Source organism: Tamandua tetradactyla, chromosome 24 (assembly GCF_023851605.1).
Source record: "Tamandua tetradactyla isolate mTamTet1 chromosome 24, mTamTet1.pri, whole genome shotgun sequence".
Classification (NCBI taxonomy): Eukaryota; Metazoa; Chordata; class Mammalia; order Pilosa; family Myrmecophagidae; genus Tamandua; species Tamandua tetradactyla.
This window is the reverse complement of record NC_135350.1, coordinates 23,681,260-23,967,934: the sequence shown is the minus strand read 5'-3', so window position 1 is coordinate 23,967,934 and position 286,675 is coordinate 23,681,260. Positions and strand designations below refer to the sequence as shown.

Genomic DNA, 286,675 nt, shown 5'->3' with positions numbered 1-286,675 from the left:
TTCTGAACTGATGACAAAACATGAAGTCCAAGAGATCTAAATACATGCCTAAATTTGTGGTGACTGAGTTGAAATTTAACCAGGGCTCATGATTCTTATTCTGGCATTATTACTACCAAACTACACAGCCTCTGAAATTTTCAGGAATCCACCAAGTTTGGGTGAGTTGATAGGAGAAGTAGGAAGCAAGTACCACATTCCAGAAGCTGTGCTAGGGATGATCCAACTCTCATGGAATTGAATGGAGAAGATAAGTCATTAAATTTTCCCCAGTGCCTGATATGTCCTAATATTACCAGAACCAAGAATAGGGCCTCACACATAATATAATTTAAAAAATTATTAGAGAAGTTATGGAAAATTCTGCATACAGAAAAATCATGCATAAAATGCAGGATTATTTGCATGATGTGGAACATTTGTTATAACTGATGAAAGTACATTTTTATAACTGTACTGATTATAGTACATGGTTTAACTTAGGGTTCACTGTGTAGTTCCATGGGTTTTTAAAAAAAATTTCAGCTTGTTACCATACGTATAACTTAATATTTCATCCTTTAAATCATATTTCAGTGCTATTAATTATGTTCACAATGTTGTGCTACCATTACCAAGACATTTCCATCATTCCAAATAGGAATCTGTACATTTTAAGCCTTAACTTCCCACTCCCTATCTCCATTCCATCCTTGGTAACGTGTATTCTAGATTCTGACTGTGAGTTTGCTTATTCTATTTATTTAAAAAAACACTGATATACGTAATATGACTTCAATACATACATTTTAAATCAATGATTTTGTTCATTTATTCATCCTCGAACAATGACATATTGATTTTGTAGGACATCAGGAAGTCATAAAATCAATATTCAGTGAGAGCCTATTATGTGTCAGATGTTATGATAGAAACTAGAATACAGGCTGCTAAAGTAGAACTTGATTCCTTCTTTCATGGAGATTGCATTCTCTTAGGAAGGCAGTTGTTAAGCACACAATTGTTTAATTACAACAACATACATATTATAACAATCCTGTGATATACTTGCTAATTATAGTCCAGGGTCCAACACTTAGGAGTTTCCTTTTCACCACATGGTTATAATAAGCTTTCTGCAACATCATCTCATTCTCAGTTAGCACTCCTAATGGAGTCTGACAAAGTTGCAAGACTGTCCTTTCCTATAGTTTTATTGATATCTATATAAGTTGTGGCAGTTTTGCATTCTTGTCCTTTAAGATTTTCTCAAATCTCCGATCACCTGTTCACTCTGCTGTCCCTAGTGACCCTAGTTTGCATTTACAGCAATCCTTTTCCCTCCTATTGCTTGCTCTTAGACTGCAGAAAAGGAGATACTCATAAACTTATGAACTTCCCATTCAGTAGTACATTTATGTTGAGGAATTCAAGTCACCCTGGACTTTTTGTCACCTTCAATTTAAAATAACCTGAAGATTTATGGCGTAAGTGGTAGTTTTCTTGCTTACTAAATGGGGAAGTATTAGCATGGGCTCAGGTCTCTTCCTGAAAAATGAAACCTAAGTTGGAGGCTTGCATAGCAAACTGATAATATAGCTTACGTGATAAAGAAATCATATAGTGAAAATGTTTATACTATCTCTTAATTTATTTTATATTAAAATTTTAGATTTTCATATGTTTCATTTATTTTCATATGCCTAAGAAAATATGATGAATCTAGAACTACAATATTTTGTAGACTAACATTGTTAACAGGAGCTTCAGTCCAGGGCTCTTTGTCTTGGTTTTTGTTGAAATCTCAATGGTAAATGAACTTCATTTTCCTATAGAAAAAAATGTAAGCTCTTACAAGATTTTTCAGAATCTTGGTATGACCTACATTTCTAATCTTATTTTCTGCCACGTGAATCTTTTTCTTTATTCAGCATAGCATGTTAACTGTTAGTTTCTGCATGCCCCTCTGGAGTTGATTAACTGTTAGCAATGAATACTATGAGTTCAGCACTACCCTTTCCCTGCACCATTAAGCATGAAATTTGCAGGTATATAAAGAACTTAATTCCTCTGGAACAGAAAATTACCGTTTCCAGGTGGGACTCAGTGCCCACATATTCACAAGCACCTTCTCCCCATGTCCCATAGGAATCTGCCCTGAAGTTTCCTGCTGATCTAGATCCATGCCAAAAACTCACTCTTTTCTAGTCAGGCTTTTCTCCTTGGTCTTTGGATCTTGATCTTCCTTAACACAGCATAGAAAGCCTCTGTGAGTTTCCCTGTTACTCTTCCTCAATTTCCCGTCTCAAAACTCATTCTCAAACAACACATATTTTTCTTGTTTCTAGTTAATATTGTTCTTCTTTCTGGAATGTCTTTTCCAATACAAGTTCCCCATCCTTGAAGACCCAGGTCAAATGTCAGTTTCTCCAGGAACACGTCCCAGATCATCCCCCAGTTCACAGGCTACTTTAGTTAAATTTCTTTTCTTTATCCTTCCATAGTACACTGAACTGTAATTTCCTATTGGTATACATATTTCTAATAAAATCCTACATCTTCCCTACTACATTCCCATCCCTGCTAGCTTATGAATTTTCTGAAGATAAGTACCACATTCATCTTTGCATGCTTAATACTATATCTAAAATAGTATTATATTCTCAATAAATGTCCCTTGTATTGACTGAATATCTCCTAGCTCCCTACTCACTAGTCTGGAAAAATTTTTTTGTGGAACCATGACTCTTACTCATTGGCCAGCAGTCAATTTGTGGCCCAGTGACCCTCATTATTATATCCTAATATTCCAAATTGACCTACAAAGAATGGTGCTGGCCTAGAGAAGATCTAGTGTCACCCTTCCTTCCTGGACATCATGGTTGGAGTGCCAGGCACAGCACTCCATTTAGACATGGTAGGGGTAACTGTGAGGGACCCCCGTTTGGTCTGTATCCATGATCTGGGTCAATTTCTTCCTGGATGACTGTATCTCTTTCATGGGCCGATTGTTGCGTGCTCAGCATACCTTGGAGTCACAACTATAAAGCTAATTTAAAAAAATACCATAGATGTTTCCATCTTTGCATGCTCTTTCATATTGTTTCTTGTCTGGAAATGCTCTTCTGACTTTTCTGATGAATTAAATCGTACCCCTTCAAATTTGACTTCAAGTTCTATCTTCTTTATGAAAATTCTCTGACCACCTAAGGCCATATTAATCCCTTCTTCTTTGAATTCCTTTAAATTTCTGAGCCCTGATATTGGTTCTTATGTTTTTTTCCCCTTGATTTACTAGTGTCTTTCTACATACCTTTGTTGCCTTCAAATTGAATTATAAGCTTCAAAAGGACAAATGTTTTAATGTGGGAAGTCATAAGTCCAGAGCATGTGGGACACATGGCCACTGTGCTATGGGGAGTAGGAATGGCAGAACCAGACTAGGAATGGATGAAGGGAATCTAACTTGTCTATAATGGCTGTGCTCTTTGGGAGTGTCAAGGTAGACCAGTGCTCTATGTCTAGAGTTAAGGGGAGGTCAGAGTGCTCTATGTCTAGAGTTAAGGGGAGGTCAGAGGTAGGGCAACGAATGGTGACTGTGCAACAGGCTTGACATGGTTATAGTTAAAACAATCCTCTCATGATTGGAGAGGATTGTCAGTCTGTGGGACTAGGTAAGGCTCTGGCAAGATCTAGGTAGGGTGGGAAGAGAGAATCCTGTAACAGCAGGAAATGGGGTGTCAGACTAACAAGTTGAAGCCAATTCATAAACAACATGATGCAAATATCTTGAGGGTGAGAGGAGAGGGAACCAGAGAGAGGATGGAAAGCAGAAGAAGGAAGTAAGGAGGTGGGGAGAGGCTAACAATGAGAGAGAAGAGAAGCAAGAGGGGAAAAGGAGAAAAGAGAAACAGAAGAGAGGCAGACATAAAAGAGAGGAGTGAAAGAAGAGAGAAGAGAAAAATTAGAAAGGAGAAAGAAAAGAGGAAGGGGAAATTTGAAGGCTCATAATTACTTACCACCTCCCTGAACAAATTCCAACTCAGTAATGATGTCAATGGGTAGGTTGAATTGCATTATAACCCTCCTCTCCACCCCCACCAATTACTACCAGTTAACACCCCTGAATACATACTTTGACATGGACTTTTGCAATTTTTCTCATCTTTTATTAAGCATGAATAAAAGCATTTTAAGAAACTTGGCTATTTAAAAAATTTCAATTATGCATATATTATTATATGTGCTTTGCATATATTATATGTACTTTATTATATGTGCATTATTCATTAAACAAAAATGCAGTGTGATTCCTAAGTAAACTTTAGAGCTTCAAAACCAAGTTTCTACCCAGCCCACTGCACCACCTGCTTTTTTTTTTCCACATGAGCAGGCACTGGGAACCACCTGCTTTTGTTTTTTTTTTTTGGTTTGGGCGGGTACCGGGAATCAACCTGGGTCTCCAGCATGGCAGGTGAGAACTCTGCCACTGTGCCACCATCGCCTGCCCTTTTCTTTTCTTTTCTTTTTTACCACCTACTTTTTTTTTTATACGTGGGCAGGCACCGGGAATCGAACCTGGGTCCTCTGGCATGGCAGGCAAGCGTTCTTGCTGCTGAGCCACCGTGGCCCACCACCTACTTTTAACTTAACCAAATCATTGTCCTTAAGTCTAAATTCCTATGTGGAATTCTGGAGCATCACCTGTTCCAGTCATAAGCAGCTTGTTGATTTGACACTTCGAACATGTTTCCTGACCTCCTTAGAACTGGTTCATCACTTGGCAAGGTCAAGATAGTAGGTGAAATTAGTCATAATCCAGGGTTAGTATCCAAGTAAGAACAACATCAAAAGTCATGCATTCCAGCCCTCTAACATATTAGATACTGAATAGCTTGATGAGTATAAAATAATATTTATTATGAAGCTGCAGTGAGGATTTAAATTCAAGCACTTAGGACAGTACTCAGCACAAAATACTATTTAATATCATCTATGATTACTTTTATTTTTATTATTCTTTCTTTACTACTTATACTTTAACATGCAATACCTTGTCTGATCTTCACAACCACTTGTAAGTAGACAGAGCAGGTGTTATTAATCTACTCTACTAATGAAGGAACTGAATTTTGCCTAAACTTATGCAACAAGTATGGGACACAAAAAGGACTACAACCCCAGATGTTCTACAGTTGCTTAATTCCATGCTATCTGTATTTTTGTGAGCTATCATCAGCTAGGTCAGCAAATAGAAATGGTTATTTCCAGTTTATTTCTAAGTGGCCACAAAATAACATATGGTATTTCCTCACAACCCCTCCAGTGAACTATCTCATAGTTGTATATTCTTTGATATACTTAAAAAACTTTTAGTTTCAGCCAAGGTTTATCTCTCTGTCTCTTTCTCCATTATCTTTCAGAACTGAGAAAGTAATACTCCAAAATTTGAGCTAAAGGATTGCTAGGAACAAGGGTTCAAAACAAAACTGGTTTTATAAATACTCCCAGTTTTATTAGTGTGTGTAAAACTGACATTTGCTGGTGACTGTGTGGGGTGTTAAAGCTATCCTTTGTTGAAGTGAAAAAGACAAGGCAGTAAATACAGAGCTGGAATTATGACAGCCAATTTCTGACTTGCTCTGTGACTCTTGACAACTATTTAATACACAGACCTTGTTATCTTCCAACCTGGGCAGACTCCAGGCCAGGAATGGCATGGGACACTGTGATGACCAGCAATCATAAAATGTTGAAGCAATCTGTCCAAGAACAATTTTTCAATAAAAGTATTAGAATGTGGGATCAATTGTAAAAGCTTACAGTTCAGATCCCCTTAGGGGCTGCTATCAAAAGTATTGATGTTGAGTGTCGGATGCAAATTCTATGTACTAGTTGCTTTAGTAAGGAACTTTAAAGGTAGATCTACTACTTCTCCAGTGCATCATCCTCTTTATGACCTCTAAAGGATCACTGAGGAAAATACTGAAAATTTACTTTGGATTTGACTCAGAGAAAGTGTTTCTGCCAAAAAGCCTAAGGCTAAGCACTGGCTGTACCTCATTCATCTTCTGCGGCCCTGCCAAAACATTTACTGAGGAGTTTATGGCAAATTTTAAATGTGCAGAATCTGAGGGGAAAAAGAAGAGCAAGCTAAAGGGGCTGTGCCTTCTCTCATCCCCAATTCTTCATTAATTCAGCCCTGATGCTTAACACTCTTAAATAAGGATTTTTTAATGTAACTTCATTGCAGAATAGAATAGTCTGGAATTTCCACAATTTTAAATATCCTGGAAAAAATCATTTTAGCATGAAATTTGCTCAGAAGGTGGTGCATTTCTCAAATTTATGGTACTCTTCTCTATTGATATTCACTCCCAAGGTGATCTCACCTAGTGCCGTGGTTTTAAATCCCTGTTATTGGATGACTCCCATATTTACATCTTTGGCTCAGTCCTATCCCCTGAAATCCTGACTTATATCTCCAATTGCCTACTTTACACCTCTACTTGGGTGTCTAAAAGTAACCCAAGCCTAGTATGACCAAAATGGAATTCCAGGTTATTGACACTGTCTCAGTTTCCTGGGGCTGATGTGACAAGGAACCGCAAACTGTGTACCCTAAAATGACAGAAATGTATTGCCTCATAGTTTCAGAGTCCAGAAGCCAAAATCAAGGTGTCAGTAGGACCATGCTCCCTCAGACACTTGTAGGGCAGTTATAATACTAGTATATAGAATCTTTCCTTGCCTAATCCTAGCTTCTGATGGTTTGGGGCAATCCTTGGAGTCTTTGGGTTGCAGTTGCAGCACTTCAGCTCTGCCTCCATAGTCACATGACTGCCTTCTTTCCTGTATCTGTGCATCCAAAATTTCCCCTTCTTATAAAGACACCAGCCATATTGGATTAGGGTCCCCCCTAATCCCATGTGGCCTCATTGCAACTAATTTCATCTGCAATGACTCTATCTCCAAGTAAAGTCACATTCTAAGATATAGGATATTAGGGCTTCGACATATCTTTTAAAGGGACATAATTCATCCCTCAACATCCACCAAACAATCTTTTCGTGGTTTTCTCCAGCTCTGTGAATGTCAATTTCATTCTTAAATTGCTCAACCCAAAAACCTGGGATTAGTCTTCCTTCCTATCTCACAACCATTTTCAACTCCTTAGCAAATCCTACCATATTCACTTTTCTTTTCTTTTCTTTTTTTAATTGTGAAAAATAACATATTTACAAAAAAAAGCGACAAATTTCAAAGCATACCAGAACAATTAGTTATAGAACATATTTCACAGTTTGGTATGGTTAGCAGTTCTACAAATTTTAGGTTTTTTCCTCTAACTGCTCCAAGACACTGGAAAATAAAAGAAATACCAATATAATGATGTAGCAGTCATACTCATTTGTTAAATCCCGTCTTTTCTCTTATGGCTCCACCCTGTCTTTCGATCTTTTGCTCAATCTTTAGCGGTATTTGGGCTATGCCCATTATAACTTTTTCATGTTGAAAAGGGCTGTTGATAATATGGGATAGGGGTATGGAAGTAGTTGATGTCCTGGAGAGACTGGTCTTTCTGGGTTTCAGGAATATCTACTCTAGGAGCCCATCTAGAGAGTTGTAAGTTTCTGGAAAGTAATCATAGTGCATGGAAACCTTGTAAAATTTCAGATAGAGCCCTAGATGTTCTTTAGGGTTGGCTGAAATGGTTTTGGCTGGAGGTTGGTAAACCATGATAAATAGCAATATCTAGCTGAGACTCACATAAGAGTAGCTTCTGGAGTAGCCTCTTGACTCTATTTGAACTCTCTCAGCCACTGATATCTTATTTGTTATAATTCTTTTTCCCTTTTTTGTCAGTAAACATTGTCAAGCAGCCAGGCTCATCCCTGGGCATCATATCCCATGTTTCCAGGGACACTTTCACCCCTGGGTGTCATGTCCCATGTAGTGGGGAGGGTAACAATTTTACTTGCAGAGTTGGGCTTAGAGAGAAAAAGGTTACATCTGAGCAATGAAAGAGGTCTTCTGGAAGTAGCTCTTAGCCATAACTATAGGTAGGCTTAGCTTGCTGCTATATAAATAAGCTTCACAAGAGCAAGCCTCAAGATCAAGGGTTTGACCTATGGACTTGTGAGTCCTAAATGTTTGAGACAGTATCAATGGTTTCCCCAGTAGCCAAGTTTAGCAATTCCATATTTTTTTCTCCTATCACTCAAGGGGTTTTGCCAATACTTCCTAATTATCTGCTCAACATACTCTAGGGTGTATCTAGGCATTACATTAAGCATTATAGAATTATAAGCCCTCATTCCCATTCTGGGCTCCATGTGTTTGGGTTGTTTACATGATCTATCCAGACTGGCTAAGTTAGATTATGTGTTAGAGAAAATTTAGGTTTGGGACAAAATAAACCTCTCTTCTTTGGTGTCATAGAGTAGATAAAGTTCTAAATTACAGACAATGTCCTCCTTACCATGTGTATTAGTTAGGGTACTCTAGAGAAACAGAATCAACAGGAAATATTCATAAATATAAAATTTATAGAAGTGTCTCATGGAATTGTGGGAACGTCGAGTCCAAAAACAGCAGGGCAGGCTGTGAAACTGACCATTCCAATGGATAGTCTGGATGAACTCCACAGGAGAGGCTCTCTAGCAGAAGCAGGAAAGAGAGACTGTCTCTTCTAAATTCTCCTTAAAAGGCTTCCAGTGATTAGATTAAGCATCACTCATTAAAGAAGACACTCCCCTTGGCTACTTACAAATAAAATCAGCTGTGGATATAGTCAATGTGATCATGACTTAATTCCATGAAATGTCCTCATAGCAAAAGACAGGCCAGCACTTGCCCAACCAGACAAACAATTACCACCACCTGACCAAGTTGACACTGACCATGACAGTCCACTCCTTGTCATCTTGGCAGCTATACTCATCACCTTAAACCATACCTAATTTCTAAATAGAAAACACTAAGACACATTTATTTTTTCTTACTTAACAATACTCGACTGTCCTGCATATAACCGGAAACACTTTAAATCTCTCCAGAATAGAATGCAAGTCCTTGGGTAATGTTCATTCTTAAACTTGATATCTTGCAACTTAAATAGTATATCATGAACAAAACAGCATTACAGTCCTCATTTCTGTAACTGATCAAGTGGTCGTAGTTCATATTTATCACTATCTTCTTCCACTAGCTATTCCATGTTCCCCTTATCCTCAGCAAACACTTCAGTTGGCTGTGATTCTTTGCCTGGTGGGGTGACTCAAACCTTCATTCCTGAAGTTTCAGAGTCATTGGTAGTCCTGCTTGGATTGGGTTGTTGCAGTTTCCCATTGATTTTAATCACAGGACATAGCAGTACTAAAAGACACCCTAAGGGATCCCCTATATTCCAGGAAAACTCTTCTTTACCTCCATTTTGTAGTTGCAGTCCTATTTCCCTCTGATAGTCAGTGTCAATTACCCCAGCCAATAATATAATCCCCTTCTTGGCTTATTCATCCAGGGGTATGAGTAGCCAAAAATGACCAGGTGGCAGTCTTAGATTCCAGTTCAATGGAAACATTCTTGTTTCTCCTGGTGGAAGCACTCCCCCTTTTGGAACTAAAACCTGTAGACCAGCAGAGCTCAGGGTCACAGGGACAGGAAGCAAAAATTTTCCTAGTGGATCACTAGGGATAATAGTGAGTGGTACCACTCCCATTTCCAGTCCTTGGTTCCTGGACCCATGGATCCAGCTATGGGAGAAACAACACCATACAGAAGATGCTGATTCAGAGCATACACAGCTTTCTGGAGAACATTACCCCAGACCTTTAAGGTATTGCCACCTCATTGGCACTGTAATTGAATTTTCAAAAGGCCATTCCACTGTTCTATCAATCCAGCTGCTGCCAGATGAGAGGGAACATGGTAAGACCAGAGAATTCCATGAGCATGTGCCCATTCTCACACTTCATTTGCTGTGAAGTGTGTTCCCTGATCAGAAGCAATGCTGTGTGGAATCCGATGGTGATGGATAAGGCATTCTGTAAGCCTGTGGATGGTAGTTTTGGCAGAAGCATTGCGTGCAGGGAAAGCAAATCCAAATCCAGAGAATGTGTCTATTCCAGTTAGAACAAATCACTGCCCCTTCAGTGAAGGGAGTGGTCCAATGTAATCAACCTGCCACCATGTAGTTGGCTGGTCACCTTGGGGAATGGTGCCATATCAGGGGCTCTGTGGGTCTTTGCTGCTGGCACATAGAACACTCAGCAGTGGCTGTAGCCAGGTTAACCTTGGTGAGTGGAAGTCCATGTTGCTGAGCCCATGCATAACCTCCATCCCTATCACCATGACCACTTTGTTCATGAGCCCATTGGGCAATTACAGGAGTTGCTGGGGAAAGAGGCTGATTGGCATCCACAGAACGAGTCATCTTATTCACTTAATTATTAAAACCTTACTCTGCAGAAATCACCCTGTGGTGTGCATTCATATGGGACACAAATAACATCTTCATGTTTTTAGCCCACTCAGAAAGGTCTATCCACATACCTCTTTTCCAGACCTCTTTGTCACCAATTTTCCAATTATGGTCTTTCCAAGTCCCTGACCATCCAGCCAAACCATTAGCAACAGCCCGTGCGTCAATATACAAACACACTTCTGGCCAGTTCTTCTTCCAAGCAAAATGAACAGCTAAGTACACTGCTTACAGAGAGGATTTCCCCTCACAACTGTCCTTCAAGCACACCCAAAAAAGGGGTTGTAGAGCTGCAGCTGTCCACCTTCAGGTGGTACCTGCATATCATGAATCATCTGTAAACCAGGCCCGAGTTTTCTCTTCCTCAGTCAATTCACTGTGAGGAACTCCCCAAGAGGCCATAGCTCTCTTTTGGGAAAGAGAAGGTAATGTGGCAGGAGTGGAGACCATGGGCATTTGGGCCACTTCCTCATGTAACTTACTTGTGCCTTCAGGACATGCTGTGGCCCTATCTTGTATATACCATTTCCATTTTACAATAGAGTGTTGCTGCGCATGCCCAACTTTATGGCTTGGTGGGCCAGACAACACCCAGCTCTTGATAGGCCACTCAGGTCCCATGGTAACTTGGTGGCACAAGGTTAAGCATTCAGTCTCTACTAAGGCCCAGTAGCAGGCCAAAAGCTGTTTCTCAAAAGGAGAGTAGTTTTCTGCAGCAGGTGATGAGGCTTTGCTCCAAAATCCTAAGGCTCTGCATTGTGATTCTCCTATAGGGGCCTGCCTACGGCTCCAAACAGCATCTCTATTTGCCACTGACACTTCCAGCCCCATTGGATCTGCTGGATAATATGACCCAAGTGGCAGAGCAGATTGTCCAGCAGCCTGGATCTGTCGCTGAGCCTCCTCTTGTTCAGGTCCCCACTCAAAATTAGCAGAGGTGTATTGCCCCTTTTTTGGTTATAGGAAGGGCCAGATGCAGCAACTTATCCTTCACCTTAGAAGGGATACCTTGACATGCCCCACACCACTGGACACCTAGAAATTTCAATGAGGTGGAAGACCCCTGTATTTTTGTTGGATTTGTCTCCCATCCTCTGACAAGCAAGTGCCTTACCAGTAAGTCTAGAGTAGTTGCTATTTCTTGCTCACTAGGTCTGATCAACATGATATCATCAATATAATGGACCAGTGTGATGTCTTGTGGGACAGAGAAATGATAAGTCCCCTGCAGACAAGATTATGACATAAGGCTGGAGAATGAATATACCCCTGAGGTAGGACAGTGAAAGTATATTGCTGACTGTGCCAGCTGAAAGCAAACTTTCTGGTGGTCCTTACTAACAGCTATTGAGAAAAAAGCATTTGTCTGATCAATAGCTGCATACCAAGTACCAGAGGATGTATTGATTTGCTCAAGCAATGATAACACATCTGAAACAGCAGCTGCAATTTGAGTTACCACCTGGTTGAGCTTATGATAACCCACTGTCATCCTCCAAGACCCATCTATTTACTACACAAATAGGAGAGTTGAATGGGGATGTGGTGGGAATCACCACCCCTGCATCCTTCAAGTCCATAAGAGTGGCAGTAATCTCTGCAATCCCTCCAGGAATCTGGTATTGCTTCTGATTTACTATTTTGCTAGGTAGGGGCAGTTCTGCTGACTTCCACTTGGCCTTTTCCACCATAATAGCCCTCACTGCATGAGTTAGAGAGCCAACGTGGGGATTCTGCCAGTTGCTCAGTATATCTATTCCAATTATGCATTCTGAAACTGGGGAAATAACTACAGAATGGGTCTGGAGCCCCACTGGACCCACTGTGAGATGAATCTGAGCTAAAACTCTATTTATCACCTGACCTCCATAAGCCTACACTCGGATTGGTGTACCAGAGTGACGTTTTGGGTCCCCTGGAATTAATGTCACTTCTGAGCCAATATCTGACAATCCCCAAAATGTTTGATCATTTCCTTTTCCCCAGTGCAGTTACCCTGGTGGAAGGCCTTCGTTCTCCTTGGGGAAGGCTTAGAGCAAGATTAAAAGTATAGATTTGTGGCAGTGTAACAGGGTTCTCCCCCTAAGGAAACTGACCTTCCCTTCATTCAGGGGGCTCTGGGTCTGTAAACTGTCTAAAGTTTGGAAATTGATTAAGGGGCCATGACTCTATGTTTTTGTAATTCAGGTTAGACTTCTGTTCACTTGACCTAGAACTCTTTCGTTTATACAGTTCAAAAAGAATTTAGTAGACTGCCCATCTATTGTATTTCTAGGTACACCATGATTTACTAGTCAATGCCACAAATCTCTGTGAGTCGTATTATTTTGACTCCTACTTTGAATTTGCTGTCTATTATAACAGCCACGTCCACCCTGTCTTTGACAATTAAGTGCTGCCATCTGGCTTCTGCCAATGCCATTGTGTTTAAGGATTCCAGCTCAATGACAGCAGTTCCCACAGTAATATCTGACCTACAGAGAAGTGCAACTACAGAGCTCTTCAGGAATGATGGCGGTAGTCTCACAAATTTATTTCTCACCATTCTGGTAAAAGGTGCACCCTCCAAATATTCCTGGGGTGTAAGAGCAGGCTTTGCATGATAAATCCACTCTAACATTTCAATCTCTCTAAGCCTCTGGATCCCCTCATCTACATTATACCAGGGTAGTTCTGGCATTTCAACCTCAGGTAATGTCAGCCACCTTTAGATCTATGTTTCAACCAACCATCCAAGCAAACTGCCAATGCCTTTTGTAACCTCTCGAGCTATAACATTGGATACAGAATCTCTAACTTACAAATAAATATCAATAAATTCAGCCTGATCTAGCCTTATATTCCTCCCACCATTATCCCACACCCTTAAAATCCATTGCCACACATATTCCCCCTATTGCTGTCTATATAAATTAGAAAACTCACACAGTTCCTTTGGATCCTCATGTGTGATCCTCATGTGTGATACTTTGTACCTCACCTTTAGGGGCCTGTTGGGACTTTAGTCTAGTTATAGGTCTGGAAAAAATGAGGGGAATGGGGGTGGTCATGAAAAGAATTAAAAGTCTCTTCCAAGCCATTTGCTTCAGGGCATTCATTTGCAGTTTCATCTGGTGAAACAGGATTAATCACTAGGTTAATCCCTTCAGGTGGAGTTTGGGTGGCCAATTCCTCAAGGCAGGCTGGAGGTGGGGCAGCTATGTCCTTAGGGCAGACTATTACAGAGTTATCTAGAGAATACTCAGCATGACCTAGGGTTCCAACCTTGCCACTGACATCATTATATATCCATATGTAGCCATCCCATTTTTCAGGGTCCCACTCCTTTCCAATCAATGCCCTCACTTTAATGGCAGACACCATCCAAGATTGTGATTTCAATTTACACTGTAAAGTTGCTACTCTAACAATAAGACTCTGAATCTGATTTTCAGAGATCTGAAGTTTATGGCTACAGGAAATAAAATTTTCCTTCAGAGCACTCGCAGAAGCATCTACATTTGTCAAACAGCACTTAAGCTTCTTGTTTGAAGCCTTAAGCTTATCCCTTTCACTTATTAATGTATACAGTGTATCCTACAACAATCAGCCAACATCTCTATTCTTCCTATTTCCAAAAACTCCTTAAAGATGTCAAAAACATTATGCTGTCAAAAAACAGAGCCTGGCTGTGTACAAGCAAAGCATTAGAGGAATCAAATGGTGGTATTTTGACTATCTCTTTTGCCAACCCATTCTATGGATTGGCAATATCATTCTGATTATAGGAATCAGAGTCCTTAGTGTCTCTGAGTCCAGTCAGAGTGGAAAACCATTCATAAAAAACCCATTTTTTAAGATTCTGTTTTTAAAGAACCACTCCTGGTACCAAGTTTTAGTAATTAGGGTTCTCTAGAGAAACAGAATCGACAGGAAATATTCATAAATATAAAATTTATAGACGTGTCTCATGTAACCATGGGAATATAGAGTCCAAAATCTGTAGGTCAGGCTGTGAAGCTGATGATTCCAATGGAGGATCTGGATGAATTCCAAAGGAGAGGCTTGCTGGCCAAAGCAGGAAAGAAAACCTGTCTCTTCTGAATCCCCCTTAAAAGGTTTACATTGATTAGATTAAGTATCACTCATTAAAGAAGACACTACCCTTGGCTGATTACAAATGGAATCAGTTGCGGATGTAGCCAATATGATCATGACTTAATTCTATGAAATGTCCTTATCGCAACAGACAGGGCAGTAATTGCCCAAACAGACAAACAGGTACCACCACTTGGCCAAGTTTACACGTGATCCTAACCATGACACCCTGCATTCTGATTTACCTTAGTCCTCACCTGATCAACTTCATTCTTATCTCTATTTGAAGTCTAGTTTTTTTTTCAATTTCTTTTACAGTTGTTGTATATGAAAATGCTGATGTTCAGACCTGTAGAACTCTAACTCTGAGTCTTAGGTCTCACACAGGTACCCAAAGTCCCAGGGAAATACTAAGTTATCCATATATAGCACAGCCTCTCGAAATCTAGAAATAACAATTACAGCTCCAGACTAAATGTGACAGCTATAAGAGCTTACAATCTAGGCCCCGATTTTCATGTAAGTATTTTCTAAATGAGACCATACAATATTTGCTCTTTTGTTTCTGGCTTATTTTGCATCACATAATGTCCCCAGGTTCATTTATATCATTGCATGACTCCCAACTTTATCTCTTTCTGTAGCAGCAAAATATTCTACCATATGTGTATACACTACAGCTCACCATTCTACTTCTCAGTCTGTATCCTTCAGCCACCTCCATCCACTGAATATCATGTTTAATGTCCAGCGTTAACAGTCCATGTCTCACATTATTCTCATTTAGTGGTATAGACACTTTTCATTGCTCCCAAGAGAAAAAATAGCTGATAAATATACCCTCACCAAATGAAAAATCCAAACCTCCCCTTAACTCTTGCCCTTCTGCTCCCAATTATTTATCCCTGGCATTGCTGTATTACTGTTGATGTCTTCCTGTTAAACATAGACCATAGCATGCAATAGTAGTTTCCCCCTGTATCTCTTTTGCTCTTTGTACAAGATTCATAACTTTGAGGTAGTACATGCAAGAATTTATTTGTATCTGTAGTGTTAATTGGTGGGATACATGGCTCTACACAACTCCTTTCAGTAATGTTCACCTACTTATAGATCCACTAACGAACTTCTATCTATTCCTTTACATTTACGTTCAACCTCATTAGCTAACCATTCACCCATCTATAGCTTCTGTGTTCTGCATTATATATTCTATATTACAAGCCTCCAACTTTACCTTTACCATGGTCATAAAAGTGAAATCATACAGTATCTATACTTTCATGTCTGGCTTGTTTCACTCAGCATTATGTCCTCAAAGTTCATCCATGTTGTCACATGCTTCAGGATATCATTTTGTCTTACTTCTGCATAATGTTCCATTGTGTGTTGTTCTAGTTTGCTAACTGCCAGAATGCAACACATCAGAGACAGATTGGCTTTTTTTTTTATTCTACTATTTTTTTATTAATTAAAAAAAGAATTAACAAAACAATTAGAAATCATTCCATTCTACATGTACAATCAGTAATTCTTAATAACATCACATAGTTGCATATTCATCATTTCTTAGTACATTTGCATCGATTAAGAAAAAGAAATAAGAAGACAACAGAATAAGAATTAAAACAATAATAGAAAGAAAAAAAAAAACAAAAAACCTATACCTCACATGCAGCTTCATTCAGTGTTTTAACATAATTGCATTACAATTGGGTAGTATTGTGCTGTCCATTTCTGAGTTTTTATATCCAGTCCCGTTGTACAGTCTGTATCCCTTCAGCTCCAATTACCCCTTCTCTCTTTTTTTTTTTTTTAATTAACGGAAAAAAAGAAATTAACCCAACATTTAGAAATCATACCATTCTACATATGCAATCAGTAATTCTTAACAGCATCACATAGATGCATGATCTATATTTCTTAGTACATTTGCATCGGTTTAGAAGAACTAGCAACATAACCGAAAAAGATATAGAATGTTGATATAGAGAAAAAATAAAAGTAATAATAGTAAAATCAAAACAAAACAAAGCAAAACAAAACAAAAACCTATAGCTCAGATGCAGCTTCATTCAGTGTTTTAACATGATTACTTTACAATTAGGTATTATTGTGCTGTCCATTTTTGAGTTTTTGTATCTAGTCCTGTTACACCGTCTGTATCCCTTCAACTCCAATTGGCCATTATCTTACCCTGTTTCTACCTCCTGCTGGACTCTGTTACCAATGACATATTCCAAATTTATTCTCGAATGTCTGTTCACATCAGTGGGACCATACAGTATTTGTCCTTTAGTTTTTGGCTAGGCTCACTCAGCATAATGTTCTCTAGGTCCATCCACGTTATTACATGCTTCATAAGTTTATCCTGTCTTAAAGCTGCATAGTATTCCATCGTATGTATATACCACAGTTTGTTTAGCCACTCTTCTGTTGATGGAGATTTCGGCTGTTTCCATCTCTTTGCAATTGTAAATAACGCTGCTATAAACATTGGTGTGCAAATGTCCGTTTGTGTCTTTGCCCTTAAGTCCTTTGAGTAGATTCCCAGCAATGGTATTGCTGGGTCGTATGGCAATTCTATATTCAGCTTTTTGAGGAACCGCCAAACTGCCTTCCACAGTGGTTGCACCATTTGACATTCCCACCAACAGTGGATAAGTGTGCCTCTTTCTCCGCATCCTCTCCAGCACTTGTCATTTTCTGTTTTGTTGATAATGGCCATTCTGGTGGGTGTGAGATGATATCTCATTGTGGTTTTGATTTACATTTCTCTAATGGCCAGGGACATTGAGCATCTCTTCATGTGCCTTTTGGGCATCTCTTCATGTGCCTTTTGGCCATTTGTATTTCCTCTTCTGATAGGTGTCTGTTCAAGTCTTTTTCCCATTTTGTAATTGGGTTGGCTGTCTTTTTGTTGTTGAGATGAGCAATCTCTTTATAAATTCTGGATACTAGACCTTTATCTGATATGTTGTTTCCAAATATTGTCTCCCATTGTGTAGGCTGTCTTTCTACTTTCTTGATGAAGTTCTTTGATGCACAGAAGTGTTTAATTTTGAGGAGCTCCCATTTATTTATTTCCTTCTTCAGTGTTCTTGCTTTAGGTTTAAGGTCCATAAAACTGCCTCCAGTTGTAAGATCCATAAGATATCTCCCAACATTTTCCTCTAACTGTTTTATGGTCTTAGACCTAATGTTTAGATCTTTGATCCATTTTGAGTTAACTTTTGTATAGGGTGTGAGAGATGGGTCTTCTTTCATTCTTTTGCATATGGATATCCAGTTCTCTAGGCACCATTTATTGAAGAGACTGTTCTGTCCCAGGTGAGTTGGCTTGACTGCCTTATCAAAGATCAAATGTCCATAGATGAGAGGGTCTATATCTGAGCACTCTATTCGATTCCATTGGTCGATATATCTATCTTTATGCCAATACCATGCTGTTTTGACCAGTGTGGCTTCATAATATGCCTTAAAGTCAGGCAGCGCAAGACCTCCAGCTTCGTTTTTTTTCCTCAAGATGTTTTTAGCAATTCGGGACACCCTGCCCTTCCAGATAAATTTGCTTATTGGTTTTTCTCTTTCTGAAAAATAAGTTGTTGGGATTTTGATTGGTATTGCATTGAATCTGTAAATCAATTTAGGTAGGATTGACATCTTAACTATATTTAGCCTTCCAATCCATGAACACGGTATGCCCTTCCATCTATTTAGGTCTTCTGTGATTTCTTTGAACAGTTTTTTGTAGTTTTCTTTATATAGGTTTTTTGTCTCTTTAGTTAAATTTATTCCTAGGTATTTTATTCTTTTAGTTGCAATTGTAAATGGGATTCGTTTCTTGATTTCCCCCTCAGTTTGTTCATTACTAGTGTATAGAAATGCTACAGATTTTTGAATGTTGATCTTGTAACCTGCTACTTTGCTGTACTCATTTATTAGCTCTAGTAGTTTTGTTGTGGATTTTTCCGGGTTTTCGACATATAGTATCATATCGTCTACAAACAGTGATACTTTTACTTCTTCCTTTCCAATTTTGATGCCTTGTATTTCTTTTTCTTGTCTAATTGCTCTGGCTAGAACCTCCAACACAATGTTGAATAATAGTGGTGATAGTGGACATCCTTGTCTTGTTCCTGATCTTAGGGGGAAAGTTTTCAATTTTTCCCCATTGAGGATGATATTAGCTGTGGGTTTTTCATATATTCCCTCTATCATTTTAAGGAAGTTCCCTTGTATTCCTATCTTTTGAAGTGTTTTCAACAGGAAAGGATGTTGAATCTTGTCAAATGCCTTCTCTGCATCAATTGAGATGATCATGTGATTTTTCTGCTTTGATTTGTTGATATGGTGTATTACATTAATTGATTTTCTTATGTTGAACCATCCTTGCATACCTGGGATGAATCCTACTTGGTCATGATGTATAATTCTTTTAATGTGTTGTTGGATACGTTTGCTAGAATTTTATTGAGGATTTTTGCATCTATATTCATTAGAGAGATTGGTCTGTAGTTTTCTTTTTTTGTAATATCTTTGCCTGGTTTGGTATGAGGGTGATGTTGGCTTCATAGAATGAATTAGGTAGTTTTCCCTCCACTCCGATTTTTTTGAAGAGTTTGAGGAGAATTGGTACTAATTCTTTCTGGAACGTTTGGTAGAATTCACATGTGAAGCCATCTGGTCCTGGACATTTCTTTTTAGGAAGCTTTTGAATGACTAATTCAATTTCTTTACTTGTGATTGGTTTGTTGAGGTCATCTATGTCTTCTTGAGTCAAAGTTGGTTGTTCATGTCTTTCCAGGAACCCGTCCATTTCATCTAAATTGTCGTGTTTATTAGCGTAAAGTTGTTCATAGTATCCTGTTATTACCTCCTTTATTTCTGTGAGGTCAGTAGTTGTGTCTCCTCTTCCATTTCTGATCTTATTTATTTGCATCCTCTCTCTTCTTCTTTTTGTCAATCTTGATAAGGGCCCATCAATCTTGTTGATTTTCTCATAGAACCAACTTCTGGTCTTATTGATTTCCTCAATTGTTTTCATGTTTTCAATTTCATTTATTTCTGCTCTGATCTTTGTTATTTCTTTCCTTTTGCTTGCTTTGGCATTAGTTTGCTGTTCTTTCTCCAGTTCTTCCAAGTGAACAGTTAATTCCTGCATTTTTGCCTTTTCTTCTTTTCTGATATAGGCATTTAGGGCAATAAATTTCCCTCTTAGCACTGCCTTTGCTGCATCCCATAAGTTTTGATATGTTGTGTTTTCATTTTCATTTGCCTCGAGGTATTTACTAATTTCTCTTGCAATTTCTTCTTTGACCCACTCGTTGTTTAAGAGTGTGTTGTTGAGCCTCCACGTATTTGTGAATTTTCTGGCATTCTGCCTATTATTGATTTCCAACTTCATTCCTTTATGATCCGAGAAAGTGTTGTGTATGATTTCAATCTTTTTAAATTTGTTGAGACTTGCTTTGTGACCCAGCATATGGTCTATCTTTGAGAATGATCCATGAGCACTTGAGAAAAAGGTGTATCCTGCTGCTGTGGGATTTAATGTCCTATAAATGTCTGTTAAGTCTAGCTCATTTATAGTAATATTCAGATTCTCTATTTCTTTATTGATCCTCTGTCTAGATGTTCTGTCCATTGATGAGAGTGGGGAATGAAGTCTCCAACTATTATGGTATTTGTGTCTATTTCCCTTTTCAGTGTTTGCAGTGTATTCCTCACGTATTTTGGGGCATTCTGGTTCGGTGCATAAATATTTATGATTGTTATGTCTTCTTGTTTAATTGTTCCTTTTATTAGTATATAGTGTCCTTCTTTGTCTCTTTTAACTGTTTTACATTTGAAGTCTAACTTGTTGGATATTAGTATAGCCACTCCTGCTATTTTCTGGTTGTTATTTGCATGAAATATCTTTTCCCAACCTTTCACTTTCAACCTGTGTTTATCTTTGGGTCTAAGATGTGTTTCCTGTAGACAGCATATAGAAGGATCCTGTTTTTTAATCCATTCTGCCAGTCTATGCCTTTTGATTGGGGAATTCAGGCCATTAACATTTAGTGTTATTACTGTTTGGATAATATTTTCCTCTACCATTTTGCCTTTTGTATTATATATATCATATCTGACTTTCCTTCTTTCTACACTCTTCTCCATACCTCTCTCTTCTGTCTTTTCGGTTCTGACTCTAGTGCTCCCTTTAGTATTTCTTGCAGAGCTGGTCTCTTGGTCACAAATTCTCTCAGTGACTTTTTGTCTGAGAATGTTTTAATTTCTCCCTCATTTTTGAAGGACAATTTTGCTGGATATAGGAGTCTTGGTTGGCAGTTTTTCTCTTTTAGTAATTTAAATATATCATCCCACTGTCTTCTAGCCTCCATGGTTTCTGCTGAGAAATCTACACATAGTCTTATTGGGTTTCCCTTGTATGTGATGGATTGTTTTTCTCTTGCTGCTTTCAAGATCCTCTCTTTCTCTTTGACCTCTGACATTCTAACTAGTAAGTGTCTTGGAGAACGCCTATTTGGGTCTAATCTCTTTGGGGTGCGCTGCACTTCTTGGATCTGTAATTTTAGGTCTTTCATAAGAGTTGGGAAATTTTCAGTGAAAATTTCTTCCATTAGTTTTTCTCCTCCTTTTCCCTTCTCTTCTCCTTCTGGGACACCCACAACACGTATATTTGTGCGCTTCATATTGTCCTTGAGTTCCCTGATACCCTGTTCAAATTTTTCCATTCTTTTCCCGATAGTTTCTGCTTGTTTTTGGAATTCAGATGTTCCATCCTCCAAATCACTAATTCTATCTTCTGTCTCTTTGAATCTATCATTGTAGGTATCCATTGTTTTTTCTATCTTTTCTACTTTGTCCTTCACTTCCATAAGTTCTGTGATTTGTTTTTTCAGTTTTTCTATTTCTTCTTTATGTTCAGCCCATGTCTTCTTCATGTCCTCCCTCAATTTATCGATTTCGTTTTTGAAGAGGCTTTCCATTTCTGTTTGTATATTCAGCATTAGTTGTCTCAGCTCCTGTATCTCATTTGAACTATTGGTTTGTTCCTTTGACTGGGCCATATTTTCAATTATTTGAGCGTGATCCGTTATCTTCTGTTGGTGTCTGCGCATTTAGACAGATTTCCCTGGGTTTTGGATCCAAAAGTTTGGAAGATTTTTCTGTGAAATCTCTGGGTTCTGTTTTTCTTATCCTGCCCAGTAGGTGGCGCTCGTGGCACACGTTTGTCTGCGGGTCCCACCTGTAAAAGGTGCTGTGGGACCTTTAACTTTGGAAAACTCTCGCCGTCCGGGAGGTTCGCTAGCCGAAGCGGCTTGAGCCGGCCCGGGGTCCGAACGCGGGTAGGGTTGCTGGCCGCCGCAGCCTGGGAAAGCGCCCGTCCGAATTTCCTAGTTGGCCCGGGGCACCAAGTGTGGCGGGAGGGCGCCAGCGGCAGCGGCCCGCCCGGGAGAGTGCATGTTTCCGGGGAGTCACGGGTTTGGGAGGGGCCTCCCCCACACGTCACCGTTCTCCGCGGCTGGGGATTTCCGATCCAATTCTCTCAGTTGGTCCGGGGGGGCGCACGTGGTGTGGGCGCCAGCCGCCGTGGTTTCAGGGGACCGCCTCTCCAATTCTCCCAGCCGGCCTGGGAAGGGGGAAGGGAGTGACTCCGGCCGCTTGCCGCCCCGCCCGGTGAAGCCTGCGCGCCTCGGCGATCTCACCCGAGCGGCTTCTCTCAGCCAGCCAGCCATTCCAGGATGGGGTACGCTGTCTTTTTTATCTTTGTTGTGGCTTTGGGAGCTGTTCTGTGTCGTTTCTACTCCCCTAGTAGCTGTCCTGGAGAAGAAACTAAGATCCGTGCGTCTTACTAAGCCGCCATCTTCTCCGGAAGTTATTAAGAACAGGACGTAGGTGTATTTTGGCGAATCTTCAGCATCCGGAGAAGAAATTTCCTTGGATACTTTAACAGGAAATTGGAATAATCCCTTCTCCTTCGTGGTTGCCACCGGTTGGCCGCTTCTATAACCCTGTCTCAGATCTACTGTCTTCTGCCTGCTTGGCTGTCTGGAGCTTGGTGAATGTCCCACTCCTGATCCAGTATTGCAGATGAATTGTCTGTTGAAGCACTTTAAGGACCTGACTTCTATAGTACTCTTTGACTCTTGCTCCAGGGTTGAGCAAGCTCTTTTGGTTTGAGTAAGGAGTCTTTTTGGCTCCTTTGGTGGGGAATTCCTTCTCTGACTCAGTTAAATGGGACTTTTCCTCATTACTTTCTGTCTGTTAAGCCAGAAATTGCCTGAGGGGAAGTCTTTTTGACTCCTCTGAATGGGGATTTAATACCTGATCCCTTCTGCTGATTGGGATTCTTCCTGGGTTCATCCTCCCTGTCCCTTCCAATGAAGGAGATTTTTCCTCGACAGATTGGCTTTTAATAAAAGGGGATTTATTTTGTTAGTTCTTCAGAGGAAAGGCAGCTAACTTTCAACTGAGGTTCTTTCTTGCGTGGGAAGGCAGAGGATGGTCTCTGCTGGCCTTCTCTCTAGGCCTTTGGGTTCCAACAACGTTCCCCGGGGTGATTTCTTTCTGCATCTCCAAAGGCCTGGGCTGAGCTGCGAGTGCTGAGATGAGGTATGCCGAGCTGCTTGGGCTGTGCTACATTGAGCTCTCTCATTTAAGCACCAGCCAATTAAGTCAAACATCATTTATTGCAGCAGGCACACCTCCTAGCCAACAGCAGATGTAATGAGCAACAGATGAGGTTCATGTACCATTGGCTCATGTCCACAGCAACAGAACTAGGTACCTTCACCTGGCCAAGTTGACAACTGAATCTAACTACCACATGTGTATATACCACATTTTGCTTATCCACTCATCTGTTGATGGGCATTTGGATTGTTTCCATCTTTTGGCAATTATGAATAATGCTGCTATGAGCACCCATGTGCAAATGTCTGTTTGTATTACTGCTTTCAGCTTTTCTGGGTTTATACTGAATAGTGTTATTGCCAGGTCATAGGACAACTTAATATTTAGTTTTCTAATGAACTGCCAAACTGCCTTCGATAGTGACTGTACATGATACATTCCCACCAGCGATGCATAAGTGTCCCAATTTCTCCACATTTTCTCCAATATTTGTAGTTTCCTGTTTCTTTAATAGCAGCTGTTCTTATAGGTGTGATGTGGTATCTCATTGTCATCTTGATCTGCATTTCCCTTGTAGCTAGTGAAAATGAGCATCTATTCATGTGCTTTTTAGCAATCTGTATTTGCTATTTGGAAAAATGTCTATTTCTATCTTTATACCACTTTATAATTGGGTTGTTTGTTCTTTCGTTGGTGAGTTGTATGATTTCTTTATGTTTACAGGATATCAAACCTTTATCTGATGTGTGATGTCCAAATATTTTCTCCCACTGAGTTGGCTGCCTCTTCACCTTTTAACAAAGTCTTTTGAGGTGCAGAAGCATTTGATTTTGAGGATTCCCCATTTATCTATTCTTTTCTTTCATTGCTTGTGCTTTGGGTGTAGAAGTTTAGGAAGCTACCTCCTAAAGCTAGGAGTTCTTGAAGATGTTTCCATATGTTTTCATCCAGGAGTTTTATGGTACTGATTCTCATATTTAGGACTTTGATCCACTTTGAGTTAATTTTTGTATAGCGTATAATATGTATTTATATATGTATTATATATGCATATAAATATATAATATATAAATATATAATATATTTATATACATTTCATTCTTTTGAGTATTATACCTAGTTCTCCCATGCCCATTTATTGAAAAGACTATTTTGTCCCAGTTCAGTAGATTTGGGAGCATTGTCAAAGATCAGTTGACCATAGATTTGGTGGTCTATATCTGCATTCTTGATTGCATTCTGTTGGTCAGCACTTCTATCTTTATGCCAGTACTATGCTGTTTTGACCACTGTGGCTTTATAATAAGCTTTAAAACAAAGAAATGTTAATCCTCCTACTTAAGTCTTCTTTTTTAGGTTGTTTTTAGTTATTCAAGGTCTCTTTCCCTTCCAAATGAATTCAATAATTAGCTTTTCCAAGTCTTCAAAGTAGGTTGCTGGAATTTTGATTGGTATTGTATTGACTCTATGAGTCAATTTGGGTGTACTTGACATCTTAATTATATTTAACTTTCCTATCCATGAGCAAGGAACATCTTTCCACCTATATAGTTCCTCTTGATAACTTTTAGCATTGTTATGTGGTTTCTGTGTACAAGTCCCTTACATACATAATTAAGTTTATTTCTATATACTTGATTATTTTACTTGCTATTTTGAATTGAATTTTTTCCTTAATTGTCTCCTCAATTAGGTCATTGCTTGTATATAGAAACGTTATTGATTTTTACATATTAACCTTATATCCTGCCACTTTGCTGAATTTGTTTGTTAGCTCAAGAAGATTTGTTGTAGATTTCTCAGGATTTTCAAGCATAGTATCATGTCATCTGCAAAAATGAAAGTTTTACTTTTTTTCCTTTCTGATTTGAATGTCTTTTATTTCATTCTCCTGCCTGATTGCTCTAGCTGGAACTTCTAGTACAATTTCAATAATAGTGGTAACAGAGGGCATCTTTATCTCATTCCCAATCTTAGGGGGAAGATTTTCAGTCTCTCACCATCGAAAACAGTGCTGGCTATGGTTTTTCATATATGCCCTTTATCATATTGAGGAAATTTCCTTTGATTCCTACCTTCTGCAGTGTTTTTATCAGAAAAGGATGTTGAATTTTGTCAAATGCTTTTTCAATATCAATCAAGATGATCATGTGATTTTTCCCTTTTGATTTATTAGTGTGTTGTATTATATTGATTGGTTTTCTTATGTTGAACCGCCCTTGCATTCCTGGTATAAACCTTACTTGGTTGTGGTGTATAATGTTTTTAATGTGTCATTGGATTCAATTTGCTTGTATTTTGTTAAGACTTTTTGCATCTATGTTCATTAGGGAGACTGGTCTGTAGTATTCCTTTCTTATAGCATCTTTTCCCGGATTTGATTTTAGAGTGGTGTTAACTTCATAAAATGAATGAGGTAGTGTTTCTTTTTCCTCAATCTTTTAATCTTTTAGAAGAGTTTGAGAAGGATTGATGTTAGTCTTTTTTTTTTTTTTTGGAATGTTTGATAAAATTCCCCTGTGAAGATATCTGGCCCTGGGCTTTTCTTTGTAGGAAGAGTTTTGATGACTAATGATTTTGAATCTCTTTACTTGTGATTGCTTTTTAATTGGTTTGTTGAGATCTTTTATTTCTTCTCAAGTCAGTGTAGCCTGTTCATGTGTCTCCAGGAATTTGTACATTTCATCTAAATTGTCTAGTTTGTTGGCATATAGTTGCTCTTAGTGTACTCCTATGATTTCTTTTAGTTAGTTCTTTAGGATCCATTTACTGACTTCTCTCATTCCTGATTTTGTTTATTTGCATCCTCTCTTTTTTTTTCTTTGTCAGCCTTGCTAGGGTCCAGTGATTTTATTGATTTCCTCAAAGAACCAACATTTTTTTAAATTAATTCTTTCTGTTGTTATTTTATTCTATTCATTTAATGCTGCTTTAATCTCTCTTATTTATCTTCTCCTCTTTGCTTTGGGGTTAATTTGCTGTTCTTTCTCTTAGTTCCTCCAGGTGAGCAGATATGTCCTTGAATTTTGCCCTTTCTTCTTTTTTTAATATAAGAATTTAGGGTGATAATTTTCCCTCTCAACACTACCTTTGATGCATCCCATAAGTTATGATAAGTCATATTCTCATTTTCATTCCTCTCCAGATAGTTACCAATTTCTCTAGCAATTTCTTCTTTGACCCACTGGTTGTTTAAGAGTGCAATCTCCATGTATTTGTGGAAGTTCTGGTTCTTCGGGGTTGCTGATTTCCAGCTTATTTCCCTTGTGAATGGAGAAAGTACTTTGACTAATTTCAATCTTTTTAAATTTATAAGGACCTGCTTTGTGCCACAGGATATGATCCAACATGGAGAACAGTCCATGAATACTCGAGAAGAATGTATATCTTAGTGATTTGGGATGTTATGATCTATATATGTCTGTTAGGTCTAATTAATTTATCAAATTGTTTAAGTTCTCTATTTCCTTGTTGATCCTCTGTTGAGTTGTTCTGCCCATACAGTAGAGTGGTGTATTGAAGTTTCCCACTATTATTGTTGAAACATCTATAACCCTTTAGTTTTGCTAATGTCTGCTTTATGTACTTTGGAGCCCCTTGATTGGGAGCATAAACATTTATGATTATTATTTTTTCTTCATGAATGGTCTCTTTTATTAATGGGTAGTGTCTTTGTGACTTATGACTTCTTTGCATTTAAAGTTTTTTTTTTTGTCTGATATTAGTATAGCTACTCCTGTTTTCTTTTGGTTACAGCTTGCGTGGAATGTCTTTCTCCATTCTTTCACTTTAACTTACTTGTATCCTTGGGTTAGCCTCTTGTAAACAGCATATAGAGGGATCATATTTTTTAATCCATTCTGCCAATCTGTATATTTTAATTGGTTATTTTGGTGAATGTTGTCCATTAACATTCAAAGTTGTTACTATAAAGGAATTTCTTGAATCTACCATCTTATCCTTTGGATTTTATTTGTTGGATCTATATGTTCTTTTCCCATTTTCTCTTTTCATGCTTTAAGTTACCTTTACTGTTACTCTTCACTTCTGTGCCCTCCTGCAGACCTCTCTCTTCTGTCTTTTTTTTTTTTTTTTTTTTTTAGCTAACAGAGCTCCCTTTCATGTGTCTTGTAGGGCTGGTCTCTTGTGGACAAATTCTCTCAGCCTCTGCCTGTCTGTGAAAATTTTAATCTTTCCCTTACTTTTGAAGACAATCTGACTGATTTCAGAATTCTTGACTGGAAATCTTTCTCTTTCAGGATCTTCAAGATATTGTATCACTGCCTTCTTGCCTCCATGGTGCCTGTTGAGTAGTATGAGCTCAGTCTTATGTGGTTTTCCTTGCATGTAGATCACTTTTTTCTTGCTGCTTTCAGAATTTTCTGCTTCTCTTCAAAAACTTGACAGACTAATTAGTATATGTCTTGGGGTAGGTCTATTTGGATTTATTCTATTTGGTGTTCATTAGGCTTCTTTGATTTGCAAATTTATATCTTTTATAAGGGTTGGGAAGATCCCCCCATTATCTCCTCAACTAATCTTCCTATCTTTTTACTCTTCTCTTCTCCTGTGGAACACTGACAATTTTTGTATTTCTGTGTTCCATGAGGTCTACCATTTCCCTGAGATCTAATTCAATTTTTTTCCATCTCTTTTTGCCATTTGTTCTTTTGTACATTTGAAGTCAATTATCTTGTCCTTTGTTTCACTTATTCTTTCTCCTGCCTCTTCAAATCTGCCATTGTGTGCCTCTAGTATATTTTTTATTTGGTCTACCATATCTTTCATCTCTCTGATATTTGCTGTTTTTCTACTTATTCTTCAAATTCTTCTTTATGCTCTTTAGTGTCTTCTTGATCTCCTTTACATCATTAGCCAACCAATTGAATTTATTTGGTAGAATTGTATGAACATTTTTTATTAGTCGTTACAATGTTTGGTTCTCCTCTTATGCTTTAATTTGGTCATTAAGCTGGTCTATATCTGTCTGCTTCATCATAAGCTTTGTGATTTTCTGTTGCCTTGGAGGCATTTAGAAATCTTGATAGGATTACTCTGGAAGTTGATTTCCCTCAGTAGTCTAAGGTTTTGTATTTGTGGGATGGGTAAGGGGTGAGGTGTGGGGAATAGTGCATGGCTAGATGCGGGATAGGGGTGCTATTCTGGTGCCCAGAAGCATGAGGTGCAGGACACAGTTTTGCAAAGGGTGGCGCTGGAGCCTGGGGTCTTGGACATGCCTTGAAGTACAGCATGGGGGACACAGATGCACTGTGTGGTAGGAGGGAGGCAGATTGTGAGGGTGTGTGGATGTGGAGTACATGGGGGGATGGATTGCAGGTGTGTGCAAGGGTGTGTGGAGTGGGAGGGTGAGGCATGAGTGCTTAGGGGCAGGTGCATGGGCAGGGCACAAGAAAGCATGGAGCATGAAGGTCATGGGAACTGGGGTGCAAGGTTCAGGTCATGGGGGTCAGGATGCAGGCAGGTGGGGGCAAGGGTCAGGGGTGCTGGGGTTGGGTAACTAGGTCACCAGATGCACGTGTGCATGGGGCACAGGTGTCAAGATACAGGTGCATAGATCGCAGTGGGGTGGGTGTGGCATATGTTGTGGTGGGTGGAGAGTGTGGGTTCCTGTATGAGTGGGATGGAAGCAGGGTACAGATGCACACATGAATGTGTTGAGGGGTGGAGGGGCATGGGTCCATGGATGTGCAGGCTGTAATTGGGAGGCAGGGTACTGGAATGGTAGATGGGAGGTGGAAGGGATGGGGCAGGGGTTCTTGGGGCACTGGGGGGCAGGGCTTGGGTGCGTGGGGGCTGAGTGGGAGGTGGCAGGCTTTGGCACATGGTTGTGGTGCCTTCAAGGAATGCAGTTTGGCTTACTTCCTAGTCCTCGCTTCTCTGCCTGCACTCCTGAGGGCTCCAGACCTCTGTTTAGAAAGAGAGTGTTAAGCTCTTTGTACAAGCTGGATGGTCTTTGGTTCTTTGCATCACAAGTCCTCAGCTTTTTCATCCAATACCTACCTATGTGGTGTAGAAGACCTTCTCAGGTCATTTGTACCCTGAAATTGCTGTCCCAGTCGCTTTTCTGTCATTTCTCTAGCTGTTCCTTAGAGCAAGGGTATATTCAGCCTATCCTATTCCATCATCTTCTGTATGATATTTACCTTTCAACATATATTCAGAATTTGACCACTTTGTGCAACCTCTACAATAATCAAGCTGGTCCAAGCCACCCTTCCTTTCCCCTGAATCATTGTAATCATCCTCTAACTAGTCTCCATATATGTTGTCATCATAGTGATTTCTGTGTGAACCTTTTAAAATATAAATCAGATTTTTTCATTCATCTGTTCGGTCCTCCTAGAATCCTTCTATCATGTGGACAGTAAAAACCAAAGCCCTTACAATGACATATGAATCCAACAATGTATACAATCTTTCTGTTCTCTGTCCTCATACCTAATCGTCTTTCTCTTGTTCACTCTACTTCAGGCACTGGCCTTCTTGCTCTTCTTCCAAAAACCAGGCCTGCTCCAGCCTCAAGCCTTTGTGCTTATTGTACCTTTTGACTGGAACGCTCTTTCACCAGACCCTCTCACAGTGGACTTCTATCTTTCTATCTCTGCTTCCAGATTCTGATAGCTGATGTTCTGATAACTCCCCTCATTGCCACTGTTGGACCTGTAGTTGGTAACAAATAACCTGAGACTAATGCACTATAACTTGTGGTTCTTCCTATATCTTATCTTGTCTTTTGTGAATAAACCTTCCTTGTATTATCCTAATGTGAACATGCCATCTCTTTCTTGCTGTGACTCTGAATAATGCAGTAATCATTAGTTACTGGTAATGGAAGTGGCCATTGGAAATAAGTCTCAAAATGGAATTCTGGGAATGATTTTCTCCTAACTTTCAAGGTAGATTTAATATGTCTTCTCCAGGATCTGGAAGTGGCACTAAGAGTCTGCTAGATTGGCTAATTGTGTTCTAGACTCATGTGGAACTTCGCCAGCATATTGCAGAGGGAAGAGTCTGAAGGCTAAGGAAGGTGAGAATATTGGAATAAATATATTTAAAAAAAAACACCACTTTTCAATCATACACTTTGGGAGGATCCAAAGGACCAACTTTTCATCAAAACAATTAAAAAAAAAGTTTGACATCTGTAGGCGAAAAATTTAGGTCCACTATGCAGAACCTAAATCAAATCTTTGAAGTAAACTTCATGCCTTTTTTTTTTTTTGAAATAAGCATTATGCCAGTTCCTAGATCTAAATTGGTTCAAATACCTGGAGGCTCTTGACTGAAGGCGTGTCCAGGTCCCTTTGAGGAAAGACACTGTAATATGGAACTGTAGTCTATCATATTTACAATCCTGTAAATCTATCCCTAAGACTTAGGAAGATCTGAGGCTATTTACCACAGTGATTATGCACGAGGAGAGTTAAATGTCTTGGACTTTCTGAGGGTTATTACACATTGTCTGTGAACGGAAGCTAATCCTCAGAGACCAAAAATAACTCTGTGTTCCAATAAGAAGGAACTTATAGAAACCAGATGATCGATGGAATCCTGAACCTAATCTGTCTAATAATAACTCTAGGAAGACTAGAGATAAATACTACAATTAAGCTTAGAGGAATTAATATACTTATTAGAGGTAAAATTCTCACATTTTTCCTTGACCTATGGTGGGGGGAATGTCATGGTAGACATGACATTCAAGTGGAAGCCTCTGGACCAGCAACAAGATAAGTCAAATTCAATGTCATATTCTTGGGATTAATGCAGAGATTAGTGTCACTATAATAAATTAGAGTATTGAAGTAATAATTATGCTTACCATATATTATAAAACATACCTGTTTTATTGGTGCAAATATATCATAGGAGAAAAACAGTAGATTATAGTAAACTCAGTCATATGGTGACTACATGTGCAGCTGTGGTTCCATTTTATTTCAATCAGTAAGAAAAATCAGAAGCAATTTGTATTTTCATGGCCAGGACTGCAGAATGCCGTTATTATATATACCATTCTTGCCCCTAGGCTATGCCGATTCTCCTACTCTATGCTATAGCATAATCTGTATGGCGCTTGATCTTGTTATTTCACAGAACATCTTTCTCATCTATTACATAATGAGGAAACTATGTTAACTGGATCTGATAAGAAGGAAATAGCAAGCACTCCAGATGAATAATTTATTCTACGGGTAGGGAAAAATGAAATTTCAGGATCTGAAATATCATTATCTACAAGGGCCCAGTAAGCATAATGTGGTGCTCTTTCTGAAGAGAACAAATAAGTCACTACACTTGTACCACCTGCCCTTTGGTAAAAGGTGCACTTGAAGGATCGGTTAGGATTTTGTAGGTAATGTATATAATTTGGGTATGGCCTACCCACACATTTATTTGTAATCTATAGGTTTTAAGTGGGACTTGTGAGACAAATGGACTCAGCAACAGGTCCATATTGCAGTACAGATTATTTTGTTATCTTGACTTCATAACTCAGTGTATTTAATAAAGTAATAAATAGCTGACAGAGATGCTCTTTGAGCCTCTGGCAAATTCAACAGGAAAATCAATAGCAAAGATTGACAGGGTATGGAATAAAGCCACACTTTACTGACAACTATTTTACCTATGAAAACAGCTCCTCATTGGCTGTTGGGCCTTGGTGGACAGTGGATACTTGATCAGGAGATGTAAAAAACTACACAATTGGAACTGTCCATCATATACAAGGCATTACCTGATCCACAGAATTTAGAATTTAATGATTTAGACATACACAACTATAAAACTAACAAAACTAAATTGAAATAGTATATGGAAGTTCAGTCCCAAACATATTCATAAACTACAAGAGCAGATGACTCAGAATTCTACAGAACCTGTTTCTACTTCTTTGCCATCTCTTCCTCACCCTCTCACTTGACTTCATGGGAAGTAAACAACAGCTAGTGAATTGTAGAGGAAACAACATGGGCTGATTTATGGATAGACCTCCATGTTTCCTTGGCACCAGAAGGAAGACAGACTCCGCACAACAATTACACTCAGTAGTGACCTTGAAAAACTGGTGATGGTGTGATGAAATTGACATCACTCCACGATGACATGAGAGTTGATGGCATTTCATAAGTCTACTGTGATGAGAATATGTATTTTTTAACTGGATAAAGGACAAGAGTGGAGAGTGAGAGACAAAGCATGTGGATTGTGCTGAATATCCTCCATGTGAACCTACAGAACAACGTTCATTCTTCTGAATCTTGTTCTTGCTGGGGGAGACTGATTCATATGGATTACATCACAGGTGTCTTTGGTCTCTGACTTTCAGCTGAGTGTGACCAGTAGGGAGCCCAAGCAGGAGATCAGAACTGGGAAGGAGAATGAGATCAGTGTGTTTCTTCCCCTGGCTCTTTTCCTCTGAGTTCATTTTAAGCCTGCTATATCCCTTGACTCAACCTCACCGCTTCTTTCAAGGTCACTTTTCTACATGCATCTCTCTTTTGTGCTCTGGTAACTGCTTCCCCTTGTCCTTTCATACCTAAGGGTGTTCATAGCGCTATTGTTATCTATTCTGAGTTAGTGCATCATCCTCTGGGGTTCCTATACACACTACCTACATCTTTGTAAATAGAACTTTCATAAAAAAAAAACCTCCTAAAATTATCCAATTTGAGAGTGCCATCTGTTTCCTATTGAGAAATACACCTCACACAGTCATCTTTCCTGTCAACTGCACTGTTTATTATTTAAAGCTCCTTCAATTGCAAGGGACAAAAATATTCCAACTGACCTTGCTTAAGCTAAAAAAGCACATAGGAATTTTTTGGCTTGCTTCACTAGAAAGTCCAGCGACGGGTCTGTCTTCAGGCACGGTTGAATCCAAGAGCTCACATGACGTTGGCAGAGTCTTTCTCTTGGCTCCGTTTTGTGTTTTCCTTTTTAAGCAAGTTCCTACAAGAAAGCAACAAATATGGACACTGGCACTTCTGTGTCTTTACAGCTTGTCATCAGCCCCCAGCCCCCGCCAACCATACACAAAGAACATAAGAGACACCGCAAGTGTCCTTGCACACATTGTGATGTGATACCAAAGGTGAACTTTTGAGTAATTTGGCTGGCTCCTTGGCTGTCACAGTGGCAGCCATACAAAATAAATTAACAAACTCATGGCAGGTTGGCTGAGGGTGACTGTGAATAGAAAAGAACATTTCCTGGCACAGAAGACTACCATCTCCCAATCTGCAATTGGAGCTGTTTCTCTTTGAAGTATAGGTTTGAAAACAAGTAAGGATGCTGATAATGGAGGGAAGGTGACAAACCAAAGGCCGACTTCTTTTTTAACGGGAATGCTCCTTTTGCTAGAATGCAGTGTCACATGTCAGTTTTGGACTAAAATCCAGTTTAGCAAACCATCTGGAATGGCCCCTCAGCCACAAACTGATTGCCAAATTCAATGATATGGCCTCACCTTGAAGGAGATCTATTCTAAGGACTTCATAAAAAGCAAGAAAGCACTTTGCCAACCTGGCATTTCTTTTTTGACAACTCACCCTGCAAATACGACTTGGAGTAGTTTGCATGAATCTTTGGGGCAAAGAGGGATGTAAAGGAGCCAGCTTGTCTAGGACCCTCCATAATATGTAATATAGCTGGATTATAGCCATGGAAGGAACAGGCAGGTAGGGCGAAGTGAGCTCCTGAAGGGAACAACGCACATTTCTGTAATTAGTAGAGCCACGGGAAACCTTGGTGATTTTATATTAAAGTAGAACATGAAATTGGCAGGCATGGAAAAGAACTTTGGCCATAATGTTAGGAGACTGGCGGGAAGGAGGTTATAGCTGTCTAGGAAAGGGGTGGGCAGGGTCTAGAGAAGGGAATTAACAGTTTCCTGTTAAGAAAGTAAGACAAAGGGGTTAAGCAATTGATTTTTATTGAAGACAGAATAATCTGTGCTAAGAAATAGTAGATAGACTTCATCTGCCTCTTAAATTCTTGTTTGCAGACATAAAAGTCCTATAGGAAAACACATCGCACCTTCCACAGAGCATATAACATTTTGTGACTGAAGCTTTTGGCATGTTTTACTCAGCAGATGTTTGTTAACTTCTTTATTTATTACTGTTTATTTAGCACCTACTGTGAGAGGTAGTGTAATATAATAGAAAAACCCATGGGTTTTGGTGTTAGAATTTGTCACTTACTAGCTTTGTGTTTCTGGTCAAAAAACTGAGCTTCATGTGTAAAATGTAGAAAGCAATATCTGCTCATGGGGTTATTGTAGAAATTAAATTAGCTAATGTATATAAAGTAGCAGGCAGTTTGGTCACTGATATTATTACTTGTTTCTTAATTGAAAAGGATCTGTTAAAATCAGTGTGATAACATACTTATAGTTAGTTGACATTTACATTTCAAATTACTCCCACCTCTTCCCACCTCACTTTATCTTGTTTAAATAAACTGAGCATGCTACTTTTTAGCCTAGTTGAGGAGGGGGGTTGTGGCTTTTCCATGGTCTGACCTTATTCCCCGTATTTGCAACCAAAAGAATGTAGTTTCTGGTAAATATTGCCAGGCTATACCAGAGGGGGCGGACAATCTACTGAGATTTGGAAATTTAGTTGCAGCTCCAGTCTTTACTGTGGGATCACATATGCGTTTCAGTAGCTCAGTATTTTTATTGTATATTTAGATGTCATTGTAGCTTGAGCTTTTGACCTCCCCGCATTTCACCAGTAGCTAAAGCTGCTCATGAAGAAGTAGTTTTGTTTTTGTTTTTTTCATTATCAGATGAGAGGAACACAATTTTTAAAAAAAAAAACACCTCTTCTCCATGATAATTAAAAAACAGTTGCACCTCCTATATTCTGGAGCAGCTAGAAGGAAAAATATGAAGGATCATATGGTAGCCCATGACTGTCCTGTAACTACTTGTTGAAAAGTGCTTTAAAACTATTGCTTTTTTATTTCTTTGTTTTGTATATATGGTATACTATACAATAAAAAGTTTAAAAAGATAAACATAAATTACTGTTATGCTAAAAAATTACAATATTTATCTTGAGCTCAGTGTCTAATTTGTAACAGCTTTAGATTTAGGGCAGAAAAACAAAAACTAAAAACACCCACAAATACTTGTTATTGAATGTCCTTGTTCTCAAGAAATATACACTGAAATATTTAGGAATCTGCAACTTGCTAATTAATGGTTGAAAACCAGTGATAATATATGTAGAAGAGAGGAAATATAGCAAATGTGACAAATATTAATCCTTGGTAGATTTGGATGAAGTATATATGGAAGGTCTGTACTATTCTTGCAAATTTTCTATAAATTTGAAAATATTTCAAAATTAAAACTAGGGGAAAAAACACAACTATAGTCACTCCAGATCATTTGAGGGCTGACCTCGTCAGCAAATTGTACATGGTTTATTTCTCACTATATCCACAAGAATGAGAAAACAGCTTCTTCAACAACTTCAGGAAAGCACTGCAGACAATATTAGGTGTTTAGTCATCACTCCCTTTGTAGTCTACAGAACCACATCTTCTGTTGAAAATAAGATTCCTGATTTTTCTTAAAAAAACACACACACACACAAACAAACAAAAATAACGGTTGCAGCAAATTATGTTTTGCCCTTTCTTGTTGGGTGCCTCCGATTGTTCCTCCACTTGATATTTGCCTTACTGAAATATTTTGAAAGTTATTAATGCTTGTCTTGATTATTTTTTACCCATGGAAATTATATGGTGGCTAGTGGTTGGGGATACATTCATTTTGGAAATTTTGGGGTTGCTTTTTGATAATTCCGATTCAGAACTGTGTCCTTTTTTCATTTTCTTCTCAGTTCCCTTGCAGTGATAGCTACTCCTTTCTGATCTTCATGGTTAAGTAAAAGAGGAATCTTGAAATGTGCATCAAAACAAAAGAAAGAACATAGCTGTGCAAAGTAATTTACTAAAGTTACTTGAAAAAAAAATTAAGAATGGTTTTGTAAAGCTCAATTTTTAAAAGATCTTAATTAGTAAGTATATTTATTTGTTTATAATCTCCAGGACAGATAATTTCCAATTGCCTTAGGGTACCAAAGGTCATAGGTGCTTATTATGAGAAGATGTTGGAAAGTCTGGAAAATCAGGTCTCTTCGACACTTAGAGGACTTTGAGGAAAGCAGAGTAACACTGATGGCTTGGTTGTCAAACTTTCAAAAGCTGGTGCCTGGGCAAACTTTACATTATGGGGTCTCAGATACTCCATATCCATTTCTATTGCTGTACTTTTCTTGGTATTAAGGATTCATTAACTCTGTGAGAATCAAACTTTTTTGTGAATTTAAACTTCCAGAGAGAGGAGTGTAAAGAAAGAGGCAGAGAGAAACAAACATAGAGACAGACTGTGGGATAGAAACCAAGAGAAAAAATTTGGTTAGATGCTCTTGTTGAACATCCAATTCGAATTATATTATCTCTTGCCTTTAACTTTTTGTTTCTTAGTGGGTGATGTGGTCATGGGAAGCATTAAAATAAAGATAATTCTTCTACTGTATGCATCATTTCTCAGAATACAGAATCTAGAAACTTAAAAACATACACACAAAACATACAAACACACACACACATACAATCATCTATAGAGTTAGCATAGTGGTAATATGTTTAGCATTTGTCAGCTCTGTGACCTCAGACAACTTACTTAACTTCTCTGGGCCTCAGTTTCTTATTTGTAAATGAGGATCCTGCTACTATTTACCACATAGAGTTGTTGTGAGGATTGGTAAGTAAGTTAATATAGCCCTTAGAACAATACCTAGAATTTAATAATTGTTCAAGAAATGGAGATTTTCTTACTTTGAGTAGGTATAAAGTGCAATAATTTATACTTAATGAATTGAATACATCAAAGATCTAGTGACTTTGGCAAGTGCATCTTCTTTTAGAATATGGAAAAAGGAATTCCTAATAGATCATCTTAATATTCTAAATGTGAAAGAGGAAAAGCCCTTTGCTTTTGGAACATAATGGATGATTTCTTTAGATCAGAGACATCCACATATAAATCCACGTGTTTTGTATTCTTATAAGCTAGCAATATCTTTCGTTTGTAATTATTTTCAATTTCTACTTTCATTTGAAGAAAACGTATTTCTATATTTGGATATTTCGGTTTCTCTGCACCAATCACTAATTTTTTTGCTAACTTCCCCCTGTCAGTTGTACTAAGTTTGTATTCATTATAGAATGATTTTAGGGAATTTCTACAACATGCTTGAGCATATCTAATTTTGCAAACCAAACTAGGCTAGACGAAGAAGGATCATTTTTGCATAATGGCCACTATACAGCAGAACTTAAAGCATTTCTTTTGCAATACACTGACATTCAAATTATGCTGCTCAGTATTAAGGAGAAAACTAACCTAGTCAGGTCTCCTAGGTTAATATAACATTCTGTGGTCTTTTTCCCTGCATACGCCTAATGAGGCTCTGTTTATTCAGATTTTCATGTTATAATGCATACAGAGCATCTCAAATGATTCTGCATGTGTAAGATTTTGTGTATGTGTAATTCTTGCTTAAAAGATTATATTTTCCTGCTTTGTTTTTTTATTCTTAATAGCAGTTATTTTCTCAATCTGTATTTTAATTGACTATTTTTTATATCCTTATAAATATCCATGTATGAACAGTAACCAACAGCAATTTGTATAATGTATACTATAGTTTGAAAATAAAAACCGTTAACTTCAATTTTTTTTCTTGATTAGATATATTGAAAATATAGGAATTATCCTGATTCACCCAATGTCGAGTTTTCATTGGAAGATGGAAAAATCTAAAATTATGGGTCTTTACTGTGTTTCCTTTTTACCTCAAATAACAATTAATGGGCATGAAATTTGGCATGTAGGCTCAGGTCCCTCGTTTGCCATTTGCTAGTTGTGTAACTCTTTAATCTCTCAGTTTTCTTATTTTATCTGAAAAATGGAATAATATCTATCTCATGGAGTGGTTGCAAGGTTTTAATGTGAAAATGCAGAACATGGCTTCCTTCTCAGACTGACTCCCACTCATGGTGGTAAGATGGTTGGAAGCAGCTCCAGATTTACATCCTACTGGTTAAATAACTTTCTGAAAGAGAACTATGATATTCATTTGACTATCTTAGAAGGAACATCGGCTCCACAAAACTGGTTCTATGGCAAGAGGAAAAAAAACTCATGGAATGGTAAGGCCTGGGTCTTAGGTCTTTCTGTCACTACAGATAAGTTTTCATTTTCTAAAATGTTGTATAAATGAAATAATGTCATCAGCATTTTTCTTTTGGTCTGAAATTTTTCACTCAGCATATTGCCTTTAAGCATCATCCACGTTGTTGAGTGTATGAATGGTCTATTCCCTTTTATTGCCAAGTGGTATTCCACTGCATACATTTTCTGCAGTATGTTTCTCCTTTCACCCTTTGATGTACCTTTGGGTTATCTGATATTTTTGGTTACTGCAAATAAAGCTCCTAGGAACATTTGTGTACAAATTTTTGTATGGACTTATGCTTTCATTTCTCTTGAGTAAATATTTCTGAGTGCAACAGTTGGGTCATATTTTAAGTATAAATTTAACTTTTAAGAAGCTGCCAAACAGTATTCCAAAGTGGTTGTACCATTTTACATTTTCACGAACATCATACCTCCAGTACATTTTAAACATACATAGTGAAAGAAAACAACCTTGCCTGATTCCTGATCCCAGGGGAAAGGCATTCAGTCTTTCACCATTAAGTATGGTATTACTTTTAAGTTTTATATAGATGTGTTTAATCAGATTGAGGAAGTTCTTCTCTATTTCTGTTTTTTTCTGAGAGATTTTTTTAAAGTTAGAAATGGATCATAGATTTTACCAAAATCTATTACATGCTTTTTCTGCATGTATTGAGATAATCATATGAATTTTCCTCTTCAGTTTGTTCATATGGAGATTCATATTGATGGATTTTTAGTAGACTTTATTTTTAGAGAAGTTTTAGGTTGAGGGAAAATTTTAGCAGAAAGTATAGAGTACTCAAATTTCCCCTCATCTTCTATAAGCAGTTTCCCTCTTATTATTAGCATCTTTTATTAGTGTGTTACATATGTTACAATTGATGAACCCATATTGATACATTATTAATAACTAAAGTTCATAGTTACATTAAGTTTCATTCTTTGTGTTATATGGCTGTGTGGATTTTGACAAATGTGTTATGTCATGTATCCACCATTACAGTATCATACGGAATAGTTACATTGCCCTAAAAATCCCCTGTGCTCCACCTGTTCATCGAGGTTAAAGATGCAAAACTTATAATAATAATTTGGCATACCAAACATGGTTTTCTGCAGGGCAATACTGTATTGACAACCAATAAAGACACTGTAGTCTGCTAAAAGCTATACTTCTCATTGTAAAGCTACGATCCATTAATATTCTTGGTTACACAGCTGTCTCCATAACCAGAGTTTGCCCTGGGAAACTAAACCCTTCTGAGTGTGCTGTTATCCTTCAGAGCTAAGGTTAGTGACGTTGAACATGATTATCCCATTGAGGTACTACCACTTTTGAGGCCTGGAGTGGGCATTCTGTTTTTCCAGATAGATTTATGTATTTTTGCTATAACAACAATAGGTCCTGTTTTTTAAACCAGTGTTTCTTAAAGAGTGGTGTGGCAGATTGTATTTGTACCCCTACAAAAGATACATTCTTAATCTTAATCAACATTCCTGTGGGTGTGAAACCACTTGTAAAACAGACCTTCTGAAGTTGTTATTTTTAGTTAAGGTGTGGACAATTGACTCAGGCTGGGTCTTAATCCACGATACTGGAAACCTTAGAAGAAATTAGAAGCCAGAATTCAGAAAAGTCCACATAGGAAGAAGCCAGAAGTCAGCAGAAACTGGAGGAGCAGACACAAGGAGAGTGAGAGATCTCTATGTGATAGGAAGCAGAGATGCAAACCAAGGAGCCCTAAGTATTGCAGAAAGCCAGAGCACTGCAGACTCTGGGGCGAAAGTTACCTTGCCAATGCCTTCATTTTCGACTTCTAGTCCCTGAAACCACAAGCTAATAAATGTTTGTTGTTCAAACCAGCCCACTGTGTGACGCTGTTCATAGCAGTCTGGAAAACTAGCACAAGTGGTTTATGGAGCATTTACGTGTATTCATTTCGGTATGCCATGAATGCAGATTCTGGAGCCCCAACTCAGCTTACTGAATTTACCTCCAGCAGGGGAATAGTTCTAGGAACCTGAATTTTGAACAAGCTTTCCAGATAATTCTCATGCAACTTTTAGTTTTGAAGACCATTATACTAGTCATGAACTCTGGTCATTAAAAAAAATGAGTATGTGTCCAATATATATTTAATGATATTCATAAATTATATACGTGTATTACTCTGCTTAGTTATACATCTCATAAGCATAGGCAAGTACATTTTTAAAGGATGGAATTTAAATAAATAAAAATGGAAGTTCTAATATTTTATGCCTATACCCCAGTGTCTCCCCCATTTTATAGCCTCCTGTTCTAAACCTTGGAGGTGCTGAGTAGGCCAAGTCATAGTTTCAATAAATTCACAAAAAAAGAACCAGCACAAATGTTCCAAATGAATTGTTAGAATTGTGATTCTCAGCTATGATAATGCTCAAGCCATACCCCAGAGTAATTAAATGTGAATCAGGGAATGGAATGCAGGCATCTGTATTGTTAAAATTTCCTCAGGTGATCCCAAGGTACAACAAAGGTTGTAAACTTTTCTAATAGAATGATAATTCCTAAATTTTAGCATGCATGGAAATCACCAGAAGAACTTGTTAAAACAGGGATTCTTGGCTCAACTGGCAGACAGATCTAGTTCTGGCTGAGATTTTGTATTTTTATCAAGCTGACATAATTTCTCCATGCATTATACTCAGTAGCACTGTATTTTAATGATGGCATACCTTTTTAAGGTTTCAAAGGCATGTCTTTATCTCTGGTAATATCTTCCAGCTTTTAGGGATTAAAAACTTAAACTCATAAACTCTACCTGTGTTAAAAAATATTCCTTCAAGAATAAAATTAAATCAGTTTAATCATAGGCGCTATCTTAAACTTTCAAGAAAGCTCAATTACCACATATAGTACAATGGGTCAACCTAACAATAGTTCCTATGACCTAAATTATTATCATGTCCCTATGATCTTGGCCATATGATGACCAAGACACATCACTAGTTTATTAACTGATTGTTTTAGTTTCCTTGGCTGCTCAAGCAAATACCATACAGTGGATTGGCTTAAACAAAGGCATTTATTAGCTCAGTTTTGAGGCTAGGAAAACTTTCAAATCAAAGCATCATTAAGGCATTATTCTTCCTGAAATCTGGTGTTATGGGGCTGGCTGCTGGTGACCCTTGGTCCTGAGCTTATCTGTCACATAACTGTGCACATGGCAGCTCTTCTGGCCTCTCCCTTCTCTTCTAGGTAATAGAATTAGAATCCATCCTAATTGAGGTGGGCCACACCTTAACAGAAATAGCCTCATCAAAATGTCCTGCTTTTCAAGTGTGCTCACACCCATAATCGTGGATTAAGTTTAAGAATGTGTTTTTCTCTCCTTTCCTGAACTTTTAATTCAATAGTATATATTCTTGATGGAGCCTAATTCTTATGATACCTTTCAGTTTTAGGTCTTTCTGAACTTCCTTGGTACCAGTTTTCAAACCTCCTGAGACACAGAGGAAGCAGAGAAGATTCAGTTCTGGCCTTACTTTGCCATTAATTCTTTGTGTAATTCTAGGGAACTTTCTGGGCCTCACTTTCCTCATTTGTAAAATAAGAAGATGGATGAGACAAATATTTTAAAGTGTCTTTCGAATTCTAAAATTGTCTTCTCTGGCCTTTCACAAAATACCAGACCCAGAGCAAACAAATTGTTTATATTGTATGAGAGCTTATGTTGGTTCAGTAATTCAGCACATTGGGAAAAAAAAAGTTTGAATGCCTGGAGCTTCAGCTTTTTAGCTTTGAGGGCAGAGTAAACAATTAAAATGAGTATAGTGCCACTATGGCTTTGCTTCTTCCAGCTGTGGCTAGGAAACTTCTTGGTAGAATGTACTTCAAACAATTAAAATAATCAGTTTCAATCTTCCTTTGGCAAAACAAAGGGCCTCTTTTATGCTGGCAGAAATCAAATGCTTCTGTATAAAAAACCCATGGGTCCAAGAAAGAAACTTGAGAACATGGTTGTCAGCTTTAAAAAAGGAAGATTGGTGATTTTTAAGGACGTTACAAATTGGGGCTTCTAATCTGTCACCCCCATGTAGAGCCATTCAGTAATGGACACTGATTTATTAAGAGGGAGGATTAAGGGGTGGGATTTAGTTTATTGCTGAGTTTAAAGACTAATGGCTTAACGCAAAATGCTTAGAAAACATAAATAATTTATGTGTTTGAAAGGAAAAGAGAGGGTTTTAAAAGTCACTTTTAATTCTGCTTCTACTTCTAAATACCTTATCTAAGAAAATAAGAAATACTGTTAAAGTTATGTTCATGAAGATTCTGGGAGTGGGTTTATGTGTATGTATAATATAAAATATTTGAGGCAGCCTACATATAACAATAAAGCAATTAAGTAAATTATTCCATAAACCAAATTATAATGATTTTTCAGCAACAGGGAAAGATAGTTATAATATGCTAACTGATAAAATCTGTTTCAATTAATGTACTACAGCAATCACAGCACAAAATCATGAATGTGGAAAAGATGGGAAGAGACTTTACAAAACGTTATCTTTTATAAAGTAGGGATTATGGGAGGCTTTTTTCTTTATTTTCTTAACTTTCCATAATGTTTATATGTTACATCTATATTGTAATGGTTAAGAGCTATACTGCATGTGTTCAAACCTGGCTCCATCTCTCACCATCAGGGTGAACTTGGGTAAGTTATTGTTTTAGTTTGCTAAAGCTGACAAAATGCAATATACCACAAATGGATTGGCTTTTACAATGGGGATTTATTAACTTACAAGTTTACAGCTTCAGGCTGTGAAAATGTCCAGATCAAGGCATCAATAGGTGATGTTTTCTCCTGGTTCTGGCAATCTAGTATTCCTCTGTCACATGGCAATTCATATCGTTAGCATGCAATCCTTCTCTCCTGGGTTTTGTTGCTTTCAGCTTCTGACTGATTCTCTTTCAGATCCTCTGATTTTTCTTTCTCACCTTCTCTTGGACTTTTCTCTGTGTATTCTTTCAGTCTTTTATCCTCTTATAAAGAACTCCAGTAAGAAATTAAGACACACCCCGCATCTTAATTTAAGATCCTACTCACCGAAAGATCCTACTTTTAATGAGGCCACACCCACAGGAATGGGTTAGCTTTAGGACCATGATCTTTTCTGGGGTTAATTCAGTTTCAAACCATCACAGTTATCAACTTCTTCTGTGCCTCAGTTTACTTTTATTAAATAGGAGCAATTTTATTAACTACCTCATTGGTTGTGAAAATTAAATAAATTAACGTGTGAAAAGCACTTCGATCAGCACATATGGCTTATGTCAATCATTAGATAAGTGTGTGCTACTGATTATTTTTTAAAAACATCTTGTATCCATATTGCCTTTTCTATTGATAGAAGCATTGCAATTTTAAAAAAAACATAAACAATAATATAAAAGTTTCTTTGTGTACATACCTGGTACCTTTGACACACATATAATAATCCCACTTAATCCAGGAAAAGCCTGGATGCTTACATGTTTTTTATAAAAATTACTAGAAAAGTTGTAAGCTTACAGAAAAATCCTGCAGAAAATACAGAGTTCCCTAATATTCCCCTTCACACACAGTTTTCTCTGTGATTAACACTTTGCATTAGTGTGGTATCTTTATTACAATTGATAAAACAATATTATAATTATACTATTAACTATAGTCCATAGTTTACAATAGAGTTCATCATTTGTGTGTACAGTCCTATGGTTTTTTAGAAATTTTTATTCTAGTCATATATAAACAACTTAAAATTTCCCCTTCTAACCACATTTTAATACATAATTTGGTAGAGTTAATTACATTTACAATGTTGTACTACCATCATCACATCCATTACCAAAACTTTTCCTTCACCAAAACAGAAACTCTGTACCAAGTAAAGCTTACATATCTATTTGTAAATAAATGATTCCTGCTCTGCTCACAATCTTCTTTTTATATCCTACTTCTTGGAAAGTTTCTTACAGTTCACTTAGATGCAGTTAATTGATTTTCATCTACTCTCTTAAAGATAGGCTTGAATGAGTATCATTAGGGTCACTTAAAAGGAGTCTCTGAGGTCACCAAAGAATTATCTGGGTGTCTTTGGGATACTGTGATTTCTGTTGAACAAATAAGGAAAACTTACTTTTTAAGCAACAAGTCCATTATAGGCAATTTCCAAAAATGTTGCAAGCCAGAATTTAATGTTACTTCTAAAACTCTTTGGCATGGAGTTTATTTTCATTGTTATGAGGCAATAGGAAAGAACAAAAACTCAAAAACATTGGAAAACAAATAAACAAGGACTTTTAAGGAGACATTCTAAATGAGTCAATAGTTGGAAAATTTGAAAATGAATGAGAACTAGATGTTGATAAACATTGGTAGTGATATGTAGTTATTTCTAAACATTTAATTAAAATGCTTAAACTGGAAAGAGAATTGTAAGGAAATTCCTGGTCCCAATTGCTTCTTGCTCCCAGTAAGCAACTCAGAGGCAACATACTTTAATTGCTTTAGTTTTTAGTTCTTAAAGTTTACTTCCATATCTATAAACAATATACTTTTCCTAATAGTTCTTCACTTATTAGCTTTTTTCCAATATGACAAAAATCACTGTTTTGCCAGCCAAGTTGGTGCATTTATAGGTGAAATTATTATTGGTATATTTGAAATTATTTCTACAATCTTATTTTGTGATTTCTTTTCCTTTATTTAATATCTCCCTCCTTTGCTATTATCTTTTGGGTTTACCAAGCCTTTTAACATTTTCTTATTAGCTTCTACTAGTTTAGAAGTTATAAATTATGTATGCTGATTATTCTATTTAACAAACTTACACTGATTGGTTTGCTAATGATGAACCAAAATTATAATTCATGTATGAACACAACTTGGCCATAATATATTCTTTTAATATTTTGATACTTTTGAGAAGAAAATATTTTGTTTAGAATATTTACATGTGTGTTTATTAAAGAGATTTGCATGTAACTTTCTTTACTCTTACTACTATTCTAAGATTTGCTTTTCTGGCAAGGCTACTTCTTTTTTTAAAATATTTTTACTGATAAATATTCACACATATGCATTCCATAAATGATGTACAATCAGTGGCTCACAATATCATCACATAGTTGTTTATTCATCACCATGATAATTTTTTAAAACATTTGCATCACTCCAAAAAAAGAAATAAAAATTTAAAAAAAACCCTCATAAATACCATTCACCTTACCCCTCCCTCTCATTAAGCATTAGTATTTCCATCTCTTGGAAGTCATAAATAATGCTGCTATAAACACTGGTGTGCAGATGTCCATTTGTGTCCTTGCCCTCAGCTCCTCTGAATATAAAACCAGTGATGGGATTGCTGGATCATATGGTAATTCTATACTTAGCTTCCTGAGGATTGGTTGTACCATTTTACATTAACACCAACAATGAATAAATGTGCCGCTTTCTCCACATCCTCTCCAGCACTTGTCATTTTCTGTTTGTTTGTTTGTTTGTTTTTTTGATAATGGCCATTCATTTAAGCCAAATGTATTCCTCTTCTGAGAAGTGTCTGTTCATGTCTTTTGCCCATTTTTTCAATTGGGTTGTTCCTCTTCTTGTTGTTGAGTTGAATAATCTCTTCATATATTCTGGATGCTAAACCCTTATCTAATATGTGGTTTCAAAGTTTTGTCTCCCATTGTGTAGGCTACCTTTTTATTTTCTTGACAAAGTTTTTGATGCACAAAAGTGTTTAATTTTGAGGAATTCCCAATGAACTATTTCTTTTTTCAACACTTGTGCTTTGGATGTAAGGTCTAGGAAACTGCCTTCTATTACATGTTTTGTAAGATATTTCCCTACATTTTTTTCTAAAAGTTTTATGGTCCTAGCTCTAATGATTAGGTCTTTGATCTATTTTGAGTTAATTTTTATATTAGATGTGAGATATGGTCCTCTTTCATTCTTTTGCATATGGATATTCAGTTTTCTAAGCACCATTTATTGAAGAGGCTGCTCAGTCCCAGGTGGGTTGGCTTGACTGCCTTACCAAAGATAAACTGTCCATATATGAAAGTGTCTATATCTGAACATTTTATTCAATTCCATTGGTCAGCATATCTATCTTTGTGTCAGTACCATGCTGTTTTGACCACTGTAACTTCAAAAGATGCTTTACAGCCAGGTACTGTGAGACCTCTCACTTCATTTCATTTTCTCAAGATATTTTTAGCTGTTAGAAGCACCCTTCCCTTCCAAATTAATTTAGTTATTGGTTTTTCTACTTCTGCAAAGTAAGTTGTTGAGATTTTGATTGGTACTCCATTGAATCTATAAATTAATTTGAGTAGAACTAACATCTTTAACTATATTTAGTCTTCCAATCCATGAGCATAGTATGCCCTTTCCCATTTATTTAGGCCTTCTGTGATTTCTTTTAGCAGTTTTCAAGGCCACTTCCTAAAATCAGTTGAATCAGTTGAGAATTGAAACATTTTTTACATTATCTGAGTTTATATTCATTTAGAATTATTCTCTTTGAATATTTGGTAGAACTCTAGAAATAATCTAGACCTGGAGTTTTCTTGAGAAAAAGCTTTAAACTAATGATTTAATTAATTTATTAAGAAGACTTATTTAAGTATTTCATTTTTTCTTGTGTCCATTCTGTTGTTTTATGAATTTATCCATTGAACTCAAATTTAAAAACTTTTGTCTGCAGTATCTGTGATGATACCTGATTTTTCATTACTAAAATTTGATTATTTCTGTTCTCTCTTTCTCTTTCCCTCTTCATCAGCTTGTTTTAACTTCAGTAGTCTTTTCAACCACTTGTCCCTTTATTCATCGTCTTGTTGTGTATTTATCTCTTATCTTTCTTTGGAATTACTTATTTCTAACTTCCTGTGATGGATTAGTATTTCATTTATTTAAGATGATACATTTTTATGTAAGTCCTTTTATTGTTTCCTACAAATTTTTATAAGAAATATTTTCAGTTTTATTAAGCTCAAAATATTTTAAAAGTTTATGGTTTTTAACCCATGAATTAATTATTTGAATTTCTTGATTTTAAGCATGAATTTTTTGTATTTATCTTGTTATTAATTTCCAGCTAAAATTACAGTGTTATCAGGTACATACCATCTGTTATGTGTCTTTTGATATTATTTGAGAATTTTTTTATGTCAAATAAATGATCAATTTTATAAATATACCACATGGGTTTAACAGCAAATGTTTTTGTAGTGTATGCAGTATTGTATATGTATATGTTTGATCAATCTGGATAATCACATTCTTCAAATTTTATGATTTATTTATTTATTGTCTACTTCTATTATAAATCACTGAAAATAGTATCTGAAAACATCTACATTCATTTTGGATTTGCTAACTTTTCCTTGAATTAGTCTAATTTTTCTTTTTATATAATTTGAGCACACACTATTTGATGAATATGGATTTATAATTATTAGCTTTAGCTAGTGTATTGAATTATCATTATGAGGGAATTCTTTCTCCCCTTCTACTTGATACATCTTTTTTAAAACCGTTTTTTATTGTATAATATAACATATATATAAAGCAAAGAGAGAAAAAAGCAGTAGTTTTCAAAGCACTCTTTAACAAGTAGTTATAGGATAGAGCCCGAAATTTCTCATGCACTACAATAACATCGTCTCAGATTTTTCCTTCTAGCTGCTCCAGAACATTGGAGACTAGAAGGAACAAATATTGTTTAATCATCACAATCAACTTTTTTCTTTTTTGTGTGAAAGCAATAAATTTCAAAGTACATCACAACAATTAGTTGAAGAACAGATTTCAGAATTTGATATGGGTTACAATTTCACAATTATAATTTTTTACTTCTAGCCACTCTAAGATACTGGAGATTAAAAGAAATATCAATACAATGATTCAGCAATCATATTCATTTGTTAAACCCTACCTTCTCTGTATAACTCCACCATCATCTTTTATCTTTCTCCCACTCTTCAAGGGTATTTTGGCTATGCCTTTTCTAACTTTTTCATGTTAGAAGGGGCTGTCAATAATATGGGATAGGGAGATAGGTCTAGCTGATGTTCTAGATTTCAGGACTTATCTGGTCCAGGGACCCATCTGGAGATTGGAGGTTTCTGGAAAGTTACCCTAGTGCATGGAACCTTTGTAGAATCTTATATAATGCCCTAGGTGTTCTTTCGGATTGGCTGGAATGATTTTGGTTTGCATTCATTAGCATCATGTATAATGTCCAAAGTCCACGGTCCATCAGCACTGTCAAATTTAGATAATTTCATTGTTCTCATGAGAAAGATAAAGAACAAACACATCCTTACCAAACAGGAAATCTAAACCTTCCCTTAATTCTTGTCCCTCCCCCCATTATTTACCCCTGGTGTGTTGATGTGGTACTGCTGTTTTCTTGTTAAACATAGCCCATAGCATGCAACAGCAGTTTTCCCTCATACCCGAACTTAACCACTCTTTGTACAAGAATCATATCTTTGAAGTAGTTCATGCAAGACCTTATTTATATTTGTAGTGTTAGTCAGTGGGACTCATAGGTCTATACAACCCCTTTCACTTATGTTCGCCTTCAATTTGGTAATATTACTGAGACCCACTAGTGAACTGCCTTCACTTCTATCTACTCCCTTACATTTGAGTTCAACCTCATTAGCTAACTGTTCACTCATCTCTAGCTTCTATGTATCTCTAAGTCCCCTATATGCTGTATATAAGCCTAAAATTTTACCTTTGCCATAGTCATAAAAATGGAGTCACACAGTATCTATCCTTTTTGTCTGGCATGTTTCACTCAGCATAATGTCCTCAAGTCTCATCCATCTTCTCATGTGCGTCAGGATATCATTTCGTCTTACAGCTGGATAATATTTCATTATATGTATATACCACATTTTGTTAAGCCACTGATCTGTTGACGGGCAGTTGAACTGTTTCCATCTTTTGGTAATTATGGATAATGCTGCTATGAACATCCATGTGAAAATGCCTGTTTGTGTCACTGCTTTTAGCTGTTGGTATATACTGAGTAGTGCTGTCACTGAGTCATAGAGCAACTTGATGTTTAGTTCCCTAAGGAGCCGTAAACTGTCTTCCATAGCAGCTGTACCATTATACAATCCCACCAGTAGTGCATAAATGTGCCAATTTCTCCACATCCTCTCCAACATTTGTAGTTTCCTGTGTGTTTAATAGCAGCCATTCTTATAGGTGTGAGGAGGTATCTCAATGTAGTCTTGATCTGCACTTCCCTTATAGCCAATGAAAATGCGCATCTCTTCATGTACTTTTGAAACATCTGTGCTTTGTCTTCAGAAAAATGCCTAGTCATAACTTTAGTCCATTTCATAATTGGGTTGTTTGTTCTTTTGTTGTTGAGTTGTATGATTTCTTTATGTATACAGGATATTACATATTTGTCCAAAGTGTAATTTCCAAATATTTTCCCCATTGAGTTGGCTGCCTCCTAACCTTTTTGACAAAGTCTTCTGAGATGCAGAAATATTTGAATTTTGGAAGCTCCCATTTGTCTATTTTTTCTTTTATTGCTTTAGGTGTAAAGTTTAGGAAGCTACCTCCTATTACTAGGTCTTGAAGATGTTTCCTAACATTTTCTTCTAGAAGCTTTATAGTGCTAGTTCTTATATTTAGGTGTTTGATCCACTTTGAGTTAATTTTTGTATAGGATATAAGTTAATACTCCTTTTTCATTCTTTTTTTAATTGATATTCAGTTCTCCCATGCCCGTTTATTGAAAAGAACAGTTTTGTCCCAATTCAGTGGATTTGGGGGCCTAGTCAAAAATCAGTTGACCATAAATTTTGTGGTCTATTTCTGCACCCTTGATTCAATTCCATTGGTCTATACTTCTAAAAAATATGGAATACTTCATGAATTTGTATGTCATTCTTGCACAGGGGCCACACTAATCTCTGGATCAATCCAATTTTAGTATATGTGCTGCCGAAGCAAGCATGATATACGTTTTTAAATATGTTACATCTCTGCATAATCTAGAGTTTGTCTTTTTGCATCCTGTATGAACAGAATGTAGTTGTTTTTAATCTGATAATGTGTTAATTTGCCTGGAGAATTAGACTATTTAAATTTAAAGTACTTATTGAGATATAAAGACAAAGGAAATCATCTTATTTTGAGCAACTTACTTGTCCTACCTCTTCAATGCTTTTTGTTCTTCTCTTCTTTTGTCTTTATCCTGATGCATTTTTAAATCATTCATTTATTCTATTATTTTGGAATTATACCCTCTTGTTTGCATTCTTTTTAATGTCATCTTGGAAATTCCATCACAGACCTCTAATTTACCAAAGTCTAATGTTCTCCAGTACTTTATCCTCCTGCTAGACACTAAAATGACCTTAATACACTTGAATTTTATCATTCCCTCCCAGTTTAAGTGATATGTTTGTAGTGTTTTTTATCACTTGTATTTTCTTTTAACCCCCAGGAAACTATTAATTTTGCATCATGTTAAGTTGGATCTGTCAACATATTTATCCTTTTGTCCACTGTTTTTATTTTTTATTTATTTATTTTTGGCATGGGCAGGCTCCAGGAATTAAACCTGAGTCTCAGGCACGGCAGGTGAAAATTCTGCCACTTAGCCACTGTTGCACCATCCTGTTTCATTTTGTTCTTAAAATCTGAATTTCCATTTTGGATCATCTTTCTTTTGACCTGAAATGCATCTTTTATAAGTTACTTTAGTGAAAGTTAGCTAGTGATAAATTATATAGTTTTTTTTAATTTGAAAATAATTTTTATTTCATTTTTGTACTGCAAGAATACTTCTCCCTACATAGAATTCTATGTTGGAAGTGTTTTTTTACTCATCATAATTGAAGACATTTTTCTCTCATGTTTTGTCTTCTATTGTTGCTTTGGAGTACTTGGCTGTCATTCTGTCATTTTTTAACATAACTAAGGTTTTTTCAAGCTAATTTTAATATTTCCTTTTGGACATAGAATTTTTTCTTATTTTTAAATTTCACTATCATATGTCATGTGATTTATTTTAATTTATTCTCCTTGATATTTGCTCAGCTTCTTGAATTTGAGGATTGGTATTTTTTGATCTGTTCTGGAAAACTCTTATCTCTTCAAAAGTAGTAAAATTAGTATTTAGGCTGAGTATTTATTGGACTTTCTAGTTCTATCCTCTATGTCTCCTACTATCTTGTCTCTCTTTCCCACCTTTTTATCTCTCCATGCTGTACTCTGAATAGTTTCTTCAGAGATGAATTCCAATTCACTAATAGTTTTTTTGACTGTGTCTGCCTTGCTGTAAAGTCATCCATTAAATTTTTTTTAATTAAGTTATTATAAATAATTTGTTTATTTCTGGAATTTCTTTTGGTTATTTTTCAAATCATCTGGGCTAATTTTCATAGTTTCCTATTCCCTGAAGCTGTGTCAAACTTTTTTTCTTTTGTTTTGTTTTGTTTTGATTTTTGTTTTTTTAACATGATCATCATAGTGATTTTATCATCTATATCTAATAGATCATATAGATATCTGATATCTGATATGATAAAATGTAGATATGATAAAATGTAGATATACATTTTATCATATATACCTAATATACTTATATGTTTCTTTTGTTTGCTCATTTTGCTGTGTCTCAACTAAAGTCTAATTTTGCTCTGTGTCTGATTGTCTTTAGCTGTGTATTAATCATATGTCAAAAATATATTTTTTAAGAACAATGGGAAACATATAGCAAAAGTAACTTTATCCAGAGGGGATTTGCAATTGTTTTTTCCAATTGTCTGTGGTTAATGATCTTTTTAAAATGAAGTCCAAGTTCTAAAATTCCTTGGTTGACCCAGGGGACTCAAACTAAGCTTTAGTACTTCACTCACTTCAGTTTCAGTTCACTCTCACCCTGAGGCTGTGTGCTTTAGTTTTCCTTTTTTTTTTCTTTTGTTATGGAGAGTATCCTATTAGTTTCCCCATCTTGTGTGGCCCTGAGATCCTGAGAATTTATTTCTTTCCTTTTCACTTCTTGAGGTGATTGAAATAAAGATTCTTATTTTATTGTGATGGCTTAATTTCCTCAGGGCAAAAATGGCTTCAATGTTGACTTATCTTTCTGTGTTATCTTCTCTTCATAATTCCTTATTCATTTCTTATATGTTTGATGTTAAAATTTTTTTCCCAATGTTTTTAGGTATTTTCAGCAGCAGGATTGATTAGTATAAACTAGCCTGCCATTATAAGGAATAAGAAACCCAAAAGAAAAAAGTATATAATTTTCCTGTCTGTGAGTTTTCAGATCACCATTGTGAATTTTGACAACATTTTTGAGGGAACAGCCTTTCTTATATTCCAAAATGAAAAATATTATTTTAACAAGACTTCAGGCTAAGATAAATATACATATTTGTGCTATCTACTTCTGTGGTTAAGCAGATTTTTTCAAATGATCCATTTACTATGGTGGCAATTTAAGCACAGGAAGTTTAAAATTGGTCTTTGTTTCAAATTCTAGTCTGCTCAGGAAAACGTACTTATTTTCTTTATGCTTATTAAAATGCAAAACCGTTGATTATGGAAATTGTAGGCCAACTCTCAGGCAGACTTAGTAGACCCTTTTACTGGACTCCTTTGTGCATTTTTTAAGTTTCTTTCTCATTTTTGTACCCTGGAAATTTTTCTTCTTTTCTGAATTTATTTTGGATATTTTAAATATTTTATTCAGCATTTCTAGAAACATTTTTTAGAAACTGCAATGTTGTCATGTTACCCAATTCACAATATTTCATCAGTTTTGCACATTATCTTTACATTGGATTCTATGATAGACAAGGTGTTAATCCACTAAAACACAATACCCACACTTCACTTACCCCTTGTTTCCAATTATGCTATCATTTAAAATTTTTAAATGCTTATAAATTTATTTCTTCTTCCATTAGCATAGACAATCAAACAACTCTACTTTAATAAATTTCTAATTACTTACTCTCCCCAGCTTTTCCCTTCCAAACTTTGTTACATATCTGGCTGTTGCTCATTCTCAGGCAGGTTTTTACAACTTTACTGCATGATTATGTTTATATGTCTGAAAAATATTATATGATATTGTGTGGTGTGTTTTAAATTTTAACTACTGATATTATACTGTAATAATATTGTATATAAATCTCATTTTGTGACTTATCTTTGATAAATTTAATGCTGATTTATTCATTTTAGCAGAGTATACAGTATTTTATTGTATGAATAAATGTTAATGTATTTATAAACTCAATCTTTGTTGGGCATTTAGATTGTTTTTTGCCTTTCCTTATTACAAACAATGTGGCAATTATCATTTTTAAATAGGTCTACATATACTCATTAGGCAGAGATTCACAAAAATATGTTCTTAGGAACAGAGCTGCTGGGAGACAATATTTGTATATTCATCTGTAACAGATATTGTATGCTTATTTTTACATTGCTGATGTTGAGCTTTACATACTGTAGAATAACTTTATTAAATCTTAGAAACTGGCAACAAATAAACAGTATTTACATTGAATGGCCTTTATTTCAACAACATTCCCATAGTTCTGTCAATAATTTCCCTGCAAAAATGAGTAATATATTGTGATTGAATTTAATTTTCTAAAGCTCTATAGAATCTGTGCCATGCAAAGACAATTGTTCCTAGAATTAGTGCTAAATTGATTCTCATTTTAAATCTCTATCATTGACACATTTTCCAATTGTTCATTGCTAGTATATAGATATAAAAGCAGTTTTTATATTGATCTTATTGCCTGAGGCCATATTAAACTCATTATCTTAAAGCCAAAAATAGACTTCTGTTGTACGTCAGTCTCACTTGAGATAATTCTGAATGTTAAGGATCAGAACAAATATTCACAATTGACATAACATTAAGTAGCCATTCTGGTCATCTATGTTGTGTGGAAAAATAAGTAACTTGAGAGAAGATTATATACAAACTCAAGAGCAGTAGTGAATGACTGGGAAGGGACTAGAAGATGAAAGTTTGAGAAATCAAAGCCTAGGAAGCCTGAATAAAGAGCATGTAGATGGACCTATGAGAGTGAGAGTGACAAATAATATGAGCATTTTTGTATCACATGTGTACTGGTGTGAACCTATATGTATCCCAGAAAAGCAATGTCATTATATCTAATCCATTCCTGTGGTTCTAAATCCATTGTAAGTAAGATATTTTAGTAAGACGACTTCAATTAAGGTGTGACCCACCTCAATCAGAGTGGGACTTAATTCTCTTACTGGAGTGATTTACAAATGGAATGAATACCAAAAGAGAGGAAAAAAGCTATGGAAGCAAAAAGCTGAAATCAGTTAAACTCAAAAGAGAAGGAAGAGACCAGCAGAACCAGTCATTTGCCTTGCCACATAGCAGAGGAGCCAAGGATCACCAGTAACCAGTCTTCAGGAAGAAAGCATCACTTTTGATGGCTTAACTTGGACATTTTCTCGGCCTCAAAGCTGTAAAGTAATAAATAAATAAACTGAACCATTTTATGGTATTTGCTTTAAGTAGTCCAGGAAACTAAAACAGCATGTTAATGTCTATCAGAGAGAATATATTATAGTAAAGACATTCCATAATCAGCTACATAAATGACTCAAACAGTAATGTCAGTCAGTCTCTAGTACACACTCCAGTACAATGAGTTCAATGGCATAGATATTATTGTACATAGATATATGTATATAATGGCATATATAATATAGATATTATCCAGTACAACGGCATAGATATTATTGCAGAAATGGGCCCAAACAGCATGTGCTCCCACCCAACAACGTTGATCTATTGATTGCACTGTCAAATGACCAAGTGTCCAGCAGCAAAGCCAATGTTGAATTCTCTTTATTGCACTTTTCCTCAAGGAGACCAATTTGCCATTGGTTTCCTATCACCTTGAATGATGCAGAGAATCATTTTGATAATTATAGGCATATGTTCTGGGAGTGTGTTTACTTTTCCTGCTGACAGGATTTTTGGAGGATTTATAAAATGTTTTATTACTAACAATGGGGTATGCATAATATTGTGCTAGACCAAGGGACCCACTTTATGTGAAAGGACATATAGAATTAAGAGCATAAACTTGAAATACATTGATCTTGTCATGTATTTCACCCCTCAGAAGCTTCCAAATTGATAAAGAGTAATCGAAGTGCTATCTCAGAAGTGATGTCTTGCAAGATGCAAGTTATAGTATTAATCCATAATCCTTATCTGGTACTGTATCCCCAATAGATAGAAAAGATAGTCTGGAAACCAAAGGATAAAGCAGGAGCAGCCCCCTTATCATCACTTTCACTGACAAACTTGAAGAACTTGTATATCCTGTCCCTCTACTGTAGGTATTAGGGTTCAGTGGTCCTGATTTCCAAAAAGGCAATGCTTCCACCAAAGGCTACTCAATAGTACAATTGACCGATAAATTATAATTGTTACCTGGGCATTTCTAGCATCTTTGGCTGAAGGGCCAGAAACCAAGAAGGGGTGCTATCATCTTGGCAGATATAATGAAATCTGATCAAGAGATGGTATGGCTATGCCTATACAATGAGAACAGGGAGAAGTACATTTGGGTGCCTTTTGGAAACCACTTACCAATTTTGACAGTAATTGGATAATTATAATACTCAAGGTCTATGAAGGGCCAGGTGATCAGGAGTTCAGTCTCCTCAGTCAGTCACTGAGACCAGCAGAATTGTTAACTGAGAGGGAAGAGAACCTAAAAAAAGGAGAAGGTGTGTGCAGTTATGCTACTGATATTGGTCGCAGCATCGAAGACTATAGTTCATTTTTCTAATCTTCTTCCTCTGTGATTTTCCCAGAAAGAGAAGGCCAGTGGAATTCTGGATGAGTTACTCTCAGAAATTAGACAAAGTGGATCTGATTGAAGCAAGGGTTGTACTCTGGTGGATGCTTGATGTGCTGCCCAGATGCTGCTTCAAGAATAAATGACCTATTCCCTCAACTGCTGAGACTCTTCCTGGAAAAAAAAGCCCTTAGCTCAAAGGTTCTGTTATACCAATGAGAGCTGCCACACTCAAGTTAATGCTTCCTTCCTTGGACAGCCTGCATTCAGTACTTGATAAATGTGGAGTATAAATTCCTGCCACCAGCTTCCCAACTTGGGACCACAGTAAAAGATCAGCTTCAGAACTTCCCAAAGAGTAACTAAGGCTTCTGCTGAAATTTCATCACAGCTAGACTTTTCCTGCTGCTCAATATTGTTTCCTTCTTTTTCCTTCCACAGATGTTGTTCTTAAGTGTACTCACTAAAAGCAAAACAAAACAAAAACACTCTTGCTTCATAATCTCTATGCCAGAGTCTGCTTCTCAGGAAATCAAATCTATGAGAGATGACTTTCTGGAGGAAATGGTATTCAACTTGAGAACCAAAGTAGGAGTATATAAAAATATATTAAATAGATGTCACCAGCTCATATGGCTGAAGGGTAGAAGGTATGTGTATAGAGTGAAGTGAAGGTGGGAAAGCAAGGCATTATGAGAAGTAGAGCAGGGATAGAAGCTTTGGCTAGAGTCACAGAAGGATTTATAATCTAAATTTTGGCTTTTAGGCTATAGCTGTAGCTGTTAAGAACATTTCATTGATTAGAAGAGTTAAGTGTAAACACCTTGCTGGATAGAATTCAAGAATTTAAGAGGAACCAGATTTCATTCAAATCTTAAATTATCATCATTCGTTGAAGATGATAACACTTAAAATCAATAACAAATGTTTCCAGATAGAAATGGCTCAGTAAGTGATTACAGACATCCTAATTACTCAGCTCCTTGTTAGAAGTCCATTTCTCTGTTCACTTACTCAGCAGGATTCTGGAACATGATTTTCTGTATTGGTACCTGGCAGCCTTCTACTCTCAGGGCTTGCAGGCAAGTGGCACCCACAGGGAAAATACTCCTGCACAATGTCAGCTTTCAGCTATGTAGTCAGATCACTGCTGTACTTTATTAAAGGCATAAATCTTATGTTGTGCTGAATATGTACAAGGAAAATTTGATTTGTACATCTTTATAACATAAGAAATTTACTTTAGTTTCCAAAGACAGCCAACTTACTGTCTCATTAAAGGATCAACACCATAGTAATATTTCCAAATAGGTGATATCAGTGACAGGTCTGAATTTCCTGTTTTAAATATAATAGAGAATACAACATAATCATAAATAAAATTCAAGCTTATACCTACTTCTTCAATTGTCAATAATTCTTCAGATTTGGAAAAATAATGATTTGATCATTAAAAAAACTGCTAAAAATAAATATTTTGGTTAGAAAAGAAATCTCTGTAAGAATGAAGAGAATCAGAGTAGGAATAGGCAGCAGAAAAGAATGAAAATGAAGAGCAGAAAGGGGAGGGTTATCTACCATGTGTCTGATTGAAGAGAAAAATAATGAAGTTTTTCTAAAGATTTGAACAAGTATTTCAAAGATCTGCCACCAGCAGAAATGTCAGCAGTCACACTGATAATGAATTCAGTCTAAAGTAGTAAATCTTTTTGCATAATACAGTGCTTCAAAAACAGTACTCCAACTCCTGAGTGACAGATTGTTAACTTTACCAATTTAATCTATTTAAGATTATCCAGTGTTGTGCATGGAATTTTATAAAATGAATTGGTATAGACAGTGACCTCTTGTGGTACACTGTAGGCTCAAAATAGCTGCAATGACAATTAAGAGCATCAAAACTTCAGCCGTTTAGCACAAGTGAAGTTATTTCTCATTAATATGATGCTGAGGATTAGGCATATGTTCTAATATACTGCACAGGAGACTGGGAGATGTAATTGATGACTGGGAAGCCACTTCCCAATGTCATCTCTATACTCTGGCAATTGTGATAGGGAGTTAATTTCCTTTTTTTTATGCTCCATCACTGTCTTTAAAAAATAGCAATAAATCTTCCTTTGATAAATATTTCTGACAATTTTTGTATTGGAATGCCTACATTTAATATATATCTATACCCTTGCATTTAGAAACAGAAAAACACTATATTCAGTATAATATAATACAAAAAGTATTATTGAGGACCCAGTATTGTTAAAATGCTGTACTATATTCTGCGAATATTGATAGTGAATAAGACAATATTAGTGTCCTCAAGGGAGTTTTAGGGAACATATTTCTAAAAACCCCAATTTCAGTACAATGCAGGAAATGCTAGTTTACCCTTACTAATGAGGCATCATTCATCTAGAGGATTGCCATAAACTCAGATACAATTTACAGACATTTGAATTATATGCCATAAAATAAGTAAAACACACTTTATAAAATGTATGAAGTTTTACTAAGTCCCCACAATGTACTCATATAGAGAAATTGGCTTTGCATTGAAAAGTGTCTGATTTTAAAGAAAACTCTACTCAACTTTGTCCTTCCAAAGTGGAGGAACAGCATCAGGCAGAGTCAGAAAAATCCAAATCATTTTTATTCCATAGCATAAATGTGAAGTCAGGCTTTATACTTGCTGTTTTGTTTTAATGAACTTTATTTTCAGTAAGTTTTGTCCAGCATTTAGGAGTTTGACCTATCACATAGCAATATAACTGTGGCATATATAATAAATAGCTCATCTTGCTATCCCATTACTTTCAGGGTCCTTCAGTGTTCTCCACAGCTCAGTGGGTTGCTCTGAATTCTATTCTCATACTTTTTGATAAAAGATCAAATGCATTTTGGATCTCCACTTGTAATTAGATATTATAATGGGAAAGAAACTAAACTCAAGGGATCTTGGTACTTCTGTAACCTGGAATATGCCATTTAAACATTCAGTGTCTCAATTTCCTTAAGTATGAATTAGAGGATTCTAATTAGTGAACCCTAAAGGCCTTATGTATCTTGTTATGTGTTTATTATTCTAATACATTTCTTATCATTATTCAAGGAATTCCAATGCAAAGAAAGTCAATTGGGCAAAGGTTGTTGCAACAATTTCCTTTTTGTTATGCAGACACAAACTTAAGTACATGAGAATAATACATTCACTATTTGGAAATCAGTTTGCTTAAGCAAACTTCTCTTTGTGTCTTTAGCTCCTTCCCTGCTATATTCTGCTTCCTATACTGATAAATACAAATTACTGACTACCTGAAATTTATTCCATGAACTAAATGGTTAAAAATTTGTGTAAGTCTCAAGTTTGGCAAAACCCTACTGAGGAAGATAATGTATTAAAAATAAATTGGCTTGGTTTGGGAATGCTTCCAATTTCGTATCCTTGGCAGTGTTGGACTTCCACTGGAAAATAAAATTAGCCAAAGCACTAGCTCAAAATCTTTTGGAAGATAAAGCTATGGGGATTTACTCTAATGTATTCAAGGTGTTCATATACTTTAAATACAGCTGGAAAATATGATGAAGACACTGGCAGATTATCAAAGTTCAACAAAATCAGCTTCATGCATATATCCAAGACTACCATTTCCAAATGGATTTGGTTTACGTGCTTTATTTGGGATGCTAACTTTGGGATTTTGGAGCCATTTTTTCACAATCACAGTGAAGGAGATACTAAGCTTTGCCTTCCATAATCAGTGTGGATCCTCATGCTGTTTTATCTTAGCATCTGAAATCCAATGTGACTTCCTTCAAAGCAAAAGGCCACCCAGAAGAGCTGAAATGAAAGGAGTATGCAGAGGAATTTGTGGTGAAATTTGGCCACAGTCTCTACAAGTCCCCATTCTTGTGCTCTTGGCAGTGTTGTGTAATATTCGTGTGCTTATAATTGGATAGACACACTACCCACTGAACTCTGCCTTTGGCAATTCTGGAGCAACCCTGCCTTCTCTGCAGAGTGATTGAGCTACAAAAGTGACTAAAGACATGGTAGCACGCAGGCCCCTTGCAGCTGGCAGGCCCCTCACCCCTCCTTGCACATTTAAACTACCTCCTCTTTAAAAAATCTCCAAATTCCTCTGAGCAGTCAGAACTACATGTAAACAGGATGCTTACCCCAAGAACAGGTAAAACTGCACATATGCAAGATAAGACAAATTTCTGTAAAGAAACCCCTCCCTTAACCGCTCATCTGCTTCTGTGAACCCAGCTTTGCACCCTTACTGATTTGAACCAGCCAATCATTTACCTTGTCTTTAATGTGCCATCCTGTCTATAAAACTCATGTTAGCCTTTTGTTCAGGGCTCAGACTTTCAGAGGCTACTTGGCTGAGCTCTGTGACCCTGGATGAATAAAAACCTACTTCCTGAAACTTTGGAGCCTCAGCCCCGGTTTGTTCTGTTCCCATGTAATGTTCCAGGACACTTGCAGTCTTGGTCCTGTTTTGTGCAACATTTCTGGGGGCTCATCCAGGATTGAGAGGCCAGTGACATTTTTACCTTCTTTACCCATGGTGGTGGCATTGCTTGGACCAGAGACCCAAAGGAATCCAGTGCTGGCAATGGGATTTTTCCTTGTCTCTCTGACTCCTGACCTCCCCAGGTGGGCACCCATCACTGTTGGAGTGGGGATGGGTTCTGGACAGTTTCTGGAACCAGGTTTCTGAGAGCACCAACTATCTGACTGGTAAGTGCCCAGGTGCATCATTTTCAGCCCACTCAGAAAAGGCCAGTGGAGACTGGGGGAAGGGGAGCCTGATCACCTCCCAGAGACTCTCTGGGTACCAGTCTCCAGTTGGAGGACCAGGGAAAATGGAAGTCTTCAGGTTCGATTATGGGAAGGGTGGTGCAGGAGGGGTGTTGGAGAGTGTGCGTGTGATCATTGTGAGTGACAGGAAGTGCTGGGCCACAGGAGCCATGCACCAGGCCATGAGTGAGTTTGGATTCTGTGGGTTCATGGTGATCCTCATATGGCTCAGGGTGGGCAACCCCAAAAAGGGGCCAGCCGATGGTTTATACCAGACCACCAAAGCCAAGAGACACCTAGTGTTCTTGCTAGGGGAGTGGCCAGACCAAACGAAGCACCAGTCTGTTCAAAACCCTTTCTTGCTTGTCTGTAAGCCCTCTCACTAATCATTGGCACCACAGATATGACAGGGGAAGTCAGTAAGACACCATTGTGGTGCATAATTTGTCTAACTTTAAGAAAGCTTTTACTGATAACTGGGGAACCAAGCTGACCCCTGGCCAACTTAGGAAACTATGCAAATTAAAGTGGGCCACTTTGGGGAAGGATAAAAAGAAATTCTCTTAGTATTATGGCTTATCATTTCTCTGTCTTATAAATTAAAATTTTCACATTTCAGAGTAAGAGAAGAACATCTGTGTAGGGGTTTTAAAATGTATCTCATTAAAAAGATCTGTTCTGAACAACTGATGTTGCCATTGCATGACCTTTGTAAGAAACAGTTGAAATGTGCATTCTAACTGGGAAGATTGGCTATCCTCCTGGAAGGAGGTGTACTTTAATAAAAATATCTATGTCCCAGGAAGGTCTTCTTGGTCCCTAGTCAGTTCCCAGAGGGCCAAACTGGGCCTGGTCACATAAGCTAATTGGAATTTAGCCACTATTATGTAAAGATATCATAAAAAGAGGGAAAAATCCCTGCATACAAGCAGTTAAAGTAAGAGGAGAAACTTGAGAGAAGAATCTTATGAGAGAGGGAGAGCACCTCATCAGAATCTTAGGCTCTGCTATGGATCTTAACTAAGGAGGCTCTGAATGCTGTCCCCAAGATTGCTGTGAATTTTTACTAATGAAAGTTAAAATGCTGCTTCTGAAACTCTCCAGCACTTCTCTTCAGGTGCTGGTGCCATCTTGTCTGGTGATGTAACTATGCTTTATTTTTGAAGACTCCTTTAATTATTATCTTTTAATTATTTTCTTTAATACTTTCCTAATAAAATCTTTTTTTGTATCACTGAAGTCTGTGTTGTCCATGAATCTGAACCTATAAATTAAACGGCCACAAATATCATGTTGCCTTTCATGCACAAAATTGGCGCTGTGAGCAGGATTTGCATTTTAGCATGGTTTCATAGTGGTGAAGGTCAGTAAGTCAAGCTTTAGAAAATTTGTGCAGAAAATATGGACTATGTTCTAAATATTGTAATTCTTTATTAGGACCATTCTTGATAAATTTGAAGTTGCTGGTTTCTTGTCCTTCTTGTATGCAGAATGTTTTGGATTTAAATGGTTTGTCTCTCTGGTTTGTACTTTCTAATGCTATAAAAATTTGGGAATTTTTAGGTCAGTAGCCCTTCTTCAAAATTTACTTATAATAGATTAACAGTGAGCCATAAGCTTTAGATATAGATTAGGAGATAATGTCATTTTTGAAAATGCTCAAAAGTAAACAACCAAAAAAATCCCAGGATGAAATGATTTACCTTACTCTTCACTTGCAAAGGAGTGGTCAAAATGCACAGGACCCTGTGAAGATTGGGGGAATAGATTTAAACAGGGAGAACCGATTCAGGTTGCTCTGTGTCTAGAAAGCATTCCATTAGAAAAAGGGAAAGAAAAAAATTAGAGTGTATAGAAAAGAATGGTCTTTGTAATGGAATATAGAAAAATGTGTGAACGAGGATCATGCAATCTCTGAAAAAATGAATTATGAAAAGGAACTGGCAGAATTACAGGAAAAACTGTCCATCCAGCAGAGTCAAAATTTTGTTTTGGAAAGTCAAATTTGTAATTATCAGCCAGTAGCTGAGATGGCTGCAGTCCATGTGGCCCAATATAAACATAAAAAGAGACGAGGTAAAGTAAAAAAGGGAAACTACATATGGTATTAGCCACTGCCACTGCTGATTGGAACCCTGATAAGTGGGATGGTGACATGTAGGATGAGGCTGATGATGAAAAAATAGGAATATTTTAGATGAAAAAGCATGTCAGAAAAAAGAAGAGTAAATGTGCTCCAAGAATAAGAGCTGGCCCAATACAAAGGCAAAAAGAAGAGAAGCAGGGCAATCAGCTTACTTTCAAAACTACTATAAAAGAACAAAAAATAACTGACATTTTAGGAGTTTTACTCAAAAAACTGGTGAGTCATTAATTACCTGGATGGTCAGAATTGCCAATGCAGGGGCTGAAGGAGTGGTGCTGGACTATGCTGATTGCATATAACCTGTAGGAATTGGCACCAATCCCTTTATAAAAACTGCTTTTCAGGAGTGTAGTAGGCAGACTGGAAAAAGTTCTAACTTGCTGGAATTGGCTGCACGAAGGTGTAATAAGCAATGCCCTGCTGACACTATGTGGCCATGAAATAATTGGTCCTGGTACACATTGTGAGATGCTTTGCAGAAATTTAAAAAGGAAGTTATGAAGTCAGCAATTGCTTTGGGAGAGGCCAACACATACGACCTCTTCCCTGTCAATGCTTCACAGAGAAATGCTATCATTAAGGCAGTACTCCCAGCATATAAACACTTGATAATGACTTTAATATTAGGAGAAACAGGCCACCCACTTAACAATGTCTTAAATAAAATGGCAGAGCTGGGAGACATGGGAAACTGGAATACAGGGAAAGGAAAGGCCAAAAGACATAATGAGAAATGGTTCCCCAACACCAGGAACAGGATTTTCTGTAGAGACATGTTCCAAGCCCTGCTGGAATCTGGGGTCAATTGAAAAAGTATTAACATTTTGTCAAATAATGAGATAAAGAGAATGTATGAAAAAATGTAAACTGAGTTATAATCATAAAGTGAATAGTGTTCCTACTCCTGGCAAGGCAGAACACCTGTGTCTAGCTCCCTTGGTACCTCTGTACTCTCATTTAATCCCTTTCTTCCAGATGAAAGGATTAGGCCAAACCCCATTATCTTTGACTCCAAATTTGTGGCTCCCCTTTGGTTTTTTTTCATGGGCAGGCACCGGGAATCGAACCTGGGTCTCCGGCATGGCAGGCAAGAACTCTGCCTGCTGAGCCACCATGGCCTGCCCCCCCCCCTTTGGTTTTATGTTTCATATTTTTAAATTGAGGAAGCTATTTAATATTGAGAATTCTTTGCTTGCAAGTTTTATTCTTACAGTTTTTAAAAAAAATTGTTGATATGTGCTATTAATTCTTATTTAAAAAATTGTGTATTGATGTTTCAAATATGCATTAACTAAAGCATTTTAAGTATTTAACATTATTCTAACAAATTTGATTCTGATAGCAATTGCATGTGGTGAAATGTTTGCCTGATGTAATGACTTATGTATGAAAGATAAAAGATGTGTTTTTCTTAAAAGGGAAAAGAGAGCAATTTTGTCCTAAGATAAAATAAATGGCTGTGACAGAATAAGAAAAATGTAAGACAAAGCCTGAACAAATATAATAAGTTGCCAAAGTCTTGTGGAAAAGGAAATTATGGTCAAAGTTAAGAAAAGTTTTAGGTGAACTAAACGGGAAGGTGTTGAAAGAAGTATCCGAACTCTTTAGCATCTACCCTCCCCTACATGAGGTTGAGCCCCAGAATGTGGTGTGGATAAAAGACTGGGAAAAAAAAAAAAGACTCTCTCTAGCCTCAATGGAGAGGTCCTTACGTGTTGTTTTATAATCCCAGCAGCTGTCAGAGTCTCAAAGACCAGCCCATGAAGTCACCACTCGGGTCAAGAGGGCCACTGCAGACAACCCCTGGGAGTGCACCCCAGATCCTGAACACCTAGTGCACATCATTCTCCTAAAGCCACTGTGCCTTCTCCACCACGGCCAAGATCAACTGACCAGCCTGGGACTGAGGCCTGAATGACCATCGTTGCCCTGCTCTAGCTCACTGAAAGCAGCTAGTCAATGCACGGCCAAAGCCTGAAGAGACCTCTGAGCCCTGCCTCAGTCACCCCAGAAGCTGACTGGTTTACACATGGCCCAAGATTGAGGAACTGACACATGGACATCCTAGCCTTCTGGGTCTGTGGACTAATTGTCTTTTCTTGCTCTTTGCATTTGTCTTTCATTTAGCAGTTTTAGCCCTCCTGGAAATAGGTCACCTGGAGTTCTTCCCGAAAAACAACTTTACTCTAATTTGGTGGGATCCCTCTTACCCAGGTAACTTCCCCCTTCTTAACTGCTGCCCAGAGTGTGTGTCTCCATTCCTTCCCTGAGGCTAACTGTACATTCATGTGTTGGCACTCCCCATAGCCAGCACCAGGCACCTCACTCCTCTGTTTCTCCTCAGCATGGTCATAAGCCCTTCCATGGGGAATGACACATGCCAGGCATGCCTCAAGACCACCTATGTTGGGAAAAAGGTGAAAACTATAACCAGTATTCATGCCAGGGCAGTTCTCAGACCTGCATTATTCTATATGCACCCTAAAGGAAGGTCCCCCAGTATGCTATAATCCCACCTCACCAGGTTCAGTAGTAATGTTTTTGCTACTCCAGGGTGGCAAGGCTATTGTCATAACCTCTAGAAAGGGAAACAGTTCCCAAGTCCACCTGACCTTCAGCATATGTGCAGTTTTACCCCCACTGAATCTGACACCTCTCCCAGTGTGGTCCTCCACGGTAATGCAATGCATGCAAGATCAGGTGGGAGCTCTTGGCTGTGCAAAGGTGGAGGCCTCCTGGGAGCTGGTGCCACACAGTTTGTCTCTTGCCTAAAGCTATGAGCTGGGCCCTCACTGGGAAACAAAACCAAACCAAACCTCGGTTCCTTGGAAATATGATACATTTGAAATTGCATGTCTAATGCCATCTTGGTATCTTGTCATTGGAGGACCTGAGCTAACACAGGAGGAAAATAGACTTTCTCCCAGGCTTAGATTTAGAGATCTAAATCTGAGCAGAATTAAAGGAGACCAAGTGGCAAGAAGGCAGATATTCACATGAAATTACTAACCGTGCTTAACCATCTTCTCTTTCCCACAATGTCTCTACCTTTATTGGCTCTAGAGCCGAGTTCACAAATTTTTTCTATATAGGGTATATTGATTTGAATCTGTTGTGGACCCCAGAAAAGTCATGTCCTTTCTTTGTAATTCAATATTGCTAGTTGGAATCTTTTTGATTGTTCCCATGGAGATATGATCCACCCAATTATGAGTGGTAACTTTTTTGTTTCTTTGTTTGCACGGGCAGGCTCCAGGAATCCAACCTGTGTCTCTGGCATAGCAGGCGAGAACTCTGCCACTGAGCCACCATCGCACCACCCTGGGTGGTAACTTTTGATTAGATGATTTCCATGAAGTTGTTTGTCTCCACCCATTCAAGGTGGGGTTGCTTACTGGAGCCCTTTAAGAATGAACCATTTTGGTAAGAGCTACAGAGCCCATGTAGCCAGAGACCTTTGGAGATGAAGAAAGAAAATGCCCCCAGGAAAGCTTCACGAAACAAGAGGCCTGGAGAGAAAGCTAGTAGATGCTGCCATGTGCACCATGTACCTTTCCAGTTGAGAGAGAAACCCTGAACATCATGGGTCATATTGAACCAAGGTGTCTTTCCCTGAATGCCTTAAAATTAGACATTTTCATGTCCTTAGAACATGTAAACTTGCAACTGAATAAGTTCCCCTTTTTAAAGTCACTCCATTTCTGGTATATTGCATTGTGGCAGCTTGCAAACTGGAACACAGGGCAAGATAGTCAACGTTTCAGGCTTTGCTGGCAAGTGGTCTCTATTACAGCTGCTCAATGCTGCTCTTGTTGTGTGAAAACAGCCATAAGTAACACATAAGTGAATGGGTGTGACTTTGTTCCAATAAAATTTTATTTAAAAACGGGTGAATGGTGGTAGTTTGCTGACCCTTGATCTTTCAAGGTCATATTGGAGATTCCCTTTGGCTGACATATTCAGTCATTTATTTAGGCTTCTGGAAACAGAAAAGATCATTTATGCTAAAAAGAACAGGATTTGTGTTCTGCATCGGCATCTGCTGCTTTAGAAATGCCTCACCATGCAGTCAGCCTCACAGCCCCCTTCCTTGGGGATCTTGTGAATGTTCCACAATGCCCACTCTCCAGCTTTCTTTCATTTTGCTTACAAATTGCTAAGCACCACACTTCCTATTCTAAAAAATGAAGCTTCATTTTTCTTGTTGCTTGAAATGTTAAAAACTGAAATATAGCAAGAGGATTCTGCATCTTACAAAAGCTTCTAGCAACTACAATAGGAGTCACCATGGCAACTGACATTTTTGGGGGGTAAAAGCATTTTTGAGTGGGAACTGATAAAAAAAAAAAATAAAAGCTGCATGCAGCCAACTGAGTTTTTTACTTTAGCTCAAAATGTACCCTGAGGTTTTCCCAAAGGCTTAAGTGTTGAGAAAAAAGAAGCAGAGCACATAAGTTTCTATGGCCCTCAACAAATCCAAGTAGGAGGTAAGTCAACCTAGTGTCAGTGTGCTCTTTGAAGCTGAAAGTGAACTTGGGAGGTTTTTCTTCCCTGATTGCACTTAATTGAGAGTGAACATGGGCATTTAGTAACTAGTGTTTTATATACTTGCAGTTGCTTCATTTATCCTTGCTTGGATATTATACTGGATTGTGTTATCCTCAAAGAGAGAATTTAGAAAAGGGCCCTGGGTTTCTTTGGATTGTTTTTAGCACTTGTTCCAAACCCCAAGAAGGAATGGGAGAGGATGACCTCTACCATTGGACAACAATGCATAATAGTGGCACTATAAACCTTGGCTTACCTCTAAAATAATGTGTTTAGATCTGTGATTAATGAATTTCCAAACTGTGCTGGTTTGAAAGGAAGTATGCCCCCTAAGAAAAGCCATGTTTTAATATAAATCCCATTTCATAAAGGTAGAATAATCCCTATTCAATACTGTATGTTTGAAACTGTGATCAGATCATCTCCCTGGATGATGTGATTTAGTCAAGAGTGGTTGTTAAACTGGATTAAGGGATGACATGTCTCCACCCATTTGGGTGGGTCTTGATTAGTTTCTGAAGCCCTATAAAAGAGGAAACATTTTGGAGAAGGAGATTCAGAGAGAGGGGAATGATGTAGCCATGAAATGCAGAGAGTCCACGAGCCAACAACCTTTGGAGAAGAAGGAAAACACCTCCCGGGGAGCTTCATGAAACCAGAAGCCAGGAGAGAAAACTAGCAGATGACAATGCCATGTTCGCCATGTGCCCTTCCAGCTGAGAGAGAAGCCCTGACTGCTCACCATGTGCCTTCTCACTGGAGAGAGAAACCCTGAACTTCATCAGCCTTCTTGAATCAAGGTATCTTTCCCTGGATGCCTGTGACTGGACATTTCTATAGACTTGTTGTAATTGGGACATTTTCTCGGCCTTTTAACTATAAACTAGCAACTCATTAAATTCCCCTTTTTAAAAGCCATTCTGTTTCTGGTATATTGCATTCCAGCAGCTAGCAAACTAGAACACAAGCCCACCCTTTGTCTCTCAGTACCTTATTCTGATCCCTCAGCCGTTTCATCCACTCCATTCTTGTTTGGGACTGAAGCAGAGCAAAATGCCAAGCTCTCAAGGTTAGTAAAAGCTGATAAAGCTTCTCTTACTTAGGGGTCTTAAAAATGCTGATAATGAGCAATACTTTTAATGCAGCATACAAGTCATGAGATTTAACCATCATATTAATGACAACATGACATTTGGTTAATATAAATCACTAGCGATGATAACAGTTCTGAAGTGGTGAGACTAAGTGTGACAGCATGCCTCCTGAAAGAATAACTAATATGTATCATCTCATTTTGATTTTCATGACCTTTGGGAAGTTGACATTTTAAAGGTTAGAAAGTTTAGGTGCACAGTTTAATTCTGATTAAATGATTTTACCAAGGTTATAAAGCTGATCATTTGTAGGGTTGAAACTTTGGACTAGCCTTCTGGCCTTTAAAGAATGGGACGTGGTGGTTAGGCACAACCACCTTCTGGAGCCAGCTTGTCTGGGCTTGAATCCTGGTTTTGCCCTTTTGTGTGGCAAGTTACTTAACCTCTCCATTACTACTCCATGGTCCTGTAAAAGAAGATTAAATGAGAAGCATCTGCATACTGTTTAGAATCATGCTTGGCATAAGAACTACATTCGTGTTTGCAAAGTAAAAAAAATATACCACATTGCTTCTAGGAAGTTGAATTAGTCAGTTGATCTTTTCATTTGTCTAATATCCTTAAGTTTCATTTTCTATTTACCTGCAAGATGGAGATGATAATGATGGTACCTGCTTTAGAGATGCTTACAAGGCTCCATAAGACTGAATGTAAAGATTTTAATATCAAGCATAGGACTCATTAAAAGCTTGGTTTTGTTGACTACTATGGTTATTTGTCTTCTTATTGTTTTTTCTTTTATGTGGAGCTGAAATCTACACAATCATATTGAAATTGAAGTATAGACATGAGTTAATAGCTAATATGAATAATTGGGATGATATTTTAATGCTTTAGGAGAATGTGCATGCTATTTAAAAATGAAACAGTTTGCCTGAAAAACAATTTCAACTATGTATTTACAGACATTTCTTCTCATAGAAATAAATCTTGCCTAGGCACCTGGCATTTTAAAAATAATAGGAAATCGACGGTGAAGGTACTAGACTTAAAGTGGACCAATGTACAGTGTCGGAATAGAAATAAATGAATTAGACTGTAGGCTTTTACAATTGCTAAATTAAGACAGAGTTAGAATTCTTGCAACACAGAGCACCTTTGCATGTGAGGGGAACTTGTGAAACACCCCAGATGGCTTACTAAAAGACACCCAGGAGAGATTCCTACAATGTACAGGCAAACCTACAAGTGCTGGTGTTAATACCCTTGGAGCTGCCACTATGAATTCATAAACTTACAGTCATTGCAACCTCGGCAGACATGGGGCTTGTGCCATAATCCAGCCCGTGCCTACATATATCCAGTTTTATCTCCTGCACTTCCACTTTTCTTCTCTTATGCTGGACTTTTCTCAGTTCTACCAGTTTAGTCATGTTCGTTCTCACTTTCAAACCTCTGCACATGCTAATCTTTGTAAAGGGAACAGGAACATGCTTTCTTTCCCTCTCAGCTCTTTCTCGTGTTCCTAGTTTAGACATGATTTCTTCAAGGAGGGCTTCTATACTCCATCTCATGCAGGCAAACCCCTCTGAGATTTGCTCCAAAAGCACCTTATATTTTCCCCTTTTTATAGCGCTAATCTACCCTGTAATTATTTTTCTTACTATATATTTTTAATAACTACATAAGCTAAGATAATATAAATGCCTTGAGGGCAGGAGCCGTGTTCACTCTATAATCTCAGTTTTTACCACACTGTCTGACACATAGTAGCAACTCATTAAATGATGCACCATTATTTCATGTACCCCTAAGAAAGAAAAGCCAGTATAAACTGTGACATGATGCTTTTTTAATCACTTAGTATTTTTATTCTATATTTATTAGAAGATGTCTTTTAGTCTTATTAAAACATGGATTTTTTAATCAGATATCACTCTTGTGCATACATATAAAATAAAAAAAGTGAAGTTGTTCAATGTATTCCTAAAACATCATCAGATTCAGAGTATAACCCTTCTGAATTATTTTGATACTTAGTTTAGATATTCTTTTTATTTTTCATAAAATAGTATTCTCTTTGCCATCAAGAGTGTTAGTGATGACACATTTCTTAAAAAGATGATCCACTATTGTCTTCAAGAATATCTTGAGAATTTCACACGTATTCCTCAAGTATTGATGCACATATGGCCAAGCTATGTCAACTCCATCGTGACTGCCGCCTGGCCAAAGTGGTTTGAAAATGTATCTCATTTCTGGAGATGTTAAAAGTGAAGCAATGAAACAAGCATCTTCCAACAAGTACTGTAAGCTATATAACACATGTACTAAATTCTATGTATATATGTAGATATGTACATAGGTAGGTATGATAATATTTTGAGCTCAATATGTCTATGGAAAATGAGGTCTGCTTCTGACTGGTTATAAACTGGCCTGCATGGAGGCTTCAGAGATCAAGGCAGGAGTTTTTGCCCCCTCTCCTTTCATCTGCTTCCTCCCTCTGTGTGAAAGGAGCAAAAAAGCTCTAACACTTAAAAAGTGGAAACTTGTCCATCTCTTTCTTTCGGACTTCCATATTTTCTTCAGCCACCTTCCCTCTCACTAAAATATATCACTGAATTTATACACAATAATTTAGGATCTTGAGTTTCTTGATACTTCAGGACACCATACAGTTTCTCTGTCAAATTCTTTTATTTTATAGAAGAGGACATTTGACATACATTGAGGTAAGAGGCAAAGTGCTCAATGTTGACAAATATAAAGCAGAGTCAATTGAGTAAATCCTCCAGTAAAAGGTCAAAACCTAAGTGCCTGGGCTGCCTAAACTCATGCCACAGTATATGGATAATACACATTGTTTGAAAGCATCTTAATGAGGAAAGAGAAGAGTGGCTCCAGAAAGAAAATTACGAATGAAAGAATGGACTATACGTGAATACTGATAGCCTGGATTGGGTAGTTTGAAGCTGTTATGGACCCCAGAAAATATGGTCTTCTTAAAGAATTAAGCTAATCCATTCCTGTGGGCATGGACCCATTGTAAGTTGGACCTTTTGGTGAGTAGGATCTTAAGTTAAAATGTGACCCACCTCATTCAGGATGGTTCTTAATGCTTTTATTGGAGCACTTCATAGGGATGAAATTGAGAGAAAAGATCGAGAAGGAGAAAGAGAGAAAAAAAACCAGAGAAGCTGAGAGAGAAGGACACACAGAAAACAGAGATAACCCACAGAAATGGAGAGGAAACCACTGAAGCCAGCAGCTGGAAGTGATGAAACCCTGAAACCGCAGAGAGAAGGTAGAGAACAGCAGATGTTACCATGTGCCTTGAGGATTGCTGGTAGCCAGTCTTTAGGGAGAAGGCATGGTAAGTTGATGCCTTGATTTGAACATTTTCATGGCCTCAGAGTCGTGAGTTTGTCAATTAATAAATCCCCATTGTAAAAACCGACCCATTTCTGGAATATTGCATTTCGGCACTTCAGCCAACTAAAACAGTGCTCTTCAAGAAGTCCTGGGACTAACTGAATTTTACCTCAAACCATAGTTACTTTTCTCCCCAAGGTCTGCAAGGAAAATATGCTCCAAAGGCAAGACCACAACTTTTTATTGTTGCAGTCTGGTATAGAAGGGTTTGATATAGAATTCCATTGGAGAATTGTGGTTTGCTGGCCTGACAAACTGGCCTAAGTGTCTTCTTTGCTTTCTTTGAATTCATACCCTTTCATGCAAGAGGAAGGTACATAGAAAAGAAGAAACTGTCATTCTTTGCACTTACAGGGCTTATTTTTTCTTGAATAAAACTGGACCGTTATATTTCCCCATGGAGTCTCTTATTTCATAAAAAAATTAAATATATTTAGTATGTAATTGTATAGATTTTTTTCTTCTAATTAAAAATGTATCTATTATAGGCTTTTCTCATTCCTTATTTTGTTTTTGATTTCTCCAGCTTTCCTTCCTATTTTTACAAGTTCAAAAGAAAATTTTCATTCTACTGTTGTATTTGGTTCCCTTGGAGTCTAAACAATGGACACTCATATCTCCTTTAACGAGATTTTCAAGAGTTTAAATAATTTTATTTTTCTGCCATTTTCTTTTCTCCTATGATCTTCATATGGATCTCTTTGTACCCCAGTGATCATGGTCTTTTCTATATTATCTTTTGATTCTTGTAGTAAATCAGCTTTCTCATTTATATGCCTTTCTTCCCAGACTTCATCATCAAATTCTGTCTCCTATACTGCAGCTTTTCTTGGCAGGCTGTACTTAACTAGCTTGTTTACACTTCTTTGTCTAGTGTTTGTAAACAAATAGAGTATATGGATTGCCTTTGATCTTGTTGGCCAATGCCTTTGTTTTTTTTCTGTTGGTTCAGTCTTCTCATATATATAGTTAACGAGAAAATTATTGCACAGTTTTTCAGTTTCTAGAATTCTGCAACATTTCATGTAATGCAGCCCTATTGAGGTTCAATCATGTAATATCCTCATCACCCTTCTCAAGCTCCCCTTCTGGAACTAATCTCCATTCCTTCTGTAAAAATCTGAATCTGTGTAAGGGATGAAAAAGAATAACACTCAGAATATTCCTCTCCCATGGTTCTTCTTTTTGCATGTACTTAAAGACCTGTTACTATGGCTTTGGCCAGTTGTATTCTGCATGTTGTATACTCTATATGGATCTAGGTCTTATAGAGGGGGCAGATGATGTGAAGAAAGAAAAGCATGGGATTGTCACCATGGGTACCTCAAAAAGTAGAACCCATGCAGTGGTCGGATTCATGCTCAGTGTCTTGGTTGGTTCATATCTTCTTTCTGGGTGGAACAAACAGTAAGGAAAGGAAAAAAAAAAAAAAGGTTCCTTTTCCATTATATATTTTTTGCAGAGCCACAGGCTTGCTTTCTTTTCAGAAGCAAAGCATGTGTGGAAACACTTCAGTTCTTGTTTTAGGCAATTGTATGAGTTTTCATATTTTTTCCCTGACCTCCGTGTGGGTAATAACTATGCTTGTCTTAACTATTTCACTTCCGACGTATTCACAGTGTTGGAATATCATTAGGTACTCTATAAATTATTTATTTAATAAACGAATACCAGCATCGTTAGATTGCTGAATCATTAGGAAAAACCATATCAAGGACAATTAACTAGAAGAAATAGGCTCCAGCTATTATTACCTTTTAAGTTTGGTTTCATGAAATCTTAGTGTCAACTTTAATTCCTCCCCATTTAGGAATACCTCTGTAATGATAACAAAGGCTTGATTTGGAGAAATCTAATATGCAGAAAGTTGTATTAAGATTAATCATTCATTCTGTAAACATGTATCAGGGGCTTATAAGATGGTTGGCACTATGCTGTGATAGAATTCTTTCCAGTCTCATGAGGATTGTGGGGTGGATGGGGGCAGCCATACTTTAAAAAAGGATCACAAAATATTGCAAATTGTAATAGAGTTATGTAAAATGTGTAACGAGATACGGAAGAAGGAATGACAGCTGAATTATGTTGAGGATCTTTAGAGAAAACCATGAAGGGTAAGAGTTATAGAGGATAAAAATGTCAGATGTGGAACATTTCCAAAGTAGAAATACCTAGAGTCCAGAATAGCCTGGAAATTGCTTATACTTTATTTAGATTAAAATGAAAATACAAAAAAAAATGGAGGTGGGTGACAATTGGAAGGGTTTTGAGAACACAATTACCTATGGTTCACTGGGAATAATTTTTACTCAGGATGCATGGATAGTAGTGTATTCAGAAGGGTGGCTGCCCATAACCCAGAGTAACAGTGAGTGGGGAAGATATGCAAGTGTGGGTGGTGAGAAGTTTCTTTGTAGATGAGGGTTGTTTATTTGGGATAAAACACTTTTTAAGAAAATGGATTTAAAAGTGCATTGTATAGGTTGGAAAAGAAAGGATTGAGAGAATTATTATGTATGAGTAAGAAGAGATAGAGTGTATGTGTGTGTGTTTTGATCACACACTATGTGTGATCGATCATAACCACACTTAATTGATCGTTGAGCTGTGTTGCTGCATTAATCACCCAGCATTTGTTTGGAATCCCATGGCTTAAAACACTGGCTCAAATCCAAGGGAGGGAATATACAGATAAAATTTAAGTATAAACTAAGAATGCTCAGAGAACAGAACTACCAGAGAAAATGAACTACCAGAAGGAGTTGCTGGAGGAACAGCATTGCAGATTTGCAAAGGCTCTGAGCTGATGTCAAGGGAGTGATGTGCTGGGGAAAGTATGACTTTACACTGTAATTATAATGTTGGAAACCTGCTATTAAGTAAGAACTTTAAAGGAAGAGTGGGTCCAGGCAAGCAGGATTAGACGATTATGGTGCTAAATGACTGTCTTTGAAAACCATAATGCTTTTATTCAAAATGCAGTCCTTATGTCTAGAACTCTTTATATATTTCCCATCATGACTGTGACAAACCTTTTCCATTTTCTTCAAAACCAAATTCCACTCCCACCAATGTTGCAATCGTGGCTTCATTTCCTTCATTCCCTACATGTGTCCCTCAACATGATCCAGGTTTTCTATGCTTTTATTTTTTTGTACTCTCATTCAGAAGTGTAAATCATAACAATTTAAATACGGAGGACTCCAGTATACATACGTATATATGAAATATGTACTTATATATACATATAAATATTTTAAATCAAGAAAATACAGCATGCCAAAGAATGCCCTTGATTTTATTATATAGGTGTTCAGATTTCCTGTGGGTGGTGATTTATAAAAATTGCATTGTATTCTCATATCGTCTAATTAACTAAATTACTGACCAGCTTAAAGCAAATATTTGTATAATATATATTATTTTATATTGTATATTATATTATATATAAAATATCTTTAGATAGTTTCTTAAGGATAGTTAGAATTCATTGTTATCCCAGTTAGTGGCTAACTGCCACTGGTCATAGTGAAAAGGACCAAGGATATGATCAACAATATGACACTGTCGTGATATGAAGATCCGTTTCCGTAATGTAATTCATCCTGGACTTCTCTGCATACAGAAATGCACAGCTTCATAATAACCACTAGGGGTCGTTGCTGAAAAATGCTCTAGTCTGTTTCTAAGAAGGGTTTACATTTGCTTTCAAAATTAAGAACAATTTAGAAAATATCAAATAAAAAGAACAATGAGGCAAATGACATTTTACTTTTTGTTATCAGGTGTATTTAATTAATAAATTTGTATAATTTAATTCTGCATTTTTTGATAACGGGCAAAATGGAAGACATATTTTAGCTTAATACTATCTAACTAGAGACATTTTCAGAGACAAAACCCATTAGCAAAGACAAATTTCAGCTACACAGATTCAAAGAGAAGTCCATTGTATGAGTCTTTATACAAGGGTTATGGGAACCATAACTGACAATGTTTTCCACTAGTATTTTGCAAAGGACATCCATGTTTTTCATAGGGTAGTTTTATGTATTCTATAAAGAGTGGAGGCAATTACTTGAATTTATTAAAAAGCATTTCTGTAGGAAAAAGAGACAGGGCTCAGGAATATTCCTTCCTAAGATATTTTTCATATAGGGGTTGAGTTTAGAGGGTATAGGGGAAAACTAGTTAGAATAACTTTGACGTATCAGTTGTTTAAAATGATTTTTTGGGAAATGTTGCCTCAGAATTGATATCTGGTTGATTTATCTCATGAGAAGAGGAATTAGAGCTATTGTTAAATGAATGAGCTATTATTGTTTGAATGGGACTTCCAAGTTTGACCATAAGAATTTGATCATTCTATTGAGAAAACTCTCACTTTTATCTTCTTCTGTTACATTTCTCACTCCTGTTTTTTCTCCTGCTCCTATTACCGTTCCATTTTGATTTTCCTTTGGCCCATCCTTTAAGTACTGGTTCAATCAGTGTTTTGTTCTTACCGTGAGAACTCCTTCTGGGAGAACATACTCACATTCTCCAACCACCATGCATACTCTGATGACTTATAAATCTGTATTTCCAATTGGGATACCGCCGGAAATCCATACTTCTAATTCCCACCACATTTCATCTGAATAAATAGGCATGGAAAATTATTCATCAAAATCAAACCTATCAGATTCACCCTAATTTTTTAAAAATCTTTTCTGCTATGTCCCTTAAATTGATGCTACTATTCACCTCATCGACCGAATGAAACATCTGGGCATCTTCTAAGATATATTGACCTTGGTCATCTTCTGTATCTTACATTACGGAATTCTGTCAGCCTTCCTATTCTTCTTCCATTATGTTAATTGTCCTAGTCCAGTTACTAAGGATATTTAAATGGAACTACTTTATTAATAACCCCCACCCTTCTGCCTACGCCCCCCCCCCCCCCCACGCAACACACATAGACAGCTAGACTGGAGATTCTTAATAGCATGGCATTTTATCTCACTTCTCCTTCTTCAAAACTTATATCTAGCTGCTAAAGAAGCTAATGATATAATTTGCCTAGATATTAGTGGACATTTGAGCCTTACTAATTCTACTAACCCCAAATATACACAATATTTTATATGTATTAAATTCTTTCTTTTTCCCAAGAAGATAAAAAGTTGATAGAGTTTGCTCTTAAAATTTTGGCAATTGAATGACTTCTTAATAACATAATGAGGATTTTTGATAATCCAGCAGTTACAATTGCTTTCTGGGAGAGATGGTAAGGGTATCTGATCATTCACGTCGAGGGAGGCATCATTTTAGCCTTGCTGGTAGAAAGGATTTTGAACCAGAAGCCTGATGATCTGGTTTACAGCTCTCGCTCTGCCATTTATAAACTGTCTGTACTTTCTCCACTGATACACTATCTTTCTGGGAGCAATAATGAATGTTCATATCTATAAGAAGGAGCTAATTAATAATAGCCACCCGACCTATCCCACAGGACTGTGATAATCAAATGGAATCATAATTGTCAGAATGGTCAGTAATTTTTTGTAAAGCTTTATTGCATATATAAAGTGCTTTTAATTTCATTATTTTTCAATATATAGACAGTGATATTGTATGTATATTTGTTTTATTATTTTATATATATATAAATACATATTATATACATAATGTGTTTATTTAGTTGAAGTCTTTCTGATCTACTAAAAGAGAAATTCACTTGTACCATCTGCCTCTGAAACTTGGTCAGATATAATTTCCTTAACTGTTTCTGCTTTCAGTTTTACTGAAATAATTCTAAATAATCAGGTTTTCTCATTCTTTGCCGCAACCTTTGGCAGTGGCTAATGAGCTCCTGCTATGAATGAAAATGAATGTTGCTTAATAACACCATTTTACACTTTCTTTTCTCTTGCCCTCTAAGTCATATGGCCTATATTACTATTTAATGACTTTTAGTGTATCTTTTTAAGTGTAAATAATATAATAAAACCTATATTTCTCTTTTTCATTAGGCAGAATCTCATGGTTGCTCCCTATGTGACCCTATCATGCCTTTCACCTTTCCTCCTTCCCTCTATCTCATACTTTCTTTTAAATATACCATGATTTTATCTCTTCAAAGGTTATAACATTTTTGGTCCAACATTAAATTCTGTCTATAGGATGCTTCAAAATTGATAACCTGTAAACACATTTACATTATTAAAATTATATTAAAAATATTCACTGCTAAACCCAGCAGTGAAATTCACTGTCCCACAAAGGGCCTTTGGGCAATTCAACTGAAGCATCCTTCTTGTGGAGCTGACAAACCTTATCTAGGTATGGTGCATCTAGGTCTGGTATAGTGAGCCTTAGATTACTCTGTTATAACAGATAATTTCTGTATAAGATGAGAATTACAGCACCAGAAGCACTTCTGTACTTATCCCTTGTCCTTTCACCAGAACTTTTGCTTACATTAAATTTTGTAATCCACCTTTTAGAGCTAGAGGGAAACTACCAATTCCCATGCTAGGAGAGTATGGGTTATAATTGGTTATTATCACTGTCAATCATCTTAGCATAAAAAAAGTGGAAAGGTCATGCCAAGGGACAGATGCAGTGACCTGTGGTCTTTGACCCTGAATGAACCAATCTTTTAATCTGTCCATTTTATGAGAGAGGCAGTTTGAGGTAACAGAGAAAACCTTAGACATTTGAAACAATTAAAGAAGAGAGGCTCAGTTGACTGTGAATTCTCAGTAAAATACTTTATTAATGAATTGCGCTCAGCAAAGAGAAGGGAGTCTTTCATAGTTCGCCAAAAACCATCCCCTAAAATAGAACGCAAGAGGAGGAAATATAATCTGTGTCATTAAACCTGGGTCTCTTCTAAGAGGCTATTCTCATCATCAATGCTAAATGTATTCTTTCGGAGTTATTTTTGTGTATTTTTCCTTCTTGTCTGCGTTAAAGGAGAAAGTGTAAAAAGAAAAAAAAAGGCCTTTTTGTGTGTCTTCCTTCTAAGTATTTTTTGTTTCTTTAAGATACTAGTTGGCTGAAATACAGTTAGAATTTCTCCAATTCTTACAGAAAAAGAGGCCAACTGTTTTCAAAGTATGGCTTCTACTTATGTCTCCTGTCTTATGTACTTAAGTACTTGTCTATTTTAGCTCTCTGCTACATTTAATTTTTGTTTCTTTTGAAGTTATTTTTATGCTTGGTTTATATGTTAGGTATCATACTAAAGGATTTGTATGCATTCTTTTTTTTTTTTTTTTTTTGGTATGCTGTATGGCAGTGTCACATCTCATTATTTTTCCATGTGAGTATCTTGTTATTGCAGCACCATTTGTTGAATTTTTGTTTGCTTGTTTGTTTGTTTTTTGGGAAATGCATGGACCAGGAATTGAAACTGCCCCCCCCCCCCCCATGGCAGGTAAGAATTCTGCCACTAAACTACCCCTGCACCCTTGTATGCATTCTTTTACTTAATTTTCTCAAACCCTTAGAACTCTCATTTTAGAATTGAGAGGATAACTGATGGAACCTAGGCTTTAGCTCATGTCTAATTGATTCAGAGCTCATTCTCTATTTTACCATGCAATGCATTATCGGTTTCCCAACTGTACCTTGTACCCACTGTTGGCAGCTTGGAGTATAAGCAAAGCCATGTGACTTTTAGTTTGTCATTTAATCATATGGCATCACCTGTCTGTATTAGCAGCAAGGGAGTAAAACCTTCCCCTTAAGCCGTATCTTCTATACCACTAAAAAGCTTTTAGAAGGAATTATTTAAAATGCCTCTTTGTAACCCCCACTGCCTAAACAATGATTTGGACAAATAGGAGGTAATAAAGCTTAATGATGACGATGATAATGAGGATATGAAGACAATTGCAATTAGCATTTAGTATTAATAGATGATTTGCATTTCTGTTCCCTTCCCACACACATTTCTTGAATCTTTAACCTTTGAAACTTCCCACACTTCTATATCCAGATAGTTTGACTTCAATTCCTTACCTCACACTCTGAATCTTCACAGAGTGAGAAGCTCAGCTAATAGAACTTTAGAGTTCTTCTTCTGAAATAGAAATTTCTGCCAATCCTAGAGTGCAGGCCATATTGCGATAACAGTGTGGAGCAGAGAACATCTTTCCCAGATGCTAAAATGAAGTTCAGAGCATCTCTGACCCATAATTCTTGAATAATTGAATCATTAATTAAAACCTGCCTCTTGTAGCACACACGCTACAAACAGTGACACTGCACTCAATAGTGGGCTTTTCTGCAAAGCCAGTGAATGCCTCATCCATGCCTCCTCCAATCTATCAAATCATTGAAACTGATAATTAAATGGTATTGCAATGTAAAGAGCAATGCAGTGGCTGACAGTTTCTAAGTGTTCTAATTTGCTTTCATTTTAGTTCCAAGCAAAACACTGTGAATCCTGCCTGTTGCTTACATTTACAATTTAAATGCTCGGAACATTATAATACTGTACTGCAACATCTGCAGAAGTCTTCTTCTAAAATATTGCCAGCACACCAAAAAAGCTCTGTCCTTTATTATAATCCACCCACCCACCCAAATCAGGTTATATTCTTGAGCAACAGAATGCATGGATATCACAAATACCAATGGTAGCGATCTGACCTTAAATTTGGATGCACAGTCACGTTTTTACTCTTTACAACATTGCAAACATTATCTTGTATTAAGGGCTTAAATTGAGATGACCCAGGTGTACATTTGGCTGATAAAATAGACATGCTCTAGGAATCAAAGTCAAACTGCATAATTTAAAAAAAAGTGTTCTGTTGAATTACTTGCCCTTAGTGCTTTCCTCCTCATTTTCAGAAAACATCCCTAAACCCCAGTGATATTCAAAATAGCCAATCATAGGTGTGGCATGGAGTACCGACTTATAAAACAGATGCCCTCATTTGGGCCAGACATTAACCCTTTCGGTGCTGGATCCTAGGGAAGCAGGGGATCCCAAGGGAAGGACCTGGAGGGTTGTGTTGGAAGGTACACAAGGAGGGAGCTGACTCAAGACTGAAGCTAGTTATCAGCAGTACTAAAACATTTCAATATGTTATCAGCTTATCAATCAAATGTCAGCCTTGCTAAAAGCCCTTTTATATTAGTGGCTGCTACTAGAATCATGGTGTTTAGAAACTTAGAAAGTTCTAAACTAGTTGTAGAATAGAGGGGTTTAGAAATTTCACCATCTCCTGGAGGGCATTTAGCTTTTAACCACTGCTGTATGAAATTAGCTGTAGGTATGTTATAAATGTCCTTTATCAGATTGAGAAGTTCTGTTAGTCTGAGTTTGCCCACAGTTTTATAATGAATGGGTGTTGAATTTTGTCAAATTCTTCTTCTACATCTTTTGAAATAAGTATGTTTTTTCTCCTTTGTTCTGTTATTGTGTTGAATTACAATGATTGATTTTCAAATATTAGGCAACATTGCTTTCCTGGAATAAATCTGACTCATTACTTTTTACATCATTGGCTTTGATCTGCTAATATTTAATTAATGATTTTGGTATGTATGTTCATGTGGGATATTGCCTGTAGTTTTGTTTGTTTGTTTGTTTTCTTTCTTTCTTTTTTATAATGTCATTGCCTGGTTTTGTTTTCAGGATAATACTGACCTCATATAATAAGCTGTGAAGTGTACATCATCTTTGCCATTCCTGAGTCTATTTTAATTGACAAATTATTCTCGTGGTTATAAAACTACAATCTTTGGGGCATGAATTAATTTTAGATTAGGAGATGGATATTTGGAATTATATGTTCTTGAGTTGTTGCTATGCAGCATTTTGTTGTTCTTGAAAAAGATTATTATGTTCTGAAAGACTGCTAAATGTTTTGTAGATCAGCTTGACTCTTTCAAGGTTGGCTTTTAAATTTTGTTGGGCTTATCAAGAGTAGTCTTTACTTTAGGGTGTTTTAGCACTATTACTAACAGGTGACCCCTCTGGGTCCATTAATCAACATCCTAGGTGCTCAATGGATATTTTCCAATATGGTTCATCAGACTTCGAATGTCATTCTAACCTGTAAAAGACCTAGGCATTTTCAGCTTGCAACAACCCAGTCACTCTTTGCTTGGCTTCATGGAGTTACATCTTGAGTGTGCAGAGCTTAATATTCCATGATCAACAGAAGTAAATGGAACCTTATTCAGATATTGTTGAGATCCCTCAGCTCTCGTATTCTGTTCCACAAATTACAGTCACCTTAGCCTCCATACCCCAATTTAGGTCGTTCAACTTGGTGTGACTGCTGGATTCTGCTTGGGGCTCCTCCTCTCTGTAGCTTGTTTGGAGTGTGCCAAGACAAACATAAGACTCACCTTTTTTGTTTCTATTTTCTTATGGATCACAGTCCAGTTCTGTCTATTGCTCAATGTCTAAAACAGTTGTTTGAAATATCTTGCTCAGTTTTTTAGTTGTTTATAGTGGGATGATAAATCTGATCTCCATTTCTCAGTCATGACAAGGGCATAATACTATTACTCCTTTTTACATACAAGCAAACTGAGACTATGTAGTATAATGATGAAGAATATGGGCATAAGATGGAACCCAAATTTTTGCTGCTTACTAGATGTGTAATCTTGGACAAGTTCCTTGGACTCAGTTTCCACATCTTTAAAATGAAAATGCTTCTGATAATCTGATAATGATGATGGCAGTGATGATGGTGATAGGAATTATGTCTTTGCATTATTGCAGTGGTTAACTGAGATAACTGAAGTTTTCAGCACTGTGCCCGGCACATAGTGGATGTTGGATGCGTGGTGTTACCTAACTAGTACTATTGGCCATGATCTCTTTGGTAAAACTTCTGACTTCAAGTTCAGGAAAGTAATATTGTTAGACAGGTTGAAGCTTTTTACATTGTTTATTAAAAATCTACTTTCCCTTTAGAAAAGTATCCAGAACAGAAAGCAGGTATATTCCAGCTACAGGACAAATTTCCTGGAAGCAAGGACTCATTCAATGGTGAACAAAATACTCTGTTTGTGTTTGTAAGAGTATTTAGAAAGGAAGCCATGTGGAAAATTCATCAAAACTAATTCTCAATACATGGTTCCTAACTTTTAATTAATCACAATAATAAATATTTTTAATACTAGACAATAATTAGCAATTCTATAGTTTGGAAATATGGTTACTCAAAGTCCAACTTGTTAAGGGTATGCCTAGTTTTCTTTTAGAGCCCCATAAAACCTTGAATAACCACAAGTGGGGCCCATTGGGGAAAAATCAGGCCAAATCTAATATGTTCAATATTGAAGGTTCAACTATGTCCTAAGTTGAGCCTCACAAACTTAAATACGGCAGATGGACAAGAAATAAAACCCGGATTTGTCAGTCACATTAATGAAATATTTCAGCTTAACAAGGAGAATCATAGAAACCTTTCTATGCTTGCTGACCACAGCCAGTTTGTCAATCAACAGAATCCACTTATTCTCAGATGACAACAGGGCTAGCTAATTAGGTTTTGTGTATGTTTTGACATCAGTAGACTTAAATTATAATTACATTGTTTTGCAGAACAAGCACATAGAAATTCTTGAATTTGAACTAAATACAGCTTTTCCTTCAGTGCAGTTTCATTTAAACTCTATGTGAGAATAAAAATATTGTAAAAATTCAGGCATACAAAATATATATCATCTAAACCAGGTAATTAAAAAACATGTGGTTAACAACAATTTTGGCTTGAAAATGAAAGATCACATTTCAACAGAAGTTTAAGTTGATTTATAAAATGCAGACATTAATGATCATGGTGATGAATATACTATTATGTGATGATATTGGGAGCCATTGTACACCGTGCATGGAATGTTTGTATGTTAAGAAAGTTCCTGTCTGAATGTTGTTTTGGTTTGATAATAAAAAATAAATTTAAAAAAATGCAGCTTATCTTTGAGACTGATGCTACAAAATGCCATGAATATCTCTGCAAATTCCTCAGTCCTCTTATCATGTTAGCAGTTTAAAGATATCTTAGTTTAAAACATATTCTTGGGTGGTGCAACAGTGGTTCAGTGGCAGAATTCTTGCCTGCCATGCTGGAGATCCAGGTTCGATTTCCGGTGCCTGCCCATGAAAAAAAATAATAATAATACAGCCTTAAAACATATTCTTTAAGTACAGTTCTTGAACTCGAATAAATTTCTTTACTTATGGTTGTTAAAAAGCTTTTCCTCTGCCTGACTTTTATAAACTCTCTTCTAACAATTTGAAAGGTACAGAAAATGATTTTTCTAAAAGCCAGAGTAACATATCACTTGCAGTCATTTAAACTGCAGAAAAATTTGTTTCTTTGCAGTAGATTCTGTTGAAGAGTATTCTATGGATGTTTGCATATTTTCCTTCTGAAAATAAATGGTTAATGCTCCACCTTTTCCAGCTAGAGTCTCATCCATTTAAAGACGTCTAGGTTAGAGTTAAACATGGACAAAGTAGTCTTAACGTGAAAGTGTATGGAGTACAGATCCTTGCTATTTTTCTCCCTTCTTGCTATTCCTACAACACCCCTCCATTCCTTATCTTCTCAAAGAAACTTAAGAAAATATTGCTCAGTAATATAGATATGTTTACTCGATGTTCTTGATTAGAAATAGTCCAGATATCAGAAAGCTAAAATCAAGATAATTATTTATATGACCACTAGAACTGAATATTTTCAAATGCATACAAACAGAGAAATTTTAAATACACCACTCCATCTCCACTATGCTGCCCTTGGATCACTGAAATAATTAGCATGAAAATCAGCCTAGGTGATTATAAAAGTAAAGGCACTGCCACTGGTATGCTTATTAGTTCCCAGACTTTCCAAAGAGCCTCAGCCAACATGACATTTTGATCCCATGTATCAAGCAAGTGGTCAAGGTTGATCAGTTAGCTTTCAATAGAAGAATTTGCTTCTCATGGAGTAGCAACTATAAGCATGTGCGTTTTTAGCAAAATGATATACTGAAAAAGAATATCATAATTATGTATTTATGAAGTATTGGTTTTTACAAACAGAAGATTTAGCAATGATTGCTTGCAAAAATAATTACATTTCTGAAAGAAATAAAAAAGCACAGAGGTATAGTATTGACCAAGTAGATTAATGGAAAATCTTGATTTTGTTATTCTCTAATGAGTGTGGTACAGATAAATGCACTAAGTGTCTTTACATCCTGGTCACATAGTGTGAATTACAAATTGAAAGACCAAAGAAATAGTAAATTGACTCCCCCATAATTGGGCCTGATATATGAATCCTTTGTCCTTTTCTCATTTATTATGGTTGCCTTTCATGAGTGAATTCTAGGGTCTTACCATCTAATTATCAATCCAAAAAGTATTCACAAATAGGGGAACAAAATAGCATTGCCATTTTTCACAGTCATGTTATGGTAGTTTTAGAGTGTTGGTGTGGTAATTATTTATTAAATGTAACACATGAAAATATGAATAAAATATCCATATGTACAAAGTGACATGGCATGATTTCTACCTAAGATTTAATAATACAGTTGCAAATTTTCCTTGTATTAACATAGTGGAAAACAATAAATACAAATATTAGGTAATATAGGAACAAGAACGTAGGAAAATCTCCTTGGAGAAAAACTTAAGCTCCTGATGCTTTAAACTCAATGTAAGGTGATGCCAGCAAGTGTTCTCATTTGCTTGCACTACCGGGTTAACTGCTTCACAAATGCTCCTCCTAAAATTTGCTCTCCTAGGAATGATCCTAAAAAATATAGTAATATGCTTTTTTACATCTTTAAGGACAGGCGAGGTCCACGATTCTTTTGGGTTCTATCAAATTATTGCATGTCATCCAGGTATCACTTTATTGGGACAGGGGGCTGGTGCAGACTAGGGAGCAGGACTGGAAGCCAAGATGGATTCCACAAGGCTTTCTCCCCTTTGACTTCTGGACCATGGAAGCTGGAGGTTAAGCCTGTGAACAACAACAAAAATTCAGATTCCAAGAACGTTATAGTGTTGCAGACTTCCTCTCCTTTCCATTGAATTTCCTTCTATTGTTTCATGTTTTGAAAATTCTTACCCAGAGACTTAATAGAACATCATCTATTTTGTCTTCTACTATCTTTTTCTTTCGATTCTTTATTGCCTTTAGTTCCTATACATCTTCTGCCACATTTAGATATTTTTAACTAATCCTGTCTCCCAACCCCATAATAATAACTGATTGTTAACCAGTTTGTTCCAGAGATATTTGTAAAAGTAACAAGATTGAAAAACATGAGACTCGTACAATGATTCTTTTATAAAGCTTGTTTGAGTCAGTACTACTCCTTGACTCTAGCATATCTTTTTTGATTTCTTTTCTTTTCAACTGAATAGAAGACTGTTTCTCTCCAAGGTAGAAAATTGGCTACTAAGAATTGAGCATTTTGATTATTTGGGAATACCCCTTCACAAGCCATAGCACTCTAAAGAAACCATAGCTTGTATGGAAGGAAGCTTTTCATTGCCTCGCAAAGGCTGGACAACGTTTCGACATGCTTACCTTCACAAACTTTGCACTGATAATCGTCCAGTGCAAAACACTCCCACATTCTAACCCGCCCCTAGTTGCTGAGTAAAGAAGGATGGAATTTTGATATTGAAACCTCCATTTGGATGACACTCTTCTGATTCTGACCCTTGCTCTCTGGCAACTGGCCAGAGAAGCATGGCAGGCGTTTTTTATTCAAAAGCAATTGCTGAGTTTGTAAGAGCAGTGTCAGTAGCTGGGCAGTAGACATGGATAGTGGACACAATGTGATTCCTCACCCTGGATGGTTTACCTATTATGTCAGGTTAATTTCAGGCATATAAATATTTGTTTTTTTCCTTTTTTATTGTCAGTTGCCAAAGGATAGATTTTCCTGAAGGCTCTATAAAGCATCAAACATTCATTGTTGGGGAACTTAATCAATGCTTCCTATTTGTATTAAAGACAGAACAAAATCTCCCTACCCAATTTTAGCCAAACAAAATGCATTCCACACATAGCTGGGAGGGTTAATACCAGCAGGACTGGAATTGGCCCGTGCTGTTTTACTTAAATAAGGCACGTACCTACATGACACTGAACCCTAGTCAAGGCATGGGACATACTGAGTACTGTTTCATGTCAACAAAAGGTTTGAGGTTTCCACTGTTTATTGATTGACAGTAAGATTTGAGACTCCCAGAGGGCTCTTCTGCCATGGGGGTTGATCATAGAGCAAGAAGACACCTATATGACCAGCAGGTTATGTTAGCCCCAAGTGAGGATGCAGTTTGAGTTCCCTTGTTTGAGATGTTTCAAGCACATGTCCATGTTTCCTAGTCCAAGACAGTCCTTTCAGAGAGAGGACAGAATTGCAGTTCATACCTGGATTCTCCGATTTTTTGGACCCCTGCCCTGATGCAGCTTTTGGTTTTAATGCATGTCTTTCTTTTATTTTTTAACATGGGCAGGCACTGGGAAACGAACCCAGGTCTCCAGCATGCCAGGTGAGAACTCTGCCTGCTGAGCCACTGTGGCCTGCCCATGTCCTTAATGCTGATGCTATACCATATCCTTTTCCTGAAATAAATTGCAAACTTGCAAGCATTATCATTTTGGGTCAACTGAGTCTTCTTTAGCAACAGAACCCTGTGTAGCTGCCATTTTTAAAGTATATACTGACCCAGGTAAAATGTAGATAAAATGAAAACTGCATTTATACATAAAAACATTACCAAATGGAAGAAAGTGAATTGTGTTATTACTTAGGTAGGTGGGGCCACTAGAGGAATCTATAGCCCCCAAGACATTCATTTTTTGGGCAACTCTTCTCCCAGTTTGTTTTAGAAAAAGAGAGAATGATGATCTCACAGACACAAACCATTAACTCTTCAGTTTATAAACATCATTAAAAATGATTTAAGCTGCAGTAGGTAAAAGAACAGATATTAATAAATATCTCAGTGAATCAAATTAGGAAACTTACGTATTTATTGCCCAGGTGTGGAGAGGATTCATCAAGCTGTCAGTTCTTAGTTTTACCTTGTGCCAAGTGCTCACCTAGAAATGGAAGACATGTTTTGATCTATAAATTCAGAGAGCAAATAAGGATGAAAATAGAGTTTCTTGGCTTGTTTTTGTTTGTCAAGAAAAGACCAATTTCCCCACAAGAGTGTCATTAGAGATACAATTTACCTCTTAGTTTTGCCTGGAAATTGTTTGCCAAGATTGATGAGCTTTTTCCAGCCATCGTCCATTTACACCCTAAGGGAGGAATGCCAACTAACTCCTTGGCAGTGGGTGTACGCATTGGGAAACGATATGAGGGACACCCTGGGGAATGAGTTATTGATTTTTGCTTGTTATAGGAGATGGCTCTGCCTAAGCAAACCTATATTACAGTGTCATTTTATCAGGAAGGCATTTTAAGGTTCCTTTGTTTAAATAATTCAGTGAGGGCTTTGTGAAAATAAACCTAAAGGCCAATATGAACCCTTTGGCTACATACGGAGCAGCACAGGGGACAGTACTCAAATTTACAGTGTTATTCCACCATCCAATATAAGGATAAATATAACCTAAGATGGTGGGAAGCTGAGAGATCCCTGGCATTTTTAACCTGCTCCTGGGTTCATGACCAATAAATTCCATATCACCTGTATCTTTCAGATAGAATCAAGTACCAACATCAGTCACACCATATAAAAGCAATAAGGGCCAGAGTTTCCAGCTTTGGCAATAAGTGCAGTCACTTTGCATCAGCCTTTATCTACAGGCACAGGAAATCTGTCTTCTGGGGACTCTGTGATTGTCAATTGTTATGCATGGTCATGGCAATAATAAATAGTGCCAGTGGCCAACAGGGAGAGCAAGCACATTGGCTCTCCTTCAGGCATTTCCTAGGTCCTGTGCTCTGAAAAATGCCCAGCACAGCACAACTGCCCTCTAACCCCAGCCCTGTGCTCACAATTTATTTTGTGAAAGGCATAGCATTTGCCTGGAGCCTGGTTCTACGAAGTACAGAATCAGGTGTATATAAAATAATCATTTATTGAAACTTTACTGTCTTCCAGAAGCCATGTAAAGCAAATCATGTGAAAATCATTCCAATTCTTAATATTTCCCATCAAGGTCTAACTGAGAATAGAAAATAGGACAATAGGAGAAAGATTTAATAACATGATCTCACTAACAGTTTTAAAATTATTTCTATAATGAAAGTAAACAAAACACACAAATACCTTGAGTCAAAAACAACTGGAAAAAAACATATCATACGCCAAATGCATTTGTATCAGGGTTGTGCTTGATGGGTAAATTTAAATTCTTTTCTATTCTCTATTATGCATAATGTGGTCAGATACTAAAATGGCAGTGTAAGTCATGAAGAGATATGACAAGGCAGTAATATGCGTTATTTTGCCAAATTAACTATAAATCAAGAGGGGAGGGGAATGGCCATTTACATCTGGGATAATAAGGAAAGCCTTAGTGGCAATGCAGAGAATGAAAGAAGCTGAATCTATAAACGGTTTTAAAATGTTCCATGACTCTTTTGTTCATCTTCACCTTTTTGTTTCTTTCTTGTTGTTAATGCACTTCGATTTGTAAAAAAATAAATAAGCAAAAACAAATGAATATGCATTTAATGAGTAACTACTAATGAGTAAATAGGATAGCAATTAGTGAGAAATTAGTATGATAATAACTAATTAGTGTTATCATTCTAATAATATACTAAGAATGAGTAATTACCATAATGGCTGGGAGAGGGAAATGGAAGTGACAAAGGAGACCAAGAAATCAACTTTTTCAAAGGCTCAGCCAGAAAGAGTAAGGGAATGCAAGACAAATGAAGTCTGGGGAATTTGTGTTATTAAGTGGTTCAAAAACAAAGACAGAGACAGCTGGCCCATCATGGAATGCCTTGTAGATGTGCTAAGATGTTTGAACTTTATCTTTGGTAATAGGAATTCATTAGAGGTTTTTATGAAGAGGGATATTATAATGAATCCAGATCTGCCTTTTCTGGCTTGAAATGACTCAAAACCATGTAATACCCTGAAGCTAAGTTCTGTGAAATAGTGTTTTCGTTCTTCTGTGAAGTCGTGTATTTTCTAATTTAAGCAGTGTTCTTTTTAATTCCTATAGTCATTTATTAAAATGAGATAATTTATATTAGCTTCCTGAGATATGCTGCCAGTGGGAGTCATTTAAAATACATCATATCACATGTATATTTTGTCGTCAATAGCAGTGATGTTAAATTGATGAGCTTTCTTACCAAAGCCGGTGGAATCTCACGTCCTTTCATGAAGGACTCCTTGATCCTCACATTTGATGCTCATTTTTTTTTTTCTGAGAGCACATTCCTGTTATACCCTAGTAGATTTTTTCCTTTTTACATTAAAGAAAATTCCAAAGTTATAGAATCAGATCTTAAACATTTCTGGGCTATAACTCCAGCAGAAGAACTCTGCTTCAGAGAGAACACATTTAAGGGAAGTGGTGAGTGGATGGGTGAACGTCATGCTCCAACCAAAGGAGAATACTGTGGGGTTGGCACTTTCTTACCAGAAGAAAATGACTAGACTGCTAACCGTGGCTCATTGAGTCTTCTCTATAAACCCAGAAAGTTTAGCAGCCCCTGGCATTTTCCCTGAAGATGGGTTGTTGCAGAGGTTAGTTTCCTTGGCAACATTGTTTATTGACCTGTAAAACTGTACAATTTATTTTGAGATATAAGCCTAGAGTTTATAAACTGAGGGACTGAACAATCCCAAGAATTTTATGGCCTCATGAAACTCAAAGATGGTTTAGTTATCCACTTATGCACATTAGTTTCCATTGTATTCCTTAGGCCTGGAAACAAACAAGATAAAATGTAACGATCATCAGTTCTGAGTGGTAATTAGTCAGGTATTTGTTTTATCAACTTTTTTCCTGTACTTTAAAAATTTCTAAAAATCTATATGAGACCAAAGAAAAATTTCTGAACGCCTATCAAACAGCATAATCATTTCAAGGTTTGTTTTAGGTGTATTTTCAGAAAGATGTTACCCATGAGAAAGAGATACATAGATGAAAAAAAAATAGAAATTTAATAGTGCAATTTCATTTGAGTGTTTTGAGCACGGACTTATAAAGAAAATGCATATGAATACATTTTGAAGGGCAAGAGGAAGACATTTGTTTGTGTTTCAAGAACTATCAAGTACTGCTAATGGTGGACTTTAATAAAAATTGCAGTAGTATAAAGAGACTCTGGAGATCATTATGTTTAAATTTTTAATTCTGAGCTATTGAAATCTATTCAAAATCACCAATTTCAGTATTGCCATATCATCAAATATTTTCCATGGTGCATCAACTGGGCTGGCTTTTGAGGGTTTATTTTATTAAAAGCAGTGTGATTCCTAAAATTGAAGTTGGCAGAAGTAAAAGTACCAAAGAATATATATTATCATTTCTGTGATAATATTTCCTCCTTAGACCAGTGACCTGAAAAGGAACTTATGAAGAAAAAGGAAGTATGGAGGGGTCTCCTTAACTATCTCATCATGCTCTATTCCACTTATTTCTGCTGTTATTATAACAGTGGGAGATAATAGCTTACAAAGACTTGCCCTTGGTGCACCTTCCCCCTCAAAAAAAAGGTGAGATATTACATTTGCAACCAGGAGCTATGAGGCTCTTCTGGGGTTTTGTTGCTGGTAAGAGCTTGGCTCTGGTGTGAACTGTCTTTCCCCAGTGTGGTAGGTGATCCTGACTCCAGCACACAATAAGAGCCAGGGGCTCATGCACTGAGTCTACTTGCAAGTGCTGATTAGTTAGTAATCAATGTACTGCTTGGATAGCTCAAGAAGTTTCAGAGTTTCTGGTTAAATCCCAAGGAAATAAGGGAGACTGCACAAAATAATTGTGATACCTGCTTTTACGCCACAGGCAGAGTCTGAGAGGTTTCCCTGGTACATGGGATAATGGCACCCAGGGTTACATTTGGGCTGTTTGATCAGTTTCAGGCCCCTTTTCCTGACCTTCTGGAATGGGCTGAGCTACTTAGTCAAAGGCTGTCAATGGCCAGGAGAAACCTGTGAATGGTTTCTAACTATCCTATGAATGAATTTTTTTTGCTGGTTCACGTTGTTACCTCTGAGCAAAGAGTGTGAGAATAAAGGAAATGTGCATATGAGAGTGGAAGAGAAAATGGAATGAAGTTCTCTTTTAAAAGAATAATGGTTCAAAAGAGGGGTTTTGACAGGGCTGTGCAAGCTTTGTTCTTTGAGTCCTCTGTTTGTAGAGTTTGTTCTACTCGGACTTTCCTACCCAAAACTGAAACTACATTCAGCCTGTGATAACTTGCTGTTGATCTGGGACAATAGTTAGAGCTTTTGGTTGTTCAAAATTCTTTTTTTTATTACAGTAATATTTATAATGTACTTTACTATTTTATAACTCATATTTTACATAACATATACATTCTAGGATTATATTGTATAAATAAAATTTGGGGGGAAGAATATTGTAAATGAACTAATGAACTAATGAATTATTTTTGCAAACCAATAATTGCTATTTTGTGATAATCATGTTTTAAATATCTGGCCTACTCAAAACAGGAAAACTATTTTTATTTGCTTTTTTATTCTTTCAAGGCTATCTAGCATCTGAGTTTTCACTGTTCTTGATACATATGTAACTCATACAAATTATATCAATATTCTGAAATAATTTTACACTTTGAATCAAATTAATTTACCTTAGAAATTATAAAAAGAAATGCAAATTTTAGCAATGCAAAGTTGCATTTTATCTTTTGGGGGTTGTCACGGTCAGGTTCAGGTGTCAAGTTGGCCAAGTGGTGGTACCTGTCTGGTTGGGCAAGTGTTGGTCTGTCTCTTGTGATGAGGACATTTCATAGAATTAAGTCATGATCACACGCACTGCATCCACAGCAGATTCCATTTGCAATCAGCCAAGGGGCATGTCTTCTGCAATAAGTAATACTTAATCTAATCAGAGGAAGCCTTTTAAGGAGGATTCAGAAGAGATAGGCTCTCTTCCTGCTTCGGCTGGTGAGCTTCTCCTGTGGAGTTCATCCAGACCCTCCATCGGAATCATCAGCTTCACAGCCTGGCCCTACAGGTTTTGGACTCTATGTTCCCTCAGTTACGTGAGACACTTTTATAAATTTTGTATTTACGAATATTTCCTGTTGATTCTGTTTCTCTAGAGAACCCTAACTAATACAACTTGGTACCATGAGTGGTTCTTAAGAAACAGAATCTTAAAAATGGGTTTTTATGAATGGTTTTCTACTCTGACTGAACTCAAAGGCACTAAGGACTCCAATTCCCATAATCAGAATGACACTTCCAATCAATGGAATGAGTTGGCAAAAGAAATAGTCAAAATATCACCATTTGATTCTTCTAATGCCTCACTTGTATGAAGCCAGGCTCTGAGGGATAATGTTTTTGACACCCTTACAGAGTTTTGTGGAAATAAGAGGTATAGAGATGTTGGCTGGTTGTTGTTAGATACACTGGATACATTAAGGAGTGAAAGGGATAAGTTTAAGGCTTCAGGCAAGAAGTTTAAATGCTATCTAACAGATGTAGAAGTTTCTATTTGTGTCCTGAAGGAAAATCTTATTTCCTGTAGCCATGGACTTGAGATCTCTGAAAATCAGACTAAGAATCTTACTGATAGAGTAACAACTTTACAACTTAAACTGAAATCTCAATGCTACATGGTGCCTGCCGCTAAAGTGAGGGCATTGATTGGAAAGGAGTGGGACCCTGAAAAATGGGATGGTGGCATATGGATGTAAAATGATGTCGGGGGGAAGGTTGAAACCCCAGGTCATGCTGAGTCTTCTCTAAATAACCCTGTAATAGTCTGCACTGAGGACATAGCTGCCCCACCTCCAGCTTGCCTTGAGGAGTTGGCCACCCAACCTCCTCCTGAAGAGATTATCCCTAGAGTGACTAATCCTGTTTTATCAGATGAAACTGCAAATGAATGCCCTGAAGCAAATGGCTTAGAAGATATTTCTAATTCTTTTCATGATCCACTCTTACTACCCATTATTTCTTCCAGACCTATAACTAGACTAAAGTCCCAACAGGCCCCTAAAGATGAGGTACTAAGTATCATACCTGAGGAGGTATGCTATACTCCAAAAGAACTGTGCAAGTTTTCCCATTTATATAGACAGAAATCAGGGAAACATGTGTGGCAATGGATTTTAAGGGTATGGGATAATGGTGGGAGGAGTATAAGACTGTATCAGGCTGAATCTATTGAAGCAGAGATCATGCATTCAACGTTATAGCTCGAGCAGTTAGAAAAGGTATTAACAGTTTGTTTGGATGGTTGGTTGAAACATGGTGGATCAAAAGGTGGCCAACATTACCTGAGGTTGAAATACCAGAACTTCCATGGTATAATGTAGATGAGGGGATTCAGAGGCTTAGAGAGATTGGAATGTTAGAGTGGATTTATCATGCAAAGCCTGCTCTTATACCACAGGAATGTCCGGAGGATGCACCTTTTACCAGAACAGTGAGAAATAAATTTGTGAGACTAGTGCCATCATCCCTGAAGAGCTCTGTAGTTGCACTTCTCTGTAGGTCAGATACTACTGTAGGAACTGCTGTCACTGAGCTGGAATCCTTAAACACAATGGGGATGACTGGATCCCAAGTTGGCAGAAGCCAGGTGGCAGCACTTAATCACCAAAGACAGGGTAGATGTGGCTATTATAATAGACAGCAAACTCAAAGCAGGAGTCAAAATTATATGACTCGCAGAGATTTGTGGCACTGGCTAGTAAATCATGGGGTACCTAGAAATACAACAGATGGGCAGTCTACTAAGTTCTTGTTCGAGCTATATAAACAAAAGAGATCTAGGTCAAGTGAACAGATGTCTAACCTGAATTATAAAATCAGAGTCACGACCCCTTAATCAATTTCCAGACTTGAGACAGTTTACAGACCCAGAGTCCCTTGAATGAAGGGGAGGCCAGGTCCCATTGGGGGAGAACCTTGTTATGCTAATTTATACTGTTAATCTTCCTCCAAGCCTTCCCCAAGGAGACTGATAGCCTTTTACCAGGGTAATTGTACAGTGGGGAAAAGGAAATGATCAGATATATCAGGGATTATTAGACACTGGTTCAGAAGTGGCATTAATTCCAGGGGACCCAAAACATCACTTTGGTCCACCAGTCAGAGTAGGGGCTTATGGAGGCCAGGTGATCAATGGAGTTTTAGCTCAGGTCCATCTCACAGTGGGTCCAGTGGGCCCCTGGACCCATTCTGTAGTTATTTCCCCAGTTCCAGAATGTATCATTGGAATAGACATACTGAGCAACTGGCAGAATCCCCACATTGGCTCTCTAATTCTTGCAGTGAGGATTATTATGGTGGAAAAGGCCAAGTGGAAGCCTCTAGAACTGCCCCTACCTAACAAAATAGTAAATCAGAAGCAATACCAGATTCCTGGAGGGATTGCAGAGATTACTGCCACTCTTAAGGACTTGAAGGATGCAGGGGTGTTGATTCCCACCACATCTCCATTCAACTCTCCTATTTGGCCTGTGCAGAAAAGAGATGGGTCTTGGAGGATGACAGTGGATTACTGTAAGCTCAACCAGGTCGTAACTCCAATTGCAGCTGCTGTTCCAGGTGTGGTGTCATTGCTTGAGCAAATCAATACATCCCCTGGTACCTGGTATGCAGCTATTGATCTGGCAAAGGCTTTTTTCTCAATAGGTGTTAGTAAGGACCACCAGAAATGGTTTGCTTTCAGCTGGCAAGGTCAGCAATATACTTTCACTATCCTATTCAGGGGTATATCAACTCTCTTGCCCTATGTCATAATCTTGTCTGCAGGGACCTTGATCATTTCTCCCTCCCACAAGACATCATACTGATCCATTATATTGATGATATCATGTTGATTGGACCTAGTGAGCAAGAAGGAGCAACTACTCTAAACATACTGGTAAGGCATTTGCGTGTCAGAGGATGGGAGATAAATCCAACAAAAATACAGGGGCCTTCCACCTCAGTCAAATTTCTAGGTGTCCAGTGGTGTGGGGCATGTCAAGGTATCCCTTCTAAGGTGAAGGATAACTTGCAGTGTCTGGCCCCTCCTACAACCAAAAAAGAGGCACAACACCTAATTGGTCTTTTTGGATTTTGGCAACAACGTATTCCTCATTTGGGTGCACTACTCCAGCCCATTTATCAAGTGACCAGAAAAGCTGCTAATTTTGATTGGGACCTGAATAACAGGAGGCTCTGTGACAGGTCCAGGCTGCTGGACAAGCTGGTCTGCCACTTGGGCCATATGATCCAGCAGATTCAATGGTGTTGGAAGTGTCAGTGGCAAATAGAGATGCTGTGTGGAGCCTCTGGCAGGCCCCTATAGGAGAATTACAATGCAGACCCTTAGGGTTTGGGAGCAAAGTCTTACCACCGGCTGCAGATAACTAGTCTTCTTTTGAGAAACAGCTTTTGGACTGTTACTGGGCCTTAGTAGAGACTGAATGCTTAACCTTGTGCCATCAAGTTACCATGAGACCTGAGTTGCCTATCATGAGCTGGGTGTTGTCTGACCCACCAAGCCATAAAGTTGGGCGTGCACAGTGGCACTCTATTGTAAAAAGGAAATGGTATATACAAGATAGGGCCAGAGCAGATCCTGAAGGCACAGGTAAGGTACATGAAGATGTGGTCCAAATGCCTTTAGTCTCTGCTCCTGCCACATTACCTTCTCTTTCCCAAGTCAAGAAGGGGATTACATTATTAGCTGGGGTGACTGACCCTGACCATCAGGGGGAAATAGGACTGCAACTACACAAGGGAGGTAAAGAAGAGTTTTCTTGTAATAGGGGAGATCCCCTAGGGCATCTTTTAGTACTACCATCCCCCGTGATTAAAATCAATGGAAAACTGCAAGAACCCAACCCCGGCAGGACTACCAATGGTTCTGAAACTTCAGGAATGAAGTTTGGGTCACCCCACCAGACAAAGAACCATGGCCAGCTGAAGTGCTTGCTGAGGGTAAAGGGTACATGGAATAGGTAGTGGAAGAAGGTATGATAAATATGAACTATGACCACATGATCAGTTACAGAAACAAGGACTGTAATGCTGTTTTGTTCATGTTATACTATTTAAATTGTAAGATAGCAAGTTTAAGAATGAATATTACCCAAAGACTTACACCCTATTCTGGAAAGATTTAATGTGTTTCCAGTTATATGCAGGACAGTTGAGTATTGTTAGGTGAAAGAAAAAGTGTGCATTTTATTGTTTTTTATTTAGAAATTAGGTATGGTTTAAGGTGGTATGTATAGCTGCCAAGTTGGCAAGGGATGGACTGTCATTGTTAGTTTCACGTGTCAACTTGGCCAAGTGGTGGTACCTATTTGCTTGGTTGGGCAAGTGTTGGCCTATTTGTTGCAATGATTTAATTTCAAAGAAGTAGATCATGATCACATCAACTGCATCCACAGCTGATTCCATTTGTAATCAGTCAAGGGGAGTGTCTTCTGCAATGAGTGATGCTCAATCTAATCACTGGAAGCCTTTTAAGGAGAACTCAGAGGAGACAGGTCCCATTCCTACTTCGGCTGGTGAGCCTCTCCTGTGGAGTTTGTCCAGACCTTCCATCGGAATCATCAGCTTCACAGCCTGCCCTGCAAATTTTGGACCTGTGTTCCCACAGTTACATGAGATACTCTTATAAATTTTATATTTGTGGGTGTTTCCTGTTGATTCTGTTTCTTTAGAGAACCCTAATTAATATGGGGGGAGTTTAATTAAAGTTCTATGAAATGATATTAAATATGATTTATATTTTTAACCAATAAATATATCCTGGCTACCAAAACTGAAACTAAACAACAACAATCATAAAACCTCAAATACACTTAATGTCTGTTATCACTGGTGACTAGAAATGCCTCCAGTCACCACCCACTCTTTAGAACTCAACTGCCTGTCTATAAAAAGACCCTGTCTGTGCAGAGTCGTTCTTTGGTGTCAAAGTTCTGCACTGACATTGCCAAAGTCAGTTTATAAATTTTTGTTCCCCCAGTGGCCATTTCCTCAGGATGGTTAACATTCAACCTGACATTCACGAGATGGTCCTTATTAGGGCAACTTCTGAACTTAGTTTTGGATTAATTTTGATTTTATAATTTCATATGGCTATCTGAAACCAGCAATCTTATTAAAAATTGTCTTTCTAGGCTCTTCTTTCCTTTATGGGAGACTTACATTTACTAGGCAAAACAAATTAATAGTTTCTGAGGGAACTAAGTTTCTCAGCTGTTTCACATGAACAAACCCAAATGTATAGTTAGATTTTGAAATAACCATTTTCATCTAATCAACTGAATGGAAACTTACCAGACTCATGAGAAATTGTCTTAACAGTAAGAAGCTTCACGCTCTCTTTATCAGACTGAGGTCTATTTGGAAGAGGAAACATTATATTAGCACCATAATAATTAGCAATGTGTGGCTGTGAAAGAAAGTAAGCATGATATGGACAGAATGAAGAGGACACATACACAAAAAGTTTCTAAGGCAAAATGTGCACCTTTTCACACACAAACACACATATACTTCTATAGTGCTTTCTGCTTCTGGAATCAAGTCAATACATCCCAGTTCATTCCTATCACTCTGCTACAGTGTTGATTGATCATCAGTTCAAACAGCAATATGGGTCATGTGTAGCAGTTGTTGCAAAGTCCATTTTGCACATGTCTGCAGCTCTGAATTATAAAGAGAAAGACAGAAATGTTTCCAAATGTTTGGACTGATGCCGAATTCTGGGGATGTTCCTTTTCAAGGACTGCCCGGATCCCGCATTACAGTGTCTGGCCTGTCTACCTGCCTGTTTCAACCTGGAGCTCTGATGTCTCTCTCCTCATATTGTTAACAGTTTCAAATCCTCATTCTTTCTTTGGACATCTCAAGAGGCTCCTTTTCTAATTCAAATGAGTAGGCAATCTAGGAATGTTATTTCTAAAGTTCGCAACTGGATGAACACACAAACACTTTAATGTAAAGACAGGCTGTAAATTGAGGTCAACAAAGAAAACTTCATCACAGAATTTGCTTTTCCTAGATTGAAACTTTTTTTGTAGCTGTTTGATTGTAATGACTGTGTCGATTGCTGACTTCTGCTGTTTATTTTAATAATTTCAAAGCAGGATAACCATCTTCTTGAGAAGCTTCAAGGTGCAGGCAGAGGTTTTTCCCTAATTGGGATAAACATGCTGAAAATATCACTGGGAAAACTATTTTAAACTCTAGGTATTCTTTTCATATGATCATTTTTCTCTTTTAAATTTCATTGTTTGATTTCTTTTTGTCACTTTATCCATGCTTAAGAGCAGTCTTCTCTTTCTATTGTTAGAATATCTCTTTTGATTAGGCAGGACTCTGACAATAATTAGCAAAACCCCATATTTAGTACTTTATGCATAAATTCCTATTTAAAAAAGCAATGAAAGAAGCATAAGTAGAGGGGCGATAATTTCCTCTATGTAAATAGAGTCAACTTTCCTATAAAACAATGACTGAGGCTCTACTTACTGGTCATTTCCATTTTCTGGTGTGCCTAGAAGAGAAATCTGTTGTTAGAGTTGGAAGGAGCTTGGTCACAAATCATCTGAGACCCCTGTCAGATTCTGTGCAGAGACATGTTTGATGTCAAAATTCTGCACTGATGTCTCTAAAGTCAGTTTATAAATTTTTATTCCCCCAGAGGCTATTTCTTCAGGATGGTTAACCCTCATCTTGACATTTATGAGACAGTCCTCATTAGGTCAACTTCTGAACTTAGTTCTGGACTAATTTCAATTTTATGACTTCATATGACTATCTGAAACCACTGTCCATTATCACACACCCCAGAGACACCAGAAAGTATCTCAGTTTATTTCAGTATCTCTGAAAAAAATTCACCTCAAAAGGATCAAATTATATTTTTATACCAGCCTATCGAATTTTCTACTTTATTTTATACATTGCTCTTTTTGGAGGACATTAATCACTATGTTTGAAGCAAGCTACGAAATAGATATTGCTTCTAATTACATTTTTAAGCTCACTGATTCAGCCTCCACAAAGTATCCTGCAAAATGTCACTGAGGCTACTAACTACATCTAATCATTTCCATGCTTATCCAGGCTGCTTCACAAGTGTCTGGCAGAAAACAACTTGGGTTTAGAATGAGAACGCGGCCTCCCTGGAGTGGATGTTTGTGGTCAAATCTTGCTTTAATCTGTGGCTACATATCTTTCAAAAGACTTTTGGACACATGTCAGAAAGTATTACTTTAACTTAACACTGTTTAGAGCCACAAGTACATTTGTCACCAAGTTTTCTCTTTTATGGTTTATGTGCTTAATGTTGTGCCTAAGAAATCTTTGTTTAACTGAAAGTCACAAAGATTTTCACCATTGTTGATAAAACTATCCTTTCCCATTGGATTTCTTTGCCTCTTGTATCAGAATCATTTGGCATACGTGTGGGTCCATTTCTTGATTCTTTGTTCTTCCCACTGACGTATATATTAGTCTTTATGCTAATGCTACATTTTCTTGATTCCTCCAGATTGACATGAGTGTTAAGTCCTCTAATTCTTTTTTATTCTTTTTAAAAACTTTCCTACTTAAGCCAGATATACCTGTGCATCTAGTTGATGAATGGACAGTTAGACAAGCTGTGTTTCATGTGATTGCTTGAGGTCCCTCATGTTTTGCTCATGCTTTTGTTCAGGTTTTATTCCATTGTTACTCAGCTCCTGTCTCTTGGATTCCTTTCATCTCTAATTCAGCTCTTGTCATTGTTATATGCCCTTTGAATATAATTTTCTAGGCCTTGACCATCTTCATTTTATGCTGACCTTGACTTCCACTTGTATTTTATTTTGGCTGCTTCTATTTCTGTCACATATAGTTCATGACAACCTTTTATCCCTAGCATTTAATCCGTGGCACCTTAGCTGCTCACCAACTAACTCTGTCCTAGTCTTCCCTATTATCAGCAAGGTTTTAAAAGCAATTTTTATGATTCCTAAGATAATTGTAGTTTTTTATGTTACCCATGATGCTTGTAGCCCATTTAAAAATATGTCGATATTTTTTGCATATTTGTTTTAATTTTTTTCCTTAGAGAAAAATAATTGTTCTCTATAAAAAATAATGAAATATTGTTCATTAGCAAATAGATGCATTCCAGTAAACTACTTTCTGCTTATATGACTTTTTTATTAGGGTTAAAGCTCAGACTACATTATCTAGTTAAGCTTAGTATCATGCTAAAATTTCTGATTTCATATTGTCTTCCAGAGAACAGAGTGGGCTTACTCATTTTCTCAACTTAATGAAATCTCACCCACATACATGAAGAGCAATTAACTGTGGGTGTTTAGTGGTGCTAATTTAATGGTAGCAATGCTGCAAATTGTTTGTAAAACAAAATTAAAAATGATCAGGTAGATCTGGCTAATTGTACCATTACCATACTTGGTTATAAAGTACTGTATGTCTTTTCAATAATTTTTTATAGTCATATGAATTGTATATATATATATATTTTGAATAATTCAATTCATACACAGATTCCCCTTTAACAGAAAACTGTCAACTTTTCATATAATTTATTTTCCAATGCAAACCAGCTTTTCAGTACAGGGTACTTTTAAAAATGAATTTAAGACACTAATTTTTTACCTTTCCCATATACTTGACACCCACAAGCTTCAACTAGGATGGTTGATTTTCCATAGACAGGATTGGTGATTTGGAAACGTATAGAAATTATCAATTAAACTGATTTATAAAAATGCTATTTCCCCTATGAAAACTGTTTATCAAAACATATTTCAGGTATTATTAAGAAGTTTATCCACTTACTCCCAAAGGAAAAGGCATTTATTTGTTTTCTTATTTTCACCGAGATAAAATGAACACTGCTGCTTTTGCCTCATAACTTTCCCTACTGCTGTTATGCTCATGTCCCAAACTGCCCCTATGCCACATGGTCAGGGATTGAGCTGAGGAATAGCATTCATTTGTATCCTGGAGGCACAATGTCATTGAGGTAACAAGGAATAGTGTGGCTTATATATCTTATATAACTAATTGCTGTTTACTTTTTAACAGCTAATGATATTCAAGTAGAGTTTTGCTAGAGAAATTGGTAGAATCCAAACATTAAAGGGTAGGGTTTAGTTTTATTGAAAATTTTCAAAGAACAAATTCAACAAGAAAATATGAAAGACCTTCTTTGTATTAGGTACAATATGATATGAACAATTTATAGCGTGTGACTTGGAGGGGTTGCCAGACCTGTAGGAGGGCAGCACATAAAGAAGTAACTGCAATATAGTATGATGAATGATGCCAGAAAATTCTGTACAACTGAAAGTGAAAGAACACTCAATCCATTCTTCTTGAAGATGAGGTATGTCAAAAAACAAAATGGTAAATCAGTGTTTGAGTTGGATCCTAATGGTTAAGTTGGAGATCATGTGCATTATAGGAGAAAGAGGTAGTCTAAATATTCTAGGAAAAGCAAAAGCATGGATGAAGACATAGACGTGTGACACTACACTGGATGCTCAGGGTACAACAAGTATTATTACAAAGTGTAACTAGAATAAGTTCAAGTTGAAAACTGGCAGAAGTTGAAAGAAAAACGGTCAGCAGAACCTTCCATGACTTAATAAGGAGTATGGGACTCTATCATCAAAAAGGTCATAATGGGGTCACAAAGGATAAATCTTGTGGTAGGATGAAAAATAGTATGGGAGTTAGGTTTACAGATGGAGACAGAGAACAGTGTAGTCATTTAGGTATTATAGTAGTCCAGGCAAGAGGCATCAACAGTCAATATAATGAAGATAAACAGAAGGAGACAGAATTGAAAGATGTTTCAGAGGCAGACTAGACAAAACTTGAATAACTTAATGTGGACAGGGAAGGAGAGGGAGGAAATGGAGAGTAGCCATGAAGTATTAATTTAGTCAACAGAGTATGAGGATCCTGTATGAAATAAGAAAGAGAAAAGGCAAAATTTGAAGGTGAAGACAATGAATTTGAGTTTCAATTTTGAAACATCTGAGCATCTGGTAGGTATTCCTAACAGAGATGTGCAGAAGTAGTTAGTATTTTGATTTGTGCCAGGACATAGATCTGGGATAGAAAGATAGATTGGAGCTGAGACAATAAGGGGGAGAGCTGAGCCATGGGAGCTGAAGAACTCTCATTGTTGGAATATAGAGTAAAAAGATCCTGGAATGGAAAAAAGATTGAATAAAGTAGATACTTTAATTAATAATAATGCATCAATGTTGGTTCATTAATTGTGACAAATGTACTGTACTATCATAAAATGTTATTACTAGTGAAAGCAGGTAAGGGGTATGTGATAATTCTCTGCATATCTTTGCAACTTTTCTGAAACCTAAATCTTTTCAAAAATACAATATTTATTTTAAAAAGCAATCCCCCCTAAAAAAGAATACAATTACAGGAACCATACATATTTAAGGGACAAGCGGAGGAAAACGAAACAGCAAAAGGGGGAAATAACACAAATAATTTAGATCCAGAAGAGAACAATGTCATTTTCAAGAAAGGAAGAATGAGCTTAAAATCCTGTTTTAATATGTGTAATACTATATTATACATAGTATAATAAAGAATTGTCAAGCAAAGGTCCCTCTAAAAATAAGAATCGTGTTCAATCCTGAGAACTGGTTCAATTAGTTCCAAGAAAGAAAGTAAGTCATAGATGACTTATCTTGAGATTATGGGCCTCGAAGCAAAATTTTTAACAAGACCTCCTTTTATTCTCTATTACATGGAAATGGAACAAATCTTCAGCATAGACAAGGTATGCCATTTTATGCTCTCTTTACTACAATATTCCCAACCACCTGCAAAACTGGAGCAATTTCCTTAGAAGGAGTCTGCTCATATTTGATAAAATCTATCAACAGAAGCTAATGTCCACTACTTACATTCACCAGCACTGAATGGATTCTCTGTCCATTTTTCCTTCATTTCTGTGATCGAGCAATGTGGCATTTTATTTCTTCCTATAACTCCTCCCTCCCCCTAAGTGTTTAAATTCAAGTTTAGATTGGGCACATGTTCTTCTTTTAGGAAAACAAAACTAAACAAAACACTATTGCCTACCTGGATCTGTCTTCCGGCACATTCGATACAAGCCCACCAGAACAAATACTGAAAGTGTTATCACAATCAAAGCAATAACCACAGGCAGAATAATACCTAAGAAAACGTTAGAAATATTGCCAATTAGAGCAGCTATTGAATTTCACAATAGTTCACTAACTGAGCAAAAAATATGCATGCCTCCTTTCTTCCTTAAACAGTTTATTAAAATATTTTATTTTAGGCAAAAGTAAATATCTGATTCATGGGTTCAGCTCTTGTTGTCATTTCTGAGGTATCCACTTGATGTCAGTCTTGTAGTCTTTCTGAAACAAAATTCCAACCCTAAGGAAGCTTAGGGTTTCCTGGAGACCAGGAAAGTGAGGAACTGAAGAACCGGTGAGGAATAAAATGTTCTCTAGACCTATAGCTAGAGCTATTTTCACAGATTATGTCCCTCAGTACTTTATAATAAAATTGCTGAAAAAATTCATATAGCCCATATTGAGACTGCACTAAGCAAAACACTGGCTTTCTAAAAAACTTACAAATATTTTTCCATAGTAATATCTTTAAACTAGACAAGGCATAAAAGAACATAAACAGATATCATAGTCGATGTGATTTTTAAGAATGAACATTAATGGTTCAAGAGAGAGTTTGCACGTGTGTATGCACGTGGCTCTGTGTGGAGGGGACAGTGAGTTATTGCAGCAGTAAGTTAGAGAGAGTTTTCCTTTTTTTATTTTCTTTATTATGAAGACCGTTTTTGCTCTTTACGTCATCTGCCTTATTTTCTGACAGTCATTTCTCATATTAAAAAGACAGTGATGCAGGCAAAAGAACTCCATCAGGATATAACTGGGGATATAGGAGTTATGGTAGAAGCTACTTTTATTACTGTTATGATTAAGTATTTGTTTTAAGTCCATTATGCTAGGTTTATAACAGACCTTGAGTGAGACCTGTGGAATTAAATGCCATGGAAATACCATCATTATAGCCTCCCCAAATGAAGATATCATGAAAAGCAGGTCAATAATTTCTATGCTGACTTATTTACTGAAATAATTTTACCTAGACCAAAATCATCTTTTATGACACCAGCATCATACAGATTCATCTTATTCTTACTTGCTAAGGACATTATCAAATATTCTATATTCATCTTTAGCATAGATATTCATGTTATGTGACATGTACATGTATTAATTAAAATAGAACATTTTAAGAAAGGCCATTTGCAATGTTAAGATAAAGTCTGTAAAAGTGAATAATTCATTTATATGGGGACCTCTGAATGTGTATTTTGACTTATCTGAGACTAGCCTATCAATTCACCTTCGGACCTTGGTGGGAATTGTTTGACACTAAGGTAATTCAAAGGTATACACATTAAGACTGGGCTCATTTGTAGGAAATTACAATTAGGTAAGTTTCATAATTCAATTTCAGGTTCAGTAATGTTGAGTAAAGTTTGGCCATGATTTAACCCATTAACTTAGGGGACACGTTAAAATATTCTACATATCTATAGACAGGAATGAAGATATATCAGCTACTCACTGGAATAAGAGGGGTTGGTTGAAGAAGCACTTGCATTTTTTCCATTTCCAGTGCCTATTATTTTAAGAAAGGAAAAATAAGTCACAGTTGGTCAATGTGTGCCACTCCTTACATGCCCTCTCCCCCTTTTAAGTAAGCATCTGTGACTTATGGTTATGATGCTTCAAGTGAAAAGAATTCTATACCATCTTGAAAAACCTCTGTTTTTTTTTAATCAAGTTTGGCAGAGTTTTCTTGATGAGGAAGAGTCGAGTAAAGCAAGTTTCCACTCTTTCACAGAGTCATACCTTGTGACGGTGAGATGTTTTCTGATGCTGATATCGATGGTAATGTAGTGGTTTTATAAGGTGATGCATCTGGCTGTATAGTAACTGTAGGAAAAGCACAAATCCAGAGTCAGACTATGGCATTGACTCTTCATACTGGACTTCTCTGCAGATTCAAGGAATGCTTATTCCATATTTGCCATCTTCAATCAGGAATAAAACAAAAAAATCACCAATAAAATTATATTAAAACCCACATATCTTAATAAGTTGAAAAGAAATACAAATAATTGAATGTTTTATAAGTCTGTAGTATTTATTCCCTGAATTTGGGATGAAATGTAGTTTGTGTTTAGAAAAATTAAAACTACACACATGCATGCACGCGCACACACTCCTCTCTCATTCTCTCTTTCTTTTTTGGTATAATGCACTCTATTTTTGTCATAACCATGTGGCTTTGGGTCTCCATTGGCTTGCAAGTTCCTGGAGTGCAGAGACTATAACCACCACCATACCCCAAATGGAGCCCTTGGCTACATTGCATGAGCACTAAAATGTAGCTAACTGCTTGGCTGAACTAAGACACCTCTTATGATTATAGCCCCCCTAAGAGTATTGAGCCCATGTATAATTGTATCAAAGAAACTGATATTGCTGCCTTGGCTCTTTCCTTCTTTGCCACCCACAGTCCAGCACACACTGCATGCTCATACATTTTTTGACATCTGCGGGGAAAGAATAATGTTTAGAATCTGTACTGTGCCTGCCATGCAAGAGATCTGTGGGAGGAAGTGAGATATATGCCCTTAAGAACAAAGGAAAATGCCTGCACTAAGCAGGCTGAAAAAGGAATATGAAATTAAAGAGTGAGAACTAGTTCAAACCTTACTTTTTCCAGAGTCAAATGCTTTAGTGAGGATGAATGCTCTATCAATTGTGTTGTTAGAGACGATGGTTGGTTAAATAATCAACGATATTAATCCACCTGTGATTTCCCAAGGGTTAATTTTTAAGATTCTACATCCTACCTTATTACTATCTCACAGACAGGCTAAGCACTGAGTATAATTACTCTGTTTCAGATAAAATTTCAAGCTTTCCCACTAAAAATGTGTTGACTGTCCAATGGCCAACTGTTATTGCATGATCATATTGTTGAAATTATGGTATTGGCAGACTTCACAAATTGCAAACCTGATGTTTTTCTTTCTGTGGTGAAGATAGAGGGGTTGTTGATGTGCTCAGACTGGCTCTCCATGGGCTTTGCTGAGATTCTCTTATTCCCTATTGCTATCAAAATGGTACTGGGCAGAGTAGGTACAGGAGCAGTGTAGAGCAATAGTTGAGATGATCATTCTGAAGCCAGAACACATAAGTTCACATTGGACTCTAGCACTTACTGGCTGTAGTGTCATGGGCAAGTCATCTAAACCTCAGCACAAAGAGGTTTACCATCATAGTGTTGCGAAAATTAAATGAATTAATAAATTTGAATTGCTTTTAAGAGCTTTTGATACTAAAAGGATTACGTATGATGTTGATGATTAAGCTCCTTCAGAGCTGAAACTTCCAACCGAAGTCAATCTGTCTCATCTTAAAAAAAATTCTAAGAGAGTAAATATATAGAAAATAGACTTTTCAGACATTTCTGTGTTTTCAGAGGCTTCTTTGCTCTGGTCAGGAACTGGAGACACTGGAGAAAATTGTGCTCTGAGAGGCGTGGGCAGCATTTGATGATCCCCCCGAATCCCTGCCATTTGGTGATTGTAATGTCTATTGAATTGTGGATATGTTGTGTCTGACTAAAATTCAGTTTTTAAACTTCAGGTGAGAATATGGAGCAGGATATTTGAGGCAAAGACCTTCAGGACAAACGTGTTGCAATAATATTTATCTAAATTGAGCCCCTTAGTATAGTGTCTGGCAGGTCTACAACTTTGGCCCTCCCTGGAAATCAATTCCTTGGTAAATCTTTGGACTATTAAAAGACAGAAGTCCTCATTGATGGAAAAACCTCAGGGCACCTGCAGTGGCCATGAGAATGTGCCTAATAGATCTCTCATTACAGGCAGTGGACTGACCAAATTCAGAGATGCTCTCCAAAGTCCATTGCAGTTTGTGCGATGCCAGGCCTCCCCCATTCTGCTCTGTGCTAATGACTGAGCCTGGCAGGGATACTAAGGCAAACCTGTTCCTGGTATACATGAACTCTTCCGAGCATAGACTTTGGCTGGAGGACTCCTTGATGGCTTTGTTGGGCTTTCCTTTGAGTGCATGGCAGACTAAGATGCTTCTACCCAATACTCCTTCTCTGTCTCCTCTCCATGTCAGACTTACATTGCTGTCTGGCAGCTCTTCCAGCCTCTCCAGCTGCTCTCCTCATTTTCTCTCATAGGCATTTTCCCTAATAAAATCTTTGTACCTTTAATTGCATCTTGAACTCTGCTTCTCTGAGCATCCAGTCAAAAACAGTCCCCACTGACATCTGCTTAAAAGATCACTTATATTGGAAGCAGAAGTGGAGCATCAGAAATTTTAAACTGGAATCAGAAGAGTAGAGCACTGGTTATCACAAGAGACATCTGTCTGTTGCTTATTTCCCCCTTCTTTGGGTGAAAAAACCTAAATCTTCCTGTAGGGAACCACCTGTCTCCTACCTTCTGAGGTGATATGAGATGCTCTTTCTTACTCTACCTGTATGACCTAAGTAAGGGATGCTATATAACCAAAGTTCTTTCCTGGGAGTTTGAGTGTAATAATTCAAGGATAGAGACAGGTTGAAGCTGAGTTTTTTCAGAGAAATCTCTGAAGGGACTGTCTTTCGGTCTGCTGAATCCTATCCTTTATTCTGTGCGCTTCCCGGTAACCTTTTGATAAAAAAAAAATGCATTGGGCTCATATAGCGAAAAATCTGTTTTTGGAACCAAATAATCCTGATTACTATATTATTTTCCTCTTTTGGCTAATGGGAAATGGAAGTTTGGGACTCCAGCCCCAAAGTCCAGGGTTTAGAGGCAGCTCTGGTTAAGAGTATGGCCATGCATTCAAACAGAATCAAGTCTGAGCCACATATCTACAGGTTACTTGTGTGTGTGTGTGTGTGTGTGTATAAATGCTTACTTATTTGTGCATATATACACACTTATATGTGTGCATGTGTTTACATTTACATATATATATATTTACTAACTTCTGTATGTTTTCCTTTACTTATCAGTAAAGTGGGGTCTAGAAAATTACATACCTCAAAAAGTCATTTTAAAGATTAAAAGATAATGTATGCAAAATGCTTAACGCAAAGCAAGCTCTCGAAGTTAGCTATTTATTTGTTCGTTTATTTGTTCTATTAATAATTATGGAGGATACACTGTGAACCAAATCCCGTACCTGACATTAGAATTTGGGTTACTAGTCAATGCCCTTGGTGTTCTGGAAGATAACACTTTGCCAAACCAAAGAATTACAATCATAGTCAATTGTCTCATGATTCTTGAAGCTTTCTAAATTTTGGATACAATGGTGAATAATTTTCATTTTCAGTGTCAACCCTACTCATTTGGTAGTGAGTTGTATGCTGTGCCCAGAAGGATTATGAAGTTGTAATTGAGAATGAGACATACTCAATTTGCAGAGGCTACTATGGCCCAGAGGAATTGAATGGTGGTATCATGACATTTATTTGCTAACCCTGATTTTTCCAAGCCTTTGTTTTATATGTGACAAAACTGAGGCTCAGAGAGGTTTAAAAGACTGTCAAGATCTCATAGCTACTTAGTGAGCGAGGTATATCTAACAGCCTTGTCTACTGACTGCTTTTCTGGGGTCCTTTCTACTGTCTATACAATCTCTCTGCACTGTGAACAAGCACACAGGGAGTCACCCTGTGTAAAATCCTTGTCCACCTACATACACAGTATGATTTAAAATAGAGCTCCCCCATGCCTACTTCGATGTCCCAAAACATTTTCTACCCCATTCCAGCCTTACTAAAGTCTCATTACTAGATTTGCTGCTTGGATTGCACAAAAACACAGTCCACAATCCACAATTGTACAAGTATAGTTGGTAGCAACTCTCTAAGAAAATATCTCTTCAAATGACCACATAATACCCATAATTATGGTAATCCTGTATCCAGATTTTCCAGAACATTATCAATCTCAATTGTTCCATCAGACTAGATGTCAGATTATATATCTGAATTGGGTTCCACAGATATGGTGATGATTCTTAGAAAGATTTCATGTTAGCCCAGTATTAACATATGAACACACATACTGCACAGACATAAGCTGAGCTCATCATATTATTTAATTAAAATTTGAAAATTAGAAAGAATGAATTGAGAGGATGGCATATGAGATACAGAGATACTAATAGGAGATAAGGGTGGGGGAGGTGGTAGAAAATAAAACATTCTAGTGTAAGAAAGAAAATACAACTCCGTATTCTAATTTGCCCTTATATTGCTCACTATTCTTTTTGGTATACGAGCATTTAATAGATGCCTGAGGAACAAACTTAAATGAATCAAATTGTCATTAATTATTGTCTATTATTTATAAATGATTGAAAATGTTCTTTAATTATAATTTGATTAATTAATTTCCCAATTTTAAGAAAGAGCATTTTGGCATTTGACATGATAAATCATTTCCTCATCCCTAACATATTTTCTTCATGTGGCTTCCACTACAGCTTCTATTGTTTTTTCTCCGACTTTATTCTATTGTTTTTTCTCCGACTTTATTCTACTCTGTCTCCTTGGCTGGTTCCTCTTCTTTGACCTTTTAATCTTGGGGTGCCCCAGGGTCCATCCTTGGCTCTTGTCTCTAATTACACTGTTTCCTTGGTGACTTCATCCAATTTCAGGTGTAACTACAACATCAATGCCAATGATTCTCAAATTTATATCTCTAGCTCAGGCTTCTTTCCCAAACTCTAGATTCATAAATCCAGCTGCCTTGTCAGCAAATAATAAATATCTTGAACTCAATATGTCAACTTCTTTGTATCTGCAACCTTCCGCCCTTGTTGATGGTAACACTTTGTTCCAGTTGTTCAGACCAAAATCCTCCAATTATTTTTGGTTCGTCTCTTTCTAGTCTATCCAACATAAGACCATCAGGAATATCTATTAGCTCAGCCTCCAAATTATATCTAGAATTTGGACATTTCATGCTGCATGCCCCTTTACTGTCCTAGTCCAAACTACCATCATCTTTCTTCTCAATAGCTTGCAAAAGATATCCTTGCTTACTGAATAGTACCTCCTGGATTCTCAGGGTGCCACTCATAAAGTATTAGTCAGATCATGTCACTCCTCTACTCAAAATACCTACTGATTCCCTACCTTACTCAGAAAAAAGCCAACGTCTTTGCAATAGCTCACAAAACCTATGCGTCCCACCTGGCAAATCTTTCTCCTTCACCCTTCCAACTTGATGCTGTTTCTTGAACATACCAGACATGGCCCAAATTACAACCCTTGACTGAGTTCTAGTTCTGCTGGAATGCTCTTCTCCCAGGTATTGTGTGACACATTTTCACCTTGTCTTTACTCAAACACTTTCACGGAGGCCTACTTTGACCTTTATTCTACACTGCAAACTCTTCCCTATATTCCTAACATTCATGATCCCTCTCCTCCTGCACTGCCGTACATTTTCTGTCTTTCTTTTTTTTATCCCAGTAAAGCAGAGCAGAACTTTATTCTTTGGCCAAAGAATGGAGAAAGGTGCACCCATGTCTTAAAGACATCTTCTTTCTGAAGGGAGGTGAGCGGGATTTTTTTCATAAGAGATTAGGGGATGTACATGCAGATAGTTGGGGCAAGTGGGCAAGGAGATTTTCAAAAGAATTCAAGGTTTTTTTTGGTATTAATTGATTTTGTGCATCTGCAGTCCCTGGTCATGCAAGAACATACATGTACATACATCACACCTACATTTTCTTTTTAATAGCACTTATTACCTTCTAATTTAATATATAATTTCCTTATGTATTGTATTTATTGCTATGAGGAGACAAACTATGTTACAGTTTATTGCTATGATATTAAATATTAAAATCCTTGAGGCTAAGGATTTTTACCTATTTTGCTCACTGATGTTTCCCAAATGCTAGGGTCTGTGAATTTTTATTGAATGGCAAACAAACCTTTTGGTAGGAGTATTAACTGCTAGTAAAGATGAAGTGAATCTATTATATCATCTTTCATCTTACCATTGAGACTGTTATATTCTAAAACAGTATTTGTATTGAGATGTTTTTCATTGATTTAACAATAACAGAAGACAAATAGAGACTTATTCTGGGTTTAATGTTAAATGTTAATGGAAATACAGCAGAGGACAAGATATAGCTATTGCATTTAGGCATTTACATTCTTTTAGGGCAGATGAGAAGCACATCCCAAGTTGATAGATATGAAATAAGATGAAAAACAAAGCAAAGTAATATGTCAGGGTCATAAGAGAGAATATATCATGGTTTACTGATTTTTACTTATAACTCTTAAGATAAAAGATTTAAGGATTTAAAGAATGATATATGCCATAGGGTTAATAAAATAGAAATAGGAAACCAGAACTAAGAAAAAAGGGGAGAATGAGGCTCCTGCTAAGAGTTAATAACAAGTACTAACCAGTTGCTGGAGTTGGCCATGAGAACTGACTCTGATATCCTAAATGTTAGGGAAAGAAGCACGTTCTAATGTAGGTTTTTATTAATAGAAAAGATGATGGTCTTTTATATAAGTGATAGAGAAAGTAAATCTATGAATATAGTTAGTACATTCCTATGTTTGGGGAGAGGAATATGCTAATATTATACACGTAGTTTCTTCTGGTCTTGAAATTTTAGATTCTCATCAGGGTTCCTTTCAATTCACAATTTTGTCATACGCACTCTGTCTTTTTACCCACAATGTTATCCTTTCACTACTTAGTGGGCAAAATATCAAAAAGGATGTCTTTTGTCTTCACATGATGAAATTCAATTTATTCTCTCAATAGAACTTTGCCTTTCTGACCTATAGTTACCCTTCTAGCAATGTGAAGAATGTTATATGTCAAATTTCCTTAACTTTGCTTTGGCCATCAATGGGACTAGCCAGAGGTAACAACATCTTCTAGCCCAATAATAACTATGAGTGGAGATTTACTTACTTTTACGCTCTTCTTTTGTGATTTGAATTGTTATTAATATCCAGAAGTTTGTATATAATCTACAAAGAATGAATGAAGGACTGTGCAAATGCTTTTGCATGTGCCAATTCCTTTATTCTTAGAGAAAACATTTTAATCCTGTTTTTTTAAAGACTAGAAGACACTGAGACTCAGAGAGATAGGTAACATGCCCAACAGTAAGGGGAAGAGATAAGATGTAAGCCAACTATGAGTCAGAATTCCATTTCCTTTCCATCATGTCATGTAACCAACAGTTTTTAAGTGAACTGAGTTCATCTTGCTTGGTTATGGCACTAATATAAATGAATCCAATAAAATTTGTTCTAAATATTTTAGAATATCTTACCACATGAACGTAAGTACATCATCTCTCCTCAAACTCATAAATTGGATAATGTGACCTTAAAATATTATGAAACTTTTCAATATGTATGTGAATTTGAAACTTTTATGTGCCCCAGAAAAGCCATGTTCTTTCGACCCTGATCCAATCTCGTGGAGCCAAACTTATTGTTTAAGGTGGAAACCTTTGATTAGATTGCTTCCATGGAGATTGGCCCACTAAATTATGGGTGTGACATTTTGATTAGATGGAGATGTGACTCCACCTATTCAAAGTGGGCCTTGATTAGGTTACTGGAGTCCTTTAAAAGGGAAAACATTTTGAAGAAAGGACAGTTGCTTCAGAGCTGACAGAGATACAGACATTTGGAGATGCTTAGAGTGCCCACAGATGCCTAGTCATCGATATGTAGAAATACAAAGCCCAGCAGATGTTGCCATGTACCTTCCCATGAGACGCTAAGCAAGCCAGAACCCAGAGTTGTGCACTGCAGGAGCTAAGTGAAGACCCTCAGGTGCTTACAGAGGAAACTGCCGGAATCAGAATCTGGAAGCAATAGAACCAGAAACAAGAACCTGCAGACACCAGCCATGTGCCTTCCATGTGACAGACATCAGCTTTTCTTGAGTCAAGATATTTTTCTCTGGATGCCTTAGTTTATACATTTTTATGGTCTTAGAACTGTAAACTTGTAACTTAATAAATTCTCTTTATAAAAATCAATACATTTATGGTATAATGCTTTCCAGCAGCACTAGCAAACTCAAACGATATGTAAGTGTCCCTTTGTTGTATGCCAACTGAGAATGTGAATGCAAACAATTCAAAATATGGACATGGCAATATTGAAAAGGATTTGATTTTCAAGCCCACATAGGTCATTAATTGCCAGGCATTGTTTTAACTGCTTTACAATGTTAACTCACTCAATTATGGTATTGTAAATATTTGCATTTTGCAAAGATGGAAATGAAGCCCAGAGAAATTAAGCAATTTGCCCAAGATCACACCGTAATTTAGGTGGCAGAGCCAGGATTTGAATACATTCTCAAAAGTCTGTTAACCATGACTCTTTGCTGCCTAAACTGCTACATTTCAGTAGGAATGATTTATAGGAATGCACCTCTTATTTTTGTTACATGAAATGTAATCTATTTTCAATTTAGGTCCTAATGAAGGTATTTTTCCTTTAAGAAAAGAAAAACTGAACACATCTTCCCTTCAACAGGCCAAAGCAGATCATGCAGATGATTAAAAAAGACAGGGAGAGTTAACCCAACCATGTTAAAGAGAGCATATGGCAGAGGTCACTGAAGGCACACACTGCCTTAACAATACCATTCAAAATGTGTCAGTTTCTACTGCAAACACTGGGCAGTTCGGCAGTTAAACCGAATTTTATGACATATCAGTGTAGGCTAGAGTGGCACAAAAATGTTCAGAGTACTTCTTAGAGACTCAGCAGACCCCTGAACTGGAGTAGAAACCTTTCAGCCATATCCAGAATTTTAACTATTTTCTACTAAGGAAAGAACTGGAAGTTTATGCCAGAACTCCACCACACGTACATTTATATGTTCCTTATTTCATAGGTGAGTTCCTTTATTTTCACCTAATGGTTTAGACATCCTAAAATCTCAAGTTAAAAAAATTCTCTATTGCTTTGCTTTAGGTATATTTCTAGCTTAAGCAGATCCTCACAGAACAACAAGTGTTGAAGTTCTGGCATCCAAAGTTAAACAACTCTGGATAAGCAACTCCCTCAGACAGAATGATTCATGCTTCACTTTTATGAATTCCTGAAGACCAGTACCCAGTCCCTGGGTGTTTCATAGAGCCTCGAGCATGAAGAATAAGCTCAGACAGGGCAAGGCATCCTCCTTTCCAAAGGCCAGTGGGACCTGTAATGTCTGCTCTGGCTTCTGCTTTTCCACCAAATTTTATGTCTACAATGCAACTGAGGGTCTGAAACACAGTTAAGGAAAACAAAGAAGATGAGTACAATGAGTTCTTTCACAAGCTGTGCTGATTATTATGGGAATAATGTATTTTCCAAAATATTAAGGGCAAGTAGTTTATTCCTTTCCCAATACACGGAGGCACTTTTTTCCTCAATTTTTCCTCAGGGCTGATGTCTCATCAAAACAATCAGAAGTCTCCTTTTCAGGACAAGTTATTAGTCCTGCCTGTCTTTGGGAAAATGATAAGGCTAAAGTAAATGATTTCCATGATCTTTAAAATTGTCCTAATAACCACATAATGTCTCCATATATCCTCTCGGAATAAATAGCTCTTCATTACATTTTAGTGGGTGTTTCCATCTCCTCTTCAGCTCTGGACACAGAGCTAGAAAAATGAGCAGGCAGGATAAGGTGGCAGCTAGAAAGCCACTTCTTTCTCCCTCCTCATTCTATACCACCAGCACAGCAAAAGGAAAGAACAAAAATCTCTCCCTCCTCTGGCAAGTAGAGAAATCTCTACTTTCTACCTGCATAACTGCTAGAGTTACTATAGCTATTTATGACGTTGTCTAATCTCCCTTGGTACCCTTTGATTGATGTTCCATTCATCACTCATGGCTATTATCTAGCACTACACATAATAGGTCAGAAAAAAATATTTATTGAATGCCCTGGTTAGTGATAATTGGTTGATAAACCATTCCGTATATTTAGGAAGGATTCATACTAAATCTGAGGCCTCGCAGATATGTTACAGTGGGCACGTGAAGTTTGATTGAGCGTGAATTTCTCATATTAAGTGTCATTAAACTAAATTATCCACTATATACTGACATTTGCTCTATTGAATGGAATAGATGCACATAGAAATTGATCATTTCTATGTAACTATAGCTATCTGTCTTTTACCTGTATTTAACAATGTTAAACATCATAGCTATGTATGATTGCTTATCATTTGCAGTTTATATAATTACCTTACTCTTTGGTAACCTCCCAAAAAGAAAGGCTTTATGCCAGATAATCAATTTTTAGTTTTAAAGTGGGAAATAAAAATATAATTTTTCAAGAAAATGAAAGTTACATGCATAATATTAAAGAAAATATCAATGTGAGAACTATATATGATATTGTCAAAGACCTAATACATATTAGCTCTTTTATGGAAGGAAGCAGTACTAGTAAATCTGTGGGCTAGAACTGGATTTCAACTTTTTCTTAAAAGAGGAATGCTAATTATCTTAAGATGCTTGTCCGTGATCATGGGATGCATCTTTCACACATTTGGTATTCGGATATCTTTGATGATAAATGGAGAAGACCAAAGAAGATTTTAAACAAAAAAAGATTAGAATTGTCAGCAGAGGTATAGGAAATGCCCTGATAATAAATTTGTTAATTTTTCTTTTTTTGGAGTGAATTTGGATTTATATTTAGTCGTGGCATATTTCTGAGATTTTACTGTAGAGAAATGAAATTGACTTTTGTTTTGATTTCTAGAATGTCTCATTTCTTTCTAGTCATGATTAAAACAAAAATGATTTGCCTGTTATCTATTTTAGGGGAGCTTGTTTACTTAACTTAAAATTAAAAGAGTGTAAATGAGATTTACATTCCATCTAAAAATCAATTATTTTTATAGCTGGCATTTTGTAAATATGACTCTTTTAAACAAAAGCGTTACAAGGAGCTGACAGTGTTGACAGCTGGTCAAAACTTTTCCATCTTTAATTTCTCTTTGATAACCAACTCAAAAAGCAGAGGAAAGGGTTTCTCTCAACCAATGCAATTCTGCCGTCTCTCCTTGGGTGCCCTATTTTAGTTTGTTTTCTGAGCGCTTGCTCATTTATAGACGATGCAGATGGAAACATAAATAAAAGAATAAGGTAGTGTGGTGACATAAAGAGAAGAATTAACAATATAAAAATAGTGTTTCTATTAATGAAGACACACTATGTAATAGAAAAACATAATTAAAATGTAAAAGCATAACACCTTCAGTTTTGAATTCTTTGAACCCAGAGGTAGAAGGCAATAAGATGATTACTTAGATCATTGGCTGTGAAAATGATATTAGAGTCAGTCATAATTTTATCATTTGTTTTCATTTTTGTCTTCTTACATGATCCTCTAGATTTATTTCCCGTGATCTTCGAGGTTTGTTTCCCTTTAGTTTCTTATTTTATATAGGTGACCATAATTGAGAATTTGTGAGATTTGTCATTATATATAAGGGGCAGGTAGGATGTAGGAAGAATAAAATCATCCAGTATTTATAACTTCAAAATAATGGGAAGATTCAGTGTTACCATTTTTTCCCCTGCCCAATGTTCTTTTTCAATTCTTGTGGCTCCATTTACTAAAATCCATTCAGTTTAGCATGATGGGATGTTAAAACATGACCTCCTCTGGAAGTGATAGCATTTTAGGCTGTTAATTGTGGTTTATGGTATCATCTTCATGGATGCCGAGACTAGCTTTGTTAGAAAGCACAGAGAAAACAGCTCATAAACATGCTATACCTCTGGGGAGAGGGCACTCTCACAACAGAAATAGGGCCGGAGCAGCAGGTGTCTGTACACAAAACAGTTCCAAGTCTGTCTACGTTCACCAGGGCCTGGTACGTTCACCTCAGACGCAGAGTCCCCAGGTAGGCGGGTCTTTGCCTGTTCTCTTGGTCTGCAATTTTTTTTTTAATCCAAAGTCTCCCAAACATTTTTGTTGTCACATAATGGTTTATTTCCCCCTGTATTGTTGTACCCTGCCCTGAAAGTGACGAGTTTACTTTGTCTCATTTTATAATTTTACCTGTGAATATACCCAGAAAACATAAAATTAATTTACCTGGCCTTTCTGTTGTTTTCATTGAACTCTGATTCACACCTATAGAGGAAAGGAAAAAAAAGAAATCATTAACATTTAATGTTGAATATCAGATCTGTTCTCACAATTAATTCAGGTGGCATATGGATACAGATCTTAGCTCACTTCCAGTTCATTTTTCTTCAGGTTATGAAATCATGAGACTTCATGATTGGAAGAAACTTCGGAGAGAGGATTGGCAAACATTTTCAGAAAGGAACAAAGAGAAAAATATTGTAGACTTTGGGGTCACACTACATCGTAGTGTGAAAGTACTTATAGATAATATCTAAACAAGTGGGATTGGCTGTGTTTCAACACATTTTATTTTAAAAAGCAGGCAGTGGGCTGGCCTTGGCTGTAGTTTGCCAACTCCTGCTTTAGAGCATTGAGTACAACCTCACATTTTGAGTACCTCAAGGTAATAAAGAGGACAACAGGCTCTGGGATAGGTCCTTAGTCCTGTAAAAGGGCTGCCACATGCCATATTCCTACTAAGATATGATGCATCTCCCAAACTGGGGAATCTACAGAAGTATCAGACAGATACTTTTGCCTTAAGACATTCCTTTAAGGTAAACGGCCTCAAGAACTTTCTGCAAGAGAAACAACTTGAAACAATTGTAACCAAAGATCATTTTAACGACTGCATATATGATCATGAAAACAAAATTGCCATGTGAAAAACTGAGCAAATAATTTTAAGAAAGTAGTCCCGTATTGATATTTTTAAAATATCTATGCCTCCTTTGTCTTCCCACTTGGTTTTCTATGAGGCATCTCAAATTTAACATGTTCGAAGCAGAACTCTTTACTGGCTTCCTAAATCTACTTCTTCCCAGACTTCTTGGATCAATTAATGGTACCATTGTCCGCTAGTTGCACAGGCCTAAAAAAGTACACGGCCTTTCTTGATTCTCTGCTTTCTCTCACCCCTACAAGTTCTACCTCCGAAATGTATTCCAGATCCAAACACGTCTCAGCACCTGATGGGCTACAGTCCGCCCCACACTCATATTTCTCCCCTAAGAATCTGCAGTAGCACCTAGGAGTTCCTTTTTTTTTTTTTTTAGGCTTCTTTAAGGTTATTTTTTTAATAAAATTTTATTGAGATCTATTCACACACCATACAATCTATCCAAAGTACACCATCAATGCCTCACAGTATTGTCACAGTGCATTCATCACCACATCCAAATTTTAGAAAATTTTCATTATTCCAAAAATAGTAATAATAATAATGATAAAATAAAAAGTAAGATATTACTGTTAATTATAGCCCATAGCTTGCAATAGGTACATTTGCTCCCAAATACCCCTATATTATTAACTCTTTGTAATAGTCATTTATTTGTTCTAGTTCATAAGAGATTTTGTTTACATTTGTACTGTTAATCACAGTCATTGTCCACCAGAAGATTCACTGTGGTATACTTTTTTTTCAACTCTAGCTTTCCTTCTGGTGACATACATGACTCTCAAATACCCCTTTCAACCACCTTCACTCAAAATTCAGCACTGTACTTGCAATAATATGCTACTGTCACCTCTATCCTTTCCCAAACTTGTAAGTTCAACCTGGTTGAACATTCTGCACATATTAAACAACTGCGCCCCATCTGCTAACCTCATTCTAGTTCCTGGTAACCCATATTCTAGGTTTTACCTCGATGAGTTTGTATATTGTGATAGTTCATATTAGTGAGACCGTACAATTTAAGTCCTTTTGTGTCTGACTTATTTCACGCAACATAACGTCCTCCAGTTTCAACCATGTTGTCGCATGCTTCAGTAAGAACATCCTTTTAATATTTAAACTCAACTGTTGCATTGTTTCCCTATTCCACTCCTTACTATGGTTGGAGAGTCTGCATAGCACTTGGCTCCTGCATTGCTCCTTAATTAAGCTCTCACCATTCAGCTTCCTGTCTCCCCTTCTCCTCCACATCAGATGGGCTCCTGCTGCCTCCTGCTTCTCTGCTTGTTGCTCTCCAAGCCTCAGTGCTCTTCCCTGGAGGCTGCACTGGCTTTTTCCTACCTAACCTTCCATGACTCGAGGAAGACTTCCCCAACCACCTGACCTTAACTTGTCTCCCCATGATGCTTCACACTAGCCCATGGCCCTGCTTCATTTGCTCAACAGCACTTTTATTACTCTAGTGATCTTTTCTTTCTCTCTTATAAGTTTGTTTATTATCTGCTAGAATGTAACTCCATATGGACAGAGATTCCTCGTCATACTCAGAGCTGTGGCAGATAGGTCCCCAGTAAAAATGTGTGGAGTGAATGAATGAGGATAAAAAAAAAAAAAAGATGAATTCTACCTACCTGAATTCAATTTTGAAGGGAAACAAAATACTTCATTATAAAATTGTTGGTTGGATAATAATAGTTACCATTTTTAAGCAGCTCCAACCATCAGTACTATTTATCATTTGCTAATGTCTACAATGGAGCTATTCTTTTTCTCATATTTCAGATTTGCAAATATTAGCTCAGAGAAGTAAAATTGCTTTCTCAAGTGGGGAGCCAAGATTATAATATGAGTCCATAGGTTCTAAATCCATCCTCTTTCACTAAAATAGGCAGCTTTTCCTTTGACTAAGCAGATCCAAAAGGAAAGCATATATAATTAATCCTTATTCTTAACTAGTTAAAATATTTTTAAGCCCTGCATAGTGTTGCATTAAGAAGATGCAATTAAAATATTTATCAGCTTCTAAAGAATTAGAATACAAAGAAAATCAAAATCCTTTTCTTCTTTTGTTAATAAGTATTAAATCATAACGTTTCTTGCTAACAGACTCGACATGAGAATGAAAAAATTTTAAGATCATATTAGACAACCCTTCTGACTATTCTTTATTTTAAATGTTTATTTTTTCAGCCTTCAAAAATGTATAGTAATTTTTCAAGGCATAAAACATAAAAATAACCATGCCTTAAACCTAGCTAAATCTTCTAAACCATAATCTATAACAATTCAAAATTCCTTATGTCAAATGTCTAAGGTCCAGACTTTTACATATGAATGAATAATTGTTATTTTGTGGAAAATTTCAGCAGGCCTTAATCAAGACATTAATATATACCTTTCTTATTTTGAAATCAGAGAGCTGTTATTATTTTGAGAATAGTAAAGTGTTTTCAAAAGGCATACCACTTTCAAATTGGACACTTTCTGTGGCTATAAAAACTTCACAGAAAAGTGTCAATGGCTGTGAGATTCCAGAGTTGAGAGGATATCCTGGAGGTTACTTTTACGCATTAAGTAGATAAAAAAAAAAATACATATACATATGTCTCAGGATATGGAGTAAGAACTAACATCTAGAAAAAGGAGGAAGTCAGAAGATGTTACCATGTTCGCCACGTGCCTTTCCAGTTGAGAAGGAAACCCTGAATTCATCAGCCTTTCTTAAGTGAAAGCAACCTCTTGTTGGTGCCTTAATTTGGACATTTCTATAGACTTGCTTTAATTTGGACAATTTCACAGTCTTAGAACTGTAAACTTGCAACTTATTAAATTTCCCTTTTTAAAAGCCATTCTGTTTCTAGTATATTGCATTCTGGCAGCTAGCAGACTAGAACAGGGAGCATGTAAAAGAACATGACTGCAAACATTTCTCAGATTATGCTTTATGGAACCCTCTTTAACAGGAGCCAAGCCTGGGTTTTATTACTGTTTTCTTTTCTGCATATATTCGATATTTGTCCTTTATATAGCAGTTAGAGCAGGTGTCATAAACTTTTCCAATAATTAAAAATTTTGTGAGTCCCCCCCCCAAAAAAAAACTTCACAGAGATGAATGCTGTAGAACACTGCTAAAATTATGGGAAATTAATGCAAAGTGTAGACATTTGCATTTATTCATGGTTTTATGTATCATACATAGGGCCCATGTTTCCAGAAAAGACCAAGGTCTGAGGTATAGAGGAACTGAGGAAAGTCAAATAATACATAACTGTATTGAGCTTCTGCTAACCTACTCTCAAACCCAGCTCTTTAGAAAAGACCAAGACTTTAATCAAGATGGTTGGCAACTTAAAAATCAGTTTGCTGAGTTTGATTCTCTAATACGAAACTGGAGTTTTATGAAATTCAAACGAACTTGCTGATCATATTACTCCAAAGCTAAACATGACTCAAACATTTAGCTTTTAAAACAGAGAGCTTAAACAGAACTACCACAAATAACTTTGCTATATATCTTTAAGTTACAAATGATATTGGCCAGAGTTGTGTTCCCAGCTAATGAACTATAGTTATATATAACATGAAGAAGGTACTCTTTACGGATCCAGGAGAAAGAATATATACAGCCATTTCCATATGTAATTCTCTACTGATTTGTTCGTAGAAAAAATTATTAGGATAATTTCAAGTATTCCTTATCATTCTCCCATAAATGGCATTGACTGTGTATTGCATATGAGATTATTTCTGGTGTGGTTAAAGCGTGACTTGTGACTTTGACTTTATTAGTGTAAGGATTCTTCTGGTTTCTACCCACATGGAATGATATAAGCTAATTAAATGTCAGACAAGAAAAATTATGATTAGTTTCCCCAATAAGTGGCATAGACAAATGGTGTAATAATAATTCCCAAGAAAATATTAAAAGGACCATCCTGCTTAGACTATTCAGTTAATCAGCCAGTTATTTTTGTCATCTTACATTTGTTAAACTCCTATGTGCAAGCCTGTGATACAACCTATTAAGTGTTCCTATTTCATAGATAATTTTTGTAGCATAATTCAGTAAGACCAAGTATAGTACAATGAAGAGTTTGTGGACCATAGGATAAGAAAAACTGGGTTTGTGTTTCATCTTTTTTATTTAAATTCATAAAGTCATTTCATCTTTCTCAGCTCATTACTTAATTTGTGAAGCTGGTTCATAAATGCCCACACTGCCTGATTTTTAAAGGATTATTATTTTAAGGTAACAGGTAAATTTGATTAAGTTTTCACTTGCCAAGTCCCATTTCAAGCTTCACATGGATTGTCTCCTTTTAATCATCACAAGAACCCTATGAAGAAATATAATCCTATTATGACTATTTTACAAATGAGGAGAAGGTAAGTCATTTACCAAGGGCCACACAGCAACAGAGGGTTACACAATGTGACTTCAGAATCATTGTTCAGAAACAAGTGGACTTCCATTTAGCATGATTGGAGTGTCCAATTTTTATTTTAAGGAGTGTGTTGTGCCTTAAAGATCAAAAGCTTGGGTGTAGGCCATTTTCATGATCAGTAGGTAATAGATCTAAAATGTCTCCTTAGCTATTGTACAATTGTCTATGCTCTATGCATAAAAATAAATTCTGCATTAAATTATGTGAAAACAAAATTATGCAAGAATATGATTTCCTATTTATTACACATATCTGCCATAAATGCCTACTTGACAATCTACTGGTTGCTTGTAACTATGCATCTCTCCTTAAAAAAAAGCCAGATTTTCTTTTTCAAGTCTGTAATATTGTATATGCCATAATAGCAGAAGCTCTGGCTTGAAACAGCCATAACAGGCATTTCTATCCAAGTATTTCCCTTAGAGGAGTCATTAGTTAGCATTTTTCCCATATCAACTTATTGTCTACCTATAATCTTATTCTACGTTCTTTCCACAGCCAAGTCAGAATTCACCAAAGGGAGAAAAAAGCATGTGCAACACCTGCCTTCAAATCTGGCTACAGATACCTGGATGATTTAAGTTCCCAGAAAGAAAAGCATCTATTTCGTTTCTTCCCCACCAACTCTTTCTCTTTTCTTTTCTCCTCTCTCCTCTCTCACTTCCAATGTGCCCAGGGAGCAAAAAAAAAGAGGAGTAAAGATGATTCCACATTTTCAAACCATCAGCAAAAACAGGGAACTCAGGAAAAAAGGGAGTTTTGCTAAGTTTTACAATAGAGCTTTACACTCAATTCTTCCACTGTTTAAATTATGGAGGGCAGGGACTCCTATGATTGACATTTCCTTTTAACCACCCCTCAGAGCCTAGCAAAGTAGTCCTACATGTAGAAATTATAAATGCACGGATGACAGAATCTAGGTGTAGCATGGCTTAATGCAGGACCTGGCCCATTGCATCCAGTGAGGACGTATGAGCTTCCCCTTCACTCTAGAGTTAAAGGAGTTTTATCATTGCTTACTTGGGCCAAGAACAAAACTTTCTTTATGGGTTGCAAAGAAAGGTGGTTATTTCAATAGCTTCATGAATGATGAAAGGTGAAAGAGCCACACCTTTTAATGTAAGAAAAATGTGCATAGGCACGGTTACTACCCAAACACTAAAATGGGGGCCATAGTGAATAGTTGTTTTTCTTTTTGTTTTAAGCACTCTCATGATTTCTGGTTTCCTGAATATGGGTGACTTTGCATGACTGAAAATACTTTCATTTACTTAGACTTTATAACGCAGCTATTGTATCATATCTATTATGTTGACTAGTTATTGAAAGCAGAGTAGAAGTTTTTCATTTGTGTAATAGGGCACATTTGTTGTCATTGTCGACTTCAAAAAAATTATTTATAGTAATTTTTAAAAGTCAGTGTACCCATGCATATTTTGATTTCATTCTCAGTATTCATTTGATATATTTGCAAAATATTGTTTCCTTATAAATATTTTGCATTCCTGAGTTGGTTTGTAAGTTTCCTGAAGTCAGGAGCTCATGTTTCCTAAATTTTGGTAAACAATAAGAGCTCCAAAAAATCCACTTGTTTCTAATACACTCTTTGGATTTAAAAATAAAGTGCTTAAAAATTCAAGCTTGGTAGCATTTATTTCACAACACAAAGTCTTTCTTTCCTTGAGAGACAATCTTTTAAAATTTGGTCAGTCATAAATAGAAAGTAATTGAGAGGTTTTGGGGTATCATTAGACGATGTGTGATAGGTAAACTTTGCTTCTTTAACATAGATGTGTTGCACATCTTCTATTCTTAACAAGAAAATAAAGCTAAAATATGTACATGAGACAGTGAGATTTCTACTCTAAGTAATCTAAACATGAACGTTACTGTTTTCTTTTGCTGTCCGTATATATATTTTCCTTTTTCTGAAGAATAAGCTTGGAGTGAGAATACCACATAATTGTCACCAAAGGTGTCAAAGTTTAGAATCTTTCTATAAAATACTGTTTACACACATCAGCATCTAATAATTCAGTTCAAAAAGTCAGGGTTATGGCTCAGCAGGCAAGAATGCTTGCCTGCCATGCCAGAGGACCCGGGTTCGATCCCTGGTGCCTGCCCATGTTAAAAAAAAAAAAAAAGTCAGGGTTAAAATGACTGTCATTCTCTCGGATTAAATTCCTTCCTCTGGAATCTTCTTTGTCTGATAGTAGCATAGCCCCTGTAGCTTCTTTTGATTGGTCTTATCAGGTTATATATTATGCTGTTTTGAAGCTGTATGTACCCCAGAAAAGCCATGTTCTTTTTAATCCAATTTTGTGGGGTGGATCTATCTTTGGGTGGGACCCTTTGATTAGGTTGTTTCTAAGGAGATGTGACCATGCCCATTCAAGCTGGGTCTTAGTCCTTTCCTGGAGCTCTTTGTGAGAGAGAACTCAGAGCTTATATAAACACAGATATTTGGAGATGCATAAAGAAATGCCCTAGGAGATGCTACAAGCTGAGAGAGCTACTTGAAAGCAGAAGCTGGGAGATAAGGACAACAGACATTTCCATGTGCCTGACCATGTGACAGAGAAAACCCTGGATGTGGTCACATACCTTGATAAAGGTATCCTCTTGTTGATGTCTTAATGTGGAAATTTTCATGGCCTTAGAACTGTATATTTGTAACCTAATAAATCCCCATTGTAAAAGCCAATCCATTTCTGGTATATTGCATTCCGGCAGCATTAGCAAACTGAAATTTATATTTTTGCATTCTTTCAATTTTAATCAATGTGCAGTTAAAGTGGATTTCTTAAATACTGGATATAGTTGGATCATGCTCTTTATTCAATCTGATAGTCTCTCCTTTTATAATTGAAATGTTTAAACTATTTTATTTTAGATGATTATTGATATAATTGTGTTTTTAAATGCCATTTTCATACTTGTTTTTCATAATTTTCGCATCAGTTCTCTTGTCCTCTTCTATTGCTTTATTTTGGATTAATTGAGTGTTTTTTAAGATTCTGTTTTGTCTCCATTATTGGCTTATTAGCTATAACTGTTTTTGAATTTTTGTTGGTTGTTACCTTAGGGTTAAGAGTAAATGTCTTTAACTTATCACATTCTATTTTCAAAAATTATTTAACCATTTCTCCTGTAGGGTAATGAATTTACAGCAGTATATTTACCTTTATCCTTTCCCAGCCTTTGTGTTATTGTTCTTGTAAATTTTCTTCAACACATAATTTAAAATTTCAATATGTTTTGGTAGTTTTGTTTTAAATAATCAATTATCTTTTGAAGAAATTAAAAATGAGATTAATGTCTTTTCTACTGACTCATAGGTTTATCATTTCTAGTGGTCTTCATTCCTTTATTTAACTTAAAGTTTCCATTTGGCATCATATTCTCCCTTTCTTGGATGTGTTCTTTAGCATTTGCTTCACTTATAATGAATTTTCTCAGCTTTTGTATGTGTGCAGGTTTGAAAAGATGTATATTCCCTAGAAAAGTCATGTTTTAAGCAAAATCCCATTCTGTAAAGGAAGAATAATCCCTATTCAATACTCCATGTTTGAAACTGTAATCAGATCATCTCCCTGGGGATGTGATTTAATCAAGAGTGGTTGTTAAACTGGATTAGGTGACGACATGTCTCCACCCATTTGGGTGGGTCTTGATAAGTTTCTGGAGTCCTATAAAAGAAGAAACATTTTGGAGAATGAAAGAGATTCAGAGAGAGCAGAGCAGAACAACATAGCCACGAGAAGCAGAGTCCATCAACCAGCGACCTTTGGAGATGAAGAAAGAAAATGCCTCCCAGGGAGCCTCATAAAACAGGAAGACAGGAGAAGAAGATAGCAGATGGTGCCATGCTCGCCATGTGCCCTTCCAGATGAGAGAGGAACCTTGACTGTGTTCACTATGGGCCTTTCCAGATGAGGGAGAAACCATGAACTTCATTGGCTTTCTTAAACCAAGGTATCTTTCCCTGAATGGATACATTTGATTGGACATTACTATAGATTTGTTTTAATTGGGACATTTTCTTGGCCTTAGAACTGTAAACTAGCAAACTAGAATAGTACGTCTAAAAACTACTTATAGAATCCTAGGGTAAAAAAAATTTTCACTTAAATATATTGCTTTCTTGTTTTTCAGTTTATTATTCCTGATGAGAAGCTTCTGTCATGTTTATCTTTGCTCCACTCTACTTATTGTGTCATTTTTTCAATAGTTTCTTTTAAGGTTTTGTCTTTATTTTTGATTTTCCATAATTTTTTAAACTTCTTTTGTTGTATGGTATATAGCTATATACAAAGCAAAGAAATAAAAAGGCAATAGTTTTCAAAGTACTCTTCAACAAGGACAGATTCCAGATTTTCCCTGGGCTACCATATAATCTTTTCATATTTTTACTTCTAGGTGCTCCAGAATATAGGAGGCTGGAGGACATAAATTTTTTTTTATCATCACAATCAAGTTTTTTTCCTTCTTTTATGTGAACAATAACATACATACAAAAAAGCTATAAATTTCAAGGCATAGAACCACAACTAGTTGCAGAACATATTTCAGAGTTTGACATGGGTTACAATTTCACAATTTTAAGTTTTTACTTCTAGCTGCTCTAAAATACTGGAGACTAAAAGAAATATCTATTTAATGATTCAGCATTCGTATTCATTTGTTAAATTCTATCTTCTCTGTATAACTCCACCATCACCTTTGATCTTTCCATCCCTTTCTTTTGGGCTATGGTGATTCTAAATTTTTGATATTGGAAGGGTCTGTCACTAATATAGAGTAGGGAGACGGAACTGTCTGATATTCTGTAGAGGCTGGGTTAGACTCAGGACCAATCTGGACCAGGGACCCATCTGGAGGTTGTAGGTTTCTGGAAAGTTACTTTAGTGCATAAGCCCTTGTGGAATCTTACATACTGCCCTAGGTGTTCTTTATGATTGGCTGGAATGGTCCTGGTTGGGGGTTGGCAGGTTAGGATAGGTAACAAGTTCTAACTGAAGCTTGCATAAGAACAACCACCAGAGTTGTCTCTCTACTCTATTTGAACTCTCTCTGCCACTGATGCTTTATTAATTACACTTCTTATCCCCTTTTTGGTCAGGATGGAATTGTTGGTCCCATGGGGTCAGGTCTGGATTCATCCCTGGGAGCCATCTCCCACGTCCCAGGAAGACTTTCACCACTGGATGTCATGTCCCACTTAGCGGGAAGGGCAATAATTTTACTTGCAGAGTTGGGCTTACATAGACTGAGGCCACATCTGAGCAACAAAAGAGGCCCTCCAGAAGTAACTCTTAAGCATGCCTATAGGTCATCTAGGCTTCTCTGCTACCTACATACGCTTATCAGGAGTAAGCCTCCTGATTGAGGGCATGGCCTATTGATTTGGGTGTCTCTAAAGTTTGACATAGCATCAGGGGATTCCCTGATAGTAAGGATTAATAGTTCATCATTTTTCTCCCACCCCTCAGGGGACTTTGCCAATACTTTTTGATTATCTGTTTAATATACTCTAGGATGTATCCAGGCATTACAACAATTTATACAGGATTAAAGGACCTCTTTCTTATTCTGGGCTTCCTGTGTTTCAGTTGTTCAAATGAGTTATACAGATAGGTTGAATTAGATTGTGCACTACAGAACATTTCAGTTCCAGATCAAACAAACCTTTCTTCCATTGGTCTCAAAGAGTATGTGTGGTTCTAAAATATAGACACTGTCATCCTCATCCCTACGTTCTGAATTACTTTAACCACAACCTGTTCAGCTTTATTCTTATCTCTAAATATCAGATTATATATATATAAAACAGCCTCTCAAAATCCAGAAATAATAATCACTACTCCGGACTTAATGTGTCTGCTCGAAAAGCTTATGATTTAGGCCCCTGTTTTCTTATAAGCATTTTCTAAAGGTTACCATACCATTATTGTTCTTTTGTTTCTGGCTTATTTTGTCTCACCAAATGTCCCACATGTTCATTTACATCACTGCATGCCTCACGACTTCATTCCTTTTTGTAGCAGTACAATCTTTATTCATAATATATACCATTGTTCGCCAATCTACTTCTCTGTCAGTGCCTCCTTCAGCCACCTGCATTCATCGGGCATCTTGTACAGGGCCCAAAGTCCACAGTCCATCAACATTCTCAATTTTAGATAATTTCATTGTTCCCAAGAGAAAGAAAACTAGTAAAACACCCTTGCCAAGAAGGAAGTCTAAACCTCCTCTTAACTCCTGTTCCTCCCCCATTATTTACCTCTGCTGTTGCTGTGTAGTGCTGATGGTTTCCTTTTGAACATAGCTCATAGCATACAATGCAGTTTTCCCTCTGTACCTTGGACTTAAGCACTCTTTATGCAAGAATCATATCTTTGAAATAATTCTTACAAGAACTCATCCATCTTTCTAATGTGAGTCAGTGGATATGTAGGTCTATACAACTCCTTTCAATCTTGTTCATCTTCCATATGGTAGACCCATTAGAGAACCACCTTCACTCCTATCTATTCCCTTACATTGGAATTCAACTCATTAGCTAACACTTCACCCATCTCTAGCTTCTATGTATCTCTAAGTCCCCTATATTCTGTATTATAAGCATCTGTACCTTTATGCTGGTCATAAAAGTGGAATCATACAGTATGTATCCTTTTGTGTCTGGTTATCTTCACTCAGCCTTTACGCCCTCATTCATCTTGTTATATGCTTCAGGACTGTTGGGGACCAGAGGCTAACCTAAGATAGCGATTGAGCCAACATGGCCACCCCGGCTAATGCAATGGCATCTATATAGTACAACAAGGTTCTTCATGGAAATAAGTTCCCGCCAGGACCTTCGGCGCGAACTCCCCACCAATTATCTAACCAGCCCTTCCCGCTGGCGCGAACTCCCTCCTATCATAATGCCCCACATACCCTACTCCCTCCCCAAGCCGGTATATATACACCCGGCTTGCTTAATAAAATTTGCAGCTTGATCAGAATCCTGTCTTGCTGTCCTTCTTGCGTCTCTCTGTCCCATAGCCATTCTTCCCTCAGCAGGTGGCGGACCCCGTTGACTGTCCTGCGGGTCGGGACACAGGACATCATTTTGTCTTACTGCTGCATAATATTCTATCACATTTTGTTGATCCACTTGTGTTGTTGATGGGCATTTGGCTTGTTTCCATCTTTTGGCAATTGTGAATAATGCTGCTATGAACATCGGTGTGCAAATATCTGTTTGTGTCATTGCTTTCAGCTCTTCTGGATGTATGCCAAGAAGTGCTATTGCTGGATCATAGGGCAACTCAATATTTCGTTTCCTAAGAACTGTCAAGCAGTCTTCCACAGTGGCTACATGACGATGGGCATATGTTCCCACCAGCAGTGTATAAGTGTCTCAGTTTCTCCACATCCTCTCCAACATTTATAGTTTCCTCATTGTTTAATAGCAGCCGTTCTTATAGGTGTGAAATGGTATCTCATTGTTGTCTTGATCTACATTTCCCTTCTAGCCAATGAAAATGAGCATCTCTTCATGTGCTTTTGAGCCATCTGTATTTTCTCTTCAGAAAGATGTCTATTCATATCTTTAGCCCATTTTATAATTGGGTTGTTTGTTCTTTTGCTGTTGAGCTATATGATTTCTTCGTATATACAGGAAATCAAACCTTTGTCCAAAATGTGATTTCCAAATATTTTCCCCCATTGAGTTGGCTGCCTCTTCACCTTTTTAACAAAGTTTTCGAAGTGCAGAAGCACTTTTTAGGAGTTCCATTTCTTTATTTTTTCTTTTGTTGCTTGTGCTTTGGTTGTAATGTTTAGGAAGCTACCTTCTATTACTAGGTCTTGAAGATGATTCCCTACATTTTCTTCTAGAAGCTTTATCATCCTAGATCTCTTATATAGGTGTTTGATTCACTATGAGTGAATTTTTGTGTAGCGTGTAATATGGGGGCCCTTTTATATTCTTTTGGCTATTGATATCCACTTCTTCCATGCCCAGTTATTGAAAAGACTTTTGTGCCTGTTCAGAGAATTTGAGGGCCTTGTCAAAATCAGTTGACCATAGATTTGGTGGTCTATTTCTGGGATCTTGATACAATTTCATTGGTCAATGCTTCCATCTTTATGCCAGTACCATGCTGTTTTGACTACTTCAGCTGTATAACAGATTTTAAAGTCAGGGAGTGTTAATCTTACCAATTCATTCTTCTCTTTTAGGATGATTTTAGCTATTAGGGGTCTCTTTTCCTTCCAGATGAATTTGGTAGTTAGCTTTTCCAAATCTTCCAAGTAATTTGTTGGAATTTTGTTTGGTACTCTGTTGAATCTGTAGATCAATTTGGGGAGAACTGACATCTTAACTGTATTTAGCCTTTCTATCCATGAGCAGGGAATGTCTTTCCACCTATTTAGATCCTTTGATTTCGTTTAGCAATGTTATGTAGTTTTCTGTGTCTAAGTCCTTTACATCCCTAGTTAAGTTCATTCTTAAGTACTTGATTCTTTCGTTGCTATTTTGAATGGAATTTTTTCCTTAACTAATTCCTCAGCTAGGTCATTGCTTGTGTACAGAAATGTTACTTTTTTTGCACATTAATTTTTGCTATATTTGTTTATTAGTTCAAGCAACTTTGATTTCTCAGGCTCTTCCAAGTATAATATCATATCATCTACAAATAATGAGAGTTTTACTTTTTCCTTTCCAATTTGGATGCCTTTTATGTCTTTGTCCTGCCTGATTGCTCTAGCTAGAACTTCTAGCACAATGTTCAATAATAGTGGTGACAATGGGCATCCTTGTCTTGTATCTTATCTTAGGGGGAAAGCTTTCAGTCTCTCTCCATTGAGTATGATGCTGGCTATCAGTTTTTCATATATTCCCTTTATCATATTGAGGTAGTTACCTTTGATTCCTATCTTTTAGAGTGCTTTTATCAGAAAAGGATGCTGAATTTTTTAAAATACTTTTTCAGCATCAATCGAGATGATCATGTGAGTTTTCCCTTCGATTTGTTAATGCACTGTATTACATTAATTGATTTTCTTGTGTTGGACCATTCTTGCATTCCTGGTATAAACCTCATTTGGTTATGGTGTATAATTCTTTTAACGAGTTGTTGTATTTAATTAGCTAATATTTTATTGAGAATTTTTGCATCTATATTCTTTAGGGAGATTGTCCTATAGTTTTCCTTTCTTATAGCATCTTTACTTGGTTTTGGAATTAAAATTATATTAGCTTCATAAAATGAGTTAGGTATAATTTCTTTTTCCTCACTTTTTCAGAAAAGGATTGGTGTTATTTCTTTTTGGAATGTTTGATAAAATCCCTCTGTGAAGCCATCTGGCCCTCGGCTTATCTTCGTAATAGATTTTTGATGACTGATTGAATCTTTTTACTTGTGATTGGTTTGTTGAGATCTATTTCTTCCTGAGTCAGAAGCTTGTTTGTGTGTCTCCAAGAATTTGTCCACTTCATCTAAGTTGTCTAGTTTGTTGACATAGTCGTTCATAGTATCCTCTTATGATTTCTTTCATTTCTTCAGCGTCTGTGGTAACGTACCCTTCTTCATTTCTGATTTTGTTTATTTGTATCTCTCTCTTTTTTTCTTTGTCAGTCTTGCTAGTGGGCCATCAATTTTATTGATTTTCTCAAAGAACAAACTTTTGGTTTTATGAATCTTTTTATTGTTCTTTTATTCTCCTATTCATTTATCTCTGCTTTAATCTTTGTTATTTCTCTTCTATTTGCTTTGGGGTTAGTTTACTGTTCTTTCTCAAGTTCCTCCAGGTTTGCTGTTAAGTCCTCAATTTTTGCTGTTTCTCGTTTTATAATATAGGCATTTAGGACAATAAATTTCCCTCTCAGCACAGCCTTTGCCAGATCCCATAAGTACAGATAAGTTGTATTCTCATTTTCATTCATCTCCAGAGAGCTACTGATTTCTATAGCAATTTCTTCTTTGACCCCCCTGGCTGTTTAAGAGTGTGTTATTTAATCTCCATATAATTGTGAATGTTCTCATTCTTTGGTGGTTATTGAGATTCAGCTTCATCCCATTGTGATCAGAGAAAGCACTTTGAATAACTTCAATGTTTTTAAATTTATAAAGATCTGTTTTGTGCTCCAGCATATGATCAATCCTAGAGAATGTTCCATGAGCATTAGAGAAAAATGTATATGCTTGTGCTTTGGGGTGCAATGACCTATATATGTCTGTCAGGTCTAATTAATTTATCAAGTTATTTAACTTCTCTATTTCCTTGTTCATCTTCTGACTGGTTGTTCTATCTATAGAGAAGAGTGGTGTATTGAAGTGTCCTACAATTCTTGTTGAAACATCTGTCACTCCCCTCAGTTTTGCCAATGTCTGTCTCATGTACTTTGTAGCTCCTTGATTGGGAGCATAAACATTTATGATTGTTATATCTTCTTGGTGAATTGACATTTTAATTAGTATATAGTGTTCTTCTTTGTCTCTTATGATGTCTTTATATCTAAAGCCTATTCTGTCTGATATTAGTATAAGTACTCCTGCTTTCTTTTGATTACAACTTATGTGGAAAATCTTTTTCCATCCTTTCATTTTTAATCTATTTATATCCTTGCGTCTACGATGAGTCTCTTATAAGCAGCATATAGCTGGATTATGTTTCCCAGTCCATTCTGCTAATCTGTGTCTTTTAATTGGTAAGTTTAGTTCATTAACATTCAAAATTATTACTGACAAAGCGTTTCTTGAATCCACTATCTTATCTTTCTTATTTTTTTGTCAGATATACATATTCATTTCCCTCTTTCTCTTTGTATTCTTTAAATTACCCTTAGTGATACTCTTCAATTCTGTGCCCTCCTCCAGACTTCCCTCTCTTGTTTTTTTTTTTCAGCCAGCAGAACTTCTTTTACTATTTCTTGTAGGGCCGGTCTCTTCTTTTTTATTTTATTTTATTTTTTTAAATACCAAAAAACACAAAGCAAATGCAAACATTCCTATTTTGATCATTCCATTCTACATATATAATCAGTAATTCACAATATCATCACATAGTTGCATGTTCATCATCATAATCATTTCTTGGAACATTAGCATCTATTCAGAAAAAGAAATAAAACAAAAACAGAAAAAAAATGTATACATACCATACCCCTTACCCCTCCCTTTCATTGATCACTAGCATTTCAAACTAAATTTATTTTAACATTTGTTCCTCCTATTATTCATCTTATTCCATATGTCTACTCATCTGTTGAAAAGGTAGATAAAAGGGTTTTCACAATCACACAGTCACATTTTGAAAGCTATGTCATTATTCAATCATCATCAAGAAACATGGCTACTGGAACACAGCTCTCCATTTTTAGGCAGTTCCCTCCAGCCTCTCCATTACATCTTGAATAACAGGGTGATATCTACTTAATGCATAAGAATAACCTCCAGGATAACCTCTCAACTCTGTTTGGAATCTCTCAGCCATTGACACTTTGTCTTATTTCACTCTTCCCCTTTTGGTCGAGAAGGTTTTCTCAATCCCTTGATGCTGAGTCTCAGCTCATTCTAGGGTTTTTCTCAATCCTTTGATGCTGAATCTCAGCTCATTCTAGGATTTCTGTCCCACGTTGCCAGGAAGGTCTGCACCCCTGGGAGTCATATCCCATGCAGACAGGGGGAGGGTGGTAAGTTTGCTTGTTGTGTTGGTTGGAGAGAGAGGCCACATCAGAGCAATAAAAGAAGTTCTCTTGGGGGTGACTGTTAGGCCTAATTTAAAGTAAGCTTAACCTATCCTTTGTGGGGTTAAGCATTGGTCTCTTGTTGACAAATTCTTTCAGGACTCCTTTGTCTGTGAAAACTTTAATCTCTCCTTCAATTTTGAAGGACAGTTTGGTTGGGTACAGAATTCTTGGTGGAAGTCTTTCTCTTTCAGGACATTGAATATATCATACCACTGCCTTCTCACCTCCAGGGTGCTAGTTAAGTAGTCTGAACTCAGTCTTATTTGGTTTCCCTTGTATGTAGTAGATTGTTTTCATTTTGCTGCTTTCAGGATTTTCTGCTTCTCTTCAACATTTGACAAACTAATTACTATGTGCCTTGGGGAAGGCCTATTTGGATTTATTCTGTTTGGAGTTCTTTGGGCTTCCTTGACTTGTATATTTATGTCCTTTATAAGGGTTGGGAAGTTTCCCCCATTATATCTTCAACTATTCTTCTTAGCCCGTTACTCTTCTCTTCTCATTCTGGCACATCAGTGATTCTTATATTTGAGTGCTTTGTTTTGTCTATCACATCCCTGAGTTCTAATTCAATTTTTTCCATCTTTTTTGCCATTTGCTATTTTGAGTCTTTGAAGTCAATTATCCTGCCCTCTATATCACTTATTCTTTCTTCTGTCTCTTCAAATCTGGTGTTGTGGGTCTGTGTTTTCTATTTGGTCAACTGAGTCTTTAATCTCTATTATATCTGCTATTTTTCTATTTATCCTCTCAAATTCCTGTTTATGTTCTTCTACTGTCTTCTTGATCTCCTTTATGTCATTTGCTATACCACTTATTTTAGTAAGTAGGGTTGTATGAACATCTTTGATTAGTTGTTCCAACATCTGTGTCTCCTCTGGTGTTTAATTTGATCATTAGGGAAGGTTATATCCGTCTGCATTGTGATATGTTTAATGATCTTCTTCTGTCTTCGTTGTATGTAAATATCTTGATGTTTTACTTTGGGAGTTGATTTCTTTCAGTACTCTAAGGCCTTGGGCTTGTGAGATGATTGTGCATCAGGGAGTAGTGTACAGGGTGGGGTACTCAGTGAGGTGATTTATTTCCAAGCAGGTATAGGCACAGGTTGGGGATGTTATGCTGATGCTTGTGAATATGGGTGCCCAGTTGCCAGGGAGGAGGTAGCTGTGTGGGCGCACCAGTCTGGGGTTGCATAACACTGGTGTGCACTGATCTAAGGCATGATGCCCTTTGTGTGCATGTGCAGAGCTGTGGCAGGAGGTTGGCATTATGCCTTCATAGACTGGAGGCAGATGTGGCCTGGCTGCGCAGGTCGGCACTTTCTCAGAGCTGAGAAGTGAGGCTGAGGGCCATGCACATGTGCGGTGCTAGGGCTGCTGTAAAGTCTGGTTCCCAGAGCTGAATGATGTGATTGGGGCCCCATGCATGTGTGGGATTGGAAATTCCATAAAGGGATGCACAGAGCTCAGTGTGGGTGGAGTGAGGCTTTGCTACACTATGAGCAGGGGACAGGGACAGCCTAGACATGGAGGTTAGTGCCTGCAGCCTTTATGCACTGGCCACAGCCTGCAGGGAAGAGGGAGGGGGAGGTAGTGCTCTGGAGAGGTGCAGGAGAGGTGGGTTGGGCTACACTTGGGGTGGTGGTGTGGGTCAAGTACGTGCACTGCGGGTTGGTAGGGTGGGGGTACCTGGAGCACAGGGAATAGGAGCGGGTGACGGGGTTTGGGTGCAAGGGGTGTAGGGTGAGTCACCAACCACAGGGCTGCACTGGTGTGGGTAGCATGCCCAAGGAATGCAGCCTGACTTACTTCCTAGTCCCAGGCTTCCATCACACACTCCCAGGCTCTCACCTCCATGCCAGGCTCCAGCTTTCTGCCTCTCAGTTCCTTGGCCTCTGCAACCCAGGGTGTTCTGTATGGTACAGAAGGCTCTCCCAGGTCAGCAGCACTCCTGGATCTCTGCCTCAGTCACCCTCCTGTCCCTTCTCTGACTTTTCTCTGGAGCAGGGCTAGTCTCTAGTTGCTCTATTCGCCATCTTTCTGGAAGTCAATTTTCCATAATTTGATTATGATGTGCCTTGGTAGTTTTGTTTCTGTTTCTTCAACTTGTTGTTCCTTGTGTTCCTTGAATCTATGATTTTAGTTTTTATCAAATTTGGAAACCATTTTCTCAATCATTTTTCTGTCCATCCTTCCTGCATCTTCTTCAGGAACTTCCATGACATGAATGTCAGTCCCCTTAATATCCCCAAATCTTTATTCTCTCTGTTTCATTTCCCCCAATCTTTATTCTCTATGTTTCATTTCTTAGAACTTCTATTATTATGTCTTCAAGTTCCAAAAAACATATGCTTTATTTTGTTGATCCACTCTACTGTAATTTGTTTTCTAATTCATTAATTTCTGCTCTGATCTTTGTTATTTTCTTCATTCTACTTTCTTTGGGTTAATTCATAATTTCTCTTTTCTAACTTCTTAAAATGGTTGTCCAGATAATCAAATTTGAACTCTTCCTTCTCCTTCTAATGTATGCATTTTATCTTTTTTATTGGGGGAGGTGGTGGTGCATGGTTTGTGAATTGAACCCAGGTCTCCCTCATGGAAAGTGAGCATTCTATCACTAAACTACCTGTGCACCCTAATCTATGCATTTTAGAACTATAAATTTCACACTGACTGGTTTTGAAATATATCTAACAAGTGTTGATGTGTTATATTTTAATTGTCTTTTAGTTTAAACTGTTTTCTAATTTCATTTGTGATTACTTCTTTTACTGAGAGACTATTGAGAAGTTTATTTTAAAATGTATAAGCGTATGCAGATATTCTAGTTAACTTCTGATTTTTTATTTCTATATTACATATCCCTTAATCAGGGAATAGACTCTGAATTATTTAAGCCTTTAAATTTTATTGAAACTTGCTTCATGACCAAGTCTAAAGTCTATTTTCATGCCTCTTATATCCAGTCTAAAATCTATTTTCTTTTGATTCTCTTTCTCCTCTCTCTAAAAACTGTTAATCTTCCCAAATGGGTTCTTAAATTCCACTCATTACTTTTAATTTGTTTGTTATTTTGATTAAAGAAGTTGTGGGTTTATAGAACAATCATGTATAAAATACAGTATTCCTGTTTACTTTGCATTGGGGTGGTAGATATGTTACTATTGATGAAAGTACATTTTTATAATTGTACTATAAACTATAGTCCATAGTATAACTTGGGGTTCACTGTTGATGTACTGTACATAGTTTAAATCAACCATGCTGCACCATTTCAAGCACAGCATTGGCTGTTAAATTTAAATGATTATCTTGATCCAGCCACTTTATTTAAAGCTTAAAAATTTATTTTTTGTTTGTTTGTTTTTGCAATCCATGGCTCACAGTACATTCACAGAGTTGTGTATTCATCACTGCAGTCAATTTTAGAACAATTTCATTGTTCTAAAAAACCAAACTCCATACCCCTTATGCTCCCTTATCATTGACACTTAGCACTGGTGTGGTAACTTTGTTAACTGGGGAAAGAATATTAAAATACTACTGTTAACTATAGTCCATATTTGCATTATGTGTATTTTTTCCCAAATTCCATTTTATTAATAGCACCTTATAATAGTGATGTACATTTGTTCTATTCATGAAAAAACATTCTTATATATATACTATTAATTACAGTCAGTCATCATCCTCACAGCGTTCACTATTATACAGTCTCATGCTTTATCCTCTGGCTTTCCTTTTAGTTACATACACGATCCTCAACTTTCCTTTTAAATCAGTCATTCTTATAACTCAGCACTATTAATTATACTACCAATAATGTACTACCATCACCTCTTTCCATCTCCAAACTTCTAAGCTCAAACTAGTTAAACATTCCACACAGATTAGGCCACTGCTCCTCGTTCTCTAGCCTCATTCTATCCCCTTGTAATCTATATTCTAGGTTTGTGTCTATGAGCTTACATATTATAATTAAATCATATTAGTGAGATCATACAATATTTGTTCTTTTGTGTCTGACTTATTTCACCCAATACAATGTTCTCAAAGTTCATCCATGTTGTCACATGCATCAGGACTTCATTCCTTCCCATAGCCAAATAATATTCTCTTGTATGTATATATACCACATTTTGTTTATTCATTCATCAATTATGGACACCTGTATTATTTCCATTTTTGATAATTGTAAATAATGCTGCTATGAACATCAGTGTGCAAATGTCTGTTCACATCTCTCTTCCATTTCTTCTGGGAATATACCTAGTAGTGGGATTGCCAGGTTATATGGTTCTATATTTAACTTCCTGAGGCAAAACCAAACTGTCTTCCACAGTGACTGCACCATTCTACATTCCCACCAACAGTGAATAAGTGTTCCTGTTTCTCCAAATCCTCTCCAATGCTGGCAGGTTTCTGTTATTTTAATGGTGGCCATTCTAGTAGGTGTGAAATGATATAGCACTGTAGTTTAATTTGCATTTCCCTAGTAGCTGGTGATATTGAACATCTTTTCATGTGGTCTTTTTAGCCATTTGTGTATCCTCAGGAAAAATGTCCACTCATGTCTTTGTCCACTTTTTAGTTGGGTTGTTTGTCTTTTTACCATTGAGTTGTAGGATCTCTTTATATATCCTGGACATTAAACCCTTATTGCATATGTGGTGTCAAAATATTTTCTCCCATTGAGTAGGCTGCCTTTTCACCCTCCTGATGAGGTCCTTTAATATGAAAAAGTATTCAGTTTTGAGAACGTACCATTTATCTTTTTTTTCCATTTGCTGCTTGTGCTTTGGGTATAAGGTCTAAGAAACCATCTTCTACCTAAATACTGAAAATGCTTCCCTAAATTTTCTTCTAGGAGTCTAATGGCTCTGGTTGTTCTATTTAGGCCTTTAATCCATTTTGAGTTAATTTTTATATAGGGTCTTTCACTCTTTTGCATATGGACATGCAGTTCTCCCAGCACCATTTGTTGAAAGAGCTATTCTTTCCCAATTGAGTGAACTTGGCAAACTAGTCAAAAAATCCACTGACCTTATATATGAGGTTCTATTTCTGAACTTTCAAATTGATTCCATTGGTAATATATTTGCCTTTATGCTTGTGCCATGTAGCTTTGTAATATTCTTTGAAATTAAGCAGTGCCACTGTAGTGGTTTTTTGTTTGTTTTTTAACGCTCAATTGTCTCTAGCTGCTTTTGCACATGGACAAATTCTGGGTAGAGGGTAACCTCAGAGGGACTTTCTTAAGTCAGTATTTCCTGGTCAAAACAGACCAGGAACTCAGTAAGAGGGCATAAGTCAGTTCCAAATGTCCAGGGGAGGCCATCCAGAAGGCTGCCAAACTTCTCTTTGATACCTCCCTGAATCTTTACTTTCCTGGCCTGCCCAGTAGAATAATTCTTTAGTGAATTATTCCCCACAGTCATAAGGTGCTACTGTGCCTTTAAGTCTCAACCAACTCTGCCTCTTTTGGGAGCAAGGTTGAAACTCTTTCTCACTACTTTTTTCTGTGGCAAGTTGAAACCCTAGCATAGAGCTCTGACTTTGCGATCTGAATTCACTAATCTAAAGTCACAAACAGTGCTGGGCTGTGCCCCTTCCTCTTTTCTTGGGGAAGACCCCCCTTTAGCCCTCTGTGACTTTAAATCCCCACTGCTTCTAGTCCACTCAGGGTCACAGTTGAAACAGAAGCTGTTGGCTGCTTTTTGTTCCCTCAGGGCTGGGACACAGTTTCAAATTTGCTAATCAAAAGCCTCAGTCACTGCTGGCCATACCCCCCTCTCCCCTTCCCTCCCATCTTTGGAAAGAAAACTTTTATTTTCAGCCAGGGACCTGACTTTGGGACGACGTGCAGCTAGAGGAAAAATGGGCACCAGCTCTGCAGTACACAGAGATTTACTCACAGCTCTTCACCACAGGTTATATCAGTCTCTTCCATCCCCACTTCCCTGGATAATTTACAGTGTTCTGGTCTCTGGAGCCCAGAACCATTGTTTCAGACAGCTGTTAATGAGCTTTCCTGGAGGACAAACTGAGCCTTGAAGCGCCCTACTCTGCCATTTTATCTCAAGTCTCCACTTAGTAATTTTTAGCTCTGGAATTTCCATTTGTTCTCTGTTCTATGGTTTCCACATTTTGGATGAAATTTTCAATCTTTTTTCTGTTCCATTGAATACATGAATGTCTAATAAATTTAATATATGGATCTTCTGTGCATTTGTTTCTCCTATCTATTGTCTTTTATCTCTTAGTTTTGAATCAAATGGTTTTGTTTCCCATATATCAGTTATGCTTTATGTAGTGCCAAGCACAGTATTTAAAAATACTGTGAAGATAATTTAATGTGGGGTGATGTTATCTCCTTCTAGATAAGAGTTATGTTTATTTCTGGAAGCCTTTGGCTCACAAGCTATCCCATATCACCTTAATCTAGGAAACCAGGAATTGAGATGCTTTATAACTGAGCTTCAATCTCATGCACTGAGTGAAGGCAGTGTGTTTATCAACTTTATTTAGCCCTTTGGGATTCCTACCAAATGAAGTCAGATTTAGCAAAGCACCTTCTCCTTTGTAAATTCTGAATTCTTTTTTTTGTTGATGTTGTCTCTCTAATTGTGAAAGGAGGTTAGAATTTCTTTTTAGTTCTCAGTTTCTAATCTGCCTCTTTGAAAATCAGCAGAATAAAATAGAGGAAAACTTTTCTCAAACTCCAAGGAACGACACGTATGTGAAGTTACTACTTCTCTGCAGAATTTGACTCCATAATCTACACTACCTTGCTCAATCTGAATACTTTCAAACATATTTTTTAAAATACACATTTCATCTAACTCCTCTAATTTTACCAAAGGATTTTCAAAATACATATTCCAACATTACTGGAAGCAGGTTTAGGATTGATTTCTAACATTCAGTCTTGGATAATTGATTGAATGAAGCTATCATTAATTAAAATGTGAATAATGGGATGTGGGAAAATATGGAAGAAATAAATGTGTTCACTGTTAATAACGATGGCTTCTTTTTTAAAAAGAGAGAGTGAGAAAAATATATGGAGCATTTTCAGTTTTCTACAAACTTAAAAATATAACTTGTGAGTTCTATAGCAGATAAAACCCAAACAATTTAAAATAATTATACTAAATAATTGCACTGAGATCGAGGTACAAAAAATTAACAACTAATGACAGTGAAAAATCTAGAGAAACTTGACCCAATATCACTGAAATGAAAGGTCCTCAAATTTATCACCTTGATGATCTATCCCATGTGTTCTCCTCCTTCTGATCATGAGGGAAATTCATTTTGAGTTTCAACAAGTTTGAAAAGAGGAAAGAATTTCAGATATATGAATGGAGGTTAAAAAGAAAATCATTTTAACCTTTAGTAAATGCATTTATCATATGTTGTTACATGTGTATCTATCATTTTCGTATTTAACAGTACATAAATGCTAGAAACATCTCTAGATACTTAGATGATTATTTCTAAACTTCAGAGAACATGATAATACCCATTCCTAGAAGCCCTGGGGAATGACACCAGACATCTGGCACCTTGGAGAGCCCCATGAATATCTGGTGAAAGAATGAACAAAAAGCATCTGTAAATCACATCCTTAAAACTTAGTCATCCTTAAAACTGAAGTTCACTTTTGATCCTAGTTCTTTCATTCGTTTGTATATTTATCTCTTATTCTTTGATCCTAAGTGTTCTGCTGGGACCAGATTGATACATGACTTGACAGAAACCATTTTTTCCAAGAAAAATTGAAAGAGGAATGTAAAACATAGGCCTATCTGGAAAAGTCATTGAAAAATGTCTAGATGGTCAATATCCCACTTTAAAATCTTTCTGATTGTTTTGTTTTTACTCTTGTCGGCTTTTACACTGGATAGAGCTGAGGGTACTATCTCTTTTGGAAAAGGAATTGAGGTCCACAAGTTAGTGGCATGTCTATTGGTTCCTTCAAACAGATATTGCTTCCTAGAAACAAATATTCTATAACAGAAAAATGACAGCTTGAGAAAACACTTACATAGCCAAAGAATTTGTGAGACTTAAGTCAGATGCCATTAGTAAAAAGGGTTACATGAGTGACTCTCAAAGCTGAGTTTAAGATAAAACGTAGCTGCAGGTAAGCATTGAGGTTGATGTCCGTGACGACAGGTCTTGGAAGCAGGACCCTATGAGCAGGATGGGAAACCCATTCTTGGTGGGGAGAATTTGTGCTTAGTTTTGTTTAGGACCATAAGCATCCCAGACTCTGAAAAATGTGTCTGTGCTCATAAGCATACATTTGCACACAATTTTGGGTGGAATCACAGAGTACCTGAAACCCATCCATGAATAATTTAGAAGACATTTTCACACCCTACCAACTGATTTCTCTGCTTTTACTTTTGACAGAAATCCACACCACACCCTCAACATTTTATTCTCCACACAGCAGCTTTATCACTAAGTTAAAACGTAAATCATACAATTCCTCTCCCTTCAACCCTCAATCACACTTTTAGCCCATTATAAAAATAAATCACTTTCTTCATCATGTTACTTGCCTCCTTATGGGCTGGTCCCGTTTCCACTCCCTCTGCATCTACTATCTATTCTACTTTTCCCTCCTTGCACATCAGTCGCAGGATTTCCTGTTTTTTACTGAGACAACCTATATACACCCACGTGACAGTCTGTACACTTTGCATTTTCTCTGCTTTGAATCCTCTTCCCCAGATAACCATATTTCATTCTTTTGTTTTATTTAATTTTGTCCCCAACACCGCTCCTTCAAAAAGGCCTCGAACTTCCTATGAAAAAAGGCATCCTCACCCTCCTTGCTTTTTCTTTATTCTGTTTTATCTATCTTTGTAAGACGTCATATGATCTGATACTGAATTATGAATTTTTAATTTTTTTATTATCTGTCTTGATAGTAAATCCACTAGAAGGTAAATTCCTTATGGTATTATCTAATATACAGCTATTTTTTAGCATCTTGAATAATGCCAGATGCACAGGTAGTACATAAAATATTTTAAATGAATAAATGAATTTTGGAGGATTGTACCATGTGCTCCATAAGGACAGGCTCAAGTCTTAATCTGCATCCTTCTGGGTTTCAACCCCTTCATGAACAGGACCTTTGAAGATGTTATTAGTTTATGCGTGGACTCATTTGTGAATAGGATTTTTGAAGATCCTATTTAGATGAGGCCAAATTGAATCAGTCCAAGTTTTAATCCATATGACCTGAGTCTTTATAAAACAGAGGAAATCAGACACAGTCAAGTAAAAATCAGTAATCAGAGAAAACACAGGAAGATTCCAAGGAGACAGCTTTCCAAATGACAGAGGATTGTCATCATCGGAAGATGAGAGATTTTGAAGAAAGCATTTCCTTGTTGTCCTCTTGATTTTGTACTTCTAGCCTCCCCAACTGTGAGCCAATAAACTCCTATTGTTTAGTCAACTCCTACTTGATATTTGTCATAGCAGCCCTGGCAAACTAAAACATTAGTCTATTAATTAATTCAAAGGGACTTCATTTCTTTAGCTATAAAACAAGAGTATCAAGTTGATGACAGCTTCTTTCTAACTTTAAAATTCCAAGATTCTTGGAATTTGTCTTCTGTGAGTGAAACAGGAAAATTATACACATCTTTATGAGAATGGGGAAAGAGCAGAGGGAAAATCAATCAATATAGTTTTGAGGACATGTTTTTCTTTTTTGATCTACACTTCACTTTTCTAAGGAGTAAAGCAACAAACTTCACTAACTTATTTTCTACTCCAAGTCAATTCAGCACTTGCTCTCATCGTGAAATAACTTACCATAATTCTTTTATCTGATATTCAATAAGATACACCAGTTTGTCTGAGAAGGAGATGAATCTTTAGCTATTCAACCTTACCCTACCAGTAGATTGCTGAGTTCTCTCTCTCTCTCTCTCTCTCTCTATGTGTATGTGTTTGTGTGTGTGTGTTGACCTCATAAGTTTTGAGTGTGTATAAGTGTGAGTGATGGAAGTGACATTCTGCTAACAAGTAATTTGGGAGAGCTCTTGATTTGATCATTTGGTAAATGCAAATGTGTATAAACCATTTTTTTTTTTTTTGCGTGGTCAGCCACCGGGAATCGAACCTGGGTCTCTGGCATGCCAGGCGAGAACTCTGCTGGCTGATCCACCATAGCTGGCCTTCTTTTGTCTATTTTTTAAATCTTTTGTGTGTGCAAACTTTTTATACCAAGTGGCGCGCAGGCTGAACAACAAGCACTTTGAGGAAAAAGACATCTGGGAGGCATGGCTGCCCATGGAATGAATTTTATAAAAAATATCTAAAAGGCTTAGTATAAAACTGGTTATCAAACAACAAATGCAAAGGAAAGTAGTAAGTACTCTTATTTTATTATCTTACTGTTCAGAGCATTTCATTTTTCAAGGAATGCCTTTGTGGGTGTACTTTTTAATTACTTGGAAGAAAAGTCATTTCAAACTCTGTTTAAAAGCTAAATAAATTCAATAGTCCCCAGAACTGAGATGCAAAGGACATTTTCTTTTATGAATCAAAGTAAAATTAAGTTTTAAGTGACTCAGACTGATCATTCATCACCATGGCCAATGAATGAAATTTCCTCATCAACAATAACTGAATGGGTGCATATTTAGTGCAGAGTAACAGTTATTTGAGTTTAATCTTCAAAAAGTTGCTACACATTTCGCAGATTTATATTTAGTTTTGTTCTTATTTGTATTAGAGACAATCATAGTCTATGAGGTTGATGAGTTTTTGGTTGGCAAAAATTACTTAAAGACAAAGATTGCACACAAAATAACTCCTACTCATTGGGAGCCCAAAAAAAAAACTACCACAAAGACATGTTTTTCATATGAAGGACAGATGATACTGTCTTTTGAATTCCTTTTATGAGTTGACTATCTCATTAACTGGAATTAGTCATGTAAAATTATGATGCAGAATTAGACTCCTTCTAGATATTCTTCCTTATATTGCGCTTAAGATGATACAATAAAAAGAGATGGAAGCTGGTGCTTTTGATATGTTTCTAGGTAAGAGTAGGCTTTGAATATTTGAAGTTCCTGTTTGCCACCTCCCTCTAGCTTAGAGGTCTCCCAACAATAGACTTGGAGACCATGAGTCATCTGTAGCCGCTTTTTAAAGGATTATGGATGTGCCAAAAAATACATCCATTAGTTATAGTAAATTGTCTCTGATGAAGCTGTTATATATAGATTACTAGTTTTTCTAGTCAAGACATTCTGATTAAAAATACAGATAGCTTCATTTTATGGAGGCAAGGATGTGGGAAGTGCTTGTTGTGGGGCTTGTGTGGACTGGCACTGGAAAGCTGTTAGAAATTGGGTGGGGGGGGCTGGTCTGGTTTAATTTTTGTCTTGCTCACAGTCTCTCCATCCTCACAGTTATTTTCTGTTCTTCTCTACCAACTCTTCTCACTCATGATATCTGCTTTGTTATGTCATGTTGGATCTCTGACTCACTATGCTAAAAACACTGTAGCTTCAGTTCCTATAGCTATTTCTTTATTAATTGTGTTTTCTAATTCATATTTGCCCAGAAATGTGTTTGGCACAGCTCAATATTTCCTGGCCTTTTCTTTAAAACAGAGTTTTACATGAATGTTATTTACATGCCGTTAAATTCACTATTTTAGATATACAAACTCCATGATATTATGTAAATTTAATCAGTTGTGCAACAGTCACCAGAGTCCTGTTTTTGAACACTTGCTTCCAGCCCTTTTGCAGTCAATTCCTGTTCCCACTCCCGGTCCCAGGTACCCACTGATCTACTTTCTGTCCCTATAAAAATGTCTTTTCTATATATTTCATATAAATGTAGCAGAGAATATATCGTGTTTTGTGCATGGCTTCTTAATCTGAGCATAGCATTTCTGAGTTCATCCATTTATAGCAAGAAATAGTATTTTTTTCTTTTAATTGCAGGATGGTATTCCATTGTATGGATATTCCACATTTTGTTTACCCATTCACTAGTTGATAGTTGATTGTTTCCTGTGTTTGGCTATTATGAATACTACTACTTTGAATCCTCATCATATTAATACTAATTAATATGGGTATTAATTAACACTTTGTCTTGAATATTATGACTTTAAAGTAAGTTTTGAAATTGGGTTGCATCATTCCTCCAATTTCATTATTTTTTTTCTAAAGTGTTTTAGTTTTGCCATATATATTGTGTTTCTATTTCCATATACACTTTAGGATTAGTTTATCAATTTCTGCAAAAAATCTTGTTGGGATTTTAATAGGGATTGTGTGGACTCGATTGTTTAATTATTGATCAGTTTGGGGAGAATTCCCATCTTAACAATAGTGAATCTTCAAAATCCATGAACATGTAATGTCTTTTCATTTATTTACATCTTCTCACAATTTTTCATGTACATGTTTTATAGTTCAGTGTACAAATCATGCACTTCTATTGCTAAATATTTACACTTTTACATGTTATTGTGAATCAAATTTTTTTCTTTAATTTTATTTTAGGTTTTCATTACTTATGCATATAAATACAGTTGATTTCTATATATTAATCTTGTAATTCAAAATAGTCTTTATTAGTTCTAGTAGTTTTATTGTGGGTTATTTGTGGGTTATTGTGGGTTACAGATGATCATATAATCTGCTAATAAAAACAATTATATTTCTTCCTTTCAAATCTGAATCCCTCCCTCCCTCCCTCTTTCTTTCTTTCTCTCCCTCCCTCTCTCTCTCTCTCTCTTGCTCTCTAATTCTTTCTCTCTTTCTCTTTTTCTCTCTTTCTTTCTTCTTTCCCTGGTCACAGTGCTGAATAAAAGTGTCAAGAGTATAGATCCTTGCTCTGTTTCAGATCTTAAGAGGAATCATTCAGTCTTTCGTTATTAAGTATAATGTTATTCTGTGGGTTGTTTTTGCCTTTATCAGGTTGAGAAAATTTCCTTATATTCATAGTTCATTGAGATAAAACAGAGTTTTTATCATGAGTAGGCATTTGGTTTGGAAAAATGGTTTCTCTGCATCTACTGGTTATACCATACCAATATTTTGTATTCTATTACTTGATATTCATGTTTAAAACAACTTTGCTTTCCTGTAATAAATCCTACTTGCTTTTTTTTTTTTTTTTTTTTGGCTTGGGCAGGCATCAGAATCAAACCTGGGTCTCTGGCATGGCAGGTAAGAATTCTGCTTGCTGAGCCGCCGTCACACCACCCCCTACCTGCTCATTTTTTATAATCCATTTCATATGTTACTGAATTTGGTTTCTAGTATTTCTGCATCTATGTTCATGGTAGATAGTCCTCTTTTCTTGTGACTTAATTTTCTGACTTCGGTATCAAGTTAGCATTGACCTCAGAGAAGTTCTAGCAGTGTGCGCTTCTCTTCTACTTTCTAAAAAAGTATGGGAAGAATTGGTACAATTTCTTTTTAAAGCATTTTTAAAAAATTCGCCATTGAAGCCATTTTGTCTTGGAATTTTTTCATGGGAACACCTAAAACTTTTAAATAGATCTTTTTATTTGTTATAGGTCTATTCAGACTTCCTATTCTCTGGAATCAGTTTTAGCAATTTGTTTCTTTCGAAGGATTTTCCCATTTCATCAAAGTTTTCTAATTTTTTGACTCAGCTCATCTTTTTATGCCAGGTGATATCATATTGCTCCCCAGAACTGAATTGACCTTCCTTAGCCCCCATAGTATTCTCATTATTTATGGCTGTGGAGAGACAGAGTATCACTATACAAAGCAAGACTGTCAAAAATTTGTCCCATTTGGTAGACATTAGGAGAAAACATAAGTGGGACATGATTCCTTGGTAGCTGTGGGCTAAAAACTTTCTGAGTCTAAATCTATCCAAATACTAGTTTAACATATCAACACAAATTTTCATACTTACTCTTGTGTTGGGAACTTTTTAATGTTGAAACAGCATTTGTGAGCAGACTATTTGCCACTGTTGAATTTGTCATGATGAATTCATTCTTTGTGGCATCAGTGGCTGTGGATCCTAATTATATAAACAGAAGAGCATTCATAAGAGTTCATATTAACATCTACTTATAGCTTGAAGTTTACTTGACAAAATAACTTCTGATTAGCGTTTAGAAATCCAGGATTTTAATGTGTGCCTTTTGGTAACCAGTTAATTATATTAAATAAAGTGGAGGAACATTAAACTCTAAATATGCCTGCTATAAGTTATCCTCATTTGACCAACACAGTAAATCCATGAATTAAGTATTTTATATATGATTCAGAGATATTAAAGAATTTCCCCACAGTCATATAATTTATAATGGGAGTGATCCAAGACCTTGACCTAAGCTTTTCTAATGCAAATGTTAATCTTTCAGCTACCGTGGAAAGGGGGTTATAAGGAAGTGGCAGTAGTTCAAGATGTCACCATGGTTATCATATTGTCTAGGAGAGAATTTTCAGATTGATGGGATATCCAAGGGAAAAGAGATAACAGGAAGTAAATAGAATAAACTTTCGATTAAACTTTGTTCTTTTTTTGGGGGGAAAATAACAAGAAAGAAAGGATAAGCTAAGATTTTTAAAAATAGCATTGTAATAAAATGACTTGAAATGATCTATATTTGCACAAATATTTTAAAAACATGAAACATATAGGTGGCCTTCAGTCTTTTCAAAGTTTATTATAGGGAATTTTTTATTAATAAAGGAACGACAGACATGCTATTTAGTGTATATTTGGGATTAACAAGATGTGTCCTGGAGAAAAAGCAGTTTAGTAGATCCCTATTACAGAGTTAGCTGGAAACCTAAATTGCTGGTGACTTCCGCAGGTCACAAGCAGCTTACACTCTTAAGGCAATAAACATCTATTGTGTCCTGCAAATTCTTAGTGCAGTTGAGAGATTCAACTTTGAGATACAGTTTGAAAGAAGACCTCATAGACAGTGGGATAAGTATGTCTTCAGGTTGAAGTCCTTCAGGAATTAGTGTGCAAACAAGAGTGAAATGAATTTGGATATAGACTGCAATGAATACCATACACATGAGAAAGAAGGAATGTGAATGGGTACACACTTCAGAGGCATCTTGACTATTAAGTTGAGAGATACAGGGAAACACTTGAGGAAGTAGAGTAAGATCTTTTTGTAGCAGGAAAGCAGAAATGAATGTTCATGATAGAATGCAAGTGGGAAAGTTCACTCCAAGGAGCAGAAACTCAACATTTGAGGAAGAAGAAACACTCGGAGGGGAGGGTTTTGCTTCGCACTGGAATTCCAAGTACAAATGCTTGGGAAATATCAGAACATGAATACCACTTTCAGAATCTTTGCAGAAGGATTCTACATTTGATCTAACTTTGGAAATGGTAGCAAAGCTATCCTGATGGCCTAAAGAATTCTTCAGTGGAAAGAAAAAAGGATGTACATCTAAGGGAGATATGGGAGGCTGTCAGATTGGACAAATACAAGGGGAAGAGCTGATAATGGGATGGCTGAGAATACGATGCTAAAAATGTTGCCAGAGAATTACCTAGTATTATTGTGTAATATCCTAATTCTTCACACAAAAAAGCGGAGTTAGAATCCATACCTAATTTAGAACAGGTTGTTAATTTTGTAGCATCAAGTAGACAATGAGAGGAATACAGAATAGTTTGAACATAAATCAAAATATTTCAAACTAAACATGATCAACTTAAAATTATAAAGAGAAATATGTGGGGCCTACTGCTGCCACAGTAAAAAATTTTCAGAAAATTTCAGGATTTATGTGTACAGACATGCTCCAAATACTAGTATCAGGAGAGAAGGCTCTGTGCATGGTTGACTGACATTTATTAAGATATGGGGATCATAGATGTGTAGTAACATCTTGTTGGGAAATTTTCCTAATGGAACTTTGGGTTCAGACATAGCAAATTTTGGACTCCTTCCAAGGATTGACTGGCACCTCAGAAAAGGAAAACAATCTTGAAACTGTTTTTTAACTTAAATTCTTTTCTCTCTTCTATTTTTCCTATGGATCACCACTTTCCCTCAGCTAACTATATGTATCTGCTTTGGTCTTCAGGTGCCAAAGCGCTGGAATTCTAAATAATAATGTATGTATCAGGCTTAACAAACATTTTGCTTAAGCAATACTAACTTACAAGAGAGTTGGAGCATTAAGATAATACTGACTTTAGTTTTAGGACTTGTGCTTTTGAAACATATCTTTTTGAATCTTCGGATTTTGGTAAAGGTAGGATGCACGAAAACATAAGGAATAATTATCCATATTTCAATTGGAATAAGGGGAATTTAACACTGGAGCTGCTCAGAGGAGTCACACAAATACTATACTGTGATGTAGAGAAGAGGACCTGACTCCAAACTTACACTTAGGTGAGAACCATTGGCTGACTGAATAGAATAAAGTACATGAGGGACAGTGGCTGTTTTATAGTTGTCTTATTAATGTCAGATCCATTTTGTTCATTTTGGACAATTAAGTTTCTTGGGTGTACAATAAATAAGGACAGTAATTATATAAGGAATTCAATGTTTGGTTTCAACAGATTTACTTGAAAGGGGGAGTTTATGGAATTAAATTATCAGAGATGGAGATTAAGCAGCTTTATTCTTTGGAAAAATTATTTGAATTACAATAATTTTTTTATTTGATGTACAAGGCAAAAGTACCTGGTTTGGTCACTTTGTCTTGAGAAATAGAATAAGGAAGTGGGTGACTTTTTGACAAAGTTAGACCTTCTACAATTTATGCTATCGAATTCTGGTTCCATGATGTTATTCGATTTTAGGTGGAAAACGATGTCCCTGCAGTCAAATTAATTTGGGGCTGCATAAAGTTTACAAAGTCAAATGGATATTTTAGTATGTTATGCATTATAAAACATCATAAGGAGATAAACTGTAATATTCTAATGTAATTTCCCAAGGACCTCCACCTTGGGGAATCATTTGACGGGCTAGCATTTCATAGAAATTCATCTCTATGACAAGGTGGGCAGTCTGGAAAAAATTCAATTAAAGAGATGTCCTGATTCATTTCAGTGACCTCCAGGATAATATTAAAGAGTAACTCATCATAAGATTGTGAGGAGTTTAAATGTCCATACCAATGTTCTTAGGAAGAGGTACCAAAGCATTGATAAAAATAGGAAAAGAAATTTCTTAAAGGCTTTTCTCAGATTATTTTGGTCTCTTTTCTAGGGGTGAAAAGTATAATGCCACATTGCAAACAAGTTTATCTGTTAACAGGGGGGAATATAAATGAAGTATAAGATAAACGTGCAATTCTTTAAGAACTTAAGACATCATCTCTTCCAGTACTCTACCCCTAGGAAGGTGGAACTCAGATAATGGGACTAGGCTATAATGAGGACCCACAGATTTTGAAGAGAACAAAACAGGAGTGGTGGTGGTGGAGTTTCACAGAAATTCTATCTCTGCGACAATGTGGGAGATAAAAAGGGGAGAAGGTTTTATTTCTATGTGAGTTTTAAATTTTTTCTCTTTTCTACATCATTTAGAAGGTGAATTAAGGTAGGCACCAAGGGTAGCACCCATTGGAAATGCATATTTAGCAGAGTCCTAACCTTGTAAGCCTAAATCCTACCTGGATATAAGCCCGGCGGGGAGGGGAATCAGAGTAGATGACCAAGGTCTACCCGCAGTTTAGGCCTTGGCTAGCAGTGTGTCTTGGTTATAGTTATATCCAGATTTATCCACTATTTAACCTAGTTTACTAAGATAGGTTCATAAAGGAATTTGGGACTGATTTTAGGCCAGGAATTTCCATATATCTCAGCAACCAAATGGGCTGAGGCATTTGTTAGTCTCAGAGGAATTCAGGAATTTGGAATTCCTTTTTTGTCTCTCTGATCTTCTTCAGAGATTCCACTAATAAGTAGATGATGAATTTCCTCTTACTTAAAATCTACTTTAACAATGTTTCTTGGAGTCAGAGAAAATATTAGTAAGGGCTTCTTTATTTTCTCATTGCTATTGATCCCATTTACCCTCAAGGTCTTATTTATCCATGAATGACTGACAACAGTGCTTATGGGAATGTTAAAAGCCTTCTGGAATATTCCAGTTTCCCCCATTATAATTCATAACAACCACTAATGAAATCAATCTTAGGTCAGGTGGTGTATGAAAGAGTTGCTTTGTTTGTTTTCTGATTGCAGAATGCACTTTAATTTTCCTTATTTAACTGTAAATGGAATTAGATAAACATACTAATACCTTACTTTCATAGTTTTTAACTATGTTCTTGGAACCATAAAGGTTAAATGGCCTCCACATTGCCTGACTAATAGGGAGAAAGAGAGAGGCTCCGGAAACATTTGTACAGATAAAAGCCCTTCAGTCTCTTTGTTCCCTGAAGAAAATACTCAGGATTATAAAGAAAGAAGCATAGGGAGTCCAAAGGTTTGTTTGATTTGAAGAGTCTAGAATAAGCCAAAATACTGCGCCTATATATGCCACAGCTACTGCATAGTAGTTGTCAAGTGTGTCTGCTCATGGAAGAAACCTGCCAATCTTTCTCCTGTCCACGTCAGAAACAAACAGTCCCATCCTCAACTAGCCACACATTCCAGGATACCCAAAAGGCTCAGCCTCCATTGACAGCAAAAAATCCCAGAAGATTATTATTGTGTGAAAGACCTGGAATCACTACAGCTATTCTGTGATGATGACCAAACCATACTTTGTGTCAACTGTTTCCTGTCCCAAAAGCACAAGAATTTCATGGTGTAGAGAATAGAATAGGTTGCTGCGAATTATAGGAAGTTATTTTAGGAGATATTGAAGGAGATAATTGAAGTAGCTAAAAGGATATTGATTGATGAGCAAGGAAGAATGGTGATGATTCAGGGAGAAGAGCAGAATTTTAAAGAGATGCTTGAATCTAAACACAGGACAAGGATCCAGCTTTGAATGAAGAGAGATGAACCTCTTGAGACTGCAAGGACTTGCAGTCAACCAGAATATGAGAAAAGTCAGTCACCTGAACAAGTTTGTCAGAGAGCTAGAGAAGTTCCAGGAGATGCTACAAAGACTCAACTGTTTGGGAAGAAAGAACATAAAATATAATTTGAAGAAGAGTGAAGTCAATGTCTCTGAACAGATCAGTAGCCTTCAAAAGGATCACCACCTATTTAGAGAAGTATGGGGGATTTGCCTTAGCACTGCTCCAGAATGCAAAATAATTCTCTGGAGAGAGGGGGCCAAGATGGTGGCTTAGTAAGGTACGCGCATCTTAGTTCCTCCTCCAGAGCAACTACTATGTGATCAGAAACAGTGCAGAAGAGCTTCCGGGGCCACGGCAGGAAACAGACACACAGCGTACCCCAGTCTCCCACAGACTGGTTAGACCAACTGCAAGACTCTGCTGCGGTGAGATTCTCGAGTGGCGTGTGCTTCCCCGGGCCGTGGTGGCTGGCAGCCAGAGCTCCTTTCTCCCTCCTTCCCGGGCCGGCTGAGAGTCTCAGAGAGGCAAGCTTCCCAAGCCACGGTGGCCAGCGACCGTCTTTCGTGGGCGGCTTCCCGGACTGGCTACGAGTCTCGGATCAGCGGGCTCCCCAAGCTGCGGTGGCCGGCAACCGGCGCCCCTCCCCCGCAGGCGGCTTCCCGGTCCGGCGGTGGGTCTCAGATTGGCGAGCTCTCCAGGCCACGGCGGCCGGCGACCGGTGCCCCTCTCCCACAGGCAGCTTCCCGGTCCAGTGGCGAGTTCCCTGGGCCACGGTGGCCGGTGACCGGCGCCCCTCCCACACAGGCAGCTGCCCAGAGGGAGAGGAGGGAGATTCTGACAGTGGCAGGGACTGGGTCCAACCAAACACAAATAGTGGCATTAATAAAGGAGCCACAACATCTTTTGCTGGTGGGACCCACAGACAGACAAGCGCCACCTACTGGGCAGGATAAAAATAAAACAGAGTCCAGAGACTTCACAGGAAAATCTTTCAACCTGCTGGGTCTCACACTCAGGGAAAACTGATTAAAAGTCCAGATGCCAGCAAAAAATAACAAATCATACCAGGAAAATTGAAGATATGGCCCAGTCAAAGGAACAAACCAATAGTTCAAATGAGATACAGGAGCTGAGACTACTAATTCTGAATATATGAACAGAAATGGAAAACCTCTTCAAAAACCAAATCAATAAATTGAGGGAGGACATGAAGAAGGCATGGGATGAACAAAATGAAGAAATGGAAAGTCTGAAAAAACAAATCACAGAACTTATGGGAATGAAAGATACAGGAGAGGAGATGAAAAAAACAATGGAAACCTACAATGGTAGATTTCAAGAGACAGAGGTTAGAATTAGTGAACTGGAAGATAGAACATCTGAAATCCAAAAAGAAACAGTAACTATAGGGAAAAGAATGGAAAAATTTGAGCAGGGGCTCAGGGAATTGAATGATAATATGAAGCGCACAAATATACGTGTTGTGGGTGTCCCAGAAGGAGAAGAGAAGGGAAAAGGAGGAGAAAAACTAATGGAAGAAATTATCACTGAAAATTTCCCAACTCTTATGAAAGACCTAAAATTACAGATCCTAGAAGTGCAGCACACCTCAAAGAGAAGAGATCCAAATACGCGTTCTCCAAGACACTTACTAGTTAGAATGTCAGAGGTCAAAGAGAAAGAGAGGATTTTGAAAGCAGCAAGAGAAAAGCAATCCATCACATACAAGGGAAATCCAATAAGACTATGTGTAGATTTCTCAGCAGAAACCATGGAGGCAAGAAGACAGTGGGATGATATATTTAAATTACTAAAAGAGAAAAATTGCCAACCAAGAATTCTATACCCAGCAAAATTGTCCTTCAAAAATGAGGGAGAAATTAAAACATTTTCAGACAAAAAGTCACTGAGAGAATTTGTGACCAAGAGACCAGCTCTGCAAGAAATACTAAAGGGAGCACTAGAGACAGATACGAAAAGACAGAAGAGAGAGGTATGGAGAAGAGTGTAGAAAGAAGGAAAATTAGATATGATATATATAATACAAAAGGCAAAATGGTAGAGGAAACTATTACCCAAACAGTAATAACACTAAATGTTAATGGACTGAACTCCCCAATCAAAAGACATAGACTGGCAGAATGGATTAAAAAACAGGATCCTTCTATATGCTGTCTACAGGAAACACATCATAGACCCAAAGATAAACATCGGTTGAAAGTGAAAGATTGGGAAAAGATATTTCATGCAAATAACAACCAGAAAAGAGCAGGAGTAGCTATACTAATATCCAACAAATTAGACTTCAAATGTAAAACAGTTAAAAGAGACAAAGAAGGATACTGTCTACTAATAAAAGGAACAATTAAACAAGAAAACATAACAATCATAAATATTTACGCACCGAATCAGAATCCCCAAACTACGTGAGGAATATGCTACAAATACTGAAAAGGGAAATAGACACATCTGCCATAATAGTTGGAAACTTCAATTCCCCACTTTCATCAATGGACAGAACATCTAGACAGAGGATCAATAAAGAAACAGAGAATTTGAATATTACAATAAGTGAGCTAGACTTAACAGACTTTATAGAACATTACACCCCACAACAGCAGGATACACCTTTTTCTCAAGTGCTCATGGATCATTCTCAAAGATAGACCATATGCTGGGTCACAAAACAAGTCTCAACAAATTTAAAAAGATTGAAATCATACACAACACTTTCTCAGATCATAAAGGAATGAAGTTGGAAATCAACAATAGGCAGAGTGCCAGAAAATTCACAAATACATGGAGTCTCAACAACACACTCTTAAACAACGAGTGGGTCAAGGAAGAAATTACAAGAGAAATTAGTAAATATCTCGAGGTGAATGAAAATGAAAACACAACATATCAAAACCTATGGGAGGCAGCAAAGGCAGTGCTAAGAGGGAAATTTATTGCCCTAAATGCCTATATCAAAATAGAAGAAAGGGCAAAAATTCAGGAACTAACTGTCCACTTGGAAGAACTGGAGAAAGAATAGTAAACTAACCCCAAAGCAAGCAATAGGAAAGAAATAACAAAGATTAGAGCAGAAATAAAAGAAATTGAGAACATGAAAACAATAAAGAAAATCAATAAGACCAGAAGTTGGTTCTATGAGAAAATCAACAAGATTGATGGGCCCTTAGCAAGATTGACAAAAAGAAGAAGAGAAAGGACGCAAATGAATAGGATCAGAAATGGTAGAGGAGACATAACCACTGACCTCACAGAAATAAAGGAGGTAATAACAGGATACTATGAACAACTCTATGCTAATAAATACAACAATAGAGATGAAATGGACAAGTTCCTAGAAAGGCATGAACAACCAACTTTGACTCAAGAAGAAATAGATGACCGCAACAAACCAATCACAAGTAAAGAAATTGAATCAGTCATTCAAAAGCTTTCCAAAAAGAAAAGTCCAGGACCAGACGGCTTCACATGTGAATTCTACCAAACATTTCAGAAAGAATTAGTACCAACCCTGCTCAAACTCTTCAAAAAAATTGAAGTGAAGGGAAAGCTACCTAATTCATTCTATGAAGCCAACATCACCCTCATACCAAAACCAGGCAAAGATATTACAAAAAAGAAAACTACAGACCAATCTCTCTAATTAATATAGATGCAGAAATCCTCAACAAAATTCTAGCAAATCGAATCCAGCAACACATTCAAAGAATTATACATCATGACCAAGTAGGATTCATCCCAGGTATGCAAGGATGGTTCAACATAAGAAAATCAATTAATGTAATACACCATATCAACAAATCAAAGCAGAAAACTCACATGATCATCTCAATTGATGCAGAGAAGGCATTTGACAAGATTCAACATCCTTTCCTGTTGAAAACACTTCAAAGGATAGGAATACAAGGGAACCTCCTTAAAATGATAGAGGAAATATATGAAAAACCCACAGCTAATATCATCCTCAACGGGGAAAAATTGAAAACTTTCCCCCTAAGATCAGGAACAAGACAAGGATGTCCGTTATCAGCACTGTTATTCAGCATCATTTTGGAGGTTCTAGCCAGAGCAATTGGACAAGAAAAAGAAATACAAGGCATCAAAATTGGAAAGGAAGAAGTAAAACTATCACTGTTTGCAGATGATATGATACTATATGTCAAAAACCCTGAAAAATCCACAGCAAAACTACTGAGGTAATAAATGAGTACAGCAAAGTAGCAGGTTACAAGATCAACATTCAAAAATCTGTAGTGTCTCTATACACTAGCAATGAACAAGCTGAGGGGGAAATCAAGACACGAATTCCATTTACAACTGCAACTAAAAGAATAAAATACATAGGAATAAATTTAACTAAAGAGACAAAAGACTTATACAAAGAAAACTACAAAAAACTGTTAAAAGAAATCACAGAAGACCTAAATAGATGGAAGGGCATACTGTGTTCATGGATTGGAAGACTAAATATAGTTAAGATGTCAATCCTACCTAAATTGATTTACAGATTCAACGCAATACCAATCAAAATCCCAACAACTTATTTTTCAGAAATAGAAAAACCAATAACCAAATTTATCTGAAGGGCAGGGTGCCCCGATTTGCTAAAAGTATCTTGAGGAAAAAAAATGAAGCTGGAGGTCTTGCACTGCCTGACTTTAAGGCATACTATGAAGCCACAGTGATCAAAACAGCATGGTACTGGCATAAAGATAGATATATCGACCAATGGAATTGAATAGAGTGCTCAGATATAGACCTTCTCATCTATGGACATTTGATCTTTGATAAGGCAGTCAAGCCAACTCACCTGGCACAGAACAGTCTCTTCAATAAACGGTGCCTAGAGAACTGGATATCCATATGCAAAACAATGAAAGAGGACCCGTATCTCACACCCTATACAAAAGTTAACTCAAAATGGATCAAAAATCTAAACATTAGGTCTAAGACCATAAAACAGAGGGAAATGTAGGAAGATATCTTATGAATCTTACAATTGGAGGCGGTTTTATGGACCTTACACCTAAAGCAAGAGCACTGAAGAAAGAAAAAAGAAATGGGAGCTCCTCAAAATCAAACACTTTTGTGCATCAAAGAACTTCATCAAGAAAGTAGAAAGACAGCCTACACAATGGGAGACAATATTTGGAAACGACATATCAGATAAAGGTCTAGTATCCAGAATTTATAAAGAGATTGTTCAACTCAACAACAAAAAGACAGCCAATCCAATTACAAAATGGGAAAAAGATTTGAACAGACACTTCTCAGAAGAGGAAATACAAATGGCCAAAAGACACATGAAGAGATACTCAATGTCCCTGGCCATTAGAGAAATGCAAATCAAAACCACAATGAGATATCATCTCACACCCACCAGAATGGCCATTATCAACAAAAAAGAAAATGACAAGTGCTGGAGAGGATGTGGAGAAAGAGGCACACTTATCCACTCTTGGTGGGAATGTCAAATGGTGCAACCACTGTGGAAGGCAGTTCGGTGGTTCCTCAAAAAACTGAACATAGAATTGCCATATGACCCAGCAATACCATTGCTAGGTATCTACTCAGAGGAGTTAAGGGCAAAGACACAAACGGACATTTGCACACCAATGTTTATAGCAGCATTATTTACAATTGCAAAGAGATGGAAACAGCCAAAATGTCCATCAACAGACGAGTGGCTAAACAAACTGTGCTATATACATATGAGGGAATATTATGCAGCTTTAAGACAGAATAAACTTATGAAGCATGTAATAACATGGATGGACCTAGAGAACATTATGCTGAGTGAGACTAGCCAAAAACTAAAGGACAAATACTGTATGGTCCCACTGATGTGGACCGACATTCGAGAATAAACTTGGAATATGTCATTGGTAACAGAGTCCATCAGGAGATAGAAATAGGGTAAGATAATGGGTAATTGGAGCTGAAGGGATACAGACTGTGCAACAAGACTGGATACAAAAACTCAGAAATGAACAGCACAATACTACCTAATTGTAATATAATTAGGTTAAAACACTGAATGAAGCTGCATTTGAGGTATAGTTTTTTTTCTTTTTTCTTTTTCTATTTTTTATTTTTTTCTCTCTATTATCGTTTTATTTCTTTTTCTGTTGTCTTTCCATTTCTTTTTCTAAATCGATGCAAATGTACTAAGAAACGATGAATATGCATCTATGTGATGATATTAAGAATTACTGATTGTATATGTAGAATGGAATGATTTCTAAATGTTGTGTTAATTTTTTTAATTAATAAAAAAACAAAAAAAAACAAATAAGGTTTTATGGCAATAATGCAAGCACAGCAATTTCTGTACTGATACTAAACCTGTATTGACAGGAAAGTGGAAAGGCTTTACATCACATCTCTTTTCTGTGTCCTGAACACCCAGAGATTCAAGTAAGGCGTTGTTTTATTCACATAGAAGCACCTATCTGTACCTTTGCCTGTAGGTGTGACTTCCACATTAAAGGATGCTAATAAAATCCAAACCTTGAAAAAAAAATAAATAATTCTCTGGAAAGGACTGAGTCATTACTATTTCAGGGTCTCACAAACTTGAGTTTTGGCCAAATAACAGGAATGAGTGAAATACTAAGAGTATTCCAAAGACAAATAACCTTGGATCCTGAAACAGCTCATCCCTTTCTAGTCTCATCTGAGGATCTGAGAAGTGTAAGATTTGGAAATGTCCCTCAGGATATACCTGAATACCCAAAGAGATTTAACTTCAGTGCCACTGGGTTGGATGTGGAGAGCTTCATCTCAGGGAGGCATTACCAGAAGGTAGGTGTAGAAAAAGCTACAAAGTGACACATCCAATGTTTCTAGAGATAAATTCTTAATTACAGGAGCCATTAAGGGGAGTGATTTTACCTTCTGGTCTTTTCTCCCTTAAAAAGGGTTTCCCTTAGAGAGCAAATGTACCAAGTTTAGTTTTCCTAGACTATGAATATGGGCAAATATCTTTCTACAACATGGCAGAGAGATCTATTGTGTATAATTTCTCTTATCCTCCCTTTCAGGGAATTTTCAGGTCTGTATTTTCTTTTGGTATCCCAAATGAAAGTATGAATTCAGATTGTCTTACCATCTGTACCCCTTATGCTCCTTCTTGTGGCATTACTGTTAAACCTCAGTCTTCCTTTAGTGTGAAATCCAAGGCCAAGAGAGACAAAAAGTTAAGAGTATGACTTTGTGAAAGCATTTCTCTAAAAGACATTTTGCATTTGAGTTGGAACCCAGTTCAATAAACCTTTGCAGTCCTGTGGTTTTCAGTCCTCCTTTGGTGCAAGAAGTTGCATTTAAACTAAGTCATGAATAAGTAAAAGACTATAGACTGGTTAAAATAACAACTGCATATGCAAAATAGGATTGCAAAATTAGAATGGTAATGTAATCTGGGTTCAGATTAACTGGAGTCCTTAAATCTAGGTTAAGGACTGCAGATATAGTTCTTAAAACATCAACAGAATTCATTTATTAGGTCTAGGAGCTTTATTGTGAATTTTCCCTCACTTTCCTGTATATACAAACATGTATCTGTGAAGAGGAAAGTTTTACTCCTTTTTTTTTTTCCAATTTGAATGGCTTTTATTTCTTTTTCTTGCCTAACTGCTCCAGCAAGAACTTCTAGTACAATGTTGAATAATAGCAGTAACAGTGGGCATCCTTGTCTTTGTCCTGGTCTTAGAGAGAAAGCTTTCAGACTTTCACCATTAAGTAGGATGTTAGCTGTAGGTTTTCATGTTGAGGGATTTTATGCCCTTCATCATGTTAAGGAAGTTTTCTTTTATTCCTAGTATTCTAAGTGTTTTTATCAAGAAGAGATGCTGGATTTTGTCCAATGCCCTTTTTGCATCAATTAAGAATATCATTTGGTTCTTTTCCTTCATTGTGTTAATGTGCTCTATTACATTAATCAATTTTTTTATATTGAACCAACCTTGTGTGCCAGGGGTAAATTCCACTTGATCATGGTGTATAATTCTTTTAATTAGCTGGCAGATTCAGTTTGCTAGTATATTGTTGACTCTATATTCATAAGAGACATTGGTCTGTAGTTTTATGTTCTATCTGGCTTTGGTATGAGGATAATGGTAGCACAACATTGTGAACCCAATTAACAGCATGGAAATATATATGTGAATATAATTAAAAAGGGAAATGTTTGTATATTGTAACAGAATAAAAATAAAATTAAAAAATCCACTGAACTACACAATACAAACAGTGAATCCTAAATTAATTCCTGGGCCATAGTTAATAGTACAATTATAAAATGTGCTATCATCAATTGTAACAAATGTTCCACACCAATGCAAGGTGTCATTTCATATGGGAATCCTGTATCTGATGCATGGTTTCTTTAAATCCACAACTTCTCTAAGAAAAAAAAAAATAATAATGTGAAGGCTTCAGGACTATTTTTGTTGGTAAAGGGAGAGAAATGATAAGGAGTCCACTCCCAAAACATACCACCATGACCAGTGAGGGCAGTTCCTCTTCTATTTGTTTGAAATATTTACATTTTGGACTTCCTCATAAGATTTTAATGTGTAAAAGTTTCTTTGGCTGAAAAGAAAATATTAAATAGTAATCGCCTTACTTATTAGTGAGATTCCTAAAATGCTAATCTTACCTGTCCTCTTTTAGTATATATACTATACTATATATACTATATATATATGCTAGTATATATACCAGTTAAAATTAAAATGATAATATTAAATTGTTAAAAAAATAGTCCATTATGAATTAACTAAATAGAAAGAAAGGATTTGAAATCAATGTATAAGGTTTCAGATACTAAATTGTTATAACATGCTTTTTGTGTTAAGATTTTAACCTCTTTGAAACTGTTTTTATGCCTTTAAATAATCCTTAAAATAATGATACTGTATCTCTTAATGAGAGCCAAATCCACTATTGCAGAAATAGCATTCTGAAAAAAAATGCAAAACACTTGCAAGTCATGATTATTATGCTTAGCCTGATGAGTCAAAGGCTTTTATAATATATTTTAGAACAATCTCCACACAATTTCTTGCTTTTTAATTTTTGTCCTGGTTTAAAGTTGGATGTACCCCAGAAAAACACGTTCTTAAATTTAATTCATTCCTGTGGGTGTGAACCTATTTTAAGTAGGATCTTTTGCTGAGGTTACTTCAGTTAAAATAAGCCCAGGACAATCAGTATGGGTCTTAATCCTATTACTAGAGTATAAGCAGAATGAAATTCAGGCACACAGAGGGAAAGCCACAGAGGGACCTGTTCGAAGCTGAACATAAACAGAACCCAGAAGAGAAAGGAGACCAGAACACACCACTATTTGCCTTGCTCTTGACAACTAAGGACCAAGGAGGAAACAGCTCCAGAGAGCCACTATCTTCAGAAAGAAAGCATCACTTTGATGATGAATTGATTTGGACTTTTTCCCAGCCTCAAACAATAAGTGAATAAATTCCCATTGTTTAACCTGACCCATTTCATAGGAAATTAAAACAGATTGTAGGACCAGGACAGTGGGGTGTTACTAATGCAAATATGAAAAATGTGAAAATAGCTGTGGAGTTGGGTATTGGTAGAGACTGGAAGAACTGTGATGCACTTAAAGAAAAGGTTTAGATTTATGTGAAGGGACAGTTGGTGGAAATATGGATGCTAAAGTTACTTCTGACCCTAGAAGAATGTGATGAATGTGTTATTGGAAACTAGAGGAAAGGCTATCCTTGTTTTAAAATGGCAGAGAACTTGATGAAATTGAGTTCTGATATCAAGTAGAAAGCAGAACTTGAAAACAATGAACATGGATATTTAGCTGAGGAGATTTTGAAGCTAATTGTGGAAAGTGAAGTCCGATTTTTCCTTGGAGCTTATATATTATGCAAGAGGAAAAGGATAAGCTGAGAACTGAACTCCTAGTCACAAAGAAATCAGAAATTGATGGTTTGGAGGATCCTGAGCGTCCAGAAAGTGAGTCAGCAGAAAATAGTGCTCCACATGAGGGTTTAACTGAACCAGTCAATCACTTCAAGGAATTAAGAATTGGAAATGCAGTGATGCAGGAAAGATCTATGGGAACCTCTATCGTCTGGTGGTCTGGATTCTGTGAACTACTTGCAAAGCCAACAACTTTTTGCATAATTTGTATGAACAGAACCTGTTGTGTTCTACCAGTCTGAACTTAAAGGGACAAAAAATAGAAATATTGAAAGAAGAATCCCTTCAAGGGTAGAGCCATGGAAACTGACGTCTGGACAGAAGGTATCTCCACAGATCCAGAGAGCGGTCCAGCTCTTGTATGTGGAAAAGGTGAGTCTGCCCTGGCAATTGGAGAGGGTGGGCCTTCTGCCTTGTTCAGGAAAAGTGCTGCTACCCCAATGCTGAGATGATGGGGCTTATGCCTCAGGAAGTACAGAAAACATGACAGCCATCTTGATGCTTGGAGTGGGTGGAGCCTCCACCCCAGGTTGGAGGAGAGCATGGTCACTTCACAAGCACTTAGAATGGGTGGCACTGCTGTTCCATCAGGTCCAGAAGACAAACCATCATCCCACAGATAACTGTCAGACCTTGAAATCTAATGGAGAGTCTTATCCTGCTGGGTGTCAGAATTGCTTAGGACCAGTGACTCCTGTTTTCCTTCCAATTTTCTTCTAGCTGGAATGGAAGTATTTATTATTTGCCTATTCCTCCTTTGTATATTGGAAGCAGATAATCTGGTCTCTAGATTTAACAGGTCCTCATACTGAGGGAAATTGTGCCCCAGGACAGAACACATGTATAACTAATTTTGGTGAGACCTTGTACTAAGCATTGTTTCTGAAAGGACTTAAGGCTTTTGGGATATTATGTTGGCTGAATGTATTTTGCATCTAGAAAGGGAATGTCTTTTGGGGGTCCTGAGGGTGGAGTGTGATAGCTTGAAGCTATATATACCCCACAAAACAATGCTCTTAAATTTAATCCATTCCTGTGGATGTGAACCCATTGTAAGTAGTGTATTTTCATGCAATTATTTCAGTTAAGGTGTGGCCTACCTCAATCAAGATGGGTCTAAATCTTGTTACTAGAGTCTCAGATACAGAGAGAGGAAGCCACAGAGGGAGCAACCAGAAGCAGAACATTAATGGAACCCAGAAGAGAAGGAAGAGACCACAAGATGTACCATATGCTCAGCTGTGACACAAACTAAGGACCAGGGATCACCAAAAGTCAACCCCAAGATTCAGTCTTTGGGAAGAAAGCATCACCTTGCTGATACCTTCATTTCGACTTTTTCTCAGCCTCAATTCACAAGTGAATAAATTCTCATTTAACCCAACTCATTGTATAACACTTCCTAGGAAACTAAAACAATTGTATCTTATTATTTCATTTCATTTTAAAAATAGATACCCAAACCAGGTAATTTCTACTAGGTATCACATATATGCGGTAAAAAAAGAACCACTTTTTTTGTAAACGTGGTGGCAAGAAATTCACAAATACCTAGAAATTATATAATATCCCTCTCTATAACCACCAGATAAAGCAAGAAATTAAAAAGAGAAATTAAAAAATACCTTGAGAAGAATGAAAGTGAAAATGCAACATTCTGTAACTTACAGGATGAATCAAAAGCAGTGCTTAACTTGCCATCTTAATAAACTAGGAAAGGAAGATCTAAGAAAGCAGAAGGAAAAGAAAAGGAAAAATAAACATTAGAGTGGAAAAAATGAAAGAAAAACAATAGAGAAAATTAACGTCAAATGTTGTCTTTTAAAAGATCAATAGAATTTAGATTGTTGGTTAAACTGATGAAGAATAACTAAATTTGAGTAGACTTAAATTACTAAAATCAATAATTAAAGAACATTGCTACTGACCTTATAGAAATATGAAGGATATCTTAGAATATTATGAACAATTCAATTCCAATAAATGAGACAAAATAGCAAAATGGAAAAATTCCTAGAGAAACACAAGCTACCAACACTGACTTAAGAAGAAATAGAAAATTCTGAATAGACTTACTGACCAATAAGGAGATTGAGTTAGTAATCAAAATAATTACATAAGAAAATCTAAGCACTAGATGTCTTATTAGTAAATTGTAAAATACTATGAGGACTTTACACCAATTCTTCACAAACTCATCCAAAAACTGTAGAGGGGAGAACACTTACCAACTCATTCTATGAGGACTTGTATTACAATGATACAGAACAAGATAAAGATATCACAAGAAAAAACTACAAACTAATATTCTTCATGAACACAGATACACAATTCTCAACAAATCAAGCAGCAAACAAATCTAACAATATAAAGGAAATATTATACACAATAAACAAGTAGGGTTTATCCTAAGAATGCAAGATTGGTTCAACGTATAGAAATCAGTCAATGTAATACACTACGTTTACAGAATGAAGTGGAAAAACCCACAGCCATGACCATTTCATTTGATACCCCAAAAGTACTTGACTAAATCCAACACTCATTCATGATTAAAAGGAAAGTAAGAAAACTAGGAATAGAAGGGAGCTTCCTTAATCTGAAAAAGGACATCTATGTAAAACCCATAGCTAACATCATTCTTAATGGTGATTGAATGAAAGTTTCCTCCATAAGCAGGAACAAGATAAGCATGTCCACTCTTGTCACTTCTATTCAAAATTTTTTCTGTAGGTCTACCCAGAACTGTTAGGAAATAAAATGAAATAAAAGACATCTAGATCGGAAAGGAGAAGTAAAGCTATTTCTAGTTTCATATAAAATGATCTTGTATGTAGAAAATCCTAACGGAGCCACAAAAATTGAAAAAAAAATTAATATCAATAAATGAGTTCAGCAAGCTTTCAGGGAACAAAACCAACATATGAAAATCAATTTTAATTCTATACACAGTTGCAATGAATAATCCAAAAATAAAATTAAGAAAATATTTGCATTTATGGTAGAATCAAAGAGAATAAAATAGTAATGAATATATTTAACAAAAGAAGCACAAGTCTTAACTGAAAACCACAAAATATCATTGAAAAAAAGTAAAGAGAACTTAAAGAAGTGGAAAGACATCCATGTTAATGGATTGGATGGCTTAACATCGTTAAGATGGCAATACCTTTCAAAATCCCACCCAGCGTTTTCCAGAAACTGACAAACTGATCCTGAAATTTATATAAAAATACAAGGGAGCCATAACAGTCAAAACAATCTTGAAAAAGGTGAAAGGAGTTGGTGGACACTTACTACCTGACTTCAAAACATACTGTAAAACTACAGTAATCAAGACTGTATTCACTGGTTTAGTATAGATATTTAGACCAATGGAATAGAATTGAAAATCCAGAAATAAATTAATGTGTCTATGATCTTACGATTTTCTACAGGGGTGCCAAAACTACTTGAAGAAGAAAGAATAGTGTTTTCAACAAATGGTGCTGGGTCAGCTGGATATTCACAGGCAAAAAAATGAATTGGGATATCATTCTCACAGCATAGCCAAAGATTAAAAACCTAAAACTATAAAATTCTTAGAAAAAAAACAAAGGTGCAAATCTTCATGATCTTAGATTGGTCAATATTTTCTTAGATTTGATACCTGAAGCATGCGTGACAAAGAAAAGAATGTAAATAGGACTTCAACAAAATTAAAAACTTCAATGTTTCAAAGGCTATTATTAAGAAAGCAAGAAGACAAACTGCAGCGTAGGAAAAGTATTTGCAAAAACATGTAACTGATGAGGGGTCTAGTATCCAGAACACAAAATTTCACATCTCAAAATAAAAAAGACAAATAGCTCATTTAAAAGATGAGCAAATGATTTGAATAGACATTACTCCAAAGAAGGTATAAAATGGTAAATGAGCACATATGAAGATGTCCAATACTATTGGTAATTAGAAAAATGCAAATCAAACCCACAATGTGATATCATTTCATGCCCACTAGAAGGATTATTATAATAAAAAATAAAACAAATGGACAATAACAAGTGTTAGCAAGGATGCGGAGAAATAAAACCCTCATACATTGATGGTAGTAATTCAAAGTAGTGGAGCTGCTTTGAAAACAGTTGGCAGTTCTTCAAAAAAGTTCAACATAGAGTTACCATATGACTCAGCAATTCCATTTCTAAATATATACCCAAGAGCAATGAAAATATATGTTCACAAACATACCTGTATCCAAAATGGAAACAACACAAATGTCCATCAACTGAAAAATGGATACATAATATGTGATGTATCGATACAATGCAATATTAGCCAGCCACAAACAAGAATGGAATACAGATAGTTGCTGTGACAAGAATAAGCTTGAAAGCATTTATGATATGTGAATGAAACTAGGTACAAAAGGCCATATACTATGTGATTTTGTTTATATGAAGTATCCAGAATAGACAAACTATAGAGAACGAAAGTAGAATACTTGGTTGCCAGAAACTGGAGAAAAGGGGGACTGGAGTGCAGGATTTCATTAATGACTAATGGGTACAGGATTTCTTTTTTAAGGCAATGAAAATGTTTTGGAATGAGATAGTAGTTATGTTTGCACAATCTGGCAAGTATACTAAAACTATTGGATTTTACACTTTAAAAATATAAATATTATATGTGAGTTATATCTCAAAAATGAGATGGCAAAATAAATTATTACTCACCTTCATCTTTAACTGTTGTAGTTAATGAAGAAGTTGTTGGCAGCAAAGATATTTTTAAGAATTCACTTTTGGTTGGCCCTAGTTTGATAAGATACAGGATATTATTAATCACAATCTCATCACATCTGTCAAGAAATAAGCAAAAGTAATTTGAATCTGGAGGTGGATTAGAGTCCCCCTGCAGTGGTACTGAGTAAGTCTTTATCAAGCTTTAAATTTACCATTTTTCTAAGTATTTTTTTCCAAAGAGGAAAATATAAGTATTTAATGATAAGATGGCTCAATATGGAAAAAGGGCATATATTTTTGTATGATACATGCAAAAAAGTAAATTTTTACTGCAAATTCTTAACTGGGTATCTTTAAATAGGAAAAGAGTTATTGCAGAACTCAATTTCAAATTGTTTTTTCCCCAGTGGGAAACATGTATTGATCAGTAGGATACAGAACTAATATACCTGCTATTCAGTATTAAATGCCATTTTGTTGATTTAATTATAGCAGTGAAACTTGCAAATAAACACAAATATTAAAGGGATTTGCAAACTTTGGGAATGACTTAATTTGTTTTTTCATGAAACATTCATTGAGTTTGTATTCTCTGTCAGGCCCTATCCTCAGCTCCTGTGGCCATGTCTTACTCATCTTTTCAGTCTGAGTAGTACAAAGAATAATTCCTGACATATAGTAGGTATTTAGTGAATGTTGTTTCACATAAATTGGCACTCACCCAGAACATGGAGATCACAAAGGGACAAAGGTTTACCTTAAGTCATAAATGCAATTTATCAGTTTAATACCATTGGCTGTCACAGCATTCACTTCTCTTGTAAAACACTTTGAAATGTCCTTTTGTTATTAGGGTGCGGGTCCCATATTTACTATGTGAAATATATAAAATCTTGGTTCTTTTATGCGTGCATGCTGTATTTGGAAGAGGTAATATTAGGCTGTGCTGAACATATATAATTCCATAAACCCTAATCTAGAGAGAAGTTTTAAAGTGCAGGGTGGCTGGAATTGTTTGCCAGATAATACTGAGGAATCACAAGAAGAAGATAAGATTTGTGGACAATTGATGAGGACAAATGATTCTGCAGTATTTAATTGTATGTATGTGTCCACTTGGCAAGGCTATGATGCCCAGTTGTTTGGTTAAACCGTAGCCTAGATGCCTCTGGGAAGGTATTTGTAGAAGTAATGGTCATCTACAGTTAACTTTAATGGAGATTACCTTTAATAATGTGGGTAGGCCTCATTCAATCAGTTGAAGGCCTTAAGAGTAAAAACCGATTTCAAAGAGAAGAAATTCTGTTCTGAGACTATGACATCAATTCTTGCTGAGTTTTCAACATGCCAGTCTGTTCTACAAATTTCACACTTGCTAGTCCCCACAATCCCACAATCATGTGAGCCCGCCCATTCCTTAAAATAAATCTTTATATCTATCTCTATCTTCTATTTCTAGCTCTGTCTTTATACCTATCTCCATCTATCATCTCTAATCTTGATTCTGTTTCTCTGGAGAACAATGATACAACTTCCAAGTTATGGTGAAGAATTTTTGTTTGTTTATTTTTTACAGCTTATCCCTCTGTCCTGTTTGTTAGGGTTCTAGCCCCAAACGTGGCTATATTTTAAAAGAATAAAACAACAAAGGAAATGTAGTTCATAAAATCTAGTTTTGAGAGTTTGCATGGCATAGTGAGGTAAAAATCTAATGGTATAAATGGCATGTTTTCCTCCAGCCAGACGTGGTTCCTTTGTTTTCCCTTCATCATGACTCTTGAGATTCTTGGTACTAGTAGCCGAATGAATTGAATTTAAAAATTTGTTTGCCTATTATCCTTAACTGGCAGGTCTCATTTATTGCTTGAAAATTTAAAACATAGAATCAATTATGGGAAATAATTAGAACTCATAAAATGCTGATGGACATAAAGAGGAAAGACATCAAACGTTTGCAGGCTTTGAGTTTCTACAGCACTTAACCCTTTCTTTCACAGCTATCCTGCTCTCATGTTTAATAAAGGGAAGAAATGTACTAGATGTACTGAAAGTCAGCCTCAGTATTTAGCCCACATATTTATTTATCTGGTGTTTGGAAAACTAAACAGCTAAGTGGCTGTACAATTCTGGTGTTTATGAACTTGTCTGTGAACAGTGATTTTGTGATTATGTAGGTTGTCATCATATTTATTCAGTATGAAAATATCCGTAACATGAACAGGGCACAATTTATTTTAAATGTATTGTTAATGTATGACAATTCACTTTCAAATAAAGGTAAGCATTCTACATATAACTTAAAGTGAGATTATCCTTATGTGCAGAACATGTTAAAATTCTGAAATATAAATGCATACTTATTACTATAGGAGCAAGATGGTGACTAATGATGATTGTGATTGCTATGAATTTTATGCACAAAACAATAGTAAAGGACTTTCGAATGATAAAATAGAAAAACAGGCTGAAGTTAATATGAATATTAAGAGAATATGTTAGATATCTTTAAGGGTATAGCATTCTGAGTCAATACGTTTATAAAAATTTAAATGAAGTTAATCATAATTCTGATCTATACAAATTGTTTAGTGAACTAGTATTCATAGTATTATCTCAATTAACTTTAGATAACATTTAACCATGAGTCTTTGAGGAAAAAGGCTAATTTTTAAACATTTCATATCTTGTGAGGATAAATTATAAGCACAATGTCAACTTTATCATACAATTTTTGAAAAGTCTATGTAAAGACTTTTTACGTGTCATGTACAAACATACTTCAAAAAGTCATATACAAACATACTTCAGGTAATTCATCTTCAACTCAAACTTAACAAGGAATATAAAGACAACTGAGAAGAGAAGAATGTTAAAGAGAAAAATGAGCTATCCAAACCCATTCTTCTTATACTAATCAAATAAACAAATTTGCAATGATTTTTTTTTAAAGTCTATTCTTTATAGTTTTATCTTAGCTGGTTTCTACAGAAAATAAATGCAACTTAAATGTCACTGGCACTTTTGGGGAGAGATGGCCCAAAAGTATATGGCTCCGCTACTGACTTCAGTTGGAACTGAATGTCTATTTAGTATCAAAATGTGCTGAAAAATTGTTGTTCTTGCACTACAAATCATCTCATTAAAATATATTTAACTATTAAATGTTTTAAAATCAAGTGGAATAATAATTACATTTTTTTTAAAAATCGGATTTATTTTTTTTACCAGAAATTAATTTTATGATAGTGATATTCAGTGTCAGTGAAATGTTGATCTTAACTCTGGCCACCTGGCATTTGCACAAAATGTGCAGCACATTTGATCACATCTAGGAAGAGGTTAAAGCCCTTCTTTCTAACTGGGTGAACCTCTGGAGGTAAGCCAGCTCCAGGCAAAGCTCTATCAATCTCGGCTGCCCCTGTTACTGTGCCATTGAAAGAAGTCTTTCCAACTCGGTGGCATATTGGCCACTTTTCTGATGATAGCATTTTTTCCATTTGTAGGAGAAAGAAAATGTATGTGTCTTAGATAGACCTAAGTACTATTAACTAAGTGTCGTTTGATCTTTATTCAAGGAAAACCTGATTGGGGAGCATTACAGGGAAAATAAAGAAGCTCTTTTATAATACAAGATTTCAAGGCAAATTTACCATATCTTCTTTATCACTATTTAAGTATAGAGTACAGGCAGTAATCACTACATATGGTATAAGTGAGTTGAGCCACATATAGTCCTCCTTCTCCTGTGTTATTCCACCCTTCTCCTATAAGCACTATATGTAGCCAGCTGCCTGATGGTTTGACCCAGCCCTACTACACCAACCTTTCTTTTTCTCTTACAGGATTAGAGAAGATTTTGGACATCAGTATCTGTTTGTCTTTCTTCACCTCCTCCCTACCACCTCTCTCTGCTGATCTCAGAATCCCCAGAATTGACTCACAATCCCCTACCTACTGCTATCTTCATGATCTAGAAGTATATATTAGATGATACTAAGATATTAACTTTGGAGGTCCCATAATGACATTGTAGCTAGGTAGTAAATTGTCTTTACTTTGAAATACATATTTAGAATGTAAAGTTAAAATGCCATCAGATCTAGATTCTTATAATGTATAAACAATCAAATAAAGAAAGAGAGAGGGGTAAAAAGAAAAGGAAAGAAAGAAAGGGAAAGGAAAACAAAAAGAAGCAAATGTAGCAAAGCTGATGTTGGGAGATGTGTTTATGGATACTTCTGTCTACTTTGAGGCATATCTGAACATTTTTATAATAATAAAAAATTAATGAAAAGGAAAATCTGCTGTGCTCTATTATAATTTTTATAAATGCATGTGAATAATTTAAACCTCACTTTGGAGAGCTTTGAAGAACAGAAACCAAAGTTTGATTTTTATAAATTGGGTAATATAAAGCAGTAACAGTATTCAAAGAAAGGATTTAAAAGGATTATATATGTTTGTTTGAATATAATCTTACGTAGGTTATGCAATTGTTTCAGAGAAGGGTGGTTTATTTTCCCACCACAGGGGCTAGGTGCTAGAAAATGCCCCCACTTATGCTGGTGGGGCAGATATGAAGAATTTCCCTTCAAGTTAGCAAAGTATATCCATTCCTGCTAAGACAAATTGCAATTCTACCTGAACTCCCTCACTGAACTTCTGTCTCTGTCCCTTCACCATTGCTTAACACACAGGTTAGGGTCTGTGTTATTACAAGGTGGGCACTATTCATAAAATATTGTTGGCAGATCTAGGAATCTACCCATTGAGAAAGCATAAGTTCCAAGTAGATAACATACAAATTATGAAATTTTAAACTTTTATATCTGCATGCAACTTCTGTGTGTTGATTATTTCTAGGGAGGTGTTATTAATTGCAAAAAAGAATATTAGAATCCTTTATACCGAGAACTCAGCTACTAGCTCACAGAGAGAGACAAGCAAATAATTAGACATCGTAATAGTTCTAGGATACCTGTGCTTGAACCCTGGGAGCACAGAACTGAGACAATTAAATGAAAAATAAAACACAAATCCCACCAACCAAATAAAAACAAAATGCAGGAGTTGGCAGTTGCCTGGATACCCCATGGTGCCTGGATTTCTGATCATGTCATTTGTGGCTAGAAATAAGAGGCTATAGGGTATTGTTGGAATAAAGTCCCTTGTCCTGCCCTCATCACATAATGCTTTCTCCTGACTTAGTAGAGAAGTTCTGTGAGAATTGATTTGGTTTCATCCTATTATCAAATATTTCAGGAATACTGGACTATAAATATGACTCACTTTTTTCTCTGAGAATTACCACTTCAATCAAGCTCAGTGAATTAATCTGCATCAGTCTCTGCATGTGTTTGGACTCGGTTTTGGAATGAACCTTAAGAAAGGCATAGAGAGGCATGGAAACCAGTAGTGGACACATCAGGCTTCCATTTATCAAGGTATATGATCTTGAGAGTCTTCTGTGACCTTTGTTGGAGAAGCCATAAAATATCACTCACCTGGCTGCCGTGACTGATGGAAGGCAACACAAAATGGCTAACCTGAAATCTGCCCTCCGCCCTAGCAACAACGATGACCAATCCCAGAAATCTGCCCTCTGCCCTAGCAACAACCGTGACCAATCCCAGAAATCTGCCATCCACCCTAGCAACAATGGCCACCATTCCCCACCCGACACGTGTCCCTGCATGCTCCCAGCCTATGTAAGCCTGTGTACTTCCTCAATAAAGCCGATGCCTTCCACTCACCCCTGAGGGTTGTCTCCTGAGTTGCCTGCTGTGTGCTCTCTGTCTGTGTGACTGACTTAGTACGGCCACTTACCCCCAGCCAGCAGCTAACCAGCCATCAGCTACCCAACAACCTTAGCATTTTAATTGGTGTTTCTACTCATTGGCATTCAACCAACAATCCTCTTGTTCTCCTACCTTGATTCTTAGACCTGCATGGCAAACTTCATTTTATGTATGTTTCGTGATGGGCAACATAGTAGACAAGGGTTTGATAACCTTTGGGTATTAAATCAAATGGTCTTAGTGACTCATTTTTGTCATGCAGCCCAGTGACAATGATGATGGCATTGATACTGAAATCCACAGACTCTACTATCATCAGAACACAATCAACAAAGTCAGTCTGTAATTAATAGAAGTTTACCTTTCTGTAAGCACTGCTTAAGTGGAGAATTGGAAAATTTAAAAGGATATTCTTATAGCTTAGGAAATGATCATTTTTTCTTCTCCAAAAATAAGCTTTTATATGCATCATTTACAATAAAGTCATTTTCAAACAGGAAGTGGTCCAAAGGAATAAAGATCTCAGTGTTCTGTATTCGTCCCAAACTAATTTATGAATTAATTTCAAAATAGTGAAATGCCATGGAACTTCATAACAATCAAATATAAAATTTCATACATTTTCCTGTGATTCAGTTATGCAGATGTTACTAATTTTATTTGTTAAACTTATAGTAACTTTGACTAATGTTAAACCTACCTTCAGAAGATGCTCCCAGGATTGGTTGTGTAACAAGATCTGCTGACGGCTTTATGCTTGCTGCTTCTTGTGTTGTAAGAATTCTTGTTGATGATAATACAGGAATAGATGTGTTTCCAACATCTAGAAAAGTAAATTGTGTTAACGGAGTTGTTTTAAAATGTACTTCGTCAAGCAATAGATTAATTGAAATTCAAGATTGTTTTATTTTTAGAGTTTTATTAGGTTAGCTGTGGCCATATAAGCATAGTTCTCTACTTTGTCTAATAAATGCTCATAGGTGTGAGTATACTGTGCTACCCACTCAGTAGGGCATGGATTTGGAGTTTATTTTCTATATGTAGTGAATTTATCCTTGGGTTCACCATTCATTCACTAATTCTATCTGCATCTCACCAAAATCATGATTTTTCAAATGGGTCAGCAGGAACATTCTGTGACTTTGAAACTATACAATATCTGACAATAACAAGGAGGAATAAACATGCAAATTGAAATTTAACAAAATGTTTAAATCAATTAAACTAACCATGTCAGATGAAACCTTTAAATATGCTCTCTGTAGGCATTGGGTGTTTTACTAAATATTTTCATAGCAAGTTAAATTTATTAAGAATCTATTAAGTAATGAAGTATCAGTATTAATATATTTTTTCTTGACATAAAGCAATATGCATATGGACACATGCATATATTTCATATAAAGATAAGTTCTAAAGAAAGATGAATTTTAAAGAAATTCAGCAATTGCAACATGACTATATTTTTAACAGTGAAGACACCACAAATCTGCATTTTTGAATTATTTATTTCTCTAAACTGTCACAGTATTTGGACAACAAAACTCACATAAATGAAGGTAATACATTAGTGTGGTGCACATTACATATGTCTTTTTAAGAATAATTCTTAAAATTTCCATTGAAATATATAGACAGAGCTGGAAAAATTATCACTCTATTATTATTTTTTCAAAGTAATTATGCAGGATTTGGTCTATTGAAATATTCCCTTCACATAAAATTATTTTAACTTATTAGCATTTAATCTTGTATTTTGTTGGTCGCTTCTCTCTACACTCACTAACATATTGAAGATCAAAAATAAAAATAGGGAAAATCTACAAAAGACTTGGGAAAAGTATTCATAACTATGGACAATATTAATTAAAAATTTTTAAAACATAAGCGTTTTTATCATTACTTTGATAGTATATATAGTCAGTTTTTGTTATTTGAGGTAGTTAACGTTTTATAAAATTACCATAAACACTGAATTAATCCAACAAATACTGAACCATTGCTACCAGGGTAAATACAGGGGGTGTGTTTTGCAAGCTTCTGGCATAATATTTTCACCAGACAATCAATACATAGCCTGGATCCATGTGTGTTTTTGTTTAATATATACAGTTGATTCAATAAGATTGGTCTCCCAATTAATAACATTATAACTCATGCCTGAACAAAGCTTATCTATCATACAGATTTTCTCTGTAAGGTACCCCACAGATTTCCTGCACTTAGGAACACTAGACAAGTCCTACACTGCAGGATGGTTTTACACAGCAAAATCACCAGCAAAAAGCACATAAGTGAAAAAATGAAGCACTAAATATACTGCAAAAAGGACACATTGACAGTATGAGAATTGAAACAAGAAGACAGAACATCACATTTTTTTCAACCTCAGCTGGGAATGTGCACATTGGATGATTCAAACGTTTCACCTCTGTGTGGTTGATGAATGACTACAAAAGTGCCCTGAGTGTTGATTTCATGCTTACAGACAAATTTTTGCAAGTAGGCAAATACAGAATCCACAAATTTACATTTGGCCCTTAAATACACACACACAGACACACACATGCACACATACACATATATACACATGCATGATCGTTAAGAGGATGGACTTTGAGTAGCAAAGACCTAAGTTCAAATTGCAGTCATACTGTGTGCCATCATAATAACCCTGTCATTGGTATGACTTCTCAAATTTAAATTCCATGCAAATTTTCCTTTTGGAATAAGAAAAAACATTTTATCTCCAATAATCTTGTGTGCCAGTTAAAAGCATTATCTTAGGAGTTCCAGGAAGATGGAGGAATAGGATAGGTCGAGTTCACCCCTTCTCTAAGGAATAGTTGGAGAAGTGACAGAAAAATGACTGGGACAGCAATTCCAGGGTGTAAGTCATCTGGGAGGGTCTTTTATACCACATAGGGAGGCCTGGTTGCAAAAACTGAAGAAATGAGACACAAAGAACCAAGACCGCAAATAGCCTAATGTGCCCCTTTCCAATTGAAGGCCTGGATCCCTCAGGAGTGCACGGACAGGGAGGTGGGGACAAGGAAGTAAGCCAAGATGCATTCCTTGAATATGTTGCACTGATGCACACCTCCTCTGCCTCACAATTTGCAACTTCCCCCACATCCAATGCACCAGAATGAAGTCACTCATTCCCCCACTGTGATCCAAACACCCCCTGTGCATCCCTGCTCCACATCCTTGCCCTGAGCACGCACAAACACCTGCTCCACCTGACCTTACCTCTCCTGTGCAAGTGGACCATCTTGCCCTGACCCTCCAGAGACCCATGTATCCACTGCCAGCCCCTTGACTCTCACCTCCTTCTCCCTGCCCCCAGCAGGTGGTGCATCCAGGCTGCAGGCACTCACCTTCACACCTGGGCCACACCTGCCCCAGCCCATACTGTCCCTTAACCCCGCCCCCTCTTCCCTGAGCTCTGAGCACACGTGCATCAGCGTCTGGCCCCCACCCAAGACCCACACGCATGCTCAATCTTGCCAAGTAACACCAGCTCTGGGCAAGCACTGACCTGCACACTTGGGCCACATCTTGCATTCAAGTGAACCCTGGCCCACAGCCCCGGAGCTCTGTGTATGCAAACTGTCCCCCAGACCCCACAGGCCTGTGCACGAGCACAGCACATCCTCCCTGATGAGTGCCCACTCATTTGTGCACTGATCTCTTGACCCCTGCACACCACCATCCTTGCCCCACATATGTGCACACCTTTGCCCACAACCCCCATCAGAAGTGCCCTGATCCCACATCTGGCAGGTGCTCACTCGTGCATCTGTGCCACATAACCCCTGCTCTGCAGACACTTGCACCCCTGTCCCATGCCCACACACCTGTGCACCCCCATCAGGACTCAGCCCAAACAACTTCATCTGCCCCTGACCCATATCCCACAACCTCCGCAACCTGGGCCTTGCCCCTGCACACTTGCACATCCACATCCTAACCCTCCTGGACCCCTCCCCCCTGTGCAAGGACACACCCACGCCAATCCCTCCCTCTGCCTCAACTTTTGTGCTCCATACCCCATACTGATACCCACAAACCCCACTCTCCACCTGCCCACCCACATCCTACCCAAGCACCAGCCCCTGTGCATCCACACAGCACCCTATCTGCCTCCTGCCATGCTTTAACTCTGTGTCCCCCATGCTGCACCCTGCTCCTGGTTTCCTAGGCCTATCTGAGCTACACCCCACTCCTATGGCTCCCACACTGCACCTCCACAACCCCACATCCCACACCCCACACTCACAGGCACCAGCATAGCATCCCTGACCCATGCCTGTATCTGCACTGCAACCCGTCACTACATTGTTGAGCCCCACATCCTGCTTCACACCTGTCCTGCAAATACAACGCTTTAGATTACTGAAATAAATCAACTTCTAAAGTGACCCTATCAAGATATTTACATGCCTCAAAGGCAATAGAAGATCACAGATATAGCCCAGCCTAATGACCAAATTAAAACCCCAGAATACTCGCTTCGGCAGCACATACACTAAAATTGGAATGATACAGAGAAGATTAGCATGGCCCCTGAACAAGGATGAAATGCAAATTTGTGAAGCATTCCATATATTAAAAAAAAAGAGAGAGAGAAAAAAGTTCTGGAGGACATACAGACTTTGGAACAACTAATCAAAGATGTTCATGTAACTCTACTAAATAAAATCAAAGGAATGGCTAATGACATAAAGGAGATCAAGGAGACACTAGAAAAGCACAATGAGGAATTGAAAGAATAGAAAAATAGCAGGTATCACAGAGATAGAAGATGCTGTAAACGAAGTAAAAAATATGCTAGAGACACACAACAGTGGATCTGAAGAGGTGGAAGAAAGATTAAGTTCAACTGATTTTGAACACATAAAAGATCAAATGGCAAAAAGATAGAAAATATTTCTCAGGGAAATGCTGGACTAAACAAAGCATACAAATATATGAATCATCAGTGTCCCAGAAGGAAAAGGGAAGAGTAAAGGGCTAGGAGAGTTGAGGAGATAATGGGGAAAACTTCCCAACCCTTACAAAAGACATAAATATGCCAATCAAAGAAGCCCAACAAACTCCAAATAGAATAAATCCAAATAAGCCTACCCCAAGACACCTACTAAACAGACAGTCAAATGCTGAAGAGAAGCAGAAAACCCTGAAAGTGGCAAGAGAAAAACAGTCTACTACATACAAGGAAAATCACATAAGATTGAATTCGGACTACTCAACTGGCACTATGGAGGCAAGAAGGCAGTGGTATGATATATTTAAGATTCTGAAAGAGAAAGACTTCCAGGCAAGAACTCTGTACCCAGCCAAACTGTCCTTCAAAACTGAAGGAGAGATTAAAATTTTCACAAACAAACACATGCTGAGAGAATCTGTCAACAAAGAGGCCCCTATAGTAAAGGGAGTTCTGTTGGCTGAAAAAAAAAGACAGAGAGGGAGGTCTGGAGGAAGAGTACCAGTAACGATAAATTAAAGGATAAAAAGAGAAAGATGGGAAAGAATACATAGATTTGACAAATGAAATCCAAATGACAAGATGATGGGTTCAAGAAATGCCTTTATAGTAGTAACTTTGAATGTTAAAAGACTAAACTTACCAATTAAAAGATACACTTGACAGAATGACCCAGCAATAGCACTACTCATTATGTACCCAGAATAGCTGAAAGCAGCGACTTAAACAGACATTTTCACACCGATATTCGTAGAAACGCTATTAACAATTGCAAAAAGATGGAAACAATCCAAATGCCCGTCAACAGATGAGTGGATCAACAAAATGTGGTATATGCATATGCTGGAATATTATGCAGCAGTAAGATGAAATGACATCCTGAAACACATGACAAGATGCATGAACCTTGAGGACATAACGCTGAGTGAAATAAGCCAGACACAAAAGGACAGATACTGTATGATCCCACTTTTATGACCATGTAAAGGTAAAATCAGAGGTTTATACTACAGAATATGGAGGACCTACAGATACATGGAAGCTAAAGATGGATAAACAGCTAATGAAGTTGAGCTCCAATGTAAGGGAAAAGACAGAAGTGAAGGTAGTTCACTAGTGGATCTATAAGTAATATTACCATATTGAAGATGAGCATAATTGAAAGGGGTTGCATAGATCCATGTGTCACACTTACTTACACTACAAATACAAATAAATTTTTGCATGAACTACTCTGCAAAGGTATGGATCTTGTACAAAGAGTGTATGAGTTTGGATTACAGGGGGGAAACTGCTATTGCATAAATATTGGGCTATGTTTAAGCAGAAAGCATAAATATTACCACAGTAATACCAGGGGTAAATATTGGGGGAAGGGAGAAGAATTAAAGGGAGGTTTGGATTTTCTATTTGGTGCAGGTGTGTTTAGCAGTTATCTTTCTCTTGAGAACAATAATATTATTCTAAATTGAGAGTGTTAATAGACTTTTGACTTTTAATATTATACACAATGCCCAATGATGTAGGTGGCAGAAAGATGCACTGACTGAGAAGTAGATTGGTGAACGATGGTGTATACATATGATTGAATACTATGCTACCACAAAAAGGAAAGAAGTTGTGAGACATGCAACGTTGTGCATGAACCTGAGGGACATTTTGCTAGGCAAAATAAGCCAAAAACAAAAAAGAGATTTAAAAAAGTCAGAAACAAAAGAGCAAATATCGTATGGATGGTCTCATCTGGAAAATATTTATATGGAAACTGGGGCCTAGATTGTGAGCTCTTATAGCAGTCACATTTATTCCAAAGCAGTACTTGTTATTTCTGGATTTTGAGAGGCTGTTTTTTATATGTGTAACCTGGTATTTACAGATAAGAACAAAGCTGATCAGATTGGGATTAATGTAATTCAGAATACAGGGGTAAGGAAGAGATTGTCTGTATCTTAGTACTTCGTGTACTTTTTGAGACCAAAGGAAGAAAATTTTATTTTGTCCAGAACCTAAATTTCCTGTAGCACATAATCCAACTCAGCCTGTCTGTAAAGATCATTTAAACAATCCAAACACAGGAAGCCCAGTATAAGAATGAGGGCCTTTATTACTGTATAGCTTAATGTAATGCCTGAATAAATCCCAGAGTATATTAAGCAGATAATCAAAAAGTATTGGCAAAGTCCCATGAAGGATGGGAGAAAAAATATGGAACTATTAAATTTTACCACTGGAGATATCCCTGTTACTGTGTCTAAAATTAGGGTCACCCAAATCAATAGGCCAAGCCCTCGATCTTCAGGTCTGCTCTTGGGAAGTTTATGTATGTAGCAGAGAAGCTTAGCCTACCTATAGGTATATCTAAGAGTCAGTTCTGGAGGACATCTTTTGTTACTCATATGTGATTTCTCTCTCTCTAAGCCCAACTCTACAAGTGAAATCATTGCCCGCCCCTCTACGTGCGACATGACATCTAGGGGTGAAAGCTCCCTGGCAGCATGGGAGATGTATCCCAGTGGTGAGGCTGGCCCTGGCACTGTGGGATCAACAATGCCATCCTGACCAAAAGGGGGAAAAGAAGTATAACAAGTAAGGTATCAGTGGCTGGGCAAGTTAAATAGAATTGGGAGGCTGCTTTGGAGGTCACTGTTATGCAAGTTTTAGTTAAACATTGTTGCCTATCATAGCTCACCAAACCCCAACCAAAACCATTCTTGCCAATCATAAAGAACACCTAGGGCAATATATGAGATTCTACAAAGGTTCCATGCACTCGGGTAACTTTTCAGAAACCTGCAACTTCCAGATGGGTCTCTGGACCAGATAAATCCTAAATGCAGAGGGGCCAGCCTCAACAGTACATCAACTATTTCCATTCCCCTTTCCAATGTTAAAAACAGCCCCTTTCAACATGAAAAATGTAGAATGGGCATAGCCCAAATACCCCTAAAGAGTGGGGAAAGACCAAAGGTGATGGTGGAGTTATAAAGAGAAGGTAAGATTTAACAAATGAGTATGATCACTGAATCATTATATTGATTTTTTTTTAGTCTCCAGTATTTAAAGCAGCTAGAAGTAAAAACCTAAAATTGTGGAATTGTAGCCCATACCAAACTCTGAAATCTGTTCTACAACTAATTGTGCTGTGCTTTGAAATCTATTGCTTTTTTGTATTTATATTATTTTTCAAAAAAAAAAGGTTGATTGTGATGATAAATGCACAGCTAAATGATGATATTGTGAACCATTGATTGTGCATTTTGGATGATTACATGGTATGTGAATATATAATATATATAAATAAAAAAGCATTAACTCTGATGCCATGACATAGAATGTATTTGCTGTTTCATTTTATAGCCTTGATGTGGCTGGAAGCGTTAGCACTCGGTGCTGACTTGTTTATAGCAATTACTTGGTGTATTCAGCATATATAGAAATGATAGAACCACATTTTCACAGGCTTTATTGAAATCAAGTCAAAAGCTTTTTTCACTTCTGGAGATATACTTCACACCCTTGGTCTCACTTCTCTCCCCTAATATTCAGCAGGGAACAGGAAAACTGCATGCATGAGATTATCTTTTCTCTGTTAGTAATTTTGTTCATGTCATTTATTTTATTCCTAGAATCCATGAAGTTACACTAATTTTTAAGTTTAAATTGGGGTTGAAGAAATTGCTTAAAGAAGCATATCGCCTTTAGACTGTAAATAACTCGATTCATCCTTATCTGTTGAATTTCTAAATGGTAAAAATCTTGATTTTTGAGCATAATCAACCTCTTCAGAGAGATATTCCATCACTCCCTCCCTGCTCTGCACCTCCCTACCTTCTTTCCTTTTCCTATTTTTTTCTTTCACAAATACATATTGGTCAACTACTTATGTCAAAATCAGTTAGATTGACATTAAAAGACTATGATTTCCCAAATAGTATGCATTGAGTAGCTTTCGATCTAGAAAGGAAAATAACATCCATATACAAGAAATAATACAAGGTATTTTTTACAAGTTGAATAGGCCACAGTTTTTCAAATTGTGGATTGTGATACAATGAAAGGTTAGTAATGCCTATTTAGTGGATTTGCAATTAGAGGTTTGACCAAATAAGTAAGAAGAGAAAATATTTGAGTATTATTGCAAGCGTAAGGGTAACAATTGTTCCACAAAGCTTTTTTCTTGGGTGTGTGTCTGTGTATGTGTGTATGTGCATGAGACTATGTGAAATGTATGGCAATGAAAAACTATTTCTTATTGTGTTTCTGGTTAAAAATTTGAAAGCTACTGGATAAACAATAAATTGGGCAAGAGTTTATAAGGTAGAAAGACCAGTTCTGCTGGCATGGGCAAGGAATCCTTCATGAGAGAGATGATATAGGAGGTGAACCTGGGAGAGGCAGTAGGGTTCTCTACAGGGATAGAAAAAGAAGTGAGGAAAGTCCTGCAGTCGGGTACGTCAGAGGTATTTTGGGAAGATTTCAGACAGTCCTGTTCAGCTGAATTGTAGCTATTATGAAAATATAAATGGACATTATCTGGTAAAATGCTGGAGGGCAGATTGCAGATGAATGTGAAGTGGAGACTTTGACCACTATCAATGAGTCAGTGGTGAGTTATGGAAAGTAACCAATCAGAAATTTCCACGTAGGAAAGGAAATCGAGAAATAAGGAATGGGTGAGGGAGATGAGAGGATACTGGTTGAATTGAACTGCAAATCCCCATTTTTGTGTTTACCAGTGTCCTTCCATCCTCTTAAAATAATATGAGTTTAGTAAGTTCATGCCCATAAAGTTACTTAATGCAACCTAGATAGGTAGGCAGATTTCCTAATCACTGGTGCAGTAAAATTGAGATGTACTATAATGTTTTCCCTCCTCACTATCCTTAAACGTATTTAACCCATGTTTTCCCTGGGTAAAATCTTGACCCTTTAACACTAGTTAATATCTTCTTCATTTCATTTTCAGTCCCTCTGATTTTTCAACAGCAAGTGAGCCCTCCTTTCAGAAGTGCTGAGAGTAACTCCAGAAGGTATTGGGAGCCACCATATTCCAGGTGCAATGAGCACACTTTCTGTGCATTTTCTCATTCACTCCTCACAAAGACACTAAAGGTCCGTGACTGACATGCCTTTCGTGGACAACATGAGTCAATCCTCACCTAATGTTGAGGTAGCATTTTTTAATCTCTTCATCTCTAAAGTGATTAAAGATAATTTAACAGAGACCTGTGCCTCTTAACTGCCCTTATACCAAACCAGATAGTGCTGCTCTAGATAAGTTGTAAGAGGAAGAGAGGGCATTTTCTCCTGATTCTACCCTACACCCATACATCCAGATGAAGAGAGCAAAAGTAGTAACTGTGACACTACTTTCATGTGGAAAGGGTGAAGTATTTTCTGAATTTTAATAAAATAGCTATTCTAATTGTAAAAATTATGTGATATATTTATATCAGGATATTTCTATAGATTCTGAAATCATTCAATTCTCTGAAGGTCACGACAGAGAAATCCCAACTGTTCACATATATAGTACCATATAGGATCTTTTATGTAAATTTGCTTTACTTGTCTTTGAGAACTCAGCTTATAGTTGGAAAACCAAGTATTATGTAGTCTGTTTTCAAATGATCAGGACATCCACTTCAGTCTTCTTAGCATTGCTTTATAATTTTATTTCTAGGTAACTGACAAATAGTCTTTAAAAAGGAGAATGCATTTTCTTTTCATCCATCCTCCTAATGACAGTTCTCTCTTCAGGTTCTCTCTTCCTTGTTGACCAACAGATCATTTCTTACCTTCCAAGTCTACTTCTAAAGCCCACTAGAGACCCACTACCAACGAGGAAAGCTTTGACATCTTTTAGATTCTCAAAATGCTGAATGACAGTAATTTAGAATTCCAGTATTTGAGACCTGGAAAGAACTTTTGATATCCTAATCATTATATGAGCCCTACATTTCATATCTAAAAATAACAACAACACTTAGTGACAAAGTTCCCTTGATTCTACTTCAGCACTCTTTATTATGTTATAGGAAAATCTGTTTTTGCTTTTAATTCTCCTGATTAGACATGCAGAGTACACCTCTGACAGAGACAGTGCTTAGGTTTTTTTCTAGAATACCTTTAAGAAATTAACTATGCTGATTAATACTATAAACAAAATTTTAGAAGAAAGGTTTAAAAGTCTGAGAGAACAGAAGAATGATCTCTTTAGAGATACGTTATTCTATATGCTCTCATAACTACTAAATGGGCTTATAAATTCTCAAGTTACTATTACTAGGTAATAATTTCATAAACTAATCAATTAACAACAGAATTGCATTTAAAATGCATGTTTTTAATTAAACTAGCTTATAATAATTTATTTCTACTAATACTGTCATTATGCAATGCTACCCCTCTATATCCCACCCTCTCAGGCTTTTCACCTGATGAATTTTTAAACAAATTTTTTTTGAAATAAAGTAATCATCAATTGTCTAGTCATGATTTTGTGGTTGTTATTCCCTTTTGTAGGTCATAATTTGCAATGAAAGTGGATCTGCTTCTTAATTTTACATTTAATGTCAATGCATGAATCAGGGTATTATAAATGATGGGTGATTCCTTTTCATAGGAAGTTGGTAATTGCTAACATTAGAATTGTTGTTGTTAATCTGATAAAAACCTATGCCTTCCTGGTTAGTAAATGATCATTAATAAAGTTTAAGTTGAAAACGTCAATTTTCTTTCACACATTTAAAAAAAAAGAGAGAAATAAAAAGTTAAATATAGAACCACTTTCCATATTCCCATCAAAACAGAAGATCATGAAAGTCATGGGAACCATTCTTTTTAATTATCAAATTCAAGTAACACATTTTTACACTAGTCGTAATTCTTCTTTTTTGACACAGCAGAGATCACTTGGTTCACTGTTAAGCAAATTAAATGTAGTTAATTTTCATTTAAAAGAAAAAAATACTTATTATGTGTTGATATAGCCTTCATGATTTCTTCTACTTTCATTGACTCCCAATCTCAGGAAATTTATAAGTGACTCACTAGCCACTGAATTGTTTACCTCAGTAAACATTTAACAAACATCAATTTCAATAAACATTTACTAAGCTCCTATTTCAGTAAGCAAAATGAAAAATATATGTTTCTCCTAGAGGAACATAAGAGTTGATTTCAATACTTAAGCAAAAATTAAATAACTACAACAGTATGCTGACACTATATAAAAATGTTGCTATATAAGTAGTACTATGCATAGTTATACAAATGCTAATTGAAATAAAAGTTAGATGGTATCTCTAATGTTTTTGAAATAATCAGAACAAATTTCTTGGAGGAAAAGATTTCATAAGGAATCAGATAATTTGGAACAAAATGGAGAGCAAAAAAGAAAAATGTTTCATAGAAGAAAAGAAGGAAAGGATTGAAACAAAAGGGGAAAGTCAATAGTGCCATATGAAACAGAGACCACTTAAGATGAAGCTAGAAAAAGGACATTGATGTTAGATGCTTAGAAGCAGAATCCTTTGGGAGAGGAAAACAGGAAAATCCCATTTTCAATGAAAACATTAGAGTTAGTGGTAAGTCTTGTGTAAAGGATTTTAAATTTAAAATAATGTTTTTCAATTAAGATGAAAAAAACTGCTATAGTGAGCCCAAAAGTTTTTAGAAGGCTTAAATTTCCTATGTGGCATGAATATGAAGCAAAAATAATAAGAAGACCTTATCTCTTAGAGGGAATAAAATCTTCACATCAGTGGGAGAAAGCCACTCCGGGAGTGTCTTAGGTTGCTGCCCTTTGTGAGGTGGGAAGGACCCTCAGACCCGACAGCTGTAAGTGTGAATGGCTGTGTCAGTCACGTGACTCTTCTGGGGAAATCAGGAAGGTGGCATTGCACTGGAGAATTTGTTAAACAGAAAACAATAATATCTGCAAAAATGGATGTAAGAGTCAGAGGTGTTGTGGCTCACATATGGGTAGAGATGTACAAGGCCAATTGCCCCCACACATCTGGGTTTGAAATTAAGGGGTAATAACAGTTTTTCTCCTTCCCAAACCTGAGATTTTTTTTTAAAACATAACTTTAATAATGAGGTATTTTTAGACTGTAGTCTATACTATCAGGAGAATTTTTGTATGTTGTACCAAGTTTGATTGAGATGTTGTAACTCATCGATGTATAGAACTGCAAAAGTTATATTTAATATTTATATGGGTGAGAGTGGTAAGGAAAGGAGACAAGCCAGCCACCTTCCTGGGCTCTCAGAGAACTATTCCAACATTCTTTCTACCATGCTTTGCTTTGCTCTGACACCAGAGAGGAGCTATAGTTCAGAAGCTCAAAAGCATCTTGCCAGGAAAAAAGATGCAAGGCACCTATAATGTCACAGGAAAGGCTATTGGGTCCCTCTTCTGACTGCATGGAGGGAATCAGTTTAAGCGCCTTCCTGCTCCTTAAAGGAATAATGCTGTACTTTCACTTCTCTGAGCTCCGTGTAGGAGAGGGGATCTTAGGGTAGAGTGCAGAACAATTCTCTCTCTGGGCACTGTCCAGCTTTCCTCTGAACTTAGAATAGAGCTACTAGAACTCTCGAGTTTTAAACTGTCAGTTCTACTGGGCATTCCTTCAGAAACATGGAAAGTCCCTGTTTAGTTAAAAAAAAAGTGTAGACATTTTTTATCACCAGATCACGGTAGCTTAGAATAGTGACTTTTTCACATGATATGACAGGAAGGGAGGTGGAGGGAAAACTGACATCAGCTAAATTTGTAACCAGTTATCAGCTTATTTATCTATGAGAAGTGACAGTTGAACAATGCCTCTTTAACTATAAAATTATATCATCTCTAAGATTAAAATAAGTGTTCACTATGTCAAGTAATAAAATACAAGTTGTACTTATACATTCTTAAAGGAGGCATGTACTTTAACAATTATACACAATGGCCTTAACCGAGTTATTAGCATGTTACCTGGGAGAAATTTGGACCAAAAAAGAAATTCTGAACTGTCAGTGGCAAAAATGACTGAGTTCATCTGTAAACTGATGGTAATTCGTGGACTAAATATTTTCTTTCGATGTGTCGTATATTCCAAATTAGAGAAATGTTAAAAGACAATGATCAGAAAAGCTATTTAGGACATGTTGGCCTAGAATTTCCCTTTCAGCATAGCAGAGCAAGTGTAATAGAACGCGTATGTCATACAGATAAGTTAATTAGTATGTGAATACAGAGAACATATATCTAAAATGCTAGTTAACTCCATATCATTAATTTGGTTCTGTGTGTATATAATTAATAATTGACAAATGAACCTCCAAATTTAGTGTACAATATTGTATTTGAATCTGGGAAAATGATATTTGGCTCACTTTGCAATGTCTCATTTGTCATATTATCTATTCCTATGTTTGTCTTGTCTAAATTTGAGGTCTCTCCAGTTGACTTAAAATGCTCTTTATGTCAGCTGAAAGACTATTTTTAGTTTTAAAGGGGCCAAAACAAAGGGCATAAGGGTTATTTATATTTTATGAGACAGCAAAGGTTATCTTTTCCTGTCCTAAGAAGGGTTATTTAAGGGATGGAAAACTTTAAATGATAGAAATCCCAAGAAAGCAAGCCTAGATAATAATTACTTTTTTCCTACATTGTTTGAGTCTAAGAACAATTTTTTGAAACAGCTAAAGATAAATTGATATTATCTTCATTTTATAGTTGAAGAAACGAGGCCATGGTAATTGATTGTAACTTGTCGAGATGTAGAGTTAGAGGGTATTAGAGCCTTATTCAAACTTAGGTATTCTAATCCCACCTTCCATATTCTTTTCCTCTATAATGGCTAGAAACTTAGAACCACAATGTCACGTTGTTTGCGGTACAATATTATTGTGCTACTTTGTTAGTACTCTAATGGCTTTAGAGTCCACATTTTTTCTTAGGCTATTCCTAATAGTTGTGAAAATAAATGTGACTAATTAGGGTATGTAAAGTGTCAAAACATTGACCATCAGAAGCACTTCCCCTATTTTAAGTTTACTAACCACTTCATGTTTCAGGGATTATTAAAAAAAAAAAAAGAAAAAGAAAAAGAAAACAAAATGTCTTAGCTCAAGGTTTTAGTTTATCTCTCCATCAATAGAACATTATGTGAAACAGTTTTATTAAATTTAAAAATTAGGGCAATCGACTTTTGTCGCAATATTGATGACCCACAGAGAAATTATGAAAGGATTCTTAGTTATGACTCTTAATGTTCTATTTATTTTGTTTGGGACTTGTCCTAGGCTTTAGGGCAATATTCCAAAAAATGATTTTGTTTCTTGATTTTTAGTAAAGGAACAGTGATATTACTTGGTCTCACTTTTACAGTCAAATTACCAATTACTCTACTTTGATCACATCAAAGAATTACCTTGCCCTCTATGTTATCTGCCTGCAAAATTATTTTTTTTAACATATATATCCAGTCTCCTTTGTGAATGGAATAGTTGATACTAAACAAAAGGAAAGCAATCTATTACTAAGGGATAAAGCAAGGGGGCAGTTTAGCGTAGGATGTGAGCGGCAGTAAGGCTTTGGGGTCAGAGTGCCTAGTTTGAGTCCAGGCCTATTACCTACCATCAGTGTGAACTCAGGCACATTGCTTAACCTCCTAGCATCTGTTTTCAATCTGTAGAAACCCACCCTATAGGGTTTGGGGGATGATCAAAAGATGAATAAATATAAAAATGGTGAGCAGCTCAGCTGACATTTGGGTTACACTTGAATTTATCCTGATTAAAAACTCAGTAAGATGAAATATGATTTAGGTCAGGTAAATTTACCATTAGGTTAGGTAAACTTACCTTTCTGTTAATATGGTCCCTAAATTCTTGATTAACTAGCTTTGGGGCAATCTCCAACCTGGTCAGTAGGCTCAGGCCAAGAATACATTCTTAAGATAAATTTGAGCTCTCCCTAAATCAGATGTGAGTTTCTCAATTTTGTGCCGACTTTGCCAAATTTTTTTTGCCACATTTTATAAATTATTCGTATTATTCTCTTTATCAAATATTCTTCTATCATTTCATCCCAGAAACTGCAGCTATAATAGTAGAAGAGAAGGATTTCAGGACAAAAAAAAGGAAATTTGGAAGATGATTTCATGCAGTAGAAGATGTTCTGTAGTCATTGGACTATTGGGATCTGTAGTTTCTACTAGGGATTTTTTTAATCCATATTTATGTCTAATATTGTGTGTATATTAAAAATAATTCAACATATGTGTTATTAACTTTAAATACAGGTAGATGTTATTGTGGGAAGTAAGATACAAATTGAAAAAAATTGCTAAATATTTACTAGTATTTTCTTTCTGTTGTGTCAGATAATGGAGGCAATTAATAACTTATTGGAGATATCTCAGTTTTTTCCATGTAAACAAAATAAACATCCTCCAAAAATTGGGGGACCACTTCATTGTGTGTCTTCCATTAGTATATTAATAATAGTAAAATTTATTTAATTTGACTGAAATATTCATATGGCATCACAGGACTAAGCCAGAATTTTAAATTCCATGCAAATAGTCAGGAAACTCTTCAAACATTGAGGGCTCACACATCTTAATTAAAAACAAACAACTAAATACTTTGCAGAGCTGGGGATTTCCAGACTTTTTTGATTCAGGTATACACAGGTTCTAAGTGTTAGGAGAAAAAGCATATCTATTCTTTCTCTGAATCCTTTCCCCTCATAGTCTTTCCACATCAGAAACGGTCAAAACTGCTGTGAAATGCGTGCTCAGCAGAAGCCTATCACATACTTATCCAAGAACACAGAAAAAGTCATCGTTGTCTCCTTTCTGATTTTAGAGACTCGCTTTTATGTATTTTCCAGATTATTATTTTCAAAAGAGGCACTTTGGTGAGTTGATTATTTAAAAATATCTCTGCATGTTGTGGGACAGATGCAGCTCTTGGAAAAAGAAACAATCTGCACGAACATTGCAACAGATTTTCCTGTTTAATAGTAGGCAAGAGACACTTTTCAAATATGCTGTCAAAACCTGATTGGGAAGTGCCTGTTCTTCTGATACTGTGAGAAGTCAAGAAATCTGTATGTAAAGAGGAGGGCAAGAAGCAAACAGTATAATTTTGTTTATCACTCAATTCAAACCTGCCTCATATTTTTAAAAGTAGTACTCCATTGCATGGTACTATTCACTGTTAACTAGAAGAGTTGAACCCCCCCCCCCCAAAACCCTTCCTGAATGTCAAGACAAGGACTAGGAGGAAACAGTGCTTATCTATAAAACAGTCAGGCAATTTTGTATGTTCAGGAGGATATTCAGAGCTGATACAAGAAAAGGGTTGGGAGAACTGAATTGCTCTTACCAAGAAAATGGAAACAATTTTTTACCCCTGAGAGAGCAGAAGGGAGAAGTGAGGGAAGAGGAGAGAAAAGAGACCAAGAAAAAGGTGGCCGGCCCAGAGGACTTTTAAAATGAAAATATGTAAAACTCACCATGAGCTTGTATGGCTGTGATGTAAACTCCATAGCCTTCAGTAAAATCTGCTATTACACATTAAGTCTACAAATATATACCAAGATTACAGTTAAGTGGGTTTTATGCGTATGCATGACAAAAAAGGGGGAACTACATTTTGGTTGTTTCCAATGCACAAGTAATATCATAAGAACACATGTGGAGTGCAAGATTTGATGAATGCAGGAAGTTAGAAAAAGAAGTGAGCATGCTAACTTAACCCTACTGCTACAAGGGACTTTCAGAAATTTGGAGCATTGGGCTTTTTCCCAGAATGCAGTATAAAGTCTGCAGTCTGAACAAATGTATATATTAAAAGTTAGATATACCCAGATGACATCTGAGTTATATAAAATAATTTTCTGACTTCAATAAATGCTGTTTACTAGATTCAGCATCAAATCGGCTGAGTCACAGTTATGTGTTTGCTGAGAAGAGAATGATCATAAATTTGTTCCATGTCAAATTATTCCAGATGGTGCTGGCTATAAATTATCTGCTTCACAAATATGGTAAGATACATAATCAGAACAAATAATTTTGTAGCTATAGAAAAAGCACTTACTTCAGGGTAACAGCAATAATTATTTAATTCTGAGATATCACCAATTTAAGCAGTAAAGTGTTTTCTAAATGTAAGGGCTAGCATTAGATCAGAGTTGACATTTATAGACTGATTTTTTTCTCGTCAATCTGACTGATTCATGCCAGAACAATTCAATTTACTTTACGGATAGACTAACAGAGATGTAGATTAGAAAAAACCAATAGATGTAATATCACATCATCAACATATGATGACTTTGTTATTTTTTTCCTTATTCTTTTATCCAGGATGCCTAACAAATACAGTGCTCTATATAAACTTTTTTTAGGTTAGAGTCATCTTGTGAAATATGCAGAAATATCCATTTTCAAGTATTAACATTTAACTGTGTATCTTCAGCTACTATTACAGTATTTGACAATAGGCCCATGATAAAAGTTTATTGAATGCTAAATATATTAGAGTTTTCCAAATAGCCAGAATCTTCAAAATCTTGCAATCATTCTGGAATACCATTTAAAATAATATTATCACTTGCTAAAAATAGAGAAGTAAAAAAACGGGTTGAAGTCTTATTGATTTACTGTTGAAACCACAGATCAAAACAAAATTTCAGTTTAAATTTGACTGTAAATCATTATTCCTTACACTTGACTATTCGTAGCATATTTATGCCCTTTTGTGACATCAACAGTTGTTGAACACTGGGTAAGGTTGGCTTTATAATTTTTTTTTCTGTTATAGGGGTATGTTAAAATCTGAGAATAATTCATAGAGCATTTCCTATGTCCTTGGCATTTTCTTATTTCTAGTGAGATTTATGCAACATCTGAAAGCATTATTTTTCATGTTTTCCTGGATGATAAAGGAAGTAAAATGTATTTAGTAAGTTCAGAATAGTCATTTACCAACACTCAAAGTATCATCAAAATTATTCCCCATTTTAGTAGCCTCCTAGTCAGAAAAAAGCAGCTGGCATAAGAAAATGCCAGGACTTCCTGCAAGACAGTAGAGTAGAAGCAGCTGGATTCACCTCAGCTCCCTACAACAGAGAGAGAAGGGCCTGAAAATAACCGGGACCTCAGGGTGTGAGAGATGAAAGGTCTTCATCTCTACAGGGGATGGAAAGAATGGGCCTAGTGAGCTCTGTCCTGATTCCAGCCTACCCTAGCAGCTGGGTGGGGAGATTTTCCTGAGCAGGTCAGCAAGCCAGGAGCCCCAGGAGGAAACCTGGACGCTAACAGACTTGCTTTCCTTGCATATAAAGACGAATTTGGCACAGTACAGTGTCTGCTCCCAACCCCTAAAGCAGGCTGCTGCAGGTCAGCAAAGACTAGAGGGCCTTCCCCCAGGGAGGAGGGAGAAATGCAGAGTGCATCTGGTCAGACAGCTGGCCAGCAAGAGGGAACTGCTTTGGGTTCTGATATCACTCTCCTCCCCCAATGGAGGCCTGGAGACCTCAGGTGTATGCGGGTGAAGAGGTGAGGCTGAGGAAGCTACCAAACTGGGTGCCTTAACCACCTACCAGACATTTCTGGACTGGCTGTGAGCAGGGGAAGTTGAAATGCCTAGTTTTACAGCCCAACATTATCCCAAGTCTGAGAGTTTGAGGGCCACCAGAACTATTGGGCACACAAATGCTGGGCCCTGGCTGAAATTACATCGGGTTTCTAATGAATTTAGCCAGCACCTGTAGTCAAGGACAGGTGGGTCTGAGGGGAAGAGGTGGCTCAGGAGTGCCATCTGCTGGGAAGAAGTAGAAAGTACAGTCTGGTAAATTGTCTACCTGCCTAGCTATTACCATTTAAGGAGAACTGCAATCCCTACATGCGATTCAGGGCTTGGTTAGGGAGAGAAGAACTGACAAACCAAGTCCAAAAGGAGACTTTCAATGCAAATCTAAATACAAAACCATAGATGCATGAAGGAAATTAACCTGCAAAATAATCTTATTAAGATACTTAGATGGACCATGTGCAAGAGAAAATCATAAAGCAAGTTAAGACTTCCACAGATTTGGCCCAGTCAAATGAGCTAATTAAATAACCAGAGGGGACATAAAAATTTGGAATAACTAATCAAGGCTATTCATAACAACATAAAAGATATTAAAAAGACAACTGGAAGAGCATAACGAAGAATTTGAAAGAATAAATACAAAAATAGATCTCATAGACAGATACTGTAGACCAAATAAAAATTATACTAGAGACACACAGCAGCAGATATGAAGAGGCAGAAGAAAGAATAAGTGAACTGAAGATAAGTCGATTTAACTTGAACACATAAAATAACAAATGGCAAGAAAGATGAAAAAAATGTAACTAGATTTTTCAGGGAAATGATAGATAAAACAAAGCATAAAAATACAAGAATTATCAGTGTTCCAGAAGAAGAGGAAAGTAAAGGGATGAGAAGGCTAGTTGAAGAGATAATGGAAGAAAACGTCCCAATTCTTATAAAAGACATAAATATGCAAATCAAAGAAATCCAACAAACCCCAAATAGAATAAATCCAAATAGGCCTACCCCAAGACACATTCTGATCAGAATGTCAAATATTGAAGAGAAGCAAAAAATCATAAAAACAGCATGAGATTAAAATCTTCCTTGATAAACAGAGGCTAAGAGAATTTCCCAATAAGAGACCTGTCCTACGAGAAACACTAAAGGGAGTTTTGTCAACTGAAAGAGACAGGGGAGGGAGGTTTGGAGGAGAGTACAGAATTGAAAAATAACTTAAAGGATTATAAGAGAGCGAGAGAGGGAAAGGAACATATAGATCTGATAAATAAACAAAAAGATAAGATGGTCGATTCAAGAACTGCCTCTACAGTAATAACTCTGAATGTTAATGGACTAAACTCACCAATTAAAAGACATAGATTGGCAGAACGGACTTAAAATATGCTGCTAAAAAATGCTGCTTACAAGAGACTCATCTTAGACTTAAGGATATAAATAGATTGAGAGTGAAAGGATGGAAAAAGAAAAATAAAAAAGCTGTAACCAAAAGAAAGCAGAATTAGTTATACTAATATCAGACAAAATGGACTTTAAAGGCAAAGAAGTCATAAGACAAGGAAGGACACTATATGTTAATAAAAGGAACAACACACCAAGAAGAAATAACAATCAGAAATGTTTTGCTCCCAATTAAGGAGCTTCAAAGTACGTGAGGCAAATACTGGCTAAATTTAAGAGAGCTATTGACATTTCAACAATAATAGTGGGAGATTTCAATATACCACTTTCCTCTATCAATAGAACAATCAGACAGAAGATTGATGAAGAAACAGAAAATTTCAAAAATGTGATAAATGAATTATACTTACCTGATACATATAACATTTATATCAGTTAAGTATAATTCATTTATAGATATATATATATTACATCTTAAAATACCAGGATATTCATTCTTCTGTAGTGCTCATGGAGCATTGTCCAGGATAGATCATATGCTGGGACATAAATCAGGTCTTTATAAATTTAATATGATTGAAATTATTCAAAATACTTTCTGTGACAGTAGTAGAATTAAGCTGGAGATTAGCAACATTAAAAGAACCAGAACTTTTACAAATATATGGAGAGTAAACAAACACTTTTTTGGCATAGTAATATTCATTTACCATTTACAATTAAACAACACACTTTTAAACAATCAGTAGGTCAAAAAAGAAATTGTTAAAGAAATTGGTAATATCTGGAGATGAATGAAAATGAAATTACAATATATTGGAACTTGTGGGACTCAGCAAAGGCAGGGCTGAGAGGAAAATATATCACTGTAAATGCCTACTTAAAAAAAGAACAAGCACAAATAGAGCACCCAACTGCCCACCTGGAGTAACTAGAGAAAGAACAGCAAACTAACCCCAAGAGAACCAGAAGAAGAGAAATAACAAAGATTAAAGCAGAAATAAATGAACTGGAGAACACAAGAGCAGTGGAAAGAGTCAACACAATTAAAAGTTGGGTTCTTTGAGAAAATCAATAAAATTAATGAGCCCCTAGCTAGATTGGCAAAGGAAAAAACAAAAAGAGAGGTTGCAAATAAACAAAATGATACTATGGATGCTGAAGAAATTTTAAAAATCATAAGAGGATATTACGAACAACTGCACATTAACAGACAACAATTTAGGTTAAATGGACAAATTTCTAGAAACATATGGATGACCAACACTGTCTTGAGAAGAAATAGAAGATCTCAAAAAAATAATTACAAGTGAAGAGACTCAATTAGTTATCAAAAATCTTCCTACAAAGAAAAGCTCAAGGCCAGATGGCTTCACAGAGGAATTTTATCAAACATTCCAAAAAGAACACCAACTATGTTCAAATTCTTAAAAAAAAAAAACTGATGAAAAATGATCATTACTAACTCATTTTATGAACTAATATCAACTTAAGACCAAAACCGGATAGAGACATTACAAGAAAGGAAAACTACAGACCAATTTCCCTAATGAACATAGATGCAAAAATTCCCCACAAAATTCTAGTAAATCAAATCCAATGATACATTAAAAGAATTATACATCACAACCAAATGGGAATTATATCAATAATGCAAGGGTGGTTCAACAAAAGAAAAACCAGTTAATGTAACACATCATTTTAATAAATTCAACTGGAAAAATCCTATTATCATATCTATTGATGCTGAAAAAGCATTCGACAAAATTCAGCATCCTTTTCTGGTAAAAGACACTACAAAATGCAGAAACTGTAGAAAATTTCCTCAACATCATAAAGGGCATATAAGAAAAACCCACAGCAGCATCATTCTCATTGATGAGAGATTGAAAGCATTCCCCTTAAGATTGGGAAAGAGACAAGGATGCCCGTTGTCACCACTATTCTTCAATATTGTACTAGAAGTCCTATCTAGAGTGGTTAGGCAGGAGAAAGAAATAAAATGCATCCAAATAAGTAAAGAAGAAGTAAAACTTTCATTATCCACAGACAACATAATGTTATACTTGGAAAATCCTGAGAAATCCATGACAAAGTTACTTGAGTTAGTAAACAAATCTAGTATATGGCAGGATACAAGATTAATGTACAAAAATCAGAAATGTTTCTACTGTACAAATAATAGCCTGATTATGGAGACAATTAAGGAAAAACCTCCATTCAAAATAGCCACTAAGAAAAGTCAAGTATCTATGAATAAGCTTAATCAGGGAAGTAAATGACCTGTACACAAAAATTACAAAATATTGTTAAAATAAATTAAAGGAGATGTAAACAGATGGAAAGATATTCCATGCTCATGGATAGGAAAGTTGAATGTTGTCAAGATGTCAATCCTACCTAAATTGATTTACAGATTCAGTGCAATAGCAATCAAAATTCCAACAACCTATTTTTGAGGCTTGGAAAAGCTAGTCATCAAATTCATTTGGAAGGGAAAGAAATCTGAATAGTTAAAGATGTTCTAAAAATAAAGAGCAAAATGAGAAGATTAATATTTCCAAACTTTAAAGCTTTCTACAAAGCCACAGTCGTCAAAACAGCATGGTATTGGCACAAAGAGAGAAATATTGACCAATGGAACTGAATCAAGAATGTGGAAATTGACCACCAAATTTATTGTCAATTGAATTTATTGACTTGAGACAGAATAATCTTTTCAATAAATGGGCTTGGGAAAATTGGGTATCAGTAGTCAAAAGAATGAAAGAGGACCCATATCTTACATTTTACACAAAAATTAACTCAACATAGATCAAAGACGTAAATTTAAGAGCCAGTATTTATAAAACTCCTGGAAGAAAACATAGGGAAATATCTTCAAGATGCAGTAATAGAGTTAGTTTCCTGAACTTACACCCAAAGCACAAATAATGAAAATAAAAGTAGAAAAATGGGAGACCCTCAGAATCAAAAGTTCTGCACCTCAAAATATATTTTACAATGTTTTTTAATTGTAAAAAATAACATATGTACAAGGCAAAGAAAAAAATGCAATAATTTTCAAGGTACACTTCAACAAGTAGTTACAGAACAAACCCAGAGTTTGTCATGGGCTGCCATTCTATCATCTCAGATTTTTCCTGCTGGCTGCTCCAAAACAGTAGAGGCTAGAAGGAATATTAAATCATAATTCAGTAGCCATCCTCATTTATTAAATCCCATTTTCTCTGATACATCTTCTTCTCCTTTAATCCTTCTCCTAATCTATAGGGATCTTTAAGCAATGCCCATTCTGACTTTTTCATGTTGAGAAGGGATGTCCACACCAAAGTATAGGGGGATGTAATTAATAGATAATACCTCAAAGAATTTTGTCAAAAAGACAGCCAGCTCAATGGAAGAATATATTTGCAAATCATACATCAGGTTAAGGTTTGATATCCCGTGTACATAAAGAAATTATAAAACTCAACAACAAAAGGATAAACAGCACAATTATAAAATGTGCAAAAGATATGACTAGACATTTTTCTGAAGAGCAAATACAAATGGCTAAAAGGTCATGAAGAGTTGCTCATCTTCTTTAGCTGTAAGGGAAATGCGAAGTAACACAACAATGAGATATCATCTCACACCTGTAAGAATGGCTGCCATTAAGCAAACAGGAAACTACAAATGTTGGAGAGGATGTGGAGAAATTGGAACACTTATTCACTGTTGGCAGTACTGTATAATTGTACAGTTGCTATGGAAAACAGTTTGGTGCTTCCTCAGAAAACTAAACATTGAGTCACCCTATGACTGGCAATACCACTACTCAGTAGATACACAGAAGGGCTGAAAAAAGTGGCACAAACAGACATTTGCACATTGATGTTCACAGTGGCACTATTCACAATTGCCAAAAGATGGAAGCAATCAAAGCGCCCAGCAACAGATGAGTGGATAAACAAATGTGATATATATATATTTATGATGGAATACTATGCAGTAATACAATGGAATGAGGTCCTGAGGCATGGCATGGATGAACCTTGAGGACATACTCCTCCATGAAACAAGCCAGATATTAAAGCATAGAGATTGTGTGATCTCAATATTATGACTGTGGTAAAGATAACAATGTCCAGGCTCAGGCGAGCCAAATGAGTAGCTCTGAATATAGCCCAAGAAGTGATCAGCTCCCAGATGAAAACTCAGTGCAACTTCCTCTGATATTTTGCTATAGTTTGATGTGGATGAAGATTTTGGGGACAGATGAAGAATGTGTGCTCTCCTGCCCATATTACCCTCCCTCAACCCTCTTCTTCCCTCCCCTCTCTCCCTTCTACTTTCCTCTCTTTTTTCTTTATCTCTTATCTCTTTTCTCTATTTCTCTTTTTTCTCTCTGCTTCCTTCCATAAAAAAATAAAAATTAATAAAGTAAAATACACATAAGTTGGATTTCATCAAGGTTAAAAACTTGTGAATTAAAGAAAAACTTGTGAATCAAGAAAAAGTCAAACTACAGAGTGGGAAAAAATATTTTCAAATCTTATGTACGATGAGAATCTAGTATCTAGGACATATAAAAAACTCAGCAACAAAAAGACACACAGCCTGATTTAAAAATGGGTAAAGAACTTGAATAGACATTTCTCCAAAGAACATATACAAATGGCCAACAAGCATATGAAAAAATGCTTGACATCTTTAATTATAAGGGAAATGCAAATCAAAACCACCATTTAAAGAATATAAGGAAAATAAAAAGTGCTTGTGAGGATGTGGAGAAATTAGAACACTTATACATTACTGATGAGAATGTAAAATGGTGTCACACCTGTGGAAAAGGTGGTGGTTCCTCAAAAAGGTAAACATAGATTTACCATATGACCCATGAATTCCACTCTTAGGTCTATACTTAATGAATTGAAAACAACTGTTTAAACAGATACTTATACACCAATGTTCATAGTAGCATTATTCACAATAGCCCAAAGATGGATAAAACCCAATCTCCATTAATGGATGAAACAAAATGCAGCACAAAGGAAAGAAGCTGATGCTATATATCATATATATAATCATATATATATATATATATATATATATATGTATATATATATGAGAGAAAAAGAGAGAGAGAGAGAAAGAAGACCTAGAGCTTGGAATAACCTAGTTAGGCTTAAGCAACTTTCCATTTTTCTTTCATTTGACATTACCATTTTTTAGTTTGCAAAAGCTACTGGATGCAATATACCTGAAACAGAACGGCTTTTAAAAAGAGGAATTTTTTTATTAAGTTGCTAGTTTATGGTTCCAAGGCCATAAAAATGACCAATCCATGGCACCCAGGGAAAGATACCTTGGTTCAAGAAGACTGGTGACGTTCAGGCTTTCTCTCTCAGCCGGAAAGGCACATAGTGAAATCTGCTAGCTTTCTCTTCAATGGTTTCCCTGGGGCTCTGTCCATTCTGGTGGCTCTCATGGCTGTAATTCTTTTTCCAAAATGATTCCCTTTTAAAGGGCTCCAGAAATGAATGGAGACACATCTCCATGGAAACAATCAGAAAGCTCCCATCCAACAATATTGAATGAGAATTAAAGAACTTGACTTTTCTGGGGTACAAAACAGATTCAAACTGGCACAATCATCAATAGACTAGGCCAAACTATAAGCAGTAAATGATAGAATTGACCTAGGGAAATACTTAGAACAACATTTCAAAGGATTCTGATCTTCACATTAAAGAAAAATAAAATAATATCAAGTTTTAAAGAGACAGTAAGTTGAACTGTATCTTTAATATCTCAGATAAGAAACTTGAAAATATATCAATAATCAGAGAAATTAATGCCCATTTATAGAAATAAATATAAAGTGAAAAGCAAAGGGACAAAACCAAAAAATATGCAAATTTAGTAAAAGAATATATGAATAAATACATCAAGAAAAGGCATAAAGTCAAAGGAATCCAAGAATGAAATGAATCATAATTACAATATTTTATTTTAAAATCTTACTTGGGACTAGGACTATAGAGATGAGATCATTCTATATGTGAATTAAGGAATACTATTGTGATTTTGCGCTAATAGTGGTTATTTCCTTATTATAATGAGTTCACTTTGATCTCTGCATTTTAAACAAGTAGGAGCAAATTTGTCAAAGAGGAACTAAGGTGAGTAAAAGTATGAATTGGGTTCCATGAGGAGAAGAAAAGGTCTTGGAATACTAACTGTTTAATCTAAACAAATTATGTTTCACACATAATTTAAATCTTTCCCAATTTAAGTCTCTAGTTATTTGCCTCTCCATCTTAATTTCTAAATATGTGAATGAATGTGAAGACGATTTCACCCGAAATTTTCTGATGTTAGATTAGATGACAACAGTCAGCAAATATTTTTTCATAATATTCATGGAAGGATAAATAGGTAAATATAGTTTATAAACAAAGTAACTACTATGTAGGTACATCAAAAAATTAAAATTATAATCAGAAGCAAAATTCATTAGTAAAATGTATCCACCCAAATAAAATGATGCCTTCTGCTGGAGAAGCCATAAAAAATCGCTAACATGGCTGTCATGGTTGATGCAAGACTACACAAAATGGCTAACCTGAAATCTGCCTTCCACCCTAGCAACAACAGTGACCAATTCCAGAAATCTGCCCTCTGCCCTAGCAACAACAGCCACCAATCCCCACCCGACACGTGTCCCTGCATGCTCCCAGCCTATATAAGCCTGTGCACTTCCTCAATAAAGCGGATGCCTTCCACTCACTCCTGAGGATTGTCTCCTGAGTCATGTGCTGTGTGCTCTGTGTCTGTGTGACTGACTCAGTACAGCCACTTACCCCCAGCCATCAGCTACCCAACAGCCTTCCATGATTAGTGTGTATTTTTTTAATTATCTATGAATTACTTATGGAATAAGCTGTATTGCTTATACATATATTGCTATTATTACTACTAGAATGTAACAAAAGAGGTGATAAAGCGTCATTCTAGTCTGATCTGCACCAGTTCTTCAATGGTCAGTTGAAACTCTGAACTTCAAGAACCCAATAGACAAGACATATAATCTTAAAGATATGTTGGCTTAGTGGAGCAACTAAGTAACATATCAGTTAAATAAATTCAGTCACTACTAATTGAATATCTACTCAGGACATAGCTTGAAAGAAAATACATTCCCTTCAATACAGAAAAATCCCCTGATGTCCTGAGTCCTTCTATTTTGTGTCATGAATGACAATCAAATTTATGTCAAAAATTGAATGTATTACCTTTTAAATATCATTTTATTAACCCTATCTCTATGTAACAAATTATACCTTAACATATGCTTTAAAACTACAGTTAATCACTCATCTCTCATACGTTCTGTGGGGCAGTAATTTGAAAATGACTTTACTAAGCAGGTTTGGCTTGGTTTTTCCCAGGAGACTGCAGTCAGATAGATCTGCAATCAACTGATGGCTGAATGGGGCTGGAGGATCCATTTACAAGGTGGCTCATTCACATTGCTGGAAATTCACTGCTGATAATTGGTGGAAGGCCTCCATTTTTTTCCAAGTGGTTGTTTCCACAAGACTGCATGTGTTCTCAAAATATGGTACCTGGCTTTCTCCAGAAAGAACAATCCAAGAAACCAAGGTAGAAGCCATATGTCTTGTACAACACAGCTTTGGAAACAGCACATTCCTTCTACCGTATTCTATTGATTAGCCCTGATTCAGTATAGGTAGGGACTACACAAAGATGTGAAGAAAAGTAGTCTTTTATTTTTTCAGTTATATACGTGGCAGATATCTTTTCCCATTTTGTGGTTGTCTTTTCACTATTGCTACTATGCCTGTTGATCAATAAATTTTAAATTTAATGCAATCATTTATGGTTTGTGCTTTTTAAGTCTTTCTGAATTAATATACTCTTTGCAAATTTATGTATTTATAGATTTCTTTAAGATATTTTCTAAGTTTCTTGCTTTCTTAAGACAGTGCAACAAAAATAGCAATGAGAGCCGAGTTTATTATTTGTAGCAATATTTTAATAAAAGCATTATTCTTTATGGAAAAATGTAGAAATATGGAGGCTGAAATATATGTTTTAAACTCTAAGAATGAGCTGGCAAGTTTTGTCAATTTTAGAAAATCACCCCCATGGTGATTATTTTATAAATTGCTCATTTCATGCTTAGATAAACTCCTACAGTTATGAAAGAGGCCAAAGGATCAAATCCAAATGCCCTAAGTGGCCAGGCAGAGAGGTAAATGAAAGAATCTGGCAGAGTATGAGTGCACATAAAAAGAGTGCTCAGTAAGTGCACATTAAGAGACAGGGCACTCCCCAATTAAAGTAAGTAGACTATTACTGTAAGATGACACTTCATACTCAGGTCTAAATGAATGTTGCCATGAGGGAATGTGAGGCCCAGAGTTGCCCTAAAAACTGAAAATGTTTTTCTCTTTCTTCTCTTTTTGCTGCTGTTATTGTTTCTGCAAACATTTCTTATTTTTAAGCATTCACCTATAAAAAAAAAAAAATAGTGTGTGGGTCAAACAGCAAACATCCACAGGCTGTACATCAAGAATTCCTAGGAAGTCTTGAACTCTGGGAGACAGTCTGCTGAATTCTTTTAACTTATCCCACTCTACTTCAGTCTGCTCTTTTCCAATACAAGCAGTTTTCCTGCACGTTTAGCCCAAATTCATAATATTAAAACTTCTCTATTTCTTAAATTCAGTGCTTCTACTGTTTGGATTGGCGAAATCTAGTTCCTATTAAAGCAAAGTAGTATAAACAAACAAACAAAAAGAATGACAAGGAATTAATACCAAAATTTCCCATTAAAGTACTAGATCCTAAGATTTTCCTTGAGAGGCAAATGTTTCTGGTTACTTTGTGGGTATGGGGCAGGGAAGAAAACTCAGAAGACTAATTAGGAAACCTAGTCTGGTTCAGGACCCCTCAGAGAGTGTATCAATGGACTACTATATAAACACTATCTGGGCTAAGTTCTGGAAATCTAATTTTCTGGGCTTTACTGAAATGATTCACTTGAGATCACTGGAAATGAGGATGAGGAAAACATTTTTAACAGGTGACGTCAGTGATTCTTTTGAATAATAAATACTGAGGACTACTGGTTTGAGTCACAAAGTGAGTCTTTGGGCTTCGATTTCCTCCTCTGATTATGGGTACAAATAACACTAACCGGGGCAGGCCACAGTGGCTCAGCAGGCAGAGTTCTCGCCTGTCATGCTGGAGATGCAGATTCGATTCCCAGTGCTTGCCCATGCAAAAAAACAAACAAAACAAAAAAAAAAAACAACAAAAAACTAACCCTGCCTAATCCTGGGCAATGGCAAGGATCAAATGGGATAATTAATCAAATGAAAGTACTTAAAAAATGTATAACACTCTGCAAATGGAATGGATGAAGGGTTGAAGGGTGCAAGAACTTTATTGTAAAAAGAAGAACCCTACCAGGTGCCAGCCTGTAAGAGTGCCAGGGGTTAGAGAAATGCTAAAGCATTTAGTAAGTCTCCAGGTCTCTCTATCAGTCTCCTGCCCCATCTCATTCTTGGTCTTTCCCAATCCCAACCCTCTCTGAGAGGGTCTCTCTCTTTTTCTTTCAACCTCTGCCATATTTTCAATCTCTTTTAACCTCATTCAATCTTGTGATGCCAGTGAACTCCCTGGCTACTCCCCAAACTCTCCAATATGCATGCAAATAATACCACATGGAAAATGGGAAACATTGCCATTCATTGGTGGGTACTCTGAGAAACATTTCATGTGGCAGAGAATTGGCCTCTTACATGTACAGCAGGCATTTTCCAACAGCCCTGTCTGAGAATTCCCAAAGGAAGCCAACCTGATGGAAGAAAATTGAACATCTTGCCCCGGTATTAGCATATCTAGGAATAACAGAATGAAAGTGAGGCAAAATTATTTGTGACAAAATGCACAGAAATTGCTTGTTCCATTAAAATCATAGAATCATAGGTCTGGAAGAAAACTTCAAAATTATTCACTTGGAACGACACAGATTTTATAGGTGGGGAAATTAAAGCCTCTAGAGGTCTCAAAAATTTTGCTTGGTCAGTCACACAGCAAGTATATGGGTAATGGTAACTGAAACCAAGGTTTTCTGATTTGGGGGCAGTGTGTGTACCTTCCACCATCACTGCAGTGCCCATTTGTGTCACCACTCAGGGGCTCAATGAAAAAAAGAATATTTTTATATTGCCAAATATATTCATTTTTTTGTATTAAAGCATCTTTTCTTTTACGGATTATTCTGGTTAAAAGTATGTATAGTGTTAAGATATTTTTGTCTTTGTTTGGCAAAGTAAAAAGCTATGAATTTCATGTCAACTGCCCAAAGAACAATTTGATTATTATCTGTTGAATAAAATTTTAAATACTTAGGAACAGTTGAATTATCTGATGCCTTTGCTTCTGGACAAGATTAGAATAAAATTAATTACTCAACCTACTGAACTAAGACTACAGGGATGGAGAAGTGAAATATGTAGTCAATGTGTCTATACAAATTGAATTTCCATCATTTTATATTATAATTCTACTGGGGGTGGTCTGATCTAAATGGATTTGGATTTGCTGAAGAATGATACTTAAAATTACAAAACAACACTTTTTCTTTGTGAGCAAGGTAAATTATGGTTCCACACCTTTTTAGTGAGATTTGGTCAATCATTATAAACCAAAGGCAGGCATTTTCTACTAGTCATTCAAAAATGAAAGGACAAGTCAACTTCACAAAACAAATTAAATAAGTTCAGTTAACCAAAAGAGTCTCCACAATGACACTCACAGCTTCTCCACTAATAAAGCCATAGGATAAAGACAGCTCTTGCCCCACAAGTCACTGAAAAAAATTCACTATTGCCTTGAATATTTTCAACTCTGTTGACTTTTGAAGAGACACAGATTACAAAATTAATGAAGGGCCAGTTAGGCTCACCTGTGTGCCCAAATTTGTGCCTAAGAAATGAGACTGTCAGAAAACAAAAAGGAAAGAAGAAAAGAAAAATAATTTTTAAAATCTCATTGATTCACATGATTTAATTATCCTAACCCAAATAATATTCTTAATATTAACAGATATTTAAATTAGCTGATTAAGCTTTGAGCTGAAGAATGCAGGGCTGGCTTCTGTGGGCTGACAAGAGTGTCCAAGAACTCAGCATTTATGTCCTCATACTCAATGATCATTCTGGGAAGGAAGTTTCACAGATTATTCCACAAAAATATTTCCTTTCCCACTTCAGTTAAAAATACATTTAGCATGGAATACAAATGGTTTCTGGGCTTCATCCATGTGATTTTTATAACTCAAGCATTCTTTCAATGCACATTGATAACGCTGTTAGAAAACATAAAAATATATAAAGGTATTTAATAATAGAAATAATAAATAATACAAAATGTTAAAGTCCTAGAGAGGAAGGAAGAATTCTCAAAATTATGAAACAACTTCCTATCTATCTATTGATTCTATAGGCTAAATGTTATTTATTAATAACCATTTTCACATTAATTTATGACTTACACAGGATCTAAAATAGGTTTTCTCATTTTCCTGAAATACTTGGATTGTGTCATCAAATATTAGTTTTCTCAGTTTTAGATAAAGAAACTAAGGCTAAGAAAGATTTTTTGTCTTAGTCAATTTCAGCATACTTTCTTAATAATCAACAACTAAACTCAATTTTGATATCAAGGACAATGTTCCCTCCACTAAGAAATTCTGTCTCTCTGATTAAGCAATGTTCAATACTCTATGGTCAGAAATAATATTTGAGCATGTTTGAGAATGTTTTAGTATTCTCAGACTAAAAAACCAAAATTCTCATTAAATAAATACACAGTTTTGCTTATTAATTGGAATGATTAATTTAAAAAATGAGCTAAATTGGAATGATTAATTTAAAAAATGAGATAAATAATTCACAAACCTGAAAGATATTCTAGAGAATACACTAATCTGCATATTAATCAAATTATGACTGCATACATTTTGATAAAAAATATAAGTTGGACAATCATATTTTTAGCACCCTATATCAATTCTATTGTGAAACAGTTTCATGTATTGTTTTTATTTTGCTTCTTAATTTTACTTTGTGAAAATTGGCATTGTCATCATTTAAATACTCACTGATCTTGGATTAAAATCAACTTGGAAGTAAAATATTTATATTAGGGATAAAATATAAAAAAATACAGGATTCAGTTTAAAAATTCAACAAAACTTAAACTGTATTCACCACACACCAGACTCTATTCTAGGTACTTTATATATATATGACCTCATGTGATTTTCCCAACATCCCTATGAGGTTGGGACTTTACTCAACCCTCTTTTATTGTTGAGGATGCTGAAGGTTTATTAACTTGCCAAAGTTCACACAGCTAGTAAGTGACAGAGCTGGAATTTGAACCCAGACATTTTGGCTCCAGAAGTATTATAAACATGGCACAAAGTGATGAATTCACTAATAGTTATTTCCTCTTGCTTCTTTCCTTCTTCTGTCCCAAGTCTCATATTAGCTGCACTAACATTTATATTAGAGCCAAACACATTTTTTTCCATCAACATAACAATGTGTAGGTAAGCAAATGTGACAACTTCTAATCCATCCCCTAAGAAATAATTGCTTCCAGGATATTAAGAGGACCATTATCACTGAATAGAAAGATTTCATGTCACTACAGTCTTAGTTATGGGCTAAGAGGGGTTGAATGTGCTGTGAGAGGCAGTAGCGACATGTGGATTACTCAGTTGTACAAATCTGTATTAACTCTTTTTAATCAGAATGGACTCAGTTCACTGCAGTGCCACTGCATTGGAAAGGAGGAGTTGTTTTGTTGTTTTGTTTTGTACTGGGAGGTAGCAGAGTATTGGAGGGAGTTTTGAAGGAAGGTTTGAATTTAAGCCAAATCACTCTTGTATTTTTATACTATTTCCTAGTGTTTATTTCCTAATCTGTAAAATGGGAAAAAAGACTAACCTTGAAATTTTGTGATGAAAGTAATGTATATAAAGTGTCCAGCACAAAAATGGTAGATGTTAGTAGATGTTGTGACAATATATCTTTGGGTTAACTAGGAGCAGACTCAATTGTAATCTCCATTCTCTGATTTTTGACACAACCAATACAGTTCAAGTGAGAATATGACTCAATAATAGCAGATAGAAATCAGTCCATATTTCAGATGAGCAATACACCAAGTATAAAATCAACAATGACATTTTTGACTACTAACCTCATAGCATAATTCATTACTGACTCTATGCAAACAGGCAATTAATTATTAGTCTTAGAATAGAATAAGTGGAATGTTGTTTGGCTTATTCAACAATCTATTCAACAAACGATTGATCAAAGTTGTTTAGCTCTTTTTGAAGTAAAGTGGAAGAAAGGTAGCAAACATTTATCAGGGTGTCAGAGAAACTATAACTAACCTATACCTAGATATACACTATCATTCAAACCAAAAGGTCCTTGTCAAGAAAATAATAAGTCCTTTTTTTCCCCTAAAACACAGAACCTGAGACAAGGGCTTGTATACAGATAGTTTATAAAAGGAAGTGGTCTTGGGGAAAGGAGTAAAGGAACAAAACTGTAAAACTGAAACAGAAATAGAAGAGAGAACTTTTTGCTGGCTCCTCTCCACCTTTGGTCAAGAGCTATGTCATGGAGTACTAACATTCTTGCACTTCTAGCTCAGGTATACAACACTGTCAGGTGGGTTCTGCAGGTGAGGCCTTGGTAGCTATATAGATAGATATTATCTTGGTATCTTGGTAACAATATAGATAGATATATGCATTCAAGTGAAACAAAGTGCCATCAGGTCACAAATTTGTGCAGCTGGTTGCCACAGCAATGGCTGGAATAAACACAGCTAAATATGATGTGTGAAGGAAACAGAATCCTATACTCTTATGATGCCTTAGGCTATTTAGGGACTAGTTATCATTATCTCTACTAATAAGTCATTCTGCAAGATAGAAGACCTCTATTCAAGTTTAGAGAATTATTTTTTTATGGTTGCCTAGAATTTGTGAAACATATAATGGTCTTTCTAGGTCGTATCTGACATCACTGATGGTTCTCATGTTGTATACCAGCACAAAAAAATTAATTGTTAATGAAAAGAGTTTCTTTTAACAAATAACAGGCATTATTATCTTAATTGGATAGAACTATAATGATCCCTAGGAATAGCAGAAATAGAGAAACACAAGAATTGAATATCACTTAGATTAAATTCCTGCTTTGACAGTCAGTGTCTAGAAATGTGCATCATAAATTGTTCTCAAAGATGAAGAGAAAATGAAAAAGTGATTATTAAAACAAATTAAGTAACCTGGATTAGATAACTACATACTAATTAAAATATTTACCTGAAGCTTGAAATGTAACTTACATTAAAGAAAACTTAACCCTTAAATGGTCATGTTTTTTTCAATTACAATGAGAAAAATAAAATTCCCAGATAATTTATTGGTGACAATTGTATCCATATTATGACTCTCCTGAGAATAAGCAGATTAGAATGATCACTTCTACCTTTAGGTAGAGACCATTAAAAATGAGAAGTTGTTTTAGTTTGCTAAGGCTGCCAGACTGCAACATACCAGAAATGGACTGGCTTTTATAAAGGGGAATTATTTATTTACAAATTTACAGTTCTCTGTTACATGGGAAGACACACAAGGTGTCTGTTAGCCTTCTTTCCCAGCTTCTGGGTTCAAATAGCTTTGCACAATGGTTTCTTTCTGTATCTCCAAACTTCTGGGTCTGAGCTGGCGGTGATCACTGAGCTGAGGTGTGCTGAGCTGCTAAGCTCTCTTCTGACTGCTCTCTCTCTCTCTCTCTTTTTTGTTTCCATGGGCAGGCATCAGGAATCAAACCCAGGTTTATGGCATAGCAGGTGAGAACTCTGCCTGCTGAACCACTGTGGCCCGCCCTGACTGCTCTCTTTCAAGCCTCCAGATAATTAAATTCAGTGTCACTTGTTGTGAAAGGCATTCCCCTTAGCTGACCACAGATATGTAATCAGCCATAGATGAATTTCACATGCTGATGATTTAAATCCACAGCAACAGAACTGGCATCACCTGGCCAAGTTGACATCTGAGCCTAATCACTACAGAGTCCACCCCTTGTCAACTTGTCAGTTATACACATCACCTTAAACTGTACTTAATTTCTAAATAGAAAAGAATAACAGACATATTTTTTTTTGCCTAACAGTGTTCATCTGTTCTGCATACAATGAACTAAATATTTCCTTACATAAAATACATTCAATTCATCACAATATCAAAAAAAAACCTTTAATCATTTCAGTAACAGTACAAATGCAATACCAACTCAAAAAAAGTACAAAATCTTATAAAGTCAGTTACAGAGATGGGCTGTCCCAAAGCAAAATTAACAGGCAGTGCGACGGTGGCTCAGTGGCAGAATTCTCGCCTGTCATGCCAGAGACCTGGGTTCAATTCTTGGAGATTGCCCATGCAAAAAACAAACAAAAAAAACAACAAAAACAGAGGCCAAAGCAAAATTCTCCTTTGGCTGTGGATCTGTGAACTTATAGCAAGTTATTTGCTTCCAATATACAGCAAAGGAAAAGTCATAGGATAAACAGTCCCATTGTCATAGGGAGAAATTTGAAGGAAAACAGGGGTCACCAGACCTAAACAATTCCAAAAACTTGCATGGCAATCTCCATTAGATTTCAAAGTCTCAGAGTCATTCATCCTTGGGGCTTTAGAAGTGGCAATCCCATCCTTTCCAAGGACCTATGCAGCAGCCTTGTTTTCTTCAAATACTGGATTGAGGGTTACAACACTGGGGAACATGGCAGAGACCACCTTATCTTGGCCCTATACTCCTTAAGTATAGGATGGCATCTGGATTTTTTGCCATTTCTGGGGGAATGCAACTGACCCCTTTAGAACAATGGGGTGGCAGCCAGGCTCCCCAAAATCCTTGGGGAATGTGCCCTACCCTTTCTGAGGCCTGGGACATGAGAACTCTTCTTGAATATCTAGACAGAATACCCATCCTCTGCTTCCAGGGCAAACTCACCCCGCTTCACATGCACAAGTGGATCCATTCTCATGGTCCATGGTTTTGTTGCTTCATACCTTAGCTTCAGTGGTTCTGGCTCTGAAGCCATTACTCCTTCAATCTGTCCCTCTTCTGTCCGTTTTAGTCCACACTGGCAGAAGGTCTGTTTATACAAGTCTTGCAAAAAACTTGTTCACTTGGCATGCAGCATACAAGGATCAAAGCCATCAGACAATAGGACCTTACACAAATCCTTTCTGAATAACTCCATCTCCAGTCCTGGCTTGTATTGTAAAGGCTGACTGGTTCCATATTTGGTTAAATCCTCACATGGAGCACTATTCTCTGGGGTCTCACTTTCTGGAAGCCCAGAATTTTCTAGACTGTCAATTTCTGGTTTCTTTGTATCCAAAAGTTCAGTCTTTAGCCTATTCTTTTCTTGTCATATTTTACTATAAGCTGCAAGGTAAACAAGGCTGAATCCTTCACATTTAACTTGGAAATTTCCTCAGCCAAGTATACCAGATCATCTCCTTCAAACTCCTTTCCATCCAGCACCAGGATTCAACTTGGCCAAATTCGCTCTTCTGCCTTAAAAAAAAGGGTCACCCTCTTTCCAGTCTGCAGCAATGCATTCCTTTTAGGCTTTAACAGAAGTATCTTCGCAATCCACACTTCTACCAATAGTCTCTTCAAAGCAATCTAAGCTTTCACTATCAAGCTTCTCACAATCCTTCCAGAATCCTCTTCTTATCCATTTAAAAAGCTGTTCCAACATGTTTTATATTTTCAAAGTAGTAGCACCTCACTCCTCTAGTACTAAAATCTGTTTTAATTTTTTAAGGTTGCTGGATTACAATATGCCAGAAATGGATTGGCTTTTATAATGGGGATTTATTTAGTTACAAATTTACTGTTTCTCAGAGGAAAGGCAGCTGGCATTCCTCTGGCTTTCTGTGTCACATGAGAAGGCACACAGCAGTATTTGCTGGCCTTCTCCCAGCTTCAGGTTCAGATGGCTTTTCCCAGGGCGATTCCTTTCTGCATCGCCAACCATCTGGTTCTGAGCCAACCCTGAGCACTGAGCTGAGCTGTGCAGAGCTGCTGAGCTCTCCTTTGACTTCTCTCATTTAAGCCTCCAGCTAATTAAATTAAACATCACTCATTACTGAAGACATTCCCCTTAGCTGACTGCAGATATGTAATCAGCCATAGAAGAATTTCACATGCTGATGGTTTAAATCCACAGCAACAGAACTGGGTATGATCACCTGGCTGGCCAAGTTGACACTTGCACCTACACAGTAACTACCACAGTAGTGAAGAAAGAATGCTAAAAACAAATGTTTGGTGACTGAATACTTTTCCCGTTGGCTTGTTTCCAGATTGGTTCATTCTTCCTATTATAGATCACCCATTTCAGATAAGAGCTATTGGTGCTAATTAAGCTAAGTAAAAATACTAAATGAAATTATCTGTTCTGAAACAACTCAGATAATAATTTGTGAATTAATGAAGTATGGTATTTATTTAACTTTCTTCCAGTGATTATTTGTGAACTTTGCTTAACAAAATCATTTTTGTATTTTTAAGAAGTTGGTTGAGAATAAGGTACCCCTCTGAATATTTCCAACTATAAGATGGTATTAAATAAAGGATTCAATATTGAAAAAGGCATAAAAAATCTAGAGTCAATTCTATTTAGATATTCTTCCTATTGAATGACTGTAATTATAGCAGTTTCTTCTATTCCAGATTTGTTGGAAAGTACTGTCACCTGGAATTAAATGTCCACCAGTCCTCAGCATCTCCTCTCCTGCTGGGGTTTAGAACTCACTGACCTTTGATAAGAAGCCCTTTCCCTTGCATTTGGTGTTCATGCTTGTTGCCCTCAATCAAAATAATCCATTTGCATCTATATCATGTAATGTAATTATCCCCATTCATAATCTTTTTCTAAGAGCAATGTAGTAAAGTTATAAGTTGTTATACCAGAAAGAAATTAAAAATGGAAAAAAATATGGAGGCAACTATTTTACTCACTTATTCATTCATTTGACTAACTATACACTTACTGTGTGCTTGCAGTTGTTACTTGGGAAACAAGATATAATAAATATGGCTTGTGCTTTAAAGATGCTTATAATCATTAGAGGAGATAAAACATGCACACAAATGACCATAATTGAATTGGAAAATAGATTTCAATAGATTCAGAAATATGGACATTCAAAAGAGACTTAAATGGCTTTTCTATGTTATTTAATTGTACAAAGGGATGTTTGACGAACTCTTTGGATTCAGGACTACAGAATACTTGACCCTTACCACTACCTCTGGGTCCAGGAGCTTTCCAGCTACCTGCCAGGCACTTTCAGTTTATCATTGGATATGTCTACTCATTTAATATCAAGAGCTCAAATGCACCATACATTATTTTCTCCCTAAACCATTTCCTCCTAGCTATCCTTCCCTGTGCCTGAAGCCATTTCTCTACTTCTAATATGCAAATAATCCTATCTCTGTAATTCAATCACATTCTCCCTCATTGCCAGTCATTGATGTTTGGAATAACCCAGCTTCTATTTTCCTAAAGTTCTCCTCAGGCTGTTCTTTGGTTTTATTGACAGACTTCCAGATTTGTTATAACATTTGAACTGGTTTCTTTAACTTTTATCTCTTCTGACTCCAACAGTCTAATATATATCCTGCAGGCTGAATAACCTTCCCAATTTATAGCTCCAATCATATAATTCCCATACTTAAATGCATTTAGGGGCTCTGACTGATGAGCAATAGAAGTTGGTATTTCTCATTCTGACATTCAGGATCTCCTGAAGCTGTATTTCCAACCTTATTGCCCAGTGCTTTCCTCTGTCTCCTTTCACTTCTAGACAAGAACTTACTAATGTTTCAAGGCTGCTATTCAAGGAATTCCACTCAACTGGAGCCTCCTGATTTTCAAACTTCAAAGCCAATAAAAAATTCCACAACTCTTTGAAGATTTTTCTGATGTTCCCATACCCCAAATCAAACTAGTTATGATTTTCCTATATTATTCTTTTTTTTCCCTCCTAAGGTCTACAATATACCAAACTCTTAATTGCTTCACTCGTTCTTCCCACTCCCACCTCAAGGGCAGAGGCTGAGCCGTCTTGATCTCTATAAATTTCAGCCTTTAGCACAGTGTCTGTTCTATAGTAGGTGTTTAACCAATTTTTTTTATCATAAAATTGAATGTTCAACCAGTAACATGAATTTCTCCAGGCAATTAAATTCTTCTTCAGACACCAATAAAGCTGTGTCTTTGCCTGAATACAAATGCCTAAGATATCTTAATTTTCCTAAATTAATGTAAAGTTCAAGAAGGAAGTGGCACTTGAAGTATAAATACATATTGCTTCAGGGCCTCTTTTTTTCTTGGAATACCTCTTTATTGAACTTCTCTCAGTCCTGACACTCAAGAGATCATAGATTAAAGAGCCAAAGAAAAACACTGTAAGGGGTCTGTTTTTAGTTTTAAATACAATTTAGAAAACTTTAGAAAAGAACCATGTTAACTTTTCAGGAACCTCCTATATGTATTTCAATATAATAGTTTTTCAAATTTGAGATGGTAAAGTACTACACCACCTACCAAATAATAGAAAAGTCACTCATTCACTGTTACGTAGAAAGATTCCCTTTATTTTCGCAAAGAGTACAAAGGACTATACCAATTTTACTTAAAACTGAGGCCGATTAAAAATCTCAAAAAGAAAAGAAAAATCACCAATTTTTCTAAAAGATCATTATTTAGAAATGAATTACCATGCAAAAAAAAAAAAAAAAAAGCATGGTTCTTCTTGACAACTTGTGAATTAAGGTAGATGAAATGCCTCTCTCCCCACCCCCAAGAATCAACTCTGCTGATGAAATGTTAGACATTCTAAGATTAGGGAACATGTTAAACTCTGGAATCAATATGTTTCCAGTAAAAGGGAATTAGGGAAAGAAATTAATAAATGAACTGAGGAAATATTTCATTTCCTGTGCCCTATCTGTGAAGGAAAACAAAACAGGCAGAGCCAGGTGCAACAAAAGCATATACATGAATGGAAAACTTCCTTAAAATTCCTTCTGGGCACCACTGAGATGGTAATTTATGTGCCTGAGCTGTGGTTTTCTTTAGTAAGATAAATGGGGTAGGTTTTCCAGATACTTGCCTTAAATTAACAAATGAGTTTGTTGAGAGATATTGAAGGAAATAGTTATGTTACAGTGTCTCTGCTCCAATGGGTTATTAGCTCCACAGAAAGAAGAAACAGTTAAAAAGGGTGTGAGACCTGTTATCATAATAAAGTATAATAAAAAAAACCTGCCAGATCATCTCTGGGTTATCCTTCACCTTCACATTTTCCATATAACCAGGTTCTGTAGGCTGTTGATCCCATCTCACTTTGCCTTCAGGACATATAATCCATTTAAGATTTAGCAATGGCAGGAAAGTTGTACATTCACTGTGTCATACAGACTTGGAACATGAACAGCTTAACCCAGAGTTTCAGAATTTGTATTGACCCGACATTGCTTGTGAGCTGTGATTTTCATGGCAATGGAATTCCTGTCAATCTTTCCTGTGTATACTGTAGAGGCACTTAGAAGCTAGTACATTGATTTCTGTCATTTCGCAAACATTTAAAAAAAATTTTTTTTTAAAAAAAACAAACATTGTTTTTAAGAAATTAAATTCTTAAGAACTCTCTTCAATTACATTTTCTGGCATTGATACTTGCTGCAACTTAATCCAGAAAGCCCCAGGATGCATTATAAGCAATCGTATGTGATTTTGAAGTGTTAGGGAATTTTTAAAAAATTTACTTACTGATGAATATCATTCAAGGAAGAGTGTGCTCATGTTTTTCCTAGATCATTACTGTAAATTTAAATTGTTTAGGCAGCAAACTTGTGAGAAGAGGACAAGGAAAATAAAATTAGGACTGAGGTTTTTTCCGGGGCTCTTACTGTCAGAAGTAATGTTTCCCAATGTTCGTTTATGATAATTTGCAGTTTGTTTTTAGCACTTATTCAGTCTGCCTTATATTAAAATGACATTTTACATCTCCCAATAGTACATTTACTACTGTGTGCAAGGACCAAGTCTTACCCATTTTTGTATTCTTTGCACTGAATACATTGCAAAGAGCATTATAGGAACCTACCAATACTGAATTGCTTTTTGTAGAATCACTTAGTCAGGGCTTATCTATTGAGACAAGTAAATATTTTAGGATTTTAACCTGTGGTCATTGAATGGGATTTTGTGTCTATAAACTTTCTGAAATTTTATGCAAAATGTTGTGTTTATGAATGTGGATATGTACATATTTCTGGAGAAAAAATACATAAGCTTTCATCAAATGAATCACCATTTCACACACCTTATTCCCTCAAAATATTAAGATCCACTTTCCTAGGCAGCTTTAACTAACTTCCCCATCTCTCAGATGTGGGTTAGTATCTGCAATGCAATATTTCTGATTATAGCCTTTCACCCATGGTGATAATTAATAATTTTATTTCTAGATTTATGTCTGGAAAGGTATGTTGAGAAAGAATGCATGTTTTAACCAGCACTTCTGCCCCCAAATTTCTGTTCTCTTAAAGGTCATTGTATGTTCTCAGTACTTTTATGATGTCATCGAACACACTCAGAGGCTGCTGCCTCTGCAAACATGTCCCTTTAGAGAAAACAAACATCTTCTCCATGCAACCTTCTTCAACCACCTCTAGCCAACACCCACACAATTAACTCCACAAATGAATTGCTGCATCTGAGTATAAGGAGATATTTTACCTTGAATGTAAACTGAGACTAAGAGCCCTCTAATAGTGGCTTCTGATTCACATGGTCAGAGGAATAAGAGAAAATGGTACCTGAGTTCTTTTCACTGCAGCAAATGCTGGACAGAAGGAGAAAAAGAATGTTCACTTGAAGTACTTTCATGGTGTCTGTCGCTCGGTCTCAGTGGCTTCTCTCTCCAGAATCAGGTACGGAAAACTCACTCACAGCCAGGCAGGGACTTTTTTGCAAGTGGAAAAGGTGAGCTGAATGTGAACAGCCACTGCCCATTACTACTTATTTTGGGGGCTCTGATAAAGAACGGGAGGAAATACACACACTCCCTTTGGGAGTTCAGCAGAGAGGAGATTTATTGTTTCAGTGCCTTACAGGAACTCTTTTTTTTCTCTCTCTCTTCCTTTGGCAGCCACTTCTGTTTTTGTTACTACATTATTTTGTTCTTCTTCAACAAAAGGTCAGAATGGGTTTTGAACAGAAACAGATCTTTCTTGAGAATGGGTCGTACAGTTTTCTAACTTTTGTTTTGAAAGTGTGTTTTTTTAGTGGTCATGAAGGGGACTCACTAAACAGTTACTCAGTTTGGATAAAAGAGACTTTAACAGCCCTAGGGTTAGATTTTAGAACAAAGTTCACGAGGAACCAAATTTTCTTCTCTCCTTCCAGCTTGGGGGTGATGTGTGCTTTAGGGTTGAAAGTTTCCCATGTGCCAGATTAGCTACAAAACCATCTTCTGGAGATAAGAGCAAAACCTAATTAAGATTACATGCCTTGGGCAGGCCATGGTGGCTCAGCAGGCACAGTTTCCACCTGCCATGGTGGAGACCTAGGTTGGATTCCTGGTGCCTGCAAATGCAAGCAAAAACTAAACAAAGAGTACATGCCTTGCTCTTGTGTAAGCAAGTAGACTTCTTAAGGAAGTGCAGGGAGATTTTTTTCAACTAGAATTAAATAAAGAAATGTGACTGTCCACAGTTCACTTCTAGATTTTATTGGTGGACTTTGATGAAGAATAAGGAAAAAATTACTTTTAAACCCTTGTGGGAACGCCTCTCTAGGGAATACAATTAGTTCGTAATATGTGGTATGGAATGCTATGATGATATACTTTAGTGAAGTTGAGATACAGAAATGCATGCGGACCAGAATGCCAATCAGGCAGGATAATCTATCTATATATATATTTTTATGTTAGTGACAATTGATTAAAACATGATGATGACACAGCCACACCCCAGACATAGACCCTGTGTGTGCCAAATAGCTTTACGCTTTTCCTCAGCTACAGGCTGCATATCTTAACTCAATCATACTTTAAAGTACTATTAGGTAGGAAATGTATTAGGCAAAACAGCATGGCTGGTTTAGATTAGATCTATTTGTTCCACCTAGAAAGCTACTTAAAAACTGTATCTTCCACCTGTTTATAAGGAAGGCATACATTTCATTACTGTTCTATGTTGGAGAAGACTCAATACAAGAATGGTTATAGCAAGAGTGATAAAAAAATTTAAAACACTAGCTTGTTTTTGGCCTAACTTAAGTCTCAGAAGATGCTCTAAGTTTCTATTTTGCATATAGGCAAGACTTAATTTTACTCTCTTTTCTAATTGATTTTCTAAAACAAACTTCCTTGGGGGTTGTTACTCTACTTGGCATATCCCAGTAAGTATAAAGATAGAAATGTATGTGAATAGATGTCACGTGCACTTTCCAGAAATAAATTGGGGTGTGCCTGTGTGGAATTACAGTCAGGCCCTCACATTGCCTCATTTCCTGTTCTTTGCTGTGTTCACTCTGGAGTGTCAGAACACAGGGCCAGCACTGACGCTGCTCATGACCATTTCTATAGAGCTGCCTCAACAGTTTGATTCTTCAGCCTTGTCTGCTGTGCCTTTCCACAGAACAGACCAGGTACCTATTCCAAGAACTTTTAATGAAAGAGTATTAGTTCTGTTTAAAAGTCTGATGATCTGAAAATGAAAAAAAATTACAAAAATGCAATAAATATGGCTAAACATGATAATTGGAAAACTAGGAGTAATAGCCGAGAATCAATTTTGTCTTACTACATTAAAAGGTATTTTTAGAGATAAAAAATAATTCATTAAAACAGTGCTGATAGCTAGTAGAGTTAGACAGATCAGCATCATAAAATAGAAATTATAGACACATATATTACATATGTCTGCCTAGATAGATAATAGAAAGATGGGTGTGTATAAATACAAATATATGTAGTATGTGTAGAGAGAGAGGGGTATATGATGTAGATTTAGGTGAATTTAATATATAGTAAATGTAATGAATTATTAGGGCATGTTCTTTAATAAATTATCTTTGACCATTTTGCTAGCAAACTAATAAACAAACTAAAGTCAAATCTCTATTTTATTTCCAGTACCTAAATAAGAAACTGTGTTAAACATTTAAATGTAAAAAAATGAAATCACAAAATGCTAGGAGACAATGTGGGTGACTATTTGATCCAACTGAGACATTTTATACATGGGACCAAAGGTAGAGAACATAAAAGAACAACTTGGTATTTTTGGTTCGAAGATATTTGGCCCATAAGAGGAAAAGGTAAATAAGAAACTTATATGATGAAGATGTAATAGCCTTAATACATAAAGACCTCTTGCTAATCAACAATAAAAGGACTCTGCAATTGAAAAATAGACAACAGAAAACCACAAAGGAAGAAACAGAAGCCCAACAAAATGTCAAAAGTCTATTAATGGGGCTACAAATCAAATGAATAGAGATTCAAATTTTGAGATAATATTTTTGTCTTTCAAAATAAAAAGGAATATTTCCTTCAATGTCCATTGTTGTTGAAGAGTCAGGAAAAGTTATTCTTTATTCTTGGGATGTGACCTTCTGGGATGTGACTTGGTGATTTACAATGAAACTCCTAAAGAACCATCGTCTTTGAACCTGACATTAATATTATATGCTTAATCACTTATCCTAAAATTTGAAGATGCTCATTGAAGTAAAAATTTATCAACAATACTAAGTATCAGAGAATGAGATGGAATATTATTATGATGGAAAATAATTGAAGAAATGTATAGATGTAGAAATATATCTGTGATATTTTGTTATAAACATATGTATTATATATGATATACATATATGTTTTGTATATATGTGCATATGTTGTATATATGTAAATATATGCATAAAGAGAGTAAAATCTAAAAAAGATATTAAACTAGAAAATTTTGACATTGCTTCTCTCCTGATACTGAATTACGGGTAGTTTTTATCTTATTTTTGTTTATTTTTCTTAAAAAGGGATTTTACAGAGTAAATACATACCTCATAAAAGAACCTCTTCTTTTGATCTCTAATTTTTAATTTAATAATTTAAGAGAATATTTATACAAGCATTATTAAACATTCTTCATTGTAGGCTGCTTGAGTGTTTTAATTATTGAGAGATATGTGATTTAAGAACACTTTAATAAAGGGAAGCGTATGAAAAGAATTGAACCACTCTAACCTGAGATCTGAAAACTGTTTTTGTTTTTGTTTTTTGCCATTCATTTTCTGAATTCCTTGTCTAAAAAAAAGATAAGCTATTGTGAGGTCACACAAGAGCAATCTCAGGATTCTTTCCAAGCACATACTGAGTGATGCCATTGATATCACTGTATCATTGCATCATTGGAGATATTGTAAAATGAGGACCCCCGACAATGACTTACATTAACACAGGTTAACAAAAGCCATCAGTGTTGCTCAGTGTTAGTCAGGTGGCACCATTATTAAGCCTAAAAAGTAAACTCCCTTTCCATTCTTGCTTTTTCCTTTCTGATAGCTTGTCACTGTGGATAAAATCATCTGAAATGGTATAAATGCCAGGAAACAATCTCATAAATGGGTAAAGAGTATGACTTCCGGGGTCATATCCTGAACTCCCTAACCTTAATTTCTGTGTAATTTGTCTGAATTACTTGGTCTCCCTATGCCCCGGTTCCCCTACAGAAAAATGGGGAAAATCACAATGCCTATTCCTAATGTTGTTTAGAAGATTGAACAAGATTCCAAAATGTTTTCTGAAAAGGGTATATTAAAACAATTGAATAATTAAACTAACCTTAAACTTTTAGAATCTTTGAACTAAATGAATTCAGTTGCGTGCTATATTTTCAGGCTGTTAAGATTTTAAATAAGCCATCTCATTTCAGAGTATTAACTCATTTCCTAAGAAATCTTCGGATTACAAGAATACCAGAGCGAAATTAAGAATACATTATACATATGCCTAATCCTTATTGTCAGGAATTTATTCCACATTTCACTTTAATGTACTTTAAATATTGGGTACTGTTTCCAGTGGAGATAGAACATAGCAACTTATTTTTATTACTTGCCTACTTCAAAGGGAATTGAGAGATCTCCTAGAGATATTTGAAACAGAGCTGAAGACAAACAGAATTCAGGGTCCATGGCACTATAGCTATTCAGGGTCTCTCCTATACTGTCAAAATGGATAATGAACATCAACAGAGCCCAGCCATTTGAGTTAGTTTATGGCAGTGAAGCAAATATATGCTTTATGTAAAACAATTTTATGAGTCAACTATCAGTGACACATGACTCAGATGATTCTTGAAGCTCCCAAGGAGCCTATCTCTAACATGCCCAAACTGTCCATCACAGTTTTCCTTCTCAATGTATAAAAATGGTTCTCTGACCTTGTATCTACTCTTAACTTTTCATGGATCTCTTGATATATAGGGACAGGAATATGGGAAAACCATAAAAGCACAGTACCTCAGACCTGAGTATATAAAATGTTACTTTATTCCAAATTCTTGGCTAGTGCAGGAATACCCCTGCCAGATCAACACCTGAAACGACTGGAGTCCTTTTCTCTTTAGGACAGCCCATTCCCTAGTTGGATAGCTCCCTTGTTAAAAAGTTCAATCCCTATTCCGTCCTCTATACCTACCTTATGAAGCTCTGGAAATGCCATGTCATAAATGGATTCTTTGTATATAAAATTGAGCTATAGTGTATTTTTTTCCCACTAATTATGTAGGTCACTTCATTAATAGAGAAAATGCAATTTGTCCAAAGACTTGAGAGTTTCTACTCTATACATCCATATTCAAATTTTAATTATAGTTAATGAAGCGCAGATATGATTTTATTTAAGAATACTTAAATAAACTCAGACATAAGCAGGCAAGAACAAAGTTCCTTGAACAGTTTACTCAGCTTTCTATTGGCTTGGCTGTTGCCAACCCACATCTAAATTTTCTGCTCAGATTCTTATTCTCGCCATGCCAACAATAGTATCTCAGGGAAAAATTCATTTCTTATGTCAAATGGCACCTATTAAAAAATACTGAGTGTCAGGCATTTTTACTGGTGTGTTCAGACAAAAGTGTGACATTTAAGTAAATGACATCTAAGTTCCTTCACTTTTCACTCTATAAATGTTCTAACCCACTTCACTAACTTACCTATTCAGATATTAATCCTTTTTCCTTCCCAGTTTAGTTCCTGTTGTCAGGTTCCCAAATCCTTTTTTATATTGTCCTTCTCTGTGCCCACTACATAATGTTCTTAGGATTGCTCACAGAGCCAGATAAAAAGCAATTTAAAAGCATGATGAGGTGATTTATTTGTTTCTTTCTTTCCTGACTTCCAGAGCAATGGAAGTTGAAGTTAATTCTCTAAAAAATGTATTTTTTTTTCTCTTTTGTCAAAATAAAGAAAACCAACTGCAGACACAGCTTTTGGGATTGTAGAAACATATAAACAAAGTTAGAAATGGACTGTCTGTGCTGGTTTTTTCCTTTTAATGAATCCCTCCCTACACATAACTCAGTGAAATTTACCCTACTAATGGCTCCTAGGCCATACCCCAAGGATTCAAATAACTGCTTCTTGTTCTTTCTCGATATTTTATTCCTGATTGTCTGTGGTCACTGTGCCAGGACTGACTCTTTGACTAGTCTATGGCCTTCAGAATGGTCTTACCTACTGGTAATTTCATTTGATTTTGTTTTGGGGTGCTGCATTTCTGTTCAAGTTTTGCTAACCTGTGGAGATAATTCCCAGATGATGAGGATCTCCATCCCCCAAGACTGACTCTTGTTGCAAACTGTCTGAGATCTGTAGCCCAGATTTTTATTGCTTATTGAATATCCATGCGCTCTCTATTATTTGCCAGGTCTTTTGCATTAGGTGGGTCCATATTGTTAGGTCGGGGGAACAGGGAAGGTTACCATGACTTGAGCTGTGTAAAATGTGCCGCCCCTTCTAGACCTCACCTCACCCCCTTGCTTAAAAACCGCCCACACCAGGACCTAGTGGCGAGCCTGCAATTCCCTACCCGGAGTTCTGTGAGCTCTGCCCGGGAGCGCAGGAATAAACTCGCTCTCTCTAAGGTTTTTTGGTCTGCCTCTTCTCTCTTTCGCCTCCTAAACCATACACATGTGACTAGTTCTGGCCAAGGGCTTTAAACAGAAATGACATGTGCCACTGTCAGAACATAGCAAAGAGGAGTGGACATGAGTTCTTCATGTTTTTCATTTCCTTTCCATGGTGACCTTTGAGACTGTGTAATCCAGACGGTGCAAAGATGCAGTTCAGTTCCCTGAGTGACTGGATGGAGCAGAGTTCTCACCCCTAACCCTGCACTGATCTGCTCTGACTTTGCACAAGCAACGCTTGAACATTTGTCATATTAAGCCACTGAAATTTCAAGTTTAATTTGTTACCGAAGCATAGTCTGGCCTATCTTGACTCATATAAGGTCCTATTACATTTTCTTGAAAATTTTAATTTGATGGAATTAAGACCAAATAAATCATACTTTTCAGTTATCTTCAACCTTCCACATTAGATAGTAAATTCTTCAAGTGTAGAAGCAGATATGCTCAGTATCTGATGCAAACATGCATACATACTTTAGCACAGTATCTGATGCGAAAGCATTAACTTCTTATGTCTACTAGATTGACCTTTCAGCTCTGACCCAAACCTTTTGAGTAGGTCCTGTATTAAATCCTATTTTCTCCCTCCAATAATTTGTCCCAATTTGCTTTCAGATATAAAAGCAATTGAATCCTCACTGACCTGATTGAAGGCTCATTGATCTCTCTATGGTCCTTAACTTCTGATTTCTATTCAGATTTGGCTTTCAGGTGGCCCACCATTTCAGATTCTGCTAGTTTGGCCTGAATTGCTGCCCTGGTCTGGCCACCCAGGAAATAAACTAGATCCTAGGCCCCCTCACGGGGAAGGGGTAGGTATCCAGTCAGATCCTTCAAGATCAAGCAGATGCCCTTATTTTACTGAGGAGAATTAACATATTATTTGAACATGGCCTTTGAGGACAAACAGCTTCGTCTCTCCCACTTTTGCTATGTAACGGAAGACAAGTTAATGAAACTCTGTATTCCTCAGTTTTTCATCTTTAAAGTGGAGGAAAAGCATAATTTTCTCATGAGGGTGTTGTAATAATACATGAGATTTATGTACAGAAATTGCTTGAAGCATTGAAATACCTCATGTTCCATCTCTAATACATGATACTAAATAGGAATATATCTCCTTCTCTGAGCCTTAGTTTACTCAATCTGTGAGTTGGTAATGATGGTTCTTAGTATTGAAACAATCAAACTCAGTATTGTCTCAAAACTTCAAAGAGATAATATGAATAAAAAGATTTTAAATCAATTAGTTCCTTTATAAAAATAATATACTTTTTCTCAAGTTTTCTGAAAATAAAAAAAAGTTTAATAAATTCGTACAAATAGTTTCAGGAAGGGGGCGTTAATAATTAAGATCATGACATTATCAAATGCCTTGCTGTGCCAGAATGCAAACAATTTTAACAGAATGCAAACAGATTTTCCACCAGGCTTCTCAAATAAATCATTTCCATTTCATCACCAAATAGACTTGTTTGTAAATTTTTTCAACTTCATTAAACTAGCATAGGCTTCGTATTTCCCCACCCTATTTAGCTAAACATAAAAAGATCTTGGATGAACAACAAAGTTGGGACCCAACCCGACCCATCCTTCCAGATCCAGCTTTTGGTCAGAGGAAATGACATAGTAACAGCTTTCACATGCAAGTGATCTGAGCACATTTCCAACCATAGAATATAAATTTCCTGCCTTACAAGGTTTTGGATTCTGATATCCTGGACTGGCTCAAGGTTATAGCACTGGCTGATTTGCTGTGTTTATTGGGAGGCTCTTAGCATCAGAATCATCCATGTAGTTTTTCGTAAACATACATGCTGACTCACCCATAGAAATTACAGTTTAGATGGTCCTGGTACAAAACAGACATACCCATAGGGAGAAAAATGTTCAGGTGATTTTATAGTATCCTTGGAGAATAATTACTGATTTAGATCATTATGACAAAGATTTTTTTTTTTAATGTGTGCTTGCTACTATTTTAAAAGGAAGCAGCTGCATTTCCTGATCCTTTAAGATTCTCTAAGGGTTCCTAAGAAAACTTTCTCAACATCAGTATAATCAAAAGTTTTAAAAAAAGAAACAATATTTCAGAAAGTCACTTTTACAGATTTTTTTCTGTAAAACATTAGATAAAATTAAAATAAATTAAAGTAAAACATTAATTCTATTTGAGGTCAAGCTCATAGCTGATTAAACTTGAACTGAGCTCTGTAAGTGGGAATGAGTCTAGTCTATCGAAAGGCATAATTAGTTTTATGATTTTGAAACTTTAAATCCCAAACATTTCAACTACCTTGAACAATTTTTCATGAATCTCATTTTATTTGCATCACGATTTGTGGAATGAGAATGAAGTACCCCAACTCTTTAATTAATGGTTTGTTTCTAAGTGGTTTTAGATTATTTTCCACTCTATTTGATGTTCTTGATAACACTCAAACATAAGACCTGGGACCAAGATATAATTCCATAAAGATGGCATTCTTTCTAATCAATTTAATTAGACTATGTTTTATTTCATGCTGTCCAAACCATCTTCTAATTATAAATTTGTTATTCAAGTAAAATTCTCCCCTTAGGGGAAAAAAAAGTATTTTGATGCAGAAGGCAAGAGCCTCAGCTCCTTAGCTAAGTGTGGTAGGCTGAATTATGTAACCCAACAAGGACATGCTCTTAATCTTAATCTATGTTTGTGTGAATGTGAGTCCATTTGTAAATAGAACCCTTTGAAAATGTATTACCTGTTCTCTAAAGTTTGGAGCTACTTAATGGTTGTTTGCCAGCAATTCATAATTCAATTTCTGTCTCATCAAATGGCCACCTGTATCCTCTTCTTGTGTCCAAATTTCCTCTGCTTTTAAGGATGGCAGTCATAGTAGATTAAAGCCCACCCTGATTCAGTTTGGCCTCACCTTAACTAATGACATCTCTAAAGATCTTATTTACAAATGGGTTCACATCCACAGATCCAGAACTTAAGACTTGAACATGTCTTGGTCAAGAATGTGGTTCAATCCACAGCATGTGACCATATGTTTCTGTTATAAAATTAGCAAAAAGAACAGTCTTTAATTTGAATCAATTAAAATTGCTATGCCTTTCCCATTGTCTCATTTCTCTTCCTGCTAGATATCCATAGAAACAAACACTATGGAAATAAGGCTAAGGGGAAATTGAGTTGGATAATTTAGGTTGTATATAGTTAGGTGGTTTTCATTCACTTTCATGTGTTCTTAAGTTATGTCTAGATATTCTTGTTTCCTAATACCTTGCAGGGGTATCTCTACTCCTCACTGTACTGATTGATCTTGTGTTATACATGTACAGGCAAGGCCAGTTATTTGATTATGATATGAATGAGTTTTATGTCTCATTGTACTGGAATGTATGGAGTAGGATGCTAGTTTGTGGATAATTCCTCTAATTATTAGATGTATCAGATAATAAGCTGAGCATGTGGTTCCCTTTGTTCTGATCTGTCAGGAAAAGACTTAGTAATGCCATATCATCAAGTATAAATGTAATGCATTTTTCTTTCTCTCTCTCTCTCTTTTTTTGCGTTTTTCTCTTTTGATACAAATTTTAGGAGATATAATTTATCAGATACTTGAGTTTCTCAGATCATTATAAAAAGCAGGCATTTACGTAAAAGTGAAGTCCTATGTTTGTACATCCTAGCTATCAGAAACCTAAAACAAAATTTTCTCAGCTCTGCAAAGAGAAATACTGATTTATCTTTTTCCTCTCCCTGTAGAAAACAGTTTTATAAAATTTTTGCTGTATGAATAAATGATCAAAGTTTATGAAACCAAAATCCATAGAAAATGAATATGATAGAAGAGTTTTTGTGATATTTGTACTATTTATTGTTTTTAAAAGACTTAATTTTTTATGTTTTCTCTCATTCTAAAGAAATATTTACTTTTATACTTAATTTAACATCTTTCCTGTTAAAATGACCACCAAATTTCATATGATTCAGGCCATAAAAAATCTTGTTCTTACCTTTACTGGAAGAGCTAAACGGGGATATAAAAATGTCTAAAATATTCAACTAAAAATCAATGTGGCTGTGAAAAAGTTTCCAAACCTGTATAGGCTAGCCTGTAATTATATCAACAGTTTGTCTCCTGAGCTCTCTCTCATTCTGTCTTACACATACACACAAACAAATACATACACTGTCTAGACTTTTCAAACCTTAGAGAACAGAACAGACATTCTTCACATTCAACATTCTAATTTGCATAGATCAGTCACTCTGCATGAGAGAGAATTCTATAGAGGACTTTGTTTCTTGTCTCTGTAAAAGGCTAAATAATACTTCCTCTCTATTAATAGACTCCAAATCAACTTGGAAAGTTCACTCTTCTCAAGCTTCCATGATTCTAAGTGATGCTTATCTCCTCTGTGTTTCTAAGAGAAATTTTAAACTCCTCTTATATTCCTGAGTAGTTGTCCTTGATTATTTATGCTACAGATGCCAACCAGAGAAACAACTCAAAACCATGAAGAAGAAAAGAAAGTCTCAGTTCTTGCTGGGAAAGCTACAAAGAAGAGACCCCTTGAACAGATGAATAACTCATACAATGAAATTTACTAAGTCAGTGACTGATTTTTTTTTCTATACACACTCTTTAAAATAAAGTTATTTACTGAATTGCAAGTTTACAGTTCTAAGCCTATAAAAAAATAAATAAACTTATTCATGTGATTGAGTTCAAGCTAAAAGAAATGTGAGAGGTTCTCATTTACTATAAAATTCATGCTAAAAGCTTATTTAGTAAGAGACAGGATCTGAAATCAGCTGCTTACTTTTGACCTAGTGTTTTGCTGATTACATTCCAGTACCCTGTCCCACACTATAAGAGACAGTGGGACCATAATGGAAATGGAATTAAGGTTCAGTATGACAAAATAAGCACAGGGTTTAAAAATTAGATGATTTGTGGAAAACTTGGAAGTTCTAAGAAAAATTTGTCAAACAAATAAAATACAATAGTATACAAGTTTAAATTATCAATTCATTCATTCAGCAAATATTTATGGAGCACCTACTATGAGCATTGTAATGATTAGGTTCATGTGTCAACTTGGCCAGGTGATGATCACACAAGCATTGGCCTATGTGATGCTGCAAGGATATTTCATGGACTTAAATCATCTGTGCATTGATTATGTCTATGACTGATTACGTCTGAAGTTGGCTAAGGATAGTGCCATTTAATCTTACCAGGTGAAGTCTTTTAAGGAGGAGGTGATAGATAGCTTCAGCAGTCAGAAAAGAGAGCTTTTGTCTCTACATCAGCCAGCCAGCCTCTCCTAGGGAATTCGTTTAAGACCTTCATCCTGGTGCCAGCTTGCAGCCTGCCCTATGAAATTTGGAATCCTGCATCCCCATAGTTGTGTGAGACTTTTTAATAAATTTTCATAATCTTTACAGATATCTCCTAGTGGGTCCATTTCCCTAGAGAACCCTGGCTAATACAAGCAGGTTGCTATTTAGAAACTAGATATAAAACAATGAACAGAACAGACACAGCACCTGCTATCAAGGTGTCTATGGTGTGAAGACAAATCTCAAAAAATTAATTTCAAACATATCTTTTAATTACTGCTGTGATGAGAGTTATAAGACGAATGTACTTTATGCAATGGAAGTATATCATGGGCCATGGAGATCATTGAAGGCAATACCAAGAGCCATTTCAATTTAGGGTTAGGTTTAAGGAGGAAACCCAATTTAATAGTTAATACAATGTAGGGAAGAAGAGACAGAATGTATAGAAAAGTGTTTTGAGAAATTTTTCAAGTGTTGAATTGGCAAGAGTAAATTTGAGGTTTTTTCTAATACTTAGAATAAATACTGTGTGATATACCATATTTTGTACTACTTACCTCCCACATCCTTGGTCTCTATGGAAACCAGCCACCTCTGGCCAGTGAAAGATCATTGTCAGGAATGATCAGTCACTTGCCCTGGTATTGCCAGGACTTTCTTCTTGACTACTATTGTACACCAAGTTGGCCATCTGAACCATGGGATTTTGACTTTAGTCACTTCTGAACTTGGATGAATTAAAACACCAAAATGAATTGAAAGCAGGAACTCGAACAGATAATTGTACCTCAACACTTATAATAGCATTATTAACAATAACCAAAAGGTGGAAGCAACACAAGTGCCCAATAACAGATGAATGGATGAACAAAATATAGCATATACTCTCCACAGAATATTATTCAGCTGTAAAAAGAGGAATGAAGTTCTGATCCTTAGTACCACAAGGATGAAACTTGAAGACATCATGTTGAGTAAAATAAGACACAGAAAGATAGATACTGTAGGACATCTCTTACATGAACTGTCCAAAAGAACCAAACTTCATAGATACAGATAATAGTTCATAGGTTGCCAAGGACCAGAGGGTGGGAGAGGAGTTGGGGCAGGAAGGAGTTATAGTTTAGCAAATGAAGAATTTCTGTTTGAGGTGATCAAAAAGTAGGAATAATGTATATTGGTGATGGTAGAAATATATCGTAAGTATAAATAATACTACTGAATTGAACTTGAAAGTAGTTAAAGTAGGAAATTTTGAGTTGTATATGTTTTATTATAATAAACAGTTTGATTTTTTTTAGAGCACCACCTGAGATGGGGTAGAGTCTGACAGAAAACTCAGCTCATAAGATCAGAGAAATTAATTTCTCAAGTGCCAAATTTTTCCAATGGAATACAAGAGCTAGGAGGGTGTTAGGAAAATCCTTCTAGAAACTCAAGGTATATTTTCTCCTTGCAACCTGCCCAGAGAAATTGTAACTATCAAGCAATAATACCTGTTGAAAATCCTGCTGCAGTGCTTCACAGCTTATATCAAATAGGAGAGCTTTTTGGTAACATTATTTTGTGTTTCTTTGCATTTTTCCCTGCCTTATTTTTCTTTTCCTCTCAAATAAAGGTCAGCAATTAAATCTCTCAAATAAAGTGTAATCTCTTTATTTTATAGTAAACATGAGGGCCCAGGGGCACCTTTTTTTTTTTTTTTAAGTTATGGAAGACCAGAACATATTTAATTATAGGTGAGAAGGATCTGGTGGGAAGAAAGTGTTAAAGATGCAAAAGAAAGGAAGAATATTCAGTGTTTTAAGGTTTCCATGTAAAGAGGAAGGATGGGCACAGAACATGCATGGAAAGATAAGCTAAATTTCACTGAACTCTAACTATGAGCCTGGCTCTCTTCTCAATGATTGTCATGTATTATCTTTTTAGTTCATCACACCATCTGTTGAAGTAATTCCTACAATTATTCTTATATCACAGATGAAGAAACTGAGGAAATTTTATTGGTCACACAGAATTTAAGTGGAGGAGACGTAAATACATTATGAGCAAATACGTTTCAAGCATTTATTTCCAGTTTTTCACTCAATGTATTTTACTACTTCTCTTTAATTAGAAAAGTGACATTTCCTCCATTAGGATAAGAAGAAAGGAGGAAGGAGTAAGTACAGTTGCAGATTTCTGTGTTGGAATGGTACAGAGGTTCCCATAAGATTGCTCCAAATTCCCCGAAGGACTGTACCTTCGGCTGAGACTAAGTGGGGGAAGGTTATGATTAGAAGGGGGCAACAGTACAGAAAAGTGAAAGTCATTCATTTCTAGCATAAGTTATTGTAATAGCCTCCTACCCAGTCATACTTCCTCTACCTTCATCTCTCTCCAATCTATTCTCAACACAGCAGCAGTTGAGTCAGATATCTCACGCTGTTCAAATTCACCAACAATGACCCATATAAGTCCGAGTAAGAACCAAACTCTTATTTGAAGGACAATTCTGTCCCTATCACCTCTCTGAGCTCATCTCCTCCTACTACTTCTGCTATGCTGGGCTTCTCTTTTCTAAGATTTCCAAATGGCTACTTCCTTCACGTCCTTAAGATATTCTCATAAGTTGATTTCTTAGAGAAGTCTTTTCCTGTCCAAGCTAAGATCTCAAAAGTCCCCAACATTTCCTAACCCCTTCTTTTTTTTCACTGTTTTCTTTTTAGCACTTAAAGTTATCTATCACATTATATGGTTTATACTTTTTGTTTTGATTACTGTCTGTCTTTCCCACTAGAATTTAAAGCTCCTCAAGGGCAGACTGGTTTGCTTTATTCATTAATGTATCTTTAACAGCTAGAACTGTGACTGAATTATAGATTCTCAATGAATATTTGTTGAATGAATGAATTGTTGCAGAGAATGGGAGATTCAGATGTTTAGCAGGAAGTATTAAGATATTTAGGCAAATCAAGGCAAGAAGTTGTCATGGTAATCATGAATATGTGATTTTTTTTTTTTAAGCTCTCAATTGGTAGTTTAGAGGCATGAAGTAGAGAGCGAGCGGGGGCCTTTTTTTCCACTAAAATTTGCCTCTAGATATCTTTGCTGTCTTGATTTCTGCCTTAGAAAAAACTCAGACTTCATTTTCAGTCTCCTGAATTTGTAGACAAATAAAGAGGATGAACCACTTGTACAAGGCTTCTAAAAATTCGGATGAGTTCTTGGTTGCTAGATATATGATAAATATTTTGAATAAAGGAAATTGCTTTCACATCAGCAAAGTGAGCTTAAGTTCAGACCTTAAGTTATGCATCTGTTTTTTCATTAAGGAGAGTAATCTGCAGCATAGATGTCCTACCCATTCAGTGTTTCAGTGTGGAGGACCACAAACCAGGCTTGGAGTTCTGATATGTAAGTTAGTACATTTCCATCTAATTTTCCACTCCCAAGAAACGGAAGAGGTTGGGTCATTAAGTGATAAGAAGCTTCCTAATTGTGACAAACAAATCTTCCAAGGCAGCATGGAGAGTTAGAACTAGCCATATTTGAGAAGACAGAAGATAGAAGAGAAATTCTAATGAATTTTAGAGGAGATACCATGATCTTTAACTTAGTAATTCCTACTTAATAAGAATTGTGGTTTTTCAAATTTGCTTGGAAAAGGGAGCCACTGAGGTGATTGCTAAATGTAGAATTCTGTGTCCCAGTCAATGTCGAAAGTATAAGAATCTGGAAGGTTGAGATCCTGGAAACTTAATTTTTAATAAGCATCTGCAGTGATTCTATTGCAAGTTATTTATACACCAAACATGGGCAAGCATTACTGCAGAATATAGCTAATAATAAAAAAGAAAGCAAAATTGACTACTAATTTACCAAATTGGAGTACATCAGGCACTAAAGCTCTTGCATTTTCTTACAGGAGGAAGATTTATGTTTTCATTCAGAGTCCTTTTTCCCTTATTAAAGAGTAATACCATGTGTTGATTATTAATTTTAATTTTTAATAATTGACTAAAACAGTAAATTAGGAAAGGGAAAGATGTCTGCTAGAGCCAAGCAAGCTAGAGTGCAATATTAAGAACCAACGGCTGAGAGTCTGTTAGGAAATTAGGAAAACAAAAACGATTTCAAAAAGCACACAAGAGCTCAGAAAGAATTGTAGTCTAGGACCTATTTAGGTTAGAATAAACAGATCTCAGTAGCCCCAGAGGGCATCACTGCATCATAGACTAAGGTCCCTGAGTTAATAATGAAAGAGTCAATCATTTTTAGTGTTCTTTGTTTAAGAATCCAGAGAAGTACAACGTGTCTTACAAAGAGATGCAGAAAAATACTTTTAAATATAGATTAGAGTAAAATTCAGTTATTTTGAAACTTGGCTGAAGTGGCAAAATTTATTCCCTAGATAAGTGAATTACTGACATACTTTCCATGTGGAAAGTGATTAGATAATATCCTTTGATTGGACCTGAGACTGGCCCAGCTTAGAAAGTGGTCTTGCAGTTGGTGTAATAGTTTACATCCATAGGTCCAGAACAAGGGAGACTACTCCTGCCTGAAACACACAGGGCAACGAGAGTCAGAGAAGAATGCCACATGCACATCCACGAGAGGTTCACCACCTGAATTGTGGTCTGTGAAGAGCAAACATAACATTGTCTGGGAGCTTGTTAGAAGTGCAGCCTCTCAGACCCCACCCTGGGCCACTTGAATCAGAATACGAATTGTGGCAAGATCCTTCGGTGATTCCCGGGCTCGTTAATGGATGAAAAGTGGTTATGGGAGATCAGGTTATTTACCCCAGAAAAAACATGGTCTTAGGTTGATCCCATTTTTGTGGGTGTGAACCCATTGTAAGTAGGATTATTGAAGATACCATTTGAAATCAATTTGTAGCCAACTGAATAAGCATGGGCCTTAGTCCAGATTACTGGAGTCCTTAATAAGCAGAAGAAATTCAGACATGGAGAGAGAAAGCCATGGGGATGAACCAGAAACTGGAAGTCAGTGAAACTAGAGGAGAAAGGAGAGAACACATTGCCCTGTGAAGGGAAACCTGTTTCCAGCCAAAATGCTGGAAACCCCAGAAGGAAGCTGTCTAGGCTCTGAAACTATGAACCAATAGGTTCCTATTGTTTAAGCCAAGCCATTGTGTGGTACTTATCATCGCAACCTGGAAAACTAGGAAAACTACTTCTAATCGTGCCTAAGAGTCACCCCCAAAGAACGTCTTTCGTTGTTCAGATGTGGCCTCTCTCTTTAAGCCACCTTCACAAGCAAATTCACTTCCCTTCCCCTCTATGACGGACATGACTCCCAGGGATCTTACTGGAAATGTGGGACCTAACTCCCAGGGATGAGCCTCACCCTGGCATCATAGGATTGAGAAAGACTTCTTGACCAAAAGGTGAAAGAGGAATGTAACAAAATAAAGTTTCCATAGCTGAGAGATTTCAAATAAAGTGGAGGGGTCATTCTGGGGGTTAAATTCTTATGCATTCTATATATATCCCTTTTCAGTTTTTGGTGTATTGGAGTAATTAGAGGGAAATGCCGTTGAATGGTAACCCGGTAGCCTTTAATCTTAGATGATTATTTGGCTATAGAGCTCCTATGGTGTGACTGCAGATTGTGAAAACCTTGTGACTGACACTCCCTTTATCCAGAGGATGGATAGATAAGTAAGAAAATAAAGATAAAAATAAAGAAATAATAGGGGGTGGCAAGACGTATGGGATGTTCTGGTGTTCTTTTTTTTTTTTTTTTTTTTACCTTTATTCTTAATCTTATTTTTATTGCTTGTGGAGTAATGAAAATATTCAAAAATCAATTGTGATGATGCATGCAGTTATATGATGATACTGTGAAACATTGATTGTATACTTTCAGTGATTATATGATAGGTGAATATAACTCAATAAAACTGCATCAAAAGAAGAACCAGACAAGGATGCCCACTGTCACCTCTGCTATTCAACATTTTACTGGAACTCTAGCCAGAGCAATTAGGCAAAAAAATGATAAAAAATAAAAGGTATCTAAATGGGAAATAAGCAGGAAAACTTTTCTTATTGGCAGATGATATAATCCTGCATAGAGAAAATCTAGAAAAACCCACAACAAACCTACTAGAGCTAATAAAAAAAATTTGGCAAAGTGGTGGGGTACAAAATCAACACACACAAAAATCAGTAGTGTTTCTACAGACTAGTAATGAACAAACAAGAAGAAATCAAGAAAAAAATCCATTTACAATAGTAAGTAATAAATAAGAAAACAAAGAATAAATTTAACCAAGGATCAAAGGATCATTACCTGTGGAAAACTACAAAACATTGCTAAAAGAAATCGAAGAACATTAAAAAAGTGAAAGGATATTCCATGTTTATTTACTGGAAGACTAAATATTAAGATGTCAAACCTACCCAAAATGATTTATAGATCAATGCAAATCCTGATGAAAATTCCAGCAAGCTTCTTTGTAGAAATGGAAAAGTTAATCATCAAAATTTTATGGAACAATAAGGAGCACCAAATATCTAAAACTATCTTGAAAAAGAACAAAATTGGAGGATGAACACTTTCCTATCAAAGCTTATTACAAAGCTACAGTAATTAAAACAGCATGGTACTGGCAGAAGGACAGACATAGATCAATGGAAATGAGTTGAGATTCAGAAATAAATCCTTGCATCCATTACCAATTGATTTTTGACTGGGGTGCTAAGTCCACTCAATGAGGAAAGAATAGTCTTTTCAAAAATTGCACTGGGAAAATGGGATAGCCTTATGTAAAAGAATGAAGGTGAGACCCTACCTCACACCATGTACAAAATCTAACTCCACGTGAACCAAATATTTAAATATAGAAACCAAAACTATGAAATCCCTAGAAGAAAACACAGGTAAGCCTCTTCAAGACCTTGTGTTAAGCAATTGTTTCTGGAACTTTAAACCAAAAGCACAAGCAAAAAAAAAAAAAGAAAAAAATATATAAATGGGACTTCATCAACATTAAAAACTTTTATGCGTCAAAGGACATTATCAAGGAACTGAACAGATCACCTACAGAATGGGTCAAATACTTGGAAATCACATACATTATAAGGTTTTGATATTCAGAATATAAAGAGAAACCCTACAATTCCACAATAAAAAAACAAACAAGCCCATTAAAAAATTAGCAAATGATTTGAATAGACATTTCTCCTAAGAATATCTATAAAAGGTCAAAAAGTATATGAAAAGATACTCAATATCATCAGTTATTAAGGAAATGCAAATAAAAACCACAATGAAATACCATTTCACACACACTAAAATGGCTACTAAAAAATGGAAAACAACAAATGTTGGAGAGGATGCAAGACATTCATTTTGGAGAGAATATAAAATGGTATGCTACCTTGGAGAATAGTTTGGCAGTTCTTCAAAAAGCTAGTATTGAATTATCATGTGACCCAGCAATCCCATTTCTTGGTATATACTTATTAGTATTGAAAGGAAGGACTGGAATGGATAGTTGAACTCTGATGTTCATAGAGTTCACAATTCACAATTGCCAAAAGATTGAAGCATCCAAAGTGTCCATCAACACATGAATGGATAAACAAAATGGGGTATATTCAGTCATAAAAAGAAATGAACTTGGGATACATGCTACAACATGGATGAACCCTGGAGATATGAGTTTAACTAAAATATGCCAGACACAAAAGGCTAAATATTGTTTGATCTCACTCATACGTAATAACTAATATATGCTAAATAATGGAGACAGAAACTAAAATACAAGTTACCAGGGTCCAGGGGATGGGCATGGAACTGGGCATTAATATATAATTGAGACAGAGTTAGTTTGGGGTGATGGAAAAATTTTAGTGATGGATGGTGTTGATGGTAGCACCACAATGTGTCTGTAATGAACACTAGTAGATTGTGTAACTGAATGTCGTTAGAAGAGGAAATTTTAGGGTGTATATGTGTTATTAGAATAAAAAATGAAAAAAAAAACATAGGACTGTACAGCAAAAACAATGAACCCTAACATAAACTATGGTATAATGTTAATAACAAAATGATAATAATATTGTTTCATCAATTGTAACAAAAATGCCACACTAATGCAATATCTTAATAATAGGGAAAACTGCATGAGTGTGGAGGGGTAGGGTAATAGAAATTCTATTTTCTATATGATTTTTCTGTAAACCTTCTTCTTTTACTTAAAAAAATTTAAAAAGGAAAGTGAAGAATAAAAATAAAGAGCAACCCAGAAGTATCCACATATCTCTTAAAGAGGGGCTCATATTTGATGAATATCACAGACTGAACAGGTAAGCTCCACACTTTCTTCTCTTTAAAAATTTCAATTTTTTATCTCATTTTTTTCTTTCAAGTGTTTTTATTATAACATAAATATTTAAAAGTGTATAAATCACACTTTTATACAACTCATTATTTTGTTTGTTTTTCAACTCCTTCAATTTTTTTCTTTTCTTTTTTTTTTTTTTTTTTTTAGCATGGGCAGGCAAAGGAAATTGAACACAGGTCTCCAGCATGGCAGATGAGAACTCTTCCACTGAGCCACTGTTGCCCACCCCCATTCATTTCTATTTTGTTTCTTTTTATTTTTTCTTCAACTCATTTATTTTTAAAACTCCTTTAATGAGGTAAATTTACATGCAATAAAATACGTGTTAACTTTTTAAAATGTCCACACCCATGTAATTACCATGCTGATCAATACGCAGAGCATCCTCATTATCCTAGAAAGTTCTCACTTGTTCCAAGTTGATTTCCTTCCCCATAAAAACTACTGTTCTGATTTCTATTGCCACATACAATTTTGTTTTTTCTTGAACTTCCTATAAATAGAAGCATGCATTATGTTCTCTTTTGCATTTATATTCTTTCCTTTAACTGAATGCTTTGAGATCCACCCACATTGTTGCACATACTATTTTGTTACTTTCTATTGGTAGTCATTCTGCTTTGTATGAGTATATCACAACTTGTTTACCTGTTCAGTTGATCTATATTTGGTTGTTTTGAGGTTTTTTTGCTATTATGAATAAAGCTGCTATAAAAATTTTTATACAACGCATTTAGTGGACAATGTTACATTTCTCTTCATTAAAGTTCTAGATGTAGAATTGTTATATTGCTTTCTAAGAAACTACCAAATAGTTTTCAAAAGTGGTTGTAATATATTATGTGATCACCAACCATATATCAGAGCTACATTGCCCCACATCCTTGTCAATATTTAATATGTTTTTGTCAGTCTTTTAAATTTTAGCCATTTTAGTGGCCGTGAAATTTTTTTCCATTGTGGTGTTAGTATGCTTTTCTAGGAAGACTAATGATATTAAGTACCTTTTTGTGTACTTATGTATCATCTGTATATCTTCCTTTGTGAGAAATCTCATATGTGTGGAAGATGTGTTTTTTTAAAATAGTTTTATTCACAAACCATACAATCTATCAGAGGTGTTGAATCAATGGCTTTTAATATAATCACAGAGTAGAGCATTCATCCCCACAGTCAATTTGAGAACTGTTTTCATTGTTCTGAAAAAAATATATTCTGTACCTTTTATATCTCCATTATTGACACTTAGCATTCATATAGTAACTTTGTCACATTTGATGAAAGAATATTACAATATTACTGTTAACTATAGTCCTTCGTTTGCTCAGTGGTATTTTTCCCACATACCACCCCATTTTTAACACCTTGCAATAGTGATTTACATTCATTCTAGTTCCTGGAAGAATATTCTTATATTTGTACTATTAATCACTATCATCATCCACAACGAGGTTCACTATGCTATGCGGTCCCATGTTTTATCCTCTAGCTATTCTTCTAGTGACATATATGACCCTAAGCTTCCCCTTTTCAACCACAACCACATGCATAATTCAGCATTGTTATTACACTCACAATTATTTGCTACCATCACCTCTATCCATTCCCAAACTTTTACAACCAAACTTTCGAAAAGTTCTGCACAAATTAAGCACCAGCTCCCCATTCTCTATCCTCATCCCATCTTCTGGTAACCTATATTCTAGACATTAGCTCCACAAGTTTGCTCGTTATAATTTGTTCACATTAGTGAGACCATGTAATATTTGTCTTTTTGTATTTGTCTTTTTGTATGTGGCTTATTTCACTCACATAATGTTCTCAAGAATCACCCATGTTGTTGCATGCATCAAGACCTCATTCCTTCTTATAGCTGCCTAATATTCCATCGTATATGTATACCACATTTTGTTGATCCCTTTATTGGTTGATGGACACTTGGGTTGTTTCCATCTTTTGGCAAATGCTGCAATGAACCTCAGTGTGCAAATATCTCTTCACATCCCTGCTTTCAGTTCTTTTGAGTATAGACCTAACAGTGGGATGGCTGGATCATATTGCAGTTCTTTACTTAGTTTCCCGAAGGACTGTCGAATCGACTTCCATAGAGGTTTTACCATTTCACACTCCCACTAGCAGTGAATGAGTATTCCTATTTCTCCACCTCCTCTCCAGCACTTGTAGTTTACTTTAAAAAAATAAGTGGCCATTCTAGGAGGTGTGAAATGACATCTTATTGTGGTTTTGATTTCTTTCCCTAATACCTAATGATCAAGTTATTGTTTCATGCTCTTTTTAGCGATTTGTTTTTCCTCTTTGGAAAAGTGTCTATTTAAGTACTTTGCCCATTTTTTTTTTAGTTGGTTCATTTGTCTTTTTATTGTTGTGTTGTCAGATTTCTTTATATAATCTGGGTATTAAACCCTTACTGGATATGTGGCTTCCAAACATTTTCTCCTACTGTGTAGGATGTCTTTTCACTTTCTTGACAAAGTCTTTTGAAGCGGAAAAGCATTTAATTCTGAGAAGATTCCTTTCATTTATTTTTCTCTTTTGTTGTTTGTGCTTTGGGTATAAAGTCTAAGAAAGTTCCACTTACTACAAGATCTTTAAGATACTTCCCTATGTCTTTCTTTCTAGAAGTTTTATGGTTATGGCTCTTATACTTAGGTCTTTGATCCATTTTAAGTTAATTTGTGAAAGGTCCTCTTTCACTCTTTCGAATATGGATATCCATTCTATCAGCACCATTTGTTGAAGACTGTTCTGTTCCAGTTGAATGGATTTCACAGAGTGTCAAATATCAGTTGACCATTGATGGAACTCTTCATTTGATTCCATTTATCAATATATCTCTTAATGTCAGTACCATGTTGTTTTGACCACTGTAGTTTTGTAATATACTTTAAAGTGTGTATCTTTCAACTTCATTTTTCTCTATCAAGATATTTTTGGCTCTTCTGGGCCCCTTACCCTTCTAGATCAATTTGATAGCTGTTTTTTCCATTTCTTCAAATTCTGTTGGAATTTTGATTGGGATTGTGTTGAAAGCAGATTTATTTTGGTAAATTAATCAGAAAAATCGCCACACACTATCTCCTATACCACATTTCTTGTACAATGTATCCTTGACATTTCTGTAATTAGGTGGTAAAGATTTATGTCACCTCATTGTAAAAATGGGCGAACACACACAACTGCCTTGACTGATAGAATATGGTGGAAGTGCTGCTATAGAACTTCTGAGGCTGGATTATAAAAAGTTTTATGGCCCACCAGATTCTCTGGGGATGCTCAATCTTACACCCTATCCGTCAGGCAGTTTGAAAGCCATACTACATTATAGAGAGGCCCAAAGTAGATAAGAAGTGACACCCAGCAACAACTTCCCTGCCATACAAGTAAGTCATATTAGAAATGGATTCTCCAGTCCTGTTTGAGCTGTCTCTGTCACTGCTATGTGGAACAGAGACAACATGTTCCTCTGAGCCCGACTGAGATTGCAGATTCAGGAGAAAAGAAAATGATTGTTGTTTATTGAACCACTTAGCTATGGAGTAGTTTGTTATACAGTATTAGTAACCATGTTAGATTTTGTTTGCTGTATCAGAAAAACCTAAAACACGTAACATTAGCTTTACTATTGGATAGTAAGGGAAAACCAAAGGTTCTCAATAAGGGTTCTAGTGATATCTTCAGAATCTCAAGAAAGTGTTAGCAGAAGCCTCAAGTGACTCTAGAAGGCCAACAGTCAAAGTTTAAAGTTATTATTGGTGTCCGAAGAAAAGGGGTCCCTTAAAATAAGCAGATGAAATGTTTGGCAATACTGGGATCTGCCATAAAAGAGAAAATTTTAAATTTACCAAATGAACTCAATGATATAGTCAGAGTTTTGATAATTTACTTAAAGGACCAGAGTGTAAATATTTTAGGCTAGGAAGCCAAACATTTTCTGTCACAACACCTGAACTCTTCCATCATACTGTAAAAGCAGCCACAGACAGTACATAAATGAATGGGTGTGGTTGTTTTCCAATAACACTTTATTTACAAGTATAGGTGCCAGCCCACAAGGCATTGCATGTTGACCTCTTATTTTCTAAAGAAATTTCCAAGCAGGTTATTGACAGTGCCACCTGGCTTATTCTTATTGTTGATGATAAAATGCAAGAGGAGATAGATAAGCTAAATAATAAACTGTTACTATAAATGAACCAGAAATTACTGGACTAAAAAATAAGCTGCTCGTTGTTCTAGCCTTTCCAGGTGGTGAAAGGCTCTCAAAAGAAAAATCTCAGGCTAAATATCAAATCCAGAGTTGTGCTTTAAGATACACTGTTTAACATGTCAAGAAGATCTAAATCAATGCTTCATACAAACTTTTAAATAGTAAAAAGACTGAATCTATGAGTAATAAATAATCAGTTTCAGAAAGCAATACTTGGCCCTGATAAAAAAGAAAGTGGCCACATGTGTCCAGCTGGATTTCAGAAATGCTATTGACCATTAATTAATATATGTTTCCCATTTCCCCACTTTTGAATGTGCATATCTATAGGAATTATTCTATACTTGTTATACCATTACATGTTGCATACATGAGGAATATGTAATTTGTTTATGTAGTTCACAGGTCTTCATTTTGAAAGGAATCTTATTTAAGGAGTTAAATTTTTTGTCTTCATTTATATCTGATTTAAAGAATGATACTTTGGATTTCAAAATTTAGCCTGATGATGTAGTGCATGATATATTTGATAGTTTTTGAAGAGGGTAAGTATATTCTAAATGTGGAATAAATATAATGAATTTGTGGCCGATGGACTAAGGCAATTTTAAAACATGCCCCCCAAATTCTTTGACATTCCTCTTATTAATTGATATGCTTTATAGCCTCTTCTATTGAATCCAGACTTTATGACTGTTTAATAAATTGAGTATGGCAGAAGAAACATTGTGACAGTTTCTGAGCCTAGACTGTAAAAATCTTCAGCTTCTACATAGATTTTCTCTTGGGATGCTTACTCTTTGAACTCAACTCTCTGCTATGAAGAAGTCAAATAAGTGTTATGCATTCTCAGAAACAACTTCCAGACATGTAAATAAGCAAGGCTTCAGATCCTGCCCAGGCATTGAGTTACCTCAAGCCTTCATGTCAGCTGAGCTGTTGTCACATAGAGCAGAGATGAATATTCCCTCTGAGCTTGGCCCAATTTTCAGATTTGTGAGCAAAATAAATTACAAAATTTTTTGTTTTAAGTAATTAAGTTCAGGATAATTTGTTACTCAGTGATAGAAAACTAGAACAAAGTCTTTTCTCATTTTTATTAGATTGCTTTATTTTTTTCATAATTGGTTTCTGGAGGTTCTTGATATATATTCAGGATATAGACTTTGTCAGATGTATGTACTGCAAGTATTTTATTCTCAGTCTCTGGCTTACCTTTTAATTTTCTTAATGACTTATTTTCTCAAACCAAAGTTTTTAATTGTTACATAGTTCAATTTATATATTTTTCCTTTTGGTAAGTACTTTCTGTTTTCTCTTGAATAAAACTTTGCTTACCCCAAGTTCATGAAGAACTTTTATCTTTTATTTTAAAAGTTTAATAGTTTTAGCTCTTATATTCAGATCTATGATCTATCCGAGTGTGTGTGTGGTGTAAACTAAGAGTAAACACGTTTGGTTTTTCATGCATTAGACTATTGTGAGAGCACAATTTATTGTAAAGCTTTTCCTTATTCAATTGAATTGTCTTTACACCTTTGTTGACAATAAACTAACTTTGGTTCCACTGATCACTTTGTCTGTTTTTATGCTAGCATGGTTAATGAGGCCTTATAAAAATTCTTGAAAGCACATAGTGAACCTCTTCCATTTTATTCGTATTTTTAAAAATTGTTTTGGCTATTCAAGATCCTTTGCATTTCCATATGAATTTTAGAATCATTTGGTGAATTCCTACAAAATAGACTATTGAATGTTGATTAAAATTTTTGCATATATATAACAATGGAAAGAATTGACATCTTAACCATATTGAATCTTTCCATCAATGACTTGGCATCTCTCCATTTTTTTCAGATCTTTAATTTCTGCCTTGAATATTTTATAGATTTAATGTTCAGTGCTTTATCATTTTTTTTGTTAAATTTAGCCCTAAATATTTTATGTTTGAAGCTTCTGTAAATGGATTTTTAAATTTCACTTTCCAATTTTTGCTCCTATTGTAAAGAGAGATGATTTTTTATATCGACTTTGTACCCTGTGACCCTTTTATATTTATTTCTTAGTCCTAGGAACTCTTTCATGGATTTCCTAACATTTTCTATGTAAATAAATATGGAGTCTGCTAATAAAGAGAGCTCTACTTCTTTTAAAATTTTATAGCCATTATTTCTTTATCTTGCCTTATTACATTGGTTAAGATCTCCAATACAAGTTGACTAGAAATGGTGAGAGCAGATATCTTTACTTTATTATTATCTTAGAGGAAAATCAGTCATTATTTTATAATTAATTATGTAACTATATGTGCCTTTTGTAAAAGATGTCTATCAGATTGAGGAAATTCCCTTTAATTCCATGTTTGATGTATGTGTTACGTTTTATACAATACTTTTGTTAAAATTATTTTCTTAATATGGCAGATTACATTAGCTGACTTTTAATTGTTAAATTATCCTTGCATCCCTTGGAGAAATTCCACTTTCTCATAATGAATTGTCCTTTTTATATATTGCTATTTGCAATTATTAAGCATTTTTGTTACTATGATCCAGAGGAATAATGGCCTCTAATTCTCTATACTTGTTTTGATGCACTGTAGGCATCATAAAATAATAATTGTTTTTAATTTTCTTTTTGTCCGAAAAAATCTTTTTATATTCCTTTGTTAAGTAAATTGGCAACTTTGTAGCCACCAAAAACACCTTTTATTTTTTGCTTCTTACTTACTCCTTACATCTAATTAGCCATTGAGTCTCTTTCTTTGTACTTAAAATAGTTCTTAAATCCATTCTTGTTTCTCCTCCGTACTGAAACTCATCATCTCAGTTGTGAAGTATTGTAATGTTTTATTGGTCTACTTCATTTTCTCCTCCAAAATCAGAGATATTCAACAAATCTTTAGATTTTTAAATAATTTTGAATCTGTTCCAAGAAATAGAAAAAAGCATGCATTCCCCACTCTATTTGTGTGAGAAATACTCACCAAGATTGTCAGATTCTAATTTTCTCCACCATTCCCATAGTTTGTCATGGCATCTACCACACTTCCTTGAACTTGCTATTCCTATGGACTGGGATATTCTCTCCCAGATCTCTGCCTGACCGTGAAGTCCTTTCAATCTAACTCTCTATCTCTGTATCATCTATCTATCTCTATTTTTTGAGTGCCAATGTAAATGTGACTCCCTTGTCAAATCCTCCCTAACCCCTCAGTCCAGGTAGAGTTAGCTGCTCCCCACTCTCTCTTTTGACATCACAGATGCTTTACATTCTATAAAATAAGGTGCCTCTACACATGTTTTGATAAACTATGACACCTTTTTCATCTCTACTATGTTATTTTAACATTATAGCCCGTGATTTGTTCTTGTAATGCTGCATACCAAACACGCATTAATAACCATCACCACAATAATAATATAAAGCAAATGTTATTCTTCTAATATGTTAATTGATGTTGGTCCATAAGACACCAGTAAGTTTTTTGTTGTTTTTTAAATGTTTTTTTTATTGTTAAATATAACATATATACAAAGAAAAGGAAAAAAAGCAATGATTTTCAAAGTACATTTTGACAGATAGTTACAGAAAAGATTTCATAGTTTATTATACGTTATCATTCCATTATTTCAGATTTTTCCTTCTAGCTGCTCCAAAACACTGGAGACTAGAAGAAATATTCTTTTCTTTTTTGTGAAAAGTAAACATATATACCAAAAAGCAATAAATTTCAAAGCACAGCACAACAATTAGTTGAACAGATTTTAGAGTGTGGTATGGGTTACAATTCCACAATTTTAGGTTTTTACTTCTTGCTGGTCTACAGACTAAAAGAAATATTAATATAATGATTCAAGGATCATATTCATTTGTTAAACCCTAAAATTCTCTGTATAATTCTGCCATCACCTTTGGGGATCTTTCTCCCACTCTTTAGGGGTATTTGGGATATGCCCGTTCTAATTTTTTCATGTTGGAAGGGGCTGTCGATAATATGGGATAGGGGATGGTACTAGTTGATGCTCTGGAGAGGCTAGCAAAAGTTGCTTTTCATATGTGTATTTATATTATGCATTTTTATTGGTAGAAAGTCAAGTGGGTCAGATCATGTAATGACTAATTTTATTGTTTTCACTGAATAGATAAATCTAGATTAATCTTTTGAGTTAATGTATGGCTGTGCCATTCTGGAAAAAACCTCCAGAAGTTACTAGTATACAAGGTAATAAAAAAAAAGATATTTCAGAGTGTTTTATTCTCATATCACCTATATGCTGTAAATAGTTTTTGGAATACTCCAAGGCTACTGTGAATTTTGTGAGGAAATAAAGTACAATATTTATTCTTCTCTACCTCTTCAGTCCTCCAACATCGTGACTAACACAATAGTAGGTTATCAACAATATTATATTAAAAGATTTTTTTAAAAGCTGTAGCTATGGGGGCAAAGATTAAAAAGACTGTGCTGTAACCTATAAAAGGATAATTGGTTTATTTTAATAGTTTATTTTACAGATGGGCTACTGACTTGAGTAGAAACAGTACATTGAAAACACTCCGAAAATGAATCAGATTTGTACAGTGCAACAGATTAAATGATTAATCAAAATTTCGTGATCTGTGTAGGGAATTGAGTGGTTTTCCTGAAAATTAATTTGGAAGGGAATTAAAATGGAGATATAGTGCTGTGTAAGCGAATTTGCATCCTATGAAGTTTCCTAAATCTGTTTATGAGCTTAGTGCCCTGTCCCAAGCACTTGAAATTGGAAACAGTGCATCAGTTTTGGCATCACTTCGTATTTGAAATACTTGGAATTATTATCTCATCCTCTTGGCTGTCCCAAAGGAAACAAAGAAGTTTATGCTTGGGTGAGGCTTTAATTTTCCAAAAGAATAAAAAAAATCAATCATCATCTATTCAGATACAAATCATATCTTCTTTTCCTTTGACCAAGAAAAGCTCATTCTTCTGGGCCTGGATAAAAGTGATGGGCAGTTTGGACAGGTGCTATCCCTTGAGTATTTCAGTATTCACTCCATATTCATTCTTTCTTCTGGCTGTCGGCTTTAATGATTGTGGATGTCACTGTGCAGACTTCCCTAGTTTGTTTTCCTTCTTACTTGGTAGTGGAAAAACAATCAAGTGTTAACTAAAAGTATAACACTCTAGAATCTACGACTACAGGTGTAAATTCTTTAAATTCTATAGTCTTGGATTATGATATGCATACTATGAAAAGTTGTAATTGGTGCAAAGTATTCACCACAAAAACTGGACAAATGGATGTTAATGTAAAATAAATATTAATATACCTTAACATCCCATACTCTTCAGAATAATGAGCGAAAAATCTATTTTTATCCTGGAATTAAAAGGATTTGTAGTGGTGGGTGGTGATGTCCCTGATAAAAATTTATAAGCAGCCAATAATGTAGCTTTCATGGAGTAGTTTATTTTACTATATGAGAGCGATGATGGAGGGGAATTTTTAACAATTCAAACCCACTAATATTGTCTTACTTTTCTTGATGCAGCAAGTTTCATATAAATGGGAGCTCTCAGAAGTAATCAGCAATGTAAATAATGATTTTAAAAAATTGGAGGGCGGGCCACGGTGGCTCAGCAGGCAAGAACGCTTGCCTGTCATGCCAGAGGACCCGGGTTCGATTCCTGGTGCCTGCCCATGTTAAAAAAAAAAAAAAAAAAAATTGGAGTAAGAGAATAGAAGATTTCTGAACAAAGCATTTTATTTTAATACCTTCTGTTTGTAAGAGAAAGGAAGAAGAATAGATAATTGATTATGATTGTGTGGTGGAAAATAAAAATAAAATAAGGAGAGTATTTGACTTATTAAATAATAGTTCATGATAGTAAAAAGATGGATTTCTGCTGTGAAAGAAACTGCTTAGTTTTTCAATAATCTCCATGTTTGCATTTTTCTTGACACACCACTAAACTACATTCTAACTCATTTCGTTTGGGACCATGTGGCCTGTCCTTTCGGATGGAGTATAAGTAGAAGTAATTTGTGGCTGGGCAGAAGTGGTTACTAACTGCCTTCTCTTCTCATGCATCTACTGAGCTGATGTTGAGGATCGAGTTGAGAAGTCAAAGGCCCTAAGGCATGTTGAAGTCACTTGTTCAAATACTCTGGATCCTTGGATTACTATGGGAGCAAATATGTAAAGAATATAAACATTTAATTTGTTTAGACACTCACATTTTGAGATTGCTAGTGCAATTAGTCTAGTCTGACATGTCATCCAAAAATGGTGGACACCTATTCAAAAAAGAAAAAAAAAAACAGAAACAGTTTTATTAAAAACCTAAGATGATCAGTATTTTAAGCTGAAAATTGAGTTAAAAAAAGATAAACATTGATAAAACTGGATTCAGTGAGTTATGTGAGCTGTAGAAGTATGTGGAAAGACAATGAGGAGAACAGTTCCCACTAATTCTGAGAAGAAAATAACAGAGAGAAGAATCATGAGTAACACTGTTTCCTGAGGTGCCTCCTCATCAGGAAACAAGCATATAATATGGTGAATTTGAAGTAATAATAGTAGAAGGAGTTTATTGTCTCTTAGTTATCATTGAGCTATGGTGGATGAAAACTCTTGGCTGCCCCATGAAAATAGAAGAGAAATCTCTTTTTACAGAAGATAACTGATTTTAAAGGATGTGATGAATTTACATGTGAGAAGGTGTACTTGCCTCTGCTTTTCCCATCTTGCCCCTGTTTTCCCCATCTTTGCTCAACAGTATTTATCAATGTCTTTGATTTGAGGAACTAGTTCTGTCCATTTGACTTCAATGATCATTTTAGAGTCTAAATGAATGCTGCCATATCTTCACACCAGATTATATACTCCAGCTTAATTTTACCAAAAAGAAATTTATGTAATGGAGTTCTGCTGATCATCCTATGGTCACCCCAGCGTCAGCCCTAAACTTTGGACACATCACCCTAAACCAATGACAGTTAAGCCTGTTACAGCATCTTCTTGCTGGCTTTTTTTTGGGGGGGTGGTGGATAATGTTCCAATATAACTCACAACCAAGCCTTATCCAAGTCATCACAGCATTTATCTGGAAGGAAAGTCATGCTATCATTGTGGTGGGATGCATTTGAAAGGCAGATGAATGAGAAGAAAGGATAAAAGAGAAGAGTAAAGCACTAAGTGCTGTTGTAGACATTAATATATTAGACCAATTGGCAGATCACGAAAATGCAATCAAAATATAGGTATACAGGGATGTAGTTGACATAGAAAAAATACAGAAATGCATTGGGAAGCTCATATATATAAAAACGTCTCCTGGAAGCCTTATTTTCCTTAAGGGTAAAAATCTGATGTGTTATTGGCTTTCCTCACTAATAAAAGCTCTTTCTGGAAGGTGTTTGAAGTGACTATTGAGATTGCTACTTTGAACTTCATTGTGAAAAGAAAAAAAATGAAGAGCTGATTTTTGGTGTATAAAAATTGGCATAAAATCAAAGAAAGGAAATACAGATGGTATAGTATGATATATGCACTGGCATTAGAAAATCAGCTTCAAAATATTCACAGAAAACATGAGTCTATGTCCAGGCACTTAAAAGAACAGGGTAATTAAAAAGGAATAGGAAACTCTAAGAAAATAAATTCTGACAGCTCAAATGTAACTAATTCCATAAAAGAAGAAAAAGAAATACATTTGTTTTTAAAGAAATCAGTATAGTTATATGGGGAGTTATCATAGGATGCACAAATGATAGAAGAAGAGGCACATTTCAAAGGAAAACTATAAAGCAGTATTCTAAACAGAAAATTTGTTATTAAAACTCAGGATAGGTAGGGTTTGTGAACTATGCTGAAGGCAAAAAAAAATTGTGTCTGTTTTTCTGTTGTGGATAGAAAAAGACCATAAGGGAGGATTTGCTGGCTCATTATTTTGATGTTTTAATGGAGAATGGAGAATAAGTCAACATTTATTTAACTTCTTTCTACATGAGAGAATGCTCTTCAAAGTGTACAGGATAAACCTTTGCCAAGGAGAAATTAAGACTCACGGTAGCCAAGAAGGAAAAATTAAACTGGCATTTATCGACCTCTATTGTGTATCATACATTTATTCAACAAGTACTTTCTGGAAATTTACTACACACACTGCTAGATGCTCTAAGGATATAGTAGCAAAAAAGTTAAATAAGTCCCCATGCTCAAGAAGCTTTTATCTCTAGTGAAATTTTATATGTTCATCTCACATATTCCTAGGAATTTGTGAAGAAGAAATCAAGGTTTAGAGGTAGTATTAAGTTTTGCAAGGATATAAATCATATTTAGTATACACCCTGGAATGAAGCTGTGCATTTCCTACTTTCTTTTATGTGGCTTTCTCTCTGGAGTAGAGAATGGACTTTCATACAAATTGCATCTGAAGGCATGATGTAATTGCTGGTGTGGTAGTAAAATAGCAGTTGTTATTGTGTAAAATTGGAAATAAAATTTCCAGGATACAACAAAAGTGCAATTTCTTGATTATTCAAAGGGAAGCAACTAAAACTAGGCAAATCCAACGTTGATTTAAGAACATAGTTTTAATCAAAGATATATAAGCACTTATATAGAAGTAATAGTCAGTAGGAAGCCGTATGATTTTTAGAAATATATGTCACATTCAATTTGCAAAATGGTGATTATGATTTCAAAGAAGTATTTGAGTGAGTATTTCGAGATTTTGACACAAGTATTTTTGATGTACTGTTTCTGAATAGTGGCACAGGTGAGTTGATGTTTTCCTGGTTGAAAATCATCCCTAATGATTAATGAACGTGTTTAGTGATGTGCCAAAGGGCTCTATTATTGGCTCTGTTTTCTTCTACATTTTAATCTAGATCATGGATGAAGACATAAAAGACATATTTAGAATAATTTGATACACAGAAAACAGTGAAGAACAGCTAACATTAAATCTCTGAATAAAAGCACAAACTAATTTTGATATGACAAATAACATCATATTTAACAGGGGAAATGCAAAATTTTATACTTGGTTTCAAAAACTGAAAATACAAAAAGAAGGGAGGATTTATGGCTTGACATTATTTTATGTTAGAAAGAAATCCTGGAGGTCTTAATTTATTTCAAGTCCAATTAGAAGTATCAGTATAAAATGGCTTTTAACAAAGATAATGATATCTCAGATTCATTTCTATTCATTGATATGATCATTTGAAGTGGGATATGTCCCATTTTAAATGGGACATTGTCATAATAAAGCCTACCCAAAACAGATAGATAAAAAGACTAGAAAACTCAGTGAGTATCATTAGCATTCCTGTATCTCCAGTGCTTAGCTGTGGGTCTGAAACAAAATTGGCACTCTGTAGATATTTGTTGAATTAATAAATGGCAGAGATGAACACCAAGTAATGTGGAATATAGGAAAGGAACTGAAAAGTATTGATAATAAAGAAAAGAAAGTTTAAACAAGGGCAATAATGACTCTTAAGTAAGGAATGATCTATCACGTAAAAGATGGGTGACATTTGTTCTGGGAGTTCCAGAGATAGTTGAACATGGTTGATTTTATGGTAGAATAAAATCTTTAAAATGATTAGAGGCACTAAAATAGGGAATGATAGGGTTTCCAAGTTGTGAGCTCCTTGTTACTATCTCTGTTAGGAAGAGCCTGAAGAATTATCAGATTTAGAGGGCATGGTGGTTTGAAGTTGTGTGAAGTCCAGGCAAACATGGTCTGAAACTTAATCCATTCCTGCGAGTGTGAACCCATTTTAAGTAGTACCTTTTAGTAAGGCTACTTCAAGTAAGGTGTGGCTCACCTCAGTCAGGATGAATCTTAATCTTAATACTGGAGTTCTTTATAAGTGGAATAAAATTCAGACATAAAGGGAAAAGGCCGCAGAGGAAGATTTCAGAAGTAGAACCTGAACAGACAGGAGGAGAAGGGAGAGACCAGGAGATGTCATCATGTGCCTTGCCATGTGATCAGCTATGGACCAGAATCACCAGCAGCCAGCCCAGAATGCCACAGTCTTCAGGGAGAAAGCATCACTTTAATGATGCTTTGATTTGGACATATTTCCATCCTCAAAACTATGAGGGAATAAATTCCCATTGTTTAAGTCAAATCATTATGGTATTTGCTTGAGCGGCCCAGGAAACTAAACAGGGGCATTGTTAGACCAAGTATCTGCTATGAATATTTTTAATGAAAAGACTCTTGGATTCATGTGGCCTATCTCTCTCACAGCCAACATGGCAAGCAAACCCACTGTCCTTCCCCTCTCCATGTGGGACGTGACTCCCAGGGGTGTAAACCTCCCTGGCAATGTGGGACAGAAATCCTAGAATGTGTTGGGACTCAGCATCAAGGGATTGAGAAAACCTTCTCAACCGAAAGGGGGAAGAGAGAAATGAGACAAAATAAAGTGTCGGTGGCTGAGAGATTTCAAACAGAGTCGAGAGGTTATCCTGGAGGTATTACGCATTATATAGAGAGGCTGGAGTGTATATAGAGTGTAGAGCTTGCTCCAGTAGCTGTGTTTCTTGAAGATGATTGTATAATGATATAGCTTTTGCAATATGACTATGATTGTGGAAAACCTTGTGTCTGATGCTCCTTTTATCTGCATGGAAAGATGAGTAAAACATGTGCATTAAAAATAAATAAATAATAAGGGGAATAAATGTTAAAATATATGGAGTAAATTAAAATACTAGTGATCAATGAAAAGAAATGGTAAGGTATATAGAAAAAACTAAGGGGAACAAAGTTTAAAATATATTGGGTAGATGGAAAAACTAGTGGTCAGTGAGAGGGAAGGGTAAAGGTTATGGTATGTATGAGTTTTTTCTTTTTGTTTCTTTTTCTGGAGTGATGCAAATGTTCTAAAAAATGATCATGGTGATGAATATACAGCTATGTGATGATATTGTGAGCCACTTATTAATTGCACACCATATATGTAATGTTTGTATGTTAAGAATGTTTGTGTTTGCATGTTGTTTTGGTTTGTCAATTAAAAAAAAAGAAAAAAATGCAGATTCAAAAAAGACTCATGGATCCTATGAATATGTGGTTGATTTTTTTTCCTTTACTATTTTATCAAGTTTCCCATATTTTCAGTTCATTAGTCCTAAAAGAGTTTTTGATTGAGTATATAAAAGTTTTCTTCTTAAGAGCATTGGCTTTAGTTTTTATACCTTCCTAAATCTAAAAAAAAGTTTACTTTTTCAGTGAACTCACACTGAGGAAAGTTAGTTAAATGGAGAAAATTACTTCTAATTTCAGAGCTAAAATATATAGTTAGGGCTGAAAATGGAGATTATAAGCAATGCAATTCTAGCTTTGAGAGGAGCAAAGTATCACAGTGAATGTTAACTATGAGGACTGCAAGAGCTTCCTCAAGAAGGCAAGATGTGACCTTCCTTTTCTGTGCTTCCAATCTCACTCTGCTTGTCCTGTCATATCTCCCATCTCATGTCTTAGTGAACACTAACTTTTCCATTTGCCTCCTCTTCCCAGTAGGCTGTGAGCCCTGTGGGAGCAGTCCTTCAATATGATTCAGCAGAAGATCCCTAGCAGCTAACAAAGTGTAGAATACATCATGGCCAATAAATAAATATTTATTGACAAAAATGCATGTTTATACTGTGGAATCTTTTCTGTTTTAAAATCCAATATTTAAAAATATATAAAACATACATATTTTATATGTAGTACCTTTATTTCTTATGTGTAGTGGTTAGAACTTTATACTACAAGCATATTGATAAATTTATCTCACTGTTAGAGGAGAAATGTAAGCTTCCAGTCTCTTGATTTTAAAACTTATATTTATATTTTGCCAACTAGAATATGCTCTATTGCTATATTACTATCTACCCACGTTTCAAACTTATTATTTATGTTTCATTGTATCATCATAATCAAAAGAAGCTCTTCAATACCTAGCAACATATTGTAGTGATCACTATATAAAGCAAAAGAAACATTTGCTGATAGATACCGTGCTAAGGCGATGAAGCTAGAAAGATGAAAAGGACATGATCTCTGCTTACAGAAGCTCTTAGTAGGTGAGAAGAGACAAATATGTAAAGGGAAATGTGATTCTGTGGGTTAAATTATAATTATACCACAATAATACAAGCAAAAGTTGGTATACTTGAGGGTCCGTATCTAAAATAGATTATAAGACAAGACGGATATACTAGGATGCATTAAATAAATTCACATAAGGAGGAATTAATTCTTAACTTGAGGGGGTGAAGAAGAAATGAATGGAGAGCTTTCATCACAAATGTCGAAAAATGTTGTGAACTGTCGAGCTTGTTGGGAGCAGAGAGGGGTGTACAATTAAGTAATGAATAAAAGTTTTAATCATTACTAATGTTTCCATAGTACTTTCCTGACCACTAAACTCAGAAACTCTATATTATCACCTTCTTATAGATTAAAATCTGAAAAGAGAATTTAAGGCAGTTAGCTCAGGAGCTACGGGACAGCAAATGATAGTTCTAGAACTGCAGTCCAGTATGTAATACAGAGTGTATTTCCTTCTGGTATGAAAAAAGTGCTCATAGCTGCTCAGCACACTGAAATGAATATTCCATGCACCTATCTCTTTTCTGTGAAATTACTTTGAGTTCAAGGAATTTATGCATAAAAGTACTACCTCAATGTGACAGATAAATTTTACGTAACCACATTAATTCAACACATGAGTGCATTCCTCTGCATTTCTCATCTTTTTCCTTATCTATCTGCAAAATAAGTTAAGAACGTAATTCAACTTGGAAATACATAGCTTCTACGAGGATTAACAAGAAAATTTATCTTCGATGTCTTTTTTTTCTTTAAAAAATACTTGGATTGAATAGATGAATGATCTAGTTCTTTTTATCATATTCTAAATTTATGACCATGACAGATCTATTCTTTATACCAAAAAAATACTGACACTTTGAAGGTAAGCTGCTATCTTATGCTAATTACCTGCAAAGAGATTAAAAAGAACAATAACAATAATTATACATATACTTGCATCTGAGTTCAGAGGAATATTTGTGGGAAGATAGAATCATAGTAAACTTCAAACACTTCTTTCATATTATAATTGCCACTTCTGGAGATTTTTGAAACTCCTACCAGGAGGCCTTTGGGTTTATAAACACAAGCCACATAGAAATGGAAATTATCTATGTACTTTCATATTTAATGTCTTAAACTTCAGTCAGAATTATTAGCATGAATACTAACACAGACTCTAAAGTGAAACAGACAATAATTCTTAGCTCTCTACCTCTACTCATAAATGTTGTGACATGGAACAATTTATTTAAATTTTTTGTGCCTGTTTCTTCATCTATAAAATGAAGACCTTAAAACTTTGAAATTATATCTAATAGATGAAGTGATATTCTTAAAGCTATTAACATAGTGATTAACATGTGAAATGATTAATAAACATTGTCTCTTGGAAAAAAGGTCCTTAAAACTCAATACTCTCATTTCAAGGTCGTGGAAAATGTTGAAAGGATCCTGATGGGTTAAATCGTCATCGATGGATTCACTTGAATGTAAGGTATAAGATCTGATTTCATTCAGCTTTTTCTAGTTTGTTTCTTAGATCATTTTACCTTTCTAAAAAAAAATACAAATATCTCAGCACCAAAAAAATTATAATATGCACAAGAATCTTAGAATTTTAAATCTAGAAATTATCATAGTATTTTTTATTTCAATTTTATCAAAAACAAAATCGAAAAATAGATACCAGAGAAGTTTTTATGGTATTGTAAGTTAAAAACCAGCAACAACTTTTATCCTAGTTTTATGTTTTTGGTGAAAGAATGAATCATGCATGAATTAGAAATAATACGCCTAGTACCAAGTGTTATGTTTATTTTTACAATAAAGACTCTGTCCACATTTGGAATTTTCATTTAAAATGATATTTGGTTTGTATCTAACATTTCCAGGCTGACAAAATTAGTTGTTCAGTCACTTACTTAGTATATTTGGTACTTATTTTTTAAACATCCCTCTACTACACCACAAAATTATTTTCAATAATACACATGAAATGAAATAAGTAATAATAATACAAAAAGAAGCAGAATTAAAATTTTTCTTTTATTGAATTTTGAATACATAATTATACAACTAAAAACACAAATTAATTATTATAAATTAAATTAAAGCTTTTTTTGAAAAATAGGAAAAGAACATAAGTGCTTCCAAAGAGTAAGTACTTCAAAGTTCAGAGAATAATTTGTGAATAGAGGATAAAATGAAGTAATTCAGCATCTTTTCCATTGATGTTATAATCATTGTGATAATGGTTTATTAAATGTAGGAAAATGTAGTCCCACATGGGTTGTATACTCAAATCAATATCCTGGGCACAGGAGAGTCTATTGTGCACATCTCTTTCCAACTCCAGATTCTGACATCACATTGGTAGCTTGAGATTAGTCATGGTGGCTGTTTAACACCACAGAAATCATCAAATGCTACAAATCAGCAAATCAGTGTGTTCTTTTTTGTGTATGTGAGACAGTTTTTAATATTTACCAGTAAACGACAGATTGAATTGTATCCAAAGTAAGTCCAAACTATGCAAACAGTTTAGAAGTTACTGTAAAAGAAAAAATCACCTGTAATTCAGTTCCAGAGTTGGGAGCCAACTGAATTGGAAGTTCTCTGAATTAGCTTTCACATATAATACAACATAACTAGATTGAGAATATTTTATCACTAATACAACTCAGAATTGCAGGCACATATTGATAATAATAAATAAACTATCAAGTGGGTTTTATTTTTTTTAATCAACTTAATTGAGCTTATAATTTATGTACATATATTTGAAGACGCAATCTGATGAACTCTGTATGCACTGTGAATCCACCACAACATTAATAAACAGAACGTTCCCAAAGAAGTGTTCTTGTCCCTGTTCAGTAGTTATCTCCTGTAACCATTGAACGTCAAATAAATGAAATCATACAATATGGATTCATTGTGTCTGGCTTTTTATTCACTGAGCAGACTGATTGTAAGACCCATCTGTTGTGTTACAGTCTATCAGTTGTTTGTTCCTTTTATTACTAAGTAGTTTACTTTTGAATACATATTCATTTTGTTAATCCATTTGTAAACAATGGTAGACATTGTTTACAGTTTTGAGTTTGCCATAGTTTGCATAAACTGCCATCAGAAATAGCACACATTGAGTGGGATTAACCAACAAGCATTTATTGGCTCATGATTTCACAGGTGAAAAGGTGTGCCTCCTACTGGGGTCAGTACCTTTCTGGTGTTGGCTTGCTGTAATCCTTGATTCCAAGGGTTTCAATGACTGGGCCTTCCAGTAATTTGGATAAAGATCCACTGTCGTTCAATTGGGCTATCCCTTAACTAAAAATAACATCTTCAAGAGGTCGCATTTACAATGAGTTCATACCCACAGGAAAGGAGATTATATTAGAAACGTGTCTCAATTCAGGTGTTATAATTATATCTACCATAGGGCTCATGTGAATAAAGCTGCTATGAAGATTTGTTTACAGGTCTTTGTGAAGCTTAAGTTTTCATTTTGTTTGGGTAAATTGCTAGAAATGGAGTGGCTGGATTGCATAGTAGAGTTATGTTTAACTTTCAAAAGTTGCCAGTTTTCTAAAATGATTTTACTGTTTCATGTTTCAAACAACAGTCTAAGAGAACTCTAGTTGCTCCACTCACCAGCAATCGGTATTGTCATTCATTTAATTTTAGATATTCTAATGGGTATGCAGTGGTTTATCATTGTAGTTTTCATTTGTGTTGATATGATGAATAATGATGTTGAACGTCTTTTCCTATACTCATTGATCCTTTGTATGTCATCTGTAGTGTCTGCCCAAATACTTTGTCCATTTGTTGTTGGATTTTCTTCTTATGATTGATTATATGAGTTCTTTGTGTATTCCAAATATATATTGCATTTCCAGATACATGTATTTGCCAGATATAAGTATTGCAATTATTTTCTTCCATTCTGTGACTTATCTTTTAATTTCCATAATGGCATCTTTTAAAGAACAAAACTTAAAGGTTGATAAAGTCAAATTTAGAAAGTTTTCCATTGTTATTGCTTTTTGTATTCTATCAGAGGAGCTTTGCCTATCCCAAAGCTGCAAATATGTTTCTTTATAATTTTAGCTTTTAGATTTAGACCAATTTTGCAATAATTTTGTATTGTGTGAGGTAGGAATCTATGATGAGTTTTTCTGTAAAGACATTTGGGTTTTTTAGCATCACATTTGCCCATCGTAATACTTTTCTTAGCTCCATTTTTTTTTCTGTGAAGAATCAACTGAACTAAGACTCCTAAGGAAGATGGAAGAGTAGAGTGCTCCAGGATCCAGTCCTTCCACAAAAGTAACTATTAAACAACCAGTAACTGTCTGAAACAATTATTTTTAAACTCCAGAGGCCAGAATAACACTTACAGCATCCAGGGAAGAGCAAGAGGTAAAGGCTGATAAAATTGCAGACAAGAACTGTGAATTGTTCTCTCTGTACATTGGCTACTGGTCCCCACTTCTCAACTTCATGCAGGCCACTGTGGGGTCTGGCCCTCATTAGCTGCCAGTGGTAGAAAGGGAAGTAAAACTCCTCTTCCCCCAAACAAGGGTATACATGGGTAATTACTGCTCACAGCTCTAGATTAGTGAATTCAGACCACCAGTCTCTGGCTCTGAGAGCAGCTCTTGTTTCAAGCTACCCAGGACAGGGGCAGTGGCAGCCATTGTTTGAACACCTCTTGGATAGGGGTGAAGATAATGGAGATTTAAAGATGCCACACTTCCTCATGGGTTGCTGGGGAAAGTTAGTTGAAAGATACATTTTTCTAGGGCGGTCCATTGAAAGGCATAGGATAAAAACACTGAAAATACCAATGAAAAAGAAGGAATGTGACTCCATCTAAAAAATCTTTGAAATGATTTTTTAAATCAGCAAGATGAAGGAAAACATTGAAAAAAGCTCCAGGATATCAGAAAAACAATGAAAGAAAAATGAGAGTCTAAGTAAAGAGAGGGAAATTTAAAAAAGTAACCAAATATAAGTATTGGGAGTTAAGGACCACAGTAACTGAAATGAAAAAATGGCCAGGAGAATTTCAAGAGTATAATTAAACTGGAAGAAAGAAAGAATCAGTGACCTTGAAGACAAGACACTTGAAATGAGTTAAGGTGAGGAAAAGAAAAATAAAGAAACATTAAAAGCAAAAATGGTCTAAGGTATCTATGGGATACCATCGACCATACCATTTATACACACAATGTGAGTTTCAGAAGGAGAAGAAAGAGAGAAAGGGATAGAAGGAATAGTAAAAGAACAATGCCAGACACCCTTAGCAAAAGATATGAATATGCACATCTAAGATGCTCAGAGAACACAAAACAAGATAAACATGAAGGAAAATATACCACATCATATATTGATTACATTACCAAATGCAAATGACCAAAAGAGAGTTCTGAAAGCTGCAAGAGAAAAGCAATTTGTTACAAACAGGGGAATTACAATAAGATTGAGTGCCAATTTCTCATTAGAAACTATGTAGCAAGAAGGCAGTGGATTGAAATACTTAAAGTGCTGAAGGAAAACAACTGCCAGCCATGAATTTTCTATCTGGCAAGACTCTTTTTAAAAAATGAGGCAGAGATTAGGACATTCACAGATAAGCAGTTGAGGGAGTACAACACCATTAGATCGCCCTACAAACAATGCTGGAAGAAGTTTTTCAGACTGAAATGAAAACATACAGCCTATGGTTTAAAGCAGCATAAAGAAATAAAGAACTGTGGTAAAGGTAACAATTTGGGTAATTATAAATGCTAGTATTATTGTCTTGTATTGTTTTGATTATTATGTAACTCTAATTCTTACTTCCTATAGGTGTCAAAATGCTAATACTTAAAAAAATCATAAATTTACTTTTTTGGACATAAATGTATAATGATATGTGGTAATAAGTACCAAAAATGTTGGGGCATAGAGGGATATATGAAAAGCATGTGTACATGCTATTGAAGTTAAGTTGGTATCAAATCAAATATAACTGTTATATATATATATATATTTAGGATGCTAAATTTCAATACTATAGTAACCACAGGGAAAACAGAGGAAAATGTACGTGTCCTGAAAAGACTAAAGTGTTGCAAAGCTGCTTGAGTCTGGGGCAGAAAGAGGCCTTGGGAAAGTGTAACTTTTGACTCATCTGGGCACAGGGAAGCAGGTGATTCAGTCTGTGCTTTCTGCTTCTCCATTCTTTATTTACACTTTTGCTACTTTCTTTACCTCGCAGCCATATAAAATAAACAGTGCTGAACCTCTTGGGGTCTTTTGAGTCTCCATCAGAGCTCAGAGTCCCATGTGGTCCCAGCTTTAACTATATCTTTGTCTCTTGTCTTTCTTAATTCCTCATCACCTCCCTTCAGTCCCAACACTGAGCCATGCTGGTCATGGCAGGTGGCACCCAAACAGAGACCTGAATGTGGAGGAACCTAAGCCGAGACAAGGGAACACTTCCATGGTATGTGCACAATTTGAAACTAAGGTAAGGGGGAGCACATAAAAGTACAGCCAGGTGTAATGATCATGGGATATTTTGGTTCAAATGAACGGGAATTATATGTGAGTATGTTAAAGGCTATGCTTAAGGCTAGGGGAGGAAATGTTAAGAGAAGCCTGCTTAATACTTTTTAGATTTTGTTCAACAAACTTGTCCTTGGTTTCCTGAGGAACAGTAAATCCGGAGACCTGGGTTAAGGTGGGAAAATGGCTAAGAGACTGTTCCACAGCAGAAGGTCCAGATAAAATCCTGGCTCACATAGGGGCTGGCTCCCCAAAACTGAGACAACAGGGTCAAGTATTAAGGAAACTATACAGGAGTATGATCGTCTTAAATTATCCTCAAAGAGCTCTGCTCCCATAGAACTTACCACCTCCCTGCCCCTGGCCCAGTTCTGAGAAACCCACCTTGCATAAACCATCAGATGGGGTGGCAAAATAAATTTACAGGAGGGAGCAAGAACAGAAATGCATAATTCTGACCCTGAGGAAGAGCAGGAGAGCTATCTAAATTCAGCTAGTGTGGCTCCTTGCAGTAGGAAAGTGATCTTTGAGTCTAAAACCCTTTCCTCTGCATAACTTTTCCCCCTACAAAAAAGCATTCTTGGGGCTCAAACTGCAGGTGAAGATACCAGGGGCCTTTGGGTTTTTTTCTCTCCTGGAGACACCAGCTCCTAACACTTCTGCAGTTGCTCTTTCTCAAAGTATACAAAATGCCCATTTCGTTATGTAACTTAGCTCACAACACTTCTGTTGCCTTGCAAGAGCAAGAAAGAGTAGATATTAAATTAGAAGTCAAGCCTAATGCTTTAGAGGATGCAGTCATAGGTATTGGCAATGAGGCAGAAAGTTTAAAAATTCAGACAAAAGTTGCTATGACATGCTAATTATCAGTACATATGCATGACATCAGTTCTGTATAATCAGTCATTATGGAGCTGACCTAAAGTTCAAATGCATTTGCAGTGAGTTTGGAGATGCCATAATATCAGTTTAAATTTAAGACAATTACATGAAGAAATTCTAAGCATGCAGAAGAGTCACGATGAAGTTGTTGATCCCGCTACAGTGGCAGGAGACATCTTGAGTGAATTACAAGGTTTTAATCCTCTAAATATTTTGAAATACTCAGCTTGGTATTTGATGGCTATAATCCTTTTGTTACTAATCTTGTTTCTTTTAATTTCAGTTGGAATCCGGATCCTCCAAAACCACATCCAAACCCTCCAATTAAACACCTTCAAGCTGCATTTAAAAAGTAAAAAAGGGAGAGATGTTGGGCACGGATGAGACAGAGGTCACATACTCATTGCAGAGATATAGCAAAGCTGTCTCTGTTTTAATAGGCACCTGATGTCCTGAAAAGACTGAAGTGTTGGCAAAGCTGCTTGAGTCTAGGGCAGGAGGAAGCCTTGGGAAACGTGTAACTTTTGACTCATCTGGCACAGGGAAGCAGATGGTTCAGCTGGTGCTTCCTCCTTCCCCATTCTTCAGTTATACTTTTGTTACTTTCTTTATCTCACAGCCCTATTAAATAAACAGTGCTAAACCTCTTGGGGTCTTTGAGTCTCTCCATCAGAGTTCAGAGTTCCAGGAGTCCCAGCTTTAAGTATATCTTTGTCTCTTGTCTTTCTTTCTTAATTTCCCATTGCTTCCCTTCAGTCCTGACACTAAGCCATGCTGGTCACAGCACAAATAAATATAAAACTAGGCTTCAATGGAAGTGAGGGACAAAAATTTGTAAGACTTACAAAGGCTAAATGGCAAAACAGCAGAAGAAAGACCTATATTATCAGTAGTGATTTTAAATGTAAATAGATTAAACTCTCCAAACAAAAGGCAAAGACTTGCAGAAGTATTTTAAAAAGAGTGCTACTATTTGCTGACTTCAAGAGAATCACCTTAAATCAAAGATATACATAGGTTTACAGTGAAAGGATGGAAGAAATATAACCATACAACTAGTAAAAAAAAAAGTTTGGGTAGCTATACTATCGTCAAACAAAATAGACTTTGTCTAAAACAGTTATGAGAAACAAAGATAGTCTTTACATACTGATAAAGGGGGCAATTCCACAGGAAGATGTAACAATTATAAATATATATGTACCTAACATTAGAGGCCCCAAATATATGAAACAAATACTGACAGATATGAATGGAGAAATTAATATTTGCATATTAACAGTAGGAGATTTTAACATACCACTCTTAATAATAGATGGAACATCTAGTCAGAAGATCAATAAGGAAGTAAAAGAATTGAAGGACACACTAAACCTACCGGAGTTACCAGACATATATAGAACTCTGAACCCAATGAAAACAGACTACACATTCTTCTTAAGTGTCCATAGGTCATATTCTCCTGGATATACCATATGCTAGGTCACAAAACAAGTCTCAATAAGTTAATAAATATTGAAATAATACAATGTATAATTTCTGACAACAATGGAAGGAAACTAGAAATCAAAAATAGAGGGAGAAAGGCAAAACTCACAAATATGTGGAAATTAAATAGCATACACTTAAAGAAACAATAGGTAAAAGAGGAAATCAGAGACAAAATTAGGAAATATCTTGAAATGGAAATGAAAATACAGCATAACAAAACTTATGGGATGCAACAAAGGCAGTGCTAAGAGTGAAATTTTTAACCCTAAATGTTTACATTAAAAAAGAGGAAAGACTTTAAATCAGAAACTTAACCTCAAAACTGTAAGAACTAGAAAACAAAGAACAAATTAAACCCAAAGCAAGTAGAAGGTAGGAAATACCAAATATTTGAGTAGAGATAAATGAACAATAGAAGCAACAAAACAAAAAAGTTTATTCTTTGAGATCAATAAAATCTACACACCTTTAGCTAGGTTTTTCTGACAAAGAAAAAAGAAACAAATAACAAAAATCAGAAATGAAAACAGGGATATTACTAATGACCCTGCTAAAATAAAAAGGATTATGTGTGGATAACATAAATAACTATATGTCAATAAATTAGATAACCTAGATGAAATGGGCAAATTCTTAGAAACACACAAATGACCTACAATGACTTAGAAGAAAAAGAAGATCTCAACAAACCAACTACTAGTAAAGAAATAGAATCAGCAGTCAAACACCTCTGATCAAAGAAAGACACAGGACCAGAATGTTTCACAGAGCGATACTATCAAACACTCAAATTCTGGCCAAACTCTTCAAAAAATTGAAGAGGATGGAACACTACTAAACTCATTCTCTGAGGCAAACATCACACTCATACCAATGCCAAATGAAGGTACTACAAGGAAAGAAAACTACAGACCAATATTTCTTATGAATATAGATATAAAATCCCTCAACAAAATAACAAGCAAACAAAATCCAACAACATATTAAAAGAATTATACCCCATGATCATGTGGGATTTATCCTTGGTATTCAAAGTTGGTTCAACATTTAAAAAATCAATTAATGCAATACACTACATTAACAGCATGAAGGGGGGAAAACACACACACAACCATCTCAATCAGTGCAGAAAAGGCACTTGACAAAAATCCAGTGCTTTCTTTTTCTTTTTTTTCTTTTTTTTTTTCACATGGGCAGACAATGGGAATCGAACCCAGGTCCTCTAGCATCGCAGGCAAGCATTCCTGCCTGCTGAGCCACCGTGGCCCACCCTCCAGTGCTTTCTTGATTGAAAATACTTAGAACGGGAGAACAGGGGAGGCATGACAAGATGGCAGCTTAGTGAGGTGTGGAACTTAGTTTGTCCTCCAGAGCTGGGAGTAAAAAGCCAGTAATGGTACAGAACAACAGCTAGGGGAACATCAGTGACCAGCATACACAAGTCTGGCCAGGTGGTACTGCTGAGAGCCCACACAGAACTGTATGTCCTCTGAACTGCAGAGTCCAGCATCCCTCCCCTATGGGCATTGAAGGTTGGTTCTCTAAAGAGAAAGGAAAAATATTTTACTAGCAGCAAGGGCTTATCTCAACCAAGCTCCAATTGCGGAATTAATTAACAAATTCTGACTACTGAAAATAGGACCCTCACATGCACTGATGAACTTAGAATAAGCACTAAAGGAACTAGGAGTTTTTGCCCCAACAGAGTTGGTCTGATATTTTAAAAAAAAAACAAACAAAAATATAAAACAATACCAGAGGCTTTTTGAGTTGGACAACACAATATACTGGAAAATGTCTCAACCCCAAGAAAAGGGGGCATTTAGACCCTAGAGGTACATAGAGCCATGTATCAACTTAAATTCTTAATTGATAAACCTGCGAAGCAGGGGCCTAGCTGAGAAAAAGCTTTATTTCTGCTTTTGCTTTTTCTTACTCCTTAACAGCTCATTAGATAGAAGTGAAAGCATTCTCAGGCTCCAGCACTGTCCCAGCACTGCCCCAGGCAAAGGCAGAGTTAAGTTTGTCTGAGAGACAAAGTAACTATTCAGGAGAAAGGAGTTAGTTTCCTAAAGGGTGTATCTTCACCAAGAAAAAAGGGGGCAGGGCCCAGCTCCAGTGGAATCCCTCCTTCAAGGAATTCAGGTCCAGGGCCTGGAAAACTGAAGCAATTAAAGCCATCATACTACTTCACCTCTGTCTCAACTACATTTCTGGCTGGGAAAATCTGCTGAAATTAAAGGCACCACAATACTTTAGGCTAGTGGGAAGCTGTGGGCAGACAAGCACCACATGCTGGGCAGGATAGGAAAAGCACACAGTCTAGAGGCTTCATAGGAAAGTCTGACAACCTGCTGGGTCTCACCTTCAGGGAAAACTGGTGCTGGTTACTCTTTCCTCTCAAGATGGGGGCCTGTCTAGTCTGGAAAAATCTGACTGGGGTCCATAATGTCTGAGGGGAGCCTCCTCAAAAATAAAAAGCTCCAAATAGCCAGGGCAAGAATCAGAAAACAAGAACTGAAAAATTCTGATCAGTTCAACAGAACCTATGCCAGAGGTGTAGAATAAGTTGAACTGAATGTCAAAGAACAGATTAAGAACAAAGCCATTCAGCAAGAAAATCCTAGGTGAAAGAGTGAAAACAACCTCCAGAATAAATTAATTAAGAAAATTAAATGCTTAGATGCCAGTAAAAAAAAAAAAATGAGTCACAGTAGGAAAATTGAAGATATGTCCCACTCAAAGGAACAAACCAACACTTCAAATGAGATACAGGAGTTGAAACAACTAATTCAGGATGTTCAAACAGATGTGGAAAATCTCACTAAAAATCGAATCAGTGAGTTGAGGGAGGATATAAAGAAGACTTTGGGCAAACAAAAAGAACTTGAAAGTTTGAAAAACAAATCACAGACCATATGGAAATAAAAAGCACAATAGAATAGATGAAAAAAAACAATGCAACCTATAGCAATAGATTTGAAGAAGCAGAAGATAAAGGATTAGTTAACTAGAGGACTGGGCATTTGAAATCTGACACACAGGAGAAAATACAAGGAAAAGAATGGGAAAATATGAGCAGAATCTCAGGGAATTGAATGAGAGTATGAAGTGCATGAATATGCATATTGTGGGTATCCCAGAAGGAGAAAAGAATGGAAAAGGAGAAAGATTAATAGAGGAAATAATCATTGAAAATTTCCCATCTCTTATGAAAAACATACAATTACAGATCCAAGAAGTGCAGCATACCCTAAACAGAACAGATTCAAATACTCCAAGATACTTACTCACCAGATTGTCAAATATCAAAGACAAAGAGAGAACTTTGAAAGCAACAAGAGAAAAGCAATGCATCACATACAAGGGAAACCCAGTAAGAGTATGTGTGGATTTCACAGCAGGAACCAGGAGGCGAGAAGGCAGTGGTATGAAATATTTAAGATTCTAAAGGAGAAAAATTGTCAACTATGAATTCTATACCCAGGAAAATTATCCTTCAAAAATGAGGGGAGATTAAAATATTTTCAGACAATCACTGAGAGAATTTGTGACGAAAAGACTGGCTCTGCAAGAAATACTAAAGGGAGCACTATAAGCAGAGAGGAAAAGGCAAGAGAGAGAAGTCTGAAGGAGAATGTAGAAATGAAGACTATCAATAAAGGAAAAAGGAGAAAAAAAATTAGATATGACATATATAAATATATAAAATCCAAAAGAAAAAAAGGTAGAAGAAAGTACTGTCTTTATAATACTACATTAAATGTCAGCAGATTAAACTCCCCAGTCAAAAGGCAGACTGTTAGAATGGATTTAAAAATAGACATATCTATATGCTGTCTACAGGAGATTTATTTTAGACCAAAAGTAAAAATAGGTTGAAAGTGAAAGGTTTGAAAAAGATATTTCATGCAAATAATAGTCAGAAAAGAGTGGGAGTAGCTATATTAACATCTGCCAAATTAGGCTTCAAATGTAAAACAATTTAAAGAGACAAAGAAGGACAGTATGTATTAATAAAAGGAACAGTCCAACAAGAAGGCATATCAATCAGATATATTTACTAACTGAGCCAGAGTGCTCCAAAATACAATGAGGTAAACACAGTCAACACTGGAGGAAGAAATAGACACGTCTACCATAATATTTGGAGAATTCAATTCCCCACTCTCATCAATGGATAGAATAACTAGACAAAGGATCAAAAAAAGAAACAGAGAATTTGAATAAAATGATAAGTGAACTAGACATAACAGACATTTACAGAACATTACAGCCCACGGCAACAGGATACCTGTGTTCTCACATGCTTACAGATCATTATCAAGGATAGAAAAGATACTGAGTCACAAAATAAGTCAATAAATTTAAAGGATTGAAATCATACAAAACATTTTCTCAGATCATAATGGAATGAAGTTGGAAATCAATAACAGGCAGAGGGTCAGAAAAATCACAAATATGTGGAGGCCAACCAACACACTCTTTAACAACCAGTGGGTCAAGGAAGAAATTACAAGAGAAATCAGTAAATATCTTGAGGCAAATGAAAATGAAAACTCAATGTATCAAAATTTAAGGGGGGTAGCAAAAGCAGTCTTAAGAGGGAAATTTATTGCCTTGAATGCCTGTATTAGAAAGAAGAAAGAGCAAAAATTGAGGAATTAATTGTTCACTAGGAAGAACTATAGAAAGAAAAGCAACCTAAACCCAAATCAAACAAAAGGTAAAAAATGAAAATTAGAGTAGGAATAAATGAAACTGAGAACAGGAAAACAATCAAGATAATCATCAAAACCATAAGCTGATTCTTTGAGAAAGTCAATAATATCAGTGGGCCCTCAGCTAGGTTGAGAAAAAAAGGAGAGAGGATGTAAATAAATAAAATGAGAAATGAAAGAGGAGACGCAACCACTGACCCCACAGAGATAAAGGAGGTAATGTGAAGACACTATGAACTATATGCTAATAAACTAGACGTTCTAGATGAAATGGACTTCATAGAAAGGCATGAACAATGAATACTGACTCTAGAAGAAATAGACGACCTCAACAAATCAATCACAAGGAAACAGATTGAATCAGTCATCAAGAACTTCTCAAAAAACAAAAGTCCAGAACCAGATGGCTTCATATGTGAATTCTACCAAGCATACAAGAAAATTAGTCTCAATTATGCTCAAACTCTTCAAAAAAAAATGAAGAGGAGGGAAGGCTACCGAACAGAGCCTATGAGTCCAACATCATCCTAATACCAAAGCCAAATAAAGATACTACAAAAAAGAAAATTGCAGACCACTCTCTTTAATGAATATAGACGTAAAAATCCTCAACAAAATGCTTGAAAATCAAATCTAGCAGCATACTGTAAGAATTATACACTATAACCAAGTGGGATTGATTCCAAGTCTACAGGGATGGTTCAACACACAAAAAAATCAATTAATATAATACACTATAACAACAAATCAAAGCAGAAAAAACATATGATCATCTCAACTGATGCAGAAAAGGCCTTTGACCAAATTCAGCATCCTTTCTTGATGAAGACACTTCAAAGTAGAAGAATAAAAGTTCCTCAACGTGATAAAGGGAGTGTGTGAAAAATCCACTGCTAGCATCATTATCAATGTGGAAAGACAGAAAACTTTCCCTCTCATATCAGAAACAAGGAAAGATTTCCACTGTCACTATTGTTATTTAACATTGCGCTGGAAGTTTTAGCCAGAGCAATTAGACAGGGGAAAGAAATAAAAGACATCCAAGTTGGAAAGGAAGAATTAAAACTCTCACTGTTTGCAAATTATATTATACTTTTCCTGAAAAATCTACAACAAATCTGCAGACCTACTGTGGCTAAAAATGAGTATAGCAAAACAGCAGGATATGAGATCAATACCCAGAAATCAGTAGTATTACTGTACACTAATGATGAGCAACCTAAGGAGAAAATCAAGAGAAAACTCTACTTACAATAGCAAACAAAAGAATCGAATATTTAGGAATAAATTTATTTAAGGATGCAAAAGACCTATACACATAAAACTACAAAAAATTGCTAAAAGAAATCATAGAAGACCTAAATAAATGGAAAGTCATACTGTGTTCATGAATTGGAATTAGAATCGTGTTCACAGATTACCCAAATTGATTTATAGATTCAATGCAATACCAATTAAACTACCAAAAACTTACTTTGCAGAAATAGAAAAACCAATAACCGAATTTATTTGGAAGGATAGGATGCCCTGGGTAGCTAAAAATATCTTAAGAACAAAAAATGAGGTGGGGGGGGTTCTCACACTACTGACTTTTAAAGCATATTAGGAAGCTGTAGTGGTCAAAACATCATGGTACTGTCATAAAGATAGGTATACTGACCAATGGATTTGAATTGGTGTTCAGAAATGAACTCTCTCATCTATAGGCAATTGATCTTTGATAAGGTGGTTAAGCCAGCAACATGGGACAGAGTATCCTCTTCAATAAATATGCTTGAATAACTGCATATCCATATGAAAAAGTATGAAAGAGGATCCATATCTCACACTCAAAATATAAATTAACTCAAAATGGACCAAGGATCTAAACATTAGAGCTAAGACCATAAAACTTTTAGAAGAAAATGTAGGGAAATACATTATAAATCTTGTAATAGGAGACAGTTTCTTAGACCTTACACCCACAGCATGAGCATTGAAAAAAAAAAACAGATAAATGGGAGCTCCTCAAATTGAAGCATTTTTGTGCATCAAAGAACTTTTTCAGGAAAATAAAAGGCAACCTACACAATGGGAGACAATATTTGGAAAACTTGTATCAGATAAGAGTTTAATATTCAGAATATATAAAGAATTTCTACAACTCAACAATAACAACAAAAAACAACGCAACTAAAAAATGAGCAAAAGATATGAACAGACACTTCTCAGAACAGGAAACACAACTGGTTAAAAAGAAATATGAAAAGATGATCAACTTCACTGACTATTAGGGCAATGAAAACCAAAACCACAATGAGATATCATCTGACACCCACTAAAATGGCCATTATAAAAATAAAAAGAAAAAAAAACAAAAACAACAAGTGCTAGGGAGGATATGGAGAAAGAAGCACACTTATCCACTCGGTGCAAATGTAAATTGGCACAACCACTCTGGAAGGCAGTTTGGCTGTTCTTCAGGAAGCTAAGTATAGAATTGCCGTATGATCCAGCAATCCCATTTCTAGGTATATATTCAGAGGAACTGAAGGCAAGGATACAAACAGACATTTGCACACTGACATTTGTGCAACAATACATATTATTATAATATGTTAAAATATATATTAGATAAGAAATCATAAATAAGGCTATATATATTATTTATATATAATAATATGTATATAGAAATATATGTAATATATAGTATAATATATGCCAGATAAGAAAGCATAAATAAGACTTATTTATGATTGCTAAAAGATGGAAACACCCCAAATGTCCTTTAATGGATTAGGGGCTAAACAAGCTATGGTATATACATATGATGGAATATTATGCAGCTGTAAGACAGAATAAATTCAAGAAGCATGTAACAACATGAGTAAACCTTGAGGAATTATGCTGAATGAAATTAACCAGAAACAAAAGGGTAAACACTGTATGGTTTCACTAATATGAACTAACATTGATGAGTGAACTTGAATTGAAATTAAGAGCACAGGTTTATAGGCAATAGAAATAGGGTAGACATTGGGCATTTGGTGCTGAAGGAATACACATTGTGCCACAGGACTAACTAACTAAAAATTCAGAAATGGATGCACAATACTACTTGATTCTAATACAAAAATATAAGAACACCGAATGAAGCTGAATGTGAATACGATTGCGGGAGAAGGGCTGGGGGCATGTATGAAACCAGAAGGAAGCATAAAGGATAAAGACTGAGATGGTATAACTTAGGAAAGTCTAGAGTGGACAATGACGGTGACTAAATGTACAAATAAAAACACTTTTTTTTTTTGCATGAGAACAAATGAATATCAACATTGCAAGGTGTTGAAAATGGATGGTATATAGAAAAAAGTGCTGTCAATGCAAGCTAGGGTCTATAGTCAACAGTAACATTGTAATATGCTTCCACTGAATATAAAAAAGGCATTATGCCAAACTAAATGCTACTAGGTGGAGGTCATGGGGAGGGGTATAGATTCTTTGTGGAAGAAAAGGAAATATCTTCATATACATTATGGTGGTGAAGGTGTGTCTATATACTTAGGTTGAATTCTACTTTGTGTAAATAAAATGGTTTAAAAATGAACAGAGAAACAAGTGCTAGAGAAAATGCAGAGAAAGAGAGGTACCTAGTCACTGTCAGTAGGGAAACTGAGAGGTGCAGCCCTTGCAAGGCAGTGAGGTGGTTCCACAGGAGGCTAGTGGTGGGGTTGCCACATGATCCTGAAACCACATTGCTCAGATATACCTGGAAGAACTGAATGTGGGGACATGAATGGACATTTGTACAATGGTGTTTATGGTGCCAGTGTTCGTGATTCACAATGCACAGAGGTGGCCTAAGGGTGCAACAACTGAGGAATAGAACGGGGAACTATGGTGTATACATGCAATGTACTACTGAGTGACCAAGGAATGAAGTTGTGAGGCATGCAGCTAGGTGAGTGAACCTTAAAGGCTGTATGTTAAATGAAATGTCAGAAAGAAAAAGACAATTATTATCATGCCTCACTCATAGGGACTAACCATAACATTAAATCTCAGTGAACTGAAGTTGAGGCCATGGGTTATCATGTTGAGACCTATTGGAAAGGACTCTAGACTGTAAGCTTTTATAGCAGTCACACATATTCAGAAGTTATAACTATTATTTCTAAATTCTGAGATGCTGAGCTGTTTGCATATAGCCTGGTTGTTCCAAAACTCAGAGTTAGAGCTCTGAAGTTGTGAAAGTCTGCATTACCCCATATCAAAATTGTAAAAAAGCTGAAAAAGGGATCAGGCTTCAACTAGAGATATGAAGGAAGCTGATCTGGATAAGACTAAGGTAGATCAGAATACAGAGTAAAGAATGATAGCATCCATATATTAAAATTTCAAATTCTGTGTGAGACCAAAGGGAGAGATGTTCATTTGGTGCAAAATTTTTATTTTGGATCATGGATTATCTAATTTAACTTGTATGGCCAATTTAGTTGAACACCATGTGTACATGGAATCTTGAATAGGGCATGATATTTTATTGGGTGTACAGTTTAGTATGATGCCCTGATATATGCCAGAGTAACTTGGGAAATGAATAAAGAAGTATTTGCAAGATCCCTTTGGGGAACTGGGGAGAAAGGAGGAAATATTCAACTTCCTTATTTGGAGATTTTCTGATATTCTTCCAAGCAGTGGGGACAACCAAATCAATAGGCCAAGTCCTCTATCTCAGGGTTCACCCCTATGAAATTTATGTCTGAAAAGGAGAAGATAAGCCTATTTATAATTATGCTGAAGAGTCACTCACAGAGAACGTCTTTTGTTACTCAGCTGTGGTCTCTCTAAGCCAACTCAGCAGGTGAACTCACTGCCCTCTCTGCTATGTGAAATATGACTTCCAGGGGTGCAAATCTCCCTGGCAACATGGGACAGAACTCCTGGTATTCATCATGGGATTCATCTAGGCATCAAGGGATTGAGAAAACTTTTTTGACCGAAAGGGGGAAGACAAAAATGAAACAAAGTAAAGTTTCAGTGCCTGACAGATTTCAAACAGAGTCAAGAGGTTATCGTGGAGGTTATCTTTATGCATTATCTAGATATCCTTTTTTAGTTTATGGTGTATTGGAGTGGCTAGAGGGAAATACTTGAAACTGTTGAGCTGTGTTCCATAGCCTTGATTCTTGAAGATGATTGTATAAATATATAACTTTTACACTATGATTGTGTGATTGTGAAAACTTTGTGTCTGATACTACTTTTATCCAGGGTATGGACAGATAAGTAAAACATATGGATAATAATAAATAAATAATAGAGGGTATGGGGTAAAATAATTTGGGTAGATGGAAATACTAGCGATTAATGAAAGGGACAGATAAGGAATATGAGATGTGCGAGATTTTTCTGGGGTGATGCAAATGTTCTGAAAAAAAATGATCATGGTTATGAATATACTACTATGTGATGATATCGTGAGCCGTTGAGTGTATGCCATGTATGGACTGTACGTGTGTGAAGATTTTTCAGTAAAAATACTAAAAAAAAAGACATTTAGGGTACAAGGAATAGAAGGAAATTTCCTCAACAAGATACAGGCATATATGAAAAGTCCACAGCTAACATCCTACTTGATGGTAAAAGACTGAAAGCTTTCCTTCCAAGATCAGGAACAATACAAGAGTGCCTGTTGTCACCACTGTTAATCAGTATTGTACTGGGAGATCTTGCCAGAGCAATTAGGCAAGAAATAGAATGAAAGCATTCAAATTGGAAAGGAGGAAGTAAAAATTTCACTATTTTAGATGACTTGATCACATATATATACATATTTATGTATATATACATATATACAAAATGAAAAATCCACAGCAAAGCTACTAGAGGTAATAAATAAATTCAGGAAATTGGTGAGGGACAAGATTAATACCTCCAAATAAGTAGTGTTTCTATACACAAATAACGAACAATTGGAACAAGAAATCAAGAAAAATATTCCATTTCCAATAGAACCCAAAAGAATCAAATACCTAGGAATAAGTCTAACCAAGATGTAAAGGACTTACACAGAGAAAACTACAAAACATTACTAAAATAAATTAAAGACTTAAATAAATGGAAGGAGAGCCCATGTTCATGGATTGAAAGACTATCATTAAGATGTTAAGATTTCCTAAAACAATTTATAGATTCAATGAAATTCTTATCAATATTACAGCCTTCTTTGCATAAATGGAAAAGCCAAACATCAAATCTATGTGGAAGAGTAAGGGGCCCTGAATAGCTAAAGCCATCTTGAAAAAGAAGAATGAAGTTCAAAGATTTACACCTCTTGATCTCAAAACTTATTACAAAGCCACAGTAATCAAAACAGCATGGCATTGCAATATGGATAGACAAACTCATAAAGTTGGGATGTAGGACATAGGTTACCATGGTACAGGATGGGGATAAGAAACGGCAAGTTAAGGCTTAAAATGTACAGGTGTCTTCTTTGGAATGATGGAAATATTTGACAATCGATGGTGGTGAAGGTAACACAACATTCTGAGCTCAATTTACAGCACTGAAATATGTATCTGAATGTGATCAAAAGGGGAAATGTTAGATTGCATACATGGTAACAGAAAAAATATTTTTGAAAATAATTCTGGAGGACCTATTTTGTTACTCTGATGTGGCCTCACTCTCTCTAAGCCCAATGCTGAAAGTGAAATCACTGCCCTCCCCTACATGAGACGTGATATCCAGGGGTGAAATTCTCCCTGGTGGCGTAGGAAATGACTTCCAGGGCTGAAATTGGCTCTGGCACTACAGGTTCAACAATTTCATCCTGAGCAAAAGGGTGGAAAGAAGTGGAATAAATAAAGTATCAGTGGGAAAGAGAGTCAAGAGGCTATTCTGGAGGTTGCTTTTATGCAAGCTTCAGTTAGACATTGCTACCTATCATAACCTGTCAACCCCCAACCAGGACCATTCCAGCCAATCCTAAAGAACACCTAGGGCAATATATAAGATTCCACAAGGGTTCCATGCACTAAAGTAACTTTCCAGAAACCTACAAGCTCTAGATGAGTCCCTGGACCAGATAAGTCCTGAAACCTAGAGGGCCTCACCTCTCCAGAACATCAGATAGTTCCATTTCCCTACACCATACTAGTGACACACCCTTCCAGCATGAAAAATTAGAATGGCCATAGCCCAAACTCCCCTAAAGAGAAGGATAGAAGGATCAAAGGTGATGGTAGCGTTATACAGAGAAGATAAGATTTAACAAATGAAAATGATTACTGAATCATTAAATTGATATCTTTTTTAGTCTCCAGTATCTTAGAGCAGCTAGAAGTTAAAACCTAAAATTGTGGAATTGTAACCCATGCTAAACTCTGAAATATGTTCTACAACTAATTGTGGTGCTGTGCTTTGAGATTTATTGCTTTTTTGTATATATGTTATTTTCACAAAAAAGGAAAAAAGTCAATTGTGATGATAAAAAAATATTTATACCTTCTAGCTTCCTGTGTTCTGGAGCAGCTAGAAGGAAAAATTTGAGAAGATAGTATGGTGGGCCATGATAAACTCTGGGTGGGGTCTGTCCTGTAACTACTTGTTGAAGAATGCTTTGAAAATTAGCGCTTCTTTCTTTCTTTGCTTTGTATATATGCTATATTATACAATAAAAAAGTAAAAAAAAAATCCATGGATCTACATTGCACAAACAATGAATCCTAAGTTAAACCATAGACTTTAATTAGTAATACAATTCTAAAAGTGTGTTGTCATCAATTGTAACAAATGTTCTACACCAATACAGGGTGTTGGTGGTGGAGTGTTTTATGGGAATCCTGTATTTTATGCATGATTGTTCTAAAAACTCACAACATCTCTAGTACAGGAAAAAAATTAATTGACTTTATATATGTGAGTCTGTTTCTGGGCTCTCTGTTTTGTTTTATTGGTTTATATATCAATCTTTTCACCAATGCCACACAGTCTTGATCACTTGAAATTTTGTTATCCAGTAATTTACAACCTCCAATTATGGTCTTCTGTTTAAAAATCGCTTTAGCTATTCTATGTCTTTTGCATTTCCATATAAATTTTAGATTTAGCTTGTTAATTACTACAAAAAAGCTATAGGATTTGCAATGAATCTGTAGATCAACGTGGGGAAATTTGTATCTGAAAAATATGGAATGTTATAATCCATATATTTCTCCATTTACTTTGATCTCCTTTAATTTCTCTCTGCAATAGTTTGTAATATTGTATTCTGAATATTATTTGTTAAATATTTTCCTAAGTGTTGAGTTCCTCTACCTCTCAGGTCCACTTTCTAAGATGAGCTCAACTTGTGATGACCATATAGCTGGAGCAGCTTCAGCCTCTCATCTTCCTGCTTCAAGGTCACTTTCACTCTGCAGGCCAAGAAAAGTCTCATGGAACTTATTGCACTGGCTGGATCACACAATCTTCCTGAAGCAATTACTGTGATTGGTATTTTCCCAGTAACTAGACCTCTGGAAAATAGATCCACCACTGTAACTGGGATTTGAATCAGTTCTCTTACAAGCCACATACTGAAAATGGGGAGGAAATGATTCCCCCATAGGAAAACTGGGATGCTGTTAGAAAAAGCAGAATGGATTCCAGGAGACCAAAGATAAAAAGTATGTAAAATTCCATTACCTATAGAGCACTCAACTATAAATAATTGCTTTAAAACTTAGAAATGTACAATTACAAGAAAAGTCTATTGTTAGTTAGAATGATAGTGCAACAAAACACAGCAACCAGCAAACATATGCTCAGGACATATAGTGAAGAAACTAATGGGTATGTGTTGGGTAAAACATTAAGTCCATTGCTTTTCAGTTCTTCCCTTTTTCGGTTTGAAATTCATGGAAATATGTCTGTAAGGAAACTGGGTGTACTTGCTAAAACAGATGGTTGTGTTCTCTTGCTTGGTCGCATAGAAAGCTGAAGAAGGAGGTACAGATGGTCAGGTGGGGGAGGCGTTAGAAAAGTGTGAGGCCATGATAAATTTAGCTCCATATATGTAGACTTAAAACTTTTGGAATATTTGTTAATCTGAGAACTTCCAGGCTAGAACCTTTGAACATTTATGTTGATATGCAACAAAGATGAGAGAGATGGATAAGTTTACCTTCCTATTTTTCAGCTGCTTCTTAATGTTCCAATCAACCCTCTTTATGGGCACAGAATCTGGAGATGGGCTCTCCTATCTCATTCTATACAAGCTTTATATGATTTCTGAAATTCACTTGAACAGTATAGTATTTTATTGGCTTTATACTCTATGCATTGCCACTTCTTCATCTTCTTAACTTGCTCATCTGATAAAAACATGTACTTTTACATCTATATATTTTTACTTTCTCTCTATCCCTTTACTAAAAATCTTTGAGAAAATACTATATTGTTTGTTTTCTTCATAATTGTATTCATTTCATCAACAAATAACTGATATGAGGTAAACACTCAAAAATATCTGTTGATGTTTTTTCTCTTAGATAGGCATTAGGGAGTCAAAGATAAGAATAAGAATTTTGTCTGACTAGTTCAGTGATATATCCGGGAAGCCCAGAACAGTGTCCAGAAAACAGCAGGTTCTTAATATTGTTTATTGAATAAATTAAAGCTAGCCATTTTCTTTATGAAGGAGAGAAACTTAACTCCTTGATGGTGAAACAGAGCAGGTGGTTTGAGAGATATGCTGAAGGTTTGGAATACTCACTGTGAGGAATAGTAAAGAGTACCTAATCAGGGACCCCCAAAAAGATTTCCCAGCAAAGGAAACTATTTGTGGTGGTCCTGGTCCAAATGACTGTAGGATTTCTTCCAGTCTAAATGCCTGTGTAATTTCTTAATGATTGTATTAAGGACAAGGAAAGAGAGAGTTGTATCGCCCTAATGCTCTTTCTGCAATAATTAATAAATAAATCCCTGTCTAAATAAATAGATCTGATATGTCATGGAATGGAGACTAGATATAAAGAGAAAGGATTCTTTAAGGAGACAGAGAGACTAGGATAAAAGGCAAGGTGTCAGAGATTAGAAAACCCAATGTGGTCAGAGAAAAGGCATAATGGAAAGAGTAAGAGACTGAAATATAGGCTGTTTTGTCATATCATAAGATATTGCAATTTATTATTTAGGAAGCATTGCAGTTTCTAGTTGGTTTGGTAAGGGTGAGACCTAGGTAAAATGTCAGCAAAGTAAGTTGGAATGATTTTGTTTGAGGTTTGTGTAACATGGGTTATTGGCAGAGAAAGGCAGGTAACTGAAAACTAGGTTGTAGATTGGGTCTTCATACAGATATATATGAAGTCTTCTTTGATGACAGAAGAGTTGAGTCGGAGATACGGATTCTGAGTCAGGACCAATATCTCCAAGAAGTGAGTAAATGACTGTGAAGCCTGTAGGTGATCATAGACAGGAAGAGTGTTCTTAAGGTTAGAACATAAAGACAACTAAAGCTTCAGGGGACGAAGGGAGTCGGAATCTAATGTCTTGGTGTGGCAATAAGGGACAAGGTAATATTCAAAAAAAAAAAAAAGAATAAATGGTAAACACTAGACTATCCAATACCAGAAGCATCATAAAATCTAAAAAAAAATGAATATACACTTTTTTTAAGATTAGCCAATGAATACCTTTCTATAATATTTGTTCCTCTATCTTTGGGTACTTATTCTTTGACCATTTCTTCCCCAAACAGTTTTTATAATGCCATTTTTTATGGAATAAATGGAAAGTTTAATAAGTTGTCCATCCTCTGTGATTAAAAATTGATCATTTCTAAATGAGTGATAGTTTAGAAGAGTTTTCTTCAGGTTCACAACTTATTAATATAATACTATGTAAATGTTTAGGATTGTTTGGGAATGTATTTTGGAAATCTGGGATATATTCAAGTTTCATAAGAACAAATAAGCAAGGGACATGGCAGAATCTCTTCCTAGGTTTTTCAAGGTGCCCACGCATGGGAAGGACATGAAGCTTAAGTTTCATTTGTTCCATGTTGAATCCTCCTCAGGTACTGGATCCCTTCCAGCTAGTATGGGACAGGAGGAAAGTAAGTTCGAAGCTTTAGATTCATGTTGTATGAAATGAAAGGTTAAAGCAGTTCATGAGAGGTATACTTCCTGAGGTGTCACAGTGGGGCTGGTTATTTCCTCGATTATACTGCTTGATGGAATTATCAATTCTTCACCTGTGAGGTGAGACCCATAGGTGAAAAAAGGAGACATTTGGTTAAAGTGAACCCATTGTAGATCGGGCTCCCAAAAAAGCATGTTCAGGTCCCAACCCCTGGTTCTGTGAGTGTGAACCCATTTGTAATAGGACCTTTAAGATGTTAATAATTAAGGTGTGCCCAAACTGAACGGTGATAGATCTTAATCCAATATGGCTGAAGTTCTTAAAAGTAGAGGAAATTGGACCCATGGACAAGCCATGGGAAGCAGTCAGAAGCTGGAAGTCAACATAAATCAGAAGAGAAAGGAGAAGATGCTGCCATGTGCATTGCCATGTGATAGAAAAGCCAAAACACCTCTGAGATTACTGGTCAGCCAGAAGATACAGACCCAGGGAGGATGCAAGTTTTCTAGTCTCTGAAACCATAAGTCAATAAATTCCTCTTGTTAAGCCAACTTATTTTATATTTGTTTTAGCAACTAGGTAACTAAAACAGATCTTTTTTTCAAAAATTACTCATCAATTGTTTAATGAAATACTAAAACTAACATCTTTTTTCCATTATTCTCACCCCCTGATGAATCAATGTAAATATTTATCATGCCAAAGCCTTCTATTATTTTAGAATATTTTCTCACTGAAGGATAATGCTAAGGGTAGGTAGAAATAATAAATATCCTCTTTATAATTAGCTAGTCGATAAATGAAAGCCTTGCCATGATTATATTCCTACTTGAGGCACACTGCATAAAACAGTGGTTGGACTTGAATTGTATATGTTTTCTTTCTTCTTACAATTAAGTTTTCTTCATATAAAATAAATGTTCAGGACCTTTTCTACAATTGTTTAGCAGCTGTGAAGGGCGAATAAGGTGATTCACATTTTTTTGTATCCCTGGGTCTGAAACATATACAAGGACTGAAATAATCATCACAGAAGAGTTGACTATTGCTCCCGGTTGTGAAAATATAAGGAATTTAAAGAAAGAAAAAAAAAAAAAAAAGAATGAGAATGAAAAAAAAGGTCAGGAAATTGGTAAAAAAAAAAAAAAAGTGCTGTCTTTTATATTTGGAAACCCCATTAAGCCCTTTTTCCTTCCCTGTTTGGTAAGCTGAGAAGCAGCAATAGGGCACCTTGATTCAATTGAATATGCTTAACGGAATGTCAGATTTCACTATAACTAGCATGGCCCAGAGCAGAATGTCGTCTTTAACTGTCATTCTAAATTGCCCAGACTTAATGCTCCCACCTGCTCACATCAGTGAGAAGCCAGTCTGATATACAAAAAACATAAAAAAAATTTTTTTTAAAAGATAAATCCCCATGTATTCAGGCTATCCTAGCTATTTGCCAATGGAACAGAAATTCTAACTCAGCCTAGAGACCTGAGTAGTCCTCAGCTGGGGCTGGCTGATGGCAAGGCTGAGCGTGCATAGCCAAACTTCTTTCCAGGCCAAAGGGCTGGAATCCACTGGCCTGCAGTTGTTGGATTCAGAATGTACCCGATGCACTCAGACATTCTCTGCTCTCCCAGACCATGGGGAGATCATCTATTTCTTTTTTCATTGGTTAAAAGAGTGAGAAGAAAAAAAAGACCCTTAAACTAGGTTGTTGGCATCACCAAAGTGTAGACCTATATGCAGGGGCAAATTCAGGTTTTTGTGGGAACTGAATTTTGTATAATTTGAACTTCCTCTTTAAGAAAAGAATACAAAATCATAAGTATTAGGTGCATAATTAAGTACAGAAGTGGATATCTCTTTAAAGAGAGAAAAATATCACAGCATGTTACTAAGAACTTGGAGACTCAGGTCCAAATGTTTCATAAGAATGAAATATAAGAATGACTCCTTGTGTGCAGTCTGGCTTTCTCTCCCTCCTAGAACATTTTAAACTCCCAACAAATCTCAGGGGTCTGTGTAAGAGAAGGTCATGGAATTGTCTGCTTTATGAATTTCTTGGTAAATTCTGCTCTGCCTACATATGTGGCACTTGTCATCTCTAGGTGCATTACTAAATATCTGGGACTTTTTTCCCAGATGACTTTGCCAGAACAGCTTGGAACTGATAGTTCAGTTGCTTTGTGCGGTGCTATCACTGATGTCTCCACTTGAGCCTGGACAGTAGTCAGAGATTTGACCCACTGAAATCATCTGTTGTTCTTTGCTGCCATATTGGGGCCAGTCCTGCAAATTATATCCAGACTATAGTGGTTTCTTAAGGTTTGAGAACGGACATGGCTTACGTGAGACTTAATGAATTCTTCTAGTGAAGGTGTTCCCTTAACAAAATAAGCAACTCTATTTCCATAGAGCACTTTTCTTTTATTCCAGCCTATTTTTTCTTAGCAGTAATAAAAGATATACGTAATGGTTTGAAGCTGCTGTGCACCCCAGAAAATCATGTTCTTAAATTTAATGCATTCCTGTGGGTGTGGACCCATTCTAAGTAGGATGTTTTTGGTGAGGAGGCTCTTAAGATGTAACCCACCTCATTCGAGTAGGTCTTAAACCTCTTACTGAGGTCCTTTATAAGAGGATAAAGTTCAGAAAAACACATAGCGAGAAAGACATAGAAGCTGAGAAAAAAAGACACAGAAGCTCAGAGAGAAAGACACACAAGCTCAGAAAGAAGTCCACAGATGGAACAGCCAGAAGCTGAAAGCAACAAAACTTGGAAGACAAGGACCAGCAGACACCATAATGTGCCTTGCCATGTGACAGAGGATTCTAGGATTGTTGAATTGCCTATTGGACATTTTCACAGCCTTAGATTTGTGAGCTTGTAAACTAATAAATCCCCATTGTTGAAAGTCAACCCATTACTGATATATTGCACTTCAGCAGCTTTAGCAAACTACAACAATATACAATGAAGAGTTTCCCCCCATTCCAAGATCCCTCTCCTCCTGTAACTCACTTATTCTCAATGTTATCAGTTTCTTGTGTAGCTTTATGGAGTTTTTGCAAATATAAACAAATGTGTGTATGTGCATCTGTGTTAAAAGTGAGCCCTTCCACTGAAACAGTTTATATAGCACATATATTTTCTGTTCTTTTGTAATTTGTTATAATTCTATAGTGAAATGATCTGTATATAATGTTTGTGGTAGAGGTGGGCAGGAATGGAATTCTTGACAACTTTATTTTTTTATAGCAATACCTTGTCTGAAATAAGATGGGGAAATGTGCTTTCCTTTTGTTGGCATTTGCTTGGCATGAATTTCCTCATTTTTTATTTTATATAGACTGGCATTTTGCTTTGCAGTATAATTAGATAGTCTTTTTTATGTTACCCTGTGAGTTTGGCCTATTTACATACTGTATATTGATATGACTGATATGTTCTTAGATTTCCCTTTTTATAGCTTTAAAAATACTTCATTATATTTATCCTTCTGCTGTAAAATATACTCATATCTTCATTCTTTGATTTGTTAAAGATGAGATCAGCATATTTACCTTACTAACTTTGATCAATTTTATAACTCTTACAGATTAAAATATTTATTTTTGACTTGATCTTGAAATCCTAATATTTGCTTCAGTCTTTGTTCTATGGTTAAACAGATTCAGTGAACACCGCAAGCTTCTTTGCTGAGGCTTTCCTGGGTAGTAACACAATCAGCTAAGTCTTATTGTCTATTAGATTCCTTAAGAGAGACAGATAGGAATAATGCCCAGGAATGCTTGGTTCCCTTTAAATATGTAGGCTGAACTATTCTTTGTATTACAGGGATGTCTTCATGAAGTATGTTTTTAAATACTTACTTTGTCACTTTTCTTTTCCAGTGTCTTCCTCTAAAATACCTAGTATGGTACTTTGAGTTTCTTCGATCCATCATCCATAACTATGAAGGTGTGATGGGATACCCTTACTTTTAAATTTTTAAATTTTTTTTTTTCATTTCTTTCTGTGAAAAGGAGAAACCAAAAAGGAAGTTCTCCCATGCAAAGCAAATAAATCTTTCAGGATCCTTGGCAGATTATTGTCAAGCATCAGGATATACTTTAACCAATGACCTTCTGGGTCTCTTTTGAAGCAAAGTGGGGGTAAATGTGCAAAGTGGGGTCACAGACTGTTGAAGACAGTATGAGTTTTGTTTCTGCTGAATCTTGAAGTAGAGTTGGGCCTAGAGTATCAAGGGGCAATATGAAACCTAAACCTAAACCTAAAACCCTTCAAAAGTTGTGCCATTCACCCCAAACAGAATTATATTTGCTGTTTATATTTAGAACAAAAAATTTGTTTCTAAAATTCATCTCTGCTTATCCTGTCTCCTTATAATCTTGTTGAAAAATCTGAAGATGATTAACATTAGCATTAGAAATAATCCCTAAAAGAGTAGAAATCAGTTTTAGAATTCAGGCTACAAAAGTTTAACCTCCTGTGGGAGATATGACCCTGCCAATGAGAAAGGGAGTGCACCAGATTGTCTTTGAACAATAGGGTATAAGAACCTCAAACCTCAGGGTAACCAGATTACTTCCAAAAGGCATAAACATTACCCAGAGAAAGAATCATGTTGCCTAGTAAGTCTCTAATGTTACTGGTCCAGAACTACTGTGGGAGCAGCAGACTGAGTTCTGTGCCAAGTCCCTGTTCTGTGGTTCCTTTGAATACCCATCTTTTTTCCTGCTGCTATCACGAAGAGCTTTGCCAGTGGCTATTCTGTAACTCACAGACATAGGCACAGAGATGGGCTCCAGATCCAGGGCCTGCAAGATAAAAGAGAAAAGGAATCTAAGGGAAGTGAGTAAAGGCTGTAAGCAATGCCAAAACATATCTCTGATTTAATTCTTCAGCTGCTCAGTGAGTTACGTGTCTGCTAGTCTATAGATATCAGACATATTTTCCTGTTTTCATTGTTTTCCTTTTCCACATTCTGTACAGATAGAGGAGAATGAAATATTTCTTGCTGCATGTACTGCAATCCATTCGCCAGTAAGTACAGATTTTAAAATGAAACAATCTTGATCCTCACATAGAAAAAGGTGTTTTTGATTGCTTGCTGTTAGCTTGGAGGTACACATCCTTTTTCATACTCACACTCCTAGTAATTTGTCCTGTGTCTGGGCATTTCATTATCAGTGATATTTTACTGCTCTATCTCTGCTCTTTCAAATGCCTATTTCTAATATTGAGACAACGGATTTTAATTAGTCAATAAAAGAACATTCAATATGTGATCATTAAGAACATGTACTCTGGTGTGAAACAACTAGTTTTGAATGGACAAGTCACTTATTTCTCTCTAAAGACTAAAAATAAGGATCATACTTGTACTCACCCCATATGGTTGGGATGAGGATTAAATTTATTCATATATTCAAAAATAATTATGCATCCCTTCTTGTGATAAGTGCAATGAAGAAAATAAGTATGAGATTAGGGGATGGATATAGCAGGGTGCTGTTTCAGATATGTCATACAAAGCCATTTTTGGGAGGTTTGATTTGGCTGAGATCTGCATGAGGGAAGGGAATAACTTGTGAAAATATCAGGGGAGATAAGATTCTAGGTAGAAGAAATAGCGAGTACAAAGATGCTGTAATATTGCTGACATGTTCGAGAAGTTGGGTGAATTTGATAACATTAATGAGATCTTGATGTGCTTATCACAGCATCTGAGGCCTAGAAAGTCCACCATGTATGCTAACAGTTCTCCTTAGTATCTGAGTCTCAGGAACAGAAATATTTTCACGTGTTAAAGTATTTTAAACTTTTTATTTTGAAACACTTTAAAATTTACAAGACAGTTATGAAAAATAATACAAATCCAATACAGAGAACTCTAACATCTCCATTTGAAGAGAAATAAATTCAGTGGGTTCCTCACTGGGACATTTCAAAGAGAAAAGATCTCTGGCTCATAGGGATAAAGGACAATATTGGACATTTCTGATCTTGGCCTGTCTCGAGCTGATGGGCTCAAGGAGACAAGGTCCGAAGTGGGGTGAGGAGAGCTATGCTGGATGTGAATTCCCATAGCAAGAGTCTCTCTGGAGGGATTCCAGGCCAAGAAAGAATCACAGTCTAGAAGGAGAGGGTAGTGTGGAAAGGTGCTTCTCATCATCTGGAGTATGTGTATATAGTATAAGTAAACTATACTTATTATAGAAAATTATGAAATAACAGATAGAAAGGAAGAACACTAGAGAAAGGGGAAAGAGGAGGAAAAATAATCATTAAACTAAACCCAAATAAAAGTACTACTAATGTGATTTTTCTTTTTTTGGAGTGCATGATCCAGGAATCAAACCCGGGTCTCCGGCATGGAAGGCAAGCATTCCACCACTGAACCACTCATGCACCCTGTTTTTTTTTACTAATGTTTTATTTATTTCTTTTTTATATGGATACGATAAATATGTAGACAGATTTTTAAATGATATTTCACACTGTTTATTAATCTTCTATGTCCACTCAACATCTTTAACATCTTTTCATGACCATAAATACATTAGATCATGTGCTGGTTAGAAATTGTATGTACCCCAGGAAAGCCATGTATTTTAATCCTGATTCAATATTGTGAGTGGGACTTTTTGGTTAGGTGGTTTCCCTGGAGATGTGTCTCTACCCGTTCAAGGTGAGGTCGATTACTGAAGTCCTTTAAAAGGGAAAAATTTTGTTGAAAGCTTCAGAGTGGACACAGACAAGAAACCTTTGGAGATACAGAAGGAAAACACCCTTGAGGAAGCCTTTCAGAATGAAAAACTGGTAGAGAAACCTAGCAGATATTTCCATGTGCTGACAGAGAAACCATAAATATCATTGGCCCTTTCTTGAATCAAGTTATCTTTCGCTGGATGCCTTGTTTGGACATTTTTACAGCCTTAGTATTATAAACTTGGAACTTAATAAATTCCATTTAAAAGCTATTCCATGTCTGGTATATTGCATTCTAGAAACTTTGACAAACTAAAAAAGATTTTGGTATCAGAGATATGGAGTGCTGTGGTTTGCAAATATCAAACTTGATGGAATAGCCTTTTAAATGGATAAGGGAAAGATTCTGGAAGAATTGTGAGAAGCTTGATAGAGAAGGCCTAGAACGCTTTGAAGAGATTGTTGGTAGAAATATGGACTCTAAAGTTAATTCCAGCAAGGCTA

General features: G+C 36.2%; 1 protein-coding gene, 1 long non-coding RNA gene and 2 other non-coding genes across 10 annotated transcripts; 2 read left to right on the top strand and 2 right to left on the bottom strand.

Moving 5' to 3' along the window:
- Positions 1 to 50,397: 50,397 nt before the first annotated feature.
- Positions 50,398 to 50,501, bottom strand: LOC143668605 (U6 spliceosomal RNA). The gene has a single exon (XR_013168475.1). It is a non-coding gene; the product is annotated as a U6 spliceosomal RNA (small nuclear RNA).
- Positions 50,502 to 83,294: 32,793 nt separating this feature from the next.
- Positions 83,295 to 218,530, bottom strand: EMCN (endomucin). Of its 4 annotated transcripts, XM_077142693.1 has the most exons (12): positions 218,281 to 218,530; positions 175,952 to 176,074; positions 169,445 to 169,522; positions 149,692 to 149,802; positions 118,828 to 118,866; positions 106,508 to 106,591; positions 106,221 to 106,274; positions 104,676 to 104,771; positions 100,059 to 100,083; positions 98,862 to 98,923; positions 88,418 to 88,491; positions 86,278 to 86,391 (listed from the first exon to the last, which is right to left on the bottom strand). In XM_077142693.1, exons 1-11 carry the CDS (start codon positions 218,348 to 218,350, stop codon positions 88,457 to 88,459), a joined length of 777 nt encoding a protein of 258 aa, XP_076998808.1. In that variant the 5' UTR covers positions 218,351 to 218,530; the 3' UTR covers positions 86,278 to 86,391; positions 88,418 to 88,456. The 4 variants fall into 4 exon arrangements, with proteins under 4 accessions (XP_076998807.1, XP_076998809.1, XP_076998808.1 ...); XM_077142692.1 differs by lacking the exon at positions 88,418 to 88,491 and having other exon boundaries at positions 83,295 to 86,391; XM_077142695.1 differs by lacking the exon at positions 104,676 to 104,771.
- On the top strand, positions 179,759 to 179,865 carry LOC143668657 (U6 spliceosomal RNA). The gene has a single exon (XR_013168522.1). It is a non-coding gene; the product is annotated as a U6 spliceosomal RNA (small nuclear RNA).
- LOC143668104 (uncharacterized) lies at positions 218,052 to 262,849 on the top strand. 4 transcript variants are annotated; one of them, XR_013168304.1, is made up of 5 exons: positions 218,052 to 218,394; positions 256,127 to 256,193; positions 261,103 to 261,197; positions 262,425 to 262,493; positions 262,582 to 262,849. It is a non-coding gene; the product is annotated as an uncharacterized LOC143668104 (long non-coding RNA). The 4 variants fall into 4 exon arrangements; XR_013168303.1 differs by adding an exon at positions 220,013 to 220,117 and having other exon boundaries at positions 262,425 to 262,849; XR_013168302.1 differs by adding an exon at positions 220,007 to 220,117 and having other exon boundaries at positions 262,425 to 262,849.
- The last annotated feature ends 23,826 nt before the right edge of the window (positions 262,850 to 286,675 follow it).

Bases quoted from the DNA above. Each gene is read 5' to 3' on its own strand.
- EMCN (XM_077142692.1), bottom strand. From the start codon at position 218,350: ATGAAAGTACTTCAAGTGAACATTCTTTTTCTCCTTCTGTCCAGCATT. The intron at 169,523-175,951 runs GTAGGTTTAACA...TTATCAAACTAG, and splicing joins CCTGGGAGCATCTTCTGAAG to GGCCAACCAAAAGTGAATTC. The intron at 104,772-106,220 runs GTGAGTAGCTGA...ACGTTTTCTTAG, and splicing joins AACCAACCCCTCTTATTCCA to GTATTATTCTGCCTGTGGTT.